The sequence below is a fragment of the Akebia trifoliata genome, chromosome 3 (assembly GCF_017979445.1).
Source record: "Akebia trifoliata isolate Shusen 1 chromosome 3, ASM1797944v1, whole genome shotgun sequence".
In the NCBI taxonomy this organism is placed as follows: Eukaryota; Viridiplantae; Streptophyta; class Magnoliopsida; order Ranunculales; family Lardizabalaceae; genus Akebia; species Akebia trifoliata.
In genome coordinates, this window is record NC_141377.1 from 45,668,232 (window position 1) to 45,906,138 (window position 237,907).

The 237,907-nt window shown below is 34.8% G+C and overlaps 15 protein-coding genes, 2 long non-coding RNA genes, 2 other non-coding genes and 1 pseudogene across 37 annotated transcripts; 11 read left to right on the forward strand and 9 right to left on the reverse strand.

Annotated features, from left to right (window-relative positions):
* Window positions 1-1,774: 1,774 nt before the first annotated feature.
* LOC147407338 (putative receptor-like serine/threonine-protein kinase At4g34500) lies at window positions 1,775-11,768 on the reverse strand. Of its 2 annotated transcripts, XM_086435853.1 has the most exons (7): window positions 10,970-11,767; window positions 9,585-9,689; window positions 9,344-9,466; window positions 8,312-8,482; window positions 8,052-8,181; window positions 5,867-6,076; window positions 1,775-2,065 (listed from the first exon to the last, which is right to left on the reverse strand). In XM_086435853.1, the coding sequence occupies exons 1-7, from the start codon at window positions 11,551-11,553 to the stop codon at window positions 1,961-1,963; spliced, it is 1,428 nt and encodes a 475-aa protein (XP_086291979.1). In that variant the 5' UTR covers window positions 11,554-11,767; the 3' UTR covers window positions 1,775-1,960. The 2 variants fall into 2 exon arrangements, with proteins under 2 accessions (XP_086291979.1, XP_086291982.1); XM_086435856.1 differs by lacking the exon at window positions 1,775-2,065 and having other exon boundaries at window positions 2,094-6,076; window positions 10,970-11,768.
* Window positions 11,769-23,561: 11,793 nt separating this feature from the next.
* LOC147407339 (BTB/POZ domain-containing protein At3g05675-like) lies at window positions 23,562-25,883 on the forward strand. Its single transcript, XM_086435857.1, has 2 exons — window positions 23,562-24,736; window positions 25,518-25,883. Exons 1-2 carry the CDS (start codon window positions 23,627-23,629, stop codon window positions 25,815-25,817), a joined length of 1,410 nt encoding a protein of 469 aa, XP_086291983.1. The 5' UTR covers window positions 23,562-23,626; the 3' UTR covers window positions 25,818-25,883.
* A 671-nt stretch (window positions 25,884-26,554) lies between these two features.
* LOC147407340 (uncharacterized protein At1g01500-like) lies at window positions 26,555-30,775 on the reverse strand. 2 transcript variants are annotated; one of them, XM_086435858.1, is made up of 3 exons: window positions 30,338-30,775; window positions 28,589-29,416; window positions 26,555-27,261 (listed from the first exon to the last, which is right to left on the reverse strand). In XM_086435858.1, the coding sequence occupies exons 2-3, from the start codon at window positions 29,300-29,302 to the stop codon at window positions 27,031-27,033; spliced, it is 945 nt and encodes a 314-aa protein (XP_086291984.1). In that variant the 5' UTR covers window positions 29,303-29,416; window positions 30,338-30,775; the 3' UTR covers window positions 26,555-27,030. The 2 variants fall into 2 exon arrangements, with proteins under 2 accessions (XP_086291984.1, XP_086291985.1); XM_086435859.1 differs by lacking the exon at window positions 30,338-30,775 and adding an exon at window positions 30,080-30,327.
* A 9,287-nt stretch (window positions 30,776-40,062) lies between these two features.
* On the reverse strand, window positions 40,063-47,880 carry LOC147407341 (methyltransferase, putative (DUF21)). The gene is made up of 12 exons (XM_086435860.1): window positions 47,558-47,880; window positions 47,065-47,141; window positions 46,895-46,978; window positions 46,665-46,778; window positions 45,668-45,754; window positions 44,251-44,390; window positions 44,087-44,174; window positions 43,278-43,351; window positions 42,039-42,232; window positions 41,131-41,396; window positions 40,590-40,636; window positions 40,063-40,486 (listed from the first exon to the last, which is right to left on the reverse strand). The coding sequence occupies exons 1-12, from the start codon at window positions 47,733-47,735 to the stop codon at window positions 40,267-40,269; spliced, it is 1,569 nt and encodes a 522-aa protein (XP_086291986.1). The 5' UTR covers window positions 47,736-47,880; the 3' UTR covers window positions 40,063-40,266.
* A 5,259-nt stretch (window positions 47,881-53,139) lies between these two features.
* LOC147407342 (Leucine carboxyl methyltransferase) lies at window positions 53,140-54,558 on the forward strand. Its single transcript, XM_086435861.1, has 2 exons — window positions 53,140-53,515; window positions 53,842-54,558. The coding sequence occupies exons 1-2, from the start codon at window positions 53,140-53,142 to the stop codon at window positions 54,468-54,470; spliced, it is 1,005 nt and encodes a 334-aa protein (XP_086291987.1). The 3' UTR covers window positions 54,471-54,558.
* On the reverse strand, window positions 53,617-56,958 carry LOC147407343 (uncharacterized). The gene is made up of 2 exons (XR_015176769.1): window positions 56,550-56,958; window positions 53,617-54,450 (listed from the first exon to the last, which is right to left on the reverse strand). It is a non-coding gene; the product is annotated as an uncharacterized LOC147407343 (long non-coding RNA).
* A 6,273-nt stretch (window positions 56,959-63,231) lies between these two features.
* On the forward strand, window positions 63,232-78,991 carry EMB2754 (Vacuolar sorting protein 39). 2 transcript variants are annotated; one of them, XR_015176770.1, is made up of 12 exons: window positions 63,232-63,866; window positions 64,466-64,677; window positions 65,153-65,284; window positions 65,391-65,534; window positions 67,070-67,182; window positions 67,688-68,120; window positions 74,078-74,407; window positions 74,908-75,129; window positions 75,248-75,490; window positions 75,688-76,131; window positions 77,726-77,841; window positions 78,261-78,400. XR_015176770.1 is itself a non-coding variant. In XM_086435862.1 (12 exons), exons 1-12 carry the CDS (start codon window positions 63,443-63,445, stop codon window positions 78,462-78,464), a joined length of 3,000 nt encoding a protein of 999 aa, XP_086291988.1. In that variant the 5' UTR covers window positions 63,238-63,442; the 3' UTR covers window positions 78,465-78,991. The 2 variants fall into 2 exon arrangements, 1 of the variants encoding a protein (XP_086291988.1); XM_086435862.1 differs by having other exon boundaries at window positions 63,238-63,866; window positions 77,743-77,841; window positions 78,261-78,991.
* Window positions 78,992-79,661: 670 nt separating this feature from the next.
* Window positions 79,662-86,371, forward strand: LOC147407345 (uncharacterized). The gene is made up of 4 exons (XM_086435865.1): window positions 79,662-80,145; window positions 85,516-85,623; window positions 85,728-85,846; window positions 85,946-86,371. Exons 2-4 carry the CDS (start codon window positions 85,533-85,535, stop codon window positions 86,177-86,179), a joined length of 444 nt encoding a protein of 147 aa, XP_086291991.1. The 5' UTR covers window positions 79,662-80,145; window positions 85,516-85,532; the 3' UTR covers window positions 86,180-86,371.
* A 1,063-nt stretch (window positions 86,372-87,434) lies between these two features.
* Window positions 87,435-100,491, reverse strand: EMB2219 (Mitochondrial transcription termination factor family protein). The gene is made up of 6 exons (XM_086435863.1): window positions 99,653-100,491; window positions 98,171-98,576; window positions 97,781-97,996; window positions 97,271-97,378; window positions 89,364-89,638; window positions 87,435-87,851 (listed from the first exon to the last, which is right to left on the reverse strand). The coding sequence occupies exons 1-6, from the start codon at window positions 100,378-100,380 to the stop codon at window positions 87,527-87,529; spliced, it is 2,058 nt and encodes a 685-aa protein (XP_086291989.1). The 5' UTR covers window positions 100,381-100,491; the 3' UTR covers window positions 87,435-87,526.
* Window positions 100,492-103,321: 2,830 nt separating this feature from the next.
* On the forward strand, window positions 103,322-108,656 carry LOC147407347 (Clathrin adaptor complex small chain family protein). The gene is made up of 7 exons (XM_086435866.1): window positions 103,322-103,508; window positions 103,623-103,665; window positions 103,971-104,032; window positions 105,703-105,799; window positions 107,243-107,313; window positions 108,011-108,102; window positions 108,372-108,656. The coding sequence occupies exons 1-7, from the start codon at window positions 103,440-103,442 to the stop codon at window positions 108,436-108,438; spliced, it is 501 nt and encodes a 166-aa protein (XP_086291992.1). The 5' UTR covers window positions 103,322-103,439; the 3' UTR covers window positions 108,439-108,656.
* A 4,805-nt stretch (window positions 108,657-113,461) lies between these two features.
* Window positions 113,462-113,533, forward strand: TRNAQ-CUG (transfer RNA glutamine (anticodon CUG)). The gene has a single exon. It is a non-coding gene; the product is annotated as a tRNA-Gln (tRNA).
* Window positions 113,534-114,184: 651 nt separating this feature from the next.
* Window positions 114,185-122,431, reverse strand: LOC147407349 (putative LRR receptor-like serine/threonine-protein kinase At2g16250). The gene is given in 5 exon segments (XM_086435867.1): window positions 114,185-115,203; window positions 115,994-116,016; window positions 117,073-117,201; window positions 119,925-120,513; window positions 120,516-122,431. Coding segments are annotated over 5 exon segments (2,631 nt in total). The 5' UTR covers window positions 121,798-122,431; the 3' UTR covers window positions 114,185-114,595.
* Window positions 122,432-138,130: 15,699 nt separating this feature from the next.
* Window positions 138,131-139,260, forward strand: LOC147407350 (glycine-rich RNA-binding protein GRP1A-like). Its single transcript, XM_086435868.1, has 2 exons — window positions 138,131-138,465; window positions 138,744-139,260. Exons 1-2 carry the CDS (start codon window positions 138,352-138,354, stop codon window positions 139,068-139,070), a joined length of 441 nt encoding a protein of 146 aa, XP_086291994.1. The 5' UTR covers window positions 138,131-138,351; the 3' UTR covers window positions 139,071-139,260.
* A 4,460-nt stretch (window positions 139,261-143,720) lies between these two features.
* Window positions 143,721-154,048, forward strand: LOC147407351 (uncharacterized). 2 transcript variants are annotated; one of them, XR_015176772.1, is made up of 3 exons: window positions 143,882-144,121; window positions 144,220-144,437; window positions 151,877-154,048. It is a non-coding gene; the product is annotated as an uncharacterized LOC147407351 (long non-coding RNA). The 2 variants fall into 2 exon arrangements; XR_015176771.1 differs by lacking the exon at window positions 151,877-154,048 and having other exon boundaries at window positions 143,721-144,121; window positions 144,220-144,613.
* A 1,963-nt stretch (window positions 154,049-156,011) lies between these two features.
* On the reverse strand, window positions 156,012-156,083 carry TRNAC-GCA (transfer RNA cysteine (anticodon GCA)). The gene has a single exon. It is a non-coding gene; the product is annotated as a tRNA-Cys (tRNA).
* A 6,452-nt stretch (window positions 156,084-162,535) lies between these two features.
* Window positions 162,536-163,723, forward strand: LOC147407353 (protein RADIALIS-like 1 pseudogene; annotated as a pseudogene). The gene is made up of 2 exons (XR_015175813.1): window positions 162,536-163,053; window positions 163,529-163,723. The product of XR_015175813.1 is annotated as a protein RADIALIS-like 1 pseudogene (transcript).
* A 12,216-nt stretch (window positions 163,724-175,939) lies between these two features.
* LOC147407354 (uncharacterized) lies at window positions 175,940-182,444 on the reverse strand. Of its 10 annotated transcripts, XM_086435872.1 has the most exons (5): window positions 182,293-182,443; window positions 181,935-182,076; window positions 181,761-181,799; window positions 176,438-176,661; window positions 175,940-176,313 (listed from the first exon to the last, which is right to left on the reverse strand). In XM_086435872.1, exons 4-5 carry the CDS (start codon window positions 176,627-176,629, stop codon window positions 176,188-176,190), a joined length of 318 nt encoding a protein of 105 aa, XP_086291998.1. In that variant the 5' UTR covers window positions 176,630-176,661; window positions 181,761-181,799; window positions 181,935-182,076; window positions 182,293-182,443; the 3' UTR covers window positions 175,940-176,187. The 10 variants fall into 10 exon arrangements, with proteins under 10 accessions (XP_086291998.1, XP_086291999.1, XP_086291995.1 ...); XM_086435873.1 differs by having other exon boundaries at window positions 176,438-176,642; window positions 181,761-182,076; window positions 182,293-182,444; XM_086435869.1 differs by having other exon boundaries at window positions 181,761-182,076.
* Window positions 182,445-183,523: 1,079 nt separating this feature from the next.
* On the forward strand, window positions 183,524-191,697 carry LOC147407355 (Maf-like protein). Of its 5 annotated transcripts, none has more exons than XM_086435883.1 (11): window positions 183,524-183,795; window positions 184,000-184,071; window positions 184,142-184,216; window positions 185,168-185,251; window positions 186,275-186,352; window positions 188,538-188,607; window positions 188,686-188,777; window positions 189,242-189,283; window positions 189,368-189,448; window positions 190,786-190,848; window positions 191,239-191,697. In XM_086435883.1, exons 1-11 carry the CDS (start codon window positions 183,769-183,771, stop codon window positions 191,239-191,241), a joined length of 687 nt encoding a protein of 228 aa, XP_086292009.1. In that variant the 5' UTR covers window positions 183,524-183,768; the 3' UTR covers window positions 191,242-191,697. The 5 variants fall into 5 exon arrangements, with proteins under 5 accessions (XP_086292009.1, XP_086292007.1, XP_086292010.1 ...); XM_086435881.1 differs by lacking the exon at window positions 191,239-191,697 and adding an exon at window positions 191,112-191,228; XM_086435884.1 differs by lacking the exons at window positions 186,275-186,352; window positions 191,239-191,697 and adding an exon at window positions 191,112-191,229.
* A 1,243-nt stretch (window positions 191,698-192,940) lies between these two features.
* Window positions 192,941-211,322, reverse strand: LOC147407356 (cyclin-T1-3-like). The gene is made up of 7 exons (XM_086435880.1): window positions 210,830-211,322; window positions 198,267-198,603; window positions 197,769-197,850; window positions 195,820-195,954; window positions 195,064-195,239; window positions 194,811-194,962; window positions 192,941-194,457 (listed from the first exon to the last, which is right to left on the reverse strand). Exons 2-7 carry the CDS (start codon window positions 198,491-198,493, stop codon window positions 193,352-193,354), a joined length of 1,878 nt encoding a protein of 625 aa, XP_086292006.1. The 5' UTR covers window positions 198,494-198,603; window positions 210,830-211,322; the 3' UTR covers window positions 192,941-193,351.
* Window positions 211,323-225,747: 14,425 nt separating this feature from the next.
* Window positions 225,748-227,719, forward strand: LOC147407357 (3-ketoacyl-CoA synthase 4-like). Its single transcript, XM_086435887.1, has one exon. It carries the CDS (start codon window positions 225,877-225,879, stop codon window positions 227,425-227,427), a length of 1,551 nt encoding a protein of 516 aa, XP_086292013.1. The 5' UTR covers window positions 225,748-225,876; the 3' UTR covers window positions 227,428-227,719.
* The last annotated feature ends 10,188 nt before the right edge of the window (window positions 227,720-237,907 follow it).

Here is a 237,907-nt window from a genome sequence, read left to right on the forward strand (position 1 = left end):
TAAATTTATCTCTTGTAATCTTACAATTTTGTTGTAGCAGTAATCTTTAAGATATTATTTATTCATCCTTGACCTTTTAGAACCCTTAATCAAGGCTCAGTTACAATCTCCTAAGCCCTGGTTTCAAGTAAATTGAATTGAATATAATTTTTTTTGACCTTTTGTTTTAGAAGTAGATAACTAGAATCTCAAGTTTGAGAAAGTGATGGTTTACCGTTTTACGAAGGGGAGATTTATTGATGTTCGTCGAAACTAAATTAGTTTATAAGGGTTAGTTCCCAGATTTTTCTAATTTGCGCCCCTTCTAAGTTTTAAGTTGGTCGTCTGTTGAAGGATCCATAAGCTCAAAATGGCAAGAGCGCTCAGTTCCCCCGGGATCTTGAGAGGTTGGTGGTTCGAATCCACCGGGGTCCCTATTTTTTAAATTGTATCGTTGCGAGGTCAATTTTTTTTTAACAAAGTGTTAAAATGAGGTCAATAATTTGAATCGCTGATCCCTTTCCATCATGTTTGGATCGACGGCAAAGAATTTGGGATAATTTGGAAAATTTAAAATATTTTAAAAGAGAACTAGGGGCAGAGGAGAACTAATAATATTTTAAAATGCTCTCTCCTCTTTTTCTCCTCTCCCCACTTAACAATCCAAACAAGGGAAATGGAGACTCATTTATTTTCTCTTCTCTTCTCTCCATTTCTCATTTCTCATTTCTCATTTCTCATTTCTCTCAATCCAAACACAACCGTAGAGAATTTATTTATTTTAGTGATTAGACATCCAAGCACTATGCTTGAATTATTTTTAGACAAACAAACACTTATAGAATTGTTAATGTGTTTAGTTTACTTATATCAGTCTGATAGAAGATGACGTAGGTCTAATCAGCCAAAAAAAAAAAAACAATATGTGCCGACATTAGATTTCTATCACAAGTTTTTATAGTTACTTAAGATATCAAATTTAAACTTGGTATCATCCATTATCCTCCATTTCAAGCATGTCTAGGGAAATAGCAAAGAGGCGGCAGATGATTAATAAAGCTATACACTTAAAATAATGAAAATTTGTTGAGAAAGCTTCTGTCATTTAAAAAAAAAAAAAATGTTATATTGCCTTTGTATATCTTATTTTTGGGCACAAAAATCGAAAGGATCAAGAAATTTTAATTTATATTATTATGGATAGAGTAGTTCGAATAAATTTACCAATCTAATTGATCCAAAATTATATTTTCATCTTACAAAATTCAGTAATATGGATTTATGTTTAACAATAGTAATCCTTCTTTCTTAGTAGATAACATAATACGTAATAAAAATTAGCAACATTGGTGGGGCCCCCCACCATAACCACCTTCCACTTCCTCTACAAACAGTGTAAAAAATAAATCTCACGAGAAATTTTAAAATTTATAAGGGTTATGAGGGTTTAAATTGCCTCCATTTACACAAAATCTTAGCTTCGCCATAAGAAAAACCAAAAGGTGACCTGAAATGAGAAAGAGGAGAGACATTGAGGGAGGAGGGGCTTGAGCCCGATTGCCTTTGCAAATGACTTGCACACATTTTTGGATGCAAAATCTATCTAGCTTTCTTTTTGTTCTCTTCTTAAAGCATGCGTTCCTGAATTCGAATAAGTGCGTACTTGAATTCGAAGACAGTTTCCATAGCACAAGGCATAGTAGTAGCAAGAAAAGAATTTCTAGGAAATTCAAATTCTGAGTGATCTCACATATCATGAAACTGAAATGCATTAAAAGGTGTACCTGTTATGAGGTGTAATAAATAAATTATGGGTAAAAATTGAAATGTTGATACATGAATATGAACAGAAAACATGAAATGATTTCCTTCTACTATAATTTGATAACAATTTACAGACTACAAAATAACAAGAGATTCTCATATACCATTCAGTAAAACTATATCATAGCTTTTAACCATCTTCACATGTCGGTATCTATCACCTCCCCCCTTTAATCTTGGATGGAAATGGAATGCTGCTATTGATGGCCATGGGATCTGCACGCGGTGAAAGAGAGGCAGTATCTCGGGCTGTTCGGTTTTCCTGCAAAACATGGAAAAATCAGCTCACCCAACAACACCAACAAAAAATAGCTGAAGAAAAAGAATGTGAGATGGTATGAGAAACTAGAATGGATAGGCAACACAAACACTAGCTGAAAATTTGAATTATGGCTTTGCAACCTGGTCAACTTTAGATCTGATACAATTACTAGATGAATAAGAAACTAGAATAGAGACACCAAAATAAATTTTTGATGCATATGGACATGACACTGCTTTCAGCAAGCCCAAATCAAATACATGAATGATAAATTTTCGTTTCAATTCCTAAGATGTGAAACTAGAGTAGACAGACAAGAAGATTAAACCACCAAATAAAATGTGTGTTTGACTGTGCTTTATGTACGCCACACATTTTATTCATGAACGAGATTTTTTTTTTTTTTTTGTTGACAAGTCATGAACAAGAAATTTTTGGGACAGAATGCCAACATCAAAATTTTGGGATAAGGATTTGATGGTGATGAAGTGCCATTCTATAACAGATCTACCTTGGAATGCACTGATAAGTAGTTATTGGACATAATTTTCCAATGCCCTAACAGAATGAGCTTTTACATTTTCTCTATACGTGTGAAATTTTTAAAAAAATAATTAATATTAAAAATAGATAGATTAGAAATAACAATCAAGTATAATCCAATTTTCAAGTTTTAAACCTGCATAATTAAAATTCCAAGTTTTAATCCTTTGTATTAATAGTAATATAAAATATTATTACTTATTTTTAGCCAGAAAGGAATATTTTAAATTTTAATAATAAATTTTTTTCAGTACATATTTATTTTCAATAAATTTTTTAGTTTACAAAAATTTATTTATGAATCAAATTAATTCAACAAATTTCTATGCAGATATTAATATTTTATATTCAAATTTGTTTCTGAATGCTCCAATTATGTTGCATACCAGCAGGAACAAATAAATAGAACTGGAGAAAGATTAAAAAAAGAAAAAAAAGAGAGAGAATTAGTGAAGATAGACAAAAAAAATAGGAAATACAGTTAATACATAAATTTTTTTAAAGAAAAGAAACAAAACAGAAAAAATAGTGTGATGCGAGCATGCCTCAGTCAAGAGAGGTCTCAATTACCCCTCACACTGAGGCGTATGCTGCCTTTTGGATTCCTCTTTGTCTGAGTACTACACCTCAGCTGATTTTACATTTCTTCCTTGCACCTCAGAATTTTAGTGAAGCACGTGCCTCAAGGCATATGCCTCAAGCATGTGTAAAAATGCATTGTTTTATACCGCCCTAAACAGAATGAAATATCCACCTTCTTAGAGTCCACAGGTGAACATAAGAACTGATTTAAAACAGCCCAGAGAGGTGATCTTGAAAATATTACAATGAATGGGCTTCTTTCTTGATAGTGCCCTAACAGAATGAAACAATACACTTTCCCTATTTGCATTCCAAGGAGGAACATCTCTGGATTGGAAAACAGTCCAAAAAAGTGATCTTAACAATGCAAGGAATGGATTTCTATTTGGACCAATGGTTTAAATCCCCCCTGCCCAGTGCACCTTACACCACTCAAGCACACACACCAAAACATTAACCGATGGTCTGGGTTAGACCAACATTCTTTTGGGACAGCAGTAAGAGCACATTTGCAGCACAGGGCAACTTCTAATAGGGAAAAGATGAAATTTAGTAATGTGCTAAGGTATGCAATACCACATGAGCAATTACTTATTATATATGAGGATACTTTGGTGTATGGTGACAGACAAACAATTCAAACGAAAAGGAAAATTTTCTACGATGGTAGTGAGAGCAGTTATGCTTTATGGAGCATTATGTTGGGTAATAAAGAAGAACCATGTTAATAAATTGAGAGTAGGAGAGATGAGAATCTTGAGATGGTAAGTGCAAAGACCAAGAAAGATAAAATTAGAAATGAACACATTTGGAAATATATAGGAGTAACTCCAATAGGCGATAAACTAAGATAAAGTCAGGTGAGGTGATTTAGGCATGTTTCATGAAAAAGCCTGTTTACAGCCCCAGATAGAAGAAATATTCAAGTTGAATGCCTTAAAAGAGCAAGAGGAAGACCTAAAAGAACGTGGATGGAGAAGTTGAAGGCAAATATGAACTCACTCTAAATAACATAAGATTTGACTTCTGACAGAGTGGAATGGAGGAATGAGGATCTGGTTAGCCAACCCAAAATCTTTGGGATAAGTCTTTTGTATGTACAAGGATACTTTGGTGAACAGTGGTGACAAGCATCAATGACTCACACTCGCAACATTTTTTTTTTACTTTTGACAGGAAAACTAGACAAAAGGCTATATTAAGGCATTAACATTGACAGTCGAGAACCACCTCAAATATTTTATTTTCCCACTGGCCATTTAACTTGAAGATGGTAACAGTCCACCCATGATACAAAGTGCCGGATATTGTAACCATAATAATTCTAATATGTAAAACGTATGTTCAGGTGGGTGGATGGATATATATATTGAAAAATAAATATTATATTAGTTCAAACAGGAAATATTTATACAATGCAAAATAACTAAAAATAGATTAATAATCATATAGATAACAGATGAATGGGGAAAATAATATTGCCAAGTACATTAAATGCTTCACAGGCAAATGCATGGATTTTGGCATAAATTTGTGAAATACTCTAATGCATTTAATGAGCTTGGTATTATCATGTCCAATAAATATTAACAGAAAACTAGAAAAATGGAAATTAGGATTTATCCTATTAAGTGTAAATATGACCAATATGGCACTTGTTTCAAATGGAGTCTCTTTGACTCTTTGTTCATTGCGCATGGACAAACTTGCATCAATATACAGAAAATATAGAAATATGAGCTACTGTATAGAAACATAGAAGTTCCTTAAAAAGAAATGTCTACTGATGTTAAATTTTCAAACAGCAGGAATTTATTTCAAAGAAATATTTTCCTAGGATTTATTTCTCTAAATTGGATATACAGAGTCTGAGTTGGGATCTACAAGTGTCAGGGAAGAATGAGGTGAAATTCTACAGAACCTTGTTGACAATGTTTTGAAGCCGTCTCCAAAAGGTAATAAAGATTGATACGATCAATCTAATTAAAAACTAGAATCATAGACATACATGTTAGAAGGAGCATGCAGATTGAGGCCTCTAAACGAGAGAGGAAGACCAAATGGAACTTGGATTGAGATAGTGAGAAGATCTGATGAACCTTCAATTAAGAGACAACATGAATTTAGATAGAATTGTAGGGAGGAACGACAGTTATTCAGCCCAGCGCAGACATTTGGGATAAGATGACTTTGATGATTATTTAAAAAAATTATAACCCAACACCCACTGTACTGACACTTGCCTTTCTAAAAAGCAAGATAAGCAAGGGCTCAATGAGGGGCTAAGTTCTTATTTAAATCAAAACTTAACAAGTTATTACCAGCCTAATTTTATGTTATTAATACTTTTGAGTTTCTGAGGTACCCAAACTCTAATAAGTTAATTCAATTTTTCCGTACTTGATAGAACTTGACCATTCAATTGGAGTACCCACTTATCAATATTTCTGGGCCAAGTGAACTCACCATGTTTTTAGTGTCCCAACCACACAACCACAACCTAGATGTGCAAAGCATGCTTGTAAAGATCAAGTGTAAACAGCATCCTAACAAAATCAAATTATTCACAGGTGCTAAATAACCAGCAACTACATTGTAGAGCAGTTGAAACAGACATTTAAAGCACTTGTAACAAAAGTGAAATCATAGAAAGAAAATTATGGGAATTGTACTTACAGTACGGAATGGAAACTCATCTCCTTCAAGCATGTGCACCACTTGTCCCATTTTAGGTCTTTTATTAGCATCCAGATCTATACAGCGGAGGCAAACAAGTAGAGCCCGCTTCAAAGCTCTTGGTGAGGGATGGACTTCAATCAGCGGGTCAACCACTGCATCTCCACGCCTACTTACTACCATACCTTTGAACCAGTCAACCAAATTCACCTATAAAAGCATCCGGTAAAATGTTTTAGGTCACAGATACAATGGAGGCACAAAGATATATATATATATATATATATATATATATATATATATATAGGGTCGGGTTCACTTGCCAAATTGTCAACCAAAGTTTCACAAAATTGTTAGGGTTGTTGGATGTAATAAGATCGATGGCGCAGATCAGGTTGAGATCGCAATAACCCACATGAGTTTTATCTCACTCAATTTGCAAACACCTCGCCGATATCCCACTGACCCAATAAATTTTTTTCCCATATTTCTCTCTTCTCCTCTCTATCTCTTTTGTAACTCAAACCCTAACCCTCTCCCCTCTCCATTGTGACGACGACTCAATACTGCTGTTTCCAGCCATTGTGACAGCGAGATTCAGGCAAGCTCAAATAATTTAGAAATAATGGTTATAAATGTTTAGGGCTGCAACTTGGGTGGGTTGGAAGGGTTGGAGGGTCAACCCAAGTTGTAGAACCCTCAACCAGAGCTTAACTCAACTCGACCATCGAGTTAGAGCTCATTTACCCAAGCTCAACCCGAGATCGAGCTTCTAAAATCGGGTTGAGCGCGGGTTAGCCCACATTAGGTAAATGTGGGCAGGTTGGACGAGTTGGGCTCATTTAGAAAGCTTAATTTCATTTTAATCAACACATAAATTTTATTTTATATCTTAAAAAAAAAATACAATATTAAAAACAGAATCACTAGTAAATAAATTTGCACACAACCTTAAAATCCATCATTTAAATAATATTTAGACAACCCATATTAAATCAAAAGCATCAATGACTAAATATACAGCATCAGGTTTGAGATGAGTTGGGTTGCCTGGAGCCTTAACCTGAGCTCAACCCGAATTCAATTTGGGTTGAGATTTCCTAACCCAAGCTCAATTCATTTTCCATATAACCCAACCTCGGCTTGCCCATCAATCCAGTTGAGCCTGAGTTGAGTTTGGGTTTGCAGCCCTATAAATGTAGCTTTTTTCGATATTGTGAGGTGGATTACTTGCAACATTCAAATGTTTGGATCAATCATATCTACTCAATGGTAGGTTCAGGATCTGCCATGAAATGTACAATCTTTTACGACTAAAGGTTGACCTGATTGTGATTTATTAACATTTTTTCATCATTTACAACAGTTTATCATATCGTCCAGAAGAATGTGAGACGGCAAATACTTTATGATCACTTAGAATTTTATCCTAAAATATCAGAACACTCCATTTCAGATTGAGGTGGGGATGTAATCTTTGCAAATGGCAGAGGGGTTTAGGTTAGGGTTACAAAAGAGAAGAGGAGAGGAAAACAAAATCAGATTTTTGTTCTTTTTTTTGTTTTTGTTTTTTATCGTTTGGGTTATTCGTAGGGAGGTTTGTTGTAAATTCCAAATATTTTGAGTGAGAAAAATCACACGTGGGCTATTGCGATCTCAACCCAATCTGCGCTGTTGATCTTTAAACATCCAACGGCTCTAATACTCCATTTGGGGCTTTCGATGGGAATTTGGCAGGTGAACCCGACCCATATACATCTATATATGTATATATATTCTGGATCCAACATGGAATCAACACGTTTATCCTATGTGGCTTAAAAGTTTTGGATTGAGCTGATTTTTTGTGAGGATTATCTCTATGGTGAGAAGATCATCCTCACAAAAAATCAGCTCAATCTGAAACTTGTAACCAATCATAAATGGTTTAGAAATTGTGGACCACCAATTTTTTGGTAATTTTTTACCAAAAAATTGTAAACCACTTTTGACGGACTTAGAAGTTCCAGATTGGGCTGGTTTTTTGTGGGGATGGTCTTCTCACCATAGAGATCATCCTCACAAAAAATCAGCTCAATCCGAAACTTTTAAGCCACATAAGACAAATGTGTCGTCTCCCTAACGTTGGCTGCCGAATATATATATAGATAGATAGGCACACACAGAGAGAGAGAGAGAGGATAACCTCTCCAGGTGCTCTGGCATAATCAACAGGGCTCCTTCCCGAGATTATTTCCATGAGTAGAACTCCAAAACTATACACATCACTCCCCTCACTAAGCATACCTGTGCTTGCATACTCAGGAGCTACACATCTGCATCAGAAGAACACTAAATATTAGAAAGGAGATAAAAGCATAATGGAGGCATCAATTGTCTATATTTGGAGGCAACTAACTAATGACAAATTTTGCAATTGTTTTGGGTGTTCAGGAAAGTACAAACCCAAATGTCCCCATTACACGTGTTGTCACATAGCTTGCATCAGATCCTAAAAGCTTGGCCAATCCAAAATCTGAGACTTTTGCATTCCATTTTTTATCCAGAAGAATGTTACTGGATTTGACATCTCGGTGCACAACTTTGGGTTCTAATCCTTCATGTAAATAAGCTAATCTGAAACACAAAGATATGCACCAGTTCAGAACAGAAAATCTCTTTCTTAAAAAGAGCAACACAAATCAACCTTTCTTCTCAAGAGCTGGGCCAATAAACAGATATCCAAAATGATAGGTAAGAAAAAACAGCTCGAGTTCTTAAAAGATACCAAACCTATATGACAACGTTACTATGAAAGACGGTCATTTAATCGGAAAGTTAATAATTATGCAATTACATTTACAGCAAAACTTTTGAATTCCTAATCAAGGTTTAAAATGTTGAAACTCACTCAGATGAGAATTTTGCTCTATTGCATTTGTAAGGTTGTGAAGGATCCAAGTAACCACCTTATTGTAATCAAAGTCTTCATGCAGTGCATTCAAGGAGTTTCAAAGTTAGTTACTGAAGTTTCTATAAGTGTTCATCAGGGTACGGAATTATCATTGAGTAGACAATTAACAAAACTGCAAGTATGGATAAAGCTGTTCTTATGTGAATGGCTCTGAATTTTTATTTTTTTTATAGGACATGAGAACAACAATCCACATGCCTTACCCATCTAGCTAAGTTGGCTCTGATCTTAGTGGGAAAAAAGTGCAAGTTCCCTGGTTGCATTTGCAAATTTGATAGAAACATCTCCCAAGACTATATTGAAACAATCTGCAAATATATAGTGCAATTAAATAACTAAAATTAACACATGGTTTCTCCGAAAATTTCCTCATTAGGAAAAGTAGGTTGGTCATTAAACTGATAAACACTTGAAAACATTTAAGAACAGAATACATTTCTCTTCGTTTTCACCATTCATGTAAGCATGATACATACAAGACAAGAAAAGGACTGTGAAATGAGATAGTAGACAAAAGCACATACCCCTTTGCTATCCCTAGTGCTATCTTCATTCGAACGTCCCATGTAAGAGGACTAACAGGTCCCACATCACCATGCAACCATTGCTCCAAATTTCCATTATCCACATATTCATATACGAGCATCCTAACGATGAGTTCAAGTTCCAAATATATCACAGAAGAAAAAAATTATGGAATCTCCGTTAATTAATGTCCACATACAGAAAACATAATACAAGAAAAGATCTTAAAAAAGAAAGTACCTTTGAGCACCATCAGCACAATACCCAATAAGACCCACCAAGTTCTTATGCCTTACTTTTCCAATTACTTCAACTTCCACCTTGAACTCCTTCTCTGCCTGACCCCTACAAATAATGCGGCCACAGAGAATAAGTTTTTAAAAGGATAAGCAAAGCAAAGTAAAACATGCAAATTTCTCAAACTAGGCTAATTTTGTTAATTCACTTGTTGACTATGTAACCAATTCTTGAAATTTTAATGAGATCAAAAGCAGTAATTCGACAGAGTGATTGAACTTTCCTTCTAAAATGTAAGTAACAGTTATTGGACTTTCACCATCAGTCCAGGTTTGAGCATTAAACCATCTCAAACTTCATAAATGAAAATAAAAATGGGTCATTGTTAGCAGGGAGAAAGCACAAACAAAATCAAATTCTGAAAATTAAAACATTTTGACAAAAAATCACCTTCGAACATTAAAACATTTTGACAAAATCTAATTCCTTTCCCAATCCTGTTCCCAGGGCAGCGCTCAGTAGCAACCTCTCTTTGCAACCCATGGAAGTCGGGGTCTTGCTTTCCTATGCACCCATTTCTCTTGCTCGATGGGATATTAAGAAGAAGCAGCAGCCTCAGATGAGGAGATGGCCAAAGATCTATTATCTGTCCCGTTTCCTTTAGCAAGATCCCTCGTTCCACCCCTAACATAGTAATAGCTCATTCCTTCTAATTCAGTATTAGAAGCTCTAAACCTAAAGGCAAGGAGCTACATGACTCAGGCTTATACATCCAGAAAGTCCAGTGGCTACATCTAGCTATCTGAAGCTAACTTGTCCTTATACCACTAGAATAGATAATGGAAGGAAGTTTTAAAGACAATTTCAGAAAAGAATACAAAAATGACTCATTGTTAGTAGGGAGAAAGCCCAAACAAAATCTCATTCAGAAAAAAAAAATCACCTTTTTTTAAGAACTGAGCGAGGATGATAAACCATCTTTCTTTCCTGAATTTCAGCATTTCTTGTGTTTCTAATATTTTTAACTTTTCTTAAAGTGAAATAGAGAAAAAGAAAAAGTACAAAAAGCAAGATTGAAAGACTCCAAAGATGCACCACCAAAGCAATTCACTTGATCAAAGCGAGAGAAAAAGATGATCGAATCTACTAACCTTCACGTTTCCTCATACTTCTTGGTAAGATCTAATGTTACCAACAGAAATAACACACTCCAGATTTACCATTTGACTACTACCTTTAAAATTCTTATGAATTCAGACAGTTTTTAATCCGATCGATTTTAAACGATATTTATAATTAAAATATAGAATAAAACTATATTAAAAAAAAAACTAAACAAATCGGAATGGATCTAACGTGCGCCAGGTAGATAAATAACAAATACTCACTTCTTGTTGAGAAGGTTCTTCACTGCAACTACAGAACTGTCTGGCAAAACTCCTCTGTAAACAACTCCATAGCCTCCTTCACCAATCACATTTTCTTCAGAAAATCCACTTGTCGCGATCTCCAGCTCTCTCAAAGTGTACCATCGCCCCCAACCGATATTCGGGACCTCAACCGATACAGCCGAAGATGAGCTCTGGCTACTACCCGAAACGTTACTTCCTACGCTCCCAATCCCGATGTCAATCACCTTATCTGCATCTGAACTACCGAATCTTTTCTCCTCTTTCACTGTATCCGAGATCTTAGAGTTCTCCACTGGATCCGAAGCTTTTATCTCTAAGATCTCCTTCGAGATCACTGGAACTAAATCTGAAACGTGTTTCGTGCGCATTCTACGTTTCATTGAGTTACGATTCGAACGAAGGAAGATAAGAATCAGAAGAACAAGAACGACCAAACAACTGACGAAGATTCCGATCACGAAATAGAGTTTCAGACCGAGAATCGGCGTTTTCTCAGAGAGCCTATGAGCTAGAGAATTGCCGGAATTCTGGACGGAGGAGTCTTTTTCCGCAGTCGCCATTGTTTCCGGCGAGTAGGTAAAAAAGATCGTCAGACTAGTGGAGAGAGAAACCTAAGAAGTCTCTGCATTTTAGGAAAGAATAAGACGAGTAACCGTTGCAGAGAAGAAAGAAGCATCACTGATTAAAAGATCTATGAATTTGAGAACGTGACGCATTGGATGTTTGCTACGAAGATTGAAGGAAAGCTGCAGTCTCAATCTCAATCGCTATTCAACGGATTCTTAGTAAAGTAAAGAATAACTCATTGTTTTATGGGTCGAGGTTTTGGAGAATATTACAGAAAGTGCCACTCCGTTTGGGGAAACGGAGACACCTCCATAACTCGGTTTTCGGACCGTCTCGGACGAGTCGAATCCTAACGAGACGACTTTAATGAATTAGTAAATTATTATTATTTTTTCTCTTATAAGCTTACGCTACGTTAATATAGTTACAATCTTTTGATCTCGTTCAAAATATTTAAATTCTTCAAATTTGATCAATTCTCCTTCTCCTTTGGGAAGGTTGGACATTTTACCCAAATTGAAGACCTTCCATTTGTATAAGATAGGTTTCTAGTTATGCGTTTGGATAGAGTTTCTTGACGACTTCTGCTCTTGCGGGGAGTTAGTAAATGTTTGGATAAGTTTTTACTTTTGTGCAAAGAGATTTTTGCTCTTATGGGGAGAGATTTTTTGCTCTTTGTTGGGAAGTTTCAAGAATCTACTCAAAATCTCCTCACAAAAGCAAAAAATCTCTCCACCCAAGAGGTTATTCTTGCTAAGGTTAAGAGTTAGATGGATTGGCTCGGTCTCAACCTGATTGATAAACAAGCTTGGGCAGAATTATATAGAATATGAGTTGAGCTTGGTTTAAACTAATACAACTCTACTATAATCCAAGTTGAAAAAATTTGTTCAACCTAAACCCAAGACTACATAATATAATAAGAGTCCACATTAGGGTGCCTTGAATACATCTTGGAAATAAGCATTTGAGAGTTTTTTTAGGATAATGTTATATCGTCTACTGACTTTGTTAGCACTGAGCTGATGTGTTGATGTGCAATAGATTTTTCTTTTTTTTTTACTTGTGTCTTGAAGAAAAAATTTGTGATTATCTGTGCATTGCAATATGACATAGTGTTGAATGCAATGTCCAACGAAATTGGTGTAGCACAATTCAAAATAATCAGGGCATTTTTATATGAAAATCAATTCTCAAAGTGTATTTAATGCATTTTAATGTTCCCCCATACGGCATGTTAACAAAATCCTATAAGGGGGTTAACATGTGCATAAGGGCACACATTAAGATGCATTAAATACACCTCCAAATTTTATTTTCCTATCTAAGATGCCTAAAAAAATTCCTTCAAAAAATACCCTCAAATGCTTATTTCCAAGATGTATTTCATGAATCCTAACTTGTACCCTTAGAGCATCTCAAATTGGCCTATAAGGACTAATATATATAAGGGGAGATATCCGAACCTTACTCCAATCAATCTCTATTTTAGAGAAATCTCTTCTATATCACTGTTCAAATTTCAAATATAGAGATTTATAAAATTTTAGAAGGGCCTCTCTAAATCATTATTCACAGTTTTAAATACCTATTTTATCCCAATTTTACATAAATGTTATTTTTGACATTCTCTTTACATGGAATATGTTTAAAATATCATTTTTGTCTCTTATTCTTTTCAACATTTTCAAGTAAATGAATAGTATTTTAAAGGAGTCGGTGGGAGTTCAAAATAGATTAGAGGTGAGCGTCTTCTTCAAATTTGAAGAAGATGCCAATTTGGAGGGGAAATGTAAAGATGTGGGTTGGAGATGCTCTTAGAGCATACTTAAAAAAAAAAAAAAAAAAAACTCATTAAAAAATTAACTAATGTTTATTTGGTATCATCAATTCTCTCACTCCTCTCATTATCATGGGAAAAATTAATTCCTTGATTCTCTTTTAAATTTTCATGACAATTTTGTAATTTTTCTAATATTATAAAATTTTATTTTAGTCATTGGTCCAAAACAAATTAATGAATATATGTTTTAAACTTGGTTCATTCTATAGTCTTTATTGAACATCTTGATCAAACAAACAATAATAGCCAAGTTATATGTTTATTTTTATTTGGCAATAAATGGTGCCATGCATTACTGGACCACATGTCATGTCCATTATCGAACTTGGGTGGGGGCCGGGGTCCAACCAGAATACGAGTTTACATGTAAATAGTAATAGATAGTAGTGGAAGGTTACAATAAATGTTTCAAAAATCAAACTGTTGGTTGGGCCAAAATTTTGTCAAATTAGTTGGATCATGACTAGACCTTGGTTCAATTTGGTTGAACCAACTTACTTTTATTAAATAGATTTCTAAGTATATGTACATTTTCCCAAATCATCTTCAAGTTGGTTTTTTTTTTTTTTTTGGGAAGGGGGGGGGGGGGGGGGGGGGGGGAGAAGGGGAAAGAACTGTCGAATTACAGAAGTTTTTTTTTAGTGAGATTCTTAATTGGTTGGCTTTGGTCAAGTGTCCACACATTACAACACAAGGCTTGTCTCCACGTAAAACACAATCCACCATAAAATTTTCTATGATCGAACAACACAACCCATGGAACATGCACTTTGAGTGTAACCTCCTACCTAATGTGGCTACAGTACACCTTATTCAATTTGGGAAAAATTTGCCTCCCATGGAAGTAGGTAGATTGTTGGATCTTCTGTTAGGTTTTATAAGGATTGGGACTAATAGAAATGACAACAATATGAACTAACATGCATAATGTAGGTGTAAGCAAAATAAATCATCCCAAGTTTGGGAACTACACTTACCATTTGAAATTTTTTTCTAAATTTTGGTTTCGTTTAATCATTAGCACTGGTAGATCATGAAATATGAACTAGGGAGCACGTATACAAAGTCCACAACAATACATGCAAATGTTGATTAGATGAGCCATGACAGCTTGCCACACGTAGCCAACACGTAGGAAAGATAGTGTGTAAAGATTTACGGTGGGCACATGTCCGCATCTTTAAAAATGACATAAGCAAGATGCCATGTGATACATTCAGTCCATAGAAAATCTTATAAATAGGCAACAAACAAAATTAAATGTACGCAATTTCTTATGAAATTAACCAATTAAGACTAACTTGATCGTCATACAATTGTAAGGATCTCAGGAGAAAAGAAAAAGTGGAAGAATCCTAGGAGGTAGAAGATCAATAGATATTGTAGCCTACAAGTAATGTTTAGGAGTGTGTTTGGGATGGTTCCCTGTGTTTTTAAGATTTTAAAGTTTTGTTTGACAATAGAAAAACTAAAAATGGGTCAAAAGCTTTGGTTTATGGCAAAAATTTCCCTGAAGTATTTTAGGTTATTAAATCAATGATCTTGAAATTTAATTTTTATGATATAATTATCAAAATATCTATAAAAAAAAAAAAAAATACTTCTTGTAAAGGGAATAGACTTAAGGCACATGAACTGTCTCTCGAATCTATGAGAAAGAAAATCCAAATAACAGGGCCAAGGAAGGACTCCTGCGATTCCTAAGTCTAACCTAACCCGATGGATATCAACCTACCCAATAAGAACCATGGCATGTACAAAGTATCACCTAAGTCAAGGAGCCATCATACTAGTGTAAGATATATCTTTTTGATTGGGCTACAAAGGAATGGAATGCTGCGGCATTTTGGTCATTTGAAATTATTTTAGCAACGGTATATACGAGGGTTCTTTTGTAAATATATGGAAAATGAGGTGATTTTATTTGTTGGGAGTTCCGAGAAAAAACGGAGCGGAGGCTTTAATAAAAATTAAAATATACATTAATGTCATTTTAGCAAAAACCGTGAGTTTATTGGTTGATATATTACTGAAGTGTCGTTGCAGCCTTTATATTTATCGGAAGGAGAGCCACTAGGTCAGACACTCCATCAGTGGGTCAGAATCCGGTCGGTGTTGACGTAAGATTTCAATTCAAAGTCAGAATATTATTTGCCGGATAACCGAAGTCAAAAGATTCACTTGCTGGCACTTTTTTAAGGCATGTGGAAAAAATTAGGGACTGTTTGCGTGTAGTACGTATCGTACCCTAACCCAATTAAGCTCACAACTGGATTTTGCGACTCACTTGCTGTCCTGCCCATGGTTTTAAAAGACGGTTTTGCCCTCATCTTGTTCATGTCAGATACCGAGTCGTCTTAGACATGTTTTTCAATATGTTTGAGATGTCTTGTCCAAAAAATTGAAAATTGAAAGTAGGGTATAAAATCTCATTCGGAAAAATTGACTTGTCTGTTCGTCTCGTTCATGCCTGATGACCTTAGACAAGTTTTAAAGCCATAGTCCTACTTTGGATATGAGTTGAATGGCTTGAAATATCCTGCACCCAAACAAACTTGATTGATATTATTTCCAACTTCCAACTAACAACTCCATGAATATTAAACTTGGAAAATTATTTGATACAGCTTCATTTGATAACCTAGTTAGTAAAATGTCCTTTCACCTTTAAAAAAAAAAAATTTAATATAAAAAATGCCCTTTTCCATATCTTTTAACACACTTAAGATTTTCAAAGGCGATTGTAATCCATTTCTTTTGATAGTGAATGACAAATGAAGAATATTATAATTAAAATTTAGAAGAATTCGACATGGATTTTGATGATTAATAACAAATGGAAAACGACATACTCATAATTTTGAAAATCTATATTTTTCAATTTAAATCATTGAGATCATCCATTTTGGATTGCAAAATCGTCAGATCGACCATCTATAGTGCTATATCATGTAAACAATTTAGATCATTGAGAAAATATTTTTCTAATTCCACTCTATTATAAGCCTTATCATAAATTGAAGGCGGATCATATTTATTTCATAAACCTTGTTACAATGACACAAAATAACATTCAGAGTAGCACTTGAGTCGAACATGCAAAAAATAATAGATATTTTTTCTCTACAAGTTTTATACACTCGAGGGCAATCAATGGCTCTCTACAGACTCGAGTGCTACTTTGAGTGTAATTTCAAGTTATTTTAACATTTTTCTTATCTCATTTTCATATGATCTTATCTTGTGTATCTCGAAGGAAGATTGCTCGTCAAGATAAAAAATAAAATATAATTCCTTACCCCTTGAATTGTAATCGTCTGATCATCAAGGCAGTTTATATGTTTGACTTTGACATGCAAACCTCCGGTTCTTCTCCGCAAATGAAGGTACTTCTGACGTCAAAACTGAAGACATAATATCAGATTTGGTGGGGGAACGTTAGAACTTCAGCATCAAAGGAAGAGAATTAATTATGTTTGTTGACTTTAAGAACTTCAATAAAAGATCTTTAATTCTTAATTGCCTCATTAATGAGTCCAGACCCATTCTCTCTGTACATTCTTTATTATAATCTCCAGTTTTATACACCTTTATCACTACCTACTACAATAAAGGATTTTGTTAACGTGTGCCCTCAAGGCAGACCTTAAAGTGCAATAAATAAACTTTGAAAGTTGGAATGTGAGGGTGTTTTGGTAAAAATAAATTTGTTTAAAGGCATTTTCGATACAATATCCAATTTCCAAAGTGTACTTATTGCACCTTAACATGTGCCCTAAACTATTTCATTAGAAGTCCTCAATCAAGTTCCCCTATTATAAGTTTATATTATCACATCAACTTTTGCTAATGCCACCCCAATGTGTGGGAATATTCTTTAGTGATTTATTTATGAATTGGGGTGGCATTAGCAAAAAATTGGTGTGACAATAGAATCTCTCTAAAAAAAATTCACTAATCAATTTGATTTTTTTAAATGCATATTATTTGGAGGTAAACATCTTTAGTCAGTCTCATACCTCGATGATAATCCTCCTTTTGATCCTTGCAAAAAATTTTAATCTGGGAAGAATTTCCAATCCAAGACCCTTTGATGATCAAGCTAGCAAAATGAACAAGTCAAAAGTCCATTACCTTGACACTGTCTTTGTTATTTATATATTTTTAGGCTTCCTCACTCTTTTGAGTTACTTTCCTTGTGAAAATTCTCCAAATCTTTCTTTAATTTCAGCATTAGAACTTACTAAACTTCTATTTGATGCTTCCATATTCATCTAGGTTCTCTTTGGTGGACTTTCATATAACTAAAATTCAAAAAGTCCTGGTGAGATCTTCCCTTATAGTCTATTCTAATCCATGCTCTTGTCCTTACAGGACTGATCACTTGGTTGTACTTAACTTCAGTCGAGTATTGTTCTCTTTACCACTTGTTACACTAGTCAAGTCTATCTCTATTCATATATGAATTGACACGTGTAGCTAGGTCTCAGCTAGACTCACTCATCAACCGAGTCAATCCTTACGCATGGAAGAGTTGATACTTGTAAGTCTCGGCTTAACTTTTTTTTTTTTTTCGATTAGTAAGCCTTTTTACTGAGTTCAATAATTTGGTGTTGACAAAATTTGAACTCAGATTTCTAGTATCATTACTTAAAGACTTTACCAACTAAGCTAACTAACTCTTGCAATCCCGACTCAACTTACTCGTGCAATGATAGTCACATGGGCACTTGTCTATTGGTCCTCGTCACTAGGTATAATTATGACCTACAATATCCATTAAAGATGACCCAAATACTCAAATCAATGAATCTAGAAAATTGAGCACAAAAGAATAAGTAACTGTTGTGGTGTAAAAATACTCACCTCCTCCTCAAGATTCAACTTCAATACAAATCAAAAAAAAAAAATCCCTATCTAAGAATCGGTGTGGTACCTACTAAAAAAACTCTAATGCCTAAGTCAGATCATAATCTAATTTTAACTGGAATCATTCAAACTTAAAATTAACAAGTTTACTTCCATTTATACCTTGGGATCATCTTTCTTTTTGATATATTTCCTACACTTATTTTTATTTTTATTTACTTCCTAGTCGAACTCAATCACAATTTGTTTAATGATTGAATTCAATCGTGATCAAATCCTTTGATCTCCATCATGATTTTTGAGATTTGATATTATTTATATGCTTTGAAATTGTGACGATTCCCCGAGCAAGAATTCTACATCTTGTAGTTTGCCTCTTGGCTCGCTGGACTTCTACCCACACTATCAAGGACGATACACGGGATAGTAGGATTCCCAATGAATCCAATGGTCATCCTGGGATCCCAATTTATGCCCATACATTTAATTTCCAAATGTACAACTAGTGATACCTGACACTTAAGTCAAATTGAAAATATGATTAATCATCCATATGAAAACTCTTGTTTTCAATATTATCTTGTTCATTGCTAACAGTTGAAAAATTATTTATTTAACTTATGCAGTGTAGAATAATTTTATTGGGAATTCTTGGATTATTATTACATAAATCCAATAGGGTATTTATATAAATTACATCAAATAAGATATGAAAATTAACCTAATATAAATATTATAATTTAATCATATTGTCTAATATTGCCTATCCAAATTCATATTGCTACATATATTATTCTCCATCACTACCTTCTTTTCATAATGATATACATTGTTAATGTATCGTAATAAAGTTGAATCCAGTTCATATCAATTTATTACTCCACACAAGTTACCAACAATATTATTTAGAGTCGTGCTGGAGTGACAAAAACTCGTGGTGTAGCACACATGACCGTAGATGCTTTTTCGTGAGATATGAGTAAAAAATATCTACGGTTACGTGTGCGCCATCACATCATTTTTGTCACCCTTATGTCCGTTTGTGTCATTCAAGCATTTTCCTATCATTTATGACAGTGGTAACATGCAAAAACATCAAAAGCCATTAGAAAAGAAAAGAAATCATATCAATGATTAAAAAACTAAACCAAAAAGGTATTTTTATTTTTATTTAATGGGACGGTGATTGGAATGGGTTTGCATGAGTCATTTGATTAGTAATTAAAATGGAAAAAAACTCTAATAATTATATTAAATTACTATTTTTATAATAACCCACGGTTTTCTTTACGTGCACAACTCTTATGTGTCAATTGTCATACTCGTATCATCTGCACGATAGACAACTCTCCGGCTTGAACCCATTTAGATTGTACCCGTCCACATTATACTCACACCCTATAACATATGAGTGGTGATAATATGACTCCCCCACGTGGAATACTCAATCGACTCCCCTAACCTAACGTATGCCAGAAACATAGACTTTATGCCATGGGATATCAAGATACACAACCTCACATCCTCATAAATCTGTGCAGTTGTGTATCCCGATGAAAGGAGATCTATGGCTCTGGCACACCTCACATTAGGGGAGTCAATTGAGTATGTCACGTGGGGAGTTAAATTATCATTACTCATTATATATTGCACTCCTTTCATGTCCCCCCATCTATTGAGCCTTGCCACGTGGCAGACAAAGGAATCGTAGGTCCGAGAATCTGGTTCCTACTCTACTCAAGATCTTCACAGTTCACTCAACCAGGGAGAATGCTAGCCAAGCAAGCAAGATGCAACGTTTTGAGAACCAAACCAAAATTTTGCTCAAATGGTTATTAGAGTTCAATTTGGTTGGACAGATTTGTATTTATTAAAAAAATTTATGGACTTTATGATGAATTGATGAAAAAAAAAACACAAAAGGATTAAAGATTTTATTGAAATAATTATATTTTATTCAACTCTACAAAGGTTTTAACTTTCCTTTCTTTTATAAATTATAATAAAAATGATTTTTAAGTAATAACTAATTCTAAGTTTAGAAGAACTGGTTCACGAAAATTGACTTTTCGTACTGTTGAATAGTTTATTTAAAAAAAAATTGATTGAGTATAGTTCAAAGTAAACCGGATCAGAATTTTTAAAAGTCAGGTTGGACCTGATCAGACCGTTGGTCCGGTCCGGGCTTTAAAATACTGGCCTGATGTACTCAAGTAGCGGATTTCTTAACCTCATAATTTGCTTTGAGCATAGGGATCTCCCAAGTCGTTTTAGGGACATTGTTTGTAAGGATGCCTCTAACATAGCTACGACAGATTGTAGTTCTCTTATCTGGTTCGGGTCCACCTAACCCACCTTTATAATCTTCCAAAAAAAAAAAAAAAAATACTTGACATGCGTTCTAAAAGTAAAGCGATCCATGTGGTATGGGTATAAGCCCAATTTTAAGGCCTATGAAATAATATGGGTGTGGCCCAAAGATAAATGATCCACAACCCCCAAATCCTTCATTTTTCTGTCTATCAGGAATATTTGCCCCACCAAACGCTGGTCTTACACAAAAATTATCCTAGTCGGCAACTTTTAATCATTGGATTCAGTTATTTTCATCACAAACCAAAATTACAAGAAGAACAACTAGAAATCAAATCACTGATTATAAATGATTCTGGTGCAATGAACCGAAAAGTTGTGCATTAAAATTTCATGGGCCAGTTGAGAACCAAAAGAGTACAATATCAAGTATACTGGAGGTTGGAAGCATACCAACCATATATACAGAAGTTGTGCAATGTGCATATATGACTGGTAACAAAACCGCAAAGTTATGCTTATGTATCAAGTTCAATATTGTTGTTCTTGATTGCAGCTTAGATTAGTTGGTAAAGTCTTTGGGTGACGATTCTGGGTTCAAATCACTCAGTCAATCTTGGTTTTTTTAAATAAAATAGTTATAGTGTTGTCAAGTGAGCCCGCTGGTCCGGACCGGCCCGGACAGTCCAACAAAACAAGGGTTAGGCCTTCATGTTGAGCCCACCCATCAAATCTAGGTTTGGTTAGGGCGTAATAGTACCCAGTCCAATTAGGTTCGCTACTAAATCTTACAGATATATACATTATATATTTAGTTAGAGGAATATTTTTCTACTAAAACTTAAATATTTTTTTAGGTCATTGAATAATCTTGAACACACACACACACACAAATTATTAGAAAAGTACACGTTTTTTTTCATTGAAAATATTGAATTCTAGTCATTTTGTTTGACCTGAACCCGGCCCAATCCCATTAGGATCAGTCTAGGACTTAGTCCACTCAGGCTCAATAAGGATATAGAGCTGGTTTAGGTAGATTCCGCCTCTTTAGGGTCGGGTTAGAGCTCAACCAAGTTGGGCTTGAACCAACCCATTGGCAGTCCTAAATGGTTATAATATGATTCTGTAATAATAACATTTTTTTTATTTATCAGTAAACCTTTTTTTTTAACAAGTTCAATAACTTGGTGCTGGTCGGATTAAAAAATTGAAAAAAATTAAACATATCATATCAATTAAAAATGATTGAAAAGTGAAAAATAATGTCATTGAATAAAAAACTCTATTAATCGATCACTATCAGTGATCATATCAAGAAAGTACTTTATTAAATAAAAGAGTCGTGCTAGAGTGACCTCAACCTAGAACCTCATATCGCACTTCTTGACGTGAAAGTGGATGTGAATCACAAATACTTTTCACTTGTATCTCGATGAAAAATACCTACAATTCCCATACACTTTCAAGTCAAGAAGTGTGATATGAGTTTCCAGGTTGAGGTCACTTCAGCATTATTGTAAATAAAAACCTCTAAAAAATGATTAAAAGGTGTTAACCTTCCAACTATTGTTAAAGATTGATTTGCTGGAGAAGGGAGAACTATGAATATAAGAGGGTCACATGACTTAATTGGGGTACGATGCGCATGAGAGTGGAGACAATACACTCTCAACACCCCCCTCACCTATAAGGGTGAAAATATTCTAACCCGCAATCAATACGAATCTAGTGCTGTGATACAAAATTAACCAACCAACTATTTCAAAAGATTGACTTGTTGGAGAAAGGGAGAACTATGAATATAAGAGGGTCACAAGACTAATTGGGGTATGACACACTCGAGAGTGGAGAAAATAACACTCAACAAAAAAACTTTTGAAAATATAAAAGTATTTTCTTCAAATATAGGTGTCTATTTTTTTAAAGAAATTCTATAAATTAAGCACTAGTTTCTAGGGTTGCAACTTGGGCGGACTAAACACATTTGGTTGAACCCAACCTTGGGTCATGTCTAAGCATAGTTAGCTTGGGTATGGGGGGGAAAAAATGTCAGACTCAAATTGGATTGAATTCGGGTATAGGCATCGAACAACTTGATTTACCAGAATCCGAACTTAATATGGCTAGGATTTAAAATATTTCTTATATCTTGATTTATTTAATATGTATGTGTGATTATTTTGTTATTAATACATTTTTTTTTAATTCTATATTGTCATATATTGTGAATGTTTTGTTTTGTTGGAAATTATAATAAATAAAGATTGCTACTTTAATTAAGGGATTTTGTTAACATGTGCATTAAGGACACATGATAAAGTGCAATAAATACACTTTGACAATTGGAATTAGAGGGCATTGTGATAAAAAATAATTTTTTTAAAGGGCATTTTCGATACAAAACTCAATTTACAAAGTGTATTAATTAAGATTAAAATTACTTATTCTTGAATCAACTCAATCTCAATGGGAAAAGACAAAATGCGAGACACATGTGTGTCAAATATTCATCAAAACGTGCGATGAGTTTCCCTCTTTAAAGAAATTTTTTTTTTTCGACTGATAGTTCTAACTAGAAAGTCTTCACTGGATGAAAACTTGGCTCACCATAGATCTGTTTGCTTGGGAAATCCTGATAAAGATATGATATTGTGTATCCAGAGAAAATAGATATATGATTCATGTCCATGCCATGTCAGCTAAGTATTTGACCAAGTAAGACTTCTTAGTTAGAAAATCATTATTCACTTTTTTTTTTTTTTTTTTTTTTTTTGTGTTAATGTATAGGAATCCGGATGTACGTAGGAATAGGATTTGAAGTACCAACACTTCCACTAACATACGAATTTGAGTTATAATATGTTTTGAAATGTGATTAATAGATTAAAAAATTTGTCTGTAAATACTTGTTATCGTTATTCTTTCCATTAATTTAAGTCAAGAGGTTCTATATAATTTCGTAGCTCTTAATCTCAGCCTCTCTTCTTCTCCACTTTCTTTTTATAGATAAATTTATCAGTAACAAATTTTTGCTGAGAATGATGCTTCAACGTCCGTATAAAAGACCGCGTGTCGACTGCAGTAACTCCACCAACACCAACACCTACCGCTTCAACGATTCCACCACAGCTGACGTCATTCTCAATCTCCAACTTGAATCGTCGTCTTCTCATGATCTCGATCTCAATCTCGATCTAGGGCTTTCTCTTGAATGTAACGTTACAAATACTAATGAGGTGCTCTACCTTCACTCCAAGGTTCTTCGTCGTCGATCCAAATATTTCTCCACACTTCTATCCGAGCGATGGATGAAAGATATCGTAGATGGAGTTATTTCTGTTAATTTGCAAGTTTCAGCCTCAATTGGAACCACTGAGTTTCATCTCGAAGTTCTGAAACTCTTTTACATGGAAGATTTCAATGGCGTGATCGATAGCGCATCAGCAGCATTGTCCATTCTCCCAGTTGCCTTAGAACTTCTATTCGAGGATTGCGTCAAGGCCTGTATTAGATTCCTCGAAGTTGTTCCATGGAGCGAAGATGAAGAAAAAAAAGTAATGAGTTTAATTCCATTACTCAATCCCGAGGAATCGCAGGAGCTTTTATCTAGAGTTTCGCCTGTGAATTTTAATTCTTCGGAGGGAATGCTAACGAGTTTGGTTTTTTCTGTAATTCATAATGTCACAACCAACGGCAATTTGTCCATTAAGAATTTTACAGAAAAGTTTTTTAGGGAATTCTCGTCGAAACGGGAATTAGTGGGAGGGGTTTTAGATCAAGGATTCAAATATGTTTTGAAGAGATTGATTGAAACGATGAAGGATTATGTGATGGATGAAAATATTTTTGACGAGGAGAAGGAGGAGCAAGTACTTTCTATAATGGCTCGTACGGAATGGTATACGCAATTGGCAAAGGCCAACATGACAAATCTGTTGTGGTTGGTCGATCTGATGATTGAACTTCGGGTGGCAGATTCGGCGGCAAAGGAGTGGAGTGAGCAGAACTCATCCAATGCATACCTTTACCGGTTGTTTTATGATGGTGAATGGCTGTGTACTGAGCCTGAACTTCTAACTATGCTGCTTCAATGCACTAACAAGTTTGCTCGTGCCATCACTCTTGGTTCAATTTTGGCTCCTACAAAGGTAATTATTTTCGTAAATTTTATATTTGAAAGTATAGAAGATGTGAATTAATTGTTGATGCTTATATTACCACTTTTTGGTTTTATGGAATCTACATAGAAGAAGAAGCATTAGTTGCATTAGTTTCGAGGTCTGTAATTTGGGCGGGCTAAACCCAAACACATTGGGTTGAATTCGGCCTTTGGTCAAGTCTAGGCATGGTTAGCTTGGGTTTGGGGATAAAAAAAAAAACCAACTCAAATCAGATTGGGTTCGCGAGCCAACCTGATTTACTCGAATCCAAATTTAATATAGTTATAATTTAAAATATTTCTTATATCTTGCAAGAAACAAAACTTGAAGATTAAATCCATTCATCCTATTGATAGTCTATAGTCAGAGAATTTAGAGGCCTTATATTGGAGAATTTTGTATTTGGTTGGGAATTTATCATACATGGGGATGGATGAACGTAATTTGTTCTGTTTGAAAAGGCCACCTTGTTCTTCTAGTTTTGTTTTCTCGCTATGGGCTTTGGCTATTTGATAGGAATGCTTTGTGAAAAAAGTTATGTGGTAGATTATTACGGACTAGTGCGATATCGGTCAGACTACAATGGGTTTGAGCTCTTAATTCAAATACCTTGTAATTAAAATTAGGTGTTAGGCTATTACTGAAAGTGTGCTATACTTCATAAGGGCATATTCTGTTTTGTGGGTTCTATTTCTTCTTCTAACATTCTTATCTGTTGCTCTGATTGGTGGGCAATCATTTCGCTTATGTTCAATTCGACATTTTTCAGGTTAGGTTGACGCTGGTAAAGAATTGGCTTTCAGTGCTGATTGCTCTTCAAAAAGAGAATTATCTGATTGAATCTGTCCATAGATGTCTGCTCCGTGAGTTGGAAGAGACGTTCCTGAGTATCATATCCACACTACCCATGTCAGATGCAGAGATGCTACTGTCAATTTGCCATGGTCTAGCTACCGACAATGTTGAGAACTGCCCACACTTGGTCTTGGCCTTCAATACTTGGTTCAGACGGGCAAATCAGCCACCACATAGGCCATTTACCGCTGTTTCTCATAATAAAAAGGACTGATTGGGATCCATCTGGCTACTTCAAATGAATAATAGTGGCAAATATTGTGCATATTCAACCATGTAACAAGGGAAATGGATATAGAAAATCCACATAACTAGTTTTATTCATTTATTGGTGATTCTAATATTTGTTTATGATATATTGTGAATTTGCTTTCTTACTCTTTCTTTTAAGGCTATTGAACTTTGTCGTGTGCACATAATGAAGTAGGGGATTTGTTGATAAATGAGTTTCTCGTGTCTCTCTCTCTCATACCTCACAAGGACATGTGGCCGTAAGCTGTTGCGCTTAACATCCTCATTATCTGCCTGGGTTTCGACCTTGGCAGATCTCGAAGATGAGCTCAAAATTTATTATGGTTCATCCACCAAGACAAAGAGTATCAAAGATTAAAAAAAGAAGAAAAAACTACACTGTTAGCTCCATATGCTAAATTTGGAAGAACATCTTTCCGAAACACTTATCGGATTCGAGATATGCAGAGTAGGTGCACAGACACAGTCAGACAGGGTACATCATGTACACGTCATTTACAAATTTTAAAGTGTCTGACTAACATAATAGTAAGAGATCATACAATAGTGCATCTCACCTATATGATTTTTCACCCTCAGAATTTTTTCAAGAAGTCCTAATCCAAAGCACTTGTCATCCTGAGCATAGAGATCCCTTATTGCGAAAGATGTCTTGAATATAGTAAGTGATTCATCACTATGAAAGTTCTTGATGAGATGTGACATCAAAACTAAGATCTTTGTATGACTAATAAACATCATATAATTGGTGTTACATACAAAGAATATTTTATTTTGTTAGATAAAAAAAACCACACAAACACAATATAAATCTAAACAAAGGTTTCGAAAGCTAACATAATAGTCTTTGATGAAGAGGGCAAAAAATTGGAATGAACTAAGTTACAAAGCAGGGAAAAGATTCTCTGGAAGAGAGGTCTTTGGTCCTAACTGCAACTCGAAACAAGAGTCCACCACCCATCTAGGAAATCTACATTTCATTATCGTAACTTCATTTATATCGGACAAATAACACATTTCTACATAAAGATACAAAGACACTGACAGCAGCAAGAAAGTTCTTACTCAGTAAACACTCCTCAATCTCAGGAATGCAACAAAGTTGCACGTGGATTTGCGGGATTCAATTGAAATGCAGTGGAGACAGATGGGTTACTGAACGAAGGAAATTTGGATTATGTGAGCCGCCTTTTGAAGGTTTTGGTAGTTGCTTGGTATGTGTGAACCAGTACACCTACTCCTATCCCAATTCCTAGGAAAATTCCGAGGCCAATCCCTACACCCACTCTCACGCCAGCATTGAACCAAGAGAGTTCCCCATCCTCACCATCAATGTATTCTGCCATGGAGTACATCTTGCTATAGTCTTCTTCGGTCTCTGATTTGCAGTCTTGGTGTGCTGAGATCTGCAAGGGAAATGTGAGTGGGGCATTTGAACGGCAAGTAAAGTCCTTGAGAGATTCTCAAAGATAAACTGAAAACTATTATGAAATGAAATCAGGTAAGTAATCCATTGCATTTGGACCTCCTTAATATACATACAGGTTTTACTTTTACATGGAAGCTACCCTTGCATCCCTCAAATTAGAAGCCACGAACTTTTTGGCAATGCATGAAGAGACAGCTCCAAGACCTAAGCTAATGAATCCCTTTCCTCTCTAAAATCCTCTTTGGAGCATTGGTTTGGGAGGATGGAATGATATAGGCATGGTTATCAATATAAATATACATAAATATGGCACTAGTGAGAATTAGAGCTTCGGTGCAAGCTAAAGACCCTAATAAGGCTAGCAGAAGGCCAAAAAATGATGTTAATGGAGGTAGTAATAAAAGAAACATGCCTACACTGAAGCACATGACACTCAGGGAATTATAGAACTAATGAGGAGAGTTTCAGTGCAAGTTAAAGGTCTTGTAATACAACAAGAAAAAAGAAAAGTCGAGAAAGATGTGGATGAAACAAGTAGCAAAAGACACTTGCCTTGAGTGATGATATGGCTCTGGATAAAGTTGAACGGTCAACCTGGTTCCAACTGCCGACACATTACTTAGGATAAAGCATGGATGATGATGAAATTGGGTACAATAACTTTTTCACAACCATATCAATATAGTTATGTATGTGTATGTGAATTCCATGACAAATCATTGTCATCGACATCAAAGCCCTATCCCAAAAATTTGGGGTCAGCTGAAATGAATGAATCTTGTGCCTCCAGTCAATTCTGTCTAAAGCCAATGTTCTCCGCTAAGAATAACAAATACTCAAATAAAATGAACATGGAAAAAATTTCACAAACAAATCTTACGGCCAAGGCTCTAGATATTAATAAAGATAAATTGGCTCTATATAACTTAAAAACCCCAAAAACCAGTGCACTAAATAAGACAGACATCCACGCAAGAATCTGGTAGAACAAAACGGCAATATCACAGAAAAGAAGAAGGTAACATTGTGGTTACTCCATGCATTAAAAAACATGTGCCATGCCCATATCTTCCTGACCAAACAAAGATAAGATTCCATTTGCCAGTCCATGGCCTTTTCTGTAACAAGAAAACATGTTGCAAGACGAGAAACATTTGGTCCACAAAACAAAGGTGGATCAAACATGGCATGACTGGTAAGGCATTAAGATAGTAGATGAATCCACATTCTCCTAAACTCGGAACATTTTAGGTCAATCAAAAACTTAATTGTAAGAGTGATTTGTTTAGTTTAATATCAAGTACCTGAAAAGTAACCTCAGATGGAACTTCTTTCTTATATTCAGTTGTTTCATACTCTGAAATTGAATCCAACATCCCCATTCTTGTGTGCTTCCTCCGAAAGCTTAGTTGTAGAGTTTTTGTTAAAATGATTGGAGTGCCCAAGAAAGAACCAGCAACATAAACCTCAATGATTGGTGAAGGCAGTTCAGCACCAACACATTGTTTTCCCTTCAAGAAGTTGGAGCCAATAGTCATCTTCGATTGGCAATTCATGCTCCACCAACTGTAATGGTTTTTTGATTCCCTGATAAAACCATTACCATTAGTCATCTCCACGACCCCAAACAGCAACAGATCTTCTCTATCATAAATCTCAAACCGCACACTTCCTGTCGTCCTTATACTATCAGTGCTGACATATGTAGCTTCTTCGGATTTCTTATTGACTTGATTTCTTCTAAGAATAGAAGAGACTCCTTCGGAGAATATGCTAGTCCTCACACCATTCACCTCAAGGAGGGTATCAGGGCTCAGTGAAATATGATTGAGAGTGAGAAACTCAGGAGTTGATCTATCAACCTCACAATTGCTGACTCTTACATAGAAGACTCTAAGATCGAACCAAGGTGATGACAAATGGCTGCGGAGTGGGTACGGAGAGTGCCTGATGATCTTGTGGCCCTGGTCGGTTGGTTGTTCCTCGTTGTTCTCTTTGGCGTAAGAACCATTCATCATCTTGAAGTTTTAGTACTGTTCTCGATTGCAAAACTTGCTCATCAATAGAAATGATGACTTGGGAATTAGCTAACACCGTACAATAGCAAATGAGAAATCGATTGGTAGGGAAACCTGTACCGAGATCAATAGAGCACTTGAGAAAAAGATCCAAAAATCAAAGAAGAATTACATAACTAATTGTAAAAACTCAGTTCAAACATTCAGAGAGCAATCTAGACACACAGCTGCTTGGACCCATATATAAAAAAAAGATTAAAAAAAAAAAAAAAACATATCAAGGTAAGAGAAACCCAGATAACCAAAGTTGAACAAAAGTATATGTTACACTTGTGTTAAAAATAAATAACCAGATGAATGAAACAGAGTGAAAGAAGAGAGAAGATGAAAGCCAATTCAGAGCAGATAGCCCATTATTATAGATGGCTAAATTAGAACAGAAGGGCCCCTTTTTAGGTTAAATTAAGAGTAGGCACTAACCAGAACAATATCATGATTCGCAGACACACCAAAAGAAGGAACATAAGCAAAAGGATAAGTAATAGAAAATAAAGTAAAGTGTAAAGAGCAATCCAATTCAAGGGTTGAAATTGAACAAAACCTTATGATAACTGAAGATGGATGCAGAGATAAATGTCAGGAACTAATTCATGCTCAATTCAGAGTTTTTTTTTTTTTTTTTTTTAAATCCAAAAAATGAAATTTTGAAGGAAAGAATGGGGAACTAAGTCTAAAAGACTGAATAAAATAAGATTTTAGAAGAAAAAAAAAACTCACCATCAAGAGCATTTGAGAACTAAAACAGAACATAAAGAATCCTTTTTCTCCATTATTGTTTCAATTCCAATTAAGAATATATCAAATTGATCATCCTCCAATTCTCTGTTCACAAGTTCGAAGAGGGAATTTTGGACGGCAATTGACAATCCCACACAAGTCATATAAGCGTCCAAAACTTTCATTTTCTACCAATTACAACAACCAAGTCAAACAAAACCACAAACATTTCTTAATTACGAAAACCCAAACTCTTACCACCCACGAATCTCCCCACTATGTGTCATTTCAAATCGAATCACTTTCAACGACCCAGCTGAGCTTTCGACCTCCCGAGCAATTCTGATCAAGCAATAACGATCAACCCAAACAAAGGAGAACGACCCAAACCCTCAAATCTCATAAATAAAATTGGGTTCTTTTCTTTTTGAGAAACAAATCTGAGGTGATACAAAAGTTCTGATTTTTACTTTTAGTTTTCTTCTACTTTTCTCGTCTAATGGAGGCCGTAGTGCTATGGTTCTATGGTTCATGTTATTTGTAATTTATATCCCCTTAGAGATCTCGAGAAGGAATAAAGGCTATAAGGCCCTCTAAAGCTTGATCCTTTCATGGGTCTCTGTCTTAAAGGTCTTTTCTGGGATCACGCGTTGTTGGGGTGCGCAAGATACGACCCAATCCTTCTCGAGTCTCTATCTGTGCTTTAGCCATGGCTATGATTTAGGGAAAAAACTTTGAAGCGGACAGCCGCTTCAAAATCTTGAAGAAACCTCTCCAATGGATTCCACGATATCAAGAGGTATTTAAAATTTGACCGGAAATGTAGGGGCATGAAATAAATTAAAAATGCCACGTGTATTGTAATGAAGAGGGGTTCTTCGAAATTTGAAGCGGGCTAGCCGCTACAAAGTCGTACTCATAATTTAGGGGATTTTTTTGTGTGGAAAAAATACTTGGTGTCAAGTTCACCACTTTTTATTGCAGACTTCAACATTTAATGATTATTAAAAGTTCGACAAAATTTTCATAAAAAAAGAAACCATCGAATTAGATAATAAAAACTAAAAAGTGATGAACTTGATACTAAGTAGCGAGTTTGACAATAAAAATATTGAATAGATAATAAAAAGTGATGAACTCGACATTGTAAATGTGATCGAGATTTTGCATTTTTTCTAGTTTGAAATTGGGCAAATCTCCTCAAAATACCCAAAACACATAAATCATATATAGTTTCAAATTAAAAATTATAATATAATCATCAAAAAAATTAAAATCTCAATTTTTTCTTCATTTTTTTTAAATCATTGAAATATAAAAAAATACATCTAAATGATTAAAATTAAGAGTATATCATTCTTCAATCGTCATTTACCACAACAAATTGTCGAAAATGATCGCAATCACCCCTGGAAAACCTAACTATGTGAATAAGATGAGAAAAATGGTAGTTTGGATATTTCAAAGGGAAAATTACTTAAAAGACCCTAATGAAACAATTAAAATGTTGAAACTTCCCTAACCATTCAAACTCACCATTTCATTTTTTATCCAAAAAATTGGATTTTCGACATCCTAGTCGAGTTTCAGAGGAAAGGATTTGAGATGAAGAAAAAGTCATTTTCAAAGGTTTTTTCAAGCAGTTTGAAGTACGCAAAAAGTTAGGATTTTTTTTTCTATTTTTTGTTTTATTTTTGGATGAAAATCAATCAAGGATGATTCTTTTGATTTGAAAGTCTACCCAAGTTGTTATGTCAAGTTATTGATCAATCTTTCCATGTATTTTTATTTGGAAAACTTAAAAAACGAAAATGAACCGACATCAAACTCACCATTTTTATTTTTTTTAAATTGTCAAACTCAACAATAAAAATTGGTGACCTCGACAATAAATAATGGTGAGCTCGACAATAAAAAGTATTGATCTCAATAATAAAAAGTGGTGAGCTCAAACTATATAAAAAAATTTAACTCTCAGCTTCGTTCTTCATTTTTTTGTTATAAATCGTCATATATATATATATATATATATATATATATATATATATATATATATAAATGTTTAAAATAAGAAATAAATCATTTTCATTTGTCAATCATGATAAAAAATCATCGAAAATGGTTGGAATTGTCGTTGAAAAACCTAAGTATGTGAAGAAGATAAAAAATGGGTAGTTTGGGTATTTCAAAAATATTATAACTTAAAATGAGACCAAGGGACTATTAAGAAATAAAAAATTTACTAAATGGACTATCAAACAACCGCCCAAAATTTGGGGACTACTTAGAAAAAAATCCTTCTACTAGGGTCCTTTAAGTAATTTTTCCTATTTCAAAATTATTAAATTGAGAGATGAGGTTCATGGACCATTAAGAAATAATTTTTTTATTAAATGGACTATTTAGATACCATCCAAAACTTAGGGATTGTTTAGAAAGAAACCCTTCTACTAGGGTCCTTTGAGTAATTTTCCTTAGATTAACTCATCATAAATAAAAAGTTGTGAGCTTTACACTATATATAATTTTTTTGAATCTTAGATTCGTTCTTCATTTTTTTGTTATAAATTGTTGAAAAAAAAAATTTATATCTAGATATCCACAATTAGAAATATATCATTTTCATTCATCATTCACGATAAAAATCATCAAAAATGGTTGGAATCGCTGTTGGAAAACTTAAGTATGTGAAGAAGATTAAAAAGAGTTTGTTTGGGTATTTAAAATCAGGCTGAGTGACCATTAAAAAATAAAAAGTTTATTAATTGAACTATTAAACAACCGCCCAAAATTCAAGGATTAATTAGAAAAAAATCCCTCCATCAGAGTCCTTTAAGTAACTTTTTATATTTCAAAACTATTAAAACTAAGAGATGAAGTTAGGGACCATTAAGAAATAAATTTGTACTAAATGAACTATTTAGTTACTGCCCAAACTTATGGATTCTTTAGAAAGAAATCATTCTGCCATGGTCTTTTAAGTAACTTTCCCTAAATTGAACCGCCACCCCTCCCCTATTTTTCACAAAAGAAGAGGGATAATAGGAACTTATTATATCTATAAAACAAATATATTTTAGCTCACATATTTACTTTGTCAAGTTATATTTGATCAGCTAAACAGTTGGGGTGTCAATTAAACCTGTTAGCATGGCCCGCCCGACAAAACAAGGGCTAGGACCTTCATATCGAACCTGCAAATTTAGGGTTGGGCTTAATAATTTTTATCCCATTAAATTCATGGTTGGACTAGGACTGTATATTACCCAACTTGGCCTGGTTTGCTACTTAATCTTATCCAAATATTTATAATATATTTAATTATAAAAATATTTTTCTAATAAAAGTGAAATATATTGTCTCATTTATAACCTTTGTAGATTAATAAGATATTAATTTCAACTTTGATAGAATAGTCTTAGAAAATGCACACACAAAAATATTTGAAAAATGCATTTTTCATTAAAAATAAGAAATTTTAATCATTTTATTTGGCACACATCTAAGTGAGTCAAGCCCGAACCCATTAATGATAGATTAGAGCTTAATCGATTTAGGCCTGATACTAGTATAGAACCTGCCTCTTTAGAGTCAAATTAGGGGTCAACCAAGACCAATCTGAGCGAATTAAAGAGTTGTTAGTTTGGAGTGCAGAATGCAGACTCTGAACTACGGGTGCACATGATTTGAATTGATTTGAATTTATGGCAAAATCGAAATAAAATCAAACATGATCAATTCTACAAATTTAAAATCAAATCAATCCAATTACCCTATAAAACCGAATCAATTTAAATAAATCTTGGTTCGGATCGATTCTTACTCCTCATATTTATTATTTTCAATGGTAAAATTAAAATAGTTAAAATTTAAAATTAAGTAAAATAAATATTAAACAAAACATCAGGTTATGACATAATACACATAAACAAAACATCAATATATTTATTATTTTAAGATTATATTTTATTCTCGGATTGGTTCGATTATTGGATTTACCCGATCCAATGTGCAACCCTAGTGTGGACTAGTCTTGGGTCTCCACTCCATCGTACCATGGAACCCAACCCCAACCTTGGGAAATCCTTGGGTTAGTTTTAACTCTGGTTACTCTATTTTGGCCGCCTCCAACTTTCCACCTCACTTCCTCGTTTTTTTCTGTGTAACAATAGACTGAAGAGAGACTGGACCAGGGATGATTTTAATGGCTATTGAGGGTCTGGATATTGGTGACAGTTCTTTAAAGAAGGTTAGTGGAGCATATTTTGCAGATTCTGGATTAAATAGGTTACTTTCATGGGTTTTGTTCGTTTAATCTTGTAAGGATTTTGGGTCCTTTATCGATTAGTTTGGATTTGAAAGAGATAGACAAACAAACAAACAGGGGATTCTCATTTTCTGTTGAGAAAATCCCAAAAAAGCTATATATATATATATATATATATATATATATATATATATATATATATATATATATTCATTATTGCTGGTTCTGGATTGAAGAGATTATTTTTCATGGGTTTTTTCATTTAGTATTTTAAGGATTTTGTGTGGTTTATCGATTAAAAAAAGGGATTCTAGAGAAACCCAAATAGTCTTTTGTTTAAGATTGATTATCAATGATGGGTAAAACGAAAAAGAAGAAGAAATCAAAGAAAGTAGCTGAAGCAGGAGCATCAACAGTTGGAGAAAAAACTCATGAGCAATCTCAACAACTTCCAAGAAAGCGTGGAAGACCTCGCAAAATCTTTGTGAAGATCGAAAGCGAAGAAAAAATTCAAACAGAAGAAGCAAGTGAATCGAAGAGAGCCAGAACATTAGAGGAATTTGGGGAGGAAGAGAAGAAACAAGGTGGAATCTCTGAAGAACAAAAACCAAAAGAGACTATAAAAAGCAGGGGAAGGAGAAAAAGCCAGCCTCGCAAAAGTACTTAAAATGGTTGTATTTTCTCCTGGTAAGACCCCAAAAAAGCGGATTTAGAAAGAAAAAAATTGGTTCTTGCGCTTGGGCTTTGTTGTTCAATCTCTTCTTCTCAATGGAATTTTTTTTTTCTCTATGGTTACAAGAGTACAATCGTTTTTCTCCTATTGGTTTTTATTCTTTTTTTATTTTTAATTACTGATTTAAATTATTGAAATAAAAAATAGAAAAAAGAAGGTAACAAAGAAGTAAGAACAGAGGTATTTTTTTGAATAATTACTAAAACGGTAAGTTTTCGAAATTAATTCCGAAAACGGTAAATTTACCGTTTTCAGAATTAATATTTTTTACCAAAACGGTAAAAACAGTAAAATATTTTTTTTTATACCGAAAATACCTTTTTTTTGTTTTACATATATATTTACAATTTTAACCTTAAAAAAATGAAAATCCAACTAAAAAGATACACTCTTTCGGTAATCCAACAATCATATGTATTTATAATTTTTTTTTATCGAAATCAATTTTATTTTTGTAATTTCAGTCAAAAAAATAAAAAAGGGCATTTTCGGTATAAAAAAATACATTTTATTGTTTTTACCGTTTTGGTAAAAAAAATTAATTCCGAAAATGATAAATTTATCATTTTTGGAATTAATTGCTACAGTGTACCGTTTTGGTAAATAAATGAAAAGTTGTGCATGTTTTGGTAAATCTGCCTATTTTTTTTTCAGTTTAATTTGAAAATTTTCTCCGTATTACAGTCGTAAGGGGTGGTTATGTTTTTAATTAGAAAATTAAAGAAGATTCTTGTTAACGTGTGCCCTTCAGGACACACATTAATGCGCAATATACACGCTTTCTGGAAATTGCATTTTGTACCGAAAATGCCGTTAAAAAAGTTATTTTTTACCAAAATACAACAGAGAATTGCATCGCCTCATATATATTTTCATTTCTTGTCCTTTCTTTTAGTAAGACAACTTCGACATGTTGGGAATGAAACAGATTCGTCTTTCGGACTAAAAACGTGTTCGACTTTCGACACGATAGACTAAATGCACCCAGAGCTCTCTCTCCGGAAAAAGAGAAATTGTTGTGGGAGAAGTTTTCTATGCGTTTGGATAGAATTTCTTGATGACTTCTGCTCCTGTGGGGAGCTAACAAACGTTTGGATAGGATTTTGCTCTTATGCGGGAGGTTTTTGCTCTTATAGGAAGAGGATTTTTTGTTCTTTGTTGAGAAATTCCAAAAACCTACTCTTCTGCGGAGTGGGTTTTTACTCTTGCGGGGAGAGATTGAGTTTTTGCTCTTGCGCGGAGAGGTGTATCCACACAAGGCCTTTGTATAATTGTAAAAAGTCGTGCTATGGGGTGACACAGGATTTACTACTGTGATTCTCACAATTCTGACGTGGAGATGCATACATAATCGTAGATGGTTTTTACTCGTATCAGAAGGAAACACATCAATGGTTATGTACACATCCCACGTGAGACTTGTGAGAATTGCAGTAAATACCCTGTCCTGTGTCATTCCAGCATTTTCCAATTGTAAAATTAAATAGGGACAAAGTAGTTGCACACCACCAATAGCTGGTTGCCCACCAACCTTGAAAAATAACCCATTTTTTAAGAATAATTTACCAAAACGGTAGAGTTTTCGAAATTAATTTCGAAAACGGTACACTGTAGCAATTAATTCCGAAAATGGTAAATTTACCGTTTTTGGAATTAATATTTTTTACCAAAACGGTAAAAACAGTAAAATATTTTTTTTTATACCGAAAATACCCTTTTTTTGTTTTACATATATATTTACAATTTTAATCTTAAAAAAAATGAAAATCCAACTAAAAAGATACACTCTTTCGGTAATCCAACAATCATATGTATTTATAATTTTTTTTTACCGAAATCAATTTTATTTTTGTAATTTCAGTCAAAAAAATAAAAAAGGGCATTTTCGGTATAAAAAATACATTTGACTGTTTTTACCGTTTTGATAAAAAAAATTAATTCCGAAAATGGTAAATTTACCGTTTTCAGAATTAATTGCTACAGTGTACCGTTTTGGTAAATAAATGAAAAGTTGTGCATGTTTTGGTAAATCTACCTTTTTTTTAACCTCAATTTTAACCTATTAATTGTACTTGGTTATCCGTAGGATTATTCACCTTGTCTGGACTTGTCTACTTTGCTTGTGTAAATTGTAAAAATGCTTGTTATATGATTAAGTATTTCTTATAAAAATTATTGAATAAACAATAATTTATGTGAGCATGGACTGCATGGTTGAAGAAGATCAAAAAACAAAATACAAAAGAGTGCAATATTTTTATTTTTATTTTGAGTGGAAAAGAAAATTTCCAAGTGCAATTAGTAGTGGATGGGTGCAACTAGATGATCCCAAGTAAATAATCAATTAATGATTTTCTAAAGCCGTCCTTTGACACACGCCCTCTGACATGGCATGTGCTAGAACCATAGATTCTTTTTCTAGGGATACACAATTGCACATATTTATGGAGATGTACAGTTGTATATCCTGAAAGAAAAATCTATGATTCTAGCCCATGCCACATCAGGGAGTGTCAGAAAATCACGACTATTAAATAATTAAGGAAGAAAGAATGGAACGTTATGCAGTTATTATTTTGAGGAGTTTCTAGCTCATGCGAAATCAGCCTGTTTTTATTAGGGGAAAGAATAATTCAGTCTACAATTTTCATTTTGTTATTGTTCTTATGTGTTTTTTTATCCATTTGAGATTCTGAATGTATAGGTCTCAATTCGTCTTTTGGGGCTATCATACCCAGTGGAATTGATCAAGTCCAAACCAATGCATTTCTTCACACCTACCACCTATTATTCACCCGACCACTACTTGGGTCATTTTCTGTTTGCTCCACGGACCATTGGATCCAAATTAACAACTCTTTTCCCGTCCGCCCACTCACAAACAAGGTGGTTCGAATCATCACACAAATTCACTCATGATCACACAATAAATGAATTGACGGATGAGATTGAATCAATTCATCTCATCCCAAGGATCAACAAGTCCACCATTAGTATGACAGGTGGTAAATAGAAAATGTTCCCCAACTCTACAATTGCTAAGTGCACCTCAAATGCGTCGAAACACACCACACGCACGCACTATCACTATGTTGGGAAAGCCGTCGTCTAATAATATTTCTTACCTCCACTCCTGATCAATTAAGAATAAAATGTATACTTTTTTTTTAATATAAAATAGATGAGGAAAATTTACTTGTCCAATATGAGAATAAACATGGGAAAGAAAAAAGTTGGATGATTTTGCTTTTTAAAAATTTAAAGTTCCTAACTAAATATTTGTTTTTCATAAAACACTTGGTAAATGTTGTGTTCAAAATTTCATCATGTCAAGCAGCTAACCTACTAAATATTATTTTGAATATATCAATTCATTTTACATAAAAAAGAAATATAATTGGTGATGCAAATTTTTGTCAAAACCACAATGTTTGTTCAATCTCCATTATATTGACGTGTGTATGACAGTCCTAAAGGAATCCACCGTTTTTAGTGAAGCCCCTTCATCATTTTTATAGAGGTCTTGTATTTGAATGTGTGGATGTGGTAAACAAAATGGATAAAGTCTTTAGCTAATGTCAAGCATCGAGTGGTGTGTTGACTTTGGTGGTAGATAGAGTCAGGTGATCCCTATCTTTCACCTAGACCAAGTCAAAGGTTGTTTCAATATTGTTTTAACTTAAGAAGGGCAAATGCACCCTAAAAAAGAGAAGGGAGAAATGATGGAGTGAAACCACTTGGATCATTCAACGACGACCGAGATTTTTCCTAAGAGAGGGTTCTTCAAGGGGGAGAATTAGGGGTTTTAGTCGATATATCCTTCCTTCTAATTGAGGTTTGTTACGGTGTTGGTCCTTGCACGGCATGAAAGGAAAAGATTCAATTTTCCTAATAGAAATTCAAGATGGACATCAAGATATGCTACATTGTCTGAACATACTCTTACACCTTGTTGGTATCAGTTAGTTGATTCACGTTGTGCTCTCCATGAAGTGTACTCAATACTTTAAAAACACATTCCAGCAACCAGGGCTTTTTGCGGGGATGCACTATTGATGGCTTTCTCCTCCTTATGACTTTCATATCTTTGAAGATCAATCCTGGGGCGAGGTGGTGCATATAGATGTTGGGCCTTAGTGACATATGTCGTCCAAGGCGCACCACATCATCGACACCTTTTCTATGTCTGGCCTTGGATGGGTATCTTTGTTCTCTATTACGTCTCATGCATTGATCAAACCCACTTGGTCACTAAGTTGACAGACCATTGAACGAGATGTCAGCATGTATGGCATTTGATGAATTTAGTATAGGATACACAATACATACACGATGAAATGGAGAAATTACTTAGAATTCCTGTAATTTTAGACAATCATACATGGTAGCGTCCCACAGGCATGAGTCAAGTAGTTGTGATGAACATGTGCACATTCTTGCTCAAGGAGGGTGACCAGAGAACGTTGAGTACCTTAGTTGCGTGTTGTATGATCATCATATATCACAAGTGGACACTCCTAGCAATGATGAGACAATCATTCACTCCAAAACTAAGACTTAATTCTCCCTCTTTTAGACTTCCCTCGAGTTAACCTCTTCACCTCTCCTCAAATCCTTTCTTCCTCATCATACATCACTCCCTCTCTTCATCCCCTCGCTCTCCCTCTCTTCATCCTTCATCCATGCACTAATGTCTAATGATCCAAATATCATTGATTTAATTTTGGTAAAAATAGGACAATTGATGATTCCAACATGCACTTGACCTTATCCACACTACACAAACATACTTGTCCAATATTAATATGAGATTGAATGGGTGTCCCTATGGCAGATAAGGAGATGGCACAATCTTAGTAGAACTTTGATCCTAATACCGCTAAGAGACTCAACGCTCCAAGTGGCAACCATGTTTTCTTTTAAACACTTGTAATTTCAATTTTTTTGAATTTGATCTTGCAATAATGGCAAAAGTTTTCGAAGTTTTCTTTTAAGCACATCATGTAAGCCCTTTTCATTTCTATCAACTAATACACTACAAATTTTATTATCCTTCCTACATTCAAGCTATGTGGGCAATTACATTTTCTCCATCTGAATTCTAGCCCATGTACATTAACTCATCTGAGTTTGTCATATAAGATACAGACCAATTTCAAATCTCAATCTTCCCTTCGCAAGTCGCATTCAGACCCATGAAAACGTGTCCTTGGGTGAGCCCGTTACAGAAGTACCAGTGGAGACCGAGAGTGTTGGTGTGGAGCGCTGAGTGAGACCATTTCCCATGGACATTGATGATGTTGGTGTCGGTGTTGGCGTGCATGCAACTGATGATAAGGTAGGAGAAGGCTCTGCTGAGTTCAAGTTGGCCGTCTTCCCCTGAGATGCTTGCATGTTGACCTTTATTCTGTTTTAGCAAGAATTGTTTTAAGTCATTTTTTGGTTAGCAATAGGAAACGTGAGATGAGACCCATAAACTTGAATGCTGTGAAAGAAACTTCAAATTTTACCTGTTGTGGATATTTATATATTCATCAGTTTCATCCAATATCTCCTCCTGGCATGAACACAGACTTGTGAACGAGAATGGAGCATCGCAAATAATGGAAAGGGCTATAAAAAAAAACTCAATCTACTCTAACTCAAAAAAAACTCTTAAGTAAACAGGAAAAAAATGCGTACTTCAGTTCGAACAATAAATAATACACAAAAAAGGATTAAATAACGAGAACATGGAACTACCATAAAATGCTTGAATTTCAAATTCTTTTCGAACTCCATCCAGGGCTAAACTGAAAGACTGAAATAGTTTTTTATTGTTTTTTTTTTTATCCCCGAATAGTCAAAGTAGAGCGGCTAGGGTTATTATCAAAACATTTGGTATAAGGGTTACCATCCTCGTAGATGTCTACATTGTCTTTACATTAGAGATTGTATCGTTGGATGATCAGGCTTCAGGCCTCTTATGTGTGTACAACAAAGGGAAAGGAAGGATGACTCCTACTCTAGTGAGAATAAAAAGCTGATGCATTCGTAATCTTTTAGATGTACCTGTAAAAGTTCTTCAATCACATCTTCCATGGTAATTACACCCACGACCTCTTCATTGGGTGGGAACTCCGGAATGGGAGCATTCTCAACATCCAAAATGCAATGTGAACAACCTTTATGCCGTTTCTTTAATCCAGGAACAGATAAAGGACGATTCCTTGACTCTTGATCCACATCCTTGCTTGTGACTACCGTATGTGAATCACGAAGCTCTAGCTTAACCCCCTGAATTTGGGTCACAGCATTAGGGCTTCCCTCATTATGTTCTGCAATTCACACTGAGAAAATCAATCTCCAAAATTAAAATCTACATTAAAATTCAAAAATAAATAAATAAATAAACCTGACGTGGAAACATCAGATCAGTAGCAATCACAATAATTTGTAGGTGAGATATAACAAAATTTTCCATACAAGATGGTTCAAAGACTACTTGTATGTCATGGATGATGGAATACTGAAGTTGGAAAAGTAGAACATAGATGAGTCATCCTTCCAGCCTCAGCTGTAGATGTCACAAAACCAAGCACACTTGAGGCCATTATTCAATTTACCCCTATATGGAGATCTTATAGACCAAAAATCGAAACCAATAAGATGAGTGTGTTGGAAATTGCAACATATGTTTTATAGACCAACACAGCATATAGTAGATCAAATAATTATCATCTAATTAGGTCAACTTTATCCCATGAGATCTCCTAGAGTATATAATTATTCCTCAAATCAATTTTCTGGAAATCCCTCAAGTAAATAAAGCAGTATAACAATTGAAGCCCAATATTTCGAAGATTGGGAATTCATCCTCGTATCTCGGACAAACTAATGGCATAAGTGTGTCAGTCTTATTAGTTATAGAGAATGTACACAACAGCTTGATTTTTTATTTTTTTTCCTTCCATCCTTACCTGCATTTAAAGAAGTTGAATCAGGCAGGCCTTTCTGCTTCTTGTTCGTTAGCTTAGTCTTGATGGGCTTCACTTCCTTAGCTATTCTTGGTGGTTCTTTTGTCTCACTGAGATCCTTTATCACAACAGCTATGTGACTGTGACCCTTTTGAAACTCATTTAGAATATCATAAAGAGGCATGCTTTCAGAAACCCTGAAGAATGAACAGGAAATCAAGAGAAAAAGGGTATCAAGAAATGGAATAAAGGTTGTGGTTAAATAATGCATCATTGGTACAATCATTTCAAGCCAACAGATCATCAAAACATCTAGTGCTCAAAAATATGACGGAGACATGAAAGTTGAGACAAATAGCTAGAAATTTGGACGGATTGACGAGAACAGAAGCCTCAAGTTGCTTAAACATACTTAATGATTAGAAGGAAAGGAGATGTGACTATTAATAGCAACTTTGAACAAAGAAGGTGGATATTAGAATTCCACGAAGTACGATGCTTACATGCCAAAAGATGGAAATGTAAGGACGCTTTGGTGCGAAACTAGCTCCCCTTTTTAAGATACACGTCAATTAAACTGTAATGGATTAAAAATGCATTACAATATATTCACTTTAGCAACTACAAATAACGTGAACCAGTTCTATTCTATCGGGAACAACTTAATCGAAAGAACCAAAAAACCCTTAAGCTAATAACGTGAACCAGTTCTATTCTATCGGGAACAACTTAATCGAAAGAACCAAAAACCCTTAAGCTTATATGCCGACCCATACAACTTTTTCTTCTCCAACACCACTTGTTTAGATTTGAGAGAATTGGAAGTTGCACCATCATGAGCTCCAAAAGTTCAATGAGTGGTCAATGCCCAGGTTTGAACCGGTAACTCCATTAGAAGTTGCTTTCTGGCACAACCTTGAGTTCTCCAGTTTTATTTTTTTGCTTACAACAATAGATTAAGAGGTTTGGTGAATGTATGTTCCTATAAGTTCCGGTTGGAATGGATTTTACAATGTTCGGACTTTTCCTCCTTTTTGCAAATTACGGTGTCCCCTAAATGAATGCAAAACAAAATCTGAGATTAGGCTGCAGTTAATATGTAGTGATGTTAAGACTGAACAGTTTATTAGTGCCAATAAGATAAAATCCAGGTTTTAATATCTGAAGGAAAAAATGAAAAAGAAATGTTACAGATTTTTATTTTTTTTACTAGAGTGAATCTATTAATAAGATATTTCTCACCGAGGAATCTTCTGAAGGGTCATTTTTCTTAGGGGAACTGCATTATTTGGATCAATTGTCAGTAGATTTTTTACCTGCAAAGTGGAATATATGTTAGGGAAGAGATGGGTAGACAGAAACCAGTTCTAGACGATACCGTGGAAAATGAAAACTATCTAGTTGAGATCAGTAATACTAGATTGCAACCCTAAATCTCAATGAGTTGGCTCATGCTTAACCCTATCAAGTCGTCCAACGTAACAATCATTTAAAATCAGAAAATAAAAAGGAAAGAAAATAAATAAAAGAAAAACTCAGACATGTGATGAAAAGTCAAGTGGAAGTAACTGACCACTCAAAACATACGAAAAATAGATTACAAATGCCTCTTAAATTCATAAAACTAGATTTAGCACGCAATCTAATTCCATCGTTGAGTTTGAGCCAAATCTTAAGTTTCTAAACCTTAATCCAGATCTCAGAGTTGGTTTCAGTACCAACTCGGTGACTGAACTGGGATCAGTAACAAAGGTGGTCCACTCGATAGGGTAAAAGAAACAACCCATTTTTTGTGCTAGGCAAGCGAGATTAATGGTCAGTAATTAGTAGGTGAAGTTGGGTTTTGAACCCAGCTAGTGGTATCAACATTCACAGGCTTTAACCAACTTAAAAGCTGGCACCTTCAGGTAAAAGAACAATCAAGGCTTCTATTCTCAAAAATGATGAAATTTCCATATGTATGTATATATCCTAAACACTTGATGACTTAACTAATTATTGAATGTACGGCCAACAAACCATAGCTTAAGTGTAACAAGAACTTAACTTACCAGGATAAGTCCAATTATATTAGTTGGGCTTCGGGCATAAACAGGGACTCTACTATGACCCTTTGTCATTATCAAAGTCAACGTCTGCCTGAGAAGAAGGGAACAGAAATGATCAATATGACACATAAGAAGAAAATGAATTAAACAATGGACTATAAACCCACAAGTCAAGAGTGCCATCCAGATCAAGGGAAAATGCGTTCGATATGGGCGTCATGGCATCCTTTGCAGTCTTTTCAGTCAATTCAAGGGCACCAGCAATGATGGTAGTTTCATCATGTGATAAGTCTCCACCTTTTCCAGCCTATTGAACATAATATAAAAAACCATGTTTCATTTTAGGAATTTAAAAAAGGGGGGGAAGAGTAAGTATAGAACACAAAGTATAAGATAAAGTCAGTTTGGCCTGCTAACATTTTGTTCCAAACTGCTGCTTGATGAAATATTAAAAAACAATGTAGAGATTTAACTATCATGCACAATCAGTGTTTTAGAACATGACAATTATATATGTCTTATTATATATCCTATCAACTCAAAAGAACTTACATGCATATTCTCTGGTTTTGGATCGTTGAACTTACTAAAAAAAATGATCAAGACATTAAGTAACAACAGCCCACTATTCAACTTTGGCTTTTCAAATATATTAAACTTAGATTAATTTTGCTATGGTTCATTTAGCTTCCATGCATACATATTTGTATAAGATAGTGCTGCCTATTGTATATTGTATCGCCATGTTTGTTCGAACAACATCATCAGCCAATGTTTACATCAGTCAAATAGAACAACTTTTAAGTGAACACACTCAATTGTAGAATAGACATTATCTTTTAATGTTTTCTGAATAGTTATCTCGAAACGTCATACCTAATACAGAAAGACATCCTCTTCGGTTGTCTATAAATAGGTGTGGTTTTATACAATTTTCTAACTCTTCCCAAGATGTGTGAATTGATTTAATGAAAGCAACTAATCCCCTACTTCACTCTTTGTGTACAGGTTACGCAGTTCAACTTTTTAGATTTGGAAACATGGTCCCAGGTTTTTTTTTTTTTTGGTTTACATTACATTAACTTTAGCGATGAACGCATTCATGAAAATCTAATAATACAAATTTAGATATAATTGAATGAAGGAACAAGATTCATTACATTGACAACAAATCTTTGGGATAGGGCTTTGATGATATAGTATAAGTAACAACATTCACCATCATAACAGTCACTATAGAGGTGGCAACTTTTTTTTTTACTACTTATTACTTTTAGCATTCTATCACTAAATCTAATGTTCAGCATACATTATTTGAAAAAGGTATGAATAAAGCACTATCGTGGTCAAAAAATAAATGGATGACAGCTATTGAAATGGGGAAATCTTTTAGAAATGGCCTCTATAGTATGTATCGGTGCCATTTACATATATAACATAAAGGGTAGGACCATACATCACTAAAACGTTGTTTGCAACAGTTTCCATCCATTGTTAAAAATTAAAATCACAGACAAAGTCAACAGAATAAGGAACAATCTACTGTAAGTAATAGGCAAAAAATTCTAAGCTTGAGATACATACCTCATTCCCATGAAAATCCACAAATGTTTTAAGCTCTGCTCTTCGTAAAAGGACACCATGTTCCTTACCCAGCATCCAATCCAGCATCTAAACATCATTTAGAAGAATACACAAATTCAAATCCAAAAATTGAAGAAAGTTTTGTTGATAAACAATCCAGCTATGATAGAAAGTAAGTACATATGGTATGATTTGAGTTGAATGAAATTAGTTAAGAGGACCCATGTAGGAGCCTCTTTTAACAAGTTTTGGAAACTTTCCTATTTTTTGTTACTCCCTACCATTATTATGCCATTAGTTGTCAAAACTTTTCTTTCGCATATATCACAGTTACTGTGAATGTTTGAGAACCTCTTCTAGACCAAATATTTTCTTCCTTACTGAGCTTTTTAATTTTTGGCCAGTTGAGCATTAATAGGGCACAAATATGCTCTATTGGACATCCTTACGCAAATATCACAAATTTGAGAAAAATCACATATGCTATTAGAAAGTTATAAGAAGAGATCATTCTTAGTTTCTGATTTGCAGAGATGCCGAACGCATGCACAGAGACTCATAGTTGTAGTTGAATTTTTTACAATGCTCTAATAAGACCTTTGATTTTCCCCATATATGTGGTTTACTTTTTTTAAAATTTTTCAGAGGGTTTAGTGTTCAATTTCCTTGGGACAACTTCAATCTGATGTGCATTGATTAGATCTACTAACTGGAAAGCTCCCTCCCCCCCTCTCTCTCAAAAACTCGCAAAATCTATAAATGAAAAAATGACAAGATAAAGGTTATGTGTGTAGAAATTATGTTTTGAATGGATTAGTGGTTGCTCTTTAACAATAAGTTCCCTTCGTCTTTGTTTATTTTCTGAATTAATATATTGAATAATTGATTCTCATGGCCGCTGGTTTTGGGTTGCGGGACATTTATTGCTTCAAAAACTAATATATCATTTTCCCTAGAATATAGTATTAAATTTCTCCAAATTTACATAGGAATGTACCTTACTGATGGGATAAGAGACCGGGAAGAACAGAAATAAAAGAACACGAACAAAGGGTGCTGTTGTTGCTCCCACTTTCATACCATAGCGAGTACAGAGCGCTTGTGGCAATATCTGTAAATTTATACACACAAATGCAATAAGTTAGCTAATCGATCATCACAAGTAGGTATACCATTAGTATAAATTATAAAATGAACCATAAACAGTTAAGTTTGATCAAAATGCACCTCACCGAACATTAGAATCAAGGTCACCGATATCAATATGGCTGCCCAAGGTGCTACCAACTTGTCCAAGAAAATTGGAAGAGACTAACAGAGGAAATCAAATTTAAAATGAGAATTATTGATTAAAGCAAGTATAAACGATAAAATCAATTAATCAAAATTTGACAAACCTCCATTGCTAAAGAATTCCCGATCAAAAGTGTGCATAATAAAAGATGCTGATTCTTCACCACCGGGAATATCTTTGCTGTCGGAAAACAGATTTCTTTTCAGATTATATCAAAAGCAAATATTTCCAAGAAAGATTCCTAACCTTGGAAATTAAACCATAAAGAATTAAAATCGAGGAATATGTGATCAGACCTATAAGACTGGACAACGAACTGTGTTAAGTTCCACTATGAACTCGGAATTGAACGATTCGACTCATTTTCTCAGGTAAAAACATAAAATTCTCTGCTCCTACTAGTAATTACTAACACGTAGCAAGCCAAATTCATCAATCCAGGCCGTCCAAAAGTTGAACACTAGCTCTTGCTACACAATTTTTTTGAGACGAATCCTAACTATCTGAATTCAGATCACTCGTGTTGTCGAAAATCTGAATTTCGAAATCGACGATTGAGATGTAGACAGAGAGAGAGAGAGAGAGAGAGAAATTACCAGCATGGATTCGATCTTGAGGACGACCAGATTTGATGAGGACTTCGAGATCAACGAGACCAAGGGACATGAGACCCAAGGTGAGACCAGCCATGAGACCTGCAAAGCCTACCAGCCCTACGATCGCAATCACGTAGAACGAAAACTTCGTCCCGCAACACGGTATATCTGCTCCCATCTCTGTCCTCCTCTCTAATTCTTACTCCTTTGAAATTAGAAATTAGAAATTAGATGAGCTAGGAATTTGGGAATTTGTAATTTGGTATGGGATGCACGCACACGGCTGACGGCATACATCATTTTTATATATGCTGTTAATATGGTACAAACCAAACATGAATAATGTTTTTTTAATTTATTATTATACGATGCTCCCAATCTACTTGTGTGGTCCCCAACTCCCACTGCTCAAGCCTCAGGGCGGCTGAGCTGTGTTGTGTTGGACTATGGATAAGGGCATAAAGTGTCGTTGATTTCAGTGACCCCACACCATGAAAAAGGCCCTCTCGCTCTCCAGATGTTATGAACTTTGGGCTTTAAACCTAATAACCTACCCATTGGTCTGCCCCATCGTAAAAGATTTCAAATTTCTGATATCTTATCCCAAGTCTACAGAGACATTCAATAGCATCAGTGGACCCCAAAAAAGTGGGACCTTTGGGCAATGGTCATTGAATACTTTTGGGGACCTCAGTGCCATTCATATAATTGCCAATGTAGATGGGAAAAAACTACTTCTTCTAATTACTGGACACGTCTACTCTCATTTTATTACACCACCAATTTTTTTTTGTGTAATGATTTTCTGACACCTCCCCTACCCTCATCACAAACTCGTAAATCGTTTGCCTTGGGATATGTATAATTATAAATCTTTTTTTTTTTCTTTTTTATATATATATATATATACACATCCCAAGACAAATGATCTACAGTTATGTCAAAGGGGGACGTCAGAAAATCATTATTTGATGCAATAATTATGAGATATACTTCTAAGTAGACGAGAGGACATACACATGTTAGAGAAAGAAAGAAGAGTGCAATTTTTTTCTTAAAAATTTTGGAATACAATCATGCAAGTAGTAGAGTGCAAAAGAGAATTTTTAAGTGATGGGGTGCAATTGGTTGAGTGATCTACAACCAAAATAGGTTAGTTTTCTTCTGCAAGACCATGTGAATAGCCTGTCAAAGATTAGTACATATAAAGCAAGATTGATTATGGCAGGCATCATACACGATTGAGGCCTTTTACAATAAAGAGATTCTTGCTAAGATGGTCAGATATTAACTTTTGTTGTATTACCAGAAGATCTAAGTTTCTATGGTGAAACTTCTCTCCCACAAAAGTTCTTTGGTATAGGCATTTCTAAAAGAATAATATGAAATTACATTACATTTTCCTAAGATAAATCCCAACCATTTGATTTCTTGTTAAAAGTGTAGAAGCCAATGGGCCTAACTCACCCTCACAAATCTGGCTTGTAAGGTGAGGATTGCCCCAAGTTTATATAGTCCAAGGTCTTGATGCCCAGACGATTGGGATTATCATTCACACTCCCCCTCACGTGCAACAAGACTCCTACATCCCTGTGGTAATCTGATCTGATATCATGTAGAAGTCCATGGGCCTATAAGTTTTTGGGCTTTTTCACTTATTGTCAAATGATTTTGAGTTAGACCTCCCAAATTTATCATGATATCAAAGTGAGCCTTTCTCTTCTCCATGTCGTTCAATTCATATCCCTATGTGCTTTAGTCCAGTCTAGCACACACATGTGGGGGCACGTTGAGTTTAGTCTCACATCTAAGACACTCATTGCCAATTGATTTTGAGTTGAAATCCCAAATTTATCAAAAAGGTTGGGATAGCATGTTTGTTTAGGATTTTTTATCACAAGCCTATTGTTCCCAATCCTTAATTCATTTGGGAGATTAATGTGTGACAAATAAAAAATAAATGGTGTTGCAATGGTTCTCTAAATAGATTAAAAGAGTGGGAATCCGTTTAAAGCACCCATGATATTAGAACTACATAGTAATTGCTTTGGTAACTAATCAAGTAAAAGCCCATTAATCTTGACCATTAAATTCATGAGCTGCAGCCCAATGATATCAGTAATTGTTGATCAGATCGATAGGATCATCAAAATTGTAACTGCATTTGCTGCACCTTCTTAGATAAAAAACTCTGATGCCAATGTATCCAATAAATACTGGAAACATGGAAATATTATGTAGCCGACCCACCACATTCAGTCCACTCGTTAGCATTTGGTAAGAGAGGATGACCTGACCTAACCTAACCTAACCACTCAGTTATTCTACTGGTTTGTGGAATTTGTTGTGTGCAACACAATACCACATGCATGCTGTGTCATACGCACAACTGTCTAAAGGATGGCACACTATGCGAATCAAAGAATATCCACTTTTTGTTGGGAACTGTTGATGTAGACCCAGGTTACCGAATGCTTAAATGGCCCTGCAACCTGAAAAAGTAACGTGGCAACCTCTTTTGGGCCAATAATTTGTTGTAAGATTCATAATTTTCCTCATTACTGTACTTTGTTAGGGGTAAGAATTGAACTCAAGACCTCTTAAGTATTATTAGTGCAGAGAATTTTTTATTTGGTGAAAATTAAAGCTAAAGAACTTTATTATTTTGTGTGTAAATTAAACCTGAAAGTCAAAGACTCTTATATTTTCTTGTTTACGAGAGTTGTAGAGATAACTCTTCAAAAATTTTAATTCCACATAAAATACATGCAGGAGTGATTTAATTAATAAAGGATCTCCTTCTCCCCTCTCTCTTGCTTGAATGCGAACGACAATGGGATTGCAACCCATTGTATTTGGAGTCAACCCACTAAAAAGTCTTTATGCACGCACACGCATGCCAAGCCGAACTTGGGTTTGTGTTTAATTGAAATTCTTTTTAATCAAAATTATTTTGTTATTTTTGTCTAATCTCGATCATTGTCATAATGTATTAGACCGTTGGGCTCATTAAATTACGTGACTATTGAATCTTGGAAATCAACCGTCAAAATCTTTTACATTGTAAATATAATCTTAAAAGAGCGCGAATTTGATTTTAAGAACAATGATTTCTCTGTATTGTAGTCACCAATAAGTTCTTTCAATTTTTCTTACTTTTACATTCTACAATTATTTAAGATCTATTAATTTCAAGAATAACAAGTCAAAATACACAACACAATTTGGATTAATTTTCTTTAAATTGATGATGAGAGGATGTCTTAGATTTTTTTTTTTCCTTTCTTTTTAGAGGTGTTGGAGTGACCTCAAGATTGCACTTGAAAAGTGTATAGGAACCATAACTGTTTTTTCACTCGTATCAGATGCTTTTTCACTCGAGATACGAGTGAACAAGCATCAATGATTCTTATACACTTTCACGTCAAGATGTGCCATGTGAGGTACAATCTTGAGGTCACTTCAGTATTATTCTTCTTTTTATCATAAAGCTCATACTCAAATGCCCGGTGATGAAAGCTATTTAAATGAAAATTTCTTCTTCTCTCCTTGGCAAAGGGATTCCTCTGGGAAATCTTTTTCCAATTGGAAGGTTTTAGTCTTTCAGTCTGGCCGATGGATTGAATCAAGTTGATTTTATGTACGGAGTATTTAAGGTCTATTGGTGAAATTTTAATAAATAAGTTGCCGTCAATGATCCCAGGTTCATGACATCATTCTTTCTTTTCCTACTTGGTTGTGTTTAGAAACCAGGGTCTTACTATAGTATTTGAAATAACGATAACAGGGGAAGGATATAAATTCGATCAGAGTTGAGCCAGCTCAACATAATCTATTGTCTTTTGACCCGATACTATCTAAAGTGACTTACCTGAATCTAAGGATGATTTATCCAAATCTAAAGATACTTTCTAAGGTGAAATGCAATTCAACTTAAGGGATTAAGATATTGGCTTAGTTAGTATGATCCCAGTTGAATCCAGATTTGGATCTTTATCAAAATCTAAATATGGATACACTTAGATCCAACCCATTTTATGTCCAAAAGAGGAACAGGAGATGTTTGTCGAGATTAAGGTAGGAGAACTCATATGTTTACCCACAATCCCAATCATGTAAACATTAAATCCAATGGTGAAGACAAAATATATATCTTTATCACATCTTCTTAAAATTTATCTTGACCGTTGGATTTTATGTTTATATGATCAATATTATAAGTGAATTTATGAGTTCATTTTCCTTGAGTCTAGAATCCTTACCCTTATAAAAAATACTGATATCTAATGGTCATAATTTAATCAAAAGGGTTAATAATGAGGTAACTTATTTGTGTAAACATTAAACAGTGACCAATAGACTAAAAAGTTGGGTTAGCCTGGCTAACTTTGTAAGATTTAAGATCATTGGGCAATCCAACACCACAACCATCTAGATTTCATGGCAAAACTCATACTAAAAAAAAAAAAAAAAAAACCTTTTTTGACTCGATCCAAAGTGTTAAAAATGGATGTACGCCAAACTCTTAAATTTAAAATTTAAATTCAAGGTTGGAAATGGTTTTTTTTTTCAAAGTTCTTAGAATTTGATCCTTTCCATCCTTGTGACATCAGATCATGGTTTTTGATGCCACACAAGGTGATGCGGTCAGGAAATTTTTTTACTTAGAAGAGAGTTTTTTCTAAAATAAAATAAGGGACCATGGAAGATCGTTGTGATCCACAACATCCAAATCAAATGATCATCTGACCTTCGGGCAAAAAAAGGTACATCGAAGCTTAGAGTACCACTTCCCATGGGATATTTCTGTCTAGCAAATTACCAAAGTTGTTGCTGATACAATTGGTAACTGCCAGACAAAATCAACGTTGTCCTAGAACTTTTCCAGTGTCCAATGAACGACTGGGATGGATCCATGTCTTCCCTAAGAAATCTCTTCCCATCTCAGCCGTTCATTGGAGAACCCCAGTATTTTTCCCAACAATAGAGGCCCTTTTAAGTCCTAAGATGAAAACAAGAACGTGCTTGACTACTAGTACAACATAAATCTCGGGACCCTTTTGTAATTATGCATATAATGGTTTGTATGTATTGGAGCTTTTTCTAGTTGTAGGGCCATTTTGTTGGTACTTTATCTGAACATCAAACGAAGTTAGAGGCTCTCCATCAAACAGACAGGCTTCCAAGAGAGCAGTACATGGTTCCTATCATTAAAGATTTTGGCAAATCCATTTTCAAGAGGAATCTCTAGGAGTATTCTCTCATCTCAGCCATTCGTTTGTTAGGGAGCCTCAAACGATCCTTTTTGTTATTTCCACTTTAAAAGTAAGGATTGGTTGGTTCTTAGTTCACTTTAAGAGAGAGAGAAAGAGACTAACCATAATGATGGTCGTGGACTGATAGCCTCCCTTCACAATGCAGCACAGAACTTGGATGTGTTAGTTTCCAGACGTTGTGTTGTGTGTGGCTCTCTTTTCTTATCCCCTCCCAATCCCTCAAATATATATATTTGATGCATTATCTCTTTCACTCCCTCCTCTCTTTTATGTAAAATTCTGTGATATTGAATCCCCTTGTGAGACATGTCTGAACAAGAAAATGGAACACCCGAAGTGTGTTTCGAGCTGAAGCTTCCCGACTTGCTTATGTCAGACACAATTAGAGCACTCCATGCATCCATTGACGACGAGTGGGATTCACTCCAACGCTCAGCATGTCAAACTGCAGCGGGAAGAGCTTTGTGGAAGCATGTGATCCATGATCCGGTCGCAGAGGTACTCGCGGGAGAGAAATATTTGAGAAGTCTTCATGAGAAGATTAAGAAAGATCGACTCAACAATGCCCCTGAAGTATCGGGGATTATTCTTGCAGTTCGCACACTCTGGTTCGATTCAAAGATTGAGGCTGCTCTCAATTCCTTTAATGGTGAAGAACCCCAAGTTGTTCTCTTGGGTGCAGGTTGGTCATTGGCTCTATCCCACTAATACTTGAATTTATAAAGTATTCCATCGTTTGAATTAAGTAAAAAATTTAATTCAAACCTGGTGTTGACACAAGAATTTTTAAAACTTATAAATTTTATATGCTATAGCAACAGATAACAGAGAAATTTTAAAATTTTCAAGTAATCAAAATCCTGACTCTGTCCCTGATTCAAACCCAAGTTGTTCCCTGTTTAGGACAAGAATCACACAGTTGGAAATCTTGATTCAAGTGTTTCAAGGTAAAATGCTCGTACAAAACCGTGTTTAAAGTTCAATTTTTAAATTCTTCTCTATGATTAGGAATGGATGCAAGGGCATACCGACTGAGCTGCTTGAAAGAAAGCAACATATTTGAGGTTGATTTCCCGAAGCTCTTGCAAATGAAGGCCACTCTTATACAGGCAGTAATGGGGTCTGACAATGAGCACCAACAACTAACGATGAAGGCCAAATCTTTGACCAGGGTAGCAGCCGATATCAGAGACAATGATTGGATTGAGAAGCTTCGGAGATCAGGATACATTCCAGAAAGAAATACAATATGGGTACTTGAAGGTATCCTTTATTACCTCTCCCATCTCCAAGCTATGCAAGTACTGGAGACCATAGCTGCTACCTGTTCTTTGACACACACGGTCCTCCTAGCAGACTTCATGAACAAGTCCTCAACCACACTTGCCCATTCCACCTTTCATTTCTATAGCGATTGGCCTGATCATCTCCTTCCCTCTCTGGGATTTACTGACGTTAACCTATCACAAATTGGAGACCCAGATGCCCATTTTGGGCTCATGCACGATCCCGTAAATCTATTCAACAAGCTCCGCAACTTGCCCAGGTCAGTCCAAGCTCATCCAGATGATGGAACACCATGCTGTCGGCTTTATTTGGTGAAGGCCTCAGGCTCCCCTGACCATACCATTCCATAGAAGGCCAACAACATTAAAAATATATATACATATATATGTATACCATACATTGGTTTTTGATTTTAAGATATAGTTCCAAGTTTAGCAATTGTTGTTATTCTTCTTTTAAGAATACAGAATGTATTTATATGAAAAAATCACCCCCACAAAATTGAATGGTTTAATGATTCAGTAAGCTAGTAACTAAAATATTTTCGGAGATTTATTTTTACATGGTGGACTCGTTTTCTGATAATGAAGCTACTATAGAGGATGGATTCTTTCCTAAGGATTCCTTGTTCTTTAGCTCAGAAGCATAAAAAGTTCAAAACTACAAATAGAAAAAAAAAAGTATGAGAGCAAGTATAGTAACACATGCTTTGTTGATGTCCTGGATGTGATTCTCTTTATCAAATGATGGAGATCGCTTTTAAATACTCTTTACCTACCCACTCAGATCTTCTTGTTGTGGATCGATTGACCAAATTGGATGTTCAGTTTCAATACACAATGCAGGATCGTATGCCCATCATCCTACCCAAATGGGAAAACACGAGAAAGAATAGAAAGGAAAAAATGTACACTACCATCCAAGAAGAAATCATTCTGAATATCAGCTTAATAGTCACTGAAGGACCATAGTTCTCTTATGGAAGGAAAGGGTAACAATCAGACCTCAACATAATCCTTGTTACCTTGCTCAAACTAGTGAAGAGAGTATATGGTATCCATGAGTACATATGTCACCTTCTGCCCCCAGCAATGAAAATGTAAGTACGAATCATGTTAGGAAGATCAAAGGGCTTTTGGCTTCAATGAAGCGGAGGCAGGTTTCAGAGAAATGATAATATATGTTAGCTTTGTTATCTAACTCCCCAAAATCTACACAAGAAAACTATGGTTTTCGAGAGAAGATCATGTAAAAGAATTCCAATGTCAAAGAAGTTGCACGCACATATTTGTCACCTGGATGATATGCTAAGTTTGGCTGAAGTCAGTTTTAAATACGAATTGTGGATAAAAATAAATCAAGTCAATGATTGACATAACTCAAGTCAGAACTAGACAAAGGAACATTAACTTCTCAGATGAAAGTGATAAAAATAAACAATGCATCTAAGCAACAGTTAGACAAAATCTTGACTTATGATCATCTAATCAGTAGAGGAATGATTTCTATGCCTAATTTCTAAGTTATATGTAAGGTTACTGGGGAATCGGTAGATCATTTGTTGCTTCATTGTTCTTTTGCAAGGGAAATTCAGTCTCACTTACTTGGTTTGTTCCATACACAATGGGTTTTTCATAATTCTGTCCTATCATTGTTCCAAAGTTGGAAGCCTATGACCTTTCCGACACACATACACATACTATATTAGGTATAATTTTCCATGCATTAAGGGATGTATCAATAGATAGGTAGATAAAAATAGCATAAATTATATTGTGTAATGGATGTTAAGCCATAAGACAAATGAAATTCTAGTTTCCACATGGTAGACAATCCTCATGTCATGCAACTTAATCACAGTGTATTTGTGATTTCTGACATAACAAACTGTAAAATGGTCTTAGCTTTTTTTATGGGCATAAAAAAGTCATAGTTAACAGATAATATTTTTATGACAATGTAGTCTATCATCATCATCATCAAGCCTTAACTCAAAATTTTGGGATTGGCTGAACAAATCACACCCCTCCATTCCATTCTCTCTAATCCGATAGCCATGTTCTTGTAAATTCAAGTTATGTCATATCTGATCTCACTAACTCAATTTTAGACCCTTCAACTAGATAATTCCTTCTAACGGTTATAAAATAAGATGCATCATATTATGATACATGAGATACATTGTATCATTGTCAATGTATATCATCATATTTGAAGGTTGTGATGAAGAATCCTTATCTCTACTATAATCGATCTATGAACATTTTTTCCTTGTTTACAACAAAAAATTCAGTTCCATCAAGAATAGCCAGCCTTACAATTTCCTTATAATTTTTTTTTTTTTTGATTGGGATCGGTTCAGTTGAGACTTTGCATTCCACCTACCTCATCAGAAAGAAAAAAAAAAAATTAACAGACAAAAGAAAAACCAGGAATCGGAGGCTTGCTTGAAATGAAATAAGAGACTTCCTCTCCTGCAGAACGCAATCCCTTGGAGCAGATCTCAGAAGTCTCATAACTTCACCTAAGTCCTTTGTATAACCAGAATGGCTCACCGCTACCAAATCTGTCGAATTAAGCTTGAAATCAGAGAAAAAAACCTTAGAGAGAGAGGCGTACAAATGCCCATGGAGAACAAGGTCAGAATTGTGAGAATCGCAGTAAATCCTGTGTCACGTCAGCATTAGTGTATGTGCATACCCTTCAGGTTTTGGGCGAGCACACGACCAAGATACCTATGTTTTTAAACTATTGAAATACCCCTTGACCTGGGTCTTGTATTAAACTAGTGAAAACGACGTAAATACCCTCATCTTCAATTGTAACAATACTAAGAGTAGGAACACCTCGATCTGAAGTCCATCATCTTCAAACTCCATTATAAATATTTTACCCACATGTTCAACCACTAGTTCCATTTCCTTAAACCTTAAGAATAAGTTTGAAGATGAAGGTATTTTTTTTCTTTTTTTTTGGTAGAAAGCAATTTCTTTATTCTTTTTAAAAAGTTCAAATTTTTAGTTTTTAAAATTTTTTTTTTTAAGTTAATCCTAACAAACTGTTTTTTAAAAAAAGCTTTTTTAACCTTTAAAAATTAAAAATGTTACCTTTTTTTTTAAGTGTATCTAAAAGGGCTCGATTAGAGATTAAAAAGTAAGACCGGATTCAGGTTGAGCCTTGTTGATCCCTAATATATATTCTTAAAGAAGTGGGTTGTACCTTACATCAATCCTAGGGGTGCAACTTGGTCGGTTCAAACCGAGAACCAAACCAAACCGATGGTTTTGAGGTGGTTCGGTTTGGTGTGGAACAAGTTGCGATCCGGTTCCAAGTTACAAAAATGGAAAACCGATCAATTTGGTTCGGTCCTCGGATCAAGCTTGTATAGAACCGAACCAAACTGAGAATCGAACCCCTATGCAATAAATAAATATATATGTATATAATAATTATTATGAATTATTTACGAGTTATTACATAGATTAGTGATCTTTTATGGATAAACTAATGATTTTTTATGGATAGATTTGTGATTTATTATATGAAATTTTATGTTTATTTTTTCATTAAAAAATATTACTTATAATTTATAAAATATTTGCAATCCGAGGAACCGAACCGAATCAAACAGGCTTTAATTTGATTTGGGTTGGTTTGGTTCCAATGGAATTTGGTTCGGATCTGGTTCTTATTTAGTGGGAACGACCTATGTTGGTTCGGTTCCAATTTGACCTCAAAAACCGAACCGAAGCAAGTTGCACCCCTAATCAATCCTACACCCATATTTAGGCTTAAATTTGTTAAAGTCCAAACCCAACCCTAATGGGGTTTGAGTTGATTATTGAGATCCATGCGGGCTTACCCAAGGGGAATATGCTAACGCATAACTAGTTATCCTCGCTAACACACTTAAGATATGTATTGAAATACTTAAGGAGCTCATTGGCTATGGATTGAGAATTAGGGTCAAGATAATAAAGGAGTCCACGTTGGTCGTCAAAGGGATTACAACGCTCTTGTCATCCCTAGTCACCAAACATTCCACGAACGACATTTTTGGTATCATCGGTTCATTATAATAGAAACGAAGTGAAACGACTGTTGTGTAATTGTCTTATATTCTGTTTTCTTGTTTTGTGGTACGAAAAATGAAATTGTGTAATAATTTCTTTTGGATTTTTTTTTTTTTTTCTTGAGTTTCTATTTTTGGCGAGATAGACAAGTTTTAGTAACTTCCAATTTTGTAAATAAAGGTATCTAGGGTTGTGAAAACTCAAGGGGAATAGTGATTATTTTTTTAATCTAATTCATAAACATAGTCGCACTGCCAAGCTACATAAATTCTTCTATTTGTGTGATTCCTTGTGTCTTTTTTTGCCATTTCATTTGTTTTTTTTTTTTTTTTCACAAATTGGTCTCAGAGTCATAAAGATCGTCCAGATGACAACGAAGAGTCCGAACACGAAATTTGAGGTCGAGAGATTTGAAGGGAGTGGTAATTTCAATCCGTGGCAAAGAATGGTAAATGATGTCTTGGTTCAACAAGGCATGAGTAGGGTGTTGAAAGGGAAATCTGGTAAACAGGAAAATAAGGATGTAGATTGGAAATATATTGAGGTAGTACCAACAAGTTATTTCTGCAAAGGCAATTATTTGCCTTGAAGATGAGATATGGTGTGAATCTCCTGGAATACATGAATGAATTTAATCAGATATTAGATGCACAAAATTGGAGGAAAAAGACAAGGCTATTATTGCTTCTTACCTCACTTTCACATTCTTACAACAATTTAGTGACGATGCTTCTTTACGAAAAATATATAGTGAAGCTAGAAGATTTTAAAGCAACACTCCTATCAAACGATATAAGAAAGATGCCCAACCATGAAGGTAATTGTCAAATGTTGATTATTCGTGGAGGAAATCGACAATAAAGAATTTTGGATAAAGGATTTACAAATTGCAAGAGTAGATCCAAATTGAAAGGGAAGACCAACATACAATATTACTATTGCAAGGAATATGATCACATCAATAGTGATTGACTGCCTCATGCGAAAAAAAATAAGAAAGAAAGTAGGGATGATTCTGGTAGTACAACCATTGCAGTAGAGAATGAAGGTGAATGTGAAAATTACTACAGAGATATTTACACAATTTCCAAAGATATGTAAACTTTTTATCATGATAAGTGGATATTAGATTCAGGTTTTTATGTCCATATATGCTCAAAAAATGAATATTTTGATATAGGAAGACATATGGTCTATCCTTGGGCAATGGATTGGGTTGTAATATCATGAGAGTTGGTACAATAAAGATAAAAATGTTTGAGAGAATAGTACATACTTTGGATAGTGTAGCTTTTGTCCCAAAGATGTAGAAAAATCTAATATTACTTGGTAAGTTAGTGTAGGGATGGCAATTTTACGATGTCTTGCCAGTGCCCCGCCCTTGTTGGGTCGGGTTTTTGCACTTTTAAACGGTTTTGGGGTAGTTTTGGTATTAAAAATGGAAAACCGATTTGATTTCGAGGCAATGATGCTTTTGATATTCCCGTCCTGCCTCGATATATTACACCTCAATTTCTTAAATTATTTATCACACCCCAATTAAAGATTAAAACACACCATTCAAACATTACAAAGTATTGGCTCAAATTATTATCTCAATATTCCAAAACATTATACCACTCATTCAAACATTTTCAATAGTTGTTTATAATTTTGATTAGGCTCATATTAAATCTTAAACCTCAAAAAATAGAACCCTAAGGGAAAAAAAAATGAGAGAGAGCTTTTATTGGCATCCCAATTTTTACTTGTTGGCGAGTTGCTCCTTCGAAAGGGTGGAATGGGTTTTAGAAAAACTATTAGGGGTGGGGGTTTAGTTAAAATTGACCTTAACCCGCCTCGTTGTCACTCTATGGGTTTTAAGTATTCAACTAGAGATAGAGTTACAAAAATCACACATGGTTACATGGTCCTAATTAGGGGAGAAAGTATGGTGAGCTGTATTTTCTGGTGGAAATACACTATGTAGTATTTCAAAGACCTCAACGAAAAAATGGAAGTCGGGTATATAAAAATAGTAGACGTCAACAAAGAATCTCTTTCATAGATGGGGTGGAGACAAATTTGAGTTTCTAAGTTACAAATGATCGTGAGGAAGTTCCTAAGGTTCGAGAAGATGAGTCGAGGTGCCTTTCTGGAATGGATTAGGCAGTCATCTTGGGACAATTACACATATACATTGGTCATATGATTGAGTCAAGGTGGATCGAGATGATTGATAATGTGTATAGTTGGTGGTTCTTAAATGCCAATAATTGTTTGTGATGTTAATAGACAGGTGATTGATTCGAGTTGATTCAAGTTTAAAGTGAAGTTGCATCCCAAGCACAGGTGATGCAAAACTTGTTGTAGAAAACATATGTAATCCCTTTCCAAGGTGGTTTTGGTATTTAAGCCAAGGTAGAATGATGAGCACATATGACATGTTATTGTCGGTGGGATAAAATTAAAACCAAGGTGGAAATTGTTGTGTATTACAGATCTATAAGACTATAAAAACTCAAGGGGAAAATAGTGATTGTTCTTGATCTGATCCGTGAACTTATGCACACTTCTCTTTCTTACTTTGTTTATTTTTTCACAATGAACTAGGTATTTGAAAACGTCTTGACACTTTTACTAAATAATAAAAAGGGTCTAATGAATACTGAGAAATTTTTAGGGAATGGGGAGTCGTTGCCTAAATTGGTTTAAGAACTATAGATAACTCCAAAAATGGATCGAGTTGGTTCACTGATAAGAAACTAGGGTAAGGGGTTAGATTATAGGTTTCAAAAGGTGTTAGGTATCGAACCCACCCGATCGAGATGATCGGTCTCTACTATGATCTAAGAAAATCCTTAGGTCAAGATAAGAAGACTATGGTCCAATCATTATCATTACTTTATGTTGAGGTAGAATAATAAATCCTATGGCTTATATTCTCTAAAAATTGAAATTACATAACTCCTCAAATTCCGCACACAATGACAGAACACAGACAATTTGAGAAATGCCCGAAATCATCCGATAACATAATGTTCACGTGAAAAGTCTTTATAAGAATGAAATTTAATTAAAATACTACGTATAATAAATAATTTTCAAATTGAAAATATTTACAATATGCATAAATAATCCCCAAATTAATTATTTGACACATACATGAGCATTTACCCAATTGATAAAAAGGTCATCACATACTCAATTAATTTTCAAAACGATAAATGTCCTTGCATGTATGAAAATTTTCCGGATTAGTAAATGTCATCTTGTGTGTAAAAAATTCCAAATTTGGTAAGAATTCATAATATGAATAAATTCCAAATCGATAAAATTCACGTGAATAAAATTTTCAAAACCGACAAAAAATTTCAAATCGATAAGTGTATCATCAAATATAGAAAATTTCTAAATTGATAAAGATTATCACATGCTATAAATTTCAAAATCGGTACATATAAAATAATGAATTAATGAACATATCATGTAAGTAAAATTTTCAAATCAGCAAGTATGCCACGTGAATGAACTATCAAATTAATGAACATATCATACACACACCCACAAAAAAAATATGTTGAAATGTTCATATTTGAACGCATATTGACCAACTATCATCGTGCGTATAATAATTTCTTAATAGTCAAATAATATTGCACATATGAACCAACAAATCAATTAAATATTGACACATACACTAAGCATACAAAAACGATTTTTGCATGATTCAAATCTTACCATATCAAAATAAATGATCATGAATTATTGAGAAAATAATATTGTCAATGAAATAACTCGAGGTAAACTAAGACTTCCAAGTGACCAAAAATTTAAAAAGAAAAAAAGGGAAAAAAAAAATAAAAATAAATAAATAAATAAATGGTAAATGATAGAAAAGATGAAGAGAAAGTTAAAAATAAAATAAATGAATGAAACAAAAATCAAAAGAAAAAGACGGAAAAAGAATATAAAAATAAATAAATAAATGGTAAATGATAGAAAATATGAGGAGAAAGTTAAAAATAAAATAAATGAATGAAACAAAAAAAGATATTTTTGAGATATTTCGGAAGTGTTGGACCCACGAGACGTATTTTTGTCATTTTATCAATTTTGTGAATTTCGTCATGCGACTTTTTTGTGTCCCAATATAATAATTTATAAATCTCAATGACTCATTTTCCTAACTTTGTGAGATCTCTAGGTTATTGAAATGCATGATGAACCTAATCGCGCGTACTTGTAAATTGAGTGTATGGTGTATTGATCTTAAGTATGCGTAATTCTATATCGAGTGTTCAAAGGAAAGAAGAGGAAAAATTAGAAAGATTGGAAGAAGGTAAAAATGGAAGATGATCTCTCATAAACATCTGAAATTCGCATAACTTGTGTTCATCATTAAGAATCCACAACAACCAAGTGACGAATTATCGAATCGGGCATAAGCAAAAATGTGATGTCTACAATATTCTTTTAATGTTCCTGATTACATTTAATCAAGACTCGGACACTTATATCTCAAGAATATCCTCGAGGGCTTGATACCATTTTGTACAAGGCCAAACACGTCAATAGAAAGAACACTTATATCGAATCTTATTTGATATTTTTCTTCTTCTTCCATACTCATTCCTCTTTCATATCAAAATTGGTTGTAGGGTAGTTTGCATTATTCTTCTTATCCATGAATCACTATTACCTTTTTTCTTATTTGTATCTGCGAACGGTGTCCATGAGGATTCCGTGATTTTGATTGTAGAATGATTAGTTGAACCTCACCTCTTAATCTGGACGTGGTTAGGAAATTCCAACAATCAAACGAAAAGAAATCAAATGAAATTTCATTCGATAAGTCAGTACTGCATTCTCTAACATAAATTTGAAGGTACTTACTGGATCAATTTTGGAAGATTCAGTAAGATCCATCAAGATATCGACAGAAAAAAAAAAGTTGATAGCTTCCCGGTGATTAAAGAGTTAAAACTTTTTAAGTGGGTGTGGACTGTGGAGAAGTTTTTGTTAGGGTTAATTTGGTTATTTCACCATTTTTTATTTAGCTTTCGACGGTGGTGCAGTGAAGAAAAAAACGGTGGGTGCAAATGAGAAATTGATTCACACAAGAGGTCTACGCGCATCTGGAGGCGAATGTTAGAGACTAGTGACGGTAATGGTAAGTTCACAGGCCCCTTCCGGTCCAGTTCAGTAATTTTCGCGGGCTCCGCTGCGTAGACAGAAATCTCTGAAGAGAGAAAGAGAGAGAGAGAGAGATGGTGCACAGTGCCTACGATACGTTCGGACTTCTCGACAATTGTCCAGCGAAGATCGTGGCCGTCGGATCGTACAACTCCAAGCTTCTCCTAGGTTGCAGCGATGGTTCCCTGATGATCTACGCTCCAGAATCTTCCTCCAACGATCGCCATCACCAAACCCTAGAAATGTCTAAGGAGCCCTACGCATTGGAGAAGACCGTGATCGGATTCTCCAAGAAACCTCTGGTTTCAATGGAGGTCTCCAGATCAAGAGAGCTTCTACTATCTCTATCCGAATCAATTGCGTTTCATCGACTCCCAAATCTCGAGACGATTGCAGTGATAACGAAGGCTAAAGGAGCCCACGTTTACACGTGGGACGATCGAAGGGGGATCTTGTGCTTCGGGAGGCAGAAGAGGGTCTGTATTTTCAGACATGATGGTAATTCCGCAAATGCATCGTTTATTTATGTCAATTGTACACTCTGAGTTCTTGTTTATCTTTATCTTAATCTGTTTCACTCGTTTTTCTACAATTTTGACAAAGAAGGAGAGAGTTTTGGGTGGGGCAATTTTTAGAGATTAGGGTACGCTTTTATGAAAGATAATTTCCTAGGACATTTTTGTTCTTAGAAACTATGGATATCTTCTCCAAATTTTTATTTTTATTTTCTTTGGAAAAGAAAGGTGTTATTGAACTGCATTGTTATGAAATGATGATTACTTGGAAAATTTTCTTCTTTGTTTTTTGAATTTTTTTAGTGGTTGAGAAGTTCATAATGGTTATAAATTCTTGTTTCAAATTGGCTTGTGTTGATTATTTAGTTAAAATAACAATGCACTAAAGTGACTGCGCTGGACACTACATTTGACACTGAGCTGACATGTGCAGAACCGTAGATGATTTTCCTTGACATACGAGTGAAAAGCATCAACAATTCTATGCACACCTCCACGTCAGCTCAGTGTCGAACACAGTTTCCTGCACAGTCACTCTAGGACGACTCATAATAATAAAATGAAATTCTGCTTGTTGATTAGGGGGTCGAGGATTTGTGGAGGTGAAAGAGTATGGCGTGCCCGATGCGGTGAAGTCAATGTCTTGGTGTGGGGAGAATATATGTTTGGGGATTAGAAGGGATTACATGGTTTTGAACACCATGAATGGTGCACTTTCCGATGTTTTTCCTTCTGGTAGGATCGCATCACCTCTAGTAATCCCTCTACTTTCTGGGGAGCTTCTTTTGGGAAAGGTACTCGTATTTGTTAACTCTTGATAATGTTACCTATCTTACCTTTCAATGCTGATCCAGGGTTCCCTTTGTGTTGATGAAAATACTATGTCCACTTTATGATATTAATGTGGGGTAATTTATTTATATTATTAGATTCATTATTTAATTTTGATTTTTATGCTAGTAACTTTTTAGTAGATGAATAACTATGCTTTTTATCAGTTTGTCCCATGCAAAGCAATGTCAAGTGGGTTTTTTTTTCCCTCTCCTTTTTCACAAGGATCATGTGGTAGAATTATAGAAGGGAAATCTTTATTCATCATCAAATATTTTTAACAATAACAGGAAATTAAATTTATAGTTTGATTCCAGGTACCACATTAAAGTGGAAAGAATTAGGTATGAATCATAGATTCAAAGACCTTGACACATTAATGCATTTCCTTGATAATTACTAACCACTAACACTCGATGTGTTTCTTTCGTTCTTTAGGATAATATTGGAGTTTTTGTAGACCAAAATGGGAAGCTTCTTCAGGAAGGCAGGATATGTTGGTCCGAGGCCCCTGAAGTTGTTGTCATCCACAAGCCATATGCAATAGCTCGCTTACCTAGACATGTTGAGGTAGCATAACTGATCAAGAATAAGTTCTTGTTCCTTTGTAATTTGTTTAGATCGCTATGTATGATTTATATTCTTTTGTTTTTCGTGTAATATTTGAGGTTTGCAGATACGGTCTCTCAGAGCTCCTTATCCTTTGGTACAAACAGTTGTTCTCCGCAATGTTCAACATCTTCTCCAAAGCGGCAACTCTGTCATTGCTGCGTTAGAGAACTCTGTTTATGGATTGTTTCCGGTTCCCCTTGGTGCACAGGTACATATTCTCAGCAATATAATGCCAATGCTATCTTGGTATGTCCTGTATCAGGAACACCACTTCTAGGAGAAATAAACGTGTCGACACACATAAATGTCCCTCCTAATAGTACTTAAAACAACTCTGGCATGTCATTTTTCTTTCTTTTTTTTGCCTTTTTTTTCTAAGATTTAGCTCATTAGCTCTTTATCTGAATATTAATATTTATATCTTTGTACTTACATGAACCAATATCATATCATACTTTATCTCTATGTTAACAATTTAAGCATATGGAGACATCTGACCTCATGGCCATGCCTCACGTGTCCATTGCAGCATTGATTGCTGTCCAGTTGAGTTTGGGGCCAACCCCCTATCTATGTCTTGACTCTTAAGTGACATGGATTTAGGCTACAGATTTCAGAACCAAGGTTTAAAATCTCTTTTCGAGTCAATGTTTGATCAGGAGAAATACCGAACGGTCTCACCCAAAACATTCAGAAACATTCTAAATAATGAAAAATAATCTCAAGTTTTCAACACCACACTTCAATGTTGAAGACCACAAACAATTACCTCTGGCAGGGGTCAGCCAGCATGCAAATCCTATTTTAGGGGTGAACTGTGCATGGCCTTAGTTAAAAACGAACAATACTTGATGATTACACCAACAAAGTTGCATTTATTCCCTGGCAACTACTTTAGATGTTCATTATGTAACTTCCATGCTCTCCTCAAGCTTGGTTCTCTAATTGTAATATAGTGACCTTGGTTGCATCGAAGTGGTTTCGAACTGTGATAGTTCATTCAGTAAGGATATCTAGTGTTTAAAGGCACATTTAATGTACTGAATAGAACATTATTTAAACTGGAAGATTTCAGTGCATTTGGTTATTTAATAAACATATTATCAAGACTTTTAGCCCTTGGGCCTGTTTAAAAGTTTTTGAATGCAACATTCTTTACCTGGTTTGCTATTTTTTCCTACATCTTGACTAGGGACAACAAGATGAAGTATCACTCTCAGTTGCCCCAAGATTACCAATACAATCCGGGGATTCGTTTAAATGATGATTGGTCACTGTGATATATAATTTTATTAAACAATATATAAGAATTGATAAATATTAAGAATTATTTGAAAATATGTCAATAACTAATAAGATTGTACATAAGAATAGATCCAGGCATATGGTAGTATGTCATCAATCAGTGAATCAACCAGTATGGCAGCCAGTGCAACTATTAACACCATTGCTTCTCATGTTCTATTGTATTTGACACGACAATTGTCTTTTGTATGATTTTGGTTATTTTGATTATAAGTATGGTCTCACTTATAGTCATAATATTCAAGCAAGTTCAATTATTAACACCATTGCTTCCTCTTTGGAGAATATTATGTAGTTCTTTGCACGTCTTTTCATCTTATCGGATGTTATATTTTGAAATTTCTCTCATAGGTCTAGGTGCTTTTGTTTTACATCATGGTTGATTACTGGTGTTGACACCCTTTACGTTCGTTATTGTTTTTTGACTATTGAATGCAGATTGTACAATTAACAGCTTCCGGTGATTTTGATGAGGCCCTGGCTTTGTGTAAGCTTCTTCCACCAGAAGAGTCGAACCTTCGAGCAGCAAAGGAAGGGTCAATTCACATCAGGTGAGAGTTTTCCTTAAAATTTATGTATAACTAGATTTTAATATTTGAAATGGACACTATATTTTTAGTATATGAGCTGTACCCTACATTTTTTTTTGATAGGTTAACTTAAACATTTTTTCTTGAAAATTTTCCAAGATTTATAGAAGAAAAGAATCCTAAAGAACACAATATTTTACTTATCAAAGAAGAACACGTGTTTTAAAAAGCTTCAAATTTTCTGGGAAGGAGATTGTTGATGTGTTCAGGATTTGGTTTGTGTTCATTCAGGATGTTGATTTGGAAACATGATTGTATGATATATGCCTCACCAAGATGGATAACACCATGAATGATATTTTATGTTTGAACCTCGGGATGGTTTTACATCATTTTGATTATGTCTAACTTCTTGTTAGTGAAAGTTCAGAGAATCTTCTTAGAGCGAGACAAAGATCATATTTTCTATACTTTTTACCACTGCAAATTTTCAGAGTTAATGAACTTTTGTTGATATTTGGTTCAGATATGGGCACTATCTGTTTGACAGTAGGAGCTATGAGGAGGCCATGGATCAGTTTTGGGCATCTCAAGTAGACGTCGCTTATGTACTTTCTTTATATCCGTCCATTGTTCTTCCTAGATCAATGGCTATTCCTGAGCCAGAAAAGGTAGCTGACTTTGCAGGGGAGGCTTCACATCACTCAAGAGTTTCATCCGACGCATCAGATGACATAGAATCATCACCACCATCACAACTGGAACATGGCGGAAATGAGACTCTTGAATCCAAGAAAATGAGCCACAATAGTCTCATGGCACTGATCAAGTTTTTACAGAAGAAGAGATCCACTATAATTGAAAGGGCCACTGCCGAGGGAACGGAGGAGATTGTTTTAGATGCTGTGGGAGAGAGTAATATATCTTATGAGTTTAATCGGTCAAAGATTTCAAACAAGGTAGAAAACTGATCTGCTTCCATAGCTGTTATCATCAACTTACAGTATAATTTAATATCATGTTGAGTATAACACTAAATAACTTGTCAGCTACTTTATGAAAATAGGTCCCAAAATTTATGTAGTTGGAACAATATAAATGTTAAAAAAAAAGAGTATTGCTTTCACCGATCGATGTTAGTATTGGGAAAGGTTATTTTTCAGGGAATTATGGAAATTTAGTGCATAGGAAGCATGTTCTGGTTATTCATACAAATCCTAGCATATATCCGGTTCTTTAATGATTTTGTCCCTTTCCTACATTTATGGTTTCAACGTCACTCTGGTTAAATTATTAGTCTCTATTTGAGTTACTTTTTTGTGTGCAGAAAATACTATTTACAACACTGTTCATGCAACATTGTTGTTCTAAAAACTGAATTTTGGGGCATCAAAATTACAACGCAGGTTTCACATTGACAAACCGTAAACAAATCAGAAACTACACCCTAAATACACATCTAGGTGTAAAAAAACTGCAAATGAAGACTCCTAAGTCGTGTTTTGTATCAATGCCTTAGGGTTTGAGAAATCTGGATGAAAAAGAGTAGAAGAAAAATAGAAAGACGAGAAGGAATGAATTAATCTAAGAGTAAAGATGTTCTGATATCAAGTTAGAGACCAAAAATCAATCCACAAGAGAAAAAGGAGAGAAGAAACAAGGAGAGGTGGAGAGGAAAGAGAGGTCGAACTTGAATTAGATCGGCCCCTCCTTCTCTTCTCTATTTGTATTATAAAAGCATGTGGGGCCAGAAAAAAGTAATTTGCAAGCCTGACAGATATGTATATTATTTTGAAGTGTGAAGGGACATAAATGCCTTTACATAGAATAAAAATAAGAAAAAACTACTACTTTTTCCAATACTCCCCCTCAAGCTGGGGAAAATATATCAATTAAACCTAGCTTAATAAGATGAGAGTTAGTAACAGAAGGACCACCAGACTTCGTAAGCATATCGACAAGTTGTTCTAAAAAGGATACAAAGACTATCTGAAGAGCACTAGATCGAACTTTCTCTCTGAGAAAGTAGACATCAACATTTATATGCTTGGTTATTTCATGAAGAACTGAGTCAGAAGCAAGTATGATGGCAGACTTGTTATCGCAAAACAAAGTTGAAGAACCAGAGATCGAAAAACCTAGCTCCATTAACAAGAATCTAAGTCAAATAAGCTCACAATACCAAGGGTCATACCACAATACTCAACTTCAGTAGAGGAGCGAGAAACCACACTCTATTTCTTATTTTTTTACGAGATCAAATTACCACCATGGAAAGTACAAAAATCAAAGGTAGATCTCTTATCTGTAAGAGTACCAACACAATCAGCATCAGTGATGCAGGATAAATGTGGTTGAGCAGACGAAGAGTAGAAAATTCCAAGACCAGAACAAGACTTCAAGTATCGAAGAATACGATAAACAACATCAAGATGAGAGGTGTGCGAGACATGCATGAACTGACTGACTACACTAACTGTAAAGGTCAAGTCTGGTCTCGTGTTAGTCAAATGAATCAGACGACCTACGAGTCTCTGATAAGAAGAAGGATTAGATAATAGATCACTAGTTTTAGCATGAAGGCGATGATTCTGATCCATAGGAGATGAGGCAGGATGACAACTAAGTATACCAGTGTCTTGAAGAAGATCTAATGTGTATTTGCGCTGAGACAGTGAAATACTACGGCGAGAGCAGACCACTTCTTTCCGCAAGAAGTATTTGAGGGGACCCAAGTCCTTAACCTTTAAAAGCACAATTAAATAATAACTTAACCATATTAATCCACTGTGCATCATCTCATGTCATTATAATATCATCTACATAAATCAGAACAATGGTGCAATGGCCATCCACTCCTTGACGAACAAAGCAAGTATGATCTGAGTGGCATCTGAAAAACGCTATAGATAAAATGACCTTAGAAAAACGTTGAAACCAGGGTCGCGGAGATTGCTTCAGGTCATACAAAGATTTGAGTAGGCGACACATTTTCCCAGAATACTCCTCCTGAAGACGAAACCCAAGAGGGGGGTCCATATAGATAACCTCAATCAGATCACCATTCAGAAAAGCATTCCTCACATCAAACTGGTGAAGAGACCAGGAATGACAAACAACTGAAGAGATAAAGAGGCGAACGGTAAAAAGTTTAGCTATTGGGGCCAATGTAATGTCCAAATCCTTTCTTGTAGTCTGCGTAAATCCCTTAGCAACTAAGCGGGCCATGTATCGATCAACAGTGCCATCTACAAGATACTTGACACTGAAAATCCATTTACAACCAATAGTCCACTCCCCAGAGGGAAGGGGAACAAGCTCCCAGGTGTGATTCTTTTGCAAAGCATCCATTTTAGAAGTCATAGGTCTAGTTCATTTAGGATATCGCTAAGCCTCTGATACAAACAGATGAACTCAAATAGAATCAATGGCAGCAAGGTAAGCTTGATAAGGAGAGAATCCCTGATAGGAAACAAAATGGGCAATAGGATGATCGGTAACACACCCCCGCTTACCTTTGCAAAAGGACAATAGGCAAGTAAGAGTTAGAAATAGAAGGAACGGGAGTAATAGTAGAAGAGGGGATACCTGAGTCCAAGGTGGAAATTGGCAAGGTTGGAGAGGGGGATAAGAGTAGACCTTAAGAGGTGGTAATGATGAAAATGGATCCTGCATAGGAAAAGATTCCTGCAAGGAAGACGAAGGTGTATCCTGCAAGGGAAAAGAGGCCTGCAAAGGAGATGAAAATGTAGAGAAAAACGGAGAGGGTAGCACTATTGGAGAAGAATTCTGCAAAGAAGGTGTGGTGCAAAAACAGGGAATATTTTAAAAAAAATTAACATCCAAAAAGTGAATTACACAATGAGAAAGGGGGTCATAACAACGATACCCTTTTAACATATACGAGTAATCCAAGAAGACACAACGAATGGTTTTGTCATCTAATTTTGTGCAATGTGGTGTTTGTCATCTAATTATTAAATCGATACATGCGAGGATTATAAGAAGTATGTGTGTTTAGAAAACTCACACTTAGAAAACTTACACACAGAGCACTGAAACTTATGTCCACTACAAGAGGTTTTTAAAGCAGGAAATGAAGAACGTAAGTATTAGAAATTAGCATGTCCTAAGCGAGCATGCCATAAATCTAAAGTCTGAGAAGAAAAAATATGACTCCCGGAGAGAGGAAGCATAGACGCCAGAACTGCAATAGGTTGAGATCGAAATAAGTATAGCCCATCTCTCTCATACCCCTTGCCACAAATCCTCCATGAAGTCAGGTCTTGAAAACTACAGTGAGTAGGAAAAAAAGTTATGGAGCAATTTAGAGATTTTGTAATACTACTTACAAACAAAAGATTAAGAGATAGGTTAGGGACATGATGCATAGAGTCGAGAAAAATCAGAGGATAAGAGGATGTTACCCTTACTGTGAATATGAGTAAAATATCCATAAAAAAGACGTACCTCCTTATGAGTAGTAGGAATAATAAAATAAGTAAAATGGCTAGACTCACCGATCATGTGATCAGAAGCATCAAAATCAATTACCCAAGTCAAAGGAGCAGAGTCAGACTGAGTAACATGAAATGCAGAAGATGTACCTTGAGGCGTGATAACTGAGGCTATAGTCGATGATGAGTGAGTATGAGTATGGATCTGATTCCGTACAATAATAACAATCTAAGTCTATAGTTATTACAAATCAATAGTGCCACGGGAAGCATGAGTATCAGAAGGAGGTTGATGATGACTCCATAATAGCAGCACGGGGAGCAGATTGTCCCAAAGAGGGGGTAGTCGAAGATTGCACTAGATGAGAATATAGTTGAAAGCAACATGCCTTCTCATGACCAATTTTCCCACAATGGCTGTAACTAAGACCACTTCCTTTACCACGGCCGTGGCTTCCACGAGCTCAACTCCCACATCCTTGAGTACAAGAGTTAGAAAAATCTGAATTGATTACTAGAGCCATCTGATTTGCAGTTGGAGTAGAGAGAATGCCAGGAGCCTGAGCCTGAGTCTGAGAGGAAACTACACAACAACGATGCTCATCACTATCAATGGTTGCAAATGTTTCAAATAAAGAGGGTAACAGTGTGGTGTTAAGGATTTGGGTCTGAAGTGTCTCGAACACATGACGTAAACCCATAAGAAATTGGTATGTCTGGCGTCTAGCAATTCGTGTTACCACATATTTAGCAACCTTTACAGACAGCTCAACCATAAACTCATAGTAAGAGAGTTCCTCTCAACGAGGCTGTAGGAACCCAAAGTAGTTAACTACACTCTGAGTCTCCTTGGTAAGATGAGCAATGTCTCGATAAAGCTTGTAGATCCTTGAGTCATTCCAAGCATACGCATATATTTAAGTGAGAGCTGACCACAACAAAGAAACAGTCTCATGGTACATGAACATGGTGTAGATGCGTTGCTCCATGGAGTTAAAAAGCCATCCAAGGATAATGCAGTTGTCAATCTCCCATTGTTTAATTTTGGGATCAGTGAGGGGTGGTTTATTAATGGTGCCCAACAATCATCAAGATTTTCTTCTACTCTTCAAATAAAATCTAACTGACCGAGATTAGGACTGAAAATTTTGACCATCTAAAAGGGCATTAGTAATGCGTTGTGCAGAGAGGTGTGCTCCAAGGATGGAATTGGAGTCATTGGTCTCTTGATGCGATGTCATTGCTTATTGTGAGAAAAAAGGTAGAAATTTTGATTTGAATAGAGATCACTGCAGTCGAAAGATAACCAAGGGGCTAAGTAAAAATCACTATAAATAGCTCTGCTGCTGTTATAAACCTTTAAATTAGACTGAACTACTGTGTGGGGCTTTAGGGAACCTTGTATTACTGTCGCAAACACCAACACAGCAATTTGTTATTGTTGTAAGTCTTCAAAACAGACTGAATTACTGTCGTGGGGGTTCAGGAAACCCTGTATCATTGTTGCAAATATTCACACAACAATCTGCTGCTGTTGGAAGTCTCCAAATATGATTGTTGATGTCGTGGGACTTCACGTAGGAGCCCCCGGATAAGCCTAGCTGCTGTCGTATGACGTCAAAACAAAGGTAATACAGCAAGTTGTTGTTATAATGGGTCTAAAAATACAGCAGACTGCTGTCGTATGACTCCAAACACAGGTTGACTACTGTTGTGGGTTCTAATACAACAAGTTTCTGCTATCGTGGGTTCAAAGATACAACAGAATAGTATCACAATTTTTTTTATAAAAAAGGAACCCTATTTGAGGGCACATATAATCACAGTGCAAATCGCAGCATGTGGAAGAACCCTAGAAAAAGTTTATCGCAACATGCGATAAAGAGGGTATGTATCAACAATAAGAAAAAAAAAAACCCAAAGGGGAGACTTTCTAACGAAGTTGTGGCTAGGTTAGTATGTCTCAAGATCCAGGGATTTTGAGAAAAGAGAAAAATAGAAGAGAGGAGAGGAGATGAGAAGAAATTTCAAGGTCCCAAAGGAAATCAAAGAGGAGAACCCAAAGAGAAAGTGGGACGTCTTTTGGAGTTGCTCTGACACCAAGAAGAATTTAGAAATGTAATTTGCAAGCCTCATAATGAGAGCTTGGCTGATTTATATATAATCTAAAGTGTGAATGGACATAAATGCCCTTACATAGAATAAAAACAAGAAAAAAAAAACTACTACTACTATTTTCAATAGGGCCCATTTACACTTGAGTAAAGATGTGGGCCCACCCAATAAAAAAATAACTCTTAACAGTTTCTATCCTATACTCACATTTTCTAGTGCTTACATAATTCCATAGGTTTTTGCTATCATATAGGGAATCATTAACTGTATAATGGCTTTCTAGTGCTCTATGCTTGGCACCATAATACATCTGCTCTATAACATTAATCTTTTTTCTTTCTCAGGGCCGCAGTAACATCCCTATTAGTTCAGGATCAAGGGAGATGGCGGCAATACTAGATACTGCACTAATCCAGGCTCTGCTTCTTACGGGACAGTCTTCAGTCGCACTAGAGCTACTGAAAGGTCCAAACTATTGTGATGTAAAAATATGCGAGGAATTTCTACGTGAAAGGAATTACTACACAGCATTGTTAGAACTCTTCAAGTGCAATGGGATGCACCGTGAAGCTCTCAAACTTCTAAACCAACTTGTAGATGAGTCGAAATCAGACCAACCGCAATCTGGGCTCACCCAAAAGTTCAGACCCGACATGATTATCGAGTATCTCAGGGTAAATTTGCCTTCTTTATGTAAATTGTAATTCTTCAAACTAATTAGGATTAAAAAAAATTAGCCATATGGAGACATAAGATATCGTCCAAAATTTATCCGGTGCTTGACAATAGTGCATGAACTTGTATGCATTTTGGGATTCTCAAAGATGGGTGTTAGACACCTTGTCTCTGGACCTGACAGTGATACACTTTTATTTGATAAATGTAAAATTTTATAAATTAAGAAAGAAAAGGAGGCTGAGATAATCCACCACACAAGCAAAGAACAATGATACACTTATTTGTGTAATTGTTACATACCTTCATTCTTTGACTTACCATGTTACAAATTCATTATTTGAAAGTACCCTCATCTTTACTTTACTAAAATCTGCAGTTTGCAATGTCCATTTTTCAAAACTTCATCTGTAAAGAAATTAACTAATTTATGAACTAGGTTTTGGAGCCTATGTTTCTTGGACTTTTTGGAATAATTTTTGTGGCTTTTCTTATGCAGCCCCTCTGCAGTACTGATCCTATGCTCGTTCTGGAGTACTCAATGCTTGTTCTTGAAAGCTGCCCAACTCAAACTATTGAGCTCTTTTTGTCTGGAAATGTTCCTGCTGACTTGGTCAACTCCTACTTAAAGCAGCATGCCCCAAACCTGCAGACGACATACTTAGAACTTATGCTTGCAATGAATGAAAATGGGATCTCTGGAAATCTGCAGAATGAAATGGTGAAAGAATTTTTTTTCTGTTAACTGTTCCTGCTTACAATCATCATCATATCATCACCATTTTTTGTTTGTTATCAATGAAATCTGACTTTATTTATTGTGTCCTGATGTTTGGTAGGTGCAAATCTATCTCTCTGAAGTACTTGATTTGTATGAAGATCTGAAGACTCAGAAAAAGTGGGATGAGAAAGTTCATTCCCCAACCCGGAAGAAGTTATTATCTGCTTTAGAGAATATATCAGAATATAACTCGGAGGGTTTGTTAAAGCGTCTCCCAGCAGATGCTTTATATGAGGAGCGAGCGATTTTGTTGGGGAAATTGAACCAGCACCAGCTTGCCTTATCTCTATATGTTCATAAGGTATTATTCTGCTGCTTCATCTAATTTGTTGTTCCAACTTTTCTAATGAAGACTCTAGTATTAGAAAATTGCACTCAGTTTCACATTAGAAACACACAGACACAAAAATTCTCTTTGACAGTAATTTTGGAGTATTAAATGGGGTGTTGTCTTACTTTCTTGATTGCCAAAGCTTTCTCTGCTGGTGAATTTTGCAGCTTCATGTCCCTGAACTGGCACTAGCCTATTGTGACCGTATTTATGAGACTGGGCAGCATCAACCTCGGTCAGAACTTTATAGCAACATCTACCTCACTCTTCTGCAAATATATCTTAATCCTCAGAGGACAACAAAGGAATTTGAGATGAGAATTGTGAACTTAGTATCATCTAAAAATACTGGAATTCAGAAGTTTGGCTCTATCAAAGCTAAAAGCACCCGAGTAGGTAAAAAAATTGCTGAGATTGAGGGTGCAGAGGATATACGAATTAGCCCCAGCAGCACTGACAGTGGGAGAAGTGATGGTGATGGAGATGAAATAAGTGAGGAAGGAGGTTCTACTATTATGATCGATGAGGTCTTGGATCTGTTAAGCCGAAGGTGGGATAGAGTTAATGGAGCTCAGGCTCTCAAGCTCTTACCGAGAGAGACTAAACTACGGGTATAGATCTATTTGAACTGCTTTTCAACTATAAAATGTTCCAATGCTTCATATGCTTCTTTATATGCAGTGCATGCTGATTTATTGGCGTGACATAAATTGGTTTTATCACTCTCCTGGATCCACCACGTGGTGCACATATTTGTCAATCCTGAAGGAACCATTGTAATTGATCAAGCTTATCTAAGGACTAGGAGTCCTGGAAATTGGATGATCCTAACCATCCGATTGACATGATTTTAGCTACCTTAATCACGTAGGTCGGGAGATCAATTGGACTTGCTTGGGCAGGCCACATATGTGGCATGTGCAATATATGGTGTGGCAAGGAGAGTTGTGAAGGAAAGAGTGACAGAACTACTTCCCAAAATATAATTTGTCCACTTAAGATGTTTCTTTAACCAAACCATGAAAGGGTCTCAAAAACACTCAAAGAGCTTGCATTTTTCTTCTCGATGTTAAATCCTGTAACTTCACAACAACAATATAGTCACTCATAAGACCCTATGTAACCAACTACAACCCATTTATCAAACTGACCAGTGACCACCCAATCCTCTGAACTCCCATCAAAATCAAACTAAGAGACCAAGAATTCTAGTTAAGAGATCATGATACCCCCCTTTTCTCCATCACCCCTCCCCCCCCCCCCCCCCCCCCCAAAAAAAAAAAAAAATAATAATAAAATAAAAATAAAAGTAACAGTTGGCAGATTTAGTTTGAACTGTCTCCATACCAAGATAGTGAGACCAATAATTATGACATGAAAGAGTTGATAACCAGCTGCGGTATTGGATCTATTGATCTGATATTTTCTTTCCTTTAATGGATTTATTATGTTTAATACTATTGTAAAATAAATGTAATCTAGGTTTATTATTTTCACTCTTTTGTGTATAATTAGCATGAGATTACCATATGTGAAAGGACATTCCATTTCAAGAAATGTGTTCTACACGTCTTATAATTATTTATGTCCTGCCAAGCCTGTGCACATGATCCACTTGTACATCAGTCCAGACTGTTTGGAAGATCACCTCTTTCGACTGTCTGGAGAGAATTTATTCATCTGTTGGGTTGTCAGGCTCCTCCAACTGATAGGACCTTTCGGGCTCTTAACCATCCAAGCAGTGGCCTATCAGTTGAACTGTCCAGATCAAATAGCTTGGTGGGCTGCATGTAAATTATGGGGATGGCGAAGATCTAAGTACCCGATCCAGTATTTACCTTTATAAGGCAGCATTTCGTGTAATAATTTATCTTCCGATATTCTTTGCTGGACAGATTTGGAAATGTTTAGGTTTGATGGATTTTTCATGCTCAATTCCTTGCGTCAATCACAGGTGTTCACATCTGAGTTAAATAGTTTTCATCTCGCTTTATTTATTTATTTATTTAAATATTCCCTAAATACTAATGATCCTGATTTTAATAGAATCTCTCTAAATCTTGCTACAAATAGTAGACCTTCAGTGATTAGTGAGGTTACAGATTATCTTTTGTAGTCAAATGAGTAGAATGCATCAGTTAGTTTAGCTATTTTTTTTAGAAAGCATACTAATAGATATTGGAATTTGATTGTACACCATTGAAGAGTTCTTTGTGTGGCAGAACTTGGTTCCATTTCTTGAACCGCTTATGAAAAAATCTAGTGAAGCTCAGCGGAACCTCTCAGTGGTCAAGAGTTTGAGATACAGTGAGAACTTGCAGGTATGTATACTAATATAGGTATATAGTTTCTCTTTACCTTTCAATAAAAGATATGCCTACAATGGAAATTGCAGTATGTTGGAGAAAAGCTATGGTACTCGTTGCATATTGTATACTTTAATCAAGTTTACCTTGCCTAGCTCGAGCAAAGAATTGCTTCAAATCAGTGGTCAACTCTTGGGGACTCAAAAAAAGTCTGTTGTTATCTGACTTCTTTTTGGCTTCGTACTCAGTTGAACTTTCTCAAGTTTTATTGAAGAAAATTTACCTTGCTTAGCACGACCAAAGAATTGCTCTAAATCAGTACCACTTGGCGAGGATTTTTTTAAGTGCTTGATTTACTTTTAACTTGTACAAGTTTTTTTGTTTTTTTTTTTTATATACTCTATTGTTCTAAGTAATTTAATTTTGTGATTTAGGTGAAAGATGAATTCTACAAGCATAGGAGAGCAACGGTGAAGATTACCAGTGATAGCACGTGCTCCCTCTGCAATAAAAGGATGGGGACTAGTGTTTTTGCCGTCTACCCTAATGGGAAAACGCTCGTGCACTTTGTTTGCTTTAGAGATTCGCAGAGTATGAAGGCTGTGGTGAGAGGTTCAACATTAAAGAAGCGAGGATAGTGGTTTTTGCTCTTGGCTTAGCAAAATTGTTTTCCTTCATTATTCCTAGTAGGGGTGAAAGATCAATCTAGTGTATAGCATGTTACCCGCTTTCAAGATGTGTGATGGCTTGGTTGAGAACAAGTAGAACTCTGCAATTTGTTTCCCTTGACGAGGAACTTGGAGATTTATGAAAAATTTCAAGGCTTGCAGGATTGTTTACAGGAATGAAAAATGGTGGTCAAGAAAGCTTCGATAAATTTCTTTCAACTTCAAAACTATCATGTTGGTGACAAATGTGATAGAACCATCAAGGCATGTATAATCCCATTAAGGTGTTCGGTTAAACACATGTTTGGTGTGTGCTCTTCGGTTGTAGAGGTTGTATATGTGGAGTGGAAGGAGTTTTGTTAAATTGGTGAGAGAAGGTAAACAGAAACATATATTCTCTTACTACTTGTGTAAGCCACAGCTAATGTTATATTATAAGATTGGGTGAGATAGATTTGGAATTTGGGTAATAAAAATGCAAGTTTGATTGGTTTTTACTCAATTTTGCTGCATTATGATATTTCGATTATACGTATTAGTAACGAAAGACATGGCTCTAAGCGTAATTGTAGACCCCAAATCTTATGGGTCTTTGATGATGACTATGCTTTTTAATTACTTTCTTGCTTCAACATTCTTGAACAAGCATGAGTTCTTGATAGGTTGACGGCATGACTGGCATATGGGGTCTCTTATGTGACCGCTGATCCAGGGTTGTGATAATAAAAATGCTTCGTTCTTAATACCCACAGATTGCTAAGAGTTGGAGGGTTATGATCATGGTTTTAAATTTTGTACCATTTCAGAATGTTCAGCCAAACTCAAGAAAATATTTAAAAATCTCTCTTAATGTGTGGATGGAGATCATTTTGATTTTTCTCTTTACCAAGGCAATATCTTGAAACAAGATTTTAAATTTTGTTCTAGTCATTCACTTAGGTTTTTAAGATTCTTCATATCTTGGGGTTTCTTTGGATTGATTTTTCTAAGTGTTTCTGACTCTAAAGAGTCAGAGGCATTCACTTTATCGTTTGGACATTTAATGTTTTAAAAAGATAATTTTTTATTATTTAGACATTCAATATTTTAAAAGAGTAATTTTTGAAAAGAGTCAAAATAATACTTTTACGCTCTGTTTGGTTTGGATTTAGAGAGAGAAGGGAAGAGAAACTCATTTCTTTTTGCGGAGAGAGCTTGTTCCTTAAAAAAAAAATTTCGTGCGATTCCAATATTAAACCCAATTTTTATCGGTTTTTTTTACCCTATCCGTACGAACACAAATAGATCGAAGAGACTCCATCTTCTCACACGCGAAACAGAGGGGAGACTCTCGTTCGACAGAACCCTCGATAGAGTCCTCGAGAGTAATCTCTCTCCCTCCGACGGTGTCTTCTCCCTCGGGCGACTACGGTGGCTAGTTCTCCATCAACGTAAACCCTCAACGGAACCTTCTCGTTCGACAGAACCCTCGATAGAGCCTTCGAGAGTGATCTCTCTCCCTCCGACAGGTCTTCTCCCTCGGGCGACTACGGTAGCTAGTGGTCCATCAACGGAAACCTTCAAGGAACCTCGAGAACCCTCAACAGTGGCGAGATCTCTCTGATCTTTGATACCCTAGACAGAACCCTCGACTGAACCTCGACAGAGAGAGGTAACCCTCGTCTGAACTTTCTTTTTGTAAGAGTTCTTTTTCTTATCTTTTTGTTTTTTTATTTCCTCTTTGAAATTCTCTATCACTTCCCTTCAAATCTGTTTTGTAAAAAGTTGAAAGATCTTGAATTCTATCTGTTCTTCAATTAATTGAGTCCAATTTTGTATCTATCAATTGGGTATTTCTTCTATAACTGATTCTCTAACCATTCTTGAACAGTTTTAAGGATTTGTGTTTTATAGTTTTTGGTTTGGGGTTTAGCTTGGAATCAGATTCATTGATCTGGTTTCTTTGATTTCCAATCCCTTCTTGTTGATGGAAATCTCCCTATTTCTGCTACGTAATGCATGCAGATAGCTCAATGAGCATTTAGGGTTTGTTTTGTTTTCTTGTAAAGTGTTTTTTTTTTTAATATTTTGAGTTGTAGTTCATTACTTGCATGTTTGAGCTGGTATGTTATGTAACTAATTAGAGTGGTTGAACATTGCTTGCTCATGGATGAGATTGAATTTACTTATTTATTTATTTATTTAATTTTTGGTTGAGTTGAGTCAATCTGAAGTCTCCTTTGGGAATTTCAGCAAGGGTTTTGGTTTTAAAGCTGAAATGCAAACATCTATTTTGAGTGATTTGAATCTTGGCTATTTAACATTTTGTAGATGAGATACCCACTTTTTAGTTCTAAATGATACTCACACTGTGCCTTGTAATTTGCCTGAGTGAGTACGTTTTTATTTTCATGAGACACATACCATGCATTTCTAGCACTGTTTGTGTTTGCATGTTATGCATTGTACACAAGAAAGTAACTGAAGCTCGTGAACATTCATTTGGTATTGTACTAAACAAAAGGCTTTTGTTTAGGGAATTTTATTTTTTATTTTTTTAATCCTAACCGTGGGATTGATGGGTTTTTGAAGATGAGGTTGCCGAGGACAATGGGTAGATTAAATTTTTTTGTTTTTTTTGTTTTCAAATCCCAACTCGGTTTCTGTTTAGATTATACCAGATCTATAAAATTTAATCCAAATCCAATCCAAAAATCCAAATTCTAAATCCAAATCCTGTTTTTTCAGTTCAGATTGGCTCGAATATCTGATTTTTATGGTATATTGTCAGCCTTACATTGTAAAACCAATTTGGTAGGTAGGTACCATTGAACAAAACTTTCTCATGTGAATGAACGAACGCCTTCGACTCAATTGGAAGTGTTAAGGAAAGAAAAACAAGTAAGTTCAAAACTTAAAACCTTCATTAAAATCTTTCAAGATGTAAAGAAGAAGAAGAAATTTAGAAATGATTATGTGCCTTTAGGGGTGTGCAATAACTAATAGTGATTTATTAGGTGCGTGCAAAGGTATATTTTAAAGTTAAGACGGGTACCTAAGCAAGTGGGGTGAAATAAGCCATTTCGGTGTGTGCAAATAGACCCACTGTTATTAGATAGATAACAAATTATTGACCTCATAATAGATCTAAACCATTCATCAAACCTGTTCACATTCACTGCATGGATCCATGATTGTACAACACTAGAAGTTTTCTCTATTCATTTTCCATTGCCAACAAAAAACGCTTTGGTGAATTCTGCCCATTTCCCTTGTGCATTCAAACAAAGATATACTCCATTCTCTTGAAAAAAAAAATTCATTTTCTTAAACATTAATTTCTCAAGAAAAAAAAAATCATGAAAATATTTCCCCAACAAACCAATTGACACTAAAAGATAAAAGAAAACAACATAAGTCACGAAGGCAAACATATTTTACATGATTTATACACACTTACTACATCCATGAGTCATTGGAATTGATCGACATCATCGAAACAATTATTGCATGCCCTTACAATGGCAACTTAAACAAGTAAGATGGGAGGTCTGAGCATGTGTAAATGCTATAACCCGTGTATACAACAATAACACATACCCCTTACAATCCGTAGGTATACAACAATTTTCTTTATGGTTGTACCCATTGTCCTCGACAACCTCATCTTCAAAAACCCATTCACCCCAAAACCCATCAATCCCACGGTTAGGATTAAAAAAAATAAAAAAATAAAAATCTCTAAATTAACCCATTAAAAGGTTTTTTTCTTTCTTGCAATTATAATTTCTATTGTAGTTTGTTTATTGATATGACGATCATATGTATATTTTGTTTATGAATGTTTTCTTTTAATTTTACATATGTTGGTGTGATTATTACATATGATTTTATATATGATACAAGTTTTATTATATGATAGCTATCATGTTTTTATACAGGTTTTATTTCATATTTCCAATATTTAGGGGAGGTTTTGTCGAATTTAAAAAAAAATAAAAATAAGTATATTTTGAGTTTAAAATGATGTTATAATGTTTTTATTTAATAAAAACAGTAACAGGTACTTTTTTTGAGCATAAGTTGTTGAGTTATAATGTTAAAAATAGTAATTATTACATATAAGGGCATTTTGGTCATTTTAACAGAGTCCAGAATAGTTTCCAAACACAAAACTCTATGAGAAGTACTTCTGGCAGTGCTTCTCAAATCCTGCATCCAAACGTACAACACGTATTCAGTTACTTCAGACAACCTTCAAAAAATACTTTTGGGAGTACTTATGTTTTAAGTATTTCTGGCTTATGTATCCACATAGGCCCTTAGATTTTATAACAAAACCAATCAAAGTGTTTCTCATCCTTTTTCATCACTAAGATTACGTTGCCGATCATCAATATCCGACTAACCACCGTCGATTAAGATGGCCAATCAACGATCTATAGGTACATCTCAATCTTTGATTTCTTTCATTTCCTGCCTAGCTCACTTAAGAAAACAAGGGTTAGGTGGCCTTGATGTTGAAGCCACAAAGATAGGTCCGGTTACTACTACAGGCGAAAAAGAAAAAGACTCTCTCTCTCTCTCTCTCTCTCAGGTAAGTCTTATCCTTTGTTATGTTAGCAACAAAATTGTGAATTAGGGTTAGGGTTTTCTAATTGTGAATTAAGGTTAGGGTTTTCAAAGCGGAGCAAGCATTTTCAATGTCGAACATGAATCAAAAGTGGTTAAAACTGGTCTAAATTAGTTTCTTTCTTTATCTTTTCATGCTCTTTTTATATGTGTGTGTTCTGCTTGGGTTCTTGACTATCTAGGGTTTTGATTAATAAATTTATTATTTTCCAGATTGTATTTCAAGGGCATTAATTTGGTTTATGGTTTACTTGTGTGTCTATTCCAATTGCAAGTCTCTAAAGGAACTTATTATTAAAATTATTATTTTTAAAAGTATAATATATTGAAAAGGAGGGAAAACAAGATACAAGGAGGCCAGAAAGCCTCATAAAGAGCAACAAAGAAAAGGAAAACTACAGCATCCGTGATTACAAACAGAATTCCATCTAAAAACAAAATCATCAAAAGTAATCCCCACGAATTCTATGTTCTGCTTGGACCAAAGGTATAAAAGGCCCAAGATCTCCAAGAAACGTGCATGAGAGCTACTAGTCTTACTGTTGAGCACCCTATTATTTCTCTCGTTCCAAACCCCCCAAGCAATAGTCGATGGAAGCATAGCCCACAGGAGCCGTTTTCTGGTGTGGAAAGCATTACTGGTCCACTCATTTAACAACGAGGAGAACTTATGAGGAGAGACCCAATTAATACAAAATAAATCAAGGAAAGTTGATCAAATAATATATAAAAAGGAGCAATGAATTAAAATATGATCAACAAATTCCCCTAACCTCATACAAAGGGGGCAACAATTGGGAGTGATCTAACCCCAAGAAATCAATTTTTTTTTTTTCCCATAAGACTGCGACCGGATAATTTAGAATTCAAGTCTTTGAATCAGGAGGAGAGGGTGTGGTTGGGAAGGAACTTATTATTAACCTAATTTGAACCAACATAAAGCTGTTTTATTTTATTTTATTTTTTTTTTATAAATATAAGCTAACAAATCCAAATCAATCCCTCCCAACGTGGTTCAAACTGATTCAACATCCATATTGGCCTTATAATTTAGATATCAAAATTAATCAGTTTTCCTGCTAAAACTTGTTTAATAGATGTTACCTTAACAAATCTTACCTTTATATTAAATAATAAAAATTAAAATTCTTTAAAATATCCCAAAAAAAAAAAAAAAAAATTCGATTAGATCCAACTGGCTAAGCCTAGAGTTGTGAAGATCTTGTGAAAATAATAGTAACTAATGATGAATTATGGCCATTTGTAATGTTATTTACCGTGCTTTAGTCATCGCTTGTGTTTCGTTCAAATTATTTTGTGGTGCTATAAATTTGTACTACAAGTGATAATTGGCCGTAACAATCAATATAATAGTGTTGTAACGGCCTTACAACTGTTATTATTTGTTTAAGTTGGTTATGCATTTTATGTTAAAAATTTTAAGTTGATGCTCTGAAATTAAATAATTCAAAAATCAAGATAATATGTTTTTTTTTTTTGTTGAAGAAAGTCATTATATAAAAGTATAATACTTGTTATTCTTGGAAATGTTATGTGAATGAGTATTTTATTGTTAAATAATAGCCATTAGTTGGGGAAAAAGAAAGAGAAAGAGGATGTTATAGAATAAGGTGTTATATTATGTATAACATAGCCCTGTGTGGTCATTACCATAATAACGAGCTAACTTAAATCATATCATCACCACCAGGATCATCCTTATCCACAAAATTTGGGGTTGGCTAAATGAATCTTATTCCTCCATTGCATTTTGTTTAAATTTGTGACTTCTGTTGTTGCAAGTGTGCTCTCTTAAGTCATATTCACTCTCACTACCTTGATCCACGTTGTTTTGGGTCTTTCTTTTACTATTTTGGAATCTTAAACATGTACTCCTCTTCTAATTGGGTTTTACTTGGCTTTTATTGCACATAACAAAATCATTTCAATTGACTTTCTATTAGTTTATTGCCTATTGAGGCTACTACCATAATTTCACAATGTGTTCATTTCAGATTTTATATTTCTTATTCTTTCCACTAATCTTCTCAACATCTTCAGCTTTGCTATACTTGAGTATTAGATTTATCTTAGGAGTTAGGATTAGAATATGTAGTTAGGGTATAGTTATACGGTTGTGTAACTGCTCCATGTAATCTTTATCTATTTAATAGAATCTCAGCAGAGATGTAAATTATCTGGGAATTTGAATTCATCACATATTCTTCATGCTACACTCTGTATATTAACATTTTGCTTGTTGATCACCATAGCGTAGTGTCGGTCTTATGACTGTTTTATAAAACATCTTAAATTGTGTCTCAGCCTGCCAAATTTTCTGAGTTGAAAGTGTACATGTTTTAACAAGATTCTCCTAACACAATCTCTCTCCAAATTGGATTCTTTCCAGGTTTTTTTAATCTGTTGATGAACATGATGAATATTGTCACAAAGCTATGCAGAGGAGTGAATCTCAGAGAACTTGTTACAAATGTTCCTGTGTACAGTGGTCTTAGTGGTAAAATCCCTATTGCTATGTTGGGTTATTGTTTGTGGGATTTTACTATGGTTTTAAATACTGGTGGTTCAATGGTGCTTGACCTTACAGAAATTTGAATGCAGCTGAAGGAGGATTGAGCCTGGTGATCAGGCGTTGGGCCACAAAAAAGACAGCAGGATCCACAAAGAACGGTCGAGACTCAAAACCAAAGAATTTGGGAGTGAAGAAATTCGGTGGCGAGGTAGGTTTATCTTTTGGTATTAACGGGTCTTCCACTTAACTTATCCATCCTTTCTACTTGACCTTTAATATTCAGTGTCAATTACAATTTACCATGCAGAGAGTGATACCTGGAAACATCATAGTTCGGCAACGCGGCACCCGTTTCCATCCAGGCAACTATGTTGGAATAGGGAAGGATCACACCCTCTATGCTTTGAAAGAAGGTTGCGTAAAATTTGAGCGGCACAAGCTGAGTGGCCGCAAGTGGGTGCACATTGAGCCCAAGGATGGCCATGTGCTTCACCCTGTCTATGTTAACACAGCTGACCCTAAACTTGAGAAGTGTACTTAGTTCTCATTGCCCAGTTTGACACTTAAGAGTTGGACATTAGATACAATTCTTGTGAGCTGAGCTAAAAACTAGTTCTGGAATTGTGGGTATTATTAACTTTTGTAGAGATGTTGAATCAGTCTCTCAGGATTTCCCAGTGTTTTTATTGCTGGATTTTGAAGATAATAAAACATAATTAAAGGTTTTTGTTTCCTTTTTCTCCCTTTATTTTATACCGTATTTTTTTTAATCAATTGACAGGTAAATAAAGCTTCAAAACTCAAGTATTATGGTTTTTTTATATTATAAGCAACTCATGTATTTTGAATTAGCTGCCTTGATAAGAACAATTCTATCCCTACTGTTTATTGAATACAGGAAGGAGAGTATCTAGCTCTCATTTGAAAGAAGGATCTGTAAATAGTTTAGTTTACAGGGATTTTAATGGTTTTCTTCTTTTTCATTGCATACTGAAGAATCACTCCTGGGTTTAGAGTCTTTTAGAGTGTCTCTCTTACCGAGTAGAGCACGGAACAGGTGCAATGACGGGAGCACCGAGCTAAAAAATTCTTAGCTTGTAAAGGTTTGGGAGTGGGAGCACTACCCCTAGCTGTGGGATTCGCTTGCTAAGGTGGCTTGATATGCATCCCTTCTTGAATGCTAGACCACTCATGTATTAATTAGCGTGAAGTGCTTTTTTTTCCTCAATAATACTGGGTTTCCCACGCCCTTTTGAGATGGGACTACTCCCTACCGTCACAACCTCACGGAAGTTTCCTAATGCGTAATAATAGGGTAAAGTTTGGAGACCAAGTCTTACTTCTCCAATGTCGTGAAAGCCAACTTAAAGTGGAACGAAAAATGGTTAGTACGATGATTGGATTTATTTTTGTATGAACTACTCTGCTCAAGGCAGAAGACATGAAGTTCATATCTAATTCATGAAGTAGTTGCTAAGGCATGCGAACTGTGAAGGAAAGAAAGCCAGGCCAGGAATCTTTTTATGGTACTTAATAGTGAGGACTTATAAATACAGTCAACTTGATGCGATCGAAGCAAAGAGGTGTAAGATTTGGGTAATTAAGTCTTCATGCTGTTAAAGAACAATGGCTTGTTATTTGTCAGAAGGAAGCTTCGAAAGTTTTCCAGCCCGACTCAGTTTCAGCTTGGTTTGAACTTGAAGATGTTTGCAAAGGGGGGCTTCTAGTGATCTACTAATTTGGTGAAACGAGGCCACTAATTTTCATAGTTGATGTCAATTTATAAAGATAGCTCATTCGTCATGATACTCGTGGCATTTTAATACATAAATATTCAAAATTACAAGCATTTGCTTTACAGAATGGGACCATGAGCTCAAAACTTAATTTACTCCCTATGAGGGTCAGTATTATCATGTATGCTCTCTAACAAGGGAGATTCTAACAAAGATGGGGACCCTTGGAAATTCTCTTCTGTTAAATGATCAATTTGAGACCTCTCTATGGAATTACTAGTTACTTGAGAATCAGGAGGTTGATCATTCATAAGACCGGATTCAAATCTTCTGCGCCTTTCAACTGCAGCCTCTACCCTCCGATCAAATTCTTCATCAGAGCTTGCCAACATATACCGCAGTTTAAAATTTACCCGGTTTTCAACCAGAACCTTGTGCCTTGGAATAATTCTACCTTCAAGGGAATAGCTGAAAAATCTGCAAATATTTTCCTTCTGATCAGCCTCAAAATAAACAAGTAACCGACACACACGAGAGAGAGAGAGAGAGAGAGAGAGAGAGAGAGAGAGAGAGAGAGAGAGAGAGAGAGAGAGAGAGAGAGAGATGCGGTGGGTTCCATGTGGGGATCATGTTCGGCAATCCAACAATACATGATGTTGTCCTCGCCATAATGATCATCATAGTCATCAAAAATCAGATCATTTTGATGCATTTGAAAAACTCACCAAAGTAATGGTGTAATTGAATGGTCCAAATATTTCAAATTCAGGTCAACTGTTTATCAGGTTGAGAATGTAGAGACTCACTCCAAGGCATGACAAGTCTCTACAGTTTAGACAAAAAAACTGCACATTTGAACTGTCCAACAAGATATCCATTTATTATATCTTTCTTACAAATTTCCCCAAACTCTTTTTTTTTTTTTTTTTTTTTCTGAAATATAAATTTCTCCCAACTCCCATGTATAAAAGAGATGAAAATTCGTCACTTGGGGTTATCTTACACGACATAGATGAGATGCTTGTCACAAAGGGTCCACATGTTTACCACCTAATCTACTCCCCCGCCATAGGCAAAAAGAACCGTACTTCTCACACATGGGAAAGAAGCATGTTTCATAATCACCAATGTTGTTAAATAGCATATGCGACCATGTGCGACCAACACATGTTGTTCACATATCACACATTGCATATGCGGTGGTATAAGCTGCAAGAAAAAAAAAAAAATGCCATCACATATTGGTAGATAGCATAATTTGGGATATGCAACTGTAGCATATGCGATTTTCACTTTGAAAATAGCATACGCGAATATGCGACCGCATTTGACAACACTGATCATCACCACCACCAGATCCATCGTCAATGTCTTCTTCCATGCCTATTTGGGTTCAATAATATTGAATTGAGTTTCAACACTCTCATAAGTTTTCAAATATTAATGTAATTTAAAACAAGATAAATGCTGGCTACAAAATATATTATTTAAACCCACCTCAATCTTGGTCCTCTTGCTTAATCTTTATGAGCCCTAACCCAAAAGAAAACCCACTTTTCAAATAACAGAAGATTTGGCTTTGGAGTGGAATGGTAGAACAGGATTCCTTTAGCCGACCCCATATCTTTGAAAAAACACTTTGTTGTTGTATTGATTCAGTTGGATGGTTGGCTTTTGTTGCCATGTAGCCCCCATGAACCATAAACATCAATGCAACCAGCATTCTAACACAATGCAGGTGCCTTATGATAAGATATACAATTTAATATTTGTAGGCAACACATTAGAAAAGGGCCTTCCCACCGCGTGAAGTTCAAACCTTGCTAGAGAGAGAGAGTGGGGGAGGTGAGCAGATGCAAGCAGCTTCTTTTTTCCCCCAAGTCTTACCCAATAGTGTAAAATGTTTGAACTCAATTAAGTTCAAGCAGAAGAATAAAGATTACTCCCAATTGTCAAACATGTGAAAAGAAAGATCTGGGAGATGTTTACCTGGGGAACTCAATGAGATCCCTCAATGGGCAGACCATGGTTCTTCGCAAGTAACGGTACTTGGGACGCAGAACATCCTGACTGTATCTCAGCAACATAGGAAAATCCGCGATCATCTCACCCACGAGTCTAAGAGAGATGCCCAAAGATAGAAAGTACTTAACATTAACGTCCAGCTTATGTACGATGTGGCACCCCAAAAGCTCTGGCCCCAAAGCTATCACCTTCCCAATGTCCCTCTGGGAGACTCCAGCTTTTGTCATCAAGAAAATGACCTATTTAATATAAGCCGTTAGGGATAAGTTAGAACATGAGAAGCAATAGATACTAATCTGCTAGATGCAAGGTACAGGATACAGTGTCTCAAGTAGTTATCAATTGTTGGGAACCATCTAGATATCTAATGATGCAAAAAAATCCACATTAGCCTACCGATTTCAGCACATGGACACAAAGAACTAGGGAAGATCACTGATAAAAGAATAACTGTGGTACGGAAATTATACGCAGTCAGCTATTAAATAACCACACAAGACTCATCTTTCATACTACAAGACATTCGTAATAGCCCTACTCTTAAAATCTAACTAAGACTAATTTATTCTTTTCAGTTATTATATTGTTCCAGGTCAATGTGGAGGCAGTTCCAATCCTTGTAGTTATATATAGTACCGTTGTTAATTGGTGTCTCCTTATCTTTTTTGGGATTATCACCATGGAGTCTTCTAGTGATTACTCTTTCTTTTGTTGAATTAGATGCATATAATGAGATTCAATTCATGATTGATAATTTAATAAAATAACCTTACAGAGGCTTGTCTTTTCTTCTTTTTTTTGATAGGGTAATATAGGCCTAACTATATTAATTACCTTTGTTTGATAACATATACGTGATGGATCCAAAACTCTTACACCATAATGGTAATCAATAAGTTTCTAGCCAGAGCTATTCATTGCTATGATGATGCCACCCACGAGTGTTGTTTCTTAAAGAAAGAGAAGGCAGAAAACACATTCGTGTAAAATAAATGGAGACAGAGACCAGTCCACATCCAAGAGAACAATTCGTATCCAATATACGTGGTCTTAATTTTTTCGGTGTGTGGGTGTTTTCCAAGATCTATGCAGGCCTTAATGCACTCTTGGTTACAATGGGGGTGTGGTTGCTCTTTGTCCAAGAGAATCCTATGGAGATTAACACCGTTTGCTATTTGTTAGGGTAGAATTTTTGAAGGAGCTTAGGGGTACTTTTAGAAGAATTATAGAAAAGTAATTCTCAAGTCTAATAATGAGAACTTGGCAGATATATATATATTATCTAAAGAGTGAATGGACATAAATGTCCTTATATAGAAAAAAACTACTATTTTCCTATTTCCAATACTTCCTCTCAAGCTGGGGCAAATATATCAATTAAGCCTAACTTGACAAGATGAGACTTGGTAACAGAAGGACCAACAGACTTTGTAAGCATATCAGCAAATTGTTTTGAAGAGGATACAAAGACTGTCTGAAGAGCACCAGATCGAACTTTCTCCTTGAGAAAGTGAACATCAAACTCTATATGTTTGGTTCTTCTGTGAAGAACTGAGTTAGAAACAAGCATGATGGCATACTTGTTATCACAAAACAAAGTAGAAGAACCAGAAACCGAAAAACCTAACTTCATCAACAAGGATCTAAGCCAAATAAGCTCACAACCGTCAAGAGCCATGGTACGATATTCAGCTTCAGTAAAGGATCAAGAAACCACACTCTGTTTCTTACTTTTCCACGAGAGTAAGTTACCACCATGGAAAGTACAAAAACCAGAGGTAGATCTCCTATCTGTAAGAGAGCCAGCATAATCAACATCAGTGAAGCACGACAAATGTGATTGAGTAGTGGAAGAGTAGAAAAGCCCAAGACCAGGGCGAGACTTCAAGTACCGAAGAATACGATAAACAACATCAAGATGAGAGATGCGCGGGGCATGCGTGAACTGACTGACCACACTAACCACGAAGGTCAAATTTGATCTCATGTTAGATAAATGAGGTGGTTTACGAGTCTCTGACAAGAAGAATGATCAGATAATAGATCACCCGCTTCGACATGGAAGCGATGATTCTAATCCATAGGAGAGGAAGTAGGACAACAACTAAGCATACTAATATCCTAAAGAAGATTCAATGTGTATTTGCGCTGAGATAGAGAAATACCACAACGAAAATGGGTCACTTGTATCCTCCAGAAGTACTTGAGGGATCCAAATTAGGGGTGTCAATGAGTCAGTTCCGGTTCCGATTTTAAAATAAGTGGAACCAGAACCGAAACCATCAAAAATCACAGGTACCCGTTGTTTCCGATTCTCAAGAATCGATGAGAAAAATTATTTCAACATCATTACAAAAAAAATTCCTTCTAAAAACTAACATATTATTTGTAAAGTATCAACTTAATAATAATTTGTTCCACTAAAATAATGATTTAATGACTTTTATTTTCAAATATTAAAATTTATTTCCTTTACAAGTAAGAAATTTAAAAAGAGATGACTTATGTTAAGCCCAAATATTTAGTTTATATGAAATTTGAAAACTTTATATCATATATGTTAATTTTAAAATATACGATTACCTTAAATCGTGTATAATGTAAAAATAAATGACAAAATAAGTCGGTTCCGGGTACCCATCAGATAGAACCTAATGGTTCCGGTTCCTATCGTTCGGTAGACCCGACTCTAATCGGTTCCAATAAAAAGGGGACCAAAAGTGGGGTTTTCAGTTCGATTTCAGATAAATGGGTACTAATTGACACCCCTAATCCAAGTCCTTAACCTCAAAAGTTCGACCCAATAATATCTTTACCCTATCAATCCACTATGTATCATCTCCTGTTACTATAATATCATTCACATAAACCAAAACAATGGTGCAACGGCCATCCACTCCTCGACGAACAAAATAAGTATGATCTGAGTGGCATATGAAAAATCCCATAGATAAAAACGTTGAAACCAAACTCGCGGAGATTGCTTCAAGCCATATAGAGATTTGAGCAAACAACATACTTTCCCAGAATACTCCCCATGAAGATGAAATCCAAGAGGAGTGTAGTGTTTAGAAAAAAAAAAAAAAAAAAAAAAAAAATGTTGACTAAGTCAACTAAGGTTGACTCAAGTCAAGTCAACTATGATTGACTCAAGTCAAGTCAAGTCAATTATTGTTGACTAGTCAAACAACTTTGACTAAGTCAAATTAACTAAGATATTTGTAAGAAATTCTAAAAGAATTAGAATTTTGTAATATCTAGATATTTAAAATATCTAGATATTTTTAAAAAAAATATCAAATAGAGATATTAGCTGATTTTTTAATTGTTGTTTCATTTTCTTTACACAAAGACAAGAAGAGAAAAGTAAGAAGAAAAGAAGGAAGAGAAAGAAAGAAAGAAGAGAAAGAAAAGAAGGAAAGGAAAAGAAATAAGGTAGGCCCTTACAACTATTTATAATGGTTTTAGTAAAATATATGTATGTATATATATATATGTATATTGCTGATTTTCTAGTTGTAAAAATTGGATTTGTGTTGTTTTAAAAATAATTTTGATTAGAAATTTTAAAGTTAAAATTGTTTTGTAAATTTTTAACAATATGCATATTATTTATACATATTTATATTATTGTTTTTATGATTTTAAAGCATGCTGGTATATGGTATTTTGTTTAAAATGAATTATTACATGTTGTAATTGATTTATACATGTTTATACGTAATTATATATACTAAAAACAAAATACAGCAACTATGAAAGTTGCTATTTTTGTATTAAATTGACACCATGATTGTTGGATAGAATATAAAAAAAAAAATGGTTGCTTTATACGTACGTTATACGTGTTTATACGTACGTTATACGTATTTATACGTATTGAAAATAAAATACAGCAGCTTTAAAGTTGCTGTTTTTTATATAATATATTACTATGTTTACTTTAGTTTCATGCTTAAAAATATTTGTTAATTTATACGTATTTTATAAGTACTTAATACGTATTTTATACGTATTTTGTACTTGTCAAAAAGAAAATACAGCAACTATATAAGTTGCTGTTTTTTTTTTTACACAATACATATTTTGTTCACATTGTTATAAACATACATGATTTTTGAATAAGTTAAACTGGTGGACAGTTTACTTTAATCATTTTAGTGATGGATTTCCAAGAAATGTTTCTAATTAAAAGTTGGGTAGAAAAGTAATTTATTAAAATGAATATGAGAACGAGTTCTCAATTGAATGTCGTGCTTTTAAAATACCCAGTTAGTGAGATGCTTCGGCGTATGCCGTATAAGACACGAAAAGGAGAGAAAATATGAAGTGATGCTTCAGTCATAGACTGTGTAAGACACGAATGAGTGAAATGCTTCGACTAAGGGTTGTGTAAGACACGAAAGAAAGAAAAAGAAAAGAGAGATAAGACTGTACATTTAAGAGTGGACTGGGTATTTAAAACACGTGTATGTTTTATTTTTCATTACATTTTGAAAAGAAAATAAATACTTATATGTAGTATTTTAGTGATTTATTAAAGAGATTGTGAAAACCTATAAAGAATAACATGTTGTGATATTTCCGGAATGACGTGTTATTCTAGGATAACAGTTGCGTTGTTTGAGTTCTTATGTATTATGGGATGCATAAGAACACAACATCACAACAGGAATCCGGGAGTTTCTTTTCTATCTTTAATAGAGAACAAGATGTAGATAGTTGTATGATTGATAGAGAATATCGAGGATCACATGCACGCCAGATTGGCATAGATGAAGATGGCTAGTTAATGATCATTAATAGTCTAGAGTAGTCAAGAAAGAATGACCTACTTGATTTGGCCCGTTTCTTAAGGCCTTGGTCAACGGCCAACCTGAGCCGGAAAACAGTTACCCAAATTGTGGCAGAGGCTGGCCATAGAATCAGGAACTAACGGTGGGGTTCCACACTGGTGAAGTATTGGAATAATCGTATTTTGACTGAGATGTTCACATCAGTCGTGACCCTCAACTCTCTATTATAGTACTCTATTATTTGATGTTATATTATGAACAATTGTTTTCTTCAGATTTTTAAGTGTTTTAATTTCCTACTAAGTTTTATGACATCGGAGTTCAATTATTTTTAATTGTGTTGAATATTAAATATGCATGATTTATGAATTCTTAGAATGTTTAAACTGCATATAGGATGCTGTTATTTAGAATTGTAAGATTCCCCTATTGGGTAACTCCCCTGTTACTCACCCCTACGACATCAAATTTCAGGCGCACCTGGTTTAGGTGATCCTTCCGAGGAGGCTCAGTGCCAGGGCCTTATAGATGATCAGTCCAAGCTTCCAGGAGTGGAGCATGGGTATTACTAGTTATAAGTCTTAAACTAGAGTTAGGTTTAAGTCTTTAGCTATCGTTTTTGGTTATGTAATTATGAACACTAAAGTATGTCATTACTGTTTTATGTATATATGACAAGTGTTTCTGATGTTTGAGGATACGTGTCTGTTCTGTTGAGCAATGATCAGGTATGACATATAGTTATATTATTTGCCATTTACGTTTATGAATTGATTATCATGATATGGGTTTTATATCATGCCTCGGGATTCAACTTGGGAATCATGAGGATTCGGGTTGAGTTTTTGGGGCGTGACAAGGAGGGTCCATATAGATAATCTCAATCGGATCACCATTCAGAAAAGCATTCTTCACATCAAGCTGGTGAAGAGGTCAGGAATGACAAAAAGCTAAAGAGATAAGAGGCGGACAGTAGAAAATTTAGCTACTGGGGCAAATGTCCAAAATCCTTGCCTGAGTGAAGGTTAACCACAAAGATAAGACAGTCTCATGATACATGAACATAGTGTAGATGAGCTGCTCCATGGAGTTAAAAAGCCATCCAAGAATGATGCAGTTATCGATCTCCCATTGCTCAATTTTGGGATCAGTAAGGGATGACTTATTAATGGTGTCCGAAAGTCATCCAAATTTTCCTCTACTACCTAAATAAAGCTGAACAAATCGAGACCATGACTGAAAATTTCGACCATCTAATAAAGCATTGGTGATTCTTTAGGATGAGAAATTTGCTCCAAGAATGGTGTTGGAGTCCTTGGTTTCTTGATGCGATGTCATTGCTTACTACGAACAAGAAGGGAGAAACTTTTGTTTAAAGGGAGATCTCTTATACTCTCAATCAAAGAAAGAATAAACCACGAGGTACCAAACACACCCCCAAAATAACAATAGTACAAGTAGCTACTAAAAAGCTGATCCTAGGCATTCAAACCTAGTTTATTGTTGTCATAGGTCCCCAAAGAAAGCAGTGATGTTGTCGCAAGCCCCCAAATAGAACCAGTTTTGCTGTCGCAAACCACCAAACCTGGCCTACTGCTATCGTAGGGCTTCAGAGAACCCCATATTAATTTTGCAAGTATCCACACAACAATTTGTTGTTGTTGTTGTAAGCCACCGGAATTGACTGTTGTTGTCGTAAGGCTTCACATAGCCCCCAAAACTCTTCTAATTGAAGTCATAGGTCTCCCAGAAACCTCATGTTGTTGTCGTATGTACCCAAACAGGGCTAGTTGTTGTCGTATGACCCCAAACAAGGTTGGTTGTTGTCATGGATGCTAATACAACAAGCTGCAACTATCATAGGTCATTAAATATGGCAATCTGTTGTTGTTGTGGGTCAATAACACCTCCTAGGTGATTTCTCCTGTCACGGATCCAAAGGGAATCTGCTAAGGTGTTGTTGCACTTACTTACACAGCACACTATGGCTATCGTAAGTCACAGAAAGAATCCTATCAAATAGTAGTGAAGGTAAGAGAAAGAATCCTATTGAAGGGCACAAAGAATGACAACATGTGAAAGAACCCCAGAAAAAAATTATCGCAACATGCGATAAAGGATGTATGAATCAAAGATAAAAAGCCCCCGAAGGGGAGACTTTCTAAAGAAGCTGCGGCTAGGTTAGTAAGTCTCAAGATCTAGGGATTTTGAAAAATGAGGAAAAGAGAAGAGAGCAAAGGAGATGAGAAGAAACTTCAAGGTCCCAAAGGAAATTTAAGAGGAGAAACCAAGGAGAGAATGGGACGTCCTCTAGAAGGCTTTGATACCAAGAAGAATTATAGAAAAGTAATTCTCAAGCCTTATAATGAGAGTTTGGCAAATATATATATTATCTAAAGAGTGAATGGACATAAATGCCCTTACATAGAATAAAACAAGAAAAGAACTATTTCCCTATTTCCAATACTTTTTTTGAAGACTTTTGAGGGAAGATGGGATTGGGATTGTAATCTTGTAATTATGTAATCGGGGATTGGGATGGTTGTGTTTTTTTCCTTCTTTTCTCTCTTTATTGTGTTGGTCATCTCGACCAATCCTCTTCTTTCTCTTATTAATACATTCTACTTCTCAAAAAAAAAAAAAAAAACTAAATATTTGTGTCTTGGTGATCCAAACTCAAAAAAGGTCAACCAACAGAGTCCAACAACCTTGTTATTTATTCGGTGATATTAACAATGTTAATAACACAAATAAGGTCAAGAAACTAGCTGATCAACTGAGAACTAGTAGAGTTGACGTCAAGTTCAGAGTATTGATCCAAACTCCATTTTTATAAATTGCCATGAGCTAATCACTAATTTCAGTATTTACACATTTGGCTAGCCTTTCATTTAATCCCTCACTTAAAAACAGGAAACTGAGTTCTGTCCAATTTCCTAGTAAAAGTTTTTAGCTTTTAACACCTATAAAATCCAAACTATATATTCGTAAGACAAGATATGTTGTTGAAACTTGAAAGAACCAACACTACATGAAGTGATATGGAAAAGAACAAGAAGAAAAAAGAGAACAAACCACTGGGCGGATTTTCTTGTAGAGGCTATACGTTAACAAAGGTGGGAACTTGACTAGCATACGACCAATGGCATCTTCCCGGATGCCTATGTCCTGCAAAAAACGCACCTTCACAATTGAAACGAAAAGTTAGTACATCGATAATATAACTGTAAAACTTGCATCAGTAGAGTCATCAGATAAAACTTTTAAACTTTTTACTATTGAAGACCCATGATTTTACGTGTAGGTGTGTGAAAAATCACTTCATAGCTCTATTGGAATTCAGACTTGACAGGTTGTTATATTGTGGTGAGGTTCAGTCTTGAACAGACCTTTCCTTCACAATAAAATATGCACAGAAAATTCTGCGGCTTAGAAAAGAATATATATATATATATATATAGTTAGAGAAAGGAATTTAGGACTGGAGGCAATCTGGATTAGCTTAAAATTAACAAGGTGATAAGTCTATTATTAATGTCCAATTAATAAATAAGTTATAAAACCAGATAAAGATCAGCTCCGTACCTTTGGCGCAATGGTCGTCTCTAGATCAACACAAAATATCATTGGTTTCAATGTAAGTATTCTTCTCATACCATCACGACGAACCCCAAGATAATACAGATACTTCACAAGAGGCTTCCATCTTTCCTCTATGCTACAACCCATCAGTTGTGGCTTAAATGCTAGTAATTGCCCAACATCTTCATTGCTTAGACCAAACTCCTTAAGGTATGTAACCTGAATTAACACCAATTATTTCCCTAGAGGATTATAGAAATGCTAAGGTGACTAACTTAAAACACATCCCAATTAAACATAGCTCTTCATTTACATCTCAAAGATAGAAAAGTCAATTAAGTACAAGTCACCATGCATTAAGCATTGATTAAGAGCCAAGAATAAGTAAAATACCTTACAATTCATCTCTTCTAGAGAGAAGTATCCAAGTGCCTTGGGATAATCGAAAACCATCGTGCCGAAGTCCTTCTCGTTCACACCCATATCCAAGTAGAAACTCACACGAGATTTCACTTCTTCCACATTGTATGACAAAATTTGCGGACACCGGCTAACGACATACCCCATCCAGACCCTCCTAACTCCATTGCTCACGAGACACTCAATTATCTCATCCAATTCTTCGGTATTCCGGTCCAAGACACCTTCAGCCTTTACAAGCACAACACCAAGAAATTCCCCTTTCACATAAATCTTTTTCAACCACTCAACCGACCGCCTTATCAACTCAAGATTTCCACACGACATGCATATGAGCTTTCCAATTTGAGAATAAGTAAATGCATTGTGTTTCAACCACCTAAAAAGAAATAATCGATCAAAGTTAAAATAGTATGAAATAATAACAACCAAGTGTTAATGATCCTTTTTCCCTTGGGTTATGTATGCTTGCATAGGAAAAGCGGCAGTAATATCCAATTTGCAGGAATATGGATAGTTGCGTATTTTCACAAGCAAATCATTCTCTGAAAAAATTATTTTCCTTGGGGGTCTGATTCTATCTCTGTTCGATACGACAGGGAGCTGTTGAAAACGCGGCGAACTTATAATTTTCATTATCTTAATCATCTTTTCTGATATAGGGTTTCCTCTCATCAGGCTCAAGTAGTTACACCAAATAAAGATAAAGAAAAGGGGTTCTCACTTTGTAATTTTGTTTTAGAAAACCCCAAAAAGTTCCCAGGAGATATAGGAATAGGCAAGATCGAGATTTCTGTTCTATATTTTTTATATTTGAATTATTCTATATCTATAGAATATATAAGAAGGGAACATGAAATTCTGTAAATGTAAAAAAAAAAAAAAGGGAGAAGAATTCTTTTTATGGTAAAAAATTCACTAATCTCAGTTATTTCGCAAGAAGAAAAAGAAAAAAAGAAGGGTTCTGTTGAATTTCAAGTATTCAATTTCACTCATTATTCGTTATTTATGGGTCTATTTGTTGCATTCACTTACAACAAGAAAGAACCACCAGCGTTTGGTGCAGCACCTGCATTTTGGTGCACTCTTCTTCCTTTCCTTGGTCTTTCGTTCCTGGCGGGAAAATATCCTCCTATCCAACCACCTCAAAAAATGATTTTTAGTTTTTCTCTCTCAAACACCTCTCAGATCCCCCCAAACAACTCTCTTTTGTAATATTTTCCTTTGTGCAATCAAAATGCCAACAAACAATTTCCAAGGAATTGACTCAAGACCATTTTCTACAAAATTTATACATTTAAGAAAACATTTTCCCTGCAATCAGAAAATGTTAGGTCGACTGAAGTGAACCGATCATGTTCTCCATTAACGTTTGTACAATAGAAGCTTTAATTGCCAACATATAGACTATAATTAGGGATTTAATATTTCTACAAAAAGGCAAAGAAGGATTACCGAATAAGAGGGACGACATTGGTATTCTGTATGAAAGTCTTGGCCCGAGAATTGAAGGTCAAGTGTGAGAATTCGGGTAAGCGCTTCATTGCTGCAGCTTCGATCATAATGTGGTCGATAAAATCAGGCAACCGAGAGACCAAATTGGTTGAATAAGTGATGCTGAACTTGGCACCTCTCATGGATTCCTTGAAAATCTCTGATGTAACCTTACGTCGTATTTCAAGAGCTTGTTTTAGCATCTTATCGTTGTCGATATCTGCAATTCTTCCATGGAAGAGTCGATGAAGAGGCGGAGGAGGAGGAGACGAATCTGTAGAATTTACAGTATCGGATTGCAAGTAGATTGAGCCTGGAAATTGAGGGGTTCTTCTTCTAACAAGAGACAACTCCAATAACTTTACTTTCTCGTTTTCGAATTCTTCTTGTTGTTCAGGAACTGATTCTGGTTCTTGTTGTTGTTGGGAGAGGCGATGGAGGAGGAGAGCCGTAGATTTGGCGTTGTGTTTGCGGAGGACTTTTTCATTGTTTACTTCGATCTCACCGTTGATTTGCTGGTGATTGTGGGCGGAGGACGAGATGGAGGGCTTAGAGTGTCTTCTGGTTTTGGTAGTGAAGTGGAGAATTTTTGTTGTTGTTGTTGTTAGTGCATTGGGATTGGTGTGGAGGCAGCTGGAGCCATGGATAGACGGACGTAGATGCTGTTGGTGCAGTGGAGAAAACAACATCCGGTGCAGGAGTCAGGAGATAACAAAGAGACTCAAGTTTGAAGGTGATGAAGTAGGAAGGAACTGCCACTACTTCTATTGTTGAGAATTGAGATTTGGGACTGTGAGCGGTTACAGAGTATACATTGTGGGCTATTGGCCCACTAATACCGCCGGCCCAAAATAGAAAGGTTAAGACCTTGATCGTGAACCAATAAAGGTGGGATCGCATTAAATCTGGATCCGGTTAGGGCCTAATAATACTCGATCCATGGTTTTTAAACTTGGTATCGCGTCTCATCTTGTTCAGCTCCGATACCGAGTAGTCTCGAACGAGTTTTCCGATACGTTTGAGACGTCTCATGAGATAACTCAAAAAATATAACGTGAGACATAAAACTGGTCAAAAAAATTTCTTTGTGAGTTGGTCTCATTCAGCTCTGATACCGAGTTAACTCGAATGATACGTCTCAGTCTCGGACGAGTTTAAAAACCATGACTCGATCTGGCCTAACAATAATGCTCAATCTTGCCTATTAGTATATTTTATATTTATATATTACCAGTCAACAATTGCATGAAATTATATTTAAAATATTTACTATTATAATGAGAGAAGGCGAAGTAGAAGTGGTTCAATACCAAAATTTAAGTGGTCATAAATGCCCTCATTTTTAAATTTAAATTTAAATTTAATAATCAGGGTCATTTGGGTTAAAAATCAAGAAAATTGCAACATGATGCAAAAACGTATATTTTTTACTACTTAATCTTCAAATATTCTTTAATTGATATTTTAAATTACAAATAAGCCCTTTTGATACATGTGTGTTTGCACATGCCACCTTTTCGTATGTTATAAATAAAAAGTTTACTTTCGTATCTAATCATTTTTTCAATTAGAAAATAGATTTGAAACCATTTCCTTACTAACATAATAAGATTTTGAGCCTTACTAAGTGTGAAGGGGGTAAAATTAGTATCTCATTGAGACCTTACACATGTCACGTTGAGGACAGGAATTGGTGACTAGAAAAAAAAAAAAAAAGATTACAAAAGATAAGTGGTAAATAGAATAAGTCAATGATTCAGCTCTACCTATCAGGAGGGTAGGGCATGGATCAAAGTCTGCCTTGATTAGCAGGACAAACCAAATTAAAATATTCACATGATTTTTTGCTTCGCTTGTCAAGCTCCAAAATTCTAGGAAAAAGCCCAAGACTCCTAGAATATAATAGGAAGGGTTCTATTTTCAGAGTAAGATCCCTATGATTGTGGGATCAAATCTCGAATAAAAAGGTAACCCTGATCTTGAGGGATAGAATATATAATAGTGTAAAGATCCAAGGGGAAGGGACTCTTTTTTCGGACCTCTGGAGATTAAAAGAAAAAATGATAACATCTTTTCTAGAATTCTAACTTGATCGTCGAAAAATTATTGGCAGGTACCACTTCGGTGATAATAGGATCAAGAAGCACCTTTGGAGCAATAGAGTAAATTGAGGTAAGCCTAAATCTGCATCCATACTAAGGGTCATTTTGCTAAAATGGATTACCACATTAGATATTCAACATCACAACCCTCTAAGTTTCATCCAAAAACTCATATCCAAAGAGAAAAAATAATTTCTTTGAACTAGATCCAAGGTTTTGAAAATGGATGGCTACTGAACTTCCACAATGGTGAAAATTAACTTTTTTTTGAAAAAATTAATAATTTCGTCATCTATAACCCTAAAGCATCGAGTCATGCTTTTAGATACCAAGAGGTGAGGCCAAAGAATCAAGGTAAGGGTGAAATCCTTACTAACTTAGTAAGGCTAGGGGGACCCAAAACAGATCGGACCCTACTTTAATGTAAATAGTTGATTTCAACAAATGTATGAATTTAATTTTTTACGAAATCCAAAAATCAACTGGAGGATAGCCCCAGTGTGTTATTATCATCATTATTATTATTATTATTAAAACCCTGGGAGTATCCCCACCTTTGGTGAGACTAATCTAGTTGAGACCTCGCGCACCATCTAATACCCTATCACATGTTACATCATTTAAATAATCACATTTATGTGGAGGCATGTACAAAATTGAAATCTTGACTTCGGGAGCAAACCCAATTGGTCCTTACCATCTTAGCTAACACCAGGAGCGTTATTCTTAGTTGACATAGTGAATTTAGGCTTGTTAGGAGCATAGGGCTGGTCTAATTATAGCCTGCCTCTCTAGGGCTGGGTTAGGACTCAACCAAGCTTGGCCCAGTCCCCCCCATTGGGTAAGAATGGGAGTCTCCATTGCACACCAACTTCTACTTAGAGCTCCCCAATTTAACATGATAATTGATATCAATCAAGAATTAATACGCACCTTGGAGTGTGGTAAGTAAAAGTGTAGTAATGGAATATCTCAAAAAGAAATAGAGTCCGACTAGCCTTACTAAGGGTCCTTGGTCTCACGTTGTGGCATCCAAAAACAAGATACGATGCTTCAAGGTTGTAGAAGACAAAATTCTTTGAATTTTGAAACAAAAATAAAAAAATAAAAATCCAACAACAGTTATTTTTCTCTAATGAAATTTAATTTTAAATTTGGAAATTAGGTAGAAGTCTGATAGCCATCAATTTTCAAAACCATGGATCAAGGCTAAAAGAAATTATTTTTTTATTTTTTTATTTTTTTTATCTGAGTTTTTTTTTTTGTTGAAATTTAGATGGCTATCAATGTTGGATTGCTAATGTGGTAATCCATTGGAGCAAGACGTCTTACCAAGTAAGGAAAGTGTTTCGCAAGAAATAGGAAAGAGTGGTGGATTAATAACCTTGGAATGCTGTAAGGAAAAGTTTGTGTGACAATAGAATCTCTCAAAGAGAAATAGGGGAGAGAGTGGTTAAGGTAGGTTGGAGTGGACCCACGACACAAATATTAGCCCAAGCCTGGCGACAACGGGCTCGGTGTATTAAACTAGTGGGGACCTGACAGGGCCCATTGATAGTCCAAGATGACAACCTCAACTTAGTTTCGATATATATGAGCGTCGATTGGGGCAAAGCCGCGAATGTGAAGTGCGCCACCATCAAAAGATGATACGGGCGGTGTTAGTGATGAACACCCAGGGCAAGCCTCGTCTTGCCAAATTCTACGATTTCCTGGTTCTCTCTCTCTCTCTCTCTCTCTCTCTGTATTTTGACGAATTCGATCTATTGGTTTCTTTATGGCTTTATGATGGTAATCGGTTGATTGTTCTCGTTTAATTGTGAGATCAGCCCGTGGAGAAGCAACAAGAGCTCATACGGAGCGTTTTTGGAGGTAAAAACCACCACTCTTCCCCTTCTTCCATATTAATCAATGTTGTTAAATCTCCAATTAATTGCAGACTACTGTTTTAAATGGTTTGATCGGTTCTAACTTTGTGGATCTCACAATCGAAATGTGCATCGCTTAGGTCACACTGCCCAAATTCGATAGATTGAGGGATCCATTGTGGTGTTGTAACCATTAGTTTTATTATTAAAATTAATAATAGCAGGAGTCATAGTTTTTTGTAGGATTTTTTTAATTTTTATTTTCTAATAATTGGATTAACTTCTCAACCTAGTTTTGCTCTCATATAGTTCTATGCAGTAGAGCTGAGAATGTAAGCAACTTCGTTGAAGCCGATTCAATTTTCGGCCTGGTATGTTATATTTCATTTTATTTTATTTTATTTATTTATTACTTTTATTTAGTTTTTTGTTATATAAGTTTGATAATAAGACAAGACCCAATTATGAGGCACGTCGGCATGTGCTGCCATCACTCCTCTTGTAGTCAACTTAAAGCACTCCTACACTGCAATTTGCTATGTGTGAGTGTCAAACAAACTTGATCACAAATAGGGGAATAGAGTAGGTACTTTGTCGATCAATCTTAGCACAGCCTTCTATCAATCGTTTTCAGCATTTTCATTCTAGACGATCTTTTAAATTCACTCCAAAAGTTCCAACCAAACTCCCTATGCATGAGGAATTATCAATTGTATCATAAGCCAATACCAAAACTTCTTCCTAGTTGCACTAGTACTTTTTGTTGTGCAATTATATGTATTTTTTGAAATATACTGAAGTTTAGAGACAACCATATACATTAGATATGGCCTTCTTTCTACTACAATTATATGTCCTTGTTTTAACTAATCGATGAGGTAATGAGCATAGTCACCAAGTCGGGGTTCAGGAATAAGTCAGCAAGGGGAAAATTCAGTAAAATTGGAAAACATCGGGAAAAAGTCAGGAAAAATCAAGCTAGGTTAGGGTTATGTAATCGTTCCTACTAGTGGGTGTTTTCATATTAAATCATCAAGTTCCATATTAAACTATAATGATAAATCAAGAATTCCAATGTTGATATCATTTATGCATCCATCCACAACAAGTAACTATAGATTCACAACATATTCAAGGTTTATACTATTCAAAATATAAAAAAAGACCACAATCATGTGTCCAAATAAGGATTCATTAACACATCACAACCAACAAATCAATTTCATTCTCATTATTTTACGTATTATCCGTGATTTAATCGCGAAGTTCATAAAAGTCACATATTATTAAAAAAGTTGTGATTAAATCAGTGAAGGAAAAAGTCACGTTTTAATCGTGGCTTTTTCAATAAGTAGGAGACTTTGGTGACTATGGTAATGGCTATTATTATTATTATTATTATTTTATAAGATGAATATATGTTGAAACGATAGAACCCTGATATATAAAAATGTACAATACTTATTCTTAGAGAGAAGACATTGGTCTAGATTTAATAGTATAATGTAGACAAGAGTTCTCTAACTTTACAACCCAAAGGAGCCATCAACCACAAGATCCCAATTTTGGAGCAAGTCTGCCAAGCGAGTCCCCTTAATGTCCTTAAAGTAGGAGAAGAGAATCAATGAGAGAGTGAGGCTTTGACCTTATCAGTAACCACATCAAGTAACCCATACTTATCCTTAAAAAATGTGGCTATTCCTTGCCTTCCAAATGCATTGAAAAATTCTGAAAGGAAATAGTCTCCATAAAAACGACCTTTACATCTAGACTCATGCCCACCATCCCTTCTATATGCTTTATTAAGCTTCTTGGACTTACCCTTTTGTAGAAAACCCCGCAAAAATGTTTGGCAAGGGAAAATGGTATACTGTCTGACCATTTCTTTGTAGATGGTCTATGAAGGTGATCAATTTTTTTCGTTGTCTTTCTCTGGGTTTTTAGATATTTAAACTTTCCATCGATTTATTTTTTCTCTTATTTCTTCAGTGTTTTTTTGCAGAGCTAGAAATTCTATTTCATTCGTTGTTCTTTCTTGCAGGGTACCCGGCTAGTATACAAGCACTATGCAACACTGTACTTTGTCTTTGTATTTGATAGTTCAGAAAATGAGCTAGCTATGCTTGATCTTATACAAGGTACCTTCATTAATATGTCCGTTAACTTCTTGAAGCTTAGTTACCATTAAAAAATCTAAAGCATTGAACACTAACACTGGTTAATAGACAACGTGCACCTTGTTGCATTGTAATGGTTAAGACCCTAAGGTTGTTTTTGGATTGAGAGAAATGGAGAGAAGAGATGAGAAAATAAATGGGTTTCTCTCCATTTCTCTTGTTTGGATTGTTAAGTTGGGAGAGAACTGAAAATAATTGGAGAGAACAGAAGAGAAGAGAAAAAAAAATGAGTTTTCTATCTCTCCAAAAGTGGTGGTATTTGGAGAGAAATGGAGAGAAGCCCTTTTAAAATATTTTATAATTCCAACTCTACCCCCAGATCTCTTTTAAGACATTTTAAAATTCCAAAGTTATCCTAATTTCTCTCCTGTCAATCCAAACATGATGGAGAGAAACTAAGTTTCTCTTCTCTTCTCTTCTCTTAATTGGTTTATCTTCTCTCCACTTCTCTCAACCCAAACAAGTGTTAAAAGTTAATCTATGTCTATAGGAAGGATATACAAATGTCACTAGGGAAATGATTTTACAATGGTGGAAGATGAATAGCAGCTAATTAAGAAGTTGAGCCAGGGTCACTTTAACAAGATACTCCCCTAATTGTTTGCCTCCCCCTGACTGATGGAAAGAGATCTATAAACCGTGAAATAAGTCTATCAGTTGGATCTGTAAGTCCCCAATAGAACAATTTCCTTTGGCTCATCCATCTTACAACATTCAAGGTGTACTTTCACCATTGTTGACCCTAGCAAGCATACAAAAGCTTGAAAAGAATGTTAGGGGAACAGGAACATTAGAACCTATACATGGTATATAGCCCCGCCAAAACCCATAACTTTTCTATTTAACTTTTTGTTTTCTTTCTTCCCATGACATTTATGACAGTCATTAATTTTATGACATAGTTGGCCATAGAATGAGAACAACCTTTACATTTTTCTTATTCACTAACCAAGTACAGAAGTGACACTCCAATATGACTGATGCGTATGACATTCTTTTATTTTGGAGGCCCAATTGAGATACAGTTCAATTACCATGTATCATTGGTTTTATGGTTTGGTTGCTAGGCCACTTCACAGATGGAGTATGGCAGAAGTATGATGGACTGTCCACTTTCTGGGACTACCCATTTAATGAATGTTTTCCTAACCATTTACCTTATTTTTCCACCCATTCAAGCTTTTAGTGCCATATCAGCAGTTTCTGATCCTTTGGTAGGTCTCATATTTGGGTAATGTTTCATCAAATAGCAGCCCATCTCTTAAACGGACCTTCCTGTGTATTAATTATTTTAAAATATCTGATTATGATAGTACACCTTATGATGGGTTGGTAGTTGGTACTCACCTCTACCTGTGATTTCATGGGTTGCTTTATTTACATGAACTTTCTATGTGCTTTCAGTTTTTGTGGAGACGTTAGACAAATGCTTTAAGAATGTGTGCGAGCTTGATATCGTCTTCAATTTTAGCAAGGTTATGATCATCTCCTCTCTTACTTCCTTGTTATATGTGTTTTTTGCTAATCCCCCCACCACACCACACACAAAGGAAAGATAAAAAAAGGACGGCAACAAGTATGAGCAAAATCTCTGCTGATCCTCTGTTTTGAAAATAGAGAACGAACATTCTAAGTTGCCCTTCATTGGAATTTTGCTGGAAGGAGGATGTATGTAAATCCAGATCAACGAATTTTTAGAGATGAAGAATTTTTAGAGATGAACAATGTGCTCATTGATCCTACAGGACAACAAAAAAGAGGTAGAAAATGTTAATGATTAATAGCAAAGTGGCTTATTGCAAGGTTGAGTTTGCATTTTATAAGGGACAGACTCAACTTCAAAATTGTATCATTTCCAGTTGACTTGGGCGCACTATCTCAGCCCATCACTGCTTGAATTTAAGATTCAAATGGGATTCAATTCGTTTTTAAATCCAATTTGAGTGGGCAAATTAAATGAAATACTCAGTGATATTATCAAATTTTGTATTATGGGTTTAGAGGCCTTGCCAAACTGAGTCAACTTGTATTTGTGCTCATTTTCGGATGGCTGTTTTCATCTAGTTTTTATGGGGTATACTGCACCTATATGTGTCATGTTCATTCTTCATTGATCTTTTCTTTCCCTTAAGGTGAACAGGCTTCACTGATCTGTATAATGTTTCTCTGCAGATGCATACTATTTTAGATGAGATCATATTAGGAGGTCAAGTGCTTGAAACAAGTTCGACAGAAGTTATGAAGGCCGTTGAAGAAATTGCAAAGTCTCTCTCTCTCTCTCTCTCTCTCTCTATATATATATATATATATATATATATATATATAGGGAGACCACATTGGAAGCCATAATTTGTCTTATATGGGTTAAAAGTTTCGGAATGGGCTGATATTTTGTGAGGATGATCTCTATGGCAAGGAGACAAAAAAACAGTACATTCTGAAACTTCTAACCCCATCAAAAGTGCTCTCTCTTTCTCTCTCTCAATGTGCGTGCATTTTTGGAATTTAATTGATCATGCTGTTTGTTTTACAGGTTGGAGAAGAACTCAAATTCAATGCCTCTAGTTCACAAGTCAGTTTCTGGCTGGCAGAATCGATAACAAAGGCAGCTTTAGAAAGTGAGCGGTTGCTGTTCTTTCATATCAGGAACCTTAGGATCCTGCTCACAGTGTTTGCAATTAATGCTGGAAAATATACAGTTAAAAATCATGGAATACTTGTTTTTCTTTGTTAGTTGATAAGCTAAAGCTCAAAGCCGTAACAGTCCACGAAATTTATGCTATCAAATCTAATTCCAACTTGGAAGGAAATTTTCTAATCCCCGCCTTGTCTCATATGGTTGTTGATGACTTCCAACCTCATGATTATGATGTTAGTTTGGGTCTGATAGACATCTAGTTGATAATGTAAATGTAATCTTGATCTCCTTCATCTAGTCTTCCAACAGTGTCTCAATCATGTGGGCTCATGCCCATCAATCCATCTGTGGATCTAAGTTGGGTTAGACTTTTTCCAAATATTATGTTAAATAGGGATTATTTAAACCATTTGAGATATTCTCTTCTTGTGATGATTAAAATAAAGCACAGTGCTTGATCCAAAGAAACTTTGTACAGCTGATGGTTAGTCCATCCAATTTGGTTCTTTATGGTGTAGAGGGACGTGAGTTCCAAGGAAAACGTGAGCTCGAAAAAAGCCATGGTTGGTTGCTTTTGAATACCTCTTCAAACAGGGTTAATTATTTTTGGCATCTCACGAGATCTTCTAATCATTTGACGAAGCAAAGAAAATCTCAAACACAAACACACGTACTCCAAGTTTGCAAAGGAAGAAATTTTCATTTTTTTATTATTATTATATATATTTGTTAAGAAATCAATTTCATCTTCTTTAAATAAAATCCTCCACTTCAACTTTCTCTCTCTCTGTTAGAACTCTTTTTAATCTTTGTCTGAAGTTTCTTTATTAAAGAAATTTCGTTATGTTCTCTACTTCTCTTCCCAGGTTTCTCTTTCTTCACGGAAAAATCTGAACTTCTCTTCCTTATCGTACCATCTTTTTGCCCTATAATGTATCTTTTGCATTCTCCCATGGTAGCCTCACTGGTTTTTGGTTTGAAGAATAAGATAAAATGTGAGTGACTTGGAGGGGAGGGGATCCCATCTCTTGGACATCTACTTAATGTTTACAAATTTTTGGTAAAAAAATTGATGGTCCATAATTTTTAAACTATTTTTTATGGGGGTTAGAGGTTTCAGGTTGGGCTGATTTTTTGTGAGGATGATCTTCTCACCATAGAGATCATTGAGAAGATTATCCTTACAAAAATCAGCCAAATCCAAAACTTTTCAGTCATATAAGACAAACGTGTTGGTTGTCGAATCTGACCCTATTTAATTATATATAGAGAGATTTATTCGACAGACCTAATTGTTGCACTTCTATCACAAGAACTCCTTTTGAATTCTAACAACTCCAAGGGAACCTTGCTTTATGAATTTTATTATCCACCAAATCTCAAAAAATTAATTTTTATCTTTGAATTTTAATTTAAAATTTTGGAATTCAATAGCCATCCATTTTCAACATCTACAATTAAGCTCAAAAAGATTTTTTTTTTTTTCTAATCAGAGTTTTTCCATGAAATTTAGAAGAATTCGTTGTTGGATTACTAATTTTATAATACATGTGCCAAAGACTCATAGTAAGATTTAAAATCTTATGAAGTTAGTCACGTTAGCTGGATTCATAAAGTAAAGTTTGTGCATGTAACAAACGTGTAAAGTAAGGGAGTTTTTGTAATAAAATTGCAACAGTAAATCAGCCCATTCCAAAACCTCTAACCCATGTTTTGTCAAAATGTTTGTTGCTGAACATTTCCATATATATATATATATATATATATGGGGGCAGTTGAAGGGTCATATAAGAAAACATATGAAAAAACTTTCGTTTTTCAAAATAAGAGTTAGAGGTTTTGGATTGAGCTGATTTTTTGCAAGGATGGTCACTATGATGAAAAGAATATCCTCACAAAAAATCAGCTCAATCAGAAACTTCTAAATCCATCAAAAGTGATTTACAAATTAGTGATAAAAATTGATAAAAAATCGACGATCCACATTCTAAATCACTTTTAATGGGGTCAGAAGTTTCAGATTGGGCTGATTTTTTTTTTTTTTTTTGATGATCTTCCCATCATAGAGATCATTCTCACAAAAAATCAGTTCAATCCAAAATTTCTAACCCATATTTTAAAATTTTATTAAAAACGAAAGTTTTTACATATGTTTTCTCATATGGCCATTGAACCTGACCCTATATATATATACAGGGTCAGGTTCAAACGACAACCATTTCAACACACATATAGACAACGTGTTTTGTCTTATATGGGCAAAAATGTTTGGAATGAGCTGATTTTTTGTGAGGATGATCTCTGTGGTGAGGAGATCATCCTGGCAAAAAATCAACTCATTATGAAACTTCTAGACCATCCAATTTTTGTTGAAAAATTATAGACCGTCCAATTTTTGTAAATCAATTTTGATGGGGTTACAAGTTTTGGAATGGGATGATTTTTTGCCAGGATGATCCCCTCATCACAGAGATCATCCTCACAAAAAATCAGCCCATTCCAAACATTTTTGCCCATATAAGCCAAACACGTTGTCTATATGTGTGTCGCAATGTGTGTTGCAGGAACCCGACCCATATATATATATATATAGGAAAATGTTCAGCACCCTAAGCTTTACCACACACTTTAACAAACGTTTTTTGTCCTACATGGGTTAGAAGTTTTGGAATGGGCTGATTTTTGGTGAGGATGATCTCTATGATTAGAAGATCATCCTCCCCAAAAATCAGCCCATTCCGAAATGTTTAGCCCCATGTTTACACGTTGAAAAATCGTGGACCGTCCATTTTTTGTAAATCAATTTTGATGGGGTTAGAAGTTTTGGAATGAGCTGATTTTTGGTGAGGATGATCTCCTCACCATAGAGATCATCCTCACCAAAAATCAGCTCATTCCGAAACTTTTAACCCATGTAAGACAAAACGCATTTGTTAAAGTGTGTGGTAAAACTTAGGGTGCCGAACGGGACCCATATATATATATATATATATATATATATGGGAAATGTTCAGCACCCTAAGTTTTACCACACACTTTAACAAACGTTTTTTGTCCTACATGGGTTAGAAGTTTTGGAATGGGCTGATTTTTGGTGAGAATGATCTCTATGATTAGAAGATCATCCTCCCCAAAAATCAGCCCATTCCGAAATGTTTAGCCCCATGTTTACACGTTGAAAAATTGTGGACCATCCATTTTTTGTAAATCATTTTTTATGGGGTTAGAAGTTTTGGAATGAGCTGATTTTTGGTGAGGATGATCTCCTCACCATAGAGATCATTCTCACCAAAAATCAGCTCATTCCGAAACTTCTAACCCATGTAAGACAAAACGCGTTTGTTAAAGTGTGTGGTAAAACTTAGGGTGCCGAACGGGACCCTATATATATAGGGTCCCGTTCAGCAACAAACATTTTGACAAACATTTTGGCAAAACATTTTTCAAAACATGGGTTAGAGGTTTTGGAATGGGCTGATTTTTGGCGAGGATGATCTCTACGGTGAGGAGATCATCCTCACCAAAAATCAGCCCATTCCAAAACTTCTAGCCCCAGTTTACAAGTTGAAAAATCATGGACCGTCCATTTTTTGTAAATCATTTTTGATGGGGTTAGAAGTTTTGGAATGGGCTGATTTTTGGTGATGATGATCTCCTCACTGTAGAGATCATCCTCACCAAAAATCAGCCCATTCCAAAACCTCTAACCCATGTTTTGAAAAATGTTTGGCCAAAATGTTTGTTGCGGAACATTTCCCACACGCATATATATATATATATGTGTGTGTGTGTGTGTGTAGGGAGCGGTTCAGCAGCCCCTTATGGTGCCACGCATTTTTTGAAAATTATTTTTGATTGGGTTACAAGCTTTGGAATAGGCTGATTTTTTGTGAGGATGATCTCTACAGTGAAGAGATCATCCTCACAAAAAATCAGTTTATTTTGAAACTTCTAACCCTAATTTACAAGTTGAAGAATCGTGGACCGTCCAATTTTTATAAATCACTTTTGATGGGGTTAGAAGCTTTGGAATTGGCTGATTTTTGGTGAAGATGATCTCGTCATCATAGAGATCATCCTCACAAAAAATCACCTCATTTCAAAGCTTGTAACCCATGTTTTGAAAAATGCGTGGCACCATAATGGGGCTGCTGAACCGCTCCCATATATGTATATGTATATGATTGGGGTGATAATGTAACGTGTAACGTTGTTTGTACCGTGAAGTTATCCAAAATATCCTTACTAATTAAGGGACCCACCGACAAAAACGTCCAATAAAATTGTTACAACTGGAAGGTTTACAGCACTTGCCGACGAAATTTCTTGATTGAAAATTAAACAATAATATCTGACAAGTCAACTCTAGGCAGTGGGATGCATGTATTTTAAGGCAATCACGTGTGGTGCGCATTAATTTAATTTTCTTTTAATACTTAAAAGATGCAATGTAGTAGAGCCCACACGATTACAAAAAGTCACCACTTCCGTGGTAGGCTGATCCCAAAGTATAAAAATAAGGGAAATGTTCAGCACCCTAAGTTTTACCACACACTTTAACAAACGTTTTTTGTCCTACATGGGTTAGAAGTTTTGGAATGGGCTGATTTTTGGTGAGGATGATCTCTATGATTAGAAGATCATTCTCACCAAAAATCAGCCCATTCCGAAATGTTTAGCCCCATGTTTACACGTTGAAAAATCATGGACCGTTCATTTTTTATAAACCATTTTTGATGGGGTTAGAAGTTTTGGAATGAGCTGATTTTTGGTGAGGATGATCTCCTCACCATAGAGATCATCCTCACCAAAAATCAGCCCATTCCAAAACTTCTAAACCATGTAAGACAAAACACGTTTGTTAAAGTGTGTGGTAAAACTTAGGGTGCTGAACGGGACCCTAAAAATAATAATATATGGATGGGATGGACCACACTTCAACAACTTTTATTTAAAAAAATAGCTTCTTTAGTTCTGACATAAGAGGTCCTATGGTCTAGCGGTTAGGACATTGGACTCTGAATCCAGTAACCCGAGTTCAAATCTCGGTAGGACCTATATTTTTTCAACTTCTTGTGACTTTGGATACTGTTTATGCCTTTTGAGTAAATTTCCTTCCTGAACAAAAATAAGCATATGATATTTAAATGGCTATTATATTTTATTTTTTTGGAAAGAAAAAAAAAAACGGTACTCCTGACTTGTTAACGTATTAAAAAAACTGACTTCTAAGATTTTAATTTTTATTAAACCTGTTGAACCTCTTCAGGCTTTGTCTTTGATCCATCATCTTCAAACCACCCCCCCCCCCCCCCCCCCCCAAAAAAAAATAAAAAATAAAAAATATCCGGGAACATCTCACCTTCAACCTATGGTGGTGAAAGGAGAGATAATGTTTAGGGTAAAAAATTCATTGATGAGGATGGATTATTTGCAAAAGTTGAAAATGAGGACATTTCATTCATTTTCCATTAGTCTCTAGTGGAAGAGTCAAGTAAGAAGGTATTCATCATTTTTTAAAACACAGTAGTCTTTTAAGTTCCAACTAAATTACTAGTGTGGTTCATATAGCTTTAACAATAACAATTTCATTTACGGTGTGATTATATAATATAATAGTGTGTAGTCATTATATTATAACATTTCGACCTTGGCGTAATCATATTATAATGGTGTGGTAATAGCACTGTCCTATCTTAAAAAAAAGGGAAGAGAAGAAAAATACTGAACACTAACAATTTACATCCCACAAAGAAGATGGATCAATTACACAAGGAAAAAAAATTGCAGCTTCTTTGAGGAAAAAACAAAACAAAACAAAATCTAAACAATAAGAATCCAGCAACACCAGCTGCACCTGTCTTGTTGGGCAACACCCGTAACTGCACAAATCAAAGCCATTCTCTTTGAATTTCATCTGAAAGCCTCACCAGTATTAGCCCATGATACTCCCTTCCTAACGGGTGGTTGCAGTAACATCTCTCATAAAGAGAAAGAATGGCTTCAGAGATCCTCGATGAAATCTCTTTAACAATGAATTGGGTGGAGATAACGATGTGTAGGCACTCAAATGGGGAGCCCACCATATTATTCACAAAGAATCACAATGCCTTCTCTAACTATTCTTCCTCTGGTCTTTCTCTTTCTGACACATCAGCTGGTTCAGGAAAGATATCCCTTGATAACCTCTTGTGAGAAGAGATTTCTCCCCCACCGCATTGTGCACTTCCCTGAGAACCGGCTGTCTCTGACCGTTTTAAGCTGTTGGACCCCTCTCTGTTAGTTGGGCCAGGAACATTAACAATGTCGGATGAGCTGTGACGCCAACTACCAAAGAGAGCTGCATTCCAAGATCCTCTCGATGAAGCTGTCCTCAGTCTCGCAGAACCAGTGTTTTCTTCCCTGACCACTTTCAAAGGGTTCTCCAACGCTTTAAGGATATATCTCATGAGTGGGCGCTTGGAAGGCTTTGGGTTAAGGCACGACCTGGCCACGATAGCCATGGCCCAGACCTCCTCCATAAGGTCCTCGTCAACGATAAGAGATGGGTCCACAATCTTCGAAACCAGCTCCTGCTCATATATATTGATGTATGGCAGTGTGTGTTCCAACCACTCGCTTGTTGTGGCATCATTTGTCGAACTAATACCAAGCTTACCAGTGACCAATTCAAGCAATACCTTCCCGAAGCAATAGACATCGTATGCACAAGTTGCTGATGCTGTGCCTGACCATTTTTAAACAAAGAAGGAAACATAAGTAGCATTAACGATCAGCTTGAATAGTTAAAAGGGGAGGACCCAATACAGACTGTTTATCTGGTTCAATCCTGGTGCAGGACCATAAAAAATTTTAAGTCTGACCCCCACTCTAGTTTTCTAGCCTCAGGTCACTCCCGTGTTGACAGATCCCACACAGTTCCCACAAGGTTAGATTTTTGACAGCAAAGGACATAGTTTAAAAATATCAGAATGATATGTATCGGTATCGGCCAAGACCGATATGAAATATTGACCTCAAGACATGTAATGTATCTGGTATGTATCGGTTTGTATCGAATGTATCGGCCAATACTGTATTGTTTTTCTCATTAACCGAAACATTCAATCGATAAGACATTTAATTGGAGAAGGACATGAGTTTCACGTCGAGTGCCATAAGGTACATATGACCCATCCATAAACCATTGCAAACCATTAAATTGGCGGACAGTCCTAAAGTCATACAACTAGTGCAATAACAGTTCAAATGTATTGGTTTTCAGACCATTGAGCCACCTCTTTTTAGCTCTAGGTAGGGAGAACCTGCAGTCGGTTTGATTTTTGGCCAATACCCATCCACAAGGTAGGTGGTCCACCAATTGTATGGTTTGGATAGGTGATTGCAGTATGGTTATTAAGGTCCATTGGGGATGAAAACTTCAAGTCCAAAACCAATGTAAGTTTCTTTATATGTACAAATAGATAGATAGGTAAAGGAGAAAATATTGCAACAGATTTTTCATTAAACCTACATACCAGAAGGGCCTGGATCAGAGGTCCTGCATATCATCAAGAGAAAAGTACCGTTAGATCAAACATGATAGATGTACAATAAAGCAATGGTCTTCACGTCAACAAGAGGCAGATATAATTTGTTAAAAACTTTTTGGGTGAAATTATGCTTCGAAGTATAATAACATACTTCATATCAAAATCAAGAAACGCATTTTTCAGCCCCTTGATGTAAAAAAACTATCAATGTTGAAAGCTTAGGAACCTTACAAATATGATACCTCTTGCAAACTAAAACAATGTCTTTCCTTCATTATATATTTGTTAGTCAACATTTTGACCCCCAATCAACAATAAGTTTCTTGATGGAGCTTTTTGGCAGAAAACAAAGAATTTCAGGCTGACTTGCATTATTCTATGTTTCTTTTCTTTTATATATATATATATATATTTCTTAGTTGTGTCCTTGGAAGTATATATATATACATTTCTTAGTTGTGTCCTTGGAAGATCCAACATTCTTCTGTTTTTAGGACTGTTGGGTCTTTGTGCACAAGGATTTTTAAAGACATTGGGCATATAGTGACCTACTACAAGTACCTATATGAGATTTCTAGTCAAAGCCATTTTTACTTGGGAGATACCAAACAGTTCCTACATCACATAATTTGAAACTAAGGGAGGGCCTGATCAGCTGGTGTGCCTGCCAAGTGTCATTAAATGAACTCAAAAGAGGCCAAAACAAAGCCCAGCTCCTGATGGGATTTCTGGCACACACAAAATGAAGCAAAATAGGTTGAGGTGTAGTATGATAGAAACTAGAAAGGAATGCATTAGGTGGAACTCCATCTGCCAATACTCAGATGAAACACAACACATGCTTGTAAAATTGTAATATATAATGCAAAAAACATCTAGGCCCTCTTAAAAAGCAGAGAAGGAAATATATTTCAGATCAACCGATGGTTAACTGAGGGGAAAAATCCAATGATGGCCCATACTTGCTGTTTTCAAAACCAAATGAAACTCAACAAATGCAGCTAGTTTCTGGCACATAGAATGAAATGATTGATTGAATAATAAATGCTAATAAAAACACTTACTGTGGCAACCGCAGCAACCTGGTAATCACATTTTGGTGAGTATCACCTTCTTGAGTGCATATTTCACTCAAACTTCCAAGCCGCACTTCAAATTTATCATCAAGAAGGATACTGCTTGCTTGAACATCTCTTTAACCATTGAGAAAGAAAAAAAAAAAACTATTCTTTAGTACTATAAATCAAGATATTAAAGAAATTCCTTGCACAGTTAATCATAGGCATATTTTTTTTGGTAAAATCGGATATAAAGATAAATACCATAGGGTTAAAAATTATTGGGAAACATTAATATGTTCGCTCATTTCAGCAATCTCAGTAAGTCGACGGTATCTCTTCATCAGAACCCATTTCTTGCTGGTTCTGAAGAAGTTGAACATCAAAGCTATTTAGAAGTTAGGACTAGGGCTTCTCAAAGTTACATACAATGTTAACCTTAGGGCTAGTCTCAAGCACATAAGCAATGGCAACACCATCAAATTTGAATCTCTTGATTAATCTTTTTAGAACTAGGGCTTCTCAAAGTTAAATACAATGTTAACCGCCCAGGCTAGTCTCAAGCACATAAGCGATGGCAATACCATCGAATTAGAATCCCTTGGCTAATCTTTTAGTGTTGGAAGATATTCCTCTAATAGAAAGTCCTATAGTCCATTGCAATAAAACAGGATTGTCAAAAGAGAATCCAATTTAAAATTTCTAAGCTAATCCATTAGTTTTTATTTATATGTTTAGTAGATAATAAGATGGGATCTAGTGGCTGTTAGTTGTGACAGTTAACATCCACCTAGAATTATTTGAAAAGAGAATTGTACAGTTTCCATATATCACGGCTACCCATTCTCATTAACAAATATATATATACATATCACGTATGTTCCAGAAAGCACCATCAAAATAAGCTACAAGATTAACCCTTCTCAAGTCTCAATCAATGACCTCCATTCCTTGGGCACAACCTCTCTGAGGCCACCACAACAAAAGTGAGCAATATCTTGAAAACTATTACCTCCGCTTCCACAGGTTGATCTTCATAAGTACCTTCTCTCAAACTTTTACTTGTCTTTTCTCTAAAAGTTCTGGGTGCTTCAACATGAGCCACTCAGTTAACTTCATTTTATGATTCTTCTTGCATCCAAGGTTCATTTCTCAATTACGTTTTGTGCTAACCAATTGCTACCTTTTTTCAGTTTGTTGGCTTTCATATGAGAGTAGGAGCTGCATTGTCAATACACTTAAATGGTACAATAACTGACTTTGTTCTTGCTTTCCTTCTTCAGAGTTCTCCCATGCAGCATTTCCTTCTTTTATTGCATCAATCGCTTTAAGTTTTCCAAAGAAACTTAACAACCAATTTCAAATCAGAGAACATGCAACCAGTTAAAGAAGTGCACCAATCAATCTTCATCTTCATCCCAAGAGTTGTTTGCTACGTACTGCCTGCCACCTTTCATCTACAGATTCCTATTTCATGTATAAGAATTCTTTTCTTCTAAATATGGTTTACTAAACAATTATCCTTCAAAAACATATTTCTCCGTTAGAAAATCTGATCTCTAGTCGAGAAATTTGTTTCTTGGTTGGCTCATAAATTACATTTCCATTAGAACCTTCAGGAATAACATTCCAAAAATTATAATCAGAAATTTTAGGAATGATTATCATAATTGAGGATAATCTTCCTTCCTTTGAACATTTTATTCTACTTTCATTCCAGTACTTTCTTCCTTTCTTCCTTTCCAGATCAACATTTTCCAACTTTTCTGTTTATCTCAAGCTCTAGGACAGGTTTATCATTGGTTTAGTTTTTTTTTTCCAATGAAGCATTGCTCTCAAGCTCATCCACTCAGTATTAAAAAGCTACGTTCATCACTTAGGTTTCTCTTATTAGGCACTTTGCTCAAAGGCTCTTGCACTTGATACCAAATGCTAAATACGCTCATGAAACATACTTAAGGATAGAGTAATATAAACCAGATCTTCGTAGAAGTATTAATTAGTCATATCACAGATGAGCATATTTTCCATAAACTCACATACTCTCAAAAGTAGAAAAATTATCTTGAACCCGTAGATTTCTCAAAAGAGTATCTTCTACTCTCACTCCTGCCCACCTACATGTACAAAGAGCCTGCCAAAATATTGATGATTTCACCTTCTGAGTCCATGGTAGAAAAGCTCCCCTCCCTGCAACCAACCATACAAGGTGTAGCCAAATACCCATCCCCAAATACCTTGCTTTCTGGATCAAAGCCCATTGCATTTGTGATATGCAAATGCAGTATCATCCAAAAGATGTGATTGCACACCAAGACAACATATCAGTCGGGTATTGTTCGAACCTTGAAGCAGCTTTTATCTCCGACGCAACGTAACTAAGAACATATCAACAGCAACCCTTAACTGTCCTACTAAACAAAACTCAGCCACATGTATACTAAAGGAACCATGGTCAAGAAACGGTACTACAAAAATACTGACTATGTTAAAGGACACATTCTCAACAGATTTTAAGGTCTAATCAAGAATATGAAAGGCTTTGATATCATTAAAGATTCTGAAATGTTTGGGTAGCCAAGATGATTTAGGTCTCATGTAAGATTCTATTAAATAGAGAAATAAGTAGTTACAAGAAACTTACAAAACCGAGCGTTATTCTAACAAATTTAACAACCCGATCTAATCCTATTCTCATTAAAATAGTGATCCGGGGTATGAGTGTATCAATGTACAGATTAATACAATTCAACGTAGCGAAACTCTAATGTACCATGCTTTACTTGATAATGGTAGCATAGTGGCAATTGTCTTAAAGAATAGAAATGAAAATTAACCAAATAAATGTTCTCTAGTACCTGTGAACAAGTGGTGGACTACATTCATGATGTAGGTAAGATAAACCCTCCGCAGCACCAATTGCAATTTTCAGTCTTGTTATCCAATCGAGAGACTGCAAACTGTTATCTTCTTGATTGGTTTTACTGTGCAAAGAATTAAACAAATCCCCATTCGGCATATATTTGTAAACCAATAACTTCTCATTCTCATGCTCCAAACTGTGCCCCAATAATGGAACCAATCTCATATGCATAGCCTTGCTAAACAAGTCCAGCTCCACCATGTACGACTCTTTCTTGAATGAACGTGTATCAATCCTCTTAACAACTACATGAATCCCATTTTCCAAGAGACCTTTGAAGAGGTCCCCTGAATGGCCGTGTTTGATGAGGTTAGAATCACCAAAATCGCCCGTTGCTCGGAGTAGCTGCTCATATGTGAACGATTCTCCCAAATTCGAGAAATTAATAGATACCAAAGTAGGAGGAGTTGGGGTGCCAGCAGGGACAGGTTCCACAACTGTCCCCCGTTGATCAGCAACGCCCCTCTCACGTCTTCGTAAACACAATAGCAGTAACACCACCAAAACTACAATGAAAAAAATGCCCCAAACACTCCCACCAATATCAATGCCAATCGTTTGTTGCTCTTCCGGGGCGATCTTGGTGTGGGCGGTTGTGTCGAGTTTGGCAATCCAAAATTATCGAAAGTCAGGCCTCTCTCGGCATAGAACGACGTACAATCCTCCAAAGTCCTCTGATTCGACACATTCTGAAGGCAATTGCTTGAGAGAGAAGCATTCCTGTGAATTTCATCAGAAACCCTTCCTTCGAAATAATTGTCAGATAAATCAATAAAACTGAACCTCTTGAATTGGGCGGTCAGATTTCCATAGAACTCATTATGCGAGAGGTTGAACATTGCAGTAGTGGTATTGGAATTCAAACTAACATTAGGAAGAATACCCGTGAAGTTATTGTTTGAGACGTCGAGGAAGCTCAATTCAGGCATTGACCACAACAAATCAGGAAGATTGCCAGATAAAGAGTTGTGGCTCAGAACTACAAACTGCAGCCGAATGAGCACTAAAAACAAATCCGGTGGCACCGATCCAGACAAAGAATTCATCCCAAGATCAAGGTCAACCAAACGAGAAAGGCCACCAAGCTGAACAGGGATTGAAGAAGAGAGACTATTACTGGAAAGATTCAAGAATTGAAGGTTGGAGAGAGCACCAAAGGTAGAGGGAATCGACCCAGATAAGAAATTCGATGAAAGATCAAGACGAGTAAGATTGGGGAGACTGGAGAAAGAAAAAGGTATGGATCCAGTGAACGAATTCTGTGAAAGATCAAGAACAGATAGACGCAATAGCTGACCTAGGGTTGAAGGAATTAAACCAGTAAGACTATTATTAGAAAGATAAAGAGAATTGAGATTAGTTAAATTTCCAAGCAACGAAGGAACGGGACCAACAATTGAACACGAACGAAGATCAAGAACTTGAAGGAACGAAAGACTTTGCCCAAACCAATCAGGAATTGAACCAGGAAGAGAGAAACCAGAGGCATTAAAGTAGGCTAATTGGGTGAAATTGGCGAGGGAATCGACTGAGAATTGGGGATTGAGACGACCGAGACGAGTGCGCCTGAACCCAGACACATTGATTCCAACGACTCGACCATCTTGGCCACATTGAACCCCAACCCAAATCAAACAAGGGTCATTTTTTCTTGGCCAATCTCTAGCCCTAATCCCTAACGAGGAACGTAGGTCAAGTAAAGCAGCTCGTTCTGTGAAGGAAGTTGAAGGTGTTCGCTGCCCAAATGCAGATAGAAAGATTATAAATAGAAGAAAAAACTCTAATGTGTAACTTTGCTGATCCGCCATGACTATGGATGATGTTTTGTTGATGTTTCTGATCTACAATACATCATTGGCTTCTTCATCTTCGTCTCTGCATCCCATTACTAGCACCACATATATGTACATAGGTTATACGTATATATGATGTATGTATGTATATATGACTGAATGATGATGGTGGGGTTTGTTGAATTTGGGGATTTTAAAAAATGAGAAGTGTATCTGTCTGTTTCTCTTACCTTAATAACGAGCTCTGATTCTGAACTTGTTGACTCTCTTGAAAGTTGGAACTCTGATCTAACTAAGAACTCAAGAATGAAATATAGAAAAGTAAAAAAAAAAAATCAAAACTCTCACTCCCTCTCTCTCTCTATCTCTCGTTATTTTTCTTAATTTCTCTTCGTGTCAGAATCATACCAATCTCTCTCTACCTAATCCCTCGCCCTCTGTGCTTCTTTAGTTGACGAGTGAGAGAGAAGGGTAAATAATATAATATAAAAAATGAACTTAAGAGAGAGAAAGACTATGGTGTATTGGTGTGATTTGATTTTAGTTTGTTTTATCTATCGCGCTCTCTCTTTCTCTCTCTATATTCAAAGTTACTCTTTCTTGCTCCCACAAAAAGCGAATGGGTCGTTTAAACGACTAAAGACATTGATGACAGCAACTATTCCAACAACAGCCTCCATAGCTTTTAATTTGGTATCCGGAGCGGATCGACGGTTCGAACTTCGAAGGCTCGAGTTGGGTCTGAACCGATGGTTCTCTGCTGACAATGAGCCGAGACCAGGTCCGGTTCTTTATTTTTGGAAGGGTTGACCTCCTTTTATCCCGCCAAAGCCTACTTCTAAAAGAGTCGCAAACACTTACCATTTCTACTTGAGTTATACTTGTAAAGGAACTTTGATGTAGTAGTCTCGGGATCATTGAAATCCAATGATCCCACACCATGTTTATACTTTCTATCAGTACTTGATGGACCCACCCACCCACTCATAGCGTTTGATTTGATTCTCATATTGGGGGCTGCCAAGCCCAACATGAAAAAAGTCCAACCCCAATGACTAACCATCATAAGGTAAATTGGGCTTAATATTGATGACTATTGGGCCTATGAGAGTATGACATGTAGCATTTCACAAGAATCGGTTACATCGAATCATGTACGTCAGACTTTTCCAATCTGATTCTCCTGCGGCTTTTATTTCGTCTCTGGTAAAAGGAAACATTTGCCGTAAATAACAGCAATGATTTCATAAAGTTACGAAAATACCATTTCCATTTCCTGCCATATCTCTCTGTCCTATTAAGTACTTACCTAATAATTAATTAATTTCACCGTGTGAAGCTGTGAACGTTAATTAAAATCCAAACTATTCTATGTCATCGAGATGCGTATCAATTCAGGGTTTTGTTCCAACTAGTCCACCAAAATTCAACTTAGTTGAATGAGTTGTGCTGGGGTGACGCAGGATTTATTGCAATTCTTACAATTCTAATGTGGAAATGCATACATAACCATAGATGATTTTTAATCGTATCGCGAGAAAACACATTTATAGTTGTGTGCACATCCCACATCAAAATTGTGAGAATCACAATAAATGTTATGTGTCATTCCAGCATTTTCCTAGTTGAATTGTTGTTAACAATCCATGTTATGAATCTCAAAATCTACAATAATACAACCTCATTAAATTCTCTTGAAAAAGATTTTATTTGTTTCTCCAAATAATCAAATGACCCTAATATAATAGTAGAATGTCTGTTTCAATTAACTCCTATTATGCTACAATTTTGGCCAATTGGTTTGATGCATTGGTGGGTCCAAACAATCTTCCTAAGCCCAGGACATGTGAGGAGTTATAGCTATTCCTTTTTTAATAGAATGAGATTAAATACTATTAGATGGAAATGAGTAAACGCTAAAGTGGACCTTGATAGATAAGTTAAAATTAAAAATACTTTTGTCTCAGAGAACTTTATCATGTCGTGCTATTATTATTTATTTTATTCATATTTCATTTTTTATTTGTTCAAATAAATATCTAAGCTCAATATATGTGGATGAATTATAATTATTCATTTTTAAAGAAAAATGCTAAAATGATCTCAGATCTTGATGAAAAGCATCTATGATTCTTATATATTTTCACGTAAAGAAGTGCAATATGATATTTCACTCATTTTTTAAATAGAGTGAGATTAAATACTAGATGGGAAATGAGTAATATTTTTAGAAGTAGATCTTGTTTACAAGTGGAGCTGTGGACCAACCATTGAATGCCACTTGTGAAGCTCTTGAGGCTCATTATTTGGCCCACCTTACGCACTAAAAAAGGCATCATGATTGATGATTTTAGTGGACCCAAAGAGTCCATGATTATCTGATGGATCCATGGCTTCGAGAGGTAACGTTTTATTTGCAAAATACTCCCCCACTTAACTTTGATGTTCTTTCTTTATAAAAATGACAAACGTGTTGAATTTATATTGATAGGGAGGATAGATAGTGCATCAAGAGGGAAGTCAGCAAAAAAATATCCACCAATAATACTATCGTTTTCCCTACTGGGGCTATCATTAAGTCTGAAACCACTGACTAAAAAAACAAAATCTGGTCAAAGCCTCCCCTCTCACTATTGATCCGTCACTGGTTCACACTCACACACGTTGCATCAACGATAATAAAATGTCGAACGAAGGACACACGAAACTGAAATAGGACATTGTGGCCGACGTGGCATAAGTTCAACGCGTAATCTGACGTGGACCCCTAGCTGCCTCCGCGTTTTCTTTTTCATAAAAAAACGCCCTCAGCGGTCGATCAACCTTCGATAAAGACATCCCAAAACATCATCTTTTGAGCCCTAACTGTTAATATGGATGGGACTCTTCTCGATGGAATGGTACTGGACACAATACCATAATGTTTTCTAGTGGTCGGTAGAGAATTTATAGAAATTATATTTTCTATCAATAATTTTGAGAGTTGTTATTGCACCCTTTTACTTGTCAAATTTTATTTTTTAAATTATTTATTAAATCCTAATTAAAAATTAAAATATAGTATTCAAACATTATAAAGGTTGACTCAAATTATAATATCAAAACACTATAATACTCGTTCAAACAGCTTCATTAGTTGTTTATTAGGATTACTATCATATAAAATTCTAAACCTGAAAATAAAATATTACAAAAATAAATAAATAAATAAATAAATTTGAGAGAATTTCTATTGGCACTCTAACTTTTACTTATTACACCAACTAAAAATAAAAAATAAGCAAATGATTGAGAATCAATAAAAGTTGGGGGTGCCAATAGAAACTCCCTTAAATACCATTGTTCCACACAAAGGTATTGCACTGTGGTATTTTAATATTTTACAAAATAGTATGGACGGAAGTTACGAAAAATCCTTCAAAAAAAAAAAAGTGTGGAAGATTGGGTCTTAAAAGGTCCAAATTTTATAACATGGAACCTTTTAGAAAATATTTTAAAACATATGTACTATGTGGTCATCTTCCCTATAATTTTCTCTACAAATGTTTGACCCATCAAATAAATGCTTAAATACAATGAGGAGAAATCATTTACGTTAAGTACTTAACCCAATAGCTAGAACTTGTTAATAATGTTATTTTTTCAAATGTAAGCAAGGTAAGAGTGGGACAAACACTACCAACATGGAAAGTGACATATTGGGTTCACACACTTACAAAAAGAAAAGAAAAAATATAAAAAAAGAGTCGTGCTGGAGTGACCTCAGGCGGGAACCTCATATCACAATACTCACTTTTTACTCAATCGGCATGGAAAGCGAGTCTTTCATTATTTATAGGATAATGCTGAAGTAACGTTGGGGGTGGGGCGGGGGGGGGGAGAGAGAGATTCTTATGTGGGAATGTAGGAATCATAAATGTTTTTCATTGAGATCTCACTTGTATCTTGAGGAAAAGCACATATGATTCCTACACACTTCCATGTAAGAAATGTCCCCCACAATGTTATTCTAGCACGACTCTAATCTATAATCTACATTAAGCTGCCATTTAAAGAGTGAAGCAACGACATTATTAGAAATTAATTTTTAATAATGTGAATCAAAAGTAAACATCTCATTTTGTTTTCAATCTAGGGTTCGTGTGTCTTTGTTCATTGAGAAATCTATTGAGCAAAAGTCTTTTTGTTTATGCTTTAACTGAATAGAGAGAGAGATTCTTATGTGGGAATGTAGGAATCATAAATGTTTTTCATTGAGATCTCACTTGTATCTTGAGGAAAAGCTCATATGATTCCTACACACTTCCATATAAGAAATGTCCCCCACAATGTTATTCTAGCACGACTCTAATCTATAATCTACATTAAGCTGCCATTTAAAGAGTGAAGCAACGACATTATTAGAAATTAATTTTTAATAATGTGAATCAAAAGTAAACATCTCATTTTGTTTTCAATCTAGGGTTCGTGTGTCTTTGTTCATTGAGAAATCTATTGAGCAAAAGTCTTTTTGTTTATGTTTTAACTGAATCGAAAGAAGAAAAAAAAAGTAAAGAAATTGTTTCTTTATAATGATGTGGCTTCACTCTTTATGTGACAGCTAACTGTAGAGTACAAAAAATGAAGGACTCGCTTTCCACATTGAGGGAATGATAAGTGAGTATACAATTTCGAGTCCGTTTTCACAACTCGAAAAGAAATTATCAAAAAATTTAAAATATCTATAATGCACGATATTTTATCTGTAACACAAAATGATATGTCACGCACCAAATAAGATCAAAGAGAGAAGGGGAGGAAAAGAGGAGGGACAAGAGAGAGTGGCCATGAGAAAAAGGGTAGGATGTGCAATAATAACGGTCCTTTGGATGGGTTTGATTGCCAAGCACCATGTATCTCACTACGTGAAAACTGAAAAATATGATGGGAAAATTCGATAGGTCGAGGCCCACGAATTTTAGGAATTGAAATTTTTTATGTTTCCAAAATTTGACGACTCATAGCAGTCGAATTTCTTCTATCCTCCATTAATTTGATGGTTTCAATCCATCAAAAGAAAAACTTTGACAATGAAAAATTTGACGGCCTTGGACATCAAAAATGGACTTTTTTTCGTGTTGTATCTTCACCCACCTCTCATGTCATCGAACACATTCAAGAAGGTAAGAAATCAATGACGATTATATTTTTGCATGGATTCATTAAAAAGGTCGAGAAACATAGAGAAAAATCAAGAAAGAAAAACAATACTTTGAGAGAGATTTGAAGGACCTTATAGAGAAAATTAGTATTCTCAAGGCCTTTGCTAGAGATGCGAAATACCCAAGCATTCCTCGAGGTATCCATGACTCATCTCCAACGAGGCAAAGACAAGATAATAAACCCAAAATCTTTATAATAATAATAATAGGTTATGGTAAGTCAAATAGAATCTGAGACTTTTAATATGATACCACTTTGTAATCCCACTGTAATTATCTAAAATAGTAAAACTCTCCTGAAATAAAAAATTTGCATAAATAGTAAAAGTTCTAATTTGACTAAAACTCTTATGTCATTCCCAAATATCTAATAACAATTTTCTAAAAGCATTTTTAAAAAAAATTACCAAAAATAATACATTTTTAATTCGAACTAAAGCTTCACAATAGAAATAACATTTTTTTCAAGATTTTCCTTATAATCAATATAGTAGATCTTACCATGGAATAGCTGAGATGGTAAGGGTGATTGGGTGTGCTCTCCAGGTCATACATTCATGTCCTATATGCCCCTCCACTTAAAAGTGACTACATTTAAATGTTGAACGTGTGCCGCACATATCAAAGAAATATATATATATTAGATCTTGTCTTCAACTTTCTGAATTGGTTGTATAATAGTTGTTTTGATTTAAAGTTGCAAAGTTATTAATTTTTTATGATAAAATACACACCCCTTCTTCTTCTCGTATTCTTTCTTAAGATTTTGTCTTAAATAATTAATCCATTTTTATGCAAATAATTATCTAACTCCTACCTATTAGGAGTTCCTAGGACTCTCTTCTTCGATCATATAGTATCATGCCACATGGTATAACAAATATACGATTATTGAGATACAATCAATCAATCTTGCATTGAGATTCACACTAACTAATATCACATGTTTGGTTATGATATTTTTATTTATCTCCTCAACATTACAAGTGATCATATAATCTGAAAAGATTGGTGTACAACCAATAAAGGTGAGCGTGTAAATAAAAAATGTTTAAATTTGTTAAAGGCATTTCCTGTAGTTTGTTTGTATAAGAATTGTATAATCTCAAACCACATTTGTGGTTGACCACTAGACAAAATGAAATCTATACTCCATATAAAAAGGTGTTTTCGGCTCAAATCTTTGTTTTTGTTTTGCTACTTGCTTACCTACAAGTGTATAACACCTAAGATAATTTTACTAGTAAACCTATCTACATACGAGAGATTTACGAGGCAGACCTCAGTATTGCATTTTTATTCCTACACATGTGTACGACACCTAAGAGAATTTTACTATTAGAATTCTCTTGGAGTTTTGACAATTCTAATGTAATTTTACTTTATAAAGTTTGTTAACAAACCTTGGAGTTAGACCTATATCATTTACATAAATAGATATATGTTACTCTTAATTCTCTAAATTAAATATCTATAATATCATGTCCCTCCTCTTAACATCTATTCTCTAACGGTCTCATGGATCACGTCCGATTTTTTATTTTTAAATATGACTTTTAGCATGAAATATTGATCCCTCTCACAAATAAAATGATTTAAATACCCATATTTTTAAAGTATAAAAAATCCCTTCTTTTACTTCTCAGACCCGTTTGATATAACCTACTATTCAAGTGGATTCCATCTACTTCAACCTTTATAAAATAAAAAATTCACTCTTCAAAAATAATGATTTTCTTATCCCCCCTACACGTCCCCTGACGTGGCACATGCTAGAATCATAGATTATTTTTCTTAGGATACACAATTGCACATATTTATGGGAATGTACAGTTATGTATTCTGAGGGAAGAAATTTATGGCTCTAGCCCACACCACATCAGGAGGCATATGAGGATGCGTGTTAGAGGGGGCGTTAGAAAATCACGAATCTTCCCCTAAAAATGAATTAAGAAAAACCCAATCACAACTGTCGCAACTTTCACATTTAAACTTCATATAATGAGGATCAATTTGATTAAAAATCAATAAATTATAATCCCATGACTCGATATTCATATTAATTAATTTTTAAAAGAAATGTTTTATTGCCACACCAACTTTTACTCAGAACTCAAGCAAATTTGTGTTTTTTCCCCTTATTTAATACATTTAAAATTACAAACAGAACTTCACTAATACATGTGCGTTTTCACATACGATTTAATAAGAATCCCTAAAACAAAAAAGCAAGCAAATTTGTGTTTTTTTCCCCTTACCTCAAGGCCCAAACCTCATTTGAGGTTAAAAAAGTCATTCTACATCGGTCAACTCCACTTATTGCTCGTCAACCCACTTAGCTTACGTGTCCCACTTGCCTTCTCCTCATTTCACCTGCATGTCTGACTAATCGGAGAAGTCACAAGAGCTTTCTTTTTCTAAAGTTAACGTGTATCCCCACGTTCACTTGATAACTATTTTACTTTTCAAAAGGAACATTTTCTTAAGTCCAACAACGTTAGTCAGACATTGTCCAATGAACGGCTGAAATTAGATGACAAATACAGATTTTGAATAGTTTATTAACTTCATTCGGAATCTCTAAAGAATATCTTCCAAAAATCAGAACTACTGCTTTAGGGGCGTTTGGTACGGATTCCAAACCATAATCCGACCGGATTGGATTCATCATTTTTATCTGATCATCAACCTGATATTTTCATAATCAAAAATCAAAAACATGAAAAATCAGAAAGAATTATGAGAACGTTTCCCCTAATTCTCGCAAACGATCTTGAAATTATTATTATAAAAATGATATTAATAATAACAACAAACAATAATATTAACATAACTATAATTATATTTAATTATAATTAACAATAACAATAATAATAATAATAATTATTATTATTATTATTATAATTTCTGATATTACAAAACTATCATAATTCTTTGAAAAATCTTAACATACCTCTTAAACGTTTAATTTAATTGAAAACTAGTAGAAAACAACTTAAATGTCTTCTTTTTCAATCTCTTTACATTAGTCAAACAAGATTTTAAATTCTGAAAATCAATTTTATAATCTAATTTTGATATTCCGCAATACAAAATGAGAATCAGGTTCTACACTCCGAACCAAACGCCCTTATTTTGTGTTTTGTATTTGTGATATACTAAGAAAGCTTATTACTCTATTCTCTATTGGATGGCCACAATCATCCAGCTCTGCTCCAAAATGCATTTCAAGAAAATTGGTTTGCACTTTTTAAAATAAATAAAATTAGTATTAATTCAAAACAATGGAACCAAAACAAAGTACAAGGTACCCTTCATTCCAATCTCCATATGATTGGTATTTGAATTCGAAATAAACTCTAATTACCAGAGGAAGTTTATATTCTAAAATATAAATATAATAATCCGATATATCACAATATGTCTTATTATATACAATATACATAACATTACATTACCTTTTTCACATTTTTACATCATTTTGAACAAGAAATGTGCAATTAAAACTCTACAGCGTTGGTTCAATAGCAATTTTGAACCGATAAGCAGTGAAAGCCCATAAGTCGTGAGTTCAATATCTAGCATGAGCAATCGTTCCTCAGGGGCCACTTGTGAGCGTGCACCCTCACTTATTCAGTGTGTATGATGTGAGGGCATTGCACATGCCCCAGGATTAGTACTTGGACATGACCATGGTCTATCGATTAGGCAAAAAAAGATGCAATTTATTACATTTATTATTAGTTTTCTTATCGTAGTAATTGAATGATTGATGTTGTCAAAAAAATCTATTCGGTTGTAAGTGTTCATTGCCTATCCATGTAGTTCGTTATTTTTGTATCTAGCTCATTTTTCAATCTATTGGAATTAATCATCCATTAGGCACATTGGGATTCACCATATCATCTTCTCATTAAATATATAATTTAGATTTTTTTTCGAAAATTATCTTGTTTGCAAAGAAAACTTAGGGGCGGAACTATACTTCCTTTTTTTTTTTTTCCGCAAAATTCTATCTTCCTTAAATGGTAGATTTTGGAGGCAAAAATCATGTATGATATATTTTAAAGAAGAAATAAAAGCATTTTAACAAGTGTTTTTGGCCAAAGGCATTTTGGTAATTCGTTATTAGTCACGTGTAGAAAATCTAGATACATATTCAACTTTTGAGGAAAGCAGATTAGAGGAGTTGTTGACATCAAATTTTTTTTCCCAAAATACCCTCACAATGCATGTAAACTTATTACTTTTTATTAGGATCTTTTTAGTCAAAATGAAGAAAACTGTAGACTCATGATTCTTATAATCACGTTGGTTGATGGTAAGTGGATCTCTTACATGGTTTCAAAACTCTTTTTGACGTCTCGTACATGGACGAGACTGAGTTCTCTTGAACGAGTCAACTCATCTTGGACAAGGTAAATCATTTAACTCTTGTTTAACCAAAAAATCATGTTTTATTATATAATAATTTTTATTTATAAAAAAAAAAATTTATTTTAATAAAATAATACAAAATCCTAGTTGACATAACTGAATTTTACCATCTCGGGTGAGATTTCAAAAATATCATCTAAGTCATATTGTTAGATTCTGCACTATCTTGTCTATTCATCTTGTTAACGGCGATACCAAGAAGACTCAAGTGAGTCATCTCAGTCTCTAACGAGATCTGAAATCAGTGACAGATTTATTGTGGGGTCGTTGGTCCCCATAAGAATTTTCAAAATTTGTAGACTAATGAGTTATTGCGACATAAATTAGCGGCAGATAAAAAAATCCGTCGCAAATTTTTTTCTACTCTTTATTGCCATCACAAAATATTTTTTTTAACTCTAAGTTGCCCCCACAAAAATTTTTCTTCTCTTAGTTGCCCCTACGCAGGCAAAATCATGGCTCCACCCCTGTTTAAAACCATAGTCTCTTGATACTCACTTTTAAGTGGATTTTGGCTTCCACTTATTCCAATCAAAGTCATTGTCTACTACTAGCAAATGGGGACATGAAATCTAAATGATTAATAGATAAATAAAACATTTTAGTGTTTGAATAATCAAAGCTTGAAGTAATCTTGTTTGCACTATTTTTTTTTTCTTACAATAAACTTTTAGTTCCACATCGATGATGTAAAGATATGATCATATGAGACTATAATCATTATCTTAAGTTAATATATAACAATGACCAAGATAATCACATGTGGAACTTAGATCACAAGATGCAAAACCACATTTGGACTTTGTGGACGTCTTTGGACATTATGTCAAATGTGTGTCTCAATCATACTAACCAATAAGTGAGTCGATTTCCTCCTTTTTTTTTTAACTGTGGTGTTAATTGATTTGCATTTCTATTACATTGAATTTGGATGCATAGATTGTCCAAGGATTAGGTGAAAATTTCTTGTGATCAGTGGACCTGAATGAATGAGCCTCATTGCAAGTTCAGGTTGTTGGGGGCATTACATCACATCGGCCTGTAAGGTTGACATAAATGGTGCAAAATATTTAAATTAATTTTTATTTAAGAAATCAAATATAAATCCTTCCTTCTCTTGAGGTGATGATGTGAGAGCAAAAAAACAATTGAGAAGTTTGAAGTCAGATTAGAGCCATAGAAATCGGCTATTTTAAATTAATATTTGCTAAATACAGAGCTTATATCCCATATCACTAAGATGGCTTAGATTTTGATAATAGCTTCCATTAAGTTGATTAGTTTATTTGATAAACAAAATATATGTTGAAAACCATAGTTTTAACTCGTAAACACAACTCAACTCAAATGTCCATAGAGTCAAGTAAAGTTAATAATTTTTTAGTTGAATTGGATGAATCAAATAAAAATATATTAAATATATAAATTTAAAAAATAGATTTTAATATTTTGAAAATATATATGCAGAGTCTTTTTCCACCAGATTCTATGCACACTCATACAATTCTGCCAAAGTTTACTTGATTCATTTCCGATTTGACTTGACTGAGTTAGAATTTGACCCAATGATTTTCTGAGTTTACTCAGCCAGTTGACTGAACGAGTTTTAAAATCATGTTGAAACTTGAAAATACGAGCCAAATAGAGTCTATGTGAATGAAGTTTGTTCAACTCAATAGCTAAGAACATTATTACATTCGTAGTGTACACAAATTTAATTTTGTTCCCATTATCATAAGTTGTTGAAAGGCATTTAAATATTTAAGTATAGAAAACGCCATTTTCAAACCTCTTAAGAGTTAGGCACACAGCTCTTTTAAAAAATATTTTCAACTTTAATTTTCTATGATTACAATAGTTAAGATTAAGAGAATCTTGAATCATAATAGTATTGAGTGGTGATTTTCTAACTCGTCATCTGACAAACTCCCCCCAAAGTATTGGCCGTGCATATAACCATAGATTTTTTTTAGGGATACAAAGTCAGTTGTGTATCCCGAGAAAAAAATCTATGGTTTTATGTATAGTAGCGTAGAGGGAGTTGGTCAGAGAGGAGGGGGCGGGGGGGTGTCAATTTATCATTATCTGTTAGTGTTAGTGTTAGTGTGCCGTTGTAATCATAATGAGATTTGTTCAACTACAGTGTGACATCAAAAGATAAGAGTAGCTGTTATATGAAGAAGTCAAGACATTTAATTTAATCATCCCCTCCATTGTATATCTCTAGTGGTCCTCCACAGTAGGGCTGTCAACGGGGATTGGGTTGGGTTGATTCAGCAGATAATTAGAAGATCCCAATTTTAATTACAATCAAATTGGATCTGGATCGGATCAAACCAAGAAATATGATTATTGTTTGGTAAAACTATCTTCCAAATTACATTAAAATGATTAAAATGCACTTATATGCAAATAAAAGCACCAATTGATGTTATTTGGTCCTTAAGGCGAATTAGCGCTTCTCTTGCCACACTAACTTTTGCTTAGAGCACCCTCCAATTCACATTAAACCAACAAACAATTAACATACATCTTTGGGTGCTCTAAGTAAATCTATGTTAAACTTAACGATTATAAGTAAATCAATTCTATGTTTTAAGTATTGACAAGCCAGCAAATCTCAAGAAAATAACTCATCAAGGAGTTACAAAGTCTTCAAAAACCCCCAATTTAAAAATATTGGGAAACACATTTTCTACCAATGTGGGAGAGATTTCCTAAACTCTTTTTTTTTTTTCCTTCAGTGAATCTGGGTACTGTCCCCCACCCTTGCGAGTAGTATTAGTCGCTGAGGATGAGTGGGGTAAGCCGCAAACCCCATATATCAATTTTCGTCCTTTGAACCCAAGACGTTGTCCAAGAAACACAAGGTCTTAGACCAACTTCACTGCCCTGTGTGGGTAGATTTCCTAAACCTTCCATAAAGAGAATTCAATGAGAGAAATATCATGGCACATAGAGGACATTGAATGTGATGTGCGGGCGTAGCACATGCCTTAGGACTAGTTTTTGGACAAGACCATAGTCTATGGACTGGGCAGAACCCATATACGGGTCTGATCCCTTGTCTACAAGGATACCCGGTTATCCAAAAAATAAATCTCAGTCCAGTTAGTCTTTTGTCCAACTAAAATTGATTTTTAAGAATTTAAGAGCAGTTATTATTTTGTATTTTTTGTGAAACTGCAATTGCATTTCTATAAATAATTGTTTGAAACTTTTTTATATTATAGAATAATGATTTTCTGACTCCCCCCCACCCCCACCACCACCCTTAACATACTCCCCCATACTCTTTTGACGTGGCATGTGCTAGAACAATAGTTTTCATCGGGATACACAACTACACATAATATGGAGGTATCAGTTGTGTATCCCAAGGAAAATATATGATTCCAGCACATGCCGTTTCAAGTGGGTAGGGGGGAGTTAGGAAATCACTACTCTTTTTTATATTTACAAAAGGAAAATGCTTAAGTAACTTTAAAATTGACATCGATTCTCACATTGCTCACATGGATGTACGTATGTAACCATAGATTCTTTTCCTCGAGATACAAATGAAAAGCATCTATGGTTATTCCTGCACCTCCACATCAGCAATGCCAGAATCGATTTCAATTTTAATGCTACTCCAGCACAACTCTGTACAAAATATGACTTTATTGGGGCTGTCAATGGGCCGGGCCAAATAAAAGTTATCTAGCTCCAAGCTTGGTTCGCTGCTTATATGGGCCGCAAATCTCATATAAAAATATGTTGTAAAATATATGTAATATGCAGGTTATCACATGTATGGGGCCTCCCAACGGGGGCTAGCCACCAAGTCTAAGCCCAATCTGATACCTGAACGGGCCAAGTAACATTACCTAAATCAAATCCACATCGGGATGGGCCAGGAAAAAACCAGCCCATTGAAAATCGTAGTTTCGATGCTAGACAAAAGTGTAGATCTATGTTACCTGGTTTGTCAGTTTGCTCGATTTGAATTTTGGGTTCGCAAATCACCATTGAACGAATCTGGTTCATAGGAGCAAGTAGAGTTAATTCATTTTTTTGATTCGCTAGTTTGGTTCAATGAACCAATTGAATTTACAAATTAGTTAGCATGGATTCATCGTTGAATTCTATGAATCCAAGTTCGTACCACGAATCAGTTTACTTTGTACCAAATTGTGACCGGGCTAATAGGAACGAATCTGATTGATTCTATTGACACACCAACTTTTACTAATAGCACAGCAATCATTTTGAAGTTAAAAAGTTGTCAAGGTTAGTTTGATGTGTTGTAGGTAAAAGTTAGTGTGTTAATGAATGCTCTCTTTTTTTTAAAACCATCATTACCATCTAACTTTCAAGAGCAATTTATTCTTACAAAGCTTCAAAAAGTCCCACTAAAGCCCAACCTATGAATATGATTTTCAAGCCATGGTTTCTAAAACGTATCGCTCGAGTCGTCTTGATATCAGGCATGGACGAGAAGGACAGACAAGTAAATGTATTGGACGAAATTTAAAACTCACATTCATTTTTCTCATTGTTGATCTAAATGTCCCAAATTTATCGAAAAACTAATCCAAAATAACTCGGTCTCAAGATGTCAAAACAAGTTTTAAAACCATGCTTCAAGCACACTAGTACAGATATCTCTTCAGAGACAGATGGATGCATGCGACAAATCTATGCAGCCCTTTCTTATCACAATTACAAGGCGCTGCTAAAGTACAAAATGTAATTTGATAAAATTCACAGGGGCGCAACTGTAATTAGACCCTCAGATATTTTTAGAGGCAAGTGTCAGCTAATCCAAACGACCGACTCTTTTCTCAAGTCTCTCTAATTCATCATCTCCCCTGTGATTTCACCTTTAGCTGATCTAACTCGGGTTAAATTAAGTAAAGATTTCATGCACCTCGGAGTCACTTAATATTCAATAATCCCACATCCCATAATGGCACGTGGAGTTTTCTTTTTAATCCCTGGCCCACTTTCAACATACTTGATGTTCTGGTCATTGGAATTTATCAATTATCTCTTAGTGAATATTTTTAGATTCCCTTGAGTTTTCAAACTAATCATATAACCTCATTGGCAGTGGAATGATAAAGTCTTCAACTTCATATCAAATTTTCTATTTTTTTTATTTTTTTATGATCAAATTCTATATTTTTCAATATTGATTTGCAGGGTAACATGGTATGAAAAGTAAGGCATTTTGTTAATTGTAGAACAAAGAGAGTAAAAACAAGCATTTTTTTTTTCTTTTACAACCAAGCACTTGTATAATTTTGGGGTACTTTTCTAAAGAAACTACCAAGCACTTCACTCACAAAAAATGGTAAAATTCCATAAAATATATCATTACAAATGCAAAATTTTGTGTTTACTAGCTTTTTTAGAGTAACCACACGGCAAATGCCTAAATTACCCAATATTTTATGTGTGAGTGAAAAAACAAGAATACACCTAAACCCTCAAATCAAATGCATGCAAATTATTGGTAGAATGACCAAGAACAACAAGGCCCATCTCCTAGATACACTGAATTATTGCTAATTACAAATGACTCTTAATAATACTAGAAGGGATAAATAAGTACTCACTTATAAGTTCTTGACTTGTAATTTGAGAACTCATAGTGGAATTATAAAATTTGCCATATATATGCCCATAATCGACCAAGAGAATCACTTTTGACAACATCCTAGAATATAATAATCCACAATTAAGTTTATCCAAAATATATATATATATATCCTACAATTAAGTTTAACAAGGAAGGTTAACGAAAATGGGGTTTAAATCTATGTATACAAACCTTTATCCTTCATTTAATTTTCATGTGATTTTAGTTTATACCCTACAATTTTCAAAATCTATTTGAGAACTTTCATACCAATAACAGAAGAAGAAGTTCAAGGGAAAGATTACCTTTTTTTTGTGTGTGTGTGTATCTTGAGTTGGAGGGATGATGAAAATCTCCCCTACATTATGTAGTTTAAACATTTGGCCAATGGTTTGTGTGGATCCATTTATCTTGATAGTATCATATAGAGGGTTGCAATCTGGGCAGACTGGTCCAAACTCAACCTAATTTATGGGTGAGTCCAGGCCAAGTTATGTAGAAGATGAGTTGAACTCGGGTTAAGGATACGAGTAACCCGTACTTAATAAATATTTTTATATTAGTTATAAATTTTTTATTTCATCTTTTTATTACAACTTGTAGACAATTAGTAAATATTAACATGAATTTTGATATTTTATGGTTTGTCTAAATATTATTTCAATGATAGATTTGAAGTTGTATACTATTTTATTTACTAATAATCTTACTTTTTTATGTTGGATTTTTTTTTAAAATGTTAAATTTATTTGTTATTCAAAATAAATTAGGATTATGCAATGAGCCTATCCCTCCAACCCGACCAAATCATCCAAAATTATTTAACTCAGATTAATCCAAATTCAACCCGATTTTAGAAGATCAGACTCGAGTTGAAGTTGAATTAGTGAGCCTAGGCCCGATGGTCCGGTTGGGGCCCAAGTTGCAACCTTAATCATATGCGACATTTTTTAAGAATGGGATCGTTGAATATTCCATGAGCCTGTCTTCTTGACAGCATTACTCTTAAACAATAAATAACACATGCGGTGTTTGGCTGCAGAAATAATAATCTATTAAACAAATAAAAAAAGGTTGATTTTTGCGAGTTTTCGTGCAAGCATATTCTGATTTTCTGAAGAATTAGGTTTCCCTCGTTCGACGGAATAGCATTATTGAGAACAGAGTTACAGATGCAACCAAATAACCTCTCTTGACCCACTCATCTATAAATACAAACTTTGGGTTCTAGGGTTTTAGTGAGCTTTTTATTTTTCATTCTTTTTCTCTAAGGATTGTTTCGCTGTTATAGATAGGGATAGAGATATGGCGTCTGCAGATGTTGAGTACAGTTGCTTCGTAGGCGGACTCGCATGGACAACTGATAGCCACTCTCTAGAGAGGGCTTTTAGTTCTTACGGCGAGATCCTCCAATCAAAGGTCCGTTATTATCAATCAGACGCCGGGATCGGATCGGATCAGAACTGATTGTTTCGTTTTTTTCGTGATCTTTCTTGTTCTCTCTGATACCGGTGGCTTTGTTTCTGTTTCTCTCTCTATGTCTCTATGTTATTTAATTGATCACCGGAAACGGTATGTGTATCTTCTTCTTTTCTAGATCGATACATTTGATTTGTGTTACAGATCTCTGAATTTCTCGATCTCGATCGCGATCTGTTCTTACTTCTTTATTGTTTTTTTTATTATATTAATTATAGATCATCAACGACCGTGAAACTGGGAGATCGAGAGGTTTTGGGTTTGTGACCTTTGTTGATGAACGATCCATGAGAGATGCGATCGAAGGGATGAATGGACAAAACCTTGACGGACGGAATATCACCGTTAATGAAGCTCAAGCTAGGGGAAGCGGCGGCGGAGGAGGAGGAGGAGGAGGTTACCGTAGTAGCGGTGGTGGATACGGTGGTGGTGGTGGACGTCGTGATGACGGTGGTTACAGTCGTGGTGGTGGTGGTGGTCGTGATCGCGGGTATGGCGATGGTGGATCTCGTTATTCTTCTAGGGATGGGGACTGGAGGCAGTAGGATTTAATGTTAGTTATGTGATTTCAGTGTCGCTTGTTTTATGTTCTGTGTTAGGTCGTTTGGTGTGTTTGTTACTTTTTGGTTACTTGGTCATTTGTTCTAATGTTGATTTCTTTTTATAAACACGAGTTTGATCTTATAGTATTTGATTGAAGTTTTGGAATATTAATGTGGAATTTTTAAATGTTTATTTTGGTGCCCATTAATTTGAGATGAAATAATTCACTCTGAATGATTATTTGTTTACTTCACTTCATACGCAAAATGGGGTTTGGGTTGAGAGTGAGGAGGCGTCGGCCTTCAGCAGGGGGCTCTAGATTTTATACATATCAGTGGGACAACTGGGTACTTTCTTGAGCAAACGGAGTTACAAGCTCTCTAGGGTTATAGGGCCCAATAAGGTTAGCAAGGGTAGTGTTAAAGGCTCTCCAATCCTTAATGCGATGATATGCCTCAGAACCTAGTTCTTCTCTATGAGAGACTAATGGATGACAAAAGTGACTTCATCTTCCATATGTGGTAAGTAATTCTAAGGGAAAAAAAAAAAAAAAGAAAGAAAGGGTAGAATAGAAAATCAAAATAATGGTAGAATAGGAAAGCAATAACGTGGTAGATTAGAAGAAACAGTAAGGATATGTCCCAATATCATTTATCTCATTTTTAAATATTATTTTTGAGTCTTCTATCATTCTATTTCTAAATTCTAATCATGATTTCCGTTGTCCTACAATAAAGACTTCATTAATCAGGTGAAGGTTTGAAGAAAAGATACAACCGGTCATCTTCGGCCTCTAGGATAATTTAATCTCTTGAGTTTTAGATAGGATTTTTGAAGAGTTCAAAATCAGTCATCTTAGGCCTCTAGGATATTTTTTTTTGAAGTGACATTCAAATCCCAAGAATAAGATAAGGATTTTTGAAGAGTTCAAAATCAATCATCTTTGACCTCTAGAGAGTTCAAATCAGTCATCTTTGGCCTCTAATTTTTTTTAAAGTGACATTCAAATCTCAAGAACAAAATCGGATTTGCGGAGTGATGGCAAACGATTGATTTTTAATTATGTGAAAGATGATAAAAAAAAGCAATGATTTTCCAGAAGATGACGAAGAGAAGGACAATCAAGATTCTGCACCCCCCCCCCCCCAACTATAGATAGAAAATAGGGGTATTTAATTAATACTTTACTAGCCTATTAGAGAAGACCTAGGTCAAGGATTGTGTCATTAGTTTGAAAATGCAATCCTACCCCTTCTTAGCACGCTCTCATTTAATTCTTGAAAAATTTACAATTTTTTTTTTTTTTTTCAATGCAAGTATTATTCTCTGGATTATTGAACTATTTTGAATAATTCACATATTTTAAGTTAAAAAATAATAATAAAACATGTTTTTTTAGGATTTTTATGAATTTTTACAAAACTCGATCGAAAAAAAAGCTATTTTAACTTGTTGTATGTTGCAAAGTATAAATTTGTAAGTTGTGACGTATGACACGAGTAAACTTTGAAGCGCCTTGCTTCTAAATTTTGGAGGAATCCACTTTTTTAAGTGACAAATGTCCATTTTATCTTTAAAAAAATAATGACATGACCCTTTACATTTATTTGAGATTACACCTTGATTTTTCAAATTGATGATTTATCCCTTGATGTTGGTCTTTCTTTATAAACTAATATAACAATTACCTCAATGCCCTCATTGTCACCATCCATCGTTATTACCATCACCACCTTCACCAATTTCATCATCACCATCACTGTCGTATTATTGAATTTTTGGGTTTTTCATTTATCGAACTTTTGACCGAATTTTAGGTTATATTTCAATTAACATTCATATTTTAAGAATAAGACAGGATTTTTGGAAAGGTAGCAAATGATTGATTTTTTACTATGTGAAAGATAATAGATACTTGGATTAAAAAATCAATGATTTTCTACAAGATGATGAAGACAAAGAGAATTGGTAGATAATAATATATACCAAAGAGATTGTAGATAACCGAATTTTAGAGAACAATCAAGGTTTTTTCCCTGTTATAAATAGAAAATGGGGGTATTTAATTAATACTTTTCTAGTCTATAAAAGAAGACCAAACTCAAGGATTATGTCATTAGTTTGAAAATGCATTCTTGCCCACACGTAGTTCTCAATGGTCTTATTTGAATAAACATTTATGGGAAAAATAAATAAATGTAAGAAATAGATTTTTGGGAGATGAAATTTTTTTTATTTAAAATTTTGAGCAAAACGCTTAATTTTTCTCATTAGAGGTTTTTTAATTTGTCAAATTAGCTTTTACTCAAATTTGAGTCATGGTTAACGATGGTCTAGTAAGAAGGGGTTCTCGAGTACAAGTTAAAGATGAAGACATCTAGGTCATTTGCATTAGTTTCTCATAGAAGACCTAAGTCAAGGAGCATATCCTCAGTTTTGAAATACAAGGGTATCTCTAAATTGATAAAAACATTTGGGGGAGGGGGCATGTCTAAATCACCTTTGTTGAGTAAAAATGTAGACATGCCTCCACTTTAAGATACGTTTTTGTAGGGGTGTCAATGGATAGCCAAAATTCGAATTCGAAATCGAAAAATCGGATATTATCCGAAAATTTCGGATATCGGATTCGGATGTTATTTTAAAATTCGAATGAATTTCGGATACGAATTCGGATATTACGATATCTGATTCGATAATATTCGATCCGATATAATATATGTATTCTGTATTCATGTTTTACAACAAAACATTTATATATGTATATATATATGTTGTGTATTCATGTTTTACAATAAAAATTTAATCTGTTTTTATCTTCTCTCAACCTCAACCACACGAACCAGAATCAGTCGAAGTAAACGGAGGGTTTTGACCGTGCGGGATTGCGAGCTCCTTCTCCGACCGGCGAGTATACAAGTACGTATTTCTCTCTCTCTCTCTTCCTTTCTCTCTCTGTAAAACCCATTTATCGACAGTGCGAACTCCATAATCTCCAGCCGAAGAGCATCAACAATCTCAACCCTTGCGATCACTGTTGGAATCTCTCTCAGCGATCACTTTGGCATCGGCGTCCATTGGCAGGTCGAATTGGTCGAAATCTCTCTCTCAAAACCCATTTGATTTTATTTGTTTTTTTTTTTTCCAGATATTTTCGGATAATTTTCGGATTGTAGATTTTGGATTCGAATCAGATAATATAGGATATCCGATAATTTATTCGGATATGAATTCGAATATTCGTTAGTGATATCTGATCAGATTCGAATTCGAATTCAGATAGTACTAAAAATTTTGGATTCGAATTCGGATATAACACTTTCCGATCGGATATCTATCCGTTGACAACCCTACGTTTTTGGACCCGAAGACATTTCCCTTGATTTAGGATTTTTATAGAAATTAATAGTAAATGACATAAATACCCTCATCTTTAACCTCTAGTCAAAATCCTTTAATTTTTCTCTCTAAAGCCTATTATCTTCAATCTTTAGGATGTGTATAATAATATAGAAAATAATTTTTCATAAAATTTAAAATCCATGAAAAAATAATGATGGAAAATGGGTAGGATTATAAAACTAAATTCCATTGTTTAATTTCATTTAAATAAAATCATGGGAAAAAAATCTAAGAAGACGGGGAAGAGGAGAGAGAGGAGAAGTAAAAAGGAAAGAAGAGGAAAATGGTTGGGGCGAAGGGAAGAGGAGGAGGAACAAAAAGAAAAAGAAGAAGAAAAAGAAAAAGAAGAGGGTGGAGGTGGGAAGGGACTACGACACAGATGGTGAATGTGATGATGGTGATGGGGAAGAAGAAGATATGAAATTAAAATTTTATTTGGGGATGAAAAATAAGATCGAATTTTATTATTTTATGGATATAAGTGAGAAAATGAAATCCAAGTTTTGTGGACTTTTAGAGGAGGGTGAAAAATTATTATTTTTATATAAAAATACATTCAAACAAATGAAAAATGCTATTTTCTACCTTATTTTTCATGTGTAATCAAATATGCCCTTAAGATTTTGAGATAGGATTTTAGGGGAGATGCATTTTTGTGATTCTGATAAATGATGGATATTTGGATAAAAAAGTCAAGATTTCTCTATAAGATATTGTAAAAGAGATGACTTAGTTAAAAGTAACATATTGAAGACGCTAAAAAAATAATCTGAGATGACAGAATTTGAGAATAATCCAAGGTTTTTAGCTAGAAGGAGAAGATGGGGGCATTTATTTCATTCTATTATTCTCTTGAGAAGGCCTAGGTCAAGGGATATTTCATCAAGTTTAAAGACGGTGAGTATTTCAAATATTAAAGAACAGGAGAGGGGGTTTTCAAAATGGCACTAACTCTTGAATATGTTTTGTTAGTCTCTTGTAGAAGGCTTAGGATGAGGGATTTAGGTAATTTTATTATTCTCTTGAAAAGACCTAGGTCAAGGGACATTTTATCAAGTTTAAAAACGGAGAGTATCTCGAATATTAACGAAAAGGAGAGGGGCTTTTCAAAATAGGAGTATCTCAAATATTAATAAAAGATGGAGGGGATACATCTAAATAACCTACATCTTATGTACTCAACGGTACATCCGCGGCAGGTGGGATATCTTAAATTGTGCCATTGCGTATCCTAAAGCTGGTACACAGCAGCTATAATCGATCCACGTGTCTTCACCTTCCCGCTAACGCACGATATCATTCATTGTGCCGTTACGTATCTTACAGCTAGTAACAACAGCTGTAATCGATCCACGTGTCCTCCAGCTCCCGCTAAACGCATTACGCACCTGTTATTTAAACCCCAACGCCCAACCCCTAGAGGGTTTGTAGTTCTCAGTCCCCCAACACAAAGGTCGCTCTTCGAGTGGAACCAAACCAATCGCAGCTGAGATTGGAATGGAGAGGTGAAAATCTCCTTTTGTTCGACGATCGAGTGAGATTCTCTCAATCGAGAACCACAAAAACTTGCTATGAAGTTGAAGCCATGAATGGAAGCTCGAAGCAGTTTCTCTCTTCTCAGTTATAATGGCTTGAAGACCATCGAATAACGGTACTCTTTCAATTTCGTTTATAGAAAAATTCTAATTTCGAATTTGCAGCCATTGGTCGATTCCACGCCCCTTTTGATTCTATATCCTCTTGTTGCAGAGCTTCTTCTATGCCCAGCTGAGAGAGGGAGCTGCATTGTTCGAGTTTGTATCGAGGACAAAGTTTTCGAAAAGTCCAGTCATTTTGATTTTTCACTGGAATTGGATCTTCTATGTAAGTTATTTGTGTTGGAAAAAATCTGCAGAATTTTCCAGGTCTTTGTGACCAAATGGGTCTTTTTGAGCTACGATTTAAGTGGGTCCCACACTTTATTTGAGGTTGGACCACTTGAAAACTTATTCTTCTCATTGAAGAAAATAATTTCATTTATTTCGTTGTCAAAAATCCATTTTGAGTGAATGAGAAATCTTCTCCAAACAACCCCTACTAGTCATGATTTGTTGTATGTGGTTTGTAGAACAATTGAGTTTATTAGTGAAACTTTTTAGTCTCACATCGGATAAGAATAAGAAATTTACCTAGTTCTTCTATAGAACTTCTCATATCACTTAAGTGAATATGAGAGAGAGACTTGGATAAGTCTACGCACGCGCACAAGGGGCTTATGGGCTTAAATTCGAATTTCTTTGAAGGGGCACACCCCTTAATTCCTATCCCCGACAATTTGATTTCCATGAGTGTCTGTTCATCCAGTTAGGACACCTCTTTTGGTTTTTTGGGTTGTCTCTTAAGAGACTCATTAGTTTTTTTAATTCAATTTTTTTTTTCTCTTCTCTGCTGTTTAAACTTGCTTGCATTCTGATTTTCGTCTGTATTTCTTGAGAGTACAAACTTAGCGTTCGGTTCGCTAGACGTGTAGACTGAAGTGTTGTCTCTGCACGTATGATTGTTGTATCTTGGGAGGCAATTGGTCATTGATCCATGGGTACCAAATTGCTGGAACAAAATTGTTTTAAGGACATTGTGTTCAACACAAGCCTCGATCAATCTTTATTTTATTCTATCTTCGGGTATCTACCGGACAACAATTTGGTCACGAATTTTTGATTCTTGGGACTATTGTTGATGAAAAAGAAAATAATTAAAGCCAATAATGTAATTTTTGGGGTTTCAAAGAGGTGCTAGATTTCATTGGCAATGAGGAAATTAGGGCATTACAGAATTCATAAAGTTTCTTGACGGGCGTGCGAGCATCGACCATATGTCCTTTTCTTGGGATAATGCCATTATATCCTACATTTCCTCATTTTAGCGATAGAGGTTATTTCTCAACCTGAGTTTTTTATTTCTTTAACTTCTAAATCTTATTTACCTCTGAAACTTACTTAATATTAGCTTCGCTTGAGTGAAAACCATGAAAAATTTGTTTTTAGGTTGAAATCTTAGGGAATCTCCTAAGATGAAAAATTGATTTCATTCCATGATTGTTCTTTGGGATTTCAAATGATCTGTGAGGAATGTCAGTTACTAAATTGTATGATTGTTGGTTACCATTGTCCTTATTCCTCAAGTTTTGTTTAAGTGTTGCATTCATTCTTTTTGGGTTTCTGTTTGATTTTGCATGGGAATCTCTTTTTTCTATTTATCTTATCAACTTATTTCCGAAGTTGATACATCTTATGCATTTCTTCATTCTTATCAATCTGATCTTCTGAAGTTGATATGTTTTTCAATTTCTCCTTTTCAATGCATCTGATCAACTTCCTTCTAAACTTGATACGTTTTATCCATTTCCCATTCTTGTAAACTCCTTGTCTATCCAAAACATCAATTTTCTTATGAAGTTGATATTTTAATCTATTTTTCTTTCATCTGGACGTTTTTATACATTTCATCTTCCTTCTGAAGTTGATTCATATCCATTTTCCTTTTGTCCAAATTATTATTTTTATCTCAATTATCAACTTCCTTAAGACGTTGATATGCCATGCCTATATTCCTTTCATTAGAACTTTGTTCTATCCAAATATCTACTTCCTTTTGAAGTTGATGATCTGAAGTTGATACGTTTTATCCATTTCTTCATTTCTATGCATCTGATCAACTTCCTTTTAATGCTGATACATCTTTTCCATTTCTTCGTTTCTATCCATCTAATCAACTTCTTTCTGAAGGTTATACGTTTTAACCATTTCTCGTTCATGTAAACTTCTTTTCTATTCAAAACATGGATGTCCTTACAAAGTGACAATTTAATATATTTGTCTTTCATCATGTCGTTTCTATACATTTTATTAATGTCCTTCTGAAGTTGATACATCTTTTCCATTTTCCTTTTATCAAATTCCTTTGTATCTCAATTATCAACTTCTGAAAACTTTTTTTATATTCAAAACATCAACTTCTTCCTTATGAAGTTGATACCTTAATCTATTTTTCTTTAATTAGGACTTTTCCATACATTTTATCAACTTCCTTCTGAAGTTAATACATCTTATCTATTTCCCTTTTATCAAAATTCCTTTCTTACCAATTACCAACTTTCTTTAGAAGTGGTTACGGCTTACGTATTTTTCTTCCATCAATATCATCGACTTCCTTCCAAAGTTGATATTTCTTATCTATATTTTTATTACAACTTCTTTCTATCCATCTCATCAACTTCCTTCCAAAGTTTATATGTCTTAGCCATTTCTTTTCTTCTATCCTTTTGATCAACTTCCTTTTGAAGTTAATACATCTTTTCAAACCATCTGGTCAAATTCCTTCTTAAGTTGATACGTTTTAACCGTTTCCTATACATGAAAAAAAAATTATCCAAAACATCAACTTCTTTACAAAGTTAATACTTTAATTTATTTTTCTTTCATCAAGTTTCTATACATTTCATCTACTTCCTTTTGAAGTGGATACATTTTATCCATTTCTCTTTTATCAAAATTCTTTTCTATCCCAATTATCAACTTCTTGCAATAGTTGATACATCTTACGTGTATTCCTTATATCAAAACTTTATTTTTCCATCAATATCATTGAATTCCTTTCGAAGCTGATATTTCTTAAGATTCACTTTCTTCTCTCTCTACTGATCTTCCTTGAGATTTTATTTCTTAATGGAATAATGCTAAGAAGCATACATAAAGTAGGGGAGGCCGATCCTATCGACATAGATGAGAACAAAGGGCCTAAAGTCCTCTTTTAATGGTTTCCTTAGATCATCTCCAACTTGCATTTTTCAAAATTTTCCTTCTAATTGGCGTCTTCTTAAAATTTGAAGATGGAGATCCCCTCCAAACTTTGAACTCGAACCAGTCCCCTCTTTAAATTATTATTCATTCTTTAGAACACTATTCATTTTCTTAAAAGAATGAAATTGGTTGGTGAAAAAAATGATATTTTAAACATGTTCCATGAAACGAAAAGGCCAAAAATGACATTTACTTAAAAAGGGGTACAAAATAGGTATTTTGAAAGGGTGAATAGTGATTTAGAGATGCCCTTCAAAATTTCTCTCCCTTTTATATTTGAAGACGTGCGTGGTAAGGCTGCAACTTGGGCGGGCTGACCCGAACTCAAACCGATTGATGGGCGAGCCTGGGGAAGATGAGTTGAGCCTGGGTTACAATATCTTAACCTGATTTCAATTTGGTTGAGCTCAGGTTGAGGGTACGAGCAACCCAAACCTGATGCTATATACTAATATAGAAATATTTGTATATTAATTATAAATTTTTTATTCCATCTTATTATTATGACTTGTGGATAATTAGTTAATATTAATGTGAACTTCGGTTTAGTATGGTTTGTCTAAATATTCTTGCAATGATGGATTTGAAGGTTGTTTGCAATTTTATTTACTAGTAGTTTTGTTTATGATGCTGTATTTTTTTTTTTTTTTAATGTACAATTTATTTGCTAATCAAAACAAAATTAGTGTTATACAAAGAGCTCGGGTTGGTGAGCTTAGGCCCGATGGTTGGGTTGAGGGTTCTGCTACTTGGGTTGAGCCTAGGTTTACTCTCCAACTCGCCCAGGTTGTAGCCCTAGTGAATAGTGAAATATAGGGGTGTCTTCAAAAATGGAGACCAGTTGGAGTTTCTTTTGGAGGTCTCTATCTCTATATTTAGAGATTTTAAGACCGGTTGGAGTTGCCTTTATCCATCGATGCCTCCTTTTAATATCTTTAAAGAGGGTTTCAACTAGAGTTCTAGTAATATTGGATGACTATCCTTTTTTGGCTTTTCCTATTATTGTTTGGATCCAATGTTACTAAAATAATGCAAATTGTGGAGGCTATTGGGCCACACAAAAACATAGGTCTAATAGATTGAGATAGTGGGGTGTAATGAAAGGACCTAATAGAAATTATGCTCTTTTTTTTTAGGTGGTCACACCTAGGACAATTCCCCCCTTAGAAGGAAAGTGTCTTGAGTGATGTATGGCATTTGCATTCTCTCCCTTGGGACATTGATCTTTGCATGTGATCTTCATTTTTTTGAAAACTTCAACAACTCTCCATTTTTAGTGCCCCATTAATGCTTCTTTACTTCCTTTTTCCATGATTTTAATAATCACTTCTATGTGAGACTATTTAATTCCCTTAATTATCATATGGTGGCATTTTCTCATCAAGCTATCCTCTGAAATAAGAGGGTTCTCTAATAAAGAATCATTGGTGACTCGTTTGGTATTTGAAGAGATACTACATTTTCCTTTTGGAATGAAATGGAAGAGTTAGAAATGTTAAGGCACTTTAGGCATTTTTCTTATATTGGGAAAGATCTCCCATATAGGTTTTTTTTTCTTTCTAATGTGGTATTGCTATCCAACAATGACTGAATGTAGAGCAATAGACTTTGCATCTTCCCCTCCATTTGAATCTATATCTAATTGCCAAATTCATGTTGTTTCATAGTGCACGTTCCTTTCCATTTAAAGTACTGACACGCTTAACGATGTCCCAAACCTAAAATGAAAAAAAATCTCAACTGACTTTTATCCAGTAAATTAGATTATTGATTAGCGTGTAGCCCCATTAGGCGTTTTTGATTGGTTGGCATGGTCTTCTTTGTTCATTTAGAACATTTTCGTCCTTCTGAAAGTTGTCCAACATCCAAAATCTCATCAATTTTGTTCATCAAATCATGCTCTTCTGAATTGATTGGAGCCTTTCTAGCCATTAGACTAGTAGTTTAGGAATGTCTCATTCAAATACAACAAGAGTTGTGATAATCTGACTCCCCCGGACTGACCTAACTGTTCCTATTCCTACATGACAGGAATACCTTCTATGCCAGTCCTACTCCCGGAATACGGACCAGACAAGGAGGATCTCATCCATATTTGTACTCAAGCTCAAGCCAAGCCAGTTCCTCCGCCCCACAAGTCGGTCGTGCTATCAGACCACAAATTATTCATGCAGTCGATGCTCCACGTAGCATACTCAAATACTCTCCTGATGTGGCATGTGCTAGAACCATAGATTTTTAGCCCCAGGATAAACATCTATGCATCTCCATAAACATATGCAATTGTGTATCCTGAGGCAAAAAATCTATGGTTCTAGCACATGCCACATCAGGAGAGTATTTTGAGTATGCCACATGGGGGAGCCAGAAAATCATTACTCATACAACAATTCAGTTGTTCTTCGCCACCTTTAGGACCATGGTAGACTCTTTTACACATCACATAACACTGTCAGTATCTTGCTACTTTAAAATGTTCCATTCCAGAAGCAAATTCAAGTGTTCATCAGTATTCATAGGCATATTGTTTTGAGTATTCCACACTTCTGGGGAATGCATGGCATTTCCTAATATCCAGTAGTTTCTCCATTTCCTTAAACAGATCAATGTCCTTGAGATTGATTCCGAGTATTCAACACGTCTAGAAGCCATGTTTGACAATGCAGTTTGACCTGATCAGGTATGTGCATGGTGACAAAAATCTGTGATTTTTTGAAAAAATCACGATTCTATTAGTTATCAATTAAATCATGATTTTTTTGAAAAAATCACTATTAATCATTGATTTAATTGACGATTTTTTTTTTTTGTTGAAAAAATCACGTTTTTTATTTTTTATTTTTTTTATAGCATTTTTAAGTGCTGTTTTATCATTTAATATATGAAATGCATAGATTTTTTATACATTTTTTATACTTTAAAAAATTATTCTTATTTTTTAATTTATCCAATGTTTTCCCGATTTTATTGACTTTTTTCGAGGTTTCCTCTTGCTGAATTATTCCCGAACCCCGACTTTGTAACTATGGGCTTATGTTGAAGTTCTAGGCATCAATAAAATGATAGTTTCGAAGGGTTTCAGTGATTTATCTGAGAAGGGTTCATCTCATATTTCCATGGATGACAAAGAAGGGAGTGTCTTGAAAGTGTGAACTCTTCTAGTGATAATGATACGTATCTGAATGGTACTTTACGATCGTCATCTGGTATGACCTCACCATCTTTTGAGCTGCTGGAAAAAATTTCACCCTCATGAAACCTTCAAACTTTCATGTCAGTTTGATGAAAAACATTAGTGAAAAGTGATGCGAGATAGGTTAGAATTCTAAAATCTGAATTTTTTGAGTGCCACTGCTACCATTTTTTTCCTTTTTAACCCCTAAAAGCACTCTACTAAGTGTCAGATTATGTAAAGTGATCATGGGGAGATTGATGGAGATGAGGAATTATAAAAAAAAAAAATTCTGATATTTTGGTCATCCAAGGTCTTGTGAGGTAGCTACAGATGAACCAAAAAGGACCTTATGATCTATTATTTTGATGATTCAATTGCAGTGGTTTGTCCATGCCATTTAATTAGTAACAGCATGTTAGTTCTCATATTTTCACAACTCTAAGAAGGTAGTTAAGTAGAGGTGTTTTTTTAAGGGGTTTTATTCTGTCAAAGTATTTTGAAGGAGAAGGTTTGTTGAATCACTTTCATGAGGTGGAGGGTGATATCAAGTGGTTTAATGATTCACATATTGCATTTAGACTCAGCAAGACTTCTCGATTACAGAAATTTAAGAGTGGGTCATGAAAATATAGTTTCATTAACGTAATGTTTGCTTTGCAACATACATCATAGATTTAAAGTTATTTGGTCAATTTTTTCTATAAAAAATTTAGTTTATGGATGTGTGTAGTTTTGTGTTGTCTCCGTTTAAGCTACATTGTATCTCGTGGTAATATAACAGCATAATAATTTCACTTATGGTATGGTTATACAACCTTTAATTTCACTTGGGGCTCTTTGAATCTTAGGAGGAGAGATGTCACTCTCATGTTTTCATTCATTTTCCTCAATTCTACTATATTTAAAGTTTTGTTTTCTACTAATTTCTACTCCCATTATCTCCGTCCTCAATTTGTTTCCATCTTACTTTCGTTCTTTTACAAATATTAAGCTTGCACATCCTTCTAAATGTAATTCGTAGCCCATCCCTAATGGGGAGAAATTTTGGGTCTGAAGGTCTTTAACGTATGGGCAATTCATTTTATGGTCGGATTGTTCAACATGATACGTATATAGATACTATGGGGTAGAGTAAAAAATAAGAAATAAGAGGCAGGGGTAGGGATGTTAGTCCTAGCCCAACTCGGATTTTATGTACTTGTAATTTATGAGTCTGACATTCTTTGAAAATCAATGCCCCCATCCCTTGTTTTTGTTGGGTTGGACCAATCGGGTTGGTAGGCACCCTGTACGATTGATCTGATCATTTGTGTTTTTTTTTTTTTTTTTGGTTTTCTCAATCTAATAAAGTTCTTATTGGATCGATGCTAATTTATTCATGGTATCCTTGTAGGGGAACGTCTGTAAAGAAAGTTTGTTAGTTTCAAAAGACTTTTTAAAGGCTTCAGGTTTATGGAACTATGGAAACAGTGGAGTTGTCCCCTATAGTCCAGATGTCAAAACAGTTGGATAGTAAGAAGTGACTCTGTGGACCTGAGGTGAGGTGCATCACAATCAATGGATCTTTCCCCTATGATACTATACATCGCCCATTGAAAAAACAGCTTAAAAATTCAGGATAGCTAGGAAGATATCGCTTTTAAATCAAAGCTAAAGCTTGGACATAGAAAAGTTTAATACTTAATAGAGTAAAAATTTGATACATTTAGGGCATGTTTGGAACCTTAAAATTTTCAGGGCCTTTGGTTAGTTTGTAGATTGATTTGTTTTTTTTTTATATAAAAAACCTTGAACTACTCTTTTTATTTGATGAAAGGGAATGGTATTTTTCCCCCTTTATTATTTGAACTGCTGATTTATAACAAAGTATGGTATTTTTCCCCCTTTATAAAAGCAGTTTTAAGGAGTGGTGAAAAAATGTGGGCTTCATGGAATTGGAAAGTAAGGTTTGCAATGTTAAGACTAGAGTCGTACTTGACTAGGTAAAATTCAAAATTAGATTGCCAAATCATTGGGAAGTGCTTGAATGTTTGATTATTGATCTAAACCCAATCCCTTTACAGGGTATCCCTCAAATTGACTAGATTGGATAATCAGCTATGTAATTCCTAGCTTAGCTCACAAGTACGAAAAACAAAATCAGTATTTGGAACAGCCATATAGATATCTACTGCCTCCCAATGGGTTTATTGAGGTTCTAGAAGTCATTCTTATAGGGATTGTAAGGTTTATAATAGTTGATGGCATGGGTATAAACAAGCAAGGGGGCAGGGTTTAAAGGATTTTGGGTAAGTTGATTCGACTTCATTAATGATCCACAAATGTAGTTGGCACCTATAGAATTAGTGTCTGTTGGTCTGTAGACAGTATTTTGAAATTCTTACCTCAAGATGCACAGAAGGAGATGACAAACGATTTAATAGATTTGATGAAGGTGATAGTGATATAATATTTGCTATATGCAGCTTTCCCCTCTAATTAATAGTTAAATCTTTCAAAAAGATAAATAATGGCCAATTAGTAAAACCCTTTTTCTGTCGTGAAGAGATGACATAGCTTTTTTCTCTTCGCTTTTGAGTTTTATTGACAGTGGAAGTTTTCCTTAATCTTCCTTGTAAGTTGTCAGGGACTTTTCTTATCTTTTGAGTTTTGAGTCTAATTCGCTAAGAAAAAGGCATGGTTTATTGAGAAGGGCTTCAGGTTTGATCATCTCTGGACTTCGAAGTGTTGGATTACCAAAATTTGCTTCTTCTCTACGAGAGAGCATTTTCCAAAATATATTTGCTAGTCCACACCCTCCACCACCATAACCATTGTTATCCAATAGGACTGCCTGTTATCCTTATTAAGGATTGAACCATTTGACCATGGTCTACCACCGTCACCACCAGATATACCCATTATAGGCCACCTTTACCATGAAGTATTCTCTCAATATACATATTTTATCATCGTGATTACCCGTCAAAATTGGGAATTGGGAATTTAGATTTTATGGGCTTGGACTTATGATCTATATTCTTGCAAGGGAAAATAATCTTGAAACTGAGTTTTTTTTTTTTTTTTTTTTCTTCTTCGAGAAATTGCAATTTACTGGTTTATGGAAACTCATTTCTACATTACAATCATTTTTAGAAACCATTTTTAATGTTCTCGAAATATACCCCCCAGAAAAAGACTTTCTTGTTAGGGGTTAAAAATCCTAATATTTGTTCTCTTATAATTGGCCCCCATCTCGAGAACTAAAATCCAACTCTCTTTTTAATAAACCGTGCCCATATAAATTGGCACATTTTGATCCAAACCCTATTTTCACTATCAGAAACTCTTAACAAATGACTTTCATAAGATCTAATCAGGAAGACATGGTGAACTCATAGGCTAGTAATATTTATGCCCGTGTGCCTGCCCATTAAACTTCTGGAAGGTCAACTTAGGAAGTTTTCAGAAAATTTGTCAATTTTTGGAATAAGTGATTACCCGATTAAATTCAAAATATGTGGAATTCATCCGTGAAAAGGTATAAAAATAATCAGCTGAAATTGCAAATGAGAAATAATATACAAGGGCCAATGAGATGAAAATAATGAATCCTAAAGATATAGAGTTGGGGTGTCAATGGGTACCTATTTAATCGTAATCAAAACCTTCGAAATAAAAATAATAATGTTTTCATATAAATTATGTATTCTAATTTAAATGACTAATCCCATGGTCACACGCACCACGTCCCTTCGGAAAGTCCCATGTGCAAGGTGCAATTGATTGAGTCGAGCGTCAACCGGACCTTGGAGGATGGCCCCTAGGAATTCATTTGCTTCGTGGGGTTTCGAACACTTGACCTACCCTTCCCGAGGGATTTATCAAGGCTTGGATTGCCACTAGGCCAACCCCTTGTTAACAATCTCTCATTTAATTCTTGAAAAATTCATGAATTTGTTATTTTTTTCAATGTAAGTATTATTCTCTGGACTATTGAATTATTCTGAATAATTCACGTATTTTAAGTTAAAAAAGAATAAAATGTGTCTTTTTAATAAATTTTATGACTTACGAATTTTTATAAAATGTTATAAATTTTTTTCGCTATTTTAACTTATATGTTGCAAGTGCAAACTTGTAAGTTGTGACGTATAATATAAGTTGATTTTGAAGCGGTCATGTTTCAAAATTTTGGAGGAATCCACATTTTTAGGTAATTTTTATAAAATGTTATAAATTTTTTTCGCTATTTTAACTTATATGTTGCAAAGTGCAAACTTGTAAGTTGTGACGTATAATATAAGTTGATTTTGAAGCGGTCATGTTTCAAAATTTTGGAGGAATCCACATTTTTAGGTGACAAATGTATAAAAAAAAAATGACATGACCCTTTACAATTATTTGAGATTACATTTTAATTTTTCAAATTGATGATTTGTTCATTGACTTAGGTCTTCTTTTATAAATCAATGGAATAATAACCTCAATGACCTCATTATCACTACCATCATTATTACCATCACAACATCATCACTTTCACCATCACCATCACTATCATATTACCAAATTTTTTGTTTTCAAATTTTTGAAATGAGACAGATAATACACATATGCCGCAAAAAAGTTTCATGTATCAAATTTTTGTTGTATTCCGAATTGTAACCATGGGGCCAATCCATTGGGGTCCATTGGGGTTGTATTCTAACAAAATGTCTATCTTTAGTATAACTTTTCTATAGTAAGAACATGGGTTCTAGTTTTTGAGACCAAAAAAAAAAAAGTTAACTTATATATTTGTTTGAACATTTGTAATTTTGCTAATTAATGCTTTTATAGACAATGTATTGTGTTTTTTGAAAAGAATTCTTTTGCAATTATAACTTGTAAATGATATTTTTGATATTTTATAATGAAAAATTCTTGCATATAAACAAAATAGAATACTATTATTACTTTGAGATCTTTTTTTTAATTCGTCTTGTCTGTTTATTAAGAATCGAAACTGAAGGGTATCTGCGGTTTAGAACGGTTTCAATTCCTTTAGTTCTAAAATCAGGATTGAAATTGACAAGAACCAAAATCGAACAAAAATGACGATTTTGATTATAAAAATCTTAAGAACCAACCCAGTGACACCATTAAAAGGAAGTTTCATGATCTAATTCCATAGATAATACGGCAAGATTGTCTATAACCTTGATATTTTTAAAATAGATTGGTTGAACTTAAAAATTCACTATAGCCAAAATTTAAATCAATTATATAATTCCCAAAATTTTCCTTATTTGTTTTACGTAGCTTTTAGGAATTTATCCATTTTGAACCCCTGCATAACAACTACCAATTCAAACTTGGTTACTATGGGGGGGACAACTCAATGGATTCAAGGATGGGATCCTTCCTAAAAAATCAGCTGTTCTGCCACAACAAGTCCAGGCGTAGCTTCCTTCCTGGGAATTTTCAGAATAAAATAAAATTATGACGTAGCTTTTCTAGCCCTGAGAATTTTCAGAAAAAAATAAATAAAATATGAAAACAATAAATATAGGGCCCAACCGGGTTCGAACCGGTGACCTCTTGATCTGCAGTCAAATGCTCTACCACTGAGCTATGGACCCTTTTATTATAAATCTTAAAAAATTATTATTATTAGATAAGTAACTGGACTTCCCTTTTGTTAATTCAAGGTGTTTTTTTTTTTTTTTTTTGGAATGATGATTCAACCAAGTTTATATCCACTCTCCTTGCCTCAATCCTTTTTGAAGTTTGTCACTTTTGGAACATTTTCTTCTAATTGGTATTGTACTGTAATCTTATGATCAAATCATCTTAAACAACTTTTCCTTAGTTTACCACATGTTTTAAGATTCTATATTATTATGAGTCATAATGAGTGGCCTCAAGCTAGAACCTCATATTGCACTTCTTGATGTGAAAGTAATAGGAACCATAGATGATTTTCATCAATGCTTTTTCACTCGTATCTTGATGAAAATCATCTATGATTTTCATGCACTTTCATGTCAAAAAGTGCAATAAATGCATACATTTATAATTTTCTATTCTATCTTACAAATCATCTATCTCAGCATCATCGTGTCTAATGTGATCAGTATCTGAAAATTTTAGTCCTTGATTGTCTGTCATTGGGAGATAAGTTTAACGATGATTGCTTAAGCCAAACTTTTGGAACCGGGAATAATTAGATGTCCCTTAATAGAAGATGCTTCTAATCAAGAATCACGGCCACTCCATGTCGACCACACTGACCAACACTCTTGAACATTTCAAGCCTCAAGACTTTGATCCATTTAAGCAGGAGACATCAAAATCTTCCCCTAAACGCAAAACCCAATTATATGGATCAGAATCCACAACTCTAAAACAGTATACAAAATTCCAAAATCTTATAACATTTTTTTTTTCTGTCCTGTCATCCATCGCTTTTGAAAGAGTTGAATAGCTGGGATGATGTAATCTCCTGTGAGGTTCCATTAAATAGAGAAGCAATTAATATAGGAAGTTACAATTGAGCAACATGTACATAATTGTGTGCATAAGTATCCTCATTTTATTCTGATCTCATGAAGATAATGACATAGTCTATCGTAAGTGTATACCTGTATAGAATTAGGCTCTCTTGACTTAATAAATAACACACACTCTTGACCGTGTAAACCTGAAGTCTAACGGTTACGAATTATCCTTGAGTTTAGTATCAAACTGGATTTGTATAATTGGAGATACTTATATTTATATATATATATATCAAAATATTTAATTCAAAATACTTAAATGCTCGTAACATTTATTATGTAAAAGACTAACACGTCCTTGTTTTTCTCAATAAAAGACAAAACGAGAAGGGATATTATTGGGAAATTCTAACATCCAAAACCTCATTGGGACGTTAATATTATCTAACACTTTTTTTTTTCCAATAATATATCCTTTCTCATTTTGTCTTTTATTGAAAAAGACAAGGGTATGTTAGTCTTTTATACAATTAATACATGTATTATGTCATTAATAAATCCATTTATTATGTTGGCATTGATTGTCAAAACATTAGTACCAAACAAATATTTAATTATTATATAAAAAACTAATACATATATATAACAAAAAAGTTGTTCTATATGGCAAAAATGTTTCAAAATGGGATTTTTTTTTTGTGATGATGATCTCTATGATAAGAAGATCATCCTCACAAAAAATCGGCTAATTCCAAAACTTCTAACCCCATGAAAAGTGGTTGCAAACTAATGGTAAAAATTGACGGTTCACAATTCTTCAACTTGTAAATTGGAGCTAGAAATTTCAGAATTGGCTGATTTTTTGTGAGGATGATCCCCTCAACATAGAAACCAACTTCACAAAAAATCAACTAATTCCGAAACTTTTAGCCCATATAGGACAAAACACTTTTTTTAGAATTTTGTTGGAGGTACTACACAACAATAAACTGTAATGAAGTAGAGTTTAAATTTTGTTTGCCAAAAGAAAATCAAATACATACATCATTAAATATAGATGATGAATTTTATTGGCAAAGAATAAACTGAACAATAAAGAACTGTTAAAATTTCCAAATATATGTCTGCCAAGAGAAAAACACACCGTTGGAAGAAATTATCCACCTAATAAGCCCTTCAAAACTGTGTTGTGATAATCATAAAGGGAAACTTGCCTATGGCATCATAGTTGGATACATAGAAGTAATTCTTAATATTTTAGGAAATTTTGTTTCAGGACAAGGGAACTTAAAGAAGTCAAGCAACTCTGCTTGGTGGATTCTGAACTGTCTGCAACTCTGCATGTTTGCCATATATGTCAATGCATGGGTTGTGGATTGATATAATGTACATTAGCCAACGTTATTATAGCATCATGGGTTGCAATTTTCTTGGTTTTTTTTTACCAAAATGACTTTTGATTATATTAAGTTTAAATGTAAAGGTTCTACTCCACCACTCATTAAAATACTAAAAGATAAATTTAATCTTTGAGTAAGATATGTTGAGATAGTGAACATCAACTCTAAATACATGAACTCACTCCATCTCTTGTGGGTTACAACCATGGTTTTCATAGTCTTTATTATAATAATATTGTTATCTATTAAATTTAGGATTATGATACTTTAGTTTGAGGTTCATGGAACCTAACATTGATTATGTGTTAAAAGAGTTAAAAATACTTATTTTAAATTTATTTCCATGAAAATTGTTCATGGCCTTCTCAGTGACCGCATCATCATCCCCCCAACCTTTTGCCACCCCAGGGCCTACCATGTTCTAAAGACCCATTATCTCCTTTTTCTCGAGTAAATGATTAGAAATTATTTCCCACAAACTGTCACTTATTCAAAGATTCCTTCTAAAGTTTGCCATTGTACGAACCAGTTATGGTTGATTCTTTACCCTCCTAAAACATTGTAGATTCCTGTTTTGGTATAGAAATCTTCTAAAAGACTATAGGATCTCAAGGTGACCCTACTCCAACTTGTAAGGAAGGACCACAAAGAGAACAAAAGTGGTACAAAGTTGTTGAGAGAGAAAGGAGACGAATCCATGGACATTAACTTTCTATCCGAGATAGATGTGGGATGATAAGGATTCCAAATATCTGTAGATTCGGTATCTCAAGGACCACTTTCGGGAACAGATTCCTATGACAATTGTAGGTGTCATATTCATCACATGATCATCCCTTCTCATGTGGCAATATCCCATGGAAAGGACCCAAGCAACTTGTTGGATGGGGCGGCGCTTCCTTTAACCCTTCCAAACTTCCAACAGTTCAACTAACAATGATAATGATAATGAAAACATTTTATCCAAAATATCATGGAAAGCTTCCTCTGATAAATTATCTCTAAGAATATTAGGGGAAAAAGAGTGGCATTAATATAGCTAAAGACTTCACATTCAGTGAAACACATGTCCTTTCAACTAATTACAGTATATGAGTTCTATGTTTCTTCTCCAAATAATAGTAGTTGCAAATGGGTCTAAATTAAGACAATTTATCAGCACAATTTTGAAACCTAGTATTGAACATCCACAAGTAAGGCCCCCTCTTCTCATCATTCTATTCTTTTATTATTAGTATCATCATTATTATAATTATTATTAATACTACTACGTCCAGATTGCAGTTTTCGTGGATTTTTTTAGGGGAGAATAGACCACACCAAACCCCACTTGCATAAGCAGGCCACCACGGGCCCTGAGAAAATCCAACCAACCTATCAAGTTTAAGCTCATCAGATACTTCTCTAGTTTCTTTCTCATTTAAAACATATATCTAGCTTGAGTTAGGGCTGCAACTTGGGCGGGTTGGGGATCAACCCCTACTGACGCTTGACAAACACTAACCCGTGCCCATGCCCAACCTGACCTCGGGCATAAAATGCTGGTTTGACTCATTCCTCATTAATACTAGATAATTTAATAATAATAATGGCTTGTATAAGGATAAGTGGTATGTAAAAAAATATATAATTTATAATTATGTATCCCAAAAAAGATGATGATTAAAATTTGAATTGTGAAATGTGAATTGCAAATGAGAACGAAACAAAAACATTTATAAATTATAACCATATTAAGTTCAGGCAACCCGATGTCTATGCCCGAACCCAACCCGATTTGATTTGGACAAATTTTTTTTTTGCCCAAACCCAACCCCAAACCCTAGATAATTGGCCCAAACCTGACCCAAGGTCTGGTTGAACCCATCAAATTCGGGTTTGTTCCGCGCAAGTTGCAGCCCTAGCTTGAGCACATATATTAATTGAAACCCATGAAACATTTTTTTTTAGCCCAGGCATATCTTTAGAACATTGATGAATTTCTTCTACCTTGCAAAAGTAAATTACCTTTTTTTACAGGTAAGCAGGACTTGAACCCACGACCTCAAAAGTTGCATTGTAATTAATATATGGGCCCAAACCCTCTCGTTATGAGCTAAGTAGTTACTGTCCAGTGCTGGTCAATAACCAAGGAACTATGGAGAACTCATGCTTTATGTGTCAAAATACATGACCCATATTGGGTTGGGCTCCAGTCCAGTGACTCAGGAGAAAACACATGATCCCGAATATGTAAGCACGGACTGCTAATATATAACACAACGATTTTCCTAATGAGACCACATTAGACTGTGGCCGCCCTAATCAGGAAGAAAACAAACAAAGAATCAAGCTAGCAACGAGTCTTGACTTTGAAGCGGGCAGCCTGCTTCAAAATCTGAAGGAACCCTCTTTGTTACAAGACACGTGGCATTTTGAATTTATTTTACACTCCTACATTTCCACCAAAATTTGAAATACCTCCTTGGAAATGCCACGTGTAATCCAATGGAGAGGGTTCCTTTAAAATTTTGATGCGGGCTGCCCGCTTCAAAGTTTTTTCTGCTAGCTATTGTTCTTCTGATATAATTCTTGATCTTATGGCAGACCTTTTATTATGGTGAACAAGAAAAGTTGTAGTAAAAGAACAACCTCGTGGCCAAACGCTTAGTCAATAAAAAGATAGATGAGATAGGTAGATCTAAAATGTTGGGGATGTCTTAGTAGATTCCACCATTGCACGGCCGAAACAAATATGTGGGCCCACCAGGGCCAATCCGTGAGCACACGCAAAGCGAAATATAAGTCCAAAAAGCTTTTGCTTTCCATGGAGAAAAATATCTATAAATAGTTATGCTTATCATTTCTAACACGAGTTAAAATTTGAAGAATTATCTTTTCTTTGGGTTTCCAGCACACCACCTTAAAGTCACAGCTAACACCAACACAAACAAAATCCTTTATAGATTTCAATGTAATATAGTCTTATTGTTATTTTTTTATTTTTTTTCACATGAAATTCTTTTTCATGTTCTTTTCAAAATGATCAACAAACCGACATTTATTTTAATCTTAAACAGTCAATAATAATGGCATCATGACCCCTTCCCCTCCAATAAACAAGTTTAAATAATGGAAAATTGGAAAAATAAAAAATAAAAAAAGACAAAATTATATAGTAAAAGAAAGAGTCGTGATGAATACACACGGTTTTGGTACACGACAGACATGGCAAGAGCACAAAATCACAGATCTTTTTCTTCGGCATATACAGGAACAATATGTGTGGTTTTGTGCCCTTGCCATGTCAGCTGCGTGCCAAAACTGTGTGCATTCATCGTTATTCTAAAAGAGATTAAAATAAGATGTAAAATTGGGGTTTTATGGGCATGATTAATTGTTGAAAGACACTACCACACCCATGACCCTACAGGGTACTCAAAAGAGGATGCAGGGTTCTAACATCCAAAAGAGAACCTCAGTTGACCAATTTTACAAAAAGAACATACATTATCATTGTACGGACTGAGCTGGCCTGCAAGAGTTCCTTGGAAGGTTGTTCAGGAACAAAGTAACAAAACTCCAATCCTATATGACGTATAGAACTACCTTAATGAGGAAAGATCTGAAAGAGAACTCACTTCACTTGCTTTCCTTGCAAGTGAGTTGTGGTAACTCGTGAGCACTGAGTACGGCTGTTGTATTGAGCGTGGTTCAAATCCTGGGCCCATATTGTAAGAGACAAACTAACAGGGAGTCAAAATTGGTGGTGTGGGTTGTGAGAAGGGACCAAACAGAGGGATTGCCTAGCTGGATTTGTACTAATTGTTTTTTTTTTTTTTTACTTTTTCTGAGCTGGCATGTTAACTTCACCATGAACCTTTTTTTTCTTTTTCTTTCTAAACCTCGTGAATTTTTGCTTAGTTGGTCTGATTAGCAACAAAAGCAACAGCTGACAACAAATAAATCAGTTTAGAAATGACAGAGTTTTTTTTTTTACTTAAGAGAGACAAAAGTTTCCTCTTTTTTAGTTTAATTAATAGGTTCTACCGAATGGGTTTCATGGTGTAAAATCCTAAAGTTATAAAGAAGAAGAAATTTTGTTAGATTGATTTTTTCTCTCTTGTTGTTTCTTATCTTGGCAAATTGTATTGGCCAACTGGCACCACACCATACCACCCCACCCCCTCTCCTAATGCTTATAAAAGAGCACTCGTGGCCATCTCTTCACTCACACCATTCCTTGACTTAAAAGAGTTTTCTCCCCTTGACTCTCATTCTCATTCCTTCCCATAGTGTAGGGTTCTTCACCTCACACTACTCTCCTTCCCTTTTGGCTTTCTCATTCATTTTTTCCGACACCCACACTTCAGTTCATCTCAGCCTACCTCCATCACTATTCTTACTAGAATTACACTTGAATCTCAGTAAGAAAAATGGCACAAAACTCTAGCTCAACTTGGACTGCGGAGCTAAACAAAGAGTTCGAAGATGCCCTGGCCAAGTACGACGAGAACACTGCTGATCGCTGGCAAAAAATTGCCCGGGTCGTTGGAAAAACTGTGGAGGAAGTAAAGAGACGATATGAAATCCTCGAAGAGGATGTCAAGAACATTGAGTCTGGCAGAGTATCCATCCCCAAATACAGAACCGGAGGGGGTTATCGTAGAGGCAACGGTTACAGCAAATAGAGCAGCAGATATAGCGTGCTATTATATCCTTAATGTAGTAAGGTAAAGTGTAAACAAAACTGTCTGATTCTTGTTTTCTAGTTCTTAAGTTACTAGTATCAAGATAGTATATATTGGTATATTAAAGTTGGCGACACGTACGATTGGGAAGCCTTCAGGGCTTCAATTCGAATTTACTGCAACGAGGAAACCTTTATTCCGTAAAATCTATTCATCTCGTCAAATATCTTACCTTGTTTGTAATCCAAATCAATCCCACATGACTTCTAGCCATCTTCACTCTGGATCAGATGTAATTGTTCCAACTTGTTGGACGACAATCTAGACCAAAATTAATCTACCAAGGCCTTAAAACTTCTTTTTTAGCTATCATACTGTTCAAATTCCTTCCTTCACTTAATATGTCATTAAAGTTAATCAATGGATTTTTATCCTAAAATGGATATATTTTGTCTATATTTTATTATTTAAATCGGTGGTTTAAGGAGAATTTTATTTCTTATTTGCTCATTTGCAGGCTGAAGAACCTAAGCTCCAGTGAAGTTAAATCAGCAGTAATAAATCACCAACTATGTTTCTTAGTCTTCTTCAACTTCTGTTCATGTTAATGTATCAAATAAGAACCATTAGATCTGCGGTTCTCTGTTTCTATTGTAACGGATTGTCAAACTCAAAGGAGCAATATATATCTATCTTATTTAACGGAACAGAACGAGAATTTTCTTCACTTGGATAATCAAATAAACCCTAATTAAATCAACTTCAAATCTAGCATTACAGATCCGGAAAAAAATATTTATATATATATCTATATAAGATCTTAACTTGAGAAGCAAGGGTTTTGAAGATCGCTGACCTCGCTAATCAAGATCTCTAATCTTGAATCCTTCAAAAGAATTAAGATCGCAAATAGTCAGATCGTTGAAAGCTACCGAAATCGAAAGAAAATTTCTCTGTGAATTTCAGAGAGTGAGTTCGAAGAAACTAAAAATGGCGAAATGAGTGTTAAAGAGGCGGGCGAGGTAAAAAGGAGAAGATAGCTGAAGAAGCGGGAAGTTTTTCTTTAAAAATAAAAAATAAAAAATAAAAATCAGAGGTTTTTGTTCAAGTGTATGTACTGTAGTCCTGTGACTTTGATTGTAAGTCCCCTCCCCACTCCCTCGCAGGACACGTGGAATACATTTTTGTCGGGGATCATGGATCATTGGCTCAGTCCTTGGTGAACATCATACAATAAGAGAAAACCTTTCCTTACTAACATAGTGAGGAAAAAAAACGCTTACTAAGCCTTATCCACCGTAAAAAAAAAGCTCGTGAAGCATAAACTTGACCTCAAGATTTGTTACAAATCTTGATTATTTGTTTTGTGCGTCTCGATGTCATTTTGACGGTGAATGTGGTTTAATAAGCACTTTTTTCCTCACTATCTCAGGAAGGTTAGTTTGGACTCCCGCAATAAATGGCTGTGCTACACTGACTTCCTATAACAATGCTTGTTTCTCGAGAAAAGTATATGTGGTTCTCTCCACACCATCAATTCAGCGCATTGTAGAAGTCAATGTTGAAGTCAGTTTAGCATTTTTCTACAAGTGGCCACTAGTTACTAGTAGGGGTGCAACTTGGTTCAGTGTGAGGTCAAATTTGGAACCCAACAAACATAGGTCAATTTCACTAAATAAGAACCAAATTCCATTAGAACCAAATCAACCCAAATCAAACTAAAGTCGATTTGATTCGGTTCGATTATGCGGATTGCTAATATTTATAAATTGTAAGTAATATTTTTTAACAAAAAAAATAAATATATAATAAATATAAAATTTCATGCAATAATCACTAATCTATCCATAAAAAAACCATTAGTTTATCTATAAAAGAAAATTAATTCATGTCCTAACTCCAAAAAATAATTCATAATATATATGGGTCCCTATCCGTGGCCAACAGTTTGGCAAACATTTTGGCAAACACTTTTTCAAAACATGGGTTAGAGGTCTTGGAATGGGCTGATTTTTGGTGAGGATGATCTCTACGGTGAGGAGATCATCCTCACCAAAAATCAGCTCATTCCAAAACTTCTAGCCCCATTTTACAAGTTGAAAAATCGTGAACCGTCCATTTTTTGTAAACCATTTTTGATGAGGTTAGAAGTTTTGGAATGAGCTGATTTTTGGTGAGGATGATCTCCTCACCGTAGAGATCATCCTCACCAAAAATCAGCCCATTCCAAGACCTCTAACCCATGTTTTGAAAAATGTGTTTGCCAAAATGTTTGCCAAACTGTTGGGCATGGATCGCTACCCAATATATATAGGGTCAGATTCTGTAGACACATAAAGCTACAACATTTTTATCTTATATGGTTAAAAAGATTTAGAATGAGCTGATTTTTTGTGAGGATGATCTCTGTGGTGAGGGGATCATCTTTGCAAAAAATTATTCCATTCCAAAACTTCTAACCCCATCAAAAGTGATTTACAAAAATTAGACGGTCTAAAATTTTTAAACTTGTAAACATGAGGTTAGAAGTTTCATAATGGGCTGATTTTTGGCAAAGATGATCTTCTCACCATAGAGATCATCCTCACAAAAAATCACTCCATTCCAAACATTTTTGCCCATATAAGACAAAACACAGTGTAGCTTTATAAGTAGTGTTATGCGTATACGGATCCTAATACATACATATATATATATATATATATATATATATATATAGGAACGGTTCAACAGCCCTAAAGTTTGTCAAGTTTGGTGCCAAACATTTTTCAAAATATGGGTTAGAAGCTTTGGAATGAGCTGATTTGTTGTGAGGATGATCTCTATGATGAGGAGATCATCTTCACCAAAAATCAGCATATTCCAAAACTTCTAACCCCATCAAAAGTGATTTATAAAAATTGGATGGTCCACGATTCTTCAACTTGTAAACTAGGGTTAGAAGTTTCAAAATGATCTGATTTTTTGTGAGGATGATCTCTTCACCGTAGTGATCATCCTCACAAAAAATCAGCTTATTCCAAAACTTCCAACCCCATCAAAAGTGATTTACAAAAAATGTTTGGCACCAAACTTGACAAACTTTATGGTTGTTGAACCGCTCCCTATATATATATGGGAGCGGTTCAAGGGCCATATGAGAAAACATATGAAAAAACTTTCGTTTTTCAAAATAAGAGTTAGAGGTTTTGGATTGAGCTGATTTTTTGCAAGGATGGTCACTATGATGAAAAGATCATCCTCACAAAAAATCAGTTCAATCAGAAACTTCTAAATCCATCAAAAGTGATTTACAAATTAGTGATAAAAATTGGTAAAAAATTGACGGTCCACATTCTAAATCACTTTTAATGGGGTTAGAAGTTTCAGATTGGGCTGATTTTTTTTTTTTTTTGGATGATCTTCCCATCATAGAGATCATCCTCACAAAAAATCAGTTCAATCCAAAATTTCTAACCCATATTTTAAAATTTTATTAAAAACGAAAGTTTTTACATATGTTTTCTCATATGGCCCTTGAACCTGACCCATATATATAGGTCTCTATGATGGGAAGATCATCCAAAAAAAAAAAAAAAAATCAGCCCAATCTGAAACTTCTAACCCCATTAAAAGTGATTTAGAATGTTTACCAATTTTTATCACTAATTTGTAAATCACTTTTGATGGATTTAGAAGTTTCTGATTGAGTTGATTTTTTGTGAGGATGATCTTTTCATCATAGTGACCATCCTTGCAAAAAATCAGCTCAATCCAAAACCTCTAACTCTTATTTTGAAAAACGAAAGTTTTTTCATATGTTTTCTCATATGGCCCTTGAACCGCCCCCTATATGTGTATATATATATGGGGGGCGTTCAATGGCCAACTTTTTGGCAAACTTTTTGGCAAAACATTTTTCAAAACATGAGTTAGAGGTTTTGGAATGGGCTGATTTTTGGTGAGGATGATCTCTACGGTGAGGAGATCATCCTCACCAAAAAATCAGCCCATTCCAAAACTTCTAACCCATATTTACAAGCTAAAAAATCGTGGACCGTCCATTTTTTGTAAACTGTTTTTGATGGGCTTAGAAGTTTTGGAATGGGCTGATTTTGGTGAGGATGATCTCCTCACCGTAGAGATCATCCTCACCAAAAATCAGTTCATTCCAAAACCTTTAACCCATGTTTTGAAAAATGTTTTGCCAAAATGTTTGTCAAAATGTTTGTTGCTGGACGGGACCCTATATATATATATATATATATATATATACATATAGGGTCCCGTTCAGCACCCTAAGCTTTACCACACATTTTAACAAACGTGTTTTGTCTTACATGGGTTAGAAGTTTTGGAATGGGCTGATTTTTGGTGAGGATGATCTCTATGGTGAGGAGATCATCCTCACCAAAAATCAGCTCATTCCAAAACTTCTAACCCCATCAAAAATGGTTTACAAAAAATGGACGGTCCACGATTTTTCAAAGTGTAAACATGGGGCTAAACATTTCAGAATGGGCTGATTTTTGGGGAGGATGATCTTCTAATCATAGAGATCATCCTCACCAAAAATCAGCCCATTCCAAAACTTCTAACCCATGTAGGACAAAAAACGTTTGTTAAAGTGTGTGGTAAAACTTAGGGTGCTGAACATTTCCCATACATATATATATATATATGGAAATGTTCAGCAACAAACATTTTGGCAAGACATGGGTTAGAGGTTTTGGAATGGGCTGATTTTTGGTGAGGATGATCTCTACGGTGAGGACATCATCATCACCAAAAATCAGCCCATTCCAAAACTTCTAACCTCATCAAAAATGGTTTACAAAAAATGGAGGGTTCATGATTTTTCAACTTGTAAACATGGGGCTAGAAGTTTTGGAATGGGCTGATTTTTTGTGAGGATGATCTCCTCACTGTAGAGATCATCCTCACCAAAAATCAGCTCATTCCAAAACCTCTAACCCATGTTTTGCCAAAATGTTTGTTGTTGAACATTTCCATATATATATATAGGGTCCCGTTCAGCAACAAACATTTATATGTATATATATGGGTCCCATTTACCACCCTACGCTTTACCAAACGTGTTTTGTCCTACATGGGTTAGAAGTTTTGGAATAGATTGATTTTTTGTGAGGATGATCTCTATGGTGAGGAGATCATCCTCACCAAAAATCAGCCCATTCCAAAACTTTAAACCCCATTAAAAATGGACAGTCCACAATTTTTCAACTTGTAAACATGGGGCTAGAAATTTTGGAATGGGCTGATTTTTGGTGAGGATGATCTCCTCACCAAAAATTAGCCTATTCCAAAACTTTTAACCCATGTAGGACAAAACACATTTGGTAAAGCGTAGGGTAAAGAGTAAGGTGTTGAACATTTCCCTATATATATATATATATATATATATATATATATATATATATATATATATATATATATATAAATCATCCTCACCAAAAATCAACTTATTCCAAAACTTCTAACTCATGTAGGACAAAACATGTAGGGTAAAGCGTAGGGTGTTGAATGGGACCCATATATATATATATATATATATATATATATTGAGAATAGACGACCATTGAACTTCCACTAAGCTTTTTAAAAATTCGATAGTGAAAAATAATTTTTTTAAATGTTTTTTTTTTTTTTTTCATAGTTCATAGAAGTCCTTTACACTAAATCACCGGATCATGTTTTTTTTTTTTATGTCACAAGATGAGACCAAGGCCCTTAGCAAGGGTGAAATACTTACCAACTTAGTAAGGCTAGTTAGACTCTTCTATTTGTTTGTATTTTTTGAACTTTGAATGGGGTGTTTTAATCTTTAAAAAGATTAAAGATGAGAAAAATATAATCGGTAAGCATGTGAGTGCAATTCTATTCTTCTTTGAAATTGAAACTTGAGAATGAGAGAAGGGAACATGGACAGAGGTTTAGAAAATAGAAAGGGTTGAGATCTTAGAATTAAGTTATTTGTTCGAGAAGATAATAAATATTAAAATATATCCTCATAATTATTAATTATTATTAATTAATTATATTACTAAATAATAAATATAAACATCTTCTTAAATAATTTATTTGAAAAAAAAAAAACCCTATTAACCCATTTACTCAATGGGTACCCGATGGAGACCCGATTTTTAATGGGTCCTTAAAATTACTATCCATAACCGACCCGAAAATTAATCAAATCTCTCATAATGGACTCAAAACCGATTAACCAGTTTTAGGTACATCGGGTAATTGGAAACCCCATTGACATGAGTAGTTACTTAAAATTCAATAATAATAAAAAAGGTTTTAGCTATTATGCCTTTGGACTCAAAATTCTTCAATTTTTGAAATTTTATTTTATTTTATAAAATTCTCTAAATAAGGGACTAATCGATTAAATCAGCAAATCAAAAAATTTATCAATAGAATACAATGACATTTTTACCTTTCAACCTTGAAATTTTGTCTTTTCAATGTTCAAATCTCAAGACCAAGATGGAATTTTTGGGGAGGTTGAAGATGACAAGTTTTCATAAGAAACTGAGAAACATCACCTACAAAAATTCCAAACGAGGCAAATAGTGGAAATTGGTGTCATGTTTCATCTCATTAAGAATGAGTTGACTTGCTTGAGTCATCTCATATCCAACTAGACAAATAATGAAAACTGATTTAAAAGCTTATACGAATTCATAATTGTATCCAAATAATAATTATAATTTCTTATTATAAGGTGGACTGGTAGATGTTGTTATAATTAAAATTTTATTATTTTCTATAAAAGAAGATATTAGACTCGATTGACTCTACCGAGTTTTATAAACTCAGCTGACATTTGCAAAGTCAAGTCATTTCGAATATCAGATGAATGATTCACACTCCCCCCCACCCCCACCTTCTCTACCACTTCAAATCTAATTATTGTCTATCAGTGGAATGCATGTGTGATGCACGAAACTTAAAATGTAGGAGAAAGGAACAAGTGATTTAAAATGAAATATATGAGGAGGAGAGTTACGACAATGTATTAGGAGGTGAAAATATCTTTGATTCTTAATAGGACACATGTCAACTTGAGATCCATGTCGAGTGGGGGCAGAGCGACTCTCAAATAAGATTACATGAATCAAGGAAGGGAAAGTGTGGTAGTAAGTGGCGATGTTCGTCATGTCGGAAAGAAAACCTGTATAAGGATAGTAAGTGCACTTTGCCAAAGAGTAAGCATGAAGTAAACTTCCTAAACATGAGGTCTAATTAACAAAAAATGTCTTGGGTAAGGAAAGATGCAAATTCTCGAGGTTGTGGGACGAATAAATAAGAATTGTGTTTTGAGACTCAAATTGGGATTAGAAATATAAATCCTATAAATAGCCAAAAACAATCAATGATTAGGGTGATTCTTTTATAAGGATTACTCTTAGAGTTGCACTAATTTAAGCATTGGAGACTCCTTGAAAAATATCATTGTCTAGAGCAACAACAAAACAAAAGAAGATTCATCCGTGACAAATCATCAAAACTCACTGATTAGGGTTCTTGAGTTTATGGGGGTCACAAGTAAAATTCTACCTCACAAACAATATCCTCTTTTTTCAAATTTAAGCAATCTAATTCGATGAGATCACATTAATATGTTGTTGATAAAGAGAATGGAGAGGATTGAGCTTAATAGATTCAAAGTAGAAAAAATCGATTCAATGAGGTTAAAATAATTATTAACGCTAATATGAGAAAAGAGAGGGTTGAACGGCATTTAATATTGGATTCAAAGTGGCAAGAAAGAGAGGGACATCGGTTTAATATGAGAGAGAGAGAGAGAAGGGTATATTTGAGAATCTAAAATTTGGGAATGAGAGAATGATAAGATTTTTCCGTCAATTGTTCTTGAAAAGAAAAAAAATTAGATGTGAGGATATTGAGAATGTTAAGATGTAAATTTTAATTAACATAAGTATGTGTTGATATAAGATATGGATGTAAGATGCATTGATACTTTTATAACTTAAAAGAATTAATTAGTGTGGACTCCACATATAAGACCCACCACCTTCTCTCCCTATAATGATAAATAAATTCTTTCCCAAGCTGTGATAAAGATACGTGCTAAAACATATGTGATCCGTACATGACAAGTGCACAGAATTATACATCTTTTTTCCTTGTGTATCCCAAAGAAAAAGATTTGCAGTTCTGTGCACTTGCCACATACAGACCACAAATGTTTTAACGCCTTCATTTTATCATTATTCTTCTTTCATATCAACTATGTAAAGCAGGTTTACTACTCAACTTCATTATTAGATATATGTTATCATGTAGTACTATAATGTCTTTTAAAACTAAATAACAAAATTGTTCATCGGTGATGTGATGTTTTGGATACCCAACGAGTTGTATTTGGAGAGAAGTGGCTGGAACATATTTTTATTTATATTAATATCAAAAGCTTGATATTCATCCTATTAAAATTTCATTTACGTGGCATATTCTTTTAAAATATCTTCCAAAGTATAAATAATTTGTCGTATCCACTAATAACAAAATTTGTTGCCTGTTCTCCTAAAAATATCCAATGGCATACTCTTTTGGATTTCAACCAAAAAAAAGAGTCGTGCGGAGTAACATTGAAATGTATATCGTGAGAGACATTTCTGACATGGATGTGTGTCAGAACCATAATAAGATCTCAATGAAAAGTATTTATGGTTCTGACACACATCCACATCATAAATGCCCCCTACGATATACATTTTAATATTAATTAAGCATTATTCTGAAAAAAATAGGACATACTCTTTTGGACCTACTAAGTAGGGATGCCAACCTTAACATTACCCATGATTATGACTCGAAAAATGATATGAAGGTAATGAGTTTGGGTTAATCTTAATTTGGTCTAGGTCATAGTCGATTTGATCCATCTAACCTAATATTAAATGGATCTTGCCTAGGTTAGGGATGAGAGTGGTAATCTTAATACAACTCGTGAAAACGACACAAAATTTTTAGGTTTGAGTCAAGCCTAATTGAGTTTGGATCATAATAACGTTAACCCGTCTAAACATGATTATTAAATGGGTCGTGTCTTGGTTAGAGACGTCAACCTGCTTAACCCGTTTTGACATGAATAGTTATTATGTCATTAGCATGTCGTTTTAACTCATGAAACATAGGAGGTATCTCTAATATCAAGAATTATTCAAGGGTTTTTAAAATTTCCCATTTTTAACTAGAATTTCATGGCCTTTTTATAATATATATATATATATATATATATATATATGCTTTTAGTTTGGGAAAGAAAACATTTTTCTTACTAAGTTAGTAAAGAAAGTTTCCTAATTGCAATACCTTGTGACTTCCAAAAACATGATTTGATGTCACAGGGATGTAGAGGACAAAATTCTAAGAACTTAAAAAAAAAATTGAAAAATACTTAATTTATGTTAGTAAATATTGGTTTATGGTTGTGTAACTTTATTTTTACTAATGGTATTTTATTTTTGGCAGTGGAAAAGGAATCTGGTTTTTTTCACTTAAGATTATAATTTTAGTGTAACCCAATTTTATTGAAGAGGTTACATGAGTCGGACCAAGTTACATATTTAATAAATGTGTTGGGTTTAGGTTTAAGTTTTTGGCACAATTATTAAATGAGTTAGGTTTGGATTGGGTGAATTTTCAAAATACCCTTAACTCAACACAATATAAACACGACACAACCCATTGCCACCCCTAGTTAGGGACGTCAACCCGCTTAACCCATTTAGTTATCATATCATTAATGTGTCGTGTTAATCATGTACAACCCAACTCATATAAAATCCATTTAAATCATGAAACATAAGAAGTATCTCAAGTGTCAGTAATTATTTAAAGTTTTTTTAAAATAACCTATTTTTTGTCAAATTAAATTTCGTAGGACGTTTTTTAACACATTTTCATAATACATATCTAAATAAAAATAAAAATATAGAGGATGTTTAAGATATCTATCAAATAATTAAGGGTTAAACTTGTAGTTTAAGAAATCATTTCTAAAAGATTAATTTGAATGCTAAAAATCTTTAATCCTTATTTTCTTGGTTGTAATTCTTTATAATCATATGAGTCTCTCTTGTCATATTCATCTCTGCAATTTGAGAAAAAGAAGAACAACACGTCACAGTTGATAGGTACCTCTTTGTCTCCATTTGTATCTCTACTTCTCTCTTTTTCTGCCTTTGTATCATAATTTCTCTTTGCTTATCTTCTCTTATGATTTTTACCATTCTTATTCATAGGTGGAGATAAGTAGTTTTTGTAGTAGGCTATCGACACGTTTTCTTTTCTTCTTTTCCGATTTCTTCATTGTGGTAAATTTTTGTGTGGTGAAGGTTAGTTTATGTTTTATGATAATTCATGTATGTTTGTGGATATTGGTTTATGTTATGTGATTTAGCTTTGTTTTGTATGATTTTTTATTTTTGATGATAGAAATGGGACCTTTTTTTTTTTTCCCTCTTAAGATTATAATTTTATTAAGTGGGTTACATAGGTCGGCTCAAATTACCTATTTAATAAATATGTTTTGTTTGGATTTAAATTTTTATACAATTATTAAATAGATCCGGTTTGGGCCAGGTACATTTTCATAATATCCTTACCTCAACACAACCCAAACCCAACACAACCCATTGCCACCTGTAATACCAAAAAGCTAAAATACTTATAGGACAAATATATATGCTTTAAAAAATGTATCTGTATTACATTAAATTACAATATATGTTACAAAGAGACTATCTATTTAATTATTATTTTTAAATCTCAAATTACTTATAAAATAATTCTACCTTTACATAAATACTAATGTTTATAACTCAAATGAAAGAGCACAAGCCACCCTTTTGCAATACTACAATGAGACTAGAGTAAGTACTCTTGATACAAATTATACTTATTAAATATTTTTTTTAATTATAAAAATTTACATACATATGTTAGCTCAATGGCAATTTCGGATCGATAAGCGGCTAATGCCTGTAGGTCACGAATTTGATATTCAATATGAATATTAACTCCCCATGGGCCACCCGTGAGGGTGCACCCTCACTAACCTGGTGTGTGTGATGTGTGGACGTTGCATGTGCCTAGGACTAGTCCTTGGATAAGACCATGGTCTATGAACATGGCAAAGTTCAGATACAGCCCGACCCTGACTATATGACTACCCCGGCTACTAGAAAAAAAGAAAGAAAAGAGTATTATGACGGGAGAAAGGACAAATCCACATTAATGACCTTTTCAAAATTATAAAGTTATCCTTATTTTTCTTCCCAAAATAAGTCAACATACACAAGTTTGATGAAAATAAACATACCTCCTTTTATGTTTAGGATTTATTTTAGGGTGGTTTAAACATACCCCTTCATATTTTGATAAATATTAGTGGTAGCACCTTGTATTTTCAAATTGATAACACACCCCCTTATCTAGGTTTAGTCAAAAAGACTAATAGAAAATGGCCTAAGTACTCTTTTCTTAAACCTCTAATCAAAGCCCTATGCTTTTTTTTTTTTTCTCTCACAAAATCTGTAATCATCAAGCTATTAACTTATAGGATAAAATATCTTTAACGTATTCAATCTCGTATATATCTTTAACATATTCAATGTCTTGTAGAAAATCCTTGATTTTTGTATAAAAAAATCCACCATTCTAAGTCTCCAAAGACTGTATCACAATTCTCAAGAGGAGATAGAATCTTAAATTGAAGATGAGTTTAGCCTAGGATAAGCTATATTTGACCTATTCAACCTCTTCTTCGATCCATAATTCATAATGTTTTTGTAAAAGCCCTTGATTTTTTTACCCAAATATCCATCATTTTAATTCTCCAAAAATCATTATCTTATTCTTGAGGTTTGAAGATTGAAGAAGATAGAATCTTAAGGTTGAAAACTAAGGTAATAACCAAGTTAAAGAACACTTGGGAGAGAGGGATCAAGGGGTTTTCGAGCAGAGGTTGAAGATGAGGAGGAGGGCATTTAGAATAAGACCTAGGTCTAAATCACCTTTTGTTTCAAAATAAAAGAACGGCTGTGTTTAGACTGCCCATATATTTAGTTGCAGCACCCAAGTTTTATTTTCGACTTATCAAGTTTAGCAAGGGCACCCACAATCACACAGGCACCAAGGTTTTTTAGGCAGTGCCGTAAGGATCCTATTGACACCATTAAGGTTATGATGACAAGACCCTGTGGACACTAGCAAAAAATAAATAAAAATTAAGAAATTAAAAAAAAAAAAAAAAACCAACTGTACGTAGACAGGGTCCTGTCGACATGGGGAAAGTTTTTTAGAAAGTGACGATAGGATCCTGTCGACGCCATTAAAGCCATGTTGACAAAGTCCTATGGACACTAGCCAATTTTTCTTAAAAAAGTGAGGTTGCCCAAATCAGGCCCCCAATTAAGCAAATATTCAGATGTTTGAAAAATACGTTGGCACCCCAGCTAAATTGTTGTGGGCGCCTTTAACATTGGCCTACGAGAAACCCATTGTTTCTAATTTTTCACTCGGTAGGAATTTTCAAACATGACCTCTCTCTCTCTCTCTCTCTCTCTCTCTCTCTCTCTCTCTCTCATTTGAACGGTTCATTTAAGGCAATGTTTTAATATAACTAGTATTGTTTGAATATAATGATTTTGGTGACCATGATTTCCATGGAGACGTTAGTTCGCAAAGTTGGTTAAAAGAATACAACTATGTTAACCCAAATGATACCTCAGTCCTTTAAGGGTTCATGGCTCCAATTAAGTTTTTAAAATTTGGAAAAATGGTGCCTTGTTGCCACTTCAAATAGAGTTACTCTTCTCCAAAGACTACAGCAGAAAACACATTACAACAGAATATGAGCAATCAAATAAAAATCCATGAGAACTCTAAATGAAAATTAAACATTTATTAAGACTGACATAACAAAACAAGATGTATGCTGGTTTCGCATATAAACAGCTGCCACTCTGTGATATTGTAACCTTATATACCACTAAGTCTTTTGCAAGCATACAAAAAAAAAAAAAAGGAAATTGTTAATGAAATCTAAAGACATCTACAAGAATCCATCTGTCCTTGTATAAATCCTGGAGCACTAATACTCAAGTTTAATCGATCAAAAGAAACAAGCAAGATATTCTAGTCAACAACAGATGTTCGTAGTGGCAGAGAACTTTCAACTTCTTTGGCACTTGAAAGAGAACTTTCAACTTCTTTAGCAGTACTTGAACTCCTCTCTGCAACGATCTTTGACATTCCAAACATCTGAAATGCACCAAGTTTCTGTCAGCAACACATGCATATACACCACATTTTTATGAAAGAATTTCACATATCAATCCATCCCTTCATCTTATTTTGTTGGACACAAGACTAATTAGTCACTAACCTTTTGAATAGTCTTTTTAAAGCAAGTTTTGTGTTCATCCATTGAAGCATTAATGAACTCATCAATGTGATCCCTTATATCGGCCAAGAAATTGGCATCATCTGATTTCTTCTTTCGACAAGAAGTGCTGAGTGAAGGGGTGGTAGAGGATGGAGGTGGTGGTGGTTCTTGTACACTTTTCTGAGACTCCATTTCTGGTTAACACCTGGTATGAAACTTATCACCTTACCAACATAAAAGAGAAAAAAGTTTAACTCATTATTCAGCAAACTTCATGGAATCCATAACATCTACTTAACAACAACACAATACAATTATTTTAAAAAATCCCCAATTTCAACACAAAATAAGTGATTTAGGAGGTAAAAATAAATCAGGTTAGTTTCACGATAATGATTAGACAGTTGACTTGCTTGTGGATCATTTGCCTTCACTACACTATCTAAAAGAATGTGCTGGACAGGATTTTAAAGTTAAGTCATGTGGGTTTACTTCGTAACAAGATCTCATACGAAGGATCAATGAATGATTGGGCCATGGCCACCCTTCTTATGTGAAACATGTCATTCATGACACTGAGTTGAATAAGTATTTATGCAATAATGCTTTATTATATACACTGTTAGGTTAACTGCAAGGCATAGAAGGGTATGGCATTCTCTAGGACAACTATGTTTAAATTATTAGTTACGTTGCTTAATGAATAGTGGGTTGGCACACTAGCAAAAATGTCCTCAAAAGCCGATCTTCAATAAAAATTCATAAATACAACATTAGATAACAACTTCTGGCCATGCCAACCAGCAAGAAATGTAGTCTACGAACCAAAAAAATAAAAATTATCTGCAGGCATAAGAAGGAAACAAACTAGTCTACATCATGGAAGATCCTCAAAGCCCCAAAACAAATGCTGGAATGGTTAGATAGAACTATTGAGGTAGATCGATGTGCTTGCTACCTTCTACATTTTTATTTCTTTTTTTTCATTTTTTCTGGGTGGGGGGATCCCATATTATCTCTAGCATATAGTGCCTGGAAGATCTAAAAAGTGTTCCAATTATTGTATAATTAACACAAATGCAACGATTAACAAGATGTAGTTGAAGTTACTTTTTTTTTTTTTCTCTGACATGACTCTATTTTTATAAATCTACATCAAGTGTAACACAGATGTTTTGATAAAATGGTGTGTCAAAGTAATGTAGAAATTAATATTATAACAACGCATTGCACTCAAAACCTAAAATGGAAACCTTATTTCGACCTCAAAACATATTACAGTTGATTCTTACCAACGAAAGAATATGTCAAACACAAAAAATCACACAATTCAAAGCAAACCAAAACTGCAATTTATGGCCAAAGACATCCTGTCAAAAAATTTAGGAACCACAGGAGTCTCTCCATGCTAAAATAAAAATGTCAAGTCTGTCTCTATTCTGGCCAACTTACAGTCTTCCTTGATCTTTCTAGTGGACTTACAGTCTCCCTTGATCTTGTCGAGTCCTACAGTAGTGACCTTATTCGGGAACATGACTGAAAGTAGGGAAGCCATAATGCAACCTACTAAAATACCTATGTGAGAAGCCCCTGCCCATCTCCAGCAAAAATAAATATTTCTTCTTAAGAAAAGCATCATCTTTTTTAAGTATTATCAGCAATAGAAATCACTTGGTTTCAAAGGTACAAATTTTATCTGAGTTGTCTATGTTTATGACTGTCCAAAACCAAGTCTTTCGTTATTGAGAGTAAGTTCGTATTTTCTTTTACTATCAATGCCATGTTCATTTGGGTCTTCCTCTCACTCTTAAAAGACCTTCAACTTGAATATTTCTTGTAATTAAGGCTGTAATTGAACTTTGTTGAACATGCTCAAACCAACTCAGCCAATTCTTTGTTTCTTTTTTTTGGATAACCAAAATTTTATTAAATGAGGACAAGGAATCCTCGAAGAAGAAAAACAAACGGAAGACAAACAAGGAGAACAAGAAGAAAAGTAAAAAAAAATACAAGCGCAACACAACCATCTCCCAAACCCACAACAATCACCCTCTAACAACAAGCTCCCATCTAAAAAGGAAACTCAACTCAGCCAATTCGCCCTCTTAGTTTATCGCATGTTGGAGCCACTCCTACATTTCCTTGAATGAGCAAGTTTCTAAATTTATCTTTCGTAGTCTTTCTACTCATCCATCTCAACATAATCATCTCTGCTACGCTTAATGTATGAACATGATGTTTCTTGACTGCTCAAAATTCAGCTCAAAATCTTCCTTTTAGTTTGATTGGTATGTGTCTATCACATAGTACTCCAGAAGCATTTATGAATATACTATTACTAATACGAATTTGTTTCGATATTACCATAAATGTGGCAGCAACTTGTCTGAGTCAAGATCGATTTGTATCAGCTCTTGATCCAGACTGTGTTGTGCTCACAACCACATCTTCAATCTTCAGTTGACGTATGGACTGAAACTTAAGCTCAAGTGTACCAAATTGATAATGTTTCTGTTTCGCCGTCAAAAAATAAAGAGCTCTATAATTGGTCACAGCATCTCCACCACCAAACAAAACAAATAACAAAATGATGGAAATGGCTAGTTTTCTCCATATATATATCAACCTGAAAGCCTCAAGAAGTCCCACTCCAGTTCCCATCCTTGAATTTTGCTAAGAAGATCAAACTAATCCAAATAGTTATACATAAAAACCTATATATTTTTATTAAAAAATGAAAGCAGTGCAAATAGCCATTGAATAACTCAACATGATTTGGTCTAACATGCGCCAACATTTCTTAGTTCTACTACGGAAGCAACAGGCTTTCTAATTTATTCTGGCCTTCAAGATTCATTAACAGTAATAGTTAAACAGACATGCTACCTATATATATAGGGTCGGGTTATTACGACCCCCATTACGACCCCCTTTGCGACACACCTTTTTGTCTTATATGGGCAAAAATGTTTGGAATGGGCTGATTTTTTGTGAGGATGATCTCTGTGATGAGGGAATCATCCTGGCAAAAAATCATCCCATTCCAAAACTTCTAACCCCATCAAAATTGATTTACAAAAATTGGACGGTCTATAATTTTTCAACAAAAATCGGACGGTCTAGAAGTTTTGGAATGGGATGATTTTTTGCCAGGATGATCTCCTCACCATAGAGATCATCCTCACAAAAAATCAGCCCATTCCAAACATTTTTGCCCATATAAGACAAAAAGGTGTGTCGCAAAGGGGGTCGTAATAACGCGACCCATATATATATATATATATATATATATATATATATATATGACCACCCATCCTTCAACAACCACTGAATCTTCCACAAAATCTGATACCTTGCTCTTGATAGTCTAAACTGACATCAAGGTTCAACCTGCACTTGTTTTCACCTCCCTTCAACATATTATTTGCTTCATGTGAGGATGCAAACCCTAGTCATTTAATATGACCAGCATACATATACATAAAATTGTATCCTTCATGAATAATGACTTCTTGTCGTGTTAACAAATGGCACCTCAGACCCTTCATATAACATTGTCTCAACTATTTAAGTTTTCAACATTAAAATTTGAGGTAATCAACTAAGTAGGCTCTACAAAGTAGGAGGGAAAAAAAAAGTTGACCAACAAAATATATTTATTACTAGACTCTGAAAAGAAATATATCAATAAAAATTTCTCATTTATCAAATAAAAAATGAAAAAAAATAAAGAGCAGGACCGTACATGTTGAGAGGTATTTACAAGAATTGAAGTTTAGTTTGATATAGTGGTTGGCAGGGAAACATGAAAGAGGAATAGAGGATTATCAAAAATATAAGAATTGACTGAGAAAGATGGGAGGTAATCTTACTTTTTTTTTTTGATAAGTGAGGTAATCTTACTTTAGTTTACTTGAAATCTAATTTAGTTGATGCAACATGTAATTCATGGTGGGTTGATATCATTCAATGCTAATATGCACATTTCTAGTAACTTGTAGGTGTTCAGGAACACATCCTAAAGATATCAAATCTTGTTCTCTCTTACTTAGAAGTCTACATATGATCTTGGAAGACAATTTCATCATCCACATGTGCATGAAGTTCGATGACTTCAATGATGGTCTTATAACAAATTTAAGATTAATTATAACCCATGTACAGCAGAAATGGAAGGTGAATAAGCTTATAGGTTTCCTAACTACAAATACCTACATACTTTCACATATCATGATTGGTCTATTTTTTAAGTACTATTTGAAAGAGATACCCTCTTGTGTTCTGAAACTGATGACATGCCTATAGACTAATACATGTTACACTATTTTGTTTTTCTAGGCATTTTGTCAAACATGGAGATATCAAAACAACATTCAAACATGTTGTAAACATGGATTTAAAACTTGTTTTGACGTCTTGTCTCGTCCATGAACGAGACCAAGTCATCTCAGACAAGTTTTCCGATACGTTTGAGTCGTCTCGTTCAAGAATGAGACAAGTGAACCATGGTTTTAAATCTCATCCGATACGTTTGACTTATCAATCCATCTCGTTGGTGGATGATACCAAGACGTATCGGACGAGATTTAAAACCATGGTTGTAAAACAACTTAGATAAAATTTCACCTTTTCAAATATGACACCTAATAGGAAATAACTCTACTTACAATTACAAAACCTGATAGCTCGAATTTCCTCGAAACTTCCATCAAACACAAACCAACAAAACCCAAAGGTCAAAGGTCAAAGCCAATAGAACTTTCAAAACATAACCTATACTATTAACAGGATTTCTCTTTCACAGAGAAGTATATATATAATCGATATTCGTTCAGGCAACATTTTAACTATGATATCTCAACTAATCCACATGTTAGTTCATTAGCAAGAAACAATTGGGGCAGTTGCAGGAAACAAAACTAATGAGTAGAGATGTAACATACAAATAAGAAAATCATTAATGAATTAATAATAATAATAATAATCTAATCACAGTGATTGTTTTTAAACCAGATTAAATTGAACCAGATCGTTTCATAAGAATTAAATTCGAAATTCGCAGGATTTTTTAATTCACGAATCAAAAATCAGAGAGAGAGATTCAATGAATATTTTTTATTCGAAAATGATTTTCATCATACAAGCAGGAGTGTCCAAAACAGGGAGAAAAAATAAATAAATAACAGTAAAAAAGAAAAGAAAAATAAGAGATTTTCATAAAGGATAACTAGGGTTTCTGTCTAGATTTCAGGAATTCATGGCAAGGCCGAAACAAAACGAACAAATACGAGATTAACAGATATATCATTTCCAGTAAACTTACCTCAACTGAAACGGAGAATGACTAAAGATATCGCTTTTCCTGAAGTGGACACAACTTTAGTCTTTATATGAACGAAACATGGAAGGTTCTGGCTTGGAGAGCAAGCAATACTGACCCCCTGTGATTTTCTATAATTCCACAATCACCTCCTAAGATTTTGATAATTTCACTTACCTCCCTTTCACATAGGGCTGTCAACGGATAGGTATCCGATTGGATAGTACTATATCCGAATCCGATCGGATATCACTAACAAACATTCGAATCCGAATTCGAAAAATATATCGGATATCCGATAATATCCCTCATTCTCAATCTGTAAAAAAAAACAAATCGATTTTCAATTTTTTTTTTTTAATCTTCTAACAATTCCAGTCTTCAAATCGGATAAAATGGGGTTTTATTTTGTGTGTGTGTGTGTGTGTAAGAGAGAGAGAGAGTATCTTTGGAAGCTCGTCGGTCGGAGAAGACGATGGTTATGGTCCGTCAGTCGGATTTAACAAGAGGCGAGAGAGAGAGAGAAAATGTGTACCTGGATGTCGCCGGCCGGAGAAGAAGATGGGTATGGAACTCACAGTCGAAACCCCCCTCACAGATCGTTAATGGCTGCTGGTTCTTGTGTGTTGAGACATGAGAGAGAGAAGATAAAGGTTGAAAAGTTATGTTTTGTTGTATAATATGAATACACGACACTTATATATGTATACAGATAAAAGTTTTGTATAAAACATGAATACATAATATGTATATTATATCGAAACGGATATTATCCGATCGGATTTCGCAATATCCGAATTCGTATCCGAAATTCATTCGAATTTTAAAATAACATCCGAATCCGAATCCGATATCCAAAATTTTTGGATAATATCCGATTTTTCAAATTTGAATTCGAATTCGGATTCGGATTTCGACTATCCATTGACACCCCTACTTTCACACACGGTGTTAAAAGTCTATATGCTATTTTACTATTTAACCCTTCATTTTATCTTTCTTTTCTTATAAAAATAAAATAAATTTAAAACTATAAAAATTTCTTCTTACTCCGTCAAAGCATTCATAAGTAAACTCATTTTTTCACATGCATATGTTCTTTTATAAAAAAAATAATAATAGACCAATAATTTTTTAACTCGACCTGAGAATGTGGTTAAAAAATTCATCGATGTGTCATGCACAAAGAATTGTAGATTTTTTTTGTTTGAGATACACAATTACAGATGACAGGTCAGTCAAGTCGATTGTGTATCATGAAAGACAAAATTTACGATTCTTTGTCATATGCCACGTCAGTGAGTTTTTGAATCATCTTGTCGTTGATTGAGTTCAAAAATCAGCACTCAAAATAATAACATTTCTGAAAAAGGAGCTACTATTGCCACACCAATACTTATATAAATTATTAAAAATTAAGCATTGCTGTGGCATTAGTAAAAATTGGTATGGTAACAACAACTTTCTAAAATAACCCATCTAAATTGTAGTAATAATCGTTTTTTTTATTTTTTATTACTGTTTTGATGACAACAATTAGATGAAATCATGAAAAGGGGGTAAGTGAACCCGTTGGATTACTAATGCGAGGCAAGTGCAGTTGTCAAAACGTCAGGCGATCAAGCAAATCACAGGGGTCAAAGTGTAATTTATCTCTTTTTTATTTTATTTATAGAGATATTCTTGTCATCCCAAATTTTACTTATTACACCCCACTTTCTTTAATTATCTGAAAAAAATAACTCATCAATTTAATTTGACTACAGGTGTGCTTTCCTCTCATATGTTGGGGTTTTTGGGACGAATGGTGTAATAATACTCTATAGTCCTCACTGTACTAGTCCTACTCCTTCGTGCCAGGTCTCTCTCTCGCGCGAGCGCGCGCGATTGATAGGGCTCTTTGGTGTTTCCTTCCTCAATTTTCTACTAATCTTCTCTATTATATCCACATTCCACAATCACTCGTTTGGCTGAATAAAAGCGAGCAAAAGAAAAAAGGAGGAAAGACAAAATGGATACAGCATCGACTCCATTCAAGGTAGACTTCTTCGTTTCCTACTCTGTGCTCTATACCTTTATCTGCCATAATGTTATGCAATGTTTATTTGCAGAACATTAGGGTTTTAAGCCTCAATCAAACCCCAAGCTCTTACAGAACACTATATTTAAATTCCTCTGATCATTACCTTTGAATAAAAATGCTAATTTTAATGATAAATTCTGATGATATGTCTACACAAAGATAATATTGGGATCATCATCAAAGGCTCGTCGTCAAATTTTAACTGAGATGGGATATGAGTTCACAATCATGGTAAGTTACCAACTGATTGAGGTTCTATCTCCTGTTTAATCTGGAAAGTTAACTTTGATTGTTGATTTAGACTGCAGACATTGATGAGAAAGATATTCGATTAGAAAAGCCGGAGGACTTGGTTATGGCTCTAGCCGAGGCAAAGGTAGGAATTTTTCTATTTGAAAATAAAATCGAGTTTATTATTTGGAGCACATTTTAGGTTTTATATAATTGTGAAAAATGTTTTGGTCACAATGAATGATTCTCGTCTTTTATTCGATGTTTCTTTTGCAACTATGCGGAAATTTTACATTTTTTGTACGGAACATATACATTATCTATCTGTTATCCGTTAAGTTTCTCGTCTTTTATTCAATGTTCCATACATTTTAATGGAGTTGATAGGTGTATTAAAATCCATACCATGGATCAGGATCCATAAATACATTATCTATTTGTTATTGGTTATCCGATATATGAAACCCAATGTAAATGGCATGCCTGTTTGGCTATACCACTATATCGAAATTTGTGTGATGGCATAGCAGAAGTTAGAACCTTAATCAATGAACCTCAGAGAATCTTGGGGAAGAAATCTAATTCGCTGATTATGAAGTATCGGATCAATAAGCTCTTTTGAGCTTGATTTGCAAAAAAAAAATCCCAACTTCAAGAGCTGAACTTCATTCTTTCTAAGCTCAACCAAAAAGTCAGGTTTTTCATTTGAGAATAAGTTCCATGTAGGTTATAATACGAAATTGTGTCATTATACAGGTAATATGTATCTGAAGTCAGTTTATTGATGCATAATTACTTAATTGTTTTTATATTTTCTTACTTGATCAAAGCACAACTTTTCTTACCTTAACCTGGTTGCATTTTAAGCTCTGGGATTTCGCATTCTAAATTTCTTACTATTTATATTTTAGCTATTAACCGACTTCTTTACTCACAAATAAACACACCACACACCCACGTAATAAGGTGTAGTATGCTTCCACCAGCTCATGTCAGATGTTATGTGATTTATCATTTATGGGTCCTGGTTTTAGCATCATGAAAAGGGTAGCTTCATTCAAGTCTCTTACCTCAGTTAATTGAAATTTTTTCTCAGGCAGATGCCATCATGTCAAAGCTTCAAACTACTGACCCGTCAGAGAAAAATGCAGAAACTACCCTGTTAATTGCCGCCGACACGGTATGCATCAGTTTTTTCGTATTGGTTTCTCTATTCTGATAATGGTGTATCAAATTTACTACCATTCACTGCCATCTATGTACAAGAAGGATACATCATTTTTGGAAAAGAGATCTGTATCTGGTTGCCATTTGTGAGTTCTAATGCATTGATCCTGCAACCCATGGGATTTGAAACATGATATAAGCAATGCACTCTTAGGTTGCTTGGATCACCATAGCTCAAACACCACAGAGTGTTGGATGCATATGATGGAGGAATAGGACTCATTCAGATGCAAATTTGATAGAACATATGACTTTAGATAAAATTGAATTGGAGGAATACGAATCATTCAGTTTTTTGGGGCAAGGCTTTGATGACGATGGATATTTTTTACTACGAAAACTTTCTATTGCAAAAGGATGGCACTCAAAGCATATGGTAATGTAATTGGCATGTGTATAATTCAGCGACACTGAAAAACAAACAAGACATGAAATAGGGAAGTTGTGCCGTTGAATCATGGAATGCAGTAGGCATAGGTACTCTGCCTTGTTATAGTGATATTTTCAGTTAGGTCGCTATACATTTGGATGTAATTTATATGTACTTATACTTGTTCACTTTCTCCTTATACCCATCATTATGCTACTGAATATATTTCAACATTTATGTTAAACTGTTGATTGACTTTTTTAGGGGCTATCCTGTGTCAACTTGCTGCATTAGGTGCTGTGAGTCTACATCCGACAGAAACAAAAATGCATCAACCATACACCTTGCATTATTTAGTCGCTTACTAATTTTATCTCTAGTCATGTTTATTCCTGCTTCCTTAGGTTGCTTTTATTCAGATGGGTTTGGGCTCAAAATTTTTATATTATGTTGTTAAATCCTTTTCATTATCTGATGTTTCAATTTCGCCTTTCTTTGTGCTTCCAACCTCATTCTTAAATTTGTGGTTCCTTCATGGATTTTAGTAGTACTGGGTCATGGAATAATTGGGAAGCTTAACTCAGCTGAATGGGAATTTCTTCGTAGGCAGAAGCCACAAGGCTCCAAACTGATGAGAACAAAGAGAAAGATGCTGGGCCAACACTTTTGATTACTGCTGACCAAGTATAACTCAAGTGTTTATCTTTCATTAATCCCTAATCTATAATTTGTATTAAGACAGTATAGTGTATGCAGCATGTAACAGAGAGGTGTCTCTTCATGGAATTTTCTCATACCGATTTCTATTGTTATTATATGTTGTGCAAATTACAAATCTTACTGATATCAAACACTTAGAAGTAAGAAAAAATCAAATAAAAAATAATTCTGATACTAAAATGTATTTATATGGAAGGGTTGGAATAGTGGCTTTCGAGGGGTTGTCAACTTTGTGTTGGGCACCTAGCAATCACTGCGGGAACTGCCTTCAGCTTACCTATGTAGATTCCACCCTTTCATGATTGGCGGGTTTCTTTGACCTAAGTGTAGGTGGTGGCATGGTGCAACTTTAATTGTGAACCTACTCTTTCTTCCCTTAGTTCCATATGGGAAAAAATCAATGCATTGTATACCATCACATCTAGGATCATAATGGCCAATATTGTAACACACCAAGCAAGGTTGCTACAATAGAGTCTTCCTTGGATTCTATCAATACAATATGGTCAATCTGTACTGGGGAAGACTAATTCCCCACAAGGTCAGAAAAAGGTTTTTCCTTTCCTTCTTTGTTCGGCATATGTCACTGTGAGGTTGTTTTAGTAATCCATGGATTTCAACACCCTCTTCCTTATTTGAACTGCCAAAACTCCTAAAAGAGATACATTTTAAACAAAGAGGGTGAGGACCTGCATTGAAAGGTGGATTGAACTTTCTCCTGGATAAAACTTATCAACTTGTTCCATTGGTATGTTGAAGGTGGCCAAATAGCTCTTTTCGACTTGCATGAGGAGACCTAGCTTTCCTAGTTCATATTTTTAGAACTTTCATCGTGGTACATGTTAAGAGTATGTGCCAGGCATTAGATGAAATTGGTATTAAGGTATACCTTTGGTAATTTTTTCCTCATGTTTTGTATTATTTCTTTTCTATAAAAATTTTTTGCTATGCTCTATTTATGTTGATATTTTCCATATTTCATTGTTATAGGTATTGTTTATTTAGATACTATTATCATTGAACATAGAATACATTTCCATTATTCATTAATGATATTTATATAATAATATATCTTTCTATTTGATGGCATATCTATTGGGATGTGTTGTGTACGTTTAGTAGTATGACACACTATGTCTGTGTCATACGAGGTAGGTCTGAAAAAAGTATCTAAAAGGGTGAAAATTTTATATTTACTACCTATCAAAGTAAAGAACCATGGCATATATGTTTGGAACAGATTCCGTTTGGAGAGATTCAAAAAGACACAATCTCGTTGGAAGGTTCTATACATCTGCTGTTTCTCAATGCATTTCTTTATACCAAGACTCCTTTTTTTTGCTTTTTTCAGAGATACTGGTGCAAGTTCTTCCCTTCTGAATTAGATAGATTCTTATCTGAAAGAGGTTGACAATAAGTTCTTTCAAAATTGACTATTTATCCCTTGCATGCCACAAGAGTCTTCTAGCATCTGTGGTGCCAGCTATTATGCCATAAGGACACTGTTTCATTGAATAATTGCCAGTTTTAAGCAAGTTGATATGATTATTTTGAAGAACTAGTTAAATCTTTTTTTTTTTTTTTACACTTTTCCTAGTTTGTGTATGTGTCTTAACAAGATGCACGTCGTTACGCTTTGTATACTTGCGAACATAGTTTGTTATTTACATTCTAGACAATATATCCCATTCTTTTGCCTTCATGTACTGTTTATGCAATTCTAAATATTTTGATATTTGCATGAGGTATTTTGCATCAGAGTCCATTTGGTTGCCCTGCACCCTCCCTTTTTCCCCAATGAACTCCTTGGTGCAACCAATGTGAATAGTAGGTCCCAGCTCTGCATGCGTTACGCATGAGAGGGGAAGGGAGAACTGTTCTTATCATCTAATCTTAACACAAATGAACTCCTTACCTATATAACCTCTTGGACATCAAATGTCACCCTTTTTGGTTTTCTGAGCTGTCATGTTTTGTCACCAACATACTAAATAGGCATCCTTGGTATTTTTGATCATGGATGGCTTGCTGGTAATAAAACATGTTGCTTGCAGACATAATCGAGTGTGTTCATTTCTCTTCTTCCTCTTTTTTGGAGAAAATAAAACTTCGTTGAGGTTATGGCTTACTGAATTTGATTGTTTTGGAGGTGGTGGTCTATGACGGGCTAATCAGAGAAAAGCCATCCAGCAAGGAAGAAGCATGCCATTTTATCAAAGGTTGCTTCCTGTGCTCTTTTTTCTTCTCATTACAAAGAGTTTAGTTGGATCTGGTGGTCACATGTTCATCAACTGCAGGATATTCTGGTGGACATGCAGCAACAGTTGGATCTGTACTTGTTACCAACCTTAAGACAGGAACCAGAAAAGGAGGATGTGATAGAGTTGAGGTTGTACTCTCTCTCTCTCTCTCTCACACACACACACACATGCATGTGTATGCATGCTTAGAAAAATATATGATGAATGCTCCATGAATCAACTGATATTCCAATGGGGTTTGTGTGGTGTGGGAGTTCTCCTTTGTGGGATCCATTGAAGGGTGAGTACTGGCATCATTAGATGTGCGTCGTGACGCATGTGTACTGCACGAAGATAGGGAAGTTAGAAATTTGGTCTTCTCTAGAATATCATAGGGTTTCCCTTATTAAATAGATTAAGATATTTATAATATCACATCACTAAGAAATCTTATTTTCTACTCATGTTTAAAGCTTCAATGGATTGCTAGTTAGTTAGAGTCTTTTTTCCTTTAAAATTTACTTTTTACTGCTGTTTATTATGAATTGAGAATCGGTATGGGGCCATTTTATGATTTTTTGAGGAATAATACTTTGGAAGTGTTGCCATACAGATACATTTCCATGACATCCCAGATGAGGTCATTGATAACCTGGTAAAAATTGTATAAAGAACATATTTTTTCCTCTTTTATCATTTTAGGAAAGACATGTTTCATGGGTTGCTTTCTTATGTTCAGATTGAGGAGGGACTTGTGCTCAGTGTTGCTGGGGCCCTAATAATCGAACATCCATTGATATTGCCCTTTGTTAAAGCAGTGGTTGGTTGTTCTTTACTTGCACTCCTCTTTAATGGATGATATAAATAGTGACTATGAAAAGAATAGGACTGTGATGTTACCACACCATTATAGTATAACTATACTCCGAACTTTTAGTATACTGACTGCACATCATCATATTATAAAATCACACCGCAAGTGATTATTATTTTTAAATGTTATGATTACAACACCATTTATTTAAGGTTGGGTAATTTTGGAGAAACCCTCCAGACTTAGATGGAAATTAGTGATAACTCGTGTTTTCAACCTGATGACATATCCTTTGACTTCAGTCTTCCATGACAGATTAACATAAAACGCGCCTAGTCCCGTCCTCTCCCCCCCCCCCCCCCCCCCCCCCCAACTCAAATCCATTGGCTTCAATTGTATGCTATCTCCTTCAACAACCAAACCTCAAGAACAAGATAGGGTTTTGGGGGAGGCTTTTGAGAAGAAGAATCAGGGGGTTTTGTCGAGAGGTTGAAGATGAGCTTGAAGAGATTCGAGAGGTTAACAAATTTATCTTATAGGTTGAAGACAACGGCTTTGGGGGAAGTCAAAGATTTTTTTCATGAGGTTGAAAATTAGTTTGTTTTTGTCATTTTATGTTAGTATCTCATGCAAGTTTGAAAACACGGAGGTATCTCTAATTTTTACCAAAACCTGGAGGGTGTACCTCAATATTGGCTTATTCTACGAGTACTTGTATTGGTGTGTTTCAGTTTTATTCCCCGCTCCCTAAAAAAATTTAAAAACAAAAGAAAGAATATTTGTTGGAATGTGTGCTTCAGAATGAGCTGGGTTTTTGTGAGGAAGATCTCTATGGTGAGGAGATTATGCTCACAACAGATCAACCCATTCTGAAACTTCTAACCCATCAAAAGTGGTTTACAAGATGAAGAATCATGCACCATCAATTTTTAACGTTAACTTGTAAATTAATTTTGATGGTGTTGAAATTTCAGAATGGGTTGATTTTTTCATGAGCATGATCTCTATGATATGAGATCATCCTCATAAAAAAACAGCTCATTCTGAACACATACATAGCCCACTAACTTACTAACTCAGATTATCTATCAGTCTAGTCCTTGAACCATTGTCCGTAATTTTCCCGATCTGATGAACCTACTCTCTTAAATATGAGATTATTTCCCAATCTTTAGGCACTTTTTTCAAGTCATTCTAGTGTTATCCCTTGCTATGATGAGTCATGACTGACATGATGCACCATTACGGAGTCTATATTTCCTCTACCTGTTACCTTTCAAAAAAATATATATATTTCCTCTACCTGTTAACTAACTTACACGATGATTGATGGTGTTGTGCAGGTTGGGACCACTGATAGTGTGATGGGACTCCCCAAGGCTCTCACAGAGAAACTCATACATGAGGTCCTCTAGTTGCTACCTCTATTTTGGTTTCAATGTTTACCCCATCAATTCCCATTTGTTATTTTTCTCTAAGAAATCTGAGACTGAACTTGCAAACTTTTGTTTAGAACCCTTAATTGGTGGGGCCATGAGCTCAACCCTTTTTCTATTTTTGACATTTTATAGTTTTGCAAGTGAACTTTTAGTTATTTTAGCTAGATTTTTTACATAGACTGCAAAATTGGATCTACAGCAATACAACAAATTTGTTGACCAATGTACAGGTGAAGGATTGATTTGAGACCCACCACAGTCAAGATGGTACCTGATTGGATCGGATGATCGCTTGCTTTGTTTTAAAATTCTTAAGAATGCTGATTGGATTATCATGTTCATTTAATTGGTTTTCAGTGAAGATGGATCTCTAAGATGACGAATGAGGTGCCTACGCCCAAATCATCGTATGATTACAGGAGTGTGTTGGGGGCTTGGATTTCATACTTTTGTTTTAATACAATGGTAGCTCTCTCTCCCCCCATTTCTTCTTGCAAAATTTAGAGAACACTTTTTCAAGAGAATAACAATTGGTGGAAAAATCACATTTTCAGGCTAAACCAATTGCCCCTCCATGCTTCATTAGTAGTAATACAGGCCCGTAGTCCAAATTGACAAAAATAGCATCTCAAGAAGGAAATTTCAATGTTACAAATGCTACTTTCATGTGTTGCTTGTGCCAAATATTGCATGAGGCCTAATTTTTTAGGCCCAATTCTTATTTAAACTTCATACCTCAGACCACCACTATTGATGATTTCTAGGCTTCTAAGTATATAGGATATAACAAGAGGGGCCATCCTTCCAATGTTTTTATGTGAGGCAATTAATTTTCTTCTCTTTTTTATTTGCCTATATTTCACCTTCATCTTTAAAAAAAAAAAAATGTAATTTAAAGGTAGGGCTGGCAATAGATCATACCCGATCAATACCGAACCGCTACAAATCCAAAATCTTTATCCCATAATCTAGATCCGATATTATGTTAGATCAATAAGTCTATGAACCAAATCTAATTCGATCTAGGTTTCATTTTAATTCAAAATTGAACCAATCTGATACAGGATTTGGAAAAAATCAGAGGAATTTTCAGTTTCATGAACATTAGAGTTCTTTAGACATGCCCCAGGCATTTTTATCAATATTAGAGATACCCTCGTGTTTTCAAATTGATGATATGCCCCCTTGAACTAGGTCTTTTCTCAAATAGTAAAGTAAAGGATATATATGCCCTCGTCTTCAACCTAAAGCAGAAGATCCCTTGATTTTATCCCTAAACCAGTCATCTTCAAACTTAAATTGTACCTACTTCAACCTACATAACTCAAGAATGAAGATGGATTTTGGGGGAAGTAAGAAGATAAAATCTCTTCCACTCATGTTCAAGAACCTGGAAATTCTTCACATTTCAACATATATAGCATTTTATTGTACCCAAGTACTTTATAACATAGACTAATTTTCTTAATAAGAGGTATTTTAATTTGATATGCATAGATTGGAGTCAAATAATTTTGCAAATGATTTGTAGTACTTTTTATGCCACAAATAATTTGCTGAATTTTTTTAAGAATTTAAGTGATTTTGCATTACAAATCATTTGCATTACATAATCAAACACCGACAAAATTGATTTTAGAAATTATTTGCATTTGCAAATGGTTTGCGGCATACCAAGCAATGCCTTCGTTTCAAATTCCTCTACCCAACAAAATCAAAATTGATTACTTTTACTTGGTGGCATGTGCAAATGCACATGTATCAAAAGGATAATTGGGGTAATTGTTAATAATAAAATTGATTAAAGAGTTTTTACAGTACAAAAAAGATATTTTTATAATTTTGAAAATTAACCTACGTGATTCTCTATGGACGTATTGCAAATTTATTTTTGGTTATAACCAAAATGAACCTGATCATATTAAGTTAAAATGTAATTGTAAAGATTAAGGTATTTGTGAGAACCAAAATTTGGTGCCCTGCCACTCCTACTCCACCTAACTCTCGTAATAATAGTAAAGATACGACACAATAGTCCTTGATTTGCAACCCAAGTATGGAAGTGCGAAAGGATAATTATCCAATGTTTTTGCACTCAGAAAAAAAAATATTAAGATAAAAGTGCCCCCGTTCAATTGTCCTCTGAATAGAATACAAAAATTGTGGAAGTGTGCAATTGGAAAAAATGTTAACACCATTAATTTTTGGGAAAATTTGACCTTACAAGAGGGCCTTATAATTGATTCAGCAAAATATAAGAATTATCAAACTTAGAAACTGTTAAAGGTGCTTACACTTCCTTCAATAATTTCCCGAATACAAGAATATTTTAAGTGCGCCATATGCCTTGAGCTTGAACAGAAATTTGATGCATCCTTCCCATCTTTTACCATGGCACAAGGCATACCCACCAATAAAGGGCCCCTTATCACCCTAACTCACATACTTAACGACAAACACAGCACGTCTCTCACACACGATTTTCCTTCAAGTGCCTCTTGTGGTCCTTTTCTCCGTAACCACGTGGACCCATCCTATTTCCATCTTCCAAAATATCATGATGATGATTATGGCGGTGGTACCCTGGCACGTAATCAAGCCGTTGCTTTCCTTCCAATTGAAGTTTATCTGGGCTGACTGCCTTTCTCTTCCGGTTGTTGCTCAATTTCGGAGAAGGGAATCCCTGGTTAGCATCATCATCAAACAAAGACAACTCCCCTTCTTCGACATTTTCCACATCTGATCCCTGCTGTGAGTGCCCTTCTGCTTCAGCATAATTTCCATCTCCAATATCATCCCCCTTAACTTTTCCATTATTAAAGTTGTCGGGTTCGGACCTGTTTGAGAACTTACTACTAGACCAGATGTGCTTCCTCTCCCGCTTGATTTTGTCATCCTCCGCTGCTGCCAATTCAACATCATCTTCCAGCACCCTCTCGATGAGATCCTCATCATCAATCAAGTCCTTTTTTCGGGTCACTTCACCAAGGGACTTCTTTCGTTTCTCGAGTGCTGCCTTCACCTTGTCTTTGTCTATCTTTTTAATAGCATCATGTGGTGACTGCCCTAGAGGACCTTCCCTGTATCCCAAATTCCGAACACCCGTGCTGCTACCAGACCTTCCTTCATCCATGCTTTCGCTTCTCCAATTATTATTCCTCTCTTGATCTTCTTCCAGAATCTGTTCTGACCCAAATCCAGATCTGTTTGAAGTTTCTCCCATATTCTCCTTGTAAGCTATTGGCTCCTGTTCAGGATGCCCAACTTCACTATTCCCCATGTGGTCTGAAATGGAACTTCTTGCCTCCTTGCCACCATTGTCATTACTTTGATTTTGGTTACTCCTCTGAGGTCCACTTTGATTATCGGCAAGATTTGATGACGACATAGAGACTCCAGGCTTCATTGTAATTGCCCCTTGTGCATATCCATTCACCGAAACTGATTCCTCATTGGCAGGAGTTTTTGCCGAAGCCCGAGGACCAGCCCCACCACCGATGCCTCCTTCGACTTCACTTCCCTGTGAAGGTAGAACTCGGTTTTGCTCATACAGTTCCAACATTTGATTGCTAACCTCTGTGAAATACATGACCATGATAATCTGTGAGAAAATATCACGCAATCACCAAGCCTATACACAAGGACAGCCCACACCGTTTGATGTGTTCCAACCTAGAAGTTCTGAAAATTGACCTGATCAAATAATTGTAACCATCCATTCCAAAAACAGATTTCTTTCTTGACTCTCTTTTCTCTTTCCTATCATACTGCAAAGTGATATAAAATGGATGGTCTCAATTATCTAACTAGGTCAATCGTCAAAAAAAGATCTCACGGGGTAAAAGAGTTGTATGCTGCCCTCTTAGCAGACTGTACCTTTGGTCTAACCTTTTGAAATGTTATTGTGAAAAGAACGGCAAGAAACTAACCCTCTAATTGGCGTGGGGTAACATCAAATTCTTGCCACCAGACCTTCTCGCCATCTGACGGGAGCTTAACTTTGAGGAACTTGGCAGCAAGAAAGATAGCACCAGCTGCAATGTGGTGGGGCTTAAATTGCAGGCAGAGTGACGTGCGCAGCCTGCATGTCATTTTCCAGTGTGAATGAAAAGAAGAGGAATAAAAATCCATTGAGTTTGGCATTGTCATGAATGAGATGATAAAACAGTAGCTCTACTATACCCGTCATTTACAAAGTTCCATGCAACCTGAGCAAGGGCATTCTGGGCAACTTTGAATTTCTTTATAGCTTCAACAAGGGGTTTGTACGGGTGGTTCACATTGAAGTCAAAACCAAGAGTTGCGAGTACAACTCTCTCTCCAATTAAAATAAGCTCTTTTTGTTGTTCATATACTTCCTGCATATTGGTCAAATCAATAAATTAACCAATTGATAAAATTTAGAAAAAGACGAGAAAATCTGGAGGGGAAACCAACTCAACGCATCAGGCATTTGTACGCAAGGTGTAGTTGTTCATGTGATGCACATGGAGTTTGTGGTGAAGTTGGATGGGGGGGAGGTATTGGGGTTCTCAACCTTTCACATGATCTGAACATCTGCCTAAAATATGCTTGTGAATGGCCAAAAAAATGTGAATATGGTAAAAAATCAAATCCACAATTATCAACTCGGGTTCATTTTTATTCCAAAAGTGTTATGTGAGCCTATTGGATGGTGGGTCCCCCTCCCTCCTTTCACGTCTGCCATAATATGTCATTGGTGTCCTTTCTGGTCAGTTTGGCAGGGATACCTTAAATCTTTTCTTGGAGAAATCAGACATTTTAGTAGTGTACAGGAGATTCATGGGGCTATTAGCATCCAACATGGAATAAAAAAGTTTGGTGTATGTATTCAAGAAGGTAGTAACAACCTTGAGCAGACATGCGACAGGATATGAAGGTAGATACACAAACAGGTAGCATCAAGAGAAACAGTACCTTCTGCTTGATTCTCTGGACAGCGGTGGGATCCTTTTTGTGAATGATTTCATAGGAAACAAGAATGACATCTTTTAGAGGCCGTGGAGTTTCTTCAACTTTCCCTGCAAGGAACATGCACACCGTTGCGATGGTCTGAAAAAGCAGTTTGAGTGAAATTAGGTTAATACAGTTGAAAATAGAAAAAGCAGCAGGTCAAATAAGTCGAGCTTTTGTAAACTTCAATTTTTTTTTCAGCTGCTGTAGTCATCTCAACAGTCAGAAGAAAAGAAGCCTGCATCTAGACTAAAGTCTACATGAAATTACTTCCCAAGAAAGTAGAATTATCCCAAGCTTGTAATACCATTATGCATCTTCAAATCATAAAGAACAAACTCTTATAAGAGCCAAAACCACATGGATTGCAAGATGATCCACAACCAGAACGTGTAACATCAAATAATAGAAGAGGGAACCATTGTACAAACTGGATATACTGCAAAAATGAGTAGAAAATAGCAAACCAGCATGCAGTGCACAATCAAGGGTGGGTAATCTTGGAGATCTCCTAGTTCAAAAACCAACCTAACTAGGCGATCATAGCAATCCAACCTATCAACAACACCTTTTCTGTTGAATACTAAGAACAAGCACAGTTGCTGATCCATACAGATAATACAGTGTTTAGGACCACAAAACTGGTGGAGAGAGATTTCTTATTTGTGCATCAGATGTAAAGACATGTTGACCATGCTTATGGGTGTCAAGCAATTTCACATGTCACTAACAGCATGGTATCTTAGAAGTTCTAATAAAACAACCATATCAATCTTGAGATATATATAAGTAAGGTGTAATTTATATGCACCATTTTTTTATACAAGAAAGATGGGAAGAAAGAGATTAGGGTTGAAAATGAAGAGGTGTTGTTTATTTGGACAAAAATCCCTCGTAAAAATATACAAAATCATTTTTAACTTTCAACTCAAAAATTGGCATGAGCAAATAGTGTCTTGACAGAGTTTCATTTGCTTGCTAATTAACATCGGTTCATGTTATTTGAAATCCAGTCAACTCAACTCCACGAGTTTCTCGTTATATACCGAACAGAGTTTAGTCTACAAGGCCGAGTTTTGATTGATTTGATAAGTTCTAAAACCTTGGGATATACCACGACAAATCCCTTCTTGTAGAAAAATTCAAGCCAGTGAGGTAAAAACTCTGCTCATGCAGTGTTGAATGAAATAGCTGCCACCCCACTTCTTACCATTAAATTGAAAGGACAAAATGTTGCTTCTTAAATGTCCAAGATTCCCTTTGGGATCATTCTAACAACTTGTAAATACAAGTAGTTGAAAAAATTTGAGCCAGTGGTAAAAAATCTGTTCCATGCAGTGTTGAGTGAAACAGCTGCCATCCCACTTCTTACCTACCATTAAATTGAAATGACAAAATGTTGCTTCTAAAATGTCCAAGATTCCCTTTAGGATCACTCTAAAATAAAACTCCTTTTCCCCTTAATACTAGAAAAGATCCATAACATCTGAAGGGACCCTTTTACTTTTGAGATGATATGGTTGTGACACTGTGGAATAAAAGGACTTGTTTTGGATACGCTGCAGTTGCACCAATATGAGGTTACTAGGCATATCTCAATAATTTATTCCTTTAGTGTAAGTTGTACAGGAACTATCTTGAGTGCATTTTGATTCATATGTATGTTACAGTGCTGTAAAATAAGGCATTTTTCAGACTGGACAATGATAATGGTGATTAATTAGTTCCAAGTTACTACGACTTAAAAACCAAGCAGATGCCAGTATCCATTCTAACATAAGTGTGAGCAACAATTCTACCTAAACTATAATTCAAATAAAGACGGCATCACAGACTGGAAAAAGTAAAGTTTTGATGCAAATTAATTTATTTAGAGCAAGAAAAGTAATTTGGAATAAAACAACAATACTCACCCTTCTATCATTCTTGGCGTGAGACTGGCGAAGAAAAAACCGATGGCAAAATATTATTGCTGTAGCTATGGTTACCTGGGGTCTGCATTTGAAAACCATTTCATCATGCTCAAGCCAAATAGATAAATAGAGAACTCTTTGCCATTGTTTTAGATTAGCAGATTGAGGAAAATAAATCCTTGGTATTGTCGGGAAAAGCATTGCTCTCGTATCTTTAAGATCATGAAAACTACAGGAAGCACTCACGATAGTATTTTCTAATACAAATCACCAAAATAAAAGGGCCGGCCAGTGGAGAAATCTTAGGCCCCTCGAATGAAACTAACTAATCAATATTCGAAGCTCCAACAGAGTGGCTACTACCATGTCAGTGGTTGATATGGAACTTATACACACCAAGTCAAATTTGAATTAATTAATGCAAGCACCACATGTCACTGAAAAGAAGGCAAAGGTAGAAATTTGAAACATCAAAATACCATGGTTGGGGGAACTTACACTTTAAGTCTCATGCCCAAATCCTGTAGAAATGTGCAGTATGACTTGCGTAAGTATGCCTCTTTCTTCAAGTCAATACCATCTCTTCTAGATGGGGAATTTTCTTCAATTTCCTTCCTAGATAAATACCAACGGCCACCTTCCTCTGGCTTGTCCTGAGAAAAGCTGTAAGGCCCACTTTCTGACATCCCATGTTGTGAATAATCTCCAGTTAACAACCCCGCCATACGTATCCTTTTTCAAAGACTAGAATATATAAAAAAGAATATGTCCCGAAGTGCTAGGGAAATTCTTCGCTATTAATGGGTGTGTGTAGAATTCGTCGACAAGTAACTTCCTGTCCATGGATTAGAAGGTAAGTCAGTATCATAGGACCATACTGTTATCGTGTTCCATGATAAACATGACATAGGACAATGAAGTGCATAGAAAAATCTAGTAAATCATCCATAGCTTTTATGCAGAAAATTAAGCTTCAATATCCCATTGAACCATCAATACAGGCCAAAACATTTTCTTGCAAGTTATCTCACTATCAACAAGAGACCTGTAAGCATCATAGCCTCATCAACCACTAATGACTTGCCTCTTGAAAAGATTTGTCTAGAAGCAGGCAACTCCCTTGCTATTCATCAAAAAACCAACATTTTTTAGATATAATTTAGAACTGGACAAGTAATGAAGAAGGAATTTACTGATTTCGCACCAGGATAAGCCAGACCTATGTTACCTGATTCATCGGTTCGAATTTGGGTTCTCAGATCCCTATTCTAAAACAAACTCGAGGGTAGAAAGGGATAGTTTGTTCTCAGTTCCGTTTGGTTCGCTACACACATCCTTATATATATTCAAGCATTTAAGCATGCTTTTTTTTTCCTGGATAGATAGCATGTAAGCAATTTACAAATACATTCAACAATGTTACCTTGGCACTTCTACACTGGGGATTTTCGTTAGGACACTTTGTATGATATCAAATAATTTACACCAGCTATTGAAATACATAGTTTAACATATTGTCAAGCGGATTTTCCAATCATTTCTCAAATATTTTCTTGTAGTTTTGTTTCATTTTTGTATGTTGCATATCTTTCTTTTTATATAAGAGTGTTTGATTACATGAAAAATCAAAATTCATGGATTTCAAAGTCCTTACAAAAATGGGAACCATGGAAAACTAGATTCCATTGTTTGATTGTACTTGGGAAAATAACCGGGAAAAAGAAATGAGGAGAAGAAAAGAGGGGGGAGAGAAAAGGTGGGGACGAGGTAGTGATGCCGGCGGAGGTGTTGGAGGGAAGACGACAGAGGGGGGAGGAGGAAGAAGATGAAGAAGAGAAAGGAGGGTGGTTGACCAACAATGGCAAGAAGAAGAAATAGGAGAAAGAGAAGGATAAAATATTAGGGTTTCCATTAGGGGTGGAAATTTATGGTGGATTTCATTTTCCCATAGGTATAGGTAGAAAAATGAAATTCAGTCTGGGTGAGAAAATGAAATCCAACATTTTGCTAGAATTTTGGATGATGTAGAAGAAGAAGAGAAAGGAGAGTGGGTGACCAATGACAGTGAAGAAGAAATAGGAGAAAGAGAAGGAGAAGATATTATGATTTCGATTTGGGGTGGAATTTCAGGGTGGATTTCATTTTCCTATGGGTATAGGTGGGAAAATGAAATCTTGTCTTCGTTAGAATTTTGGATGAGGGTGGAAACCCATTTTCCATGTAAATAACCAATCAAGCACATGGAAAATGTCATTTTCATTGCCCTATCAAATACAACCTTTAAAAAAAAGGTCAAGAACACCTGCCTATGTACAAAAAGATACAACATAGTCTACCCTCGGCCCAAATACATAAGGTCCTCGTTTAACATAAAATCTTCAAAAAATACCCATTTATAGATTTTTTTTTTATGAGTATCATTTCATTAGATAAAAGAAAGCAAGGTTGGCCGGGATGACCAACCAAGCGCGGCCAAATACAAAGGATCTAATCTCCCGTAATACAACACACCCCTTCCCAACTTGCTACAAAATCTTGAAACCTTACACCTTCTTTGAAGACTTTGGACCCAGAAAAACAAAACCCAAAATAGAGTAAAGTAATACTGCATAACAGCCGCTTAACCCCCAAAAAAGAACTCCCTATGGTAAGCCAAGACTCGAAGAGGGTCTGCACCGATCCAGGTAGGCATCCCAAGATACCAAAAAAACTAAAAACATGAGACCAAACCTCCACCACCACCTTTCAAGGTAACAGAACGTGATCTGCCAATTCTGCATCTCTTGTGCACAAAACACAACAATTAGCCCCACAGAACCCTCTACGCATCAGCAAGTTCATAGTCTATATTCTCCTCAATGTTGATTTCCAAGAAAAGAAATTCACTTTGAAGGGTACTCTAGGCCCCCCAAAGTGACCCTCGGGAATTTAGTATTGTTGTTGCTCTCCAATGAGTGGTAAAAAGATCTGGTTGAGAAGAGGTCGTCCTTTCTCTCTATCCACACCCTAGTGTCTTCGCAATTCGGATCACAATTAAAGGAGCTTGTGCAAGTGATTAACCTTCCTACCTCGTCCAACTCCCAATCATTGAACCCCCTTTGAAAACAGAAATCCCAACTCCAAGCACCATCTGTCATATGCCTAAAACCGGAAATCAGAAGACCTTTCTTGGAAAATAAGGAATACAGCGTAGGATACTCCTCCATGAGCAGCCTATGCCCACACTAGATGTCCTTCCAGAACATCACCCTATTACCATTGCCTACCTTGAACCGAGTCTTTACCCTGAAGAGCGGTAAAACCTTCATGATACCTTTCCACACCTCTAATCCAATAGCTTCCCCTGACATCCCATTCTCCCAACCAAACAACAATGACCCTTACTTCACTTCAATAACCCGTCTCCACAAGTTAAATCATTATATCATTCAGATCAAACAATTTGCTTATCATTTTTTTCCTTCCTTCTTCCAGTATGTAATCTCCATTTTAAGACAGTAATAGGTTCTCATTTATACACTAACTCTAAAATAATTTTTGGACTGTATCCATTGGATTTTTTATTTTTTTACTTTTTGTATGGTAGTGTCACTGTTTTGGAATTTTTAGAGATTGGTGAGCTACACACATGTCAACACCTTGACACTTTGGCAATCTAAGTAACATTGACAATCAATGTTAAAAATCCTAAGTTATATAGTGATAAAATATATATATATATATATATATATATATATATGTGGGTCGGGGTTCAAGAGCCAAAAACATAGCCAAAGTTTTGGACAGTGTTTTGTCCTATATGGGCAAAAAGTTTCAGAATGGGCTGATTTTTTGTGAGGATGATCTCTACAGTGAGGAGATATGTATATCCAAAAAAGTAGTATCATCTAAAAATCACTGTTGATGAAGCTTAAATGCCATATGATCAAACTCAAACTATCAAGTACTCATTCCAAAAAGCATACAAAAAAATAAATGTTCATCTTGGGACGCCTAGAAGATGATGAAAAGAATCAAGTACACCCTTCAAGGACGATGACTCTCACACTGAAAAGAAACTACAATTTATGGGGAGATTGAAGATGTCTTTGAGGTGAAAGAAAGGAGTTAATTTGGAGGGGTATTGAGGAAGAAAGAAGTCTCAATGGATCTATTGACATAATTAATGACATGTATGAGACGATTGTGGCTAGTATGAGAATGACGTCTCAGTTACAATTAGTTTACATCAAGGATTGACTTTGTTAATTTACTAACTCTAATTATAGATGAAGTAACTCTCATAATAGCACATGCATGGATGTATTTGTAGATGTAGTATTAGTTTACAAATCTAAAATTATGGAGAGAAATGTTGGAATCAAAGAGCTTCAGAATAAGTAGAACTAAAACCGAGTATGTTCAGTATAAATTCAGTACTGATATCCAAGTTTTCAGATGCTAAGGCGTGAGGCAAGCCACGCTCAGCTAACAAGTGCCTCGAGGCGTAAGCCTAATTAACTCGACAATTTTCTTTGTATAAAACATTATTTTGTATTCGAATACAATTCTAAGTGTTTCAATTATAATGCATACTAGTAGTAACAAAGAAATAGAAAGAAAAAAAAAAGGAATTTATAAAATTTACTTAGGTAATAAAGAAGTAAATTAGTAAGAAATGTCGCACCCAATTTTCGCACTTGCCCAATTCATCAACTCGTCAACCCGATTGTGACAGTTCCCAATGATGGATGAATATTCCAATATTTTTTTTTTACTAGATATGTTTCAGAAATTCAGATGATGTATTTCTAGCACGTAAAACTTTAGAAACCACGTTAGGCTAGGAAAATATGACTCAAAACGTAGAAATCATCATTCTTCAAACGAAAAGAAACTTTACAAGAAAAATACTAAAAAATGATCAAATGACCAAAATACCCCCGACATCAAACATCCTTAGAGCCTACATTACGCTTAGGAAAACCCTTTCGGATACATAAAACAACAAATTAAAACCAAATAAACCGTTTCACCAATTTTCATAAAATTCAACAAAATTACGAAAATGCCCTCATAGGGTACACGATCATTTCACATCGAAAAATTCATAAATGACACAAATCGATACTTTTATTGAATTCCTAACGAAAAATTGATTTCAAAACATCGAAAAACAACCACTCAATCCAAAAATCCTCTTTAAGGGCAAAACGATAATTTTTCCAACCCTAAAAATTTAAAAATCTGAAACGAATAATTAAAATATTAATGAACGTACAGTGACACCTTAATAAATTAAATTTAAATTTTTAAACAAATAAAATCAATTATTTAAGCCCACGGGCCAAATTTTAAATGGTGACCCACTTACTTAAGTGGAGCCCACATAATATTTACAAAAAACCCCTCCATCAAAGAGTCCCAAAGAATTAAGAATATAATTAGGAGGGTTCTTCAAAAACTTAAAAATCTTCATTGTACGTAAGAATTAAAACTCTAATTAAACAACTTAATCTTATCTTGAAGAAACCTAGTCAAACTAAAAAACTCCCAAAAGCTTTATAAAAAGGAGACTCCACAACCTAAACTCGCAGGTCAAGAAAAATCATAGGAAAGAAAGGCCAAAAACTCTCCCCAAAACCCTAAATCTGAAGCCCCAAGTCCCTACCTAAAACCCAAACCCCATTTTTTTACTCAAAAAACGCCCAGAAATCTTCAAAAAACACCTAGAAACCCTCAAAACACCCAGAAACATTCAGATCTAGGAGGAAGACACCTCATCTCAGAGATCGGAAGTGGATCTAGTGACAGAGACAAAAATAGGAAGACTCATACAAGGAACGCACTCCGCCAATTCTGAGAGAATCAACCGTTACAATCATCCAGGTAAACTATTTTTTTATTTTTTTTGTTATTTTTAAGTCATTTTTCACAATATAATATTTTTGGGTATAGTAGAAACCTACGTTTGCCGGGAGGGATTGTTGTCTAACACCTTCCAATCCCGTAACGTGATCCCCGGACCCTTTCTTTTTGTAGATTAGTACTTTTGATCGATTTTGAGTCATGTCTCGGATCCTAGATCGTAAAACTAGGTAGCGACTCCCAAACACCAAAAAGCATATCTGCACCCGCAGATCCACTTTTTGGTGTTTGGGAGTCGCCACCTAGTTTTACGGTTTAGAAACCGAAACATGACTCAAAATGAAAAAGGAAATACTGATCTACAAAAAAGAAACTATAGGTCCGGGGATCACGTTACGAGATTGAAAGGTGTTAGGCACCAATCCCGCCCGACAAATGCCGGTCTCTACTTTTCCTGAAAAAAATTACATTGCTAAAATAGACCTAAAAAAATAAAAAATAAATAAATAACTTTACTTGGATGATTGCGACGGACGATTCCCTCAGAACTAGCAGAGTGCGTTCCTCGTGTGAGTCTTCTTGCTTTTGTCTGCGTCACTCGATCCGCTTCCAATTTCCGCGATGAGATATTCCCTTTCTAGATCTGATTTTTTTTTTTTACTTTTCTGGGTGTTTTGAGAATTTCTGAGTGTTTTTTGAGGATTTCTAGGTGTTTTTGAGTAAAAAATGGGATTTGTGTGTTAGGTAGGGACTTGGGGCTCTAGACTAAGGGTTTTGGGAAGACTGGGGAGAGTTTTTAACCTCTCTTTCGTAGGATTTTTCTTGACCTACGAAATTAGGTTGTGGAGGCTCCTTTTTATAGAGTTTTTTGGAAGTTTTTTAGTTTGACTAGGTTTCTTTAAGATAAGGTTTAATTAGGGTCTTGAATTAAAGTCTTAATTCTTATGTACAATGAATATTTTTAAGTTTTTTGGAGAACCCCCTGATTATATTTTTAATTCTTTGGGACCCTAGATGGAATGGCCTTTTAATAAATATTATGTAGGCCACCACTTAAAATTTGGCTCATGAGCTTGATTAATTGATTTTATTTGTTTAAAATTTTTAATTTAATTTATTAAGGTTTCACTTTACGTTTATTAATATTTTAATTATTTGTTTTGAAAATTTTAATTTTTAGAGTTGGAAAAATTATTGTTTTGCTCTCAAAGAAGGCTTTTGAGTTGAGAGGTCATTTTTTCATGTTTTGAGATGTTTTAAAATCAGTATTTTGTAAGGAATTCAACGAGAGTATCGCTTTACATCACTTATGGGTTTTTGACGTGAAATGGTCATGGACCCATGAGGGTGTTTTGGTAATTTTATCGAATATTGTAAAAATTAGCGAAACAATTTATTTTGTTTTAATTTATTATTTTATGTGTTCGAAAGGGTTTTCCTAATCGTAATGTAGCCTCGAGACATAAGCCCAATTAACTCAACAATTTTCTTTGTATACAACATTATTTTGTATTCAAGTACAATTCTAAGTATTCCAATTATAATGCATACTAGTAGTAACAAAGAAAAAAAAAAGGAATTTATAAAATTTACTTAGGTAATAAATAAGTAAATTAGCAAGAAATGTCACACCCCCTCCGGGAACATGACCTGACACGTAATGTCTCCAACATGATTACATCAGAAACAGCACATCACCCATAAAAATGCCAAATTCAATATTGGGTTTAGCACTAAAACTTTCACATCTTACAACTTACGCATGCAACGTAAAGAGAAAAAAAAAAGATATATATGTAAAAAATATATATTATATAATATAAAAAAAGTATAAAATAAAACATAAATAATACAATTGAGTTAGATAAAAGATTTAATGTTTAAATTTCGAGGACGAAATTTTTTTAGAGGGGGAGATTGTGATGACCCGTCCGATCACCGTATATCTCAAGGAAGTAGTTTGATAGGACACGTGGAATCGGGTAATTTAAAAATGATGAATTAATAAATTTACCAAAGCATGAGAATGAACAACAGTTAAAAAGACCAAACATCATCAAAAATAAGCGAAAAATTGAGACAAGTGAGATTACATCATAAGGACAGATGATATAAGGAGTGAATTTCACAAAATGATTAATGCCATTAGATAGATCTTGAAAAATTATTCAAGATTATCTATTCACATGTCAAAATCCATGGAGAAACGAATCTGGTCCAAGGTTCTAAATTCGAATTTTCCAAAAATGGTCAATCGATTGAACTAGGCTTGACCAAAGTCAAGATTCAGAATTTAAGTTTATTCTAACCTAGGGTGGATCCCACCACTCAACCTAACCAAGAGAATCTAATTAGGACCATTGTTAGTAATTAACCATGGTTAGTTTTGTCAAAGTCCATCATTATTGACTTTGGTCAAATAGAAAGTGTCCATGACACTTACCCCCCCCCCAATATTTGTCACCTAGCATGGTGCCTTAAGACAATTGTTGTTCTCCCAACTAGTTCCATGTCATATGGCAAGAGTGACGTAGCGGAAATGTGTGAATCAATAGATTTGATAGGAATTAAGATATTATGTTCAATGGAACACTTAAAATCAATTTAAATCAATAGATTCAATTGTTAAACAAGCAATAGCTTGGAAGAAAATAAAGCATAAAGCTAAAAAACAATTAAGACAGAAAGGGTAATTGAATTGATGTATTGAATTTCGTTTTTGAAACTACTTATACAGATAATTTCAACATAATAACTTAAAAACTTTTTAAAACACTAAAAAGTAACTTTCTAATCTATCTATAATATATAACTAACTTTCTAAACCAATTAAAACTGAATTTAGGCACTTCTAAGCACGTCTAATTGAAGATCCTTGATACATAGTCCCCATGAATCTTCAACGTTAGTGTCTAATGGTTCTTCGGAGGCTTCATGCGGTCAAGGTGATCATGGTAATGGTCGTCATGGTTCTGGTGGTTGTGGACCTCATGGTGACCGTGGGAGTGAGTTGAAGTGTTCATATTGTGACTACACTAGACTTATAGAGTAGTTTTGTAGGGATAAGTGGGGCAAGCCAACTTGGGTTGATCAAGGAAGATTGGAGAGGAAGAAGTGAGGTTAGTCATGGCTTCTATGGGAGGGAATAAAGCGCCGGGGCCAGATGGTTTTACTATGGAATTCTTCAAACATTGTTGGGAGATTATAGCCAAAGACTTCATGAAGGTGGTTTGGGAGTTACAGGACAAAGACTACTTGGATTATGGCCTTAATAGTACATTTGTGGCATTGATTCCCAAAAGAGTTGGGGCGGTTGATTTGAGTGATTTTAGGCCTATAAGTCTAGTGGGATCGGTGTACAAGATTATTTCGAAGGTTTTGGCAAATAGGTTGAAAGAAGTTGTGAAGAATTTAATTGGCTATGAGCAGGGTGCTTTCCTCAAGGGAAGACAGATTTTGGACGGAGTGTTAATGGCAAATGAGTGTCTAGATTCTAGGATTAAGGATAAGAAGGAAGGGCTTTTAGGTAAAATTGACATGCAAAAGGCTTATGATCATGTGAGTTGGGATTTTTTGGAGTATATGTTGGGGAGGATGGGGTTTGGGTCTAAGTGGATTGGGTGGATTATGAAGTGTGTAACTTCGGTATCCTTTTTGATCCTTGTCAATGGGAGTCCAGCGGGGTACTTTAGGAGCTCCAGGAGTTTGAGACAGGGGGATCCGTTAGCCCCATTTTTATTTCTTATTGTGATTGAGGCCTTGGGGAAACTGTTCAGGAGGGGGTTGAGATAGGAGGTTATCGGGCTTTAAAGTAAACATTGAAGGTCCCTTGATTTCGCAATTGCAATTTGCTGATGACACCATAGTATTCCTAGATCCTTCTAGAGAACAAGTGAGAGCTCTTAGGGTTTTATTGTGTTGTTTTGAAGCAATCTCAGGATTACATGTTAATCTTCAGAAAAGCAAGGTTTTTGGGGTTGGAGAGGTGTCGAACCTTCAAGTTTTAGCGGCTACCCTAGGGTGCAGTAGTGATTCACTCCCTTCATCCTACTTAGGCTTACCGTTAGGAGCACCGTATCAGAGTAAGAACATTTGGGAGGGAGTGATGGAGAAAATGGAAAAGAAATTGAGCTCTTGGAAGGCTAAATATCTCTCCAAAGGGGGTAAGGTGACTCTAATCAAAAGTACTTTAACAAGTATTCCTATTTACTTCTTATCCCTGTTTACGTTGCCCAAGGCGGTGGAAGGGAAAATTGAAAGACTTATGAAGAACTTTTTGTGGAATGATAAGAATGGGGGTAAAAAATATCATTTGGTGAAATGGAAGGTGGTTTACACTCCAAAAAAGAATGGAGGTTTGGGGATTAGAGGGCTAAGGGTAACGAATAAAGCTCTCGTAGGCAAGTGGCTTTAGAGATTTGGAGAAGAAAGAAACAACTTGTGGAGAAGAGTGGTTCAGGCTAAATATGGAAAAGAGTTTTGGTTGGTATAGTGACGAGACCAGAGGAACCCATGGGTGTGTGTGTGGAGAGGTATTATGAAGGGTGTTCATGAATTTGATAGGGAGATTAGATTTAAGGTTGGATCGGGGGACAATGTTAGATTTTGGGAGGATTGGTGGTGTGGAACTTCACCTTTATCTACTCAATTTCCATCCTTGTACTCTTGCTCGTTGAAAAAAAATAATCCTGTTAGGCAGTGTCTGATTCGGGATGGGAACACAGATTCTTGGGACCTGGGATTTAGGAGAAATTTCAATGATTGGGAGTTGACGGAGGTTACATCTCTTCTAGGTTTCCTTAATTTGATTCGACTCAGAAAGAATGAGCAGGACAGGAGAGAATGATTCAAGGCTAAGGATAAGAAGTTTTCTGTCAAATCTTTCTATAAATGTTTGCTTCCGCCTTGCGAGATTTCTTTTTCTCCATCTATAATTTGGTCCGCTTTTATTCCTTCTAAGGTGTCTTTCTTTGTTTGGCTTGCCTGTTTGGGTAGAATTCTCACTTTGGATAGTTTGATCAGACGGGGGTGGGTCACTCCAAATTTTTGTTTTCTCTGTTCGAGAAATGGGGAGTCAGCTAATCATATTCTTATTCATTGTTCATTCTCTAGTGTCATTTGGATGTTCTTTTTATCCCGTTTCTAGGTGGATTGGATCCTTCATTTATCTTTTTTTGATCTTTTGGAGGGGTGGAGTTTCAATATCTTCTCTTCTAGAAAGAGGCATCTTTGAGCTATCCTTTCTTCAGCTATTGCTTGGGGTCTTTGGAAAGAGCGCAACAACAGGGTCTTTCATAGCAAGGAGAGCTCATCCCACACCGTGATTTTAGAGATTTTTGGGCTTCCGTTCTTGTGGTTCAAGATGAACAAAGCTTTTGAGGATGTGTGCTACCGAGATTTCTTATTTAACTGGGAGAACATTTGTGATTAGCTTACACCTGTGTAGTTATTTTTTTCTTTTGATCTTTTGTTGTTTCGCTGGTTGTGTTGTAAGGGGGCTACCTCAGCCTCCATCACTTCTTTTCTTCATTTATAACAATTTATACTTATCAAAAAAAAAAGACACCTACTGGTGTTGCTACATCAGAGTATACTACTCAACTTGGTCAGATTCTTCAGAAAAATAAAAAATCTAACAAGAGGCAAGTAAATGTTTTCTTGTTGATGATTAATTAAAACTTCTATTCTTTTAAATTAATTTGAAGTATTGATGCACGTTGTACAACATGGAAAAAAGGAAGGTATGGAAATGTCCGAGGAGCATATGATTTTTTTGTTTGATAAGTGTAAAATTTCATTGCAAAGGAAAAAAGAAGGTACAAACAAAACAAGACTGAGATAATCCCCAAACAAGAACAAAGAAGAAACTACAAATCCGAAGAAATCAATAAAAAAACCAAAAAGAAACACATAAAAAATCCTATCTAAACACAAAATCGTCGAAAGAGAGCCTAACAAAATCTTTACACAACTTCAACCAAAGGTAAAGCAAACCCAAAATATTCAGAAACACCGCATGAGACATACTAGCCTTGCCCCGGAACAACTTGATATTCTTTCTCTCAAAAGGCCCCAAGCAATAGTCAAGGGGAGGATAGCCCAAAAGTAACGTAATCTGCGAGCGAAGATATTAAAAGTCCACCCTTCTAATAACGAGATCAAGGTAAAAGGGAAGACCCAATCCATACGAAACAACAAAAGAAATTTTGACCAAATACCCCAAGAAAAAGAACAATGGAGAAGAGCGTGGTTAACAAATTCCCCATCCCTCGAACAAATAGGGCAGAAATTAGGAGTGATCCAACCACATTTTATCAAGTTGTCCAAGGAGCATATCGTTAACAAGTGAAATTGTTCGAAGCCATGTAACAACACTGCATTTGTAGGAATATTGTCCTTATTTAACGCACATCAATACTCCTAAATGAATATTAATACATAAAAAAATAAAATTTCTTGTTCTCAAGTATTTCAATAAGATATCTTTTTTTCTCAATCATTTTAAAGATACCAAGTATCAATAACGAAAATCTTAGCTATAATAAACAGGTTGAACGAAAAAACTTGCTACTTTCCACAATTATTTGATGCATTGGATCTTTGCTATATGTAACCTTATGGTTAGTGGTGTCGTATGTGTGAATAGGTGCTCCCTTTGTGCAAATGTAACGAGGAGTTTGTCAAAGATTTCTTATTTAGATGGGAGCTTGTTTGTCCTATTAGGAAGATGGAGTTCTATGGTTGTTGTGAGTGTGATCCATGCTTTTTTGCTATTCCTTTGGGTTGGTCTTCTCGACCCCTTGTACCAAAAGATGTTTTTTTTTTTTTTCTACACCCGCTTCAAAAAAAAAAAAATTAAATTAAATCCTTCAGGCCTTAACATGAGTAGTCTTCATCCCAAGCATAGAAGATTCAAGCAAGGAAATAAAACTAGTTACCCCAAAACCCTAGGTGTCTAGTACCTATTTTATCAGTCACAATAGCTTATTGTATCAGTGAATCATAAATAATCAGTATTATAAAAATAAAGAGAGAAATAAAATCCTTCAGGCCTTAACATGAGTAGTCTTCATCCGAAGCATAGAAGATTCATGCAACCCTAAACCCTAGTTGTCTAATAACTATTTATCAGTCACAACAGCTCATTGTAACAGTGAATCATAAATAATATCAGTATTAAAAATAAAGAGAAAAATAAAATAATAAACACTGACCTAAAAGGAGGAAATAGAGAGCCGCTGCATCGATTTCCGAAGAAAATCCAGAAAATATCTGAATGTATAAAACTCAACGAACAAACTCCTCTGAGAGCTCAGATCAAGCTCTCCAAAAGCAATCAAACCTCAACAAGCAAAACCTTCGTAATACTTGATTAAACTTGACGAAACAATCGAGAATCTCAAAAACAAACTTTTGAGATCACATCAATCTCGAAGAACCACTGTTACAATCTCGAATCATCGATCGATTGATATCACTGTAGATCCACCAATAAACACCTCTATTGGATTCTCACTGTAAAACAGTAAAAACAATTACAACCAGAAGCCATGAGAGCTCGCCTACGCAAGCCCTCCTGCTTTTCTAAGCTCCCTAGCCGAAGACCGCCATGAGACCTACTTACAAGTCTCCTCTCAAAGAGAATCCTACAGAGCCAATAACAGACGAAACCAAACCCTAGTTATCGATCTGCTTGACTCCTGGTTTTATTCGACTACTCTTTCCTACACGACTACAAAGTCAAAAAGTAAATAAGAGAATTTCTACTGGCGTCCCCATTTTTACTTGTTACATCCCGATTAAAAGAAAATAAATAGACATTTCCCAAAACGTCCGCAACTTATGAAAACATTCCCATTTCGGTACACCATTCATTTTAAATCTCAAAAACATGTTTTTCCCCGTGAATTCATCACTTTTATAATCAACAAATTTTTCGATAACAACATCCCAATATTTTATCAATGAATTCGTTAATTATAAAAATGCCGAATTTACTAAAAAAAATATTTTAAAAATTAAATTGAACAATATAACAGACTTGAAATTTTATCATATTCAGCATAAAAAATGAAAATTCACCCAAATAAATAATTTAATAATTGAGAATAAATAAAAGTCGGAGTGCCAATAAAAATTCTCTGTCTTTATTTTTATTTTTATGTTTAGATTTCTATCTGTTGGATTTAGGATGTTATATGAACCTAATCTTAATTGTAAATAAGTTTAAATATGTTATAATGTGTTGTACTGTTATGATAATAACTTAAACAAACTTTTGTGACGTTTGAATGGTGAATTTTAATCTTTAGTAATAAATAATTTAAAAAATAGGGTGTAATAAGTTAAAGATGGGGTGCTAATGACAGCTCTGTGAATTGATGGGTGATTTAGAAATAGCCCTCCAAGTTTTGTTGAATATTTGAGATATGGAAAATGTTCAGCACCCTACTATTTGCCCTGCTTGTTTTTTCCTAAATGGGTTAGAAGTTTTGGAATGGGCTGATTTTTTGTGAGGATGATCTCTATGATGAGAATATCACCCTCACAAAAAATAAGCCAACTTGAAGAATTATGGACCATCAATTTTTTGTAAGCCATTTTTTTTTTTTTTTTTTTTGGGGGGGGGGGGGGGGGTAGAAGTTTCGGAATGGGCTGATTTTTGGTGAGGATGATATCCTCACCAAAAATCAGCCCATTCCGAAACTTCTAACCCATGTCGGACAAAACACGTAGAGTAATTAGTAGGGTGCCAAACATGCCCCTTGAGATATATATCCTATGTAGGAGGATGTGCTTCTAAACTGGTTGTACATCACTTTACCTTAGTTTGTACTGAAGACTAACTAAAAGTACCTAAATACCCTTGTCTTTCTCACCTAGTTAAAAATCTTTTGATTTTTTTTATCCAAAAATATCTAAAATTGTACTCTCTCTCTCTTTTTTTTTTTTTAAGTGGTGATAATATGACTCCCCTGACATGGGGTGTGCCAGAACCATAGTCCTTTTGCCTTGGGATACACAACCACACATCCCCATAAATGTGCAGTTGTGTATATGGGAATGTGTGACTGTGTATCCTGAGGCATAAAAATTGTGGTTCTAGCCATGGTTTTTAAACTCATTCGAGACCGAGACGTATCGTCCGAGTTAACTCGGTATCGCAACCTAACGAGACCTACTCACAATGAGTCATGAGATGACCGCGTATTGTGAGATATGCGAGTCGTCTCGGACGATACGAACGAGATATACGAGACATTACAGATTTTACATTAACTCGCGAGACAAACGAGTTGTATTGGACGAGATTTTGAAAATCTCGTCCGAGTTAATCGAGTTTTACTGAATATTTTTTAAATTAGTGATGGACCAATGATGCACATTGAATCAACACCGTTAAATTGTGGGCCATTATCCTAAATCGCAAATATAGGATGTTTCTCAACTGCTCGGATACTTAGGATCATAAATTACTATGATCCCCTCAATAGTAGGCAATCAATGGGTCCAAAATCCGATCCATTCAAATTCAAGAATTTCATATCTCGATTGAAGATTTGGGTTCTGAAAATAGTTTAGTTGTCAATGGATCCAAAATCCAATTTGTACCTATTAGATAACTTCATACATAGATTAAAGATTTGGATTCCAATAAAAATTAGATCCGATAAGAATTTGATGCAGTAACCTATCGGATGGAATATGAATTAATCGTGTCCCTATCTGATAAAATGTGAGAAAGTAGGTCAATTGTGTTACATAATTGTGAAGTTTCTTTGTATTTTATTTTTTGGAATGTTGCTTCTTTGTATTTTATATGTCAAATCATACTTACAATATGATGAAAATCAATTGAAACATATTTGGATCATATTGAGATCGAATAAAAATCAATTCCAATAAGGGTCGATCCAATTTTTATAATATCGATTTTTATCGAATTGAAATTAGTGTTTTAATTGATATTTTTGATGGTAAATTTGGTGCTCTTTAAATATTGTGTTTGGAAAACAAGTTTAGTGCACGTGTGCAATGAAAATGAAACAACGTAACAATGTAAATATTTAATTTATTTATTTTGATATGTATATTATGATTTTTTTTTTTTTTTTAATTTTTTGGGGGGTTCATTTTTTTAATAGGAATCAATTCTGAATTTTTCATGAATTTTTCAGATTTTTTAAATGGTTAAAAACCATCGTTTCAATGTCAAACGAGACGACTCGACGAGACGTATCGTCCGAGTCAACTCGGTATCGGAGGTGAACGAGACGATACGGAATACCAAGTTTAAAAACCATGGTTCTAGCACACCTCACGTCAGGGGAGTCAATTGAGTATTCCATGTGGGGGAGTCATATTATCACGACTCTTCTTTTTTTCCTAACTAAGCACTCTAAAATCTTATCTTGTTCTTGATGTTTGAGCATTCAAAAGGATGGAATCTCAAGAATGAAGACAAGGTAAAAAAAAAAATTCCTTGTTTTGAAAAGAAAAATTGATGGTATTTAGCTAGATTTTGAAGATGCGACTTTTAAAGTTAGTTTTTATTAGTCTTTTATTGTAGAATTTATGAGGTCTCAAGCACGGCACTTATTACTCCAAACACCATGGTCTTTCGGATACAAATTATCACCTAAAGGTGGCGACCCTACTTATCCACAACACAATTGCCAAGCCTTGGGAGCTTGACCTTAACTCACTAGCAAAGTCATTGTTTGCCAATCCTCATGTAGCATGAGCGGATCTTCACTAAAAAGTTAACTCTATTAGTAGATGGATAGTGCCCCCCACTCTGCCAAGTGTACCGAGAAATTTCCACTATCTCCTTGCAATTTTGCCTCCTTAGGATGATAACTTTCATACGTCGTCATTTTGAAAATGCTAGAGATATCTCAAATAATTCAATATTTGAATATTCGCATTCTAATCTTTTGCCATATTTCAAAAGTTGATAGTTTATTTGTATTTTTTTCACAAATAATAATTAAAGATTTTGCACAAAGTAAAGTGTTTTTCAACAATGTTGGACAAAAAATGATTTCCCATGCATAACTTCTTACTCATAGTCATAGATTCCAACTTTTTAGTGGTATAAACTACAGCATTAGTAAATAGGCCCTTATTCTTCATGATATTTCAATCTTTTATGTTGTTAACAACCTTCTTTCGAAGAAGGTGCTCTGATACCACGTGGCAAATTTATATAAATAAATATATAAAATCTACTATGTTGGTAAAAAAAATTGCATATTCCTTATTTCTATGATATTCTTTTGTAACAATTCCAATCACATGTGCATTACACACGAATATTTAAGGGTAACTTACAATTTCACCCCCTTTGGTTTGGCATAATTCTATGTCATCCCCATAACGTTTCAACAATTGTACTTACATCCCCTATAGTTATCTAATGGGCTAATTTACCTCCATTCCATCTACTTGTCGTCAATCAAACAATTAAAAAATGTATTCTTTTTTTTTTAATTTTATAAAGACAATCTTACCCTTTTTGAAATATTGTTTTTTTTTTTCAAAATATTATTTTACCCTTTTTGAAATATTATTATTTTTTTCAAACAAAAATATCCCTGTGAAAATATGGATTCACACAAAATAATATGAATGCTTAAACGGGGCATTCTTATAGTTTTAAAATTTAACCTTTTTTTTTATTTTTTTATAGAAAAAAATAAAAGTGAAAGAGTAACATCTGAACTTTAACCCCGTTTGTGAAAGGGGAGGTAAAGTGTGATTATCAAAATGTTAGGGGTCAATATGGAATTATGCCAAAATCAAGGGGCCAATTATAATTTACCCTATATTCAAACACAACATTTTGGAAAAGAAGAACAAATATATATAAAAACAGAGCAAGAAAAAGCTAGCATCAACATAATTTATTGATATGCTTCGGTGTTCTAAATCGATGATTATGACGTTCTTGAGACCACTAGGGAGGTTTAAAAGAACCAACCTAACGCTGCCAAGGGTAGTAAGGTAACTAACTAGGATTTCCGCAGCTTAATTTGTCTCTCTAAAGTAGAAGAAGTCAATCTTGTAGAACAATGAGACTCTGGCTTTGATGGCTTTGACCAACCTCTCTTCTTTCCAAGGACTTGTTAAGACCATTGATTTAGTCAATAGTTGTTTTTTGAGTCCGCTCTAACATTTGGGGATCTAATGTGAAAAGTATATGTCATGTTCAAACCTTTTAGGATCGCTTGAACCTCATGGAAAAGAATTGATTTCCCATGGGTGGTATCCGCCAAGGCTCTTATTGTCCTTCTTTAGTCATCTCTAATTATAACTCCTTCTCCCCCCACATTGCCTTTGAAGGAGTCATCAGTGTTGAGTGCACATTCGCCCTAAAGAGGTTTAATCCATTTGCATCTCACGGTGTTCTTTACCTCGAATCTGGTGATGAAGTTCCAGGAGTTCATAAACTCTCTATCCCTTAATTTTTTTGGGTTAGTTTCTTGTGAGTTAAATGTTAACTCATTTTTAGTGTACCTGATTTAATTTATTTGCTTTGTAACGATTTTTTATTTAAATATCAATAATTTATGTTAACTTACTTATTCGATTTTATTTCAGAGGGAACGAGAAAATGTGATTGTCTCAGCCATATCAAGAGTTAAAATGATTAAGCAAGCATATCTAAAGGTAACATGTGGCATTTTGAATAATATTTCAAGCCATAACTTTCATAGTTTTTCTTGATTAGAAATAAATCTTTATTAATCAGCATCAAGCATCATTGACTGAAAATTATATTTATTTTCAAATTCCAAACCTTTATTTGTTGGATAAACTCCCAATTAGCTCCTTAAATATCAATGATGTCTTTTTGGAAATATAGACACCCTTGCATGCTTTGGGGAATGTGTTTATACCCTCACTGCTCAACTTTTTGGATTTTAGAAATCCCACTACATTTTGGTCAATATTTGAGATGCCTCTATGTTTAATGGTGTTGCCCCATCTCCTCCACACTTTTAATTTTTTTTTGGATAATTTAGACACTCTTTGTATGTTTTAGTGAATATTTTAGATTCCGTTAAGGTACCCTTGTGTTTTCAAATTGGTGACATGCCCATCTTCTTTTATAGTATAACAAAAAAACAACCAAAATAACTACATTTTCAACCTTTGACAAAGAAAATTTAGTAAAGTCCTTTTTTTTTTCTTTTTAAATCAATCACTTCCAAGCTCTTCGACCTCTATATCAAATTAATTTGATCTGTTTAACTTTATCTCCAGTCCATTGTTTTGAACATCGTCTTAAATTCGTTGTAGAAAATCCTAGAATTTTCTATCAAGAAATCGCATGATCTTTTATTTCAAAAATCATATCTTGTTCTTTAAATTTAAAGGTTAGATTAATCTTATGAAGGTGGAAGTCTAGGATATTATTTTTTTAAACCAAAATATTGAAGATGACTAGTTTTGAGAAGAGAAATCAAAGGGATTTTATTTTCAAGTTGAAGACAAGTGTAACGAGGTTATTTCTCATTAGTCTATTAGAGAAGACTGAGGTCAAGAGGGAATAAATGCTTTGGTGATTATTTGGGATACCCCATGTTTTTAAATTGTTGAAATTGTACCTTGACTTAGGTCATCCTCATAAATTAATGAGAAATGATTTAAATGCCCTTTTCTTCAACCAGTAACCAAAAACACTTGCATTTTCTGTCGAAACATGACGTCTTCAAGTACTTCAATCTTAACTATATTTTGCCCCCCACAAGAAAATCATGTCTCCCTACCATCCCAAATCTCCAAAGTCTAGTTTCAAGATGCAAAAGTCCACAATTGATGAGATTAGACAGTACTATGGTTCAATAAATTAAATAAAAATCGATTTACAAACTAAAGTAAAAAAATAAGATGAAATTCTCTCAAAAGATGAGGGAATTTTACTCATTTGCCTACGAGAATGGCTACAAGTATTCCATGAATTCTTTAGGTTTTTGTATCAAATTTTCTGCTTTAAAAACCTCTCTTATGTCTAGAGAAACACTGCTTCTTTACTCATTTCTAGAAGACTTGAAAAAGAAATTTGAAGAATTTGAGAGGAAACTTTAATAGAGAAAGATTGAATTAGTATCCTCTATACTCCAAAGTAGTCTAATAATTTTCTTCTTCTCTCCTCCCCTTTTACTTTTTCTTTAAAATGTGGTCTCTTGATCGTGTTCACCTACCTTTCTCTAATAACCTGAGGCCTCTCATTAACATTACTATATGGATGTAAGAGTCCGGACGAAAAGGTGGGTGATGGTACCTTAGGATTCAGAACCCATATTTTGGTAGATTTCGCTTTTACTCACATCTACCATTGCATTATGGCACACCCCCACCAACCAGCCAAGATCTTAGAACTAATAAATGATCCTTTGTGTTGTTCTATGTGGTTAGTATGATTTTGCCAAGACTGAGTCGACTCTTTTGATTCATTTAGTCTTGTAGAGGTCATTATGTTAAATTGACATACTCTCGTGTTTTCAAACTCATGACATACCCCTTAAACTTGGTGTTCTCACAGAGCTTAACAAAAAAAAAAAAAAATGATCTCAATATCCTTGTCTTCAACCTCTAGCATAAAATAAAATAAAAATCCTTCAAAATAATCATCTTCGACCTTCTAGGTAAATATTTTTACCTTCATCTTTGATCATCCTCGATCATGTACCTCCTTCAACCTTCATACTTTGAGAATAAGAAAGGATATTTTGAGGGAAGGAGAAGATGATGAAAATTTTAGTTATAAAAATCAAGGGCCACAAGAGGTTGAGATGGAATTGAAAACAATGTGTTAAAAAATGAGGATGAATTTATTAAAAATAATTTACTATAGAGGTTGAAGAACTTGAAGATACTGATTTTTTTTTTAATATATATATGTGGAGAAAAATCAAGGCTTTTTGCTATAGATTGAAGATAGGGCATAAATGGGGTCAGATTTTTATTCGAAATCCGAGTGGTCCGAATCTGAATTTTTTGCAGGTTTGGACCTTGGAGTAGTTCCGATAAAAAAAATGTGTCGAATATGGATACATGTCCCTTGATCAGAGTCTAATACGGGTTTGATACAGGTCCATTCCTATATCATCTAGATTTGAATGTCATGTTGGTTTGAAAATTACACTTTTTAATGTTTTTCGAAATATCTGTTTTTTTTCCTACCATTTTAGTATAATATGAATTCTTATAAAATAAAAGAATTATAATGGTAAAATAAAGTAGTATAGAAATTAGAAAATATATGTTGCAAAAAAATGTTGAATGATCTAGAATTATTCGATCCGACCGATTGACCTAAATCAAGTAATTCGGTTGGGACAAATCCTAATCCAGATTCAGTAAAAGTAAAATGATTTGATTATGATTTTTGCTAATAGGATCCGAGCCAAATTCAATTTCAAGAAAAAATTTGGATCTCAACATCGATATACTTATATCTTACCCAAACCTAACCCCATTTTAAGCCCTAATTAAATATGAGAGCATTCAAGTCATTTTATATGAGAGTTTTTTATCTTCATTGTTGATCATCCTCAAGAATATATCTTCTTCAACCTTCATACTTCACAAATAAGAAAAGATATTTTGGGGGAAGGAGAGATGATAAAAATTTTAGGTATAAAAATCAAGGTCCACAAGAGGTTGAGATGAAATTGAAAATAACGTGTTGAAAATAAGGATGAATTGATTAAAAATAATTTACTATAAAGATTGAAGAACTTAAAGATAATTGTTGGTTTTTTTTTTTTTTTTTTTTAAGGGGGGGGGGGGGTGTTGTGGTTGAGAAAAATCAAAGCCTTTTTTGCTAGATGTTGAAGATGAGAGCATTTAAGCCATTTTATGTGAGGTGAGTTAATAATGTTAAGGGTATATGTCACCAAGTTAAAAATATATAAGTATCTCAAATATTCGTAGAACGAGAAGTGGTGTGTCTAAATTACTTTTATTTAAATTATATAAGTTTAATTATCTTATATAAAAACATCAAGATCAATTAACTCCTTTCATTGACTCAACTAAGCGCTTTTCAAAATATATAGGCATCTTCGATATGATTCACATTAGCACTCACTTGATTACCTCAAAAATATGATTCCATCGAATTTTAAAACCAGGGACTACTTTGGTTTTCATCCCTTTAATGACTTTAATGCATTTAACCTAATAGAATGTTTCTCTTTATAATCTTCTCATAAATTAGAAACCCATATATAATTAGGGTCTAATCTTTCTCAAGAAAAAAGCTTCAAAGTAGGTGGGTTGAAAGAATGACCTATGTACACGTCATCCTTCGATGCTCTGATGAATATTCGGGATACTCATGTGTTTTTTACCTTTACTTAGCTTAAAATTAAAATAGAAATTCATATATAATTAGCTTCTGACCTTTCTTAAGAAAAAACTTTGAAGTAGGTGGTTTGAAAGAATAGCCTTCTATGCTTTAGTGTGTGGTGAATAATTGAAATACCCCACCTTTTCAAAATGTGGCCGATATCTTAACATTTTCTTAGACTAATTAAAAATGACAAAATCTTTTATCTTTCCATTTAAATCTTTGATATTTTCATTACAAAATCAATCATTTTCAACCTCATGGATGTGATAACAATAACAAAGGCGTTGAGATCATTTTTCATTATAATCTACAAGAAAAGACCAAAGTCAAAGAACATGTCATTAATTAAAAAATATAAAGAAATATCTCAGATATTTATATTCATCAAAAGTGGGAGGGCGTATCGTACTTTTTCTGTAATGGAGACCCAGATGTCGTGGGGTCCAGTCTCCTGGTATACCTGAAAAGGACGCGCTTTGCTCTTTATATCTCCACGTGGTTTACGTAAAAAAGTTCAATGGCCCATTAAATCCACGGATTTTATTTTTCACATTTTTTAATTTGCACAATTTTAGCACCGCTGGTTTATTTACGTATGGGCACTTCATCAAGTTTTGGATCACATTGTCCATCCTCATCCTTTCGTTTTGGTCAACTATGGTATATGTATATTATTATATCTGGACTTTTTCATTTCAGTCCTGGTAGATCTCATTGCATCCCCATTTATTGTATGATTTTGTGAACATGTGTAATGAGGACCCACGTTAAACTGCATTAAATACACCTTGAAAATAATTAAAGTGTGTTTAGAAACTTCTTTTGAGGATTTTTTTTATAGGAAATTCAATTTATACGGCGTTTTTAATGTAGCTTAAAGTGTGTTTGGAAACTTCTTAACAAAATTGCCTCCCTATAGTCTCAAGATCATCATATACAAGGATGCCTATAGACACATCTATGAAAGAATGTAAGGACCTTTTATTTTTTGTTGAGGGTCTGCCTATCCCCCCCTTAATTTTTTTTTTATCTAAAAACCTTCTTAACAGATTTATTGTGTATGGATCTTTCATTTGTGTCAAATAAGGGTCTTGTTATTGTGTGCCCTCTGGGCACATGTTAAAGTGCAATAAATATACTTTGGGAATTTGATTTTATAGTAAAAATATCCTTAAATTTATTATATTTTATCAAAATTCCCTTAGATCCCAATTTTCAAAGTGTATTTATTGCACTTTAACGTGTGTCCTAAGTTAACAAAACCACGTCAAATAATATCAAAGGCGTAAACAAGAAAGAAACATTACAGAGAGTCTCCCTTACTAGCTTGACCCATAAAAATGCTCTAAGTGATTCGCAATAAATTATTCAATGGATTTGCTTCACGAACACTACTTCATTGTACAACTGCTCGTGGAGATTCAAGGCTCATCACCTCTGCGCATTCTACCTACATTTCACTGTCATCATCAAAATCTTGTCACAAGGATTTTAGGGTTGTAGAATTCAGGGTATATCTAAAGCATCTAACTACACATTGCAACCCTATCCATAGAATTTGGAAAAACATAAAAGGTTAATGACCCTAATACGATTTTATTTATATGTATATTCCTAGAATTTTGGGTTAATTTAACAATTCAATCTAGTTAATAAACATGTTCTTTCTAAATGGGCCCTTCACTTTAAAGAAAATTTGAAAGTTCCCAAAATATATCTTTTCAACTCTCCTACCTTACTTGAGTTTTTCAATGGTCATTACTACTTAATCCAACGTTTTGTAATGACAAATTGTGAACAAAGGCCGCATACACATAATTTCAAAAATTTAGAGATAACTTTTGAATTAAATGTCCATTTTATTATAAAATATGCTTTAGGTATTTCACGAAGATCTACCCAATGACGAGCTTGAAACTTCTCAAAAGTGATAAACTTACCATTTTTTCAAATCTTTGAACAATGATGAACTCATCATTTGATAGTTACATAGGATCGAGTTTCAATCTTAATCACAGTGTAATTTTTATTTTTAAATGTTTGTTTTGCTCTCTCTCTCTCTCTCTCTCTCTCTCTCTCTTGTAATTTTTATTTTTAAATGTTTGTTTTGCTCTCTCTCTCTCTCTCTCTCTCTCTCTCTATATATATATATATATATATATATAGTATGGGGGGAGGGGAGGGGGGTAGGATTCCTTGACTCCCAAGAATGACTCATGAAAAAAAACACATAATCCCAACCCTTTAAATGCAAAATTCAAAGGTTGAGATTTATCCTTGGGATAAGTATCTCTAAGATTCTTGTTATTAAAATGTTCATAAATGTCAACCATTAGATTTTATGTTTAAAGGGTTGGGATCATGTTTTTTTTTCATAAATCATTCTTAGGAGTCAATTCATCCCAACCCTATATATATATATATATATATATATATATATATATAGGAATGCTAACGTCAAATACCTCGTAGGGACATTGGTATTCTCTACCACAATTTTTTTTTCTTATAATAATGCTCCTATCCATATTTTTTGTGTGAAAAAGATAAAAGTATGATTGTTACATATTAAATATTTTTTTTACATATTAAATGCATAGGGAATTTATTCTTTATATTTAAATGTTTTACTTACAATAAATGTTTAGGAATCAATGTAAACAAATATTTATTATATAAAATACCAACATACCTCTATCATTTTCACTAAAAGACAAATTGGATAGTGGTATTATTAGAGAAAAAATGTGGTAGAGAATGTTAATGCCCCACGAGGTCTTGGACAATAACGTTCCCATATATATATATATATAAGTCGAGTTCCACTGCCAAGGTTCTAGACAAAGATTCAAACAAAATGTCGTGTACGATGGATATACAAAGATCCAATGATGGAAATTGATTAAAAACACTAGCTCGATTGTTTTCATTTAATAGTTTTCAATATTACAAACACTTCCCTGTGTTTGAACAACCCCAAATAAAAAACATAAAAACAAAACTCATTTTCTTCAATCTCTACCCTTACCCTAAATAGAGAGAGAGAGAGAGAGAGAGAAAAAAGCTTATCGAAAATCGACCGAGTCGTCATAGGTTAGGGAGAGGTTTGGTTTGAGAATAGAACGAAGAAGACAATGAAGATAGATGTGGGGTTTTAGGTCACTTGAGCCTTCGTTGAGAAGGAGACGCTAATGAATGGAGCTACCAAATAACAAGTTATAGTTGGTTAGCGTAAAAGAAGCGAGTGAACCAGGGAATTTTTTGATATTTTATTTTGTTTTGTTTTGTTTTGTTTTTTTTATTTTATACTTTTTGGGTAAATGTCCCGAATTAAAAACAAAATAACAAAATATAAAATAAAATGACTTATTTATCTTACGAGTTCTAATATATGCACCTATCTTCACAATCAACATTTTCAAACTCAAACCCTAATTTTTGTTTGTGCCACACTTGAAGACAATCAAAGCTCCTCTCATTCCCCCATTTTCTAGTGATTGTAGGGTTCTAAAAGACTTTAAATTTCATATTTTAATGGATTACAATAACAGAGGTTGATTTCTATCGAAATTTCATTTCTCCATTATCGTTCGTTGCTCATATGTAGAAGATAATTTAAGCATTTCACATTTCATTTTTTCCAATTGTTTATTTATCTTTAAAGCTTACAAGATTAAGATATTGGAAGATCGCATCAATGGAGGTAGGCTTTTACCATTTGATTTATTTTTGTAAAAAAAAAAATGTTTGTTTTTTTTTAATGTCAAGAGGAGTTTGTTGACATAGACAAAACCATGTTGATAGTTGCCCGTTAACACAAACAAAGAAATCAATTTTTTTTTCGATTTTATTTGTATCGATAAGCCAATATTAACATAGTTCTCGTTGTATTGATAGTCTAGTGTCGACAACGGTGAATCCCACTCATTTGTCTTAAGATTATACCCTATACAAAAAGTATATTGATGATTATTGTCTTTTTTCTTTCTCCCCTTTTCAAGAATTTTCCCAACTTTATTTTATTTTCCTTTTTACTATTTTCCAAAGATACCCCTTCAACCTTACATATTGCCTCTCTTCTTATTCCGATTTTCAATAATACCCCTCCAACTTTATTGTATTTTATATTTTACCCTCTTAATCATAAAAAAGATGCCATACAATAATGTCCTACAACCTAATGAGGATGCCCATGCTATAGGCACCGATAGGTCTCACTATCTTTGTTTCAAGATTTATACCTAATAAAGAATGTATCTCTCGGTTTGCTTTACTTTTATTATCTTTTTTGTTCTTCATTTTCCAATGATTCTTCCAATTTTATTGTCTTTCCATTTCTATCATTTTTTAAGAATACTCCTTCAACTTTACTTATTGTCTTTCATTTTATTATCTTTTTCAATAATACCCCTCTAACTTTATAAAAAAATTTTATTTTACCCCCTTGCCAAATAATCTTTGGATTCTCGTGGCTTTATCCCCTTTTCAATAAGGGTCGATAGACTCATTGAAAGAATACTCATATATTCACTCACAACGACAACCGTGTAAACATGAAATCTAGCGATTGATATAGGATATGCATCTTGAGAATCCATCATATATCTCAATGATTTATCTTGATCGTTGGATTTCTTGTAGACATGGTCAAGATTTTAAGTGAACATGTGAGTTCCCTTTACACGAGTTTACGTCTCCCCACCCTTTCAATAATACCCTTTCAACTTTATCATTTTTTTTTCTTCTCACCCCTTTTTAATATCCATATAGTAGGTGCACTTGCTAACAAGGCACATTTACAAAAGTGCATGTGTTATTTGTATGTTGGTGACATATCTTTGATTGTGACTTTTAATTAATGAAAAATGACCTAAATATTCCCATCTTCAACATCTAAGCACCCAATAAATAAAAATAAATAAATAAATTCATTATCTTCTTCAAAATAAAATTTTAACCTAATTAATCTTTATCTTCAATGCTTCAAACAGATTAACACCACAAGTGTATCTCAAATATACAACAAAATGCACGAGAGAGTATGTCTAAAGTACCATTTTTTTCACATATATCTCAAATATTTACCAAGCCATGTTTGTGAATTTTTGAGATACTCATTGTGTTTTCAAATCTATGACGTGACTATCCCTCTCGGTTTTCTCATATATATTAATACAAAAATACGTAAATACTTTTATCTTCAATTTATAGATAGAAGTCATTATTATTGCTATTTTTTTTTTAAATCTGTAATAATCATGCACTTCAACCACCATGCTAAATTATTTTTAATCTAGTCAATCTTATATTCTATTTAAATCTCTCATTAACAATTTGTACAAAATCCTTGAATTTTTACTCTATTCCATAATTTTATTGTCTTAAGATTAGACAAAATCTTAAAAATTAAAGAATTTAATCCAATAAGTTGAAGATGATATCGATTTTGAAAATAATTAAAGATTTTTTACTACAGGTTGAAGGGTTTCAATGAATAAAAAAAATAGAGGTTAAGGAGCATGTTATCAGCTTCAAAGAACAAGAGGTATCTCCAATATTCACCAAAAACATGAAGGTATATCTTTAAATTATACTAATATTTTGAAGCCACCCTTTTCATCAATCTCAAGAGGGGCATGTGGGTCATTTTCTTTTACTCTCTTAGAGAAGACCGCTATCAATAATCAACCGATATGCCATCATTTTGAAGCCAGAGCTATATCTGAAAAATTAACCCAAATCCAAAGTTTTTTTTTTTTTTTTTGAAATTTTATTTCTTTCTCTCACCTATATAAAGAAGTTTGTTTTCACCTCCACAGCCACAAGTAGCATTAAACAGATCTGTCTCTGGTTCTACTTGCTTGCGAGTTTGTAGACTCTCACACCACTATCACCATGGGACGAGGCGGAGAGGCTCAGACCAACACAAGCGATGGCGCTAGCGGTGCTGTAGGAATTCAGATCCAACCTAGCCGAAGATTACCTGATTTCTTACAAACTGTGAATCTGAAATACGTCAAGTTAGGTTACCATTATTTGATCACTCATCTCTTAACCCTATGTCTCATCCCTCTTATGGCCATAAGTTTAATCGAAGCTACCCAATTGAATCTCGAGGATCTCCACCAGCTTTGGCTTCACCTTCAGTACAATCTCGTTAGTGTTATTATCTGTTCGGCTTTTCTTGTTTTCGGTTCGACCGTTTACATCATGAACCGGCCTCGCCCGGTTTATCTCGTCGATTACTCTTGTTATCGTCCACCTTCCCATCTTCAAGTCCGGTTTGACCAGTTCATGGAACATTCTAGACTTACAGGAGACTTCGATGAATCTTCACTCAAGTTTCAGAGTAAGATCTTGGAGAGATCTGGTTTGGGTGAGGAAACCTATGTTCCTGAAGCAATGCATCATATCCCTCCTAGGCCATCGATGGCCGCGGCAAGGGAAGAGGCCGAACAGGTGATGTTTGGTGCTTTAGATGCTTTGTTTCTTAATACATCTGTTAAGCCCAAAGACATTGGTATTCTAGTTGTGAATTGTAGCCTGTTTAACCCTACACCTTCGCTATCGGCGATGATTGCTAATAAGTATAAATTGAGGGGTAATGTGAGGAGTTTTAATTTGGGAGGGATGGGTTGTAGTGCTGGATTGATCGCTGTTGATCTTGTGAAAGATTTGCTTCAAATTCATCGAAGCACGTATGCGGTTGTTGTGAGCACTGAGAATATAACTCAGAATTGGTATTTTGGGAACAAGAAATCCATGTTGATACCTAATTGTCTGTTTCGTGTTGGTGGGGCAGCGGTTCTGCTATCGAACAAATCAACAGACAAGCGACGAGCTAAGTATAAGTTGGTTCATGTTGTGAGGACCCACCGTGGATCCGATGACAAGGCATTTCGTTGCGTGTACCAGGAGCAGGATGATGCCGGGAAAACTGGTGTTTCCCTATCAAAGGATCTCATGGCGATAGCTGGAGGAGCTCTTAAGGCCAACATCACAACGTTGGGCCCACTCGTCCTTCCAATTAGTGAACAGCTCATCTTCTTTGCTACTCTGGTGGCGAAGAAGGTGTTCAATGCCAAGGTCAAACCTTACATCCCGGATTTCAAGCTTGCGTTCGATCACTTCTGCATACACGCTGGTGGAAGGGCTGTGATCGATGAGCTGGAGAAGAATCTGCAGTTGTTACCTGTACATGTGGAGGCTTCTCGGATGACTCTCCACAGATTTGGGAACACGTCATCGAGTTCCATCTGGTATGAACTGGCCTACATTGAGGCCAAAGGAAGAGTGCAGAAGGGAAATCGAATTTGGCAGATTGCATTCGGAAGCGGTTTCAAGTGTAACAGTGCGGTGTGGCAGGCTCTTCGCAAAGTGAAACCGTCTCCTAAAGGTCCATGGGAAGATTGCATTGATAGGTATCCTGTTCAAATTGTCACTTAGTTCAACCACAATTTGGTTTGAAAGACTATTTAATTAGGATATTAGTTATCATCCCCACCCAACTGCATTGTCTCGGAGCTATAACTTTTAGTTATGAGGTGTCTGTTCTTTGTTGTTTGATGATCATGAAAGTCATAATGTTGCTTTTGTGTCTCTTTTCTGTGTTTTTTAGCCTATTTGTGTCTCTAGTAGTTTGAATTATTGGACGGTTGTTCTTGTATTGTAGTGATTTAGGAATTTTCAAGGCTGCGTACCCTTTTGTTCGTACTAATTGGAATAGTTCATTTCTTCATGCCATTCTTATTACAATTGATAACTTGTCCTAGTTGTGCTTTCCTTGATATTGTGTGGTCCCTCATTTTTTGGGATAAGCCTTTTTCTTTAATAATTATTATTATATATATTTTTTTGAAAGGTTTTTTTCTTTTTTTTTCTTCTTTAATAATTATTATTGATCTTCTTTGTTGAGTTAAAAAAATATTGTTTAGTCAGGAAGATATATAATCACTTATTATGTTTTGATCTGTTAGAATTTAAATGTTTCTTGATTGCAATCTTGTAATGGCATTTATATTTAGCAAATGGTCAATAGAAGGCCACTCCTATCTATGTCTTTATCAAAAGTAACAAGTCATTCGTTTTATCCCTTAATTTCTCATTTTCACCTTTGCCTCTAGGAATAACCCTGTTAAGAGAGAACATAAAAGGAAAGTTGATTGAGGTGGTTTGGGATGTATATAGAAAAGACCAATGATGGTGCTAGTAACAAGGAATGTTTTGTAGAAAGTTAGGCTCACAGAAGGTTAAAGGAAAGACAAATGTTATGGATTTTGGTAGCAAGAAAAGATCTGAGGACACAGGTTTTGAGAGACGATAGGGCTCTACCTAGATTTCAATGATGAAATAGGATTCAGGTTGTTGATCCTTATATTTAAGACAAGGTTTTTTACTATTTAGTACAACATTAAGAAAGCCCGAAAAATGGGAATGAGTGGGCGGAGACCTATTATAACACGATCATAATAATTATAGAAATTGAGCATTAATACTTTATAAGCGAATCTATCATAGCAAGTAAAGAATTTTTTTGAATTGGGAATCTACCATTCTTAACGTTCCCATCACAACCATCAATTTTTGGTTGCAAGAAAAGATTTGGGGACACAGGTTTTGAGAGAAGATATGGCTCTACCTAGATTTCAATAATGAAATAGGATTCATGTTGTCGACCATTATATTTGAGATAATGTATATACTATTGAGTACAACATTAAGAAAGCCTTATCCAAAACATTGGTTGGCTAAATGAATTCTGTTCCTCCATTTCACTTTGTCCAAAGTCAAGTTAGATGAGGCATTTATTGGTATGTTGTTACCTTACAAATCATGCATCCATCATGCATTTGGTGACGGATGGCTTCCTATAAGAACTTTAATCTCATGTGAACCTACCACGAGACAACTGTCTACGCTCCTCATTTAAACATGTCTTGAATTTGAGCCATAAAAATCATGCATCCGTCATGCATGTGGCGACAGATGGCTTCTTATAAGAACTTTAATCTCATGTGAACCTACCACGAGACAACTGTCTATGCTCCTCATTTACACATGTCTTGAATTTGAGGCATGTACAAAACCCCTTTCATTTTTGTTTCTATAGTGTTATTCTTGTAAAAAGTGTGACAATATCACTTCCACCCAACCAGAAAAAAATATTATTTGTTGTGAGAGAGGTTTCTATAGTTTTTGAGAGGATCAAGATTCCAAGAAAAATAAAATGTTTGGATATTGTATTTGAAAAAGGTTTTTTTGGGTCCATTCAGTGAATTAAAGGTTTCATAAATTCATAATCTAAGCATGTCCAATGCAGATCAGAAAACAATATTATGGGTATTCATATGCTACCTTATTATATGTGATATCACATTGCATGTAACTTTTTTGTTACATGTAACTCATATGCTACCTTATTATATTTGATATCAGTGTATAGAAGTAAGCATTTTTGCTACAATGTAACTCACAGATTGTAAATCGTAGCTACACATATGTGATTAGTATCATTAATAAACAATCATATATGTGATGGAGTAAAGTACACAACTCAAGATACACTACATTCTGTAGATAACCTTTTGTTTTCAATAAGCAAGTTTACACCATTGATTATACCTTACGTCCAGTTTATCTATCAAAAAAGAAAAGAAAAATGGTTATGCCTCATGTCCATTATATGCTAATCAGTATTGTAGATTGTAGAATATATATTGTCGTCCTCTTAAGCATTTATAAATTTTTAATGATATTTCCACTCAATTATTATGATTCATATGTTTGCCCTGATTGATTTGAAATTTACCGAGGTAATATTGTAAATATTTTGTGTTAGGATTTAACCCATCCGATCCCTTTAGAGCATGAAATTGTGTCTTGGGAGGGAGTGAGTCCTAAGTAGTAGAATCTAGGGTCTCTTGTAATTTGCAAAGGAATATGTAGTCCTTTATCTGTTTTTGTCTTCATCATTAATTTTATAATTTTGTTGCCTTATTTTTACATGGCTACCCTCAGTAGGAGAATGTTGTAAGGGTATTTCATGTGGTTGTTTCATTGTTATCTCAAAATGTGATAGATTAGTGACAAGGAGTGGAAGACAATATTCCTGCCTCACTCTTCTTCTTTTTCGTTTCATTATGTCAAAATGTATATAGATTAGTGACAAGGGAGTAGAAGACAATATTCCTGCCTCACTTTTCTTTTTTCCTCCTCATGCATCTCTTTGACTATTTTTGAGTCTTTACATTAGAACTAGGTCTTGTTCTTTGGGGTACATATTCATTAAATCATGTGCAGTTACACCATGTTAGTTTCCATCAATTTTGGTCATACTCTTTCATGTCATATATATTTGCTTCATTTTCTTTATTCTCAATTATGCAAGACCATGTGCTAAAGTTGGCATAAGAGATAAATCAGTAGTTCCTAAAATTACATTATTTTGAACTTGAAAATAGTTTTCTTGTCTTCTTTTCACAGCCCCCCTATATTTAATAATTGTCAGTGTAACTTAACATTGTGGTATAATGACATTTTAGGACATATATTGTTTCCTAAATTATTGATCCTTGGTATTTTGATTTTGAGCAAAGCTAGCTTGTAGAAGTTCGATGGTGTAATGCATCCTTGGCATGTTTCTTTAGTTGGGGTACCAATTGAGTATATTTTGGTATCTTTGAATTCCAAAGTCTTCTCTTTGAAAAATTCTCTTGGTTTCTGTGTTGTAATGCATTCTTGATACTCATTTGACTTGTTTTCAATGATGTCTATAAAATAGTAGGCTTGTTAAATCAAATTCAGTATATGTTTTCATGATCAAAATGTATTCCATGCCATTGTCAAATGTTTTAACGTATTCTAGTCTGGTTACTCTGGATATAACCATATGTGATTCATTGCAAGCTCTGAGCTTCTACACATCTCTTTTTATCACCCATTCCCAAATGGCATTTGTTTGTTTTCCTTGGAAGTATAAGTGTAGAACAGCCCTTTTGGTTTTACATATATGTTGTCCATCTTAAGTTCATTTGTAGTAGACAATATTTCTCTGTTGGCCTTCTCTTGTGTTTGGTTCAATACAGAACACCTTCTCCTTTTTTGGTTGAAGTCACTTGTTTAGTTTAAGCTTCAATTTTTGAAATCCACTTTGCTTCTCTTGTTTAAAATGGAGAACTCTTGTTATTCAATTGCCGGTAGCGAGGGCAAGTCCAGGTCTAGTTCAGGGACTCTTTGCCATCGTAGAGATATTCCTTTCCCTAGGAGATTACGTGGTGGTCTTTCAGTATAGGGCGAAAGTAAGGGACCATAGTCAAACTCTTTTTCTTTTGAGTGAGTATGGTTTAGGTCAAAGACTGGAAGGATTTCTAACCTGAAGTGACAATTTACACCATTCTAAAGAGTGGTGTAGTACAAGTTGAGTGTAGTCTATGCTCCACTTCCATAGCATTCCACTTCATTAGGGGCTAGTATCTTATAAAAACTCTCTCCCTCCAGAGATGAGTGTCGCTAACATGAGTCCAAAGAGGTGCCCCCGCTCCCCTCCTTTCCACTTCCAATGTTTTCTCTCGAGATAAGGGTGTCGCTAATACGAGTTCAAAGCTTCCTCAATACTCCCAATAAAATTTTCCACGAGAATCCTATGATCAAAATAATGCTTTAAACAATTTGAGTTTCATGCACAGAGTTAATAACTTTGGTTAGAATGAAATGAAGGTTTCAAGGATTATATTTTTGCTATCCGGGAGTCTTTAGGTCAAACATGGTACATGTTGAAAGGTCATTCGTAGGAGTCATTTATGCTCCAGAAACAATTATGAGGTGGTTTTTCTGCACGACTGAGCCCTGTTTAGTTGTTGCAGTTATTGGCATGATGGAACGACATGGTTGGGATGTGCAATCACTTTATGTTAGTACACAGGGAACTCACAAATCCTCTTATCATTAAAATTAACTGGTGTTACAGACACATTTTTATTAGCAAAGTGGGACATTGATGGGCAATACAATTGGATTCTTCAGATATTATTATCATTTTTATCTTGATCTCACTACTTGTGAGGTCAAAAGATCCAACAAAGGTAGAGTATCGGAAAAAAACCAATGAGTTGACATAAATGTTATGATCTGTCTTGTCTGGCCCGAGTTGTTTTATTGGTCTATGATTTCATAGGAGTACCACTTAAGAATCTTGTATAGGAGTGTATAACAATTATTTGGAAATTCCATTTAGTTAAAGATGCAAGCTTATTATGCAATTACAGATAATGAAGAACTAGTGTGCTTCAATGGCGTGAAGTCCCCCAATCCATTGAAAAGCCCCACAACTTTAGGACAAAACTAGCATTGAGTTCCTCAGAAATCTTACCATATTTTTTTTCCAGAATTTTAGGTCTCTGCTTCCAAAAAGGGTGCTCTTCTCCTAAAGTGCAACTAAACCTTAGACTGAAAAATTTGAAACTCGTGACACGTACCCTTTTGAGGATTCCAATGTTCACAATGAAAATCTATCCGGTATTTTAATTTTATTTGACAATAGATTTATGTGCTGTTTCATTTTTGGTAGCATGTTTACGAGTTATCCTGGTAAATCTTGTCTTGAAGCTATGATCGGCATCTTAAGGTACAATCAAATACTGGAGGAATTTTTAAGGTTGGTCCAAAACTTGAATATTTTAGGGTTTGAGTATGTTGACTAGCATAATTGTTCAAACAAGAAACAACAAATGTCTAGAGTTAGTCTTTTTCTCTTCTCGGGGAGCAATTTAATTCATAGCATAACCAGAAAAATGTATTGTAGCCCTTCAATTGTGCTAACATGAGGAAACATATTTTTTGGCAGAAGTATCCTTGAAGTCTTTTTTCATATATATAGGGGGGTTGATAATGCTTATCTTTCCTTTTATTAATATAAGTGATATTTTTCACTGATGAAAAGTATTATAATCAAGTTTCCCTCTGAGGCAGAAAGAAGTTTTATTTACAGATACATATATATATATATGACAAGGGAATGGGATGAAAAACCTGAGTAACAAGTTTGTAGCAGAGTGAGAAAGATTCCGACCATAGCCTGCAGTCTAGAAGAAGATTAAGAAGCATGAGATGTTGAGGAGAAAAATGGGAACTGCAATAAGTTTATACTTGGTGGAAGCAAAACTAAATTGTTGTAAAGGAAGTATTGGGTTTATAACTACAAATTGTGTTTGAATGCTCTCTGGGTTTCCTCAGTGAAGAGTGGTAGACAAATATTCTTATGTATACTTAGTGATAGATGTTTGAAATATTTGGTGCCAAATGGATTACTGGTCTGATATATGTAAGAGGGGGTTTAAACCCAATTCTATGTTATCAAAAGCCCCTCTTATCAGGTTAGGTCTGATCGACACAACACCAGCCAAAACTGCATCCAAACACCCCCACATTGTATGACCTCCATGGTTTTTTATGTGTGCCCACTTAATCATCATCAATCAGACTTGAATTTTTGTGTGTACAGATCTACAATGGTCCTTGGGTGGATTTAAGTCAACAAAATACATGGATCAGTTGGCCAAAATAGAGGGTTACATTGCAAAACTTTGAAGTTCCTTGGGATAGATTTTTTTTTTTTTTTTTCAAAACTTTCATTTGCAATAGCTATCCTAATAAAGGTCCCCAGCGCATTCCACATGGCACACCATTTTCTCTCCCCCACCTTGGTAGGTATTCATGATTTGTTGTATGGGAAATGAAGACTAACCCATCGAAACCAATGAGCTGCATGTGTAAGCCAGGATTTTTTTAACGTGGGGGCAATTAAGACACTTAATTTTTTTAATATTTCTAGTATGCAAATTGGCAATGGTGGCCACTGCGCAATAGCATATAAATCTTATACTTATTAAAAATTCTTGTGAGAGCAAGTGCCCCCACCGTAAATCCGCCGTTGAATTAACATCATGATTAGGATGCTGGCCCTCAAATAAAACACTGCAAAAATCAGTGTTTTCCTTCCATATCTATGTTGGACAGGCTCAAATAGTTTGAGGTTATACACACTCCATGTTTTGAACATTTGATGAATATTTGGCATACCCCTCTTTTTAGAATGATGATACAATCCATATGACCGTATTCTTTTTCTGATAGATTAGTGAAAATGACTTAGATGACCCCCCCCCCCCCTGAAAAAAAAAAAAAAGGGTCGATTTTCAAACTCTTTAAAACCTACAGGGTAAATTATTTTTAAATATTTGACTTTGTCTTCAATCCAGCCTTTTCGATATCTCTTCAACTTATTCCCGAAATACTTCGATTTTCTAGCAAAAATCTATTTGTTTTCAACTTCCCTGAAAATTCCTATATTATTCTTGAGGTTAGAAAATTGAAGGAGAGAGAATATTGAGGTTGAAGAAGAGCACACATTTTTTTTTCTAGTTTAGGTGTGTTAGGATTTTCAAGAGAAATGTCTAGGCTCTTTTGGTTTGAGGTCAATGATGAGGGCATTTAGGTCATATTCTATATCTCTCAAAAAAGACTGAGATCAAGGGGAGAGTCATCATTAAAAAATAAAAAAAGCAAAGGAGATCTTAGACCCTTTATACTCTTATTAGAATTAGAAAGAATAAGATATAGACAGTCGAATTGGAATACATTCACGAATATGATGATCTCGTCTTTGTCGTTGTTCGTATCTTAAAAAGAGGAGAGAGAGAGAGAGAGATCTTTTGAAAAGTGATAGGTAGTCGTTCCTTGTGTCGAAGGACGAACACTAATACCAAGATGATGATCCGATTCTCTTATTTGACTTTGAATCTTTCGAAAGATCCATTCATTCTGAAGTATAGTATTGCTTTGTCGGGGCTTGGAGATTATGATGATGAGTCCCTCACTTTATCGTTTTATTCCAACTTTTCCTTTGTTTCTTTGACTACTCAAAGATAGTATCTAAGTTTGCTTCTAGGCTTCGACTACAAAACCCATAACGAAAGACCAACAGATGGATATGGATAGGAGAGTCTGCTTTGCTTTGATGATTGCCGTGTATCTCCTGTCTGGCTACTTTTTTTTTTTTTTTTAAATAGAAAATGATCTCATAGCAGTGCTACTATGGAGTGAAACATACTTCTCCCTCTGTGGTTCATTTTCATTGGCTGAGAGCCTCAAAGTGTACCTCGACCTTATAAAAAAAAAAATCCCCCCTCCCCACCCCCCATGAGCAATGGTGTTTTTAGCTTGTAAATAGAAGGATACATTGCTTGTTATGAATGTTGCGTGAGAGCAAGAAAAATTCGTATCCTGAGTTAAAATGAGATTAAACAAATTTGAATTTGAGACATAATAATAGCTCAATCCAAGGCATCTTAGAAACGTTTCAAATGTGAATATCAACAAAGTAGGAGAATCATGGCGTCCTAGATCACAACCTACTCTATTGTATCTTACAATGGGGATATATCACCTACTCACGCATATTCATTCATCCACTTATATATTTTTGGAATACGGCAAAATTTGATTCATGAAAAAATCGACTTCTATTCAATTTTGGATTGCAAAAATCTGATCTAAAATTTGGTTAAAAATACGATAAATGAAAAATATGCGGTTTATATCTCATTTCAAAAATTCAAAAACCAAAACTTTGGTAATATGATAATGATGGTGATGATGAAATTGGTGATGGTAGTGATAATGAAGGCATTGAGGTTATTAGACAAATCATTAATTTGGAAAATAAAGGTATAATCTCAACTAAATGTAGAGGGTCATGTCATTTTTTTAAAGATAAAATGGACATTTGTCAAAAAGGTGGATTCTTCCAAACTTTTGAAGCATGGCTGCTTCAAAGTCAACTTGTGCTACACTTCACAATCTACAAGTTTACACTTTGCAACATACAACAAGTTATAGTAGTATTTTTTTTCTACTGTGTTTTATAAAAATTCGTAAAAGTTGTAAAAAACGTGTTTTATTCTTTTTTGAACTTAAAATGCATGAATTATTCAAAATAATTCAATAATACTTTCATTGGAAAAAAAAAATTGAAAAATTTGCAAATTTTCAAGAATTGAACAGGAGATTGTTAACAAGGATTCTGACATAACAACAAATAACGACGTGACTATTGTGACCTACCAAAATAGTTGATCAATGTAGGTAGGACATCCCAATCAACAACAATGATGCATGCTCACATCACATGGGCGTAGAAGACATGAATCTATAGAATGACGATGTGTATTTAGTCATACACAGGCCAACATCCCTGAGCATGATATTATATCTAAGGGAAATGTTTAGCACCCAACAATTTGCCTAACATGTTTTGTCCTACATGGGTTAGAAATTTTGGAATGGGCTAATTTTTAGTGAGGATGATCTCTACAGTTAGAAGATCATTCTCACCAAAAATCAGCCCATTCCAAAACTTCTAACCCCATGTTTACAAGTTGAAAAATCGTGGATCGTCCATTTTTTGTAAACCATTTGTGATGGGGTTAAAAGTTTTGGAATGGGCTGATTTTTGGTGAGAATGATCTCCTCATCATAGAGATCATCCTCACCAAAAATCAGCCTATTCCAAACTTTCTAACCCATGTAGGACAAAACCTGTTGAGCAAATTGTTGGGTAAATGATTGGGTGACGAACGGGACATTATATCTATAAATAACAGATCATGTAAAGGCATATGTATGTAATTTTATAATTTTAAATCCTTATTCTTTTTAATTTTTAATTTTTTTAATGCAATTGAGACAAAAGCAAAAAATCAACCCCACTTAACAGTTATATAAGCAACATAAACTAAGGCAAAATCAAAATATTTTTCACCCCAACATGTATGCCTAATTAAGAGGCCAAAGAGCATAATAACAAGAAGGTAGTCAATGTTAAAAGGAGGCAGTCGTAGTTATACCGAAATGAACACATCATTAAACATAGAGATGCAGTTTGACCCTTCTTTAAAAATAAAATAAAAAACCTCGGGAGGGTGGCAGAGATACGTAGGGAGGTTCGATGTGTTTTTGGAGTAGGGTGTAGCCTCGTGATCAGAGAAGGCAGATCTATGCAAGAGTCTGCTCTCTGGAATCACATGGGCTCCTTTTGACCACCACTTTGACCAACCCCATCAACACCTCTCTCACTCTCTCACTGTCATTCTATATATATGTTCCTTTGTATCCTTCTCTTCTAAGTAGTAACCTATCACACACTCCATCTTCACGTTTAGTACAACTACAAGCCTAGTTTATTTCTCAGTCTAGTTAGTCTAGCTCCCAACAATTCCTTCTCAATGTCTAACCATCATCAAGCGTTGGATGATATTTCATCTTCCGTGGATTGCACCCTTTCTTTAGGGACACCTTACACTCGTCAATCTGACCAAAAATCGATTAATTATCACCACCATCAACAACAAAGGTCCCATTCCAACTCCATGTCTAACTTTCGTTGGAACATATTTCAGACCAACAAACAATCTTCCTCATCAAAATCTACAAATAAGAGCAACCGAGAAGTTAGCAATATTGGTAATAGTTTGAGTGGTGGAGATCCTCTTCTCACTCGAAGGTGTACCAATTGCGATACAACGTCTACTCCTCTCTGGAGAAACGGACCCAGAGGCCCAAAGGTCATCTCTCTCTCTCTCTCTCTCTCACTCACTCAAACATCCATGTTTTTGTTTTTTCTTTCTTAAACTAACATTAATTATATATATATAAATGATGGATACCAGTCACTATGCAATGCGTGTGGTATTCGATACAAGAAGGAAGAGAGAAGAGCCAATAGTGCAACAACGTTCATAGAACCACAAGTAGATCTGATGAGCCAACAACATCACCAATATTATTCATGGGGGAGTGCATCATCATCTTCTATGTCACCAGGTGCTTCTATTGAACAAAACGAATTCAGGTTTATCGAAGAAGAAGAAGA

What these genes read in the sequence shown, in the direction of transcription:
- EMB2754 (XM_086435862.1), top strand. Translation starts at nt 63,443, where the DNA reads ATGGTGCACAGTGCCTACGATACGTTCGGACTTCTCGACAATTGTCCA. An exon ending in GGTCAAAGATTTCAAACAAG is followed by an intron (nt 68,121 to 74,077) that starts GTAGAAAACTGA and finishes TTTCTTTCTCAG; the next exon opens with GGCCGCAGTAACATCCCTAT. An exon ending in TGATTATCGAGTATCTCAGG is followed by an intron (nt 74,408 to 74,907) that starts GTAAATTTGCCT and finishes TTTCTTATGCAG; the next exon opens with CCCCTCTGCAGTACTGATCC.
- LOC147407357 (XM_086435887.1), top strand. Translation starts at nt 225,877, where the DNA reads ATGGGACGAGGCGGAGAGGCTCAGACCAACACAAGCGATGGCGCTAGC.
- LOC147407355 (XM_086435881.1), top strand. Translation starts at nt 183,769, where the DNA reads ATGGATACAGCATCGACTCCATTCAAG. An exon ending in GAGGATGTGATAGAGTTGAG is followed by an intron (nt 188,778 to 189,241) that starts GTTGTACTCTCT and finishes GTTGCCATACAG; the next exon opens with ATACATTTCCATGACATCCC. An exon ending in TGCCCTTTGTTAAAGCAGTG is followed by an intron (nt 189,449 to 190,785) that starts GTTGGTTGTTCT and finishes GGTGTTGTGCAG; the next exon opens with GTTGGGACCACTGATAGTGT.
- LOC147407354 (XM_086435873.1), bottom strand. Translation starts at nt 176,629, where the DNA reads ATGGAGTCTCAGAAAAGTGTACAAGAACCACCACCACCTCCATCCTCT. An exon ending in TTAAAAAGACTATTCAAAAG is followed by an intron (nt 176,314 to 176,437) that starts GTTAGTGACTAA and finishes GGTGCATTTCAG; the next exon opens with ATGTTTGGAATGTCAAAGAT.
- LOC147407350 (XM_086435868.1), top strand. Translation starts at nt 138,352, where the DNA reads ATGGCGTCTGCAGATGTTGAGTACAGTTGCTTCGTAGGCGGACTCGCA. An exon ending in GCGAGATCCTCCAATCAAAG is followed by an intron (nt 138,466 to 138,743) that starts GTCCGTTATTAT and finishes TATTAATTATAG; the next exon opens with ATCATCAACGACCGTGAAAC.
- LOC147407340 (XM_086435858.1), bottom strand. Translation starts at nt 29,302, where the DNA reads ATGATGAATGGTTCTTACGCCAAAGAGAACAACGAGGAACAACCAACC. An exon ending in CATCTGAGGTTACTTTTCAG is followed by an intron (nt 27,262 to 28,588) that starts GTACTTGATATT and finishes TTTCCCTTGCAG; the next exon opens with ATCTCAGCACACCAAGACTG.
- LOC147407339 (XM_086435857.1), top strand. Translation starts at nt 23,627, where the DNA reads ATGATGCTTCAACGTCCGTATAAAAGACCGCGTGTCGACTGCAGTAAC. An exon ending in CAATTTTGGCTCCTACAAAG is followed by an intron (nt 24,737 to 25,517) that starts GTAATTATTTTC and finishes GACATTTTTCAG; the next exon opens with GTTAGGTTGACGCTGGTAAA.
- LOC147407341 (XM_086435860.1), bottom strand. Translation starts at nt 47,735, where the DNA reads ATGGGAGCAGATATACCGTGTTGCGGGACGAAGTTTTCGTTCTACGTG. An exon ending in CTGGATGGCACTCTTGACTT is followed by an intron (nt 44,175 to 44,250) that starts GTGGGTTTATAG and finishes CCTTCTTCTCAG; the next exon opens with GCAGACGTTGACTTTGATAA. An exon ending in ACCCTTCAGAAGATTCCTCG is followed by an intron (nt 42,233 to 43,277) that starts GTGAGAAATATC and finishes TTCATTCTTCAG; the next exon opens with GGTTTCTGAAAGCATGCCTC.
- LOC147407347 (XM_086435866.1), top strand. Translation starts at nt 103,440, where the DNA reads ATGATACGGGCGGTGTTAGTGATGAACACCCAGGGCAAGCCTCGTCTT. An exon ending in CATACGGAGCGTTTTTGGAG is followed by an intron (nt 103,666 to 103,970) that starts GTAAAAACCACC and finishes GCTCTCATATAG; the next exon opens with TTCTATGCAGTAGAGCTGAG. An exon ending in TATGCTTGATCTTATACAAG is followed by an intron (nt 105,800 to 107,242) that starts GTACCTTCATTA and finishes ATGTGCTTTCAG; the next exon opens with TTTTTGTGGAGACGTTAGAC.
- LOC147407338 (XM_086435853.1), bottom strand. Translation starts at nt 11,553, where the DNA reads ATGGCGACTGCGGAAAAAGACTCCTCCGTCCAGAATTCCGGCAATTCT. An exon ending in AAGAACCTTCTCAACAAGAA is followed by an intron (nt 9,690 to 10,969) that starts GTGAGTATTTGT and finishes CATTATTTGTAG; the next exon opens with GGGTCAGGCAGAGAAGGAGT. An exon ending in CGTGTAATGGGGACATTTGG is followed by an intron (nt 8,182 to 8,311) that starts GTTTGTACTTTC and finishes CTTCTGATGCAG; the next exon opens with ATGTGTAGCTCCTGAGTATG.
- LOC147407342 (XM_086435861.1), top strand. Translation starts at nt 53,140, where the DNA reads ATGTCTGAACAAGAAAATGGAACACCCGAAGTGTGTTTCGAGCTGAAG. An exon ending in AGTTGTTCTCTTGGGTGCAG is followed by an intron (nt 53,516 to 53,841) that starts GTTGGTCATTGG and finishes CTCTATGATTAG; the next exon opens with GAATGGATGCAAGGGCATAC.
- EMB2219 (XM_086435863.1), bottom strand. Translation starts at nt 100,380, where the DNA reads ATGTTGTTTTCTCCACTGCACCAACAGCATCTACGTCCGTCTATCCAT. An exon ending in AATGTCGTCCCTCTTATTCG is followed by an intron (nt 98,577 to 99,652) that starts GTAATCCTTCTT and finishes ATTTCTTTTTAG; the next exon opens with GTGGTTGAAACACAATGCAT. An exon ending in ACAAGAAAATCCGCCCAGTG is followed by an intron (nt 89,639 to 97,270) that starts GTTTGTTCTCTT and finishes TATATTAAATAG; the next exon opens with GTCATTTTCTTGATGACAAA.
- LOC147407356 (XM_086435880.1), bottom strand. Translation starts at nt 198,493, where the DNA reads ATGGCGGGGTTGTTAACTGGAGATTATTCACAACATGGGATGTCAGAA. An exon ending in TTGGGCATGAGACTTAAAGT is followed by an intron (nt 197,851 to 198,266) that starts GTAAGTTCCCCC and finishes TTTCAAATGCAG; the next exon opens with ACCCCAGGTAACCATAGCTA. An exon ending in TGGAACTTTGTAAATGACGG is followed by an intron (nt 194,963 to 195,063) that starts GTATAGTAGAGC and finishes AATGACATGCAG; the next exon opens with GCTGCGCACGTCACTCTGCC.
- LOC147407345 (XM_086435865.1), top strand. Translation starts at nt 85,533, where the DNA reads ATGAACATGATGAATATTGTCACAAAGCTATGCAGAGGAGTGAATCTC. An exon ending in TGTGTACAGTGGTCTTAGTG is followed by an intron (nt 85,624 to 85,727) that starts GTAAAATCCCTA and finishes ATTTGAATGCAG; the next exon opens with CTGAAGGAGGATTGAGCCTG. An exon ending in TGAAGAAATTCGGTGGCGAG is followed by an intron (nt 85,847 to 85,945) that starts GTAGGTTTATCT and finishes TTTACCATGCAG; the next exon opens with AGAGTGATACCTGGAAACAT.